At 53.9% G+C, this 233572-nt stretch overlaps 9 protein-coding genes across 14 annotated transcripts; 7 read left to right on the forward strand and 2 right to left on the reverse strand.

Moving 5' to 3' along the window:
* The first annotated feature begins 433 nt into the window (after nt 1-433).
* On the forward strand, nt 434-28102 carry TACC1 (transforming acidic coiled-coil containing protein 1). Of its 2 annotated transcripts, XM_075174921.1 has the most exons (14): nt 434-719; nt 1428-1543; nt 9396-10482; nt 12074-12109; nt 14966-15026; nt 15579-15777; nt 18162-18217; nt 20594-20728; nt 20946-21022; nt 21469-21512; nt 21614-21774; nt 22313-22419; nt 23190-23310; nt 23808-28102. In XM_075174921.1, the coding sequence occupies exons 1-14, from the start codon at nt 574-576 to the stop codon at nt 23874-23876; spliced, it is 2415 nt and encodes an 804-aa protein (XP_075031022.1). In that variant the 5' UTR covers nt 434-573; the 3' UTR covers nt 23877-28102. The 2 variants fall into 2 exon arrangements, with proteins under 2 accessions (XP_075031022.1, XP_075031023.1); XM_075174922.1 differs by lacking the exon at nt 12074-12109 and having other exon boundaries at nt 435-719.
* Nucleotides 28103-37739: 9637 nt separating this feature from the next.
* On the forward strand, nt 37740-63134 carry PLEKHA2 (pleckstrin homology domain containing A2). Its single transcript, XM_075174936.1, has 12 exons — nt 37740-37865; nt 42662-42825; nt 43856-43912; nt 45948-45996; nt 47266-47363; nt 51221-51367; nt 54439-54585; nt 54754-54822; nt 54979-55049; nt 56036-56099; nt 56995-57072; nt 57474-63134. Exons 2-12 carry the CDS (start codon nt 42685-42687, stop codon nt 57816-57818), a joined length of 1266 nt encoding a protein of 421 aa, XP_075031037.1. The 5' UTR covers nt 37740-37865; nt 42662-42684; the 3' UTR covers nt 57819-63134.
* Nucleotides 63116-64780, reverse strand: TM2D2 (TM2 domain containing 2). Of its 2 annotated transcripts, XM_075174950.1 has the most exons (4): nt 64544-64778; nt 64375-64462; nt 64159-64274; nt 63116-63958 (listed from the first exon to the last, which is right to left on the reverse strand). In XM_075174950.1, the coding sequence occupies exons 1-4, from the start codon at nt 64747-64749 to the stop codon at nt 63745-63747; spliced, it is 624 nt and encodes a 207-aa protein (XP_075031051.1). In that variant the 5' UTR covers nt 64750-64778; the 3' UTR covers nt 63116-63744. The 2 variants fall into 2 exon arrangements, with proteins under 2 accessions (XP_075031051.1, XP_075031052.1); XM_075174951.1 differs by lacking the exon at nt 64159-64274 and having other exon boundaries at nt 63427-63958; nt 64544-64780.
* Nucleotides 64781-69726: 4946 nt separating this feature from the next.
* On the forward strand, nt 69727-100928 carry ADAM9 (ADAM metallopeptidase domain 9). Of its 2 annotated transcripts, none has more exons than XM_075174920.1 (22): nt 69727-69794; nt 80093-80190; nt 81591-81655; nt 82761-82839; nt 84776-84852; nt 85596-85785; nt 86584-86649; nt 87096-87167; nt 87901-88070; nt 89353-89434; nt 90212-90345; nt 90553-90724; nt 90846-90938; nt 91167-91362; nt 91894-91999; nt 92757-92940; nt 93604-93684; nt 94623-94728; nt 96434-96572; nt 97049-97151; nt 97756-97883; nt 98682-100928. In XM_075174920.1, the coding sequence occupies exons 6-22, from the start codon at nt 85639-85641 to the stop codon at nt 98794-98796; spliced, it is 2094 nt and encodes a 697-aa protein (XP_075031021.1). In that variant the 5' UTR covers nt 69727-69794; nt 80093-80190; nt 81591-81655; nt 82761-82839; nt 84776-84852; nt 85596-85638; the 3' UTR covers nt 98797-100928. The 2 variants fall into 2 exon arrangements, with proteins under 2 accessions (XP_075031021.1, XP_075031020.1); XM_075174919.1 differs by lacking the exon at nt 69727-69794 and adding an exon at nt 70341-70469.
* A 73-nt stretch (nt 100929-101001) lies between these two features.
* Nucleotides 101002-110880, forward strand: LOC142093452 (disintegrin and metalloproteinase domain-containing protein 2-like). Its single transcript, XM_075174632.1, is given in 20 exon segments — nt 101002-101044; nt 101152-101216; nt 101495-101556; nt 101983-102061; nt 102205-102281; nt 102468-102630; nt 103030-103095; nt 103361-103432; nt 104451-104617; nt 105103-105184; nt 105367-105503; nt 106084-106270; nt 106554-106643; nt 106988-107186; nt 107989-108097; nt 108428-108611; nt 108937-109017; nt 109695-109892; nt 109895-110055; nt 110667-110880. Coding segments are annotated over 20 exon segments (2436 nt in total).
* Nucleotides 110881-110948: 68 nt separating this feature from the next.
* Nucleotides 110949-133779, forward strand: LOC142093454 (disintegrin and metalloproteinase domain-containing protein 2-like). The gene is made up of 30 exons (XM_075174633.1): nt 110949-110987; nt 112104-112187; nt 112450-112511; nt 112944-113022; nt 113510-113586; nt 113773-113937; nt 114019-114049; nt 114521-114559; nt 114786-114857; nt 115705-115871; nt 116114-116195; nt 116378-116514; nt 117771-117951; nt 118194-118283; nt 118809-119007; nt 119541-119649; nt 120071-120254; nt 120501-120581; nt 121174-121282; nt 121443-121599; nt 126352-126532; nt 126899-126988; nt 128094-128292; nt 129309-129414; nt 129789-129972; nt 130244-130324; nt 130796-130904; nt 131095-131242; nt 131506-131576; nt 133565-133779. Exons 1-29 carry the CDS (start codon nt 110949-110951, stop codon nt 131555-131557), a joined length of 3294 nt encoding a protein of 1097 aa, XP_075030734.1. The 3' UTR covers nt 131558-131576; nt 133565-133779.
* A 1922-nt stretch (nt 133780-135701) lies between these two features.
* On the reverse strand, nt 135702-215821 carry LOC142093606 (uncharacterized). Of its 3 annotated transcripts, none has more exons than XM_075174947.1 (6): nt 215475-215565; nt 193722-193821; nt 190797-190914; nt 187099-187222; nt 136635-136721; nt 135702-136133 (listed from the first exon to the last, which is right to left on the reverse strand). In XM_075174947.1, the coding sequence occupies exons 1-6, from the start codon at nt 215542-215544 to the stop codon at nt 136003-136005; spliced, it is 630 nt and encodes a 209-aa protein (XP_075031048.1). In that variant the 5' UTR covers nt 215545-215565; the 3' UTR covers nt 135702-136002. The 3 variants fall into 3 exon arrangements, with proteins under 3 accessions (XP_075031048.1, XP_075031049.1, XP_075031050.1); XM_075174948.1 differs by lacking the exons at nt 135702-136133; nt 136635-136721 and adding exons at nt 183916-184843; nt 185634-185774 and having other exon boundaries at nt 215475-215821; XM_075174949.1 differs by lacking the exons at nt 135702-136133; nt 136635-136721; nt 215475-215565 and adding exons at nt 183979-184843; nt 185634-185774; nt 195432-195553.
* Nucleotides 136545-144726, forward strand: LOC142093612 (indoleamine 2,3-dioxygenase 2-like). Its single transcript, XM_075174958.1, has 10 exons — nt 136545-136683; nt 138199-138294; nt 138919-139038; nt 139233-139351; nt 139753-139767; nt 140238-140337; nt 140552-140669; nt 141141-141192; nt 143068-143216; nt 143938-144726. The coding sequence occupies exons 1-10, from the start codon at nt 136585-136587 to the stop codon at nt 144306-144308; spliced, it is 1239 nt and encodes a 412-aa protein (XP_075031059.1). The 5' UTR covers nt 136545-136584; the 3' UTR covers nt 144309-144726.
* On the forward strand, nt 163653-164172 carry TCIM (transcriptional and immune response regulator). The gene has a single exon (XM_075174954.1). It carries the CDS (start codon nt 163694-163696, stop codon nt 164012-164014), a length of 321 nt encoding a protein of 106 aa, XP_075031055.1. The 5' UTR covers nt 163653-163693; the 3' UTR covers nt 164015-164172.
* Nucleotides 215822-233572: the final 17751 nt, after the last annotated feature.

Genomic DNA, 233572 nt, shown 5'->3' on the forward strand with positions numbered 1-233572 from the left:
GTGGGGCTTTCCTTCAGCGCAGGTGGCGTGGGGGGCGGCCGGGCACAGCGCAGCATCCCGGGGGGTGACGGCGGATTCGGGGCTGGCGCCTGGCCGGGCGCTGGGAGCGACGAGCAGGAGCCCGCGCGGGGGTGCCCCGGCCCCGCGTTTGGGCAGAAATAGGTGGATTTGAGAGTTTGCGTGGGAAGGGAGGGGAGCGAGGGAGGGGCGCGGCGGCGGCAGCCTGCGATCGCCGCACCGGGCGGGGTGGGGGTTCAGGGGCGCTGCCCCGCGTCCCACTCCGCATCCCCCCCCGCCGGCGGGCGCGTCCAGCGGAGGGAGCGGGCGGGCGGCGGGAGCGGGGGGGGCTCCGTAGGGCTGGTCCCTCCCGGCCGGGCGGCGCCGGGGGGCGGCGGGGGCGGGCGCTCTCCCTGCCGGCGAGTAGTACAGTCCGGGGGAGGCCCTTGGCGCTGGCGGCGGAGCGGCGATGGGGGCGGCGCGGCCGCAGTGAGCCCGGCGGGGAGCGGCGCGGCGCGGGGCGGGGAGCGGAGCGGCGCGGAGCGGGGAGCGGCGCTCCGGCGGCCGGGCGGGCCGATGGCGTTCAGCGCCTGGCAGATCCTCTCGCCGGTGCAGTGGGCCCGGTGGACCTGGTCGGCGGTGCGGGGCGGGGGCAGCCCCGAGGGGGAGGACGGCGGGGCCGAGGAGGACTCGCTGGCGGAGGGCACGGCCCTCGGCTTCAGGCAAGTGACCCGCGTCCCCTTCCCCTGCCCCGGGGCCGCCGTTCCACCCACGCGTGCACCCACGCGGGGACGGCCGCGCGCGGCATGCGGGGCTGCGAGCGCGTCCTGGCTGCGGGGCCGGCAGCGCCCGTATCCCCCCCCGCCCCTCGCTGCCCGCTCGCTGCCTGGCATCGCCTTGGCTGCCCCGGGGGCCCGCAGCCTGCACCGCGCCTCGGGAGCGGGCTGGGGGGCAGAGGCGGCGGCCGAGCCGTCTCGGGGGCTGGAGCTGCCCGGCGGAGCTCAGGAGCAGGAGCTTCCCTCCCGGGAGGGTGCTAGCGGGCTCAGGGCAGGAGCGTCGAGGCTTGCTTCCCGAACTCTCTCGGCGGCAGCCCTCCGGAGCGGCGGGGGAAGATGCCGACGGGGCTGCCGTGTCCTTGGAGGTCTGTGGTGGATGCTCAGACAGCTTGGGAAAGCCTGACAGAAGCAATCCCGGAGGCTCGGCCAAGATGAGGGTTGGGGGCGCACGGGGGGATGCTCGTGATGTTGTTTCACCTGCTCTCCCTTTTCCGTTTGCTAGCGTGTCCCGCTGGACAGGAGAGAGCAGCCGCCGCAGGATGCCCACGGCTGGCCGGCCCGGGAGCCGGTCTGGCTGGATGTGTAGGCAGTGTGGAGGATTTCAGAGCTAGCCTTGAAAGCGGTAATTCCTCACTCTTTTCCCCCCCTCGGCAGCTCGGACTCGGAAGGTAATTTTGAGACCCCTGAAGCAGAAACACCGACCCACTCGCCACTAAAGGAGTTCTGCGAGCCGCCGCCGGGATCGCCGGAGCCTGAGGCCGGGACCCAAGGTAAAGAGCTAGCGTGCACCTTCTGCTTTTCGGCTCTCCGCTCCGGATGCGGAAAGGCAGGGTGGGGTCAAGGAGGAGAAGTCGCTTGTTTTGAATAATGCCTGCCACATTTTTTGTGGTTAATGGCCTGGATGGTTCAAATGCCAGTACGCGGGACTGTGCGCTCTGCAAAGGGCTATTCTCTCACTTGAGTGAAACGTTAATTTTATTGAATCACTTTGGAGGGAGGGGGCTGCACTGCAGGCTCAGAAGAGTCAGTTTGACCCCCCTTGGCTCATGCCTACGCAGTGCAAAATTATCATTGTGCTGTTTTGCAACCACTGGTCGCACCCTCCTGCTGTCCCCGAGCCGGGGAGAGAGTGAGAGGCTGCGGGAGGCAGAGCTTTGCACGTTGGGTTTTGTGAGCTGCCGAGCCGGGCTGAGGCTGCGTCCAGGGATGCAGAGGCTGCAGCCGGGATGGCTGCGATGGATTGATCGAGAGGAACTGAGGATGTTGTTGAATCATTTTGTCAGTTGAACTGCCCTCTGCCACTTCTCCCGCAGACCAAACAGCGCTCGGGGCTGCCTCCCGCCGCTGCCCGCTGTGGAGAGCGGGCTGCTGGCTGGTGGGACCTGCCCGCACGTGCTCCGCATGCTGCTTGCCCTTGGCCCTCGCACAGGAGCTGATGTGGTGCTGGGTTTGTGTCCTCCCTCTCCACCGGTGTGGTGGAGGTTTCCTTGCAGGGGGCTCTTTTCCCTGGAGTTAGCGGCCAGGTGTCTTTGCTGTGTAGCTGCTGTTAAAGATGCAAAAGCTCGATACTGCTAAACCCCATTTCTGGAGAAATTGTGAGGGATGTGCCGAAAATGCAGGGGGTGTCCTTTGCTGGCGGGGTCCCATGCTGGTTTGTCCTTGCATCTCACACCGGCTGCTGCTCCTCTGAGCGCGGCTCCCCATTAACCCTTGCCCTTTTGAGGACCGGCTCCCCCCTGTCGTTGTACCCTTCTCACCAGAGGGAATTGCGGTCGGTGCCTGTGGCTGAGCTTGGTGTTTATGTCTGTTTTCGTGCTGCCAGGAGGAGGCTTTGAAGCTCCGGCACCCCTGCAACAACTGCTGGAGGTTATCGGGGCAGGGAGGAGACCTCCCCTTTCATCTGCTCTCTCAGCAGAGCGGGGTGACTGGGCAATGTCAGGACGTCTGTGAGCCCTCGGGGCTGTCTACAGGAGGGCAGCCTCTCCGGGGCGCGGGGCAGCGCACGGGGGGCCGGGAGGTCCCGGTCGGACCATCCTCTGCCTGCTCTTGCCCGACTGCCTCTCCCTGCCGCAGGGCCCCTGGTATGGGACTTGCGATACTGTGCTTTTCTTGAATGCTCGCAACCACAGGCTGGTAGCTTGCTGCTCAGCTGGGTTTCAGAGCGGGCTAGCTCGAACCAGACCCTGGATCCTCCCCGTGCAGGAGCCCAAGTACTGCGTGACCTTGGCAGTAACAGGGTGCTGTGGCTCTCCATCTCCTGCGGTGTTGAGATGGATCTGGGTGCCCATCCATCCCTGTGGAAAACACAGGTTTGTTTGCCTTGATGGAGAGAGTGCTTGCTTCACGCTTCTGATAATCACAGCTCTTGGAATAATCCTTCCCTTTTAAGAAGGGATGATGGAGCCGTCTTTTCTTTGGGGGATGATTTCTGGAGAGGGGGAGAGGGGAGAGAAAGGCTTTCCTAGCAGGTATGAGGATCATTTCTGCCAAAGCTTCTGCTCAGGGAAGCGCGTTGCCTCGGACTCCAAGGAGTCACCGTCCCCACAGTGTGCCTGTGCCGCTGCATCCTGGGACGAGCGGTTCCTCGGGGCCAGCCCGGCGCACAGCGAGGCACCCGGCTGCTCCCGGCACCCCACACACAAAGGTCGCAGTGTTGCAGGGCCGAGGGGATGATCGCCAGCAAAAGCTGTTTTTCTGCACGGCTGGTGGAGGGCAGGATGTTGGTGACAGCAGGGCCAAACCCGCTGTGGGGCTGCACCCAGCTCCATCCCTTCTCTGCCCAGGGCTTCAGGTGCATCTCTTCAGTGTCTCTGAAATGGTGGAGGGAAGGGATTACCCGGGTGCGGTTGTGAGTTTGCGGTGTGCAGAAGGCATCCTGTGGTGTTAAATCACTGTACCTTAGGTAATCTATATGTTAAGCCCTCATCTGTGCAATGCTGCTTTGCAGCAGCGTGTGCCCTTTCGTCTGGCTGCAGCTCAGGAGCAGCAGTGGTAATAAATGCTGCGATCAGGAGGCAATCCAGCGTAATGGCTGCTTGTCGGTACTGAAACAGCCGAGCTGTCACGTTCGGCGAGAGCCGCTGCGCTGCAGTCGTTGGGGAATAGCTGCTGCCAATGCCTGTGTGCACCTGGGCTGGCGCGGGGCAGGCGGCTGCACGAGCCTGGACCTGCGGGCAGGCAGAGGGGCTGGGGGCCGGCAGGAACAGACCCTCGCCTGTCTTACAGCTGCAGTCTCACCCTTACTTGGGAATAAATAGGGTTAGGAAACTTTAAGACAGAAGCTGTGACTCTGGGGGCTGGCTGCTCTGCGCGCAGCTGAGAGGTGGCCTGGACACATTAAACCCTGTTCTCGGGGACAAAAATTCAGCCGGTCCCATCACCCCGGGGAGGGGGCTGCGGTTAGGCTTTATGCCCATTCAGGGTCGCGCAAACAGTTTTCCTCTTGCTGTCTCGGACAGTGGAGGCTGTAATTCTGTCCTATTCTTGCTGAAGTTATCTTCAGTCATCTGCCAGAAGAAGATATTCTGTGCACGGAAATGAGCAGAAGCAACAAATATGGAACCGTCAGTGATGGGAGCAGGCTCATCAGCTTTTACTTCTGTTACCCTGATGCAGGGCACGTGTTTTCCGGTGTGTTAGTGGCAGCATCGTTTGCCGGTGTGCTAATTCTTAACAGAATAGATTTAAAAATAGATCAACGTCTGTTAAACAAAAGCGGAAAGCCAAAAGAGGAAAAAAGTCGTTAGCTACGTAAGCCTAAGCTGAATGTACCGGCCAGATATCCTGTGCTCAGCCTGCGTGTGCGAGTGAGCCGGGAAAGGGAGAAATGCGTGACTCACGCTGAGCACAAAGCATGAGCCGAATCAAAGGCTGCAGATAGTGGAGGGTTGTTCTCGCCGGCGTTTGGCATTCAGGGCTGTGCAGAGGATCATTGCTGCTTCACTTGGTTGCTGTATGTGGGATGAAAAGGGCGCGGAGCCTTTGCATCGCAGCATTGCTGCTGCCAAGTTTTTCTGATTCATTTGAGGGAGCGAGGGATGGCATGTAGGAAAGCTGTTTAGTTAGTCGATGTTTGTGTTTAATTTCAGCCTGAGGAAGACAAGCGTAACGATTATAATGCACGCGCACAAAGTGCCTATTACTGCGGTGCCAGACTGTCCTGTCTGTACATTTTTCTTTAGAGAGGATAAAATCTCCGTTTTCACTTTGTAATATCCCCTCCATGTACGCTGGCCGGACCAGAAGCAGGTTTACACTCCGTGCACAGCCGTACAACTGCTGTTTTCAGGGATCCAGAGTGCCTTTTATTGGATCTGTGTTTGGGATGGATCCTGGAGTCACTGAGCGTGCCTTGCTGCTGGCAGTGTCCGTTTTCGTGCTGGGACTCAAATGTCCCCACCTGCAGGGCACAGTGCCAGAGGTGAAACGGGAGAGCTGGGGGTCACCTTTTCGGGATGCTGCTGAAAGGCGTCTGCTGGGATGCCAATGAGAAGAGCTGGTCCAAGGGGGGTAGCTGCCTGCGGTGGGTCAGCGTGCGCGGCGGCCTGGCTGCCAGACTGCCTTCTCCTGGGGCGTTCAGCACGGTTTGGGCCCAAAAGGAGGGTTAGGGCAGCGAGAGGGCTGGCGAGGCGGCTGGGCTGGGGAGGCCCTGGCTGTTTCTGCAGGCTGGTTTCCCTGGCAGGAGACGTGAGCAGAGGGAGTGCGTGCTGAGCCGGCGCGGCGGCTCTCCAACGTGACTGCACGGGGGTGGCGGGGAGCTGAGCTCGCTTCGGGATGTAAATGCATGCAGAGGCTGTGGAGGAACAGGGAGAGCCGCACGCAGCTCGCCGGGGTTGGGAAGGGCTCCCTGGGGAATAGGCAGTGCTGCGCCTGGTTATCACGGTGCTCGTACCCAGCAGAGCCGGGCAGCTGGGGGGACGGGGTGCAGACCTTGGCTCTTCCCAAGCGCCCCGAGGCCCTTCGGGTCCCTGGTTTCTGCATCCTGTGTAATTGTTCCCGCAGGAACGCGCACTCCGGTTGTTTGGCAGCTGATGGGAGGCTGCGTTGGAGGCAGAGGAAATGCACGGGGCGGAAGCGCAGCCGCCTGGCTGGGGCCGGGGGCTTAGGGCCAGGCTGTGCCCCCCAGCCCTTGCTGGGCAGGAAGACCTGTGTAGGGTGGGTTTGCCTGGGATGCCATCGCCTTTGGGACTGCTTGTAAAGGGGTTTTTGTCCTGCTCTCGTCAGCAGGCAGGAGGGGCAGGGGCTGGCTCTCCACCCCTGAGAAGCAGCTGAAGCGCTGGGTGGTGCCCCGGGAGCTCCCGTGGTCCCGGCAGGTGCCTGTGGCGAGGGCTCTGCCCCACAAACCTTCGCGCTCTTCATCCTGGCAGCGCTTCCGGAGAATTAATTGACCTCATATCTTTGCCTGCCTTTGTCCTTTGTTTGGAGCGATCTCGGTGCCAACGCAAGCCCGTCCCGGGGTGGTCTCAGCCCCCGAGGCTGTGGTCCCCCGGGGAGGTGAATAGCTCAGCCCAAGCAGGGCTTGAAAATCGGGACTCTGGGGAGTTGCGTGAGCATTCGGGGAGGGCAGGGATGGGGTTCTTGCGGCGGAGGTGGGCAGGCTCCTCGGCACCCCTTCAGCTCTCATTCCTTCCTCTCAATTCCCTTTGGCTGTTGCTCAGACGCGGTGCTGAGCGTGGCTGTTCACCCACACAAGTGATTAATACCTGTCTCGTATCCAGAGAAGGGGAAAAAAAACCCCAGTTTGCAGGAGGAACGGTCCTACTTCAGAAGATTGCCAAAATCGTTGGCGAGCTCCTGAGCAGTCCTTCACCCGCAGCTTCTGTCTCCCAGTATATTCCAGTTCCTCAGCCTCTTGGACTGGCTGAGCGGGCAGGCTGTGCTGCAGGCAGGGGGGAGCGGAGCAGCTGAGCTGTCTTGGGTGCAGAAAACGAGTGAATCACAAAATTGGAAGACCTGGGCGGGTGGTTTTTGTAATTTTTGTGAAGAAATGGTTACATGCACCATCCCTTCTTCTCTCCACGCCCTGCAGACATCCACAGCAAGGAGGAGAGGTGGTTTGCGTGCCGACTGCTGGTTATTCAAGACGTAATTGCTCATTGCTTGGGTTAGAAACCAGGATGGGCTCATGTCTGTGAGAACGGCGGCTGCAAAACCTTCCGGTGGGAATGTAAAATGCATTTAAAAGGTGCCTTTTGCCCTGACTTTGAAGTCTGTTCTTCTATTCAGGGCTGTCTCACTGAGGTTTAAAACATCTGAGCAACACAGCAAGTGTAATAAAGTTTTCTTTGGGGTCTGTTAAGGAGGTTTTCCTGGTTCCTAGTGATGGAAAGGCCTGGCAGGCGCTGCCTCGGAGTGTTTTCTGGCTGCACTCCAAGTACGTTTCCACTGGATTTGTGTTTACTGATGTGTTTTCTGGGGCAGCAAGGCAACGTCTATTTGGAGGGAGCTTTTCTGCAGTCGGAGGGAGCTTTCTTGCAGTCTCAGGGAGCACATAGCCCCTCATGATTCATTTCCATGGCTTTGAGCATCCTGGAGATCAATTATGCAAACCACGAGCCATCAGCTGAGTCAGGGTTGTTGGCTCAGTGTCCTGGATTAGCCCAGGGACCAGATATTTGCCTGATTCACTTTTCTTCTTCTGCCAGCCTGTGACTCGCTCGGTCACCAACAAACGTGAGCTGGTTGCAAACGCCCCGTGATAGGAACAGCCTTTCCAGGGAGATGCGCTTGGGGCTGCGGCTGCGTGTGGGTCTGCGGGAGCTTGTCGTTGGCATCCCTTGGCCAAACCTTCTCCCTGCAAAACGAGGGCATGCTCAACGTGACTCCCCTCCGCGGCTGTCACCCGTGTGCCGGGGCAGGGTTGCAGCAGTGGAGGGGGACAGGCAGGTTTCCCCGGCGCAAGCTCTGCATCACCCATGATGCTGTTCCCAGCCAGGTTTTCAAACCAGTTCGGTCCTCGGGCGAGCACTGGTTTTATTCTGCTCTTGGAGGACCTGACTGGGCTGCATGTCCCCAGAAAGGTGCCAGTGAGAGCAGCGGGTCCTGCACGCTCCCTGATGGGTGCTGAGCACCCCAGCATCCCCTTCTGCCTTATCCTGGGAGTCTGTGCGATTGTCCCTGGTTGAGATGCGGGAGAAGAGGTGCAGATGAGCTGGGTGGAGGTGACACCGGGTGTTTTCCTCTCGTGCCTTTGCATGCCTGTGCCGAGGTCCTGGCTTTAGGTGCTTGGTGGGTGTAGCTTTCAGGATGTCTCGGTAGATAAGGAGCTTCCCCATCCCTTGACAGCAAAGAAAAGATTAAACAGTAAAAGGATTTAGGGGAAGGGATTGGAGTAATAGCGATTAAGTCATGGATCAGGATTCCTGATTAAGAAACTCTGACAGCAGCGTGGTGAGCCTGGTATAAATGCACAGGCAGGATTTCTGCAGGCAGAGGTGCAGGCAGCGTGTGACCAGGTTCCAGCGGGCAGGATGGAAGCTGCGGGCAGGTGCTGAGCAGAGCAGCTCCCAGCACCTGTGCCCCGCTCCCGGCAGGCCCTTTCCTCCGGCCTCGCCGCTCTTTGGGGGTCTCATTGCTCTGCTGTGCCCCCCTTCCCTCCCGCCCCATCGCAGATGCACGCAGGGTTTTTGCTGTCCCGGCGCTTTGGCTCCTCGCCTTGATGCACTGCAGCAACAGTTTGTGAGCATCGACCGCATCGGCTGCTGTATCTGGAGCTCAGGGTTTACAGGGGACCCTCCCGGGGTGGTGGAGGTGCCCTGGTGCAGGCAGGGACTGCCCGTGCCGCGCGGCAGCCCCGCGTTGGGCGCCCGTTGGCACCGCTGAGGCTGCGCAGGAGAGCGAGGGCTGGGGTGCCGGGGAGCAGCAGTGCTGTCAAACCCGCTCCCGCACCTCGGGGTGCGGCGGCCGAGTCCTGGGGAGCAGTTTGTGTTGGGCAGCTTCCCTCTGCACATCCAGCTCCACAGCCCTGGCACCGGCCACCTGCGGGCGGCTGACCCCCACATCCCCTCTGCAGCCTGGTACCTGCTTCTTCACTAGCACAGCATCCCCTTCCCATTCGCCCCGGGGCCTGCTTAACCGTGTTTCGCGGTGTTTTCTCATGTCATTCTTCCCTGAATTCCTCTCGGTAGTTTTTAACTCTCCGCCCAGGTGAGCAGTGACTCCCTGTCGCTGCCGTTCCCACTCGGATGCGAGCGTTTCTGCCCGGGGAGCAGCCGCCCTGCGGTGGGTCCCGGCCGGTGCCTGGCCCTCGGGAGCCTCGCGGGGCTTTGCAAAGCCCGTCTGGCGCTGCCGCCACCCCGGGAGCAAGCGGTGGGGAGAGGAGAGGCATAAATGGGGATGTCGGTGGGTCTGCTGGCGCGGTGCAGCAACGCCGCCCCGCAGGGGCTCGCCCTCGGATGCAATTTATGTACATTTTCTCCGCTGTGTTCACGGGCTTCAAATTTTACTGAAAGTGCTTGAAGCCGGGGTTACGCAGTCACTCTGGCAGGTGGGGAGGCTGAGCTTTGGGTCAGTGAATCCCCCCTAAAATCTGACCCTGGAGCAGCTGTGAGGAGGGGAGAGGAACCCCTCTGGAAGGGGGTGCACGGCAGGTGGGGGTTTAACCGGCTCCTTTTGTCTTTTCAGAGCCAAGCGGCCATGGCGACCTGCTGGTAGGGGAAGCCTGCCGGGACAGCTCGCCTGGGAAGCACCCCAAAGATGAGGCTCAGCCGGAGATCGGAGCCGCTAAAGTCAACTCGGATACTAAAGGGGAATCCAACCCCGAAGACTCGACCCTGACACAGGCGCCAGCTGAAACCCAGCCCCTGGCTGCGCTGGGAAGCGGGGCTGATGCTGGCTTCGCCGCCGTGCCCGCTGCAGAGCCGGCCCCGGTGCCCCATGCGGGCAGAGCCGCCCGGGAGCGGGTCATGTCGGGAGAGGACGCGGCGGATGCTGGCACGGGGCTGGTGGAGCCGAAGGCTGATGCCCTGGCCTGGGAGTGCTCGCCCAGCCGGGGCCAGCTTGGGAAAGGGAAAACACCTTCGCTGGGGAGGAAAACAGAAGAAACCACAGAGGAAACGCCGGTCCCCCAAGCATCCTACCAGTTCGACCCCGAGCAGTATGATGAGAGCGTAAACCCCTTTGTCGCAGGGGGCTGGCGGCTGCAGAGCTCCCCCCCGGCAGCCCTGCACCGCCTCCCCCATCCCGGCAGCAGCCCCAGTGAGCTGGGGGGGGACCCGGAGCCCAAAGAGCAGGTCCCGAAACCCGAGGTTGATTGTGCGGAGGGGGAAGAGAGCACGGAGGCCAGGAGAGCTGCGCCCAGGAAAGGCAGCAGGATCCCAGCCAGCAAGCTGACACCGAAGAGACACCGAGAGCCCCCCAAGAAACCAGCCGAGGACATGGAGAGGGGTCCCACGGAGCCGCCACCTCCCCGGGGCTCCCCCCGGCTGGGCCCTGCGCTCTGGGACAGCCCGGCTCTCAATCCCTTCGGTGGCAGCTCAGCGCTGCAAAACTCGCCGATTCCTCCCAAGGGCTCTTACCAGTTTGACCCCAATAACTTTGACTCCGTGGATCCCTTTAAGCCCACCAAGACCCTCACCAGCACCGCCGCCGACTCCTGCCCCACTGCCGATAACAGCCTCAACGAAATCCTCGAGTCTCAGACGCTGGAGGTGCAGGACGATCTCCTGAAAGGCAGAGACTCCCCAAAGAAGCCCAAGTCGCGCCTGATAACGTGAGTGCCGGTGCGCGCGGAGCGGGCGGCCGGCAGCCCCCGCCGTTCCCCCGCGCGCGGGCAGAGCAGCAGTGGTGGCGGTGGTGATGGTGCTCCTGCCCCCGTGCCTTCCGAACGAGCCCGAAATACCAGCGTGCACCTCGGGTTCTGCTGCCGCCCCGGCAGCGGAGAGGCAGCTCCCCGATCCCTGCCGGCACTCCAGTCGCTCAGGAGCGGATGGGAGGAGAGGGACGGGCGACCCGGAGCGGTGCCGGTGCCCCGGGTCCCAGGCAGAGCGGGGAGGGCTGGATCGGGACCCGCTTCGCGGGATCACCTCTTTGGAAATCCCCTCGGGGCTCCAGCCCGTGGGGTCGAGGTGCAGGTGCTGTAGGGTTGCGGAGTCGGGGCAAAGCTGTGGTGGAGGCTTGAGCCTGCAGGGCTTGCCAGGCGCCCGGAGGGTTTGTAGGTCTTCTGGAGCTTGCGAATGCAGGTCTGGTTAAGCAGATGGGACATTTTGTGAGCTGCCACTGAATTTCCTTTTTTATAACAGGGGAAGAGAATAGAGGTTAAACAGGCAGATTGTTTGTTGCTTTTATCACATCTGCGCAGGTGGTAGGGAGCTTGTTGTCCCTTGCTGAACTATTTAAGTGCATATTTAGTTCCTGAACTGTGCTATTTAAAACCCCTATGTAAATGGTGACGTTTCATAGTGCCTCCTGGGAATGCAGGCAGCATTACCCTCCTCCTCTGGGAATGGGTTTAATGGCTAAACCTTGCTATTTTCTTGGTATTTCACCTGTTGTATCACAAATGTCCTCCAAACTGTGTCTAGGCAGGGCTGAAGTCTCAGCCTGACATTTAAGATAGCCGCTGCTGAGCCAGGCTTGCTCTGCCTGCCCTCCCTCCGCAGGGTCTCTGAGCGGGCCAGGGAAGCAGAGGGGATATTGCACAAGGGAATAATTGCCCAGCCAATTTTGGGTCCTTCCACTGTAATTTGTGATTGCACTTAACGCGGGTAAATGAAACCCATTGCAGGGTTAAGCAGGAAATCAGCTTAAAAGGGGAAATTTTAGGAGCACAGAGTTTGTGGCTGGTTTGACAGTAAAACCAGAACAAGCCGTCACTCTGCTAACAAATTCTCTGGTGGGAAAACTAGAGAGTGGGTTTTTACAAAGAGAGCAGATAAAACCTAGCAGGCAAAAAAAGAATAAGGGCATGTTGGGTGTTTTTCTTTTGGAAATACTTTGCAGAGTGTTGATACAGGTTTTTTAAGAGTCGGTGTTCCCTTGTGTGACCGCGGGCAAGCAGGAGCTGGCGGTGAGGGGAGGCAGCGAGGAATTTTCAGACTCCCTCTCCGTCACCTCGGAGCAGCGCGAGCTGCTCTGGGCACTCGCCTTCCCCGGCAGCGGGATTTGTGGTTGAATCTCATCCTGCTGCCGCGAATAGCAAATGCAGAGTCAGAGCATCTTTTATCTGTGTGTTCCTTCCAAAAAGACAGAGCTGGGCAACTCACTGTGCTTCTCCAGAGGAGGGTTAATATCCAAGTCTTTTCACACGCTCTTCTTCTCTCCATCTGTCTGTCTCTCTCCCTGTCCATGCTTTGGTGCATCAGGACTACTGAACAAGTGAAATTTCTCTGTTTTCTGTTGTAAGTACTCTCTTCTGTATTTCTTTCTTCTTTTCCGTTGCTGGTTTTTGTCCTCTCTCTCTGGGTGTGTGCTGGCCCCACTCGTCTCCATGGCATGCAGGCTCCTTCTTGCCCTTTGACTCGTGCTCTCCGCTGTCTGGTTTGTGTCCCGCACCTCTCAGGCCGGGTCCCGGGTGGCTTAGCCTGGCCAGTGCCTGGGGGCGAGGGAGGAGAGCGGAGCCGCACCGGAGGCGTGCGCCTGTGCTTGCTCTCGCAGCATGCCGACTTGCGACGCCTTGTAATGATGTACAAGTCCTCGAAACCAGTGCGTGGGCTAACGGAGGGGGAGCAGGTTTCTGTGCAACCCGGGTCCCTGCAGAGATGGGTAGATTTTAGCCCTGAGGATGAGGGTGTCTTTTGCCCCCTCCCATGCAAAAGCACTAGGGAGGCAGCTGCTGTAGGGGGTAGGGCGGAAAGCATCAGCTGGGGGGCGAGGGAGTCAGGGGGCTATCTCCTCTGGCTCCGGGATGTGTCAGCCTCAGGGGAGCTTTGCCATCACAGCCGGCTCCAAACAGGGCTCTCCTTAGAGCTTTGATGGCTGCCAGAGCTGATTTGCTCGTGGCTCTACCCTGAACCATCCCTCCTGTGCCCAAAGCCGGGGTGGTGGGGCTGGTCTGTGGGGTCCTGGACGGGTTAGAAAGCACGGCTCGAGTAAAGCAGCCTCCGTTCACTGCCCTGCGACCTGCGCTGCGGCAGCGGGGCCGTGCTGTACCCCGGCATGAGCAGCCCCATGGTGGGACACCAGTGAAATATCGAGTGCCCCGTGCTGTCCCCCTCCGGGGGTTGCTGCTGCCCTGCGCTTCCATCCCGTGGGCAGGGCACGCAGGAGGGACCGGGGTTACCCCCGTTTAGTCTCGCAGCAATGCTCGGTGTCTCTTGCAGCTTGTCAGCCCCCCCGGACCCTCTGGGCTCGTCTGGGCTCTGCTCTCGTGCGAGGGGAGTCAGAGGAAGGAGCGTGCTGGGCTTAGTTCCTGATCTTATGTCATCCGTCCCAATGCCCTTCTTGTCCGCTTAGTGCCGCCTGCCATATGCACGAACAAAATTAGAGCTGGGCTCAAGCACTGACATCTGTGCCTCGGCCGAGAGCTGATCTGCCTTTTCACGGCGCGATGTTCAACAGTGGATGTCTGTCTCCTAACGCGGGGCCTGCAGCCCGGCGGGTCTGCCCACGCGTCAGGCAGGCACGCGGGCAGTGCTGCCGCACTTGGGCTTATCCAGCTGCAAACACTGGTAACCCCGGCAGTGCGGCTGTGCGTGTCCGGGCCTCGGGGGCTGTGGGGCAGAGCCGGGGCCGTCTGCCTTGGCTGTCTTCTCCCCGTTTCCCCATCCCCTTGAATTATCTTGGTGTCAGTGTGGGAGATCAAACCAGCTACCAGACGGTGTGATAACACCGGCCCCGGGAGATGGTGCAGAGCAGAGAGGTGGGTAAGGGCACGGTGAGCTGCGGTTTAGCTGCTCACATTAGGGCGCGATGGAGAAAACCAGCCAAGAGCGATTTTTCAGTCTGACCCAGGTGTGCATCTTAGCGTGCAAATAAGATTTCCGTGTGCCGTGCCACGTTGCTCTGCTGGTGCACGTGTGCGATGGGACGGGGAGGCTGGAGCGAAGCGGGTGGGAGCGATTCTTTAGACCTTGGTACAGCTCACTGCAATCCTGCTCGAGCCTCTGCCTGTGTCCCCGCGGCAGGGAGCACCAAGTCTGGAGGTGGAGATCCCTCCCCACATACCCGTAGTGGGCTGTCACACTCCAGCTTAGCAAATATCTGTCTTCTGGGGGGTGCGGGCATGGCAGCGAGCAGGGGGAGATTGCTAAACGTGGAGTAAGAGGGCGGTGCGATGCAGGAGGAGAGCTGATGCTCTCCTTCGCGTGCTGGAGGCGAGTGCCGGGATGCATGACATCTCATTGCTGACTCCCTCAGCCCCCGCGGGCTTCGGTGGCATGAGCCCAGCGCTGCTGGGACTGGTCCACAACTGTCCCTGCGCTGCCTCGAGCTGATTCAAGATGCTGATGCCCAGTGTGACAGGATGCGGCTGTGCCTGCCGTCCTGTGCAGCCAAGCTCCGGGATGCTGCATTTGGAGGAGCACAGGATGAAGTCCCAGGGAGAGCTGCCTCGCTGGAGGGCATCCAGCCACGGGACCACCTGCAAGAGCAACCTGAGCTTAACCTTCTCCCATCTGCAAGGCCCTTCTGCTTGGGACAGAGTTTGCGTCTGGCTGAGGGAGCGTTCAAGGCACAGCGGATTGCCCTGGTGCTCTCCCGCAAGCAAAGCAGAGCTCTCTAACCAGCAGCCCTCTGCCCCGGCCGTGCGGGTCTGACTCACGTGGGAGACACGTGGATGCTGCGGAGATGTCCCAGACAAACCTTCAGCTGCAGGGACTGAGATGGCCTGGAAATGGTTCCTTCCTCCATAAAATCAATGTGCACTCAGACCTCGGGATGCCGTCGCACTGGATGCGCAGGGCGAGGGTGCAGCAAGGGAAATCTTTCTTTGCCGGCTCCTTGGCGAGTGCCTCTCTCGCCGTCAGCACCTCAGGTCCTTACTCTGATGCTTACCTTCAACAGGAATAAACACCTCAAGGACAAACCCAATTGATCTGTAGTCGTGTGTTTTGTTTGCTTGTTCCTTCTGTTCGTTCCAGAACTTGCTCTGCCTCGATATTTCACTGGTGAGTGGGGTTGCTGGCACGCGGCAGGGTGCAACGCTAGCGCTGGGGCTGCCTCCCCTTGCTTGGGCTGTCTCGCACGCGCCCCCGCCTCCTCCCCACGCAGCCCGGGCGAACCCCCACCTCAGCCGGCCGCTTCTCTCTCCCCTGCAGGAGCGGCTGCAAGGTGAAGCAATACGAGACGCAGTCCCTGGTCCTGGACGTTTGCGCTCAGGTACGTGGGATCCGATCCCGGGAGCTGCTGGCTGGGCGCAGGATGCTCGGACGGCGGCAGGGGGAGAGCTGGGCTGGCGTGTGCCTGCAGCAGCGCCTGAGCAAAGAGCCAGTTCCCTGAAAACAGCAGCTCCCAGCCGCGGGGAGAACATCTTCCCGTGGGCAGTTCCTGGTGGGAAGGGAGGGAGGAGGGCCGTGCTTGGTGCTCACCCCAGGGCGAGCCTGTCCCTGGGGGTTTTCTGGCCAGTAAACTCTCTGTTTCCACATCGTTCGTTAGGGACCGTGTGCGTGCAGTATCTTAGCCCTGTGTCCAGCATCAGCCAGAGCAAAGCACCAAGCTCTGCGGTCGGGTTAATGTATTTTGCTTGTTAATCACTTCTGTCCCCGGCACCATGTGTTTCCTTCTGCCAAAACCTGCCGAGGAGCTGGTGAGGAGCAGCTTGTCGGTGGATGCTAAGCCTCCTGTGCTTTCCACGGACTGTCCAGGCAGCCTGGTTGCCTGATCCCCATGGATTAGCTCAGTCCTGCTTAACCGCATGCCTTGATCCTGCAGGATGAAGGAGCGTTGATCTCAGAAATCCCAGATATTGCAAATCGGGATGGACACGCCACTGATGAGGAGAAACTGGCCTCCACCACCTCTGTGCAGAAACCAGCCGGGCTGGAGAAGAAGGGCGAGCCAGAAGATGACCTGGAGTACTTTGAGTGCTCGAACGTTCCCGTGCCGGCGGCGAAGCACAGCACGGAGGCAGGTAAGGAGCGTCCCCGCTGCCTCTGGCTCTGGAGGTGCCCCGTGCGTGCACCCAGGCAATCTCTACACCTCTGGCAATGAATTGGTGCTGTTGAGGCAACGCAGCTTCATCACAGGTTATTTACGCTGCCAGGGCTAAAGGCTGCCGCAAGTTATAATGAAACCTCCAATCCTTATCTGCACTATTTCCATTATGGAAAAATCATGGTGCAGGCTGTCCTTAGACTCTCTCGGCACAGAGCACTCTCCCCACGCCCCCATGGCGCTGCGGTGGGAGAGGGCTCGGGCCGGCGAGGCTCCCTGCCCGCGGCACACGCTGCCCCGCCGTGCTGCGAGTGCCCTCCTGAAACCAGTTTTCACCGGCGAGACGAGACGAGAGCTAAGCCGAGCCGTCGCACGCCGTGCCGCCGGGATGCTCCCGATGCACGCCCTGCCTCCTGGGCTGCAGGGTGCCCGGCTCAAAGCCTGTGCCAGGAGCAGAGCTGCAGGCACTCGGTGTCCCAGCACAAGGGCTGTGGTTGATGGAGATCTCCGTGTCGCTACAGAAGACCTCCGCTAATGCTCCTGGTGGCATTTTGCTGTCAGTCTCCTATGTAATTAGCCTCTCTGACCCATCCATTAAAAAATAATTAAAAGCCAGGCAACATGACATTTAATCAACAGCAAAGTTATAGGTGCAGGCAGGAGAAATCACCGCACGGAAGGTTTGCAGCTCTCCCCTGTGCGGGTACCCATTAATCATTTCTCCTGAATGCTGTGCAGAGCTGCAGGCTCTGGGAGAGGAAAACAGGCCTTTGTCTCTAAAGGGAGGAAAAATTTGATAGTCAGTGGAGAGGCTGGGAGGTTTTATTTATTGCTGCTCGTCTCAGAGGGCCAGGCAGGGGTGCACAGGCTCGGTGCTGGCCGTGGGGACAGTGCTGTGAGCTGTGGCAAGCAGCCGCTGACCAGGGCGCAGGGATAAATGGGGGAAACAGTAGGAAATCTGCAGTCACAAGCATTACGTTGCCTCCTTCCTTTCCTAGCTGGGCTCTAGCAATACTTTTTTTCTCTGCCCAGTTAACAGATGAATAGCCGGTCATATCTGCAGTTGTTTGAGTGAGGTTCATAAATTACCTCCCACGCTATGTGAGATGGCAGGGTGTCCCGCGCGCTGCAGACGGGAGGAGACGGCTTTTATCTTCTCTCCGCTGCTGTTAGGAATAGCGGGGGCCATGTGGCAGCTCCTTTGGAGGGCGTTGGGCCCAGCTGGCGTGGGCTGAGGCTTGTGCTATTCGGAGTGGCCCGAGCAGCTGGGCTCCATCCCAGGGATGCATCCTGCCCGCGCCGGCCAGCAAAGTGCAAAATGACCCCTGCATCTTCATTCCTCCTCGGCCCCGGGGTCCGCGGGGGCGTCCCCGGGAATGGCTGGTGTGGTGGCAGCTGTGGGGACACAGGCACGGGCCTGAACTGCCACCAGAGGGGAGTGTTGGTTTCCACTCCGGGGAGTGCAGGAGGAGAGGCTGGCAGGGATGCAGGATGCGTCCTCCCTGCAAGGGCAGGAGCCGGGGCAGGGATGCAGGATGCGTCCTCCCTGCAAGGGCAGGAGCCGGGGCAGGGATGCAGGATGCATCCTCCCTGCAAGGGCAGGAGCCGGGGCAGGGATGCAGGATGCGTCCTCCCTGCAGGGGCAGGAGCCGGGACAGGGATGCAGGATGCGTCCTCCCTGCAAGGGCAGGAGCCGGGGCAGGGATGCAGGATCCGTCCTCCCTGCAGGGGCAGGAGCCGGGGCAGGGATGCAGGATCCGTCCTCCCTGCAAGGGCAGGAGCCGGGGCAGGGATGCAGGATCCGTCCTCCCTGCAGGGGCAGGAGCTGGGTCAGGGATGCAGGATGCGTCCTCCCTGCAAGGGCAGGAGCCGGGACAGGGATGCAGGATCCGTCCTCCCTGCAAGGGCAGGAGCCGGGGCAGGGATGCAGGATCCGTCCTCCCTGCAGGGGCAGGAGCTGGGTCAGGGATGCAGGATCCGTCCTCCCTGCAGGGGCAGGAGCCGGGGCAGGGATGCAGGATCCGTCCTCCCTGCAAGGGCAGGAGCCGGGGCAGGGATGCAGGATCCGTCCTCCCTGCAGGGGCAGGAGCTGGGTCAGGGATGCAGGATGCGTCCTCCCTGCAAGGGCAGGAGCCGGGGCAGGGATGCAGGATCCGTCCTCCCTGCAGGGGCAGGAGCTGGGTCAGGGATGCAGGATGCGTCCTCCCTGCAAGGAGGAGCTGGGGGCAAAGAAGCCTTTTGGGAGGGAAAGCTCAGGGCATGTAGAGACTCAGGGGTACCCCTCTGCATCCCAGCAAATCTGCATGTGCCACCAGCGTCTTGTTTCCAGGTAGCTACAAGGTTGTGTTTCCTTGTCTTTAGGTTTTGAAAAGGAGATCTCCAAGCAGACGGAAAAGGATGGGCCTGGCATCTTCCCCGTGAGTGCCTCTTGCTTCCTCCTCCCTCGCCCGCGGGGAGGCTCAGCGCGGCTGTGCCGGTGCGGTGCTGGAGCGGCTGTGCTGGCGCTGGCGTGCAGCTCGCAGGGCGGTGGGGCTGCGGGAGGGCTGATCCTCCTGCACCGCAGCTGCTGCCTGCCCTGCCGTGCAGCGGGGTGGGGGGAAGCTGCAGCAAATGTTGCTGCTAATCCCAGAAGTGCTACCAAAACCTCTCTGAAATGAGTTTCTTTGGGAGCTAAAATTCTTGAAAAGTCTACACAGGGACTCGATAAAAATAGTGTTGATTTCCCAGCAGGCCGGGAGGAGCCTAGCAGAGGACGGCTCCCTCCCGGTGGGCACTGCTGCTCGTGGGTGGGAGGGAGAGATGCTGGGGACGGAGCAGGCTGGTGAGGAGCCAGGGCTGCGGCCGTGGGAGGGCAGCGAGAGCAAACGCTGCCTTTGGAGGTGGCTGAACGACAGTGAAAGGGCAGAGGAGATCATGGGGAAGGGACGAGCGGCAGGACAGGGTCTGTCTCTCATGTGGAGGAGCCCAGGGCTGGCTCTGACGGCCGGTTGGTGCCTGTGCCTTCTACAAGGGATCCTCAAACGCTGCTTTCAGGAAGGCAGCTGACAGCAGGGATGGGGGGATTAATGAAAACAGCCCTGGCTCTGCAGCCACCGGTGACCCTGGCACCCCGGCAGTGGCACATCTTCACGGGAGCACCCCTGATGTGCCCCGAGGAGCCATCGGAGTGGCCCCGAGACCCCTGCGCTGCAGGGGGGACCCCGTGCCAGCTTAGCCGCCCCTGGCCAAAGCTGCTCGAGATGGCAAGCAGATGACAATGAGATTAGCAACATCAGCAAAATTAGCTTCTCTGAGACAGATTTAACTATGCTAAGCCCCACAAGGACATTAGGCAAAGTGAACCTTTTGTTTGGTGCTGGCACGCACCAGTTTCCTCCTGCAGAGGAGCCCGGGTCACCCCAAAAGCACGGTGTGGGAGGATTTGCCGTGGGGCAGGCAGTGGGCAGAGGTACTTGCAGGTGTTCAGGTGCGCGCCTGCTTTTGGGAGATGGTGTGGGAGGCTGCTGCCAAAACCCCCCGGGGCTGAACCTCCCCAGTGTTAGGCTGCCCGGACCCAAACCTGCACCCAGGGGTGGCTCCTGCCACCGGCCATTGCTTGCCCGCTGCGACAGGCAGCAGAGCTGTGAGAGGCCGTGCTTGAACCTGGGCAGCAGTCAAAGCGCAGGGGAAGGGGGGTGGAGAGAAGTGCTTCAGTGCTCTCGTTTCCAAAACACAGCGAAAGCAGACTGCCTCCTCCGAAGCACTTCTCTATTTATGGCCTGGCAGCCGGTTCCCAAGGAGATGGCTGCCCGGGGCTGTCACTTCGGCTGGGATGATAAAAGGAGGAACAGGCGGTGGTGTACGCCTGGGTTTGAAGGAATGCTTTTCTGGAGGCCTTTCAGGCTGCAGGACCCCCCGAGGGAAGGGACGGGGCCGGCATCCAGGCAGGACTTGGCGCCTGGGTCACGGGGGCTGAGCTCTCCCCCCAGTTTGGTCCCTGCAGCTGCGGCACTGGTGGAAAGGAGCTGAGCTCGGGGGGGAGAAAGCAGTGAGCGATGGGGTACCACCACCTCGTCCCTCGTAGGAGCACCCCTAATGGAAACAGGAGGGTGCCAGGAGCCCTGCGTGAGCATCTCTGATTTCGGAGCTCTCCCGGACAGCTGGGACACTGTGGGATGGGTGGGGCTGTCCCTCGGGAAGGGGAGCGGGAGCAGCCTGAGAGCTGGGTCAGCCGGACCCTGCTCTGCAGGGAGGTGAAGCCTGCTCCCCCCGCCAGCTCCCTTGTGCATTTGGGGCGATCAGCAAGGCCCAGCAAATGTCCCTGCAGCTGCTGGCAGCAATTTGAATGCGTCGGCTGCAGCGACATCTCCACCTGACCGGGAGGTGATGGAGACAGGTGACCCGGACCCTCGCAGACCCCCCGCGTGGGGGGTCCGTCAGCAAAGATGCTCCAGGCTGGAGATAGTTTAAAACATGGGGAGAGCGAAGGGATGTCAGGTGCTCACACCCCTCTGCTCAGAGCTGAGTCTCCTCCTTCCGAAATGGGCTCCTCCTGGGTCTCCCCTTTGGGATGCCAAGCCCCGGGGCAGCCCGTGGGTGTCCTACAGCACAGCCCAGCTCCCGGCAAGGGACTGGGCAGAAAGTGCACCAAAATCCCCATATGGGCTCTGCTGGGTGTCTCATCCATCTGTGTGTGCAGTAGGGAGGTTCAGTGCCTGAACAGAGGCTGCTAAAATGGGGAAGAACACCCCAAACAGGGGAGGTGAGGTGAAAAGAAAACCCATGCAGCATCCCAGCTGAGTAATTCCCCCCAGGGCAATCCCGCGCTGTGCTCCATGGACAAGTCCCCCGCAGTCGTCACCAACGTGAGCAGGAGCGAGAGTCCCCTGGATGGCATCTGCCTCAGTGAATCCGATAAGACGGCCGTGCTCACGCTCATCAGAGAGGAGGTAACGGCCGGGGACCCCATCCTCCCTGGGCGCACCCCGGCGTGGCAGCCACCCCGGGGCTGCCCCTCGCCAGACCCCCGACGGCTGCTGCTGGGGGGGAGCGGGGGCAACTCTGCTCTGCCCGGGGGGGTCTGGTCCCCTGCGCATCGCAGGCACGGGGCAACAAGGGAAACCACCCAGAGCACATTCCAAGGGTCCTGTGTCTGCTGCAACCTAGATAATCACAAAGGAGATCGAAGCAAACGAGTGGAAGAAGAAATATGAAGAGAGCCGCCAGGAAGTCTTAGAGATGAGGTAAAAGCCTTCTCCTCGTGCGTTCGCCTGCCCGCTCCCCTGCACAGTGCCGTGCTGTGCTCTGTGTGTTCCCCGTTGGGAGGTGGGTTAGTGGGGCCGTAATGGGATGATACGGCTCGGCATCGTCAGGGTGGGACATGTTAGGAGACGTGTATGCTTTGTGCTTGTGCTGTGTTGAGCCTGCTGGTTGCTTTGTTGCAGGAGTAAAATCCCATTAGCTGCGCTGGGCCGAGCGGCAGCGGCTGGAGGGAGGTCTTAGCGTAGGGGAGCGATGGTGGGAGTTGCAGCATCAACAGTTGGGGCGCTGCAGGCGGGCTGCTGCTGGGGCTGCCTTTGTGGCGTGGGGAAGGGGCGGCCCCGGGGCAGTTTGCTGGCAGCAGAGCGGTAGGTGCATGTCTACAAAAAACTGCTGCCTCTCACCTGCTTTTTTTGTCCTTTCCTTCTAGGAAAATCGTGGCTGAGTATGAGAAAACCATTGCCCAGATGATAGGTAAGGTGCCGTCACCTGGCCAGGTGTGCGGGGCAGGGAGCTGGCTGCTGCAGCCGTCCCCACTCGGTCACTGGGTCCCCGCTGTTTATTCTCCATCACAGAGGATGAGCAGAGGACAAACATGACGTCTCAGAAGAACCTGCAGCAGCTCACAATGGAAAAGGACCAGGCGCTGGCAGACCTAAACTCGGTGGAGAGGTCCCTGTCGGATCTCTTCAGGAGATATGAAAACCTGAAGGGCGTCCTAGAAGGCTTTAAGAAGGTCCTTACCTTGGTCTCCTCTTTCTCCCTGCGGCCCTGGTCCCTGGGTGCAGCGTTCCCGTGCAGCATTGCCCCCGCCTTGTCCCATGCTGTGGCTGTCCTGTCCCACACAGTGCTGCGGCAAATGCCCCAGCCCTTCCTCGGAGGGCTGCTCGCTCGCTTTCCTCTGCCCACTTTCCAATAAACGAGCAAAGAGTCTTTCAAATGCCAGGGGGTGCCAGTGCGGGGAGCTGGGCTCTCCGGGGAGCCGGCCCTTCTCCGCACTCCTCCCGGCGCTCTCCTGCTGAGCTGCCGGCAGCGGAGCATCGTGCCCTGGGCAGAGCTGCAGCCAAGGGAAGAGCAGGCGCCAGGGTGAAGCGCCCCGAGAAACCCTGCCTCCATTTACACACCGTTTTTCCATGCTGCTGAGCTGGATGAGGGGCTCCAGCATAAGGGAGTAGCTGTTTCTATTTAAAGCCTCAGAACAGGATATATCATCCCATCAGAGCAACATCTCTGTGCTCAGTCCCAATGCAGACGGATGTACTTTTTTTTTCCAGAATGAAGAAGCTCTGAAGAAGTGTGCTCAAGATTATTTAACCCGGGTCAAGCAAGAGGAGCAGCGGTATCAGGCCCTGAAAGTCCATGCAGAAGAAAAATTAGACAAGTAAGGTCATGCATGAGATCTCTGGGCACGCTGAGGAGCTTTCTGGGTTGCTTAAAGACCTTGTAGGGCAGTGTCTCCATTTGGCTTTCCTGAGGTTGGGAGGCAGGAGCTTATTGATGTGAAAAGCTGCCTTTTACAACCCTAGGCTCAAGTGACTTAAAATGGCTGTAAGTAAGCCAGCACAAATCCCTGAATGGATTCTCTGATCTCTGCTTAGTTTTTTTTAATGGAGAAACTGAGGTTTACGGTCTATTTACAGTCACTTAACACATTTCCGTGTTTCAGAGGGCTCATGTTTGTAGTGTGCGAAGGGGTTGTGCAGCTACTGAGGCTCAGCTGATGAGCAGTAGCTCACCAACACACGGTAGCCCTGAGTGAAGTGGGTGAGGAACTGGTTTAGCTTCGCTCTGAGAAAGGAGAGTTTCCATACGGGAGTTTAGAGGAGCTGAATTAATCCCATTTCATGCAGGTTTTCCATAGATGCCCCAACCCTGGAAACATCCAAGGTCAGGTTGGACGGGGCTCTCAGCAACCTGATCTGGTTGAAGATGTCCCTGCCCGGGGCAGGGGGGTTGGACTAGATGACCTTTAAAGGTCCCTTCCAACCCAAACTTTTCTATGATTCTGTGATGGGAAAACCACCTCTGATGCATCCAGACAAGCAGGAGCCGGGCCCTGCCGACGCCGCGTGGTCTAACGTTGTGCCGTGGTGCTCCTGCCTGCACCCAAAGACGTGACCGCCGTCCCCTTCTCTCCAAACCCCACCGCAGAGCCAACGAGGAGATCGCCCAGGTGCGCACGAAGGCCAAAGCGGAGAGCGCGGCGCTGCACGCCGGGCTGCGCAAGGAGCAGATGAAGGTGGAGTCCCTGGAGAGAGCCCTCCAGCAGAAGGTAACGCGCCCGCCCTGCCTCCTCTCTGTGAGCCGCGCTGGCTTTGCTCTGCATTTCCAGGTACCGTTTTGCTGCCCTGAGCATCCCGTGCACAGCTGTGTCCTCTCGCAGGGAAGGAGATGCAGGCTCTGCCCAGGCGTAGGCATGGCTGCGTGCAGCGACGTGGCTGCTGGTTGAGGGCTGGCATATGTTTGGCTGTCTTTGAGCGTGGGCAGAGCTTGCTCACCTGTGCCCGCTAGCCAACACGTGGGCTGAGCAGAGCGTGGTGGGCTGCAGCTGCGCAGCTGCGGGTCTCTGTGCAGCACCGGGGTCTGTGGGGATGAGGAGGGCTGAGCCCAGGGGTCCCTGCAGCACCAGGATGCTGCATGGAGGAGCTTTCGCAGGGGCAGCGTGGGAGCTGGCTGCCCCTTCCTGCACTGGCTCGGTGGCAGATGGGCCCGGCTGTTATCCCCCATCTGTGCCGCTGCGGGGGTCCTCAAGGTCCGCTTTTCTTCCAGAACCAGGAGATTGAGGAGCTGACCAAGATCTGCGATGAGCTGATAGCGAAGCTGGGAAAGACAGACTGAGTCTCACCACCCCTCGTCCAGCACTCTGCACTTGGCCGCTTTTCTCGTAACGTCAAGCACCTTGCCTTATTACCCAGGAAAACCCCCCAGCAGAGAAGCACACGCATCCAGCTGCCTGCTCCGCTTGGCTGCCAGACCCCGCGGCCCCCCGTGCAGAGCCGGTCCCCACACTGTCCCTGTCTCTGTTTCCCAGGGGCTCTGGGGCTGGGTTCCCCGCGGTCAGGCTGGGCGTGCGTGTCCCTCCTGGGGTCAGCAGCAAGCGGCCGCTGTGCCGCCCGTCTGCACGGATGCCACCTCTCAGCTGGGAGGTGACACCCCAGGCTCTGTCCCCCTCGGCCAGGGTGGGTCTCGTCGTGCCCCTACGCGCTCTGTCACTTGCTGTCCTCACGTGCTCAGTTGCACAGGTCCAGCCGCGTGGCAGGTCCTGCCCCGGGACGTGGGTGATGCCAGGGTTGGAGCCGCCAGCTCTTGCACTGGGGAAGGGGACCTGGCAGGCGGGTGCATGGGTGGGGAGGCAGTGAAGGGGCTCAGGGACCCCAGGCACCCGCCACAGGTGGTTTGTGGCCACCGGGGTGGATCCCCTGGCTGAATCAGCCTCCCAGTAGATCGATCGGTTTTGGGGGAGGCAGCGGTATTCAAGGGGCTGGTCCCGGTCTCTGGTACATGGGTGATACACAGCGCAGCGCATCCTCGTCCCTGGCCGTGCCAGCCTCGGAGGAAGGAAGCCGATGTCTCTGCATTTGTGCACTTTATTAGCGTTTATGAGCACTCAGGCTCTCTGCTCACTTCTTCCCATCGGGCACGGTCCTGCTACACGTCTCGTTCCCCCAGGAGCACGGATACGGCCACTTAACCAGTAGTAACTTAAGTCGTCTCAAAGGAGAGCCCGGCCAAGGGGAGTGCAGGAGGCTTCTGCACCAAGAGGTGTTTGAGAAACAGGGGAGACGGTGGTTCTGGTGAGCTGGGACTTGTCCGTCTGTCCTCCCCATGGCCGCCCTGCCCACAGCCCTGGCACCTCCTGAGGCTTGTTAACATGGGGTTTCTAGTCTGCTTTAAAATATACAAAGCCAAGCCCCTTGCTGTTGACTCTTCACACCGTACTGAGGTTAGTTCCCCACTTTGGATGTTGCAGGAGGAAGAAAGCAAACCCTGAACTACTTCATGATTCTGCTGACTTAAGGCTTTTCCCCAGTCAGTACAGAAAGGCAAGGAGGAGTGCGGTACTGCCCTGCGTCTTGGGCTGCTGTCAAAAATGCCCTTACAGCACTGAATATTAAGAGAACCAAACAAAAGCCAGCCTTTACAGGCAGAGGCAGATCCAGACAGCAGTAAAATATACTTTGAAATCTGTCTGCAGCCCAAAATCTGACTTGCCATGCAGGCAGGCTGCCTGCTCTGTTTCAGAGGTGTTTGCTTTTCTGGACATGCCAAGCTCCAGCAGAATTGCTGAGGCTGCCCTTGCCCTGTGCTGGGAGCTGGGGGACTCTGGGGTGATACGATGTGTTTTAATCCCTGTGTAGATCCTGTGCGTGCCCTCCTGGTAATGCCATTGCAGGAGCCAGCCTTGCCTGATGAGTTTTGCTGCTGTGCACACTGTGCAGTGCCGTGTTTTCCTGGCTGCACTGCCCTGGGTGCAGCGCTCGGCGTCGACGAGCAGTAACCGGTGGTGTGCCCATGCCGTGGGCTGTGGGTGCTGCTCCTCAGGGTCAGTGCAGAACCCTCCCGTCCTGCAGAAGGCAGGTCAATGGGATCGGGTAGTAGCTGTAGAGATGGAGGATTCTTTACTATCACCTTGAACGGATAGTTGTAAAGCATCGAATAAGGGAAATATTTACTGTTTGGACTGTTTCCTACCCAGTCTATCTAAGACTTTCGCAAACCTTTTTGCTGCTACCTTTTTGTAAAAAAAATTGAGCTGTTTTCCTTCTATTTTCTAATTCCCTGTGTTGAGCGTGCAGTGCAAACATCTGTTTAAATCGGAGCCATACACTTGATATATATTTTATTAGTTATATTATGTATAGAGAGAATTTATTGTACACTTAAGATACAAAGATGCTGGCAGCCTGCCCTAGCACGCAGAGTCCAGGCCTGTTCACCATGCTCCCAGTTAGACCAGTGAACAGGCTGGTAGCTGTGCGGTGGGGAAGCCAATGGCTGATACCGCTCGGAGCTGTGCACCTGCGGCTGTGTGCTGAATATTCACCCCTTTGCACAGCTGACAGAAGGGAAAAACCTTTTTTTTCCTCTTTTTTTTTTTTTTTTTCTTTTGTCCTCCCCACACGTCCCTCTAATGGGCTGGTAGAAAAGCCTCTGTCAGATGATCTACGAGGACTATTTCTGTTTGGGGAGTCCGAACGCCAGCCCCAGCCCACTGAGCACGACTCCCCTTCCCTCCACTCCACCAGCATTTGGGTTTTGCAGACTAGCACCGCGCTCCTCCTTTTCTCACATGTGTCCTGCTCCAAAACAGCTTTCCTGCCTGGGTGTGGGTGACCCTTTCTAGGCTGCGGTGAGCTGGGCTCGGGCAGGGTGGTGGTGACAGCCCCAGAAGGTGCTGCACCTTTGGTGCCGTTCAGTTAAGACCCTTGAGACCCAGGGATTTCTTAAGGAGTTGGTTTTTTCTCTTTGAAGGGAGCAGGTCAGCAGAGCAGCGTTGCACAAGCTGTTGGAGCTCCTAAAAAGCCGATTCGGGGCTAGTTTCTGGCTTGGCACGCGGGTTTGCTGTCATGCTTGTAGCGGTGCCCCCGGTCCCCGCTGAGGCTGATGGAGGCAAAGCGCAGGAGGCAGGTCCCAGGGCAGGGCACGGGCAGCCCGCAGCCTTGTGCTCTGCACGGGGGGGCACACTGCCCAGCGTGCTGGCTTTACAGGAGGTAGAGGTGCCCCAGTTCATCTGTGTGAATGTTTACTTCCCGCTTTGCCTGAAGGGATGAAATTCGGTTTCTGTGGCCAGCGGGGATGACAAACCGTGCCTGGGCCAGGTTTGCTCCTTCAAGGGGTCAGCTCCGAGGAGCACAGCAACCGGCTCGGGGCGTTGGGCTCACTGGGAGCCTGACCTGAGTGTGTTTGGGCTCGGTCTCTCTTCAGGCCCCAGAGGAGGCAGATAATTGCAGAAGTTTTGATTTCACCGCTCGCAGCACTGACCCAGAACCCCAGCCTGCGTACAGCACAGTCAATGCTGCAATCTTCCCTCTCTGGCAAAGAGGAGCCGCCTGGAAGGGCAGGCTGTCTGCGGAGAGCGGCTCCCACGGCGATAATCCGCTCTGGCAGCGTCCTCCCCGTCTCTGCTCCCTGGCGTCTCCCGGTCCCACTTGCGCTGCCTCTCTCACCCCAGCGCTGTTGCGTTCTGTGCCTGTCAGCATGCACTTCCAGTCTGGGCAAAGAAGATTCCTAAGGAATGATTGATTAACTATAATATGGTTACAGTTACATATATATAAGTATATATATAATGGTCATAGTTATATATAATAGAAGGCGTGTGTTTGTAGCTGTAAACAGGCAGGACTGTCGCACCTCGCGTGCCGCTCCCCGGCGTGCGGAGCCGGCAGCAGCGCTGCGGCCGGGGCTGGCTCGGCCCCGGAGCTCCCGCCCGGCAAGGCTGCAGAGGCGCGACGCCAGCGCTTGCTGACCGACGGCGTGGGGGCCGAGCGGGAGCCGGTGGCAGGAGGGGTGCACAGCGACACCCTCGTGCCTCTTGTAAAGACAAGGGCATTCAAACGCCGCCCCGCCGTTCCAGCCAAGATGTGTAACCAGCGCAGGGAAGCTCTGCAGATAGCCGTGCGTCGGGATCACAGCCTGGTTGTGTTCGTCGTCTTTTTCTTGCAGTAGAATTTAAATATCCCTTTCTGACAGCGGCGGGTGCCTGCCCGTAAGCCGCTGGTGTTGCTGTTTGTAAGCGTGCGTTTGCCAGCAGATCTCTGACTACAATGAAGTGCCAACGAGTAACCCCCCTGACTGCAGATCGCTTCCACCCGTCCCTCCAGTGTGCCCCCCCAGAGGCAGGAACTTTCTCTGCATTGACTACTACCCCGATCGCTTTGTACCATGTATGTAACTGCCATCACCATCAATTTTATATGTACAATAATTTCCCTTTTATATGTCAAGTAAATATTTGTAAGAGTTATACTCACACAAATGAGATTATAATAATGATTACTAATATATTTTTTTCCATGTTTCATTGCCTGAATAAAAATTGTGTTTATCACTCTTGAAAGCTTTCTTGGTGTCTTGGTCTTGGTCGGTGAAGCGTTTTTGGAGAAGTTGGCTTTGTCTTCCAGGAAGGGCCATGTTCTGCCACGGTTTTATTAATGTGGTTGATAATGCAATTGGTTTCAAATAAGCATGGTTATCACCTGTTCCTGAAATCTGTGTTCATAAACTATGAAATTCAGACCCGAGACAACTTTGATGCCCGTTGACTCCTACCACGCTGCAATGATGCACCCGGCAGATTCCGCTGAAGCGTGGTGCAGCCGCCGGTGAGCTCGGCCAGGAGGAAGAGCCGAGGGCAGCGGGGAGATGTTGGGCGGTGGGACTTGGCTTAATCCCCGCGCTGACCCTGATACCTTTCGTGGCCTTGGGTAAATCCCTCCGTAAGGATGGAGACCGCCCTGCCTGGCTGAGGGCTGGGGAGTAGGTGAGCGCAGGGACGGCTCTGCTGGGCTCCCAGCCCCATGCAGGTTTTCAGTCATTCCCTTGCACTTCTCTTTTGGGTGGGTTGGAAACTTTGGAGCTTTTTCCCCAACTCAGCTGCTGCAGACAGCAAGAAAGGGGTTATTCTCTAGACGGAGCAGATGAGCTTGGGCAAAATTTTTGAAAGCCAACCAAGGTAATGTGTCTGGAGAGGGTTCCCAAAGCGGGCACCGGCGGGACGTGGAGCAGAGCCCGGCCCAGCAAGCATGGGCAGGTCTGGCCACCTCCACCAGCACCGGGCTGGTGCTCTGCCCCACTCCCATGCTCCGGACGGGCCCATGCCCTTGGGGAGCCGCGTCCCGTCCTCCCCTGCTAAGATGGCATTAGCCAGGGGCTGCAGTAAGTGTGTTATCCCCAGCCCCCTGATCCAATCACCCAAGCAGATTAGCTGTAAGACCTTCAGACAAAACAGAGGCTACGCACCCTGTGCTACACACTGCTGACAATGTCCGCCCTGAAGACCCTCCTGGCCCTGGCCATCGTCACATCCCTGGCCGGAGAAAGTAAGTGTCCCGTAGCTCAAGGCAGTGCTAGGCGGGGTAAATGGCTGTAGCTGCTCTCCTGCTTGCTGGCTGCCCCCGTCCCTGCCGCCTGCCCGCAGGCTTGCGTGCGCCTGTTGTGCCCCTGCCAGATGCTGCTCCCATCTCTGCAGAAAAAGGGTGTTTTGGGGGAACGGTGGCTTTCTCCTCCAGAGGAGCACCCTGCCCCTCGCCCTCTCTGCCGCTTGCGCAAAGCACAGGCGTACGGTGCCCAGCAGGGACCGCAGGGCCTCCCGGTCTCCATCTCCGATGGAGTCAAGGAGGTGCCTGAGCCAAAGAAAAGCAGCTTCTCATCGCGAGAGTGGTGTTTCCCAGCTAAAACTTGGTTCCTCAAAGGCAGAATCACAAAAAGCCGTCTTAAAAGGTGGGAAGGTGGTCGTGCTGCTCAGAGCAATGCCATGAAGCGTGGTCAGGTCGGGACGGTTTCGGGATCTTTGCACCGAGAGAAGATGAACCACAACTGTGTTTTTAGCTAAGGGTACACGAAAGGTTGTACCGTGCTGCAAAGACCCACAAAGGAGAAGCACGAGACAAGCAACCCCGCTGTGGAAGCTGGGGTCAGTGTGGGTTAATGGCAGGCGTTTACTGGCATTTGGCCCCGATAAATCCCAGTTTCCCCGAGACATCGGTTTTCTCCTTTCCCAGGAGATGAAGGTGGGAGCTCTGGCCTCCTGCAAGATCCACCCTGCTGACCAGGAGCTGGGCCCCGCTTGCCACGAGAGGGCTCTGCTCAGCCAGCAAAGCAGATACAAATTTTACTCCCGACATCAGTGGTAATTTAACCATCACCATCAAAATCAAGTATTCATAATTTGAGGCGGGAGCAGGATCTTCAAGTTTGGGTCTTTTTGGGGGGGGGTGCTTTGTCTGCAGATATTTAAAACAGTGCTGTTATTTAAAGTCTCCTACTGTCATAAAATGATAATAATGCTTTCACGTTTGCTCAGCTGGTTCCTAAACTGAGCTGGGACTTCTGGCAGTTGTGCATTTTCCTCTCCTAAAGGGTCAAACACCTCTCATACCTATTATCAGCTCTGACGCACAGAGTGCCAGCGGAGGCGAGGGGCTGGCCATTATCTGACATGTCTGTGGCCTCCTTTGAGGACAATTTGGAGATGACTCGTCCTTCCTGACACACACGCCTGCCCAGCACTGTGCTGCCTGTCCCTGCACTGCTTCCCCCGGGCGGTGCCTTTGGGCTGCGCTTTCTGTGCAGTGTTGCACGGGGGAGCTGCTGTAGTTTAAAGACCCACAAATGCACAAAACCTGCTTCCCCAAGTTAGATGAATCCTCCCTTCTACCCCAAAAATGTTCATTAAAATGAAATTTGGCACAAGGAGGCAAAGATCTAGGGTGTTTTTTTAAAAATATTATTTCTACCTATTTTTACTGTAAAGGAAATTACAGGAATCTCAGCTGCAGAAAGTTTTTGCAGAGCAAGGACTTGGAAGAGATAGTCTGCCCAATTTAGCTCTCATCATTTTCAGTCATACACCAAAGTTTTGCATGCATTTCACGGACAGGAGATACCCCCATCTCGCAGCCTGCTGCGTGCCACGGCCTTGCCAATTCCTGGCCAGCAGAGCTGCTCGGCTCTGACCGGTGCTAACCCTCGCCCGTGACTCCCTGCCCTGTGCTGGGGGTCACCAGTGGCCATGGAGACCACAGACTACAAACGGCACTCGGGGCTCCGGGGCGGCACGTGGCTGCCGCTCTCGCTCCTCCTCCTCCCCATCTTCGCACAGGTAAAGCGCTGAAATGCCACAAATGCGTTGCGTCCAGCGAGAACGACTGCAACAAGCAGGGCTCCCACAGCTGCCCCCAGTACGCCGACGCCTGCTCCACGATCACTGCGCCGAGTAAGTCCCTTGGCTGGGGGGACCGGGGGTGCTGGGGGGGACCAGGGGTGCTGGGGGGACCGGGGGTGCTGGAGGGACCAGAGGGACTGCGGGGACCAGAGGTGCTGGGGGGACCAGGGGGTGGGAACAAGCAGAGGACCTCGTGGGGCAGCAGGAGCTGGCTTCTCCTTGTCCCATGAAGCAGGGATGAGCCACCTGGTTTTTTTCCGAGTTTTTAGTCCTCAGAAACAGGCTTTTGGTCTGAAATAAGTCACAGGCCTTTCCCAGCACAAGGAAAGTCCTTTTTGTGGCATGCTGCTCCTGCCCTCCAGAAATGCTTCACCATCCTCAGCGCAACCGTGCGGCTGCAGGGCAGCAGCATGGCCGGCAAGGCGGACAGAGATGGTTCCCAAACCAACCTCCCCTGCCGCCTCGGGGGCACTCCACAGCCTGGGCTATACATATTTTCACATGTGGCTGTAAATATGTGGTCACTATTTCACAGCAGGGCTGTGCGATGTGCTCTGCGGTGACTTGGAGCGGTGTGACCATGGGGACATCCCTTGGCCACCGGACTGCTGCTCGGCTCTCCCGGCAGTCCCATGTGCAGGAGGGAGACCCTTTTATTCCACTTCTGCAATGCAATGTGCTGGACACGGCTCTGCTTTCTCCCTCTCCTCCCCCAGCTTAGCAGGGGAGGGGCGAAGCCCCCGATACCCGGGACCGCCTGACCCCCGTGTGCCTCTGCCTTTCCTTGCAGACAGCGTCATTAAGTCTTGCTCCTACAAGTCCTTCTGTGACCAAGCGCGGCGCGGCGGCTCCGGCGGGGCCACCCTGCAATGCTGCTTCAGCGACGACTGCAACGGGCCTCTGCGGGGCTCCAGGAACGGCGGGGGGGCCCCGGCACTGCACCTTCCCAGCCTGCTGGCCGCCGCGCTGGCGGGGAAGCTGCTGCTGAGCTGGCTGTGAGGGTCCCGGGCGAGGGGCGGCCGGCCCGGCGTAGCTGCTTGCTGCAATAGCCTAGGGACGCGCGCAGGTCCGTGGCCGGCGGGTTTGCTCTCTGCTTAAAGCACGGCAGAGGCCGAGCCACCGTCAGTCAAATAAACGCTGCAGTTGAAAACCGTGTTCCCAGCCACTGCTTCTCATTTACAGGAAAACCATAACCTCTGGAGAACAGCCCGAACCAAACTGATTTGGCTTCCAGGTGCTCCCTACGGGAACGGGAGCTCATCTGAGCGCAGCCACCCTGGGAGGCTTTGCCGGGCAGCGCTCGGGGGGGGCCTGGCAGAGCCCCCCCTCCCAGCACACCGCCCCGACAGAGATGCTCTTGGGCTGCGTTGTGCTAGCTTGAGATTCACGGCTATAGGGAGCGGTTTCTTTCCTCCTGTGGCGGCAAAGATCTGGGCCTGGACAGACTATAAATATATTTGGTGTGAAATATGGGCCAAGCCTGTCCGGTGCAGCTCTTTGCGCTGCTCGGCGGGCAGAAACCATCCATCGGGACCTGCTCGCCTCTGCAGCGAGCCCCAGACACGCTGCACGGGGGCATGGGTTTGTCCCCAGATGAGCAGCGCTGCGTGTCTGCAGTCACAGAGAGCTCAAACTAATCCATCCCCTGGCTGTCACCGCCACCTCCGGGAGACCTTGCTTTTCCTCTTTCCACCAGGCTTTCCCGTTGAACCCCTAATGACGGGCTGTGTCCCACAGGTGCCCATTGTTGCTACCTGCTAAAGTGTGATTTTATGTAGAGGTCCTCCTGCAGCCCAGAGCCCCCCTGGGGCTGGTGTAATGCAGGCACAGGGACCTGGCCCAGGAGACTTTGCAGTCTAAGGAGAAGAAAAGCAGTGCCTGGTCGAGGTAGGGAGGAGATGAAACGTGTGTGGTGGCTGGGGAGGGTGCAGGACACAGGAGACTCCGGCAGAGCTGGTGCGTGGCAAACTCAGCTGTATGTTGGGATAGGAACAAGGCTCCTGAGTCTTGCAGAGAGCGGACGGCACTCTGGTGGCACTGCAGGATCCAGGGCCAGGCAGCAGGCAAGCAAACCGCTTTCCTGGTTATTTTCGATATATGATGCTTATGAACGTGAAAGCGTCTGCACCGAGCCAAGCAAACGCCAGTTGCTTTGTGGTCCAGGACCGCTGGCATTCGTGCAGCTTAAAGCTCTGCTAGAAAGACCCCCCAGGAGTGCCCGGTGCTGCTTTGTTTTGTAAGGGAGAATGGTAAAAGCGAGTGAACAAGAATGAGGAGGAAAGAAAGGGGAATGATGAAGGGAGGAGAGAGAAGGATGGCTGGGAGAGGAGAGTGGGAAGTTGACTGCAAGAAATGTAATGCAGGGCAAGCCAGCAAACTGCTGACTGAAAGCCCAGCCACTGCTCCTCCAGCAAAGCAATCTGCTGGGAGTTTCCCTTAGTCATAACATAAGAAAAAAGGGAACAGGTACTGAAACCGAAAAAAGCAAGTTCGAACAGAAGAAAAGAAATAATTCAGCATGCTCGGATCCAGCCGTGGAACTCCCTGCTGCAGGATGCTATTGAAACAGAGACCTCGGTGAGTGCTGGAGGAGAAGAGGGTCAAAAGTCCTGGAGAACATGGATATCAAGTCTTGTGAGGGTTAACACCAACCAAGAGGGATGCTTGGCTGCTGCCGCTAGAGGGGAGACGTCCCAAAAGCAGATTATTCTGTGCCTGCTGTGAGCCCTGCTCCGTCCCCTGGGTACACAAAGGATGTTTTCCTACGGGGGACCCTGGATGCTGGTGGGACCCCCAAAGGCCCTGGGGCAGAGACGTGCCCTGCCCTGGGAATCCCCTCATGCCCCTAGGTCTGCTAATGGGGTGTCTCTGTGAGTTCAAGGGGCTGCTCGCACAGACAGGCTGCAGCAGCAAAATATGTTGAAAAAAATATAGTAGGAGAACTGAAAGGCTCTCCAAATAAAGGAAGAGCGGCAGTGTGACTAGCTGCCATGTGACTGTGCCCATAGAAAACAGAGCTGCTTCAGATCCCGGCTCTGGTGCAAGTCACAAGGCCTGCAAGAGATGGCCCAGTATAAAAATACTCCATGGAACAGTTTAGTCTTTGCAAAGCAGGCAGGGATGGGGAGGGGGGGGAAAAGACAGCGTTTGGCAGGGCAAGGCTAGAGAGCTCCAGCAAGAAATGCCGGGAGGCAGGCAGTGCAGCGAGCAGTGGGACAGAGAGGACACGCGCGTGACAGACGAGGGTTGCGGGTGGATGTGGGTGAGGCTGTGCTGAAATCCCGGCGCTGAAGCTCTGCATCTTGCCCCTGCTGTTACAGCCGCATCTCGGTGTGCGTGTGCTGCTCCCTGCGTGTGGTAACACAGAGCCTGTCCAGCACAGGCGCAAACGCGGGTTTAAGTGGGCAAGTGCTGCAGCAGGCTGGTGGGTATGCACCACCGAGACTTCCAGAGCTTGCCCGGACACGGCCCTGTCCTCACCCAATGGAGCGGCCAGCCCTGCTTTGAGGCAGGGAAGCTGCTTTTCCAACCTCCTTGTTTTCTCTTTGTTTGTTTGCCTTTCTTTTTTTTTTTTTTTAATTCTATGTATGGCCTGCATTTCCGTAACTGGTGTTTTCATGCTTCAGGTTTTGGTTCCCTCATAGCACCTTCAAAAGCTCTACAGTGAGTGCTTGGCACTTTCAGACCCTGGCTCCATCGGTGTTTGCAGCTGGGCGAGGATGGGCTTTAGGGTCTGTGTGTGTGGGGAGACAGGCAGTGCAAGGAATAACGTACCAGTTGCATTGAGGGATGATCCTTCCCTTGAAAGGTACGTGAGGGGCAATGCCAAAATCCTGCTCTGTCGTGCATCCAGGCTAGAGTCACCTGGGTGTGTCGGCTTGCAATCATACTGGTCCCGTCGGGACTCCCCGGGCGCATTGGCAGGAGGAGATGCGGAGGGAGGTCATCACTTCTTTTCTCCCGATGGAACTATTAAATGATGCGTTTTGGGCTGCAGCTTCTGGCAGGGCGTGTGGCTGGACTGTCCCCCAACAGGGAAACCATGGAGGGATGAGAGCAGGGAGGGAAGCTGCTCCTCCGACACGTGGCTGCAGTCAGCTGGCAGCAGCGAGCGGAGCAGCCACGACTGCAAAGCTGGATGGTGCATTTATTTAATGGCAGTGAACGCTGTGCTTTCAATGAGGATAGATGGGACGAACAGCCCTGTCAGGGTCCAACAGAAAATTTCTGGAAAAAAATGACCTCTTGAGCAAAATGCTGGGAAAGCAGCACTTGCATGGTGTCTGTGAGAGCAAGGCTCCCTGTGCACCCTCGGCGGTGCCGGCAGCACCAGGATCGGTTTCACCCGCGCTGGGAGAAAGTGCTTCGGGGCCAGATGCGGCTCTAGAGAGAAAGCAGGGACTTTCCGAAGGTGCAGCCGCGGGGAGCCCACACTGCCCTGGGCAGCATGGGGTGTGGGGGGGAGAGCGAGTGTTTCCTACTCCCCGAATCCACCCTGAGCTTTGGCAGCAGCTTTCCCAAGCGATGCTCCTGCAGGAACTCTGACCGAACTGGGCAGCTCATCTCCATCCAAGGCCACACTCCAGCACATGCTTAAAAGCCTGGTGAGAGCAGGCCCTCCCCGGGCCCTCGCCCGCTGTGCTCCCGCGTGTTGTATCTGCGATGGGCTGGAGGCTGCTCTCTGCTGTGACAGACTGTGGTTTCGGCTGCTCGCAGGGCGGTGACACGGGCCCAGAGCAGAGTCACACAGAAATGAACACACATGGTTTCAGTAACAGCATTTGGGCAATCTTCTGCAACATGGAAGGGGAAAAAAATCTTTGTTCTAAAAATGACCCAGGCCATAGGAAATGCTCGGGGTTGAGGCAATGTGTTTACTTAACAACAGTTCATACAGCAAGCGCTGAACAGTGCAATTGCTCTGGGAAAAAAAAAGTATCTTTAAATGCATAGCACTGTATCCTCAAAGCTAGAGTCTTGCCTTAAAGTGAGAAAAGGAAAGACCCCCCAATATACCAGCAGTGAGGGGCATGGAGCTGGAAGTTGGGCTCATTTGCATGGCCTGGAAACGAGCAAAGCTGGTGACAGTCTCTAGATGGGGACTCTGCAGAGCCGATCCCCGAGGGGGGTGGGAGCATCACTGACTGTGGCTGAATCGGCCGGATCCAGGTAGGGACCTTCCGGGTGTGGGTGACAGGCTCAGCCGATTGACTAACAAATGACTGATTGATGCAACCGTGAGGTTTTCTGGGTGACCAGGCAGCGCCTGCAAGCCCAGTACATGAGTGATTGCCCTTGGCTGTAAAACGAGGGGCAACTTCCCTCTGGGCACCGTGCGGGAGGTTCAGGGAGGTGGCAAGGACCCCGAGACTGTCACAAAGCAGAAGAGCGACTCGCGCTGCTTTCAATGGTCTGCCCACTCAAAACACCAATTATTAACTCCAGGCTTTATTTTTGCAGCTTTCTCGGGTGAGGAGGAACCACAGGGCTGTATGAGCCCAGGTGCTGTAGCACACGAATAACTGCTTACAGATTTCACCGCTGGCTCACCAGAGACCCCACCTGCTGTGAGGGCGTCTGCGGTGTTTTGGGGAGCGGTGCGCCATGGATTGGACACCCAGCGTAACCGCTGTGAAACACGGCAGGGTTCACCCCTCTCACCCCGTGAGGGCGGAGAGCCAGCCCTACCGGGTGCTTGCTCTTTCCCAGCAGTGAGTGCCACAGTGTTTTTGCAGGGTCCGGGCCAGAGCTCATCCTCTCCAGCCTCCCTGCCTGCCTGCAGGGCCGGCTCTGAACTCTGCAAGTCTGTGTGCGTGCACAAGCAGAGATCCGGGTGCATACTTAGGCTGGTGTAAAAGCACGTAAGCACTCACAAACTGCCGCTTGGGGAAAACTCACAGGCGTAGTTGGGTTGATGGGACCTGGATCTGAACTACGAACAAAAATGGTGGTGATTGGTCTGAGTCTGATGCAGAAGCTGGGGCAATTCACCTTCTGGGATGCACGCCACCCTCACCTGCTTGTGTTAGCTCAGCTGCTGCTGTATTTGACATTACACGACATAATAAGGCCAGGGAAGTGGGGAGAGGTTTTGTAAAGCCGTAACGATGCCCCACGTGGTTTGGAAGCCCTGGGATTCTGTGTCAACGTGAGGGCTAACTGTAGAGCAGGACCACTGAAGCGTGCCTACCCTTAGAAACTTCTCTTGCATGAGAATCCACTTGCTATTTTGAGCATCTCAGCTAGCAGCGCAGGCGCTGCTCGCCAGGCTGCGGTCGTGACTCTTCCCCATGCAGGGTCTCGGTCAGGGTCGCTGGTCTCAGGGGAGGCAGTTTCACGTGGCGGGGATGCAGCCGTCCCCCGAACCCCGGCAGGCCCAGGGGCAGCTCACAGGACGGGCCTGGGAAACTCTCTGCTGAAGCGTCCCACTGACAGAGCGGGAGCTGTTTGCAGGACGTTGATTTACCGAGCAGTTTTCTGTCGGGTCTGGGGGGCTTTTGCCAGGCAGGACCCGAGCCCAGGACCGGCGGGGGCTCTCGGGTCCCGCTCTCCCACCCCGCGGCGAGGGTGCAAAGCTTAGGGCGGGCACCGGCACCGGGCTGGCCCAAGCCCCGCTCCGCAGCGGGGCCCCCCACGGCGGCTGCCCGGGGGCGCGGACCGAGCCGGGCCCGGTGCCGCTGCAGGTGCGCGGGAAGGGGCGGGGGGACGGACGCCCACCGCCCCACAGGGCCGCCCGGCAGCCCCGCGCCCCGCACCGACATCCGGGGCCGGGTTTGCTAATGGGAGACGTAATTAACCCGGAAAAAAGCGCCGGCGGAGCCAGGGGCACACCCCCTCCGCCGCCCGGCCCTCCTCCGCCGCTCGGCGTGCGCGCAGCGCCCACAGCCCCCAGCCCGCTCCGCCGGCCATGCGCGGGGCGCGCAGCCCAGGGACGCCGCGGGGTGAGTGCCGGGGGCCACGCGTGTCCGCGGAGCCGCCGTCCCGCCCGTGGGCAGCGCTCCCCTCGGGCGCTTCTTCGAGGACCGCGCGGGGCGGGCTGGCCCGTGATCCCTCCGTCCCCACCCGCGGGGCTGCCCGGCAGGACGCCTCCCGCGAAGGGGCTTCGCAGGCCGCCGGGTCGGGGCGGCCGGAGGCGTCGGTGCCCGCCCGGGGGCGGGCTGGGAGGCGGCTGTGCCCGCGGGCAGGCGGCCGGGGGTCCGGCCCCGAGGCGGAGCGGCCGTCGTGGGGCTGGTCGGTCGGTCCAGGGATGTGGCAGAAGCTCCTGTCCCGGCGGCGGGGAGCATCCGTGCCTCCTCCGGTGCGAAGAGGCCCCCCGCCGCGCCGGGCTTGCCGCCGTGCCAGTCGCTTCTGCACCTTGTTGCTCGCAGCGAGAGGTAGTGCAGGGAGAGCCGAGGGGGCGAGGGCTGCTCCTGCCGGGATGGCCCGCGGTTCTGGGAATGGGGTCCCGGTGGGAGATCTGGGGGTGCTGCACGCTCTGATCTCGGGGTCTGTGGGATTGGTAGCAAATGTGTGGGGATGCTTTGGGATCCGCAGCTATTCAGAGTGTGTTCCCTGGCTGCTTTTCTGTGGTGAGATGAAGAACTGTATCCTTATGGCTCCGAGCCTACCTTTCAACAGGTTAATTACTTCATTAAGGCAAATGTCTGGAATTAGCAGGAGTTAGTTGCTGGGCTCTGCCTGCACCATCTGTCTCGTGTGTCAGCGCCGGATAGACGTCGGCAGGGCGAACTCTGGAAACTCCTTTGCAAGGCCAGGTAGAGGAAGTAGTGCTGCAACCGCTGCGGCTCGCAGCCATCGCCCGCGCGGCGAGGGCTGTCTCGGAGCTGTGTGGGGGCAGTGGGCATCGCAGCTTGCAGCCCTCGTGAAACGGAGGATGGTCGCCCTGCACCCCAAACAGCACCAGGGCAGCTCAGACGGATGGGTGTGAGAGAGGAGGAGGAGGATGCTGTGACTGCCTGCAGGTGCAGTGGACCGTGCTGCGGAGTGAGGTGCTGAGGAGATGCCTCCGGCCAGCACTGCTGTGGTGCTCTGAATGTCAGGTCTCCTGTTGCCCTGGCTTTTTCTGCTGCGGGTTTCTGTGGGTCGCACTGGCATGGCTGTAGCTATGCAGTGAGTGCCGGGAGCAGGACAGAGCTGCGATGGTGCGGTGAAGCGCTGGCGTCCTGGGGCTGCTTCCTGGAAAGTCTGGCTGTGTGGCTGCACACGCGGCCTTTGAGCCAGCAGTGACCGCAGAGAGGGGCTTGGGTGCCGTTTGGACGGTGCCCTGCGCCTTGTGCGTCCTCCTGGGAAACACTTACCTGTATCTCGGGAGGCAGCTAGAAGGTATTTTTGCTTTAAACCTTCTTCTATAGCCTAATTGCTTTTGTCATCTCATTAACTGAGCCAGAAAAGTGTTGTCCTTTTGTGGGATACTATGACTCTGAAAAAGCTGGGAAGTAGTCACTTCAGTGGCGGGGAAGAGTCCTGGAAGCCTCTGATGTGCTTCACTACGAAATGGCATAAATTCATAAAGGGGATCTGGTAATGAGATCCTGAGGGCCTAATTCGGTGCGATGCTCGGGACATTCAAGTCACTGCTGGACGGCAGATTACTTTCCATGAATCAGGCATGGGCATCATCCCTAAACAGTAGCTTCCTATGCCCAGTGCCAGTGTCATGTCCATCACGTTTCTGTCCTCTGAAGCTGAAGTGCCTCCTCGCTGCGAGGCCTTCAGGGACTCATCTGCACTTTTAAATGATGCTGGTTTTCTGTGAGGTCCTTCTCACCTTCAGTCCCTCTTATTCTCCCCCTCAGATTTCGTCTTCGGTCCTTCCTACAGCAAACACAAGTTTGGGTCTCGCATAGAAATATTTATGACTTTGAGTTTATGAAGTGCTGTATAAATAGTAAATGTTAGTGCAAACGCAGCATTTTCTGGCCCTCCCGGAGTTCCTGAGCAGGGGGACCAAGTACCCTCACACTGGTGGAGCTGGAGATGCTGCTTTTATCCTTTTGCTATGGGAAAGTACAATTCTCAGTGGCTGCAAGGAGACAGTTGGTGTCCTGCAGGCAGTGGGATGTGAGGGGACAGGGAGCCTGGCTGGCTGGGGGAGCCCCAGCCCCAGAGGTGTGCCTGGCCCCGGAGAAGGGACGGGGCAGATCGCCGCTCGCTCGCCGCTGCTGAGGAGCGTGGTCTGGAGGGCAGAGTTTGGAGCAGTTGCCATCTCCTCTGCCCAAAGCGTTTTTGCATATCCCAGTACAATCCGAGGTCAGCTCACACAGAAGAGCTGAGCTGGTTTGTGGGATTTCAGCCGAGCCCGTATTAATTAAGGATGGCAGGGGGAAATGTAGGGAGTCCCAGGAGGTGTCCCGTGGGTCCAGCACCGCAGCCCCGAGGGGCTGGGGGCTCATCCCTGGGCTGCCTGCGCCACAGCTCGGCTTTCTCTTCCCTCTCATAAGCAGAAATCTCTGGACTTCTATTAGCAGCAGGAGAAAGAGAATGTATGAGGCCTGGTCTGAATGTGTTGGTATGGTTGAAGGCACTTGGGAATCTGCTTTCTGTGTGCTTCTCCCCACCACAAAAATAACCCCACAAAAAAGCAGTAAAATGTGAAGTGCCCACATTAACCCTTGCATCAGGGCAAATGCATTGTTTTAAAACAATCTCTTGTACTGAAGCAGTACGATTTCCCTCTTAGCAAAGCCCTGATACCCATCTCTGAAACACTGGTGATAAACCCTGATCCTAACAACAGGTTGACTTGTTTTCTGCCACCTCTACCTTTGCAGCTGCACCACAACTCTTGCACAACACTTGCCTCTCAGGGCCCCACTCCACTGCAGCTATGCAGCTCAAAAATAGTATTTCCTCCTTTTCTGCATGAGATCTTTTATTTGTGCAGACTCCACTTCTGGCACCTGCGTGAGTCACCCCTCTTCTGCCGGACAAACCACACCAGATTCAGCGCGCATCCTTTTGGTAATCGCTGCCTCCATCCCCGCCCATCCACCCTAAGCCGTGGTGAGGGGGCTCTGCCCGAGCGGAGGGCTCTGCCCTGCCCACCCCCGGCTCTCGGTGCTGCTTTCACTCCCCGCACGGGGCTGGAAGTGATGGTGCAGAGACCCAGTCCACTAGAGCAGCCCCATTGCAGGGGTGCTGAGGGGTGCCCTTGCCGTGGCTCTGCAGCCAGCTCTGCTGTGCACGGTGGGTGGGAGCTGCTGCCAAATTAAAGCGGTGGCAATGTGCACCCACTCCCGCTGACTCAAAGCGGCTGCTGCTCCTGCGGGGTGACAGAGAGTGATGCTCGGGCTCCCCCGTGTCTTGCGCCCACGGGGGACACAAGCAAAGCCCATTTACGGGCACCGCGGCTGCCATGCTCTGCAGTCTGGCTGCTCAGGGCCGTCGTGCCCCGTGCCCGTGTTGTGGCAGGCTCGGCACGGCGTTTCTCCCTGCTTCTGCAGAGGGGGTTTGTACAGCGGCTGCCCGGGAGGTCGGTGTTGCAGCCCAGCTCTGCTCCTCTGCAGCCACTGCGGGCGAGGTGAGCTCGGAGGCTACATCCTGGCTCGCCCTGGCTGGGGGCAGCGCCAGGGAGGGTCCGTGCCCGCGGCAGACCCGGTGACACGGCTTGGCCCCGCGGCGATGGGTCATTGTTTTCCCTGCTGACTCGGCATCCTGGCTGCACAGATTTTCTGCTGGAGTTGCAGATTGTTTTCCATTTCCTGGGAGTGTGCTTGGGCTCTTTCTAGTGCGCAGTCTGCTTCGGGATTATTTTTTGTTATGGTTCCCAGGGACCTGGTGTCTGACGTCAAATCCTTTGTGGCTACTTTGTCCTCTCTCGGTGGGCCGAGCTGTGGCACGGGGTTGCGCCACGCTGCTGAGCTCTCCGGAGGGCAGCTCGGTGGGACGCGACTGCCGCTGTGACAGGGGCAGTTTGGGGCCCAGGGCTGTCACTCGGCATCGGTCTGCCAGTGGCCGTGGTGCTGCCCTGTGCTGCGAGCAGTCTCGGAGCCGGGCCAGCGCGCGTTTGTTCGGCAGCGTGCAGCGATCGAGTCCGTCTGCAGCTCCCGGGTTTCCAAAGTCCTGCAGTTCCTCGCTGAGCTATTTTGGTCCTGCTCGCTGCTCTGACCTGCCCTGCGCCCGGGCCGGCACGCCGGCACCCCGCTTGTCACAAAGGCGTGCTGGGCGACATTTGTGTTTGGCAGCTTCCCCACAGTGTGAACGCGCGGCTGTAGCAGTTTGATTTTGCTTTTCGTGTGTTAAGCCATGGGCTGTGGAGGCCTGGGGGAGGCAGCGGGAGCTTTGGGCAGGTTGGGAGACTGGGCCTGCAGGAAGCTCGGCCGGTGGCCGTGGGACGTGATGCAGAGGGGGAAGCTGGACGAGGAGCGAAGCCCCAGACCCTCTGCCGAGCGTCGTGCGGGCTTTCACGCCTTTTGAGCTCCCTGGCTGTGGTGGGGTTGGCGGCCCTCGGGGCTGGGGAGCGATGCGTCCCTTCGCGGGGAGGAACACGTTTATGCAAATGCCTCATTTTTCAGCAAGGGGAAGCCGCTAACGTGCTCGTGTGGGTCAGCCCTGGCAGGTTGTCCCTTCCCTCTCCCTCTTGCGAGCTCGGATGGGGGCTGAGCGACTGCGCTGGCATCCCGGCACGTCTGGCACTGGTGGGTCGAGATGGCTGTGGGTGCGGGAGCAGCTATCTCCCTGGGGAGCTGGGGCTGCGGGAGCACAGCACCCACCTCTCCCTGCCTGTCCCTCTCTGCAGGGTGATGTGAGAAGGAGCCCGGCATGCCGTACTTGGATCGACAGAACCGTATCTGTGGGTTCCTGGACATTGAAGAAAATGAGACCTGCGGCAAGTTTCTGCGGAGGTATTTCATCCTGGACACGCAGGCCAACTGCCTCCTGTGGTACATGGACAACCCTCAGGTAAGCTCCCGTGCTGCTCCCAGCTTCACGCTGGGCACCTCCGTGGAAGTTGTCAGCGAGCCTTTAGCTGCACCTCGGGCTCCCCGCAGGGCTGCCCTGGTGGAGGCGTCTCCCCCGGGTCCCCGAAGGAGGATGCTGTCTGCTGCATCGGTTGTCTGTTGGGGTCTCCGGTGGCTGGGTGCGGCCACGACCAAGCTCCAGCAGAGCAGCCGCCCTGCGACTTCTGTGGTTTCCAGGACTGCCCCAGCAGCAGCTTCCAGCACCAGGAGCCACTGATACCCTGGAGGAGCCTGTAGAAACGCTGTGCCAATGTGAGGTGTTACATCTGCCTTGTGTCTTAGCATAGAGTCAGTGATAACAAGAAAGAGAAGAGGTTATCCTAGAAATACTTGTCATCTTGGAAGTGGTGTCGTGCAGCAAAAGCACTTAGACCAGGAGCCAGGCGGTTGGGGGAGACGGAGTCTGTGCCCGTTGCGCCCGGTGTCTCTGGGAGCTGCCCCAGCGCTTGCGGTCAAGCTCAAAAGAGCAAGAGCCAAAGCTGAGCTCTAGGAAGACCTCCTGGAAACCCGATGGTGCTTGAGCACTGCTTGTAGGCCGGGGAGGCACCTGCCTTCCTGAAGAGCATCTCGCAGCAGATTCTTCATTGCCGTGTTAAAAGGGGAAGCGCCCGACTGGCCGCCCGCAGCCTCCTGGCCAGCGTTAGCCCAAACTCCTGCTCTCTGGGCCGCGCGAGGTGGGAGTCGGAGCCCGTCGTGCACCCGAGGTGCCGCTGCACGGGGCGGTGAGCGGGACGGGCAGTTTGGAGTGGGACCGAGGAGCGCACGCACTCAGGTGCAGCCCAGCGTGGCCGGTCCCAGCTGCCTGCAGGGTGCGAGGTGAACCAGGTGCACAGAGAAGGGAAGTGGCCGAGGCCGGCAGCGTGGCTGTTGCTTTTGCTGCCTGACCCCAATGACACCAAATGACAGCTTGGCTCGCCTCTTTTGCATTCTCCCTGTCATTTAACTCCCATTGCTCATTAAATGTTTTGCAGAACCTGGCCATCGGTGCGGGTGCTGTCGGATCTCTGCAGCTGACCTATATCTCCAAGGTAATGTCGGGGTGGGGCAGAGGGAAAATAAATGCTCCCTGTTGTCCCCTTATCTGTGTGGCTTCCCTGGGAGAGGCGCTGGCTCGCCCTGGCAGCACCCGAGGCGAGGTCCTGGTCCTGCCCGAGCCCATCCCTTGGACGGGAGCCTGAGCAGGTCTGTGGGAAGAGGGGAACGTCCCTGCAGCACGGCCGATCCCAGCGCTGGGACCGGTGTTCGCCTTCACCCGCAGACCGCCGCGGGACGGGCTGTGAGGTTGGGGTGCAGGAGGAAGAGGAACTGCTCTGCCATGAGGAAGGACGCGGGGCGGCCGGGGCTGAGCGTGGATGGGAGCATGGCGTCGGTGTGAGCTGGGTGTGGAGCTGGCAATCAGCACGATGTTGCTGCCCCAGCACCAGTCCGAGCCAGGGTTTGTGCTCATACCACGGTGCCCCTCTCGCTGTGGCACTCGGTCCCCATAACCCCGGCGTGGTGCCTTCCGCTGCGGGTCCTGCTGCAGCCCGAGGTCTGCGGGAGGGTGCTCATCACACCCAGTGAAGGTGGGAGGTAGAGACGGTGCCCAGGTCCCTCTCGCAATGGGTTCGGGGGCACCAGTAGCTCTCCCCTGTGCTTAGAGGGCAGCGCCCTGAAGGATGAGACCTCTGGAAGCTCGGTCTTCTGTGTGTCTTAATGGCATTATCCGGCTTCCACGGGAAGGCGAAAATAGTGCAATAAATGAGAACTGTTGCAGGGCTGGTGCCTGGCACGCTGGAGCCATGGCTGCAAGCACGGCCGCGGAAAGCAGAGCTGCCACCATCCTTTTCCCGCGAGCTGCCCCTCGGCTGCTGCTGCTGAGGGGAGCGGGGGCTTGTGGCCACCGCGCCGGGCTCAGCTCCATACTGGAGCCGGATAAAGAATTGGACAGATCTCTCTGTTCCTGCTGAATCATGATTTATAAATTAAGCGCAGATGAAGCAACGCCGGGAGGTTGAGCCTTCCCCATTTTGGAAAGAACCTCATTTATAAATTATATACGTTTTAGTCTAAATGAAAATTGCTGTAGGACAGCATTTGGTCACAAACTGCAGGACTGGGTTATGCCAGCGGCTTTAACTACCAACTGTAAATATGCCAGAAAAATGGAGGTTTGCTTGAGAAAACATATTTAAAGCATTATAGACTGGCTCCGAAGGAGGAAGCCTGTCAGAATAAATACTCCATGAATGCTGTGCTTGGAGCCCCGGGGAGTATTATTCTTATATAAATGATTCCTACTCTTTAGGGAGAAACCACTGCTATTTTCCCTCAATTTTCTTAATTGCTGACAAGAGCGACTGTGTTAGTCCAGCAGAAACTCGCATTTTCAAGGCCTTTGAAAGCTTTCCGTTCCTTGCTTTGCAGTGCAGCCAGCGCTGGAGGGGACAGCGGGAGATGAAAGCCCCGTCTCCGCGCTGACCTTCCGCTGGGACCGCGCGTTCGTTGCTGCATGTGGTCTGCGTTACATCCGATACGGGCCAGTTCCCGAGAGCTCGCGCAGCTGCGCTGCGGCTCCTGGGCTCGCGCCGTGCACGTCGTCCTCGTGGGCGTGGGACGTGCCAGCGCCCCGAGGGCCGCGCTGCCGGGGTCCTGCCCAGCCGTTCCCGGGGGCGGCGGAGCCTGGGCTGGGAGCAGAGCCCCGCGGGCTCCCGCGGTGGCACACAGCAGGGCTCCGACTGGGAGGGACTCGGGCTGGCTGGCTCTCCTCGTTTGCAGACGGGGTAGTTGCAGGGCTGGGGATGGTGCCTCCCCTCGGGCCGGAGCGGCTGCTGGGCACAGCGCAACGAGGCTGCAGCCTGCGGTGTGCAGCGGCCGGGCGCTCGCTCCTCGGCCCTGCACTCACACTGCAGCGTCGGTGCTGGACGGGGGCTCGGATGAACCGGGAGCATAGACTCGGTTGGAGCTTGGGGAACACCGGCTTCCCCTCCGTTGTGGGTGTGTGGATGGAAACTTCCAGCTCTCGTGCATGCTGTTGGCATGCACTATTAGCTTTAATTTTTTCTTTAATTTGCTCTGTTGCAGGTTAGCATCGCCACCCCAAAACAGAAGCCAAAAACTCCGTTCTGCTTTGGTAAGTGAGGGGGACCCCGGGCCCCCCCGGGGCTCTGCTGGGGGGGACACCCCACCACGGGAGGCTGTGGCTTAGGTGCCTCCCCCGGGAGCCCTCCCGGCTGCTGCCGTTCAGTCCCGCGGGACCTGCCTGCAGCATCCTTGCGGTTGGGGAGGGACGAGATGCTGCCAGCGCCTGGCACGTCGTGCCAGAGGGCCAGCGCAGGGCCCTGGCCCCATGCAGTGGCCCTGTCACTGTGACCCCCCACGCGAGATGCATGGCAGAGCCTGGTGAGGGAGGCAGGACCCTATGGGTCCCCTGCACGGACCCCGGCTTTCGCTGTGCTCCTGAATCCTTTCCGTGTGTCCCGCTGTGCTGCCCTACACTGTGCAGTACAGGGTTTTTTTTCCTTGTTAATGCCACAAGCTTCTGTTCCTGTTGGTGCAAGGAAGGGGTGTTTCGTGTCCAATTCCCCCCCACCCCAAACGGCCACAGCCCCACCCACGCTGCCTCAGTGCCTTGTGCGTGAGCCGTGAACTGAGAACTCAGGTTTAAAGCAACAGAAGTGACAGCACAAGCACATAGTTGTCCCAGGGGTTTGGTGTTGCCTTTGCAATACTTTACTACGAGGGATGTAGCCCAAGACAAAGACCAGAGCGCATGGCGCATCCCCACGCGGGGACGGGGCTGCTCCAGAGGAGCCCGGTGTGGCAGAGCCGGCGCACAAGGCTCGTGGGAGTTTCAGCAAGATCTTGTGCCGTTAAAAGTATCTCCAGCTTTTTGGTGCAGAAATCCTCCGAGAGCTTCCTCTGACCCGTCCGGCTGCTGGCCAGGAGGCAGCGCGCGCGGGGGAGTCTGCGGGGAGCGTGTCCCCGAGGAGCTTCCCAGGCCCCGCTGGGGGTTCGCACCAACGGTTCGGATGAGAGTTAAAACCCAAGTGCTGAGTGAAGCAAGTCCCAAGGGGCCCTCAGACGCCCCGTGCGAGGGGGTAACGTGAGCAGTAGTTTGGGCTGTGCCACAGCCCGGGTTTAAGCCTGGCTTCAGCCCTGCCCTCCCCAAGCTCTGGTGTAAGGACCCAGCCGACCAGCTGCCACGTCCCCCCTCCATGCCTGAGCGCTGGCCCCTCGGCCGCTTTTCCATGCGAGAGGTTACGAGACCGATATCTGCAAATCGCTCTGGGACTGGGAGTTGAGAGATGCTGTCTTGCTGATTTATAGTTTAATTTGTTTTAATAATGCTAAGCACTGAATGGGGTTCCCTAACGCTTCTTTTCGTTCCCTTCTTTGATAGTTATCAATGCTTTATCTCAGCGCTATTTCTTACAAGCCAGCGATCAGAAGGACCTGCAGGACTGGGTGGAGGCGCTGAACCGGGCCAGTAAGATCACGGTAGGTTCGTTATGCTCGTCTCTGGTGTTGCTGTGTCCTGCCTTGATGGATCGCTCGATAAACGCCTGGAAGAGCTGTGCTTTTCCTTCTTGCTGTGCTCTCCTCCTCCATCGCCTCCCCGGTCCCACCTGAGCAGCAGTGATGGTGGTGGCTGGGCTGTCCCCAGCCCCGGAGCAGGTCTGTGCCAAACTTGCCAGGCTTTCTTCTGGGTTAGCGCCGAGGCTGCGCTGGGGAAGGATGGAAGCGCAGCTCTCGGCTGGTGGCTGCAGTGTCTTGTCCTCCTTCTGGAGCCCGCTCTGCTTCTGGTGCATCCCTTGTTTTGCGGCTGAGCGAAGCAGCTGTAATACGGGGCTGTAGCTCCCGAAACCCCCTCGTTCCCAGGGGAGCGTGCCCGGGTCCCCCGGGCGGCCCCGCGAGAGCCGGGCTCTGGCACAGACGCCCCGGGGCTGTGTGCGGTTCTGCCAGTGCGCGGGGCCGGGCTGGTTGGGGTCCGGGAGAAGAGCTCCGAGCAGAGGAGGGATGTGCTGGCGATGCAGCCTCTGAGCACGCGGGCCGGACGGCTTCGCCGTGTCCCTTTGCAAGGCCAGAGCTCTGTGGTGACCCCCCTCAGGGGTCTGGCTTCAGACGGGAGATGTTCCCTCCACCATCCACAGGGATCCTGCTGGTCGGGATTTACTTTGCTGCTGTTTGCTCATGCATCTCCGCGCTCCCTGTCCAGCTGCTGTGGGGGACGGCGCTTGCACCCTGGGGAAGGTCCTGTGGGATCTGTCCCCATCCCCGCCTGCTCCGGGGACATTTCCCTCCTGTCAGCTGGGATACCCATAACCAACTCCTCACTGTGGCTGTCAAAGGGCGTCTTTCTTGTGCTTCAATAATTTATTTACTCAATTTTTATTCTTCCTGGAACGCCGGGTCTTGTGAGGAGGTGCAGTGAATGCCCTGCGCTGCCTGGATCCGAAGGAGTTTGTCTGCCATCTCCTCTCATTTGCTGTTGTGTTCATAGAACTGTAAATTAATGCTCACTGACCCAGCAACTCGCAGAGACTGTGCTCTCAGCTGCCCGGTGCTCCTGGCAACGAGGGGTGACGCTGCGCTCCCTCTGTCACGCGGGGGGAGCAGAAGCACCGTCTGCACGCTGTGTGTTTGATGCTCAGCTGGCAGCGCCCGTACGCTGGGGCTCCGGGCTTGGGTGTTCGCAGGACGGCTTCTTCCTGGACCTGGGACCTGGGGGATCCCTGCGGAAGGGTCAGGGGCACTGCAGGCTCCTGTGTACCTGGCAATAGCCATATTGCCAACGTTTAATGCTAGGTCATGCACTGATGCATGTTGTTTGCGGTTTGTGAACTAAATATAAGGAAAAACCATGGCAAACAGTTTAGGACTGGGGCCTATCAAATAACTTTTTTCTTTGATTTTTTTGTTTAAAATCACTGGAGTGCGGTGTTGTAGTCCCTGTGGGAAACTCATCTGCAAGACCAGGCTTGTATTTTCTTTTTTTATCTGCAAATACATTAAATGTGACAACTCTGCGCCTGAAGCCACCAAAGTGACTGCACGGGCTCTGGCTTGTACCTTCTCTCTTATGGGTTCAGGTGATATTGGCTACAAAAAACCCACCTCAAAAATGGGTAGGAGTTGTAACCAGAGCCTGCCAAGGACATTTGGTTACCACCGGGGTAGTTTCCTCGGGGTAGTTGCCTGCAGGCAGCCCGTGTCGCTGCCCTGCCAGGCTGGCTGAGGTGGGAGCTGCTGTGACGGTAGGCAGAGACACTTCTGTTTCCGCAAGAAACTGCGGTGATTTTCATACCCTGCTGTTGGCCAGCCCTTCCCGACTCCGGCTGCATGCTGGCTCATCCAGCCCTGCAGGGAGGAGTTCTCGCAGGCTGGCTGGGAAACACGGGGCTACCGGGATGCGGGTGACGCTGCCGCTCTGCCCTGCGTGGGAAATCCCTCTCCCCGCTCTGCAGCTTCCCGTAGGTCTCCGTTTGCTGCTCCGAGTTGCAGTGGCTTCATCACCTTGGTGTGGGTGGAGAGGCACGGAAGGGCCACGGGGAGATGTTCTGGCTTTCGGCAGGGTTTTGACCCTTACCAGCCTCTGGCCTTTGAGTGGTCTCCCTCTTCCCCCGGGCTCTGCAGGGCTGCCGGGCTCCTGGGCGTGGGGTGCATCGCACCAAGCGCGTTCATGTGCGCTGTATGTTCGGTGCACGCTGCCACCGGCTGAGCCCCTCACCGCGGTGAGACGGGGAGGATGGGGCAGTGGTTTGGGTATTGCTCCTGGTGTAGAGATCCAGGTTCAGCTTCCGCTTCTCACGGAGACTTCTCCTCTGCTCTTGGCAAATCGGTTCCGGTGTTTCCTCACCCTGCACACTGTCTTTGTAGCCAGGGCCTTGGCGGCTGAAGGTGTGAGGCGTGCAGCGGGCTGGTGTGACCGTGACAAGGGACTCTGCTCAGTTCTGCACGAGGAGGCTCGAGCTGCTGGCAGCGCTGCCCCGTGCCGGGCACTGAGCAGCACCTTCCCCCTCACGCTGCTGCCTGCAGAGAGATGCAGCTCCTTCCCTCTGCCCCGCTGCCCGTGCACGCAATGTCTCTGCATCTGCGTTGTGAAACCGTTTCCTCCGGCCGGGTGGCCTGTGCCGGCTCCCCAGCCTTGCCGCGCACCCGCCTCGTGCTCGCCCACGTTGCCGGGGCAGGCGGCTGGTGCGTGCCGGTGCCCACGGGCGCTGGTGCTCTGCACGGGGCCCTGCAGCGCAGGCGTGCGGGAGCCTGCCAGAGCCCCTCGCTCTCACGGCAGCAGCATTTCCAAAGCAGGAAGCGATGGCACCTGAATGTGCCGCTGCTGCCTGTCCCCTGCCCGGCGCTGCCTGTCCCATCAGCCAAGCCTGGCTGTTGGAGAGCACCCGGAGCTCTGCGCGGGCAGCGTGGCCGTGGGGTGACCGGGATTTCATCCTTGTCCCTTCCTCCTCTCCTGCCAGACTTCTCCTGCCTGCGGGTTTGTGAGGTCTTAGCACAGACCTCTGCCCCCCAAGACTTAAGCCAGGTCTCAGCCTAAACACGAGTCCAGCCGTCTGCCTCGGGAGGGACTTTAGAGCTGCTGAGAGCTCTGCTCTGCCCAGCCAGCAGCTGATGCATGGTGCGGTTTGCACGGAGAGGAACGCGTGTCGCTCCCTGTGCACTTCGGGGTGGAAGGCAGGAGAGTGGGTTGGAGCCAGAGACCCCAATTTATGGCATTAGAGAGGTGGAAGTGCAGACTTGGGAAGGAAAACTTGGAAACCCGCCTTTCTGTCCAGAGCCAGGTGCCAGAGGGAAGGAGCTGGGAGGGGGAAAGGGAGGGTACCGGTGCTGGGAGCCGAGTCCCCGCGGCGCAGCCTCTGCCCGGGGATGCAGGGCCACTTGCAGCGGAGACACAACCTGGCCGGCTGCGCATCGGTGCAGGACACGCAGGCATTCAGCATGTAAAATAGCACCCGGCTGTCTGCTGCACCCCTGCGAATGTGCTGCAGCTCAGCCTCGTTAGGCAGACGAAAGCTCATCATTAAGCCTAGCTGTAAGTAGAGCGGCGACAATTAAAGGAGCAAGTGTCCCACAAACGCATCAGGCTGCAGAGGCGAGTCGCAGACTCGTGTGAGGTGATGCTTAATTATTCACCATCTCTCATCTCCCATCGCAACGCCTCCTGCAAACCGCCTGGGTGGGGCCCACACCCTCCTTAATTGGGGTGGCTTGTTCATTTATTATTTTTTTAAAGGGACATTGCTGCACTTAGGCTGGGAGGACAGAGACGATGGTGCCCGGTGCAGGCATGGGGCTGCCCGGCATGGTCATGCCTGTGTCCTTCACCCCCTTTCTTTCTTCTGTAGGTGCCAAAGGGTGGCAGTGTCCCACCGGCCACGGAGATCACGAAGCCTCCGGTGGTGCCCCAGGCCCAGGAGAGGAAGCCCCAGGTGGCCTACAAAACCGAGATCATTGGGGGGGTGGTGGTCCACACGCCCATCTCCATCAACCAGGTGAGCTGGCAGGATCTGTGCACCGTCCCAAATCCGGGGGGTGGAATCCCTGCAACATCAGCACCCTGCTCTGGTCTCTCTGTTCCCCATGTATTAAGAGCAGCTCCTAAAAGCAGAAAAGGTGGCCGCTTTCTCCATGCGTAGCTGGGCGAGGGCATTCCCACCACACCCTGCTTTGATGTTGCTGCACCTCGCTGCCGGGGGCCCTTCAGTGCTTGAGCCGGGCTTTGAGGGGTCCCTGCCCGCTGGCTTTTGTGTCTGGCTCCTGCTGCTGTCACTGCCCTGCCAGCAAGGGTGTGCTGCCTTCCGAGTGGAGCGGAGCGAGGGCGGCTGGGTGTGCAAATCACTTGTTGCAAACGATACTCAGATTTCTGCTTTAGGAAGGGAGAGCACGGGGAAAGGGAGTGTCTGGGCGTTATTATTCCTTTAGCATCCTGCTGTGCCCCGCCAGTACTGAGCAGCGCAATGGGTGGAGAAATACTGTTATTACACAGCAGCGATGGGCTCTGTCGTTCTCTAACCCCATGTCGGAGCAGCAGAGCTTGTGGACGTGGGTCCCTCGGCATGGCTCTGGGCTGGGACATGGGGTCCAGGGGTCTGGGGGAGCTCCGGGGGCCCGGGGGAGGCTCAGCCATGGGGCTGGAGGCAGTTGCTGGTTTGGGCTGTTGGGGGGGCTGGTTTGCACTTTCATTTCTGGAAACCAGCTCGGTGCCTGCAAACCCTTCCCACTCAGGGGTGTATAAATAGCTGCACTTAGCACCCTGTAGCACCTCTCCTTTGTCTCATCTGAAGTGTGATGAGACGAGGGGGTGTGAGGAGGAGGAGGCCACGAATCTGCAGCTTCCTGGCCATCCCGCACCATCCACCCACACGTCCTGGGCCCAAATCCCCCATCGCGGTGCCCGGGGCAGAGGGACCCCGTGTTCCTGCCCCCATCAAAGCAGCCAAAGGGACCGACCTGTCCTGGAGGCGGTGGCTGGCACCGCTTGCCGTGGCTCTGCACCCCCTTCCCTCGGCACGTGGCCGGGTGTGCACGTGGCCGTCGGTGTCTCCCACCCTTGGGCACTCGTCTGGCTCTGGGTCTCACTTCAGCTCTTATCAGAGGCAGCACTAAAAATAGAGCAGAGAATTAGATCATTGCAGCATTTTTTTGCTGGCAGGCGCTTTTAACGCTTCCCTGGCCGCAGGGTTTGTCGGGGTGCGGGGGTGTGTGGGGTGCGGGGGTGTGTGGGGTCGGGGCTGTTCCCAGGGCTGGGCTAGCAGCTGTCCCTTCCCGGTGCCACTGCCCCGTGGGATGCTGCTGGACCCTCGGCCCCGTGCGTGGGGTGGGGAAGGGCAGGGAAGCCTGTGCCTCCCCCCTGCTTCCCTGCGTGCCGTGCAGCCGGGGCAGCCTGGCTGCCTGCTTGCAAACAAGTGGCAGCAGCCACCCCTGTGACTTTTCTTTTTTGTTTCAGTGAGCTAAAGCTGCTCTTTCCTCCTGACTCTTGAGTCTGCCTCCCTCTCCTGCCCTGCCACCGCCCCCCGAGAGCCACGAGCTCCATCCTCAGCCCTCAAACGATTTCTTTCTTTCACCAAGGGGTTTTTTAAAGGTGGTGCATCAGCTGCTGGACTGTTTTCCATGCTCTTGCAGCTTGCACCGTGTGAAATGGCTATTCCTCCACTGCAGCTTCCTGGGCGCGTCCCTGGTTTCCTGGCTCTGCCCCGGCCGGCCGGTGCTGCCCCGCAGCGGCTCTGGGACCCCAGGAGGGAGCCCCACACACTGGCTGCACCCCCAGACCGGCCAGCAGCATCACCCCGGCTCCCGGGCGTAACGCTCCCTATTGCAGCAGCATCCCCATCTCTGGTTTTGGACATGTACACCTGTAACGCTCGGCAGAGCCGGTGCAGCCCAGGCGGGGGGAGCGGGCGGTTTCCCCTTCCCGGCCAGGCTGGAGCTCCGCTCTGCCGCTCTCTGGAGGTGCCGGGCAGCAGTTTGGGGCCAGCCAAATGGCTGCTTGTCTCTGTCCTGGAGAAACCAAAGCAGCCTCTCGAAGGTGCTGGAAGGAGCAGCGCGGGCAGGTCGCTGGTTAACCGCACCGGCAGTCGCACCGGCACGGGTGCCATATAAGGCTGGCAGCGGCGAGAGCCACCCCGGCTGCCATGGCAATTCTCAAACCTCAGCGCGGAGCTGGAGGAAGGGGTTGGAGGGACGGGGGAAGGAGATGAGCGCAGATGTTTCATCTCAACCATCCTCTGCGCTGCCGAGGGGGAAGGGAGGGCACTGCCGGGGAGAGAGGGGTGCTGCTGGCAGGGGGACAGGGTCCGGCCCTTGGGATGCACTGGGAAGTGCTCGGGGTGAGCCAGGGGATGGGTGCTGGATGCATGGCCACGTGCACAGCCTGTCCATGCTCACAGCAGCAAGCATTGTGCTTGGGGAGAGACAGCTCAGGGCCAGGGGAAGTGGGAGTTCTCTACCTGAACTCCAAGCATCACAGTTTCTTTTGAGAGAATTTGGCTGTGAAGATGTGGAGCGGAGACTTTACGGCTTTCCTGAGCAGTTTGTTCCCATGATATATTGCCTTCTCCACTTGGAGAGCATCCCTGCTTTCTAACTTGGGTTTGTCTGGCTCTGGCTTCCAGCTGGTGGTTTTTATTCTGCCTCCCTCCGCCAGATGAAAGAGCTCCTCGTACCTTGCGTTTCCCCCCAAGAAGGTCTGTGGTGCAGTCGAGTCACCTCTCGCTGCTTGATAAGCCAGGCAGATGAGGTCCTTTAACTCCTCTGCTGCAAGGGATTTTCTTCAGCCCTCTAATTGCTTCTGTGGCTTTTCTGTAGCCTTTCCGATTTCTTAACATTGTTTTTAACGTGTGGGCGCCAAAAGAGTGACTAGTACTCAGGCAGCAGTCTGAAAAGCTGCATGCAACGAGATAAAACGAGTGCTCTACTCTGGTTCATTCCCCTCGTGTCCAGGCATTGCAGCTAGCCCTCGGCATGCAGCGCTGCACTCAGGGCTTGCTTCAGGTTGCTTTTTCCTCCAGCTCAGGTGTCCTGCTCTCTCTGTGCTCCCCCGTAACTCTGTGCTCTCCACTTGCAGAACGGGGGGGACGGAGGGGAGAGCAGCGACGTGGCCGCCCACCCGCTGCTGCGGCGCTCACAGAGCTACATCCCCACCTCGGCCGCCAAGCCGCCCGCCGGGCCCCCCGTCCTCAAGAGCGGCTACTGCGTGAAGCAGGGGAACGTGGTGAGTGCCGGGGGTCCCCTGCGCCACGGGCAGCGGTGCGGGTGGCGTTGGGCTGGCTGCTCCCCCGTGGGTGGGGGATGCTCCAGGGGTGCTCTGGATGCTGGACCGTGGCAGCGCGGGGGGAGCGCCGGAGCCCAGCACCGAGCGGTTTCCTCCACTCTTTTCCAGAGGAAGAGCTGGAAGCGCCGGTACTTTGTTCTGGATGAATTTTCCATCAGTTACTACAAGTGTGAGCAGGTGAGCAGCCCCCGCCTGGGACCGGCTGCTCCCAAGCAGGGGTCTGGGGCTGCTGCACTCCCATGCCGGCGCGGGGGGCTCCGTGGGAGGCACATCCCAGCACTGCCAGCCCCAGGGGCCAGCCAAGCCCATCATCGTCTCCTCTCGTCTCTGCAGGACAAGGAACCCTTGCGTTCGATTCTCCTGAAGGACATCTGCAAGACCCACGAGTGCCTGGTCAAGTCTGGGTAATGCTCCCGCCCGCGTTTCCCTGGACGGCAGCTCCTGCCGTAGCCCCGGCTTGTGCTGGGGCCGGAGCAGCGAACGGGAAGCTCCGGCTGCTCCGGCTGCTGTGGGAAGCAGCTCCCCGAGGAGCCGAAGCGGAGGAGGGCAGGAAGGAAACTCGGCTCCCTCCTCCGGGGAGCCCAGAGGGCCCCGAACGGTGGCTGCTGCTGCGAGCCGGGGCCAGGCTGAGCTGTGCTGCCGCTCGCTTTTCTTTCATAACCCTGTAACCCAAACGTTGCCTCTTTGTTTTGCTTTTAAGACATTTCTTCCCCTTCAGCTCCATGAGCAGGTCGGGGAAACGTGGCTGGATGCAGGATATTGTCCGTCCTCTGTCCTTCTGGTGCTGATAGCCATCTCTGTTGGGCAGGCGTGCTCCTACAGCTCTCTTATCTCCATAGATTAAGCAGTATGGGGCCCTGCACAGTAAACAGCATCCTATGACAGAAGAACAAAGGTGTTCTTAAAGCTGACGAAGGCCATATATAGGCGTTTTCCTTAAACTAGCACAGGTGGCTACACAATGTCTTGGGAACAATTTATTGCAGCAAATGCTGATAAAATCGAAGTAACTTGAAGACTTGCAATGGAAAATGAACTAAGAAAACAAACCTCTTTAGCTAGATGAAAATATATTTTATGAATATATCTTTCAATTCTTATTTTTAATAGAAATAGAAAGTTCACATTTAAAATGAACTGTAAATGAGATGGATTACGGGTCTGGGGAGGGGTGGGGGTTTGCCTGCAGGCATCAGAAGCTCGAGTCTGTTTGTAGCTGAAGGTCTCTGGGGAGCTGGAGTCGTCTTCTCAAAATCCTGATGAGATCCAAGGTTTGCCTTCAATATGTTTTTCCCAGCACAGTCCAGAGATGAGGGTAAATATGGATTTTTTTTTTTTTTTCATCCACAATGACTTCTGGGTATGACCGTCTCTTTCTCCTTGTTTCTAGTGACCTCCTGATGCGGGACAACCTCTTTGAAATCATAACGAGCTCCAGAACCTTCTACATCCAGGTGAGGCAGCCGAGGCGGTTTGCTTTTCTGCGCAGTGAGTTCGGCTCTCGACAGCTCGTGCAAGCCACGCTCCTGCAGACAGGCTGCTCCCCAGCAGCCTCGCGGCCAGCAAACACAAGCAGACGAGTTTGTAGCAGCTTCGCCCGGCGTCGGGGCACAGGCGGCGAGGGAGAACTGCCGGGCGGTTTCACTTCTCCCCTTGGGCTTATTTATAATAGCGGCTATTTGTGTGAGCAGGAAAAAGCAGAGACAAAAGCACAGGACGATCCGATGAGCATCCCGAGTGTGCGGGGCTGTGTCTGCACCTCCCCGCTCCTGCAGATTTGGCCAGCCCTTCTCTGCCGCGGGGAGGGGTATTAAGTCGGTCTCTCCGTTGCTGGCTGAGCTGGGTGGGGAGGCAGCGGACGGGGCTTGCTGTGCGCGGTGCTCTTGGCATTTGCAGCACCCCTCAGCACTTGCGAGTCCCCGAAGAGCAGCCAGCGCACCGTGCCATGCCGTGCAGTGGATGCTCGTCCCCACGTGCACGGGCAAAAGCCCCAGACGCTGCTGCCCAGAGAGCACAGCCCCGGCGGGCTCGTGGCAGGGTGCAGAGCCCGAGCCTCTGCCAGTGCAGGGGCAGGGTTGGTAACACCCTGACTGTTTTGTTTTCTTTTTTTTCCTTAAATGCTTTATCTATTCCTGATATAAAAATGCTGCAATGTGGAGAGTGGCTCCCCTTCTGCGGGGGGAGATGGGGTGGTGCAGTGATTTTTAAGCAAGCATAAATTAGTAGCAAGTATGCTGGGAACTGACCTGTCCATCTGCGTCTCCACGCTTCGCTGCGGTGAGGATCAGCTCTGGCTGCGCCGGGGACTTGCGGAAGGCAAAGTCTCATTTGGGCTGGTGTGTTTTGCAGGCAGACAGCCCCGAGGACATGCACAGCTGGATCCAAGTAATCACAGGGGCAGTCCAGGCCCTGAAAACCCGCCCGAGGGTAGGTCATGTCCTTTCTGCTTCATATTTAGTGTCAAATGAAGATCATGCCAACGTACAAGATACTTATTTAGTGGCTTGTGTAAGTGCTCGGTTAGCCTGTTTCCAGGACGAGAACCCTGGGTTTGTTTTCCAGTCACTTGAAAAAGATTGAAAAGTGAGATTCAGTCATTGAACTGGACCTGCGTGAACCCTGCTCTGCTCCGAGGCAGGAGCGAGAGCCTGAGTGGTGGCAAAGGGCCATTTAATTCAGACTTTCACTTTGCTTAGGGCTTTTTTCCCTTTCTGCAGAGCGTTTAAAGGGCCTGGGCCGGGTCCCCAGGGCTCTGCAAATTGCTCACAGCAGTTGCACACACAAAAACCCAACCCCAGCCAGAGCTCACTCTGCGTCTGTCCTTGCAGGAAATGTCCTTCATGAGATCCACCTTCTTGGTCAAGCCCGGGGGCTCCGCAGCCCCCTCCCAGCAGAGGCAGGCAGCGGAGGAGAGGAGAGCGCTCTGCAAAGCCCCCTCCACCTCCTCCTGGCAGCCCTGGACGCCGGTGCCGCAGGCGGAGGGGAAGCAGCCGGCGCTGGAGGAGGCACCCACGCTGCTGAGAGACTCGGCGTTCGTGCCGGCCTTCACGGAGCGCGACGCCGGAGCCGCGCTGGGCAACCGCGTGCGGCACAAGTCGGAGCCGCAGCATCTCAAGGAGAAGCCATTCGCCTTCGACCTGGACGATGAAAGCATCCGGACCTCCGATGTCTGACCGGGCGCCGAGCCACCCCCCAGCTCCGCGTGCCGCCTCCCCGGCTGCGGGGGTCCCCATGAGGTGGTTCAGGGCGTGCGGCCGCGCCGGGCCCGGGACGGCTGGTCTCCACGCGTCCGCTCAGCGCCTTGGACTGAGCTCACCCCGTCGTCTCAGCAGGGGTGAAGTGCCCCTTCCCTCCACCGCTGCTCTTCCCTGCGATACAGGATCCAGCTGGACCCGCGTCCCGGCGCCCTGCTCTGCCGGGGAGCGGGGTCCCTGCCTGCTCCTGCCTGGGCTTTGCCCGGGGTGCAGCCCAGGCGGCTCCGTGTTTCGGAAGCTGCCTCCGGGCAGGGCGACCTGCGGGCGCCTCGTGCTGCCGTGGCTTGCTGTGCAGGCCGGGAAGCGCTGGTCCCCAGCGCACCCTGGCACGGGGGCATCCTCTTCTGCAACTGCATGATTTCCCCCAAAAACCAAGCCTGGAGGAAGCAGCAGGAGGTCTCGAAGGCGTGAAGGGGAGTGTGGCCTTTCTTGTGTTTGGAAAAACATTTTTCTCCTCTTTTGTGCTGCTCAGTTGCCAGCCCGCAGCTGCCTGCACAAGGGACATGCTGCAACTTCCCGTTTTGATGACTTTCTCCGTAGGAGACCAGCTCTTTACACTGCCTGACTAGTGATGTATCGACAAATCTGTTGGCTTTTAATTATGTCTTTTTATGTCTGTGGCCACTGTTAAACCCCGGCACTGGCAGGCTCCCTGCTCAGCCCCTCCGAAAGGCTTATCGGTACTTTCTGAGCGTGAGCCTGGGCAGGCAGCCGGTGCAACGGTGGCTCCCGGGGACGGGAGGATGCTCAGGTACGGTGTGGGTTTTGCACTGCGTACATCTGGGCACCAGAAGCCGTGCCTGGGCGGTGAAGTGCTTTTAGCACAAAGCTGAAGCGTGTGAATGAAACTGGGAAGACTTGTCCAACCAACTCACCTGCTGCCTGCCGTGGAATGAAAATGAGCAGAAGTTTTTAGAGCAATGTGAACTCGTCATTTCCATAACCAAATCGGCTCCTGTAGGAGGTGCGATAAATAGCGTGTAGAAAATTCGGGTATTCCCTAGGCAGGGAGATCGCCTGATATCTTCACCCCGAGATGCGTGTGTAGTCCTTGGTACCGAGCGAGGACACTCCTCTCCGTCCTTGCTTGTGTCAGCAGCAGGTTACGTTGGCGTGACTTCCTGAGAGCTGCATCAAGCCCATCCAGGCGGAGGTGCTGCTTCACCCTTCGTTTGAAGGCTCTCGTTCAGGCCTGACTTACCCAGACCCGAGGTGGCAGAGTGAGGAGCGTTGCCTGGGGCGGGTCCGTGCACCACGGAAAGCAGCACGCGTTTGGGTCGGAAAGCTTTAGTCCGGAATTGCATTAAGCTGAAACGAGCAAGTGAAGGCATCCCGTGCATTGAGCTGCTGCGGGCGTCCCCAGCGGCGGTGCCCTGCGCGCGCCCTGCGCCGGAGCGCTGGGCAGGGCTGCGGGAGGTGCCCGGGGGCCAGGGGCTGCGCGGGGCCCTGCTGACGGGCACGTGGGAACTTGTAAATGTGCTTGCCTTGGCCCAGCTGCACTGCCGTGTCGCACATGGCACGCTCTTTGCCATCTCAGGTACATGCCAGCTGGTAAATCCGGGTGGCCGGTGCGGGAATTGCATTGCAAGCTTAGCAGCGCATGGGGTGGTCTGGAGTTAACGAGGCTTCCCTTTACTGTGGACTAGTTACCTGCTCTTTTTTTTTTCCTTCTTTCTTTTTTTTGTGTCATTACATGTTCTCTGCTCTGCAAAATCAGCTCAACGTGCTCCTCTGGAGCAAAAAATCTGGTTTGTCCCTGCCCTTTCCAGGTCTCCAGCTGTCTGGCAGCTGTGCTCAGGCTCAGCCTGGGATCGAGCCGAGCTTTATCAGTTGAACTCCGAAGCGTTGATGGATCTTAACAAGATTAAAATTGCATCTTCCTGCATCAATCCCTGGTGCTGGAGGGGCTGCTCCTCCAGCTGTGCTCAGCTGGCGCCTGGGGGCTTGGTGCAGCCTGGGGGGTGGTGACGGGGCCTCCCGAGTGCGGGGTAAGACTGGCTCAGAGCGGGGTCATGTGGAGGTGCTGGAGAACATTGAAACTATGAAAACGAGTGGGAATCGATGCAAACGGTACAGGATGAGTGTTAATATTTGTTATTTAATTGTAGAAACCTAGATCATGCTTTTCCTTTTTCTTCTCCTTTTTGCTTTATTTGCACTAGTGTTCATGCTTTTCCTTTTTCTTCTCCTTTTTGCTTTATTTGCACTAGTGTTCATGCTTTTCCTTTTTCTTCTCCTTTTTGCTTTATTTGCACTAGTGTTTGAAATTTTTTTTTTTTTAGGCTGACTTGTTGTTTGGCTCGTAACAGGGTGTTTCAAAAATGTTTTAATAGTTTGGTAAGCCTATCAATCATAGAGTCACGGCATTTGGTGATAGCGCTCTGACCTCATTTCTGGAAAACATCAAATGCAGAGGGACGATGGTTACTTTGTGCAAGGCTTCAGAACCATGGAGTACCAAGTTTTTTTGTTGCTTGATAATTGCAAAGTTTCCTCAGGCCTGGGATGGTAAAGCAGAAGCTTGTTGCACAATTAGGGTTAATTATCCAGGAGGAGAAACTAGCAGTGGCTCCAGTGCTCTTGCGACATTCCTGTTTCTCATTCCCACCCTCCCTGCATCCCCAGGACAGCATAAAGGCTGAGTGTGAGACTGCAACGAGTGTGTTCAAAGTCGAGCCGGGCTCCAGACCCATCCGTGATGCGGGTGGTGTTGCGGGGAGGAATTTCTCTCCCATCCCCGAGGACCAGGCAGATGCAGCCAGACCTCGATGGAGCTTTGCAGCATTGTTTCAAAGCAAACCGGTGTCGCCTCACCTCTGCGTTTGCCTCCCAGCTCTCCGGTGTGGGGATGAACACAACGCCGCCGTGGCTGCTCCCTTTTCAAAATGAAGTGTGTGCTGTGGGTTTTCCCACTTTCCTAGGGATGTGTGCAGGTTCAAGGAATCTTGTGCGGAAAGAGTGGTGTGAGAGATGGGTTTGCTCTTTTCTGTGAAAACTTCCGAGAGGTCTCAGCCGTTTCTGCGAGTGCTGGCTGTGGATTTCAAGTGCTCTTAGGGCTGGGGTGCCTCGTGCGGGCGATGCTCCCTGACTCCCATGGTGTCGGTTACCCACCTCCCACCCCTCGCCTGTAAATGCTGGCTGCAGGAACACCCTTTTTTCCCTGTGTTTTTAAATAAAGAAGGAAATCCCAGTCACTTTTCCAGGCTGTCTGTTGGCGTTGTGCATTTTGGGTAATGATTGCTGGGGGTTTGAACGCTGTCCCCCGGGGCGGGGGGGACAGGGCGCAGCAGTGGGGGGGACCACAGGGGCCGCCGGCGGTGCTCCCCCCACGTGCAAGGGGAGCAGCGATCGTGTGCTGGAGCTTTAGGGATGCTGCACGGAGCTGCCCAAGTCCTACCTGGTGTCTCCTGTGCCACGCTTACAGCTGGAGCCCCTTGGAGGCCCCCACTGCGGAGCTGCAGCCAACCGGGCTGCCCACCCCACGGTGCCCCACGGCATCCCGCCGGACACCCCGGCCCCCCAGCCAGCTTCAGGGGGAAAAGCACCGAGGGGAGGGCAAAGGGCCATCATGGCCTCTGCTTTGAAGAAGTTTTTGATCTTGTTTGTCACTGCTAGAAAACAAGGGGACAGAGACTAACTGGGCGAGAAGCGTCCCTTGCTCCCAGGGCCTGCATCTGGTAAGGAACATGACAGATTGGAGCAGAAACCGTCCGTCCCCAGGCGATGTGCATCCCCCCAGCCCGAGGTGCAAGTTTAATTTCATCGCTGATGATAAGACAGCTCCAGCTATTGCTCATCTTGAGCTCTTCCACAGGTAAGTGTGTCCCAATAAAACTGGTTAAAACCCTTCGTTGCTTTTTTTTTTTTTGTTTTAATGTCACATTTTCCAGTGAGAAGTGGCTGAGCACACTTCTTGGGGACATCTGTGAAGCGGGCACAGGCGCTGCTGCCCTGCACACAGGCCAGTTCTGGGTGTGAGAGGGGGCGAGCGCATGGTGGTGGCGGGGAAGTCACAACTATCTTTGCCTTTCTGAATAAGCGGGCGGGAGGAAAGCTGTCGGACCAATACCCCTGGTATTCCTCAGTGTAGTCCATGACAGCCCCCTACACGGAAGGAATCTGAGGTCCTGCTGTGAGCTGGCAGCTGCTGGGCTGAGGACATGAGGAGATGTTAATGACGATGGGCTTTTGCACATGGGATTATTTTTTATTTTCTTTCTGGCTCGCTGCATAATTTTTTCCCCACCGTGGGCTTTTCAGCCCCGTTGTTCCACTGGTCTGAAGAATGTGGTAGTTTCATGATGAAGCCTCCCCCCCACGCCAATGCCCTGAGACCTATTCAAAGCTGCCAAATTCAGATTACTTGTGACCTAAATGGGATATAAGCCCCATTCCCCGGAGGGGAGGAGTTGTTGCAATAAACCACAAACCAACACTGGAATAGGCAGAATTCCTGGCCAGATTGAACCCCGTTGCAGCGCCATTGGAGGCAGAAGTAGAAGTAACACAGGCAGAAATTCACCAAATGCAAAGGGCTGGAGGGTCCTCGGTTTGCAGAACTGTGAGAGAATGGAGGGTGTACATTTGCCGTATTTTACGTCAAACGTGACTGGACTTTTGCATATATGGATTTTGTGTCTGTTTCTGGCTGTGACTTACTGCAGCTTCCTTTTCCCGTTTTTATTCAGCTCGGTAAGTTTTCAGACTGCATCTGGTGGGCTTCCTCTTTTGGATGCGTGGTTGCTTGAAGCTCCCACTCATTTCAGTACCGCACGCGCCTGGTGCCGTGGGCTGAGCTGGAGGGGTGACAGGCACGCAGACGGGAGTTACCCCTTGGCAGCTCCGGCCCCTTCCCTGCTCTCCGACGCTCTCAGCTGTTCCCTGCAGCTCTGGGTGGAAACGAGCTCTCTGTCACTGATGAAGCAAAGCTGGTATTTAACAGTTTTGTAAAACACAAATGGTTGCCACTGAATTGTCACAGGTTTTAAAGAATACAACTGTCTGGCAGCAGGGAAAGGGAATGCAACCTGCTGCCATGGGCAGCACGATGGAGTATGTTTTGAAAAGCACACTTATTTACTATGAAGGGCAGGGGACAGGAGAAGAAATGGGAAATTTTAGGTTAACAGGTACTTTGGAGTGGTTGCAGTGTCCTACAGATGATGTTTCTAGAATATGAGCATGGTAGGGAGAGTTACATCAATGGACACAAGGGCTTCTTTTGAGGAGCCTGAATGGTGACTTTATTTGCTGCTTTGTGGCTTTTCCTGCCTGCAACAGTGGGAAGTAATGTTCTCCAAAGGGTGCACATTCTACTAAATCTAACCCAGCTTCCCCTGCAGCCAGTGAACACGGTTTTACACAAATAATGTAGAATTAGAGCTTGTCACTTTGCCATAGAGTATAACTTTGTGTTAGGTTACTCAACTGTAAAGGTTTGCAAAGTCGAGTAACACAGAACCACACGCTAGTGGCCTGCGTCTCTACGTGGCTGTATGCACTCTACTAATACTGGAAGTACGTGGAGTCAGCTCCTTCCAGACTTTATTAAGATTTGTTTGACCACCTGTGTTTGCAAGGTCTGATTTCTTAAACTGTTACTGCTTGAAGAGCAGGGGATCCAGGTTATTTTAAACAAGCAAAATATATACTGAACAATTTTGTGTCCAAGGTTTGCACAGAGGAATTAACAAGAATAATTGTTCTGCGCGTTAAGTTACAGCTTTGTAAATCCATGTTTGCGCAAGGCAGAAGTCTGTTCTGACGCTGCGGAACAAGCTGGGGAGCCCGTCTCCAGGCCTGCAGAGACGCCGTTACCTTCTTTTTGGGCTCAGCTCTGCTCCTCTCAGTACACGGTGCACCAGTTGCTGCCGTCGCTGGGCATCAGCCCGCCAGTGATGAGGAGAATCAGATCCACAAACCACCAGATCCCCAGTCCTCCGAGAGTCAGCAGTTTCCCCACGGCGGTCCCGGTGTGGCCCAGGCAGAATCGATCCACTCCGAAGCACCCCAGGAAAAACGAGTAGAGCAGAGTGGTTATAAAGTAGTGTCCAGTGTACCTGCAAGGGAAGCGGTCAGAGGGGCGTCAGGCCGGGGCTGCGGAGGGGAGGCCGCCCCGCGCCCTCGGGCAAGCGCTCCCCGCCGGCCTCGCCCCGTTCCTTGCGGCGGGGCTCCCTCCGGTGGGGCCCGGGGGAGGTGCAGGGGCCGGGGAGCCGGCGGGAGGAGCGGGGCCCGCCCGCCCGCGGAGAACGCGTCCTACTTGACGCAGGGCCTGCTGCCCCGCAGGAAGGTCCGCGGCTCGGCGCACTCGATGCCGTCCAGCGCTCGGCACTGCACCCGCGTGTGGTCCACCTCGCCGTAGGCCTGTCCGCCGAACTGCAGGCAGCGCGGGCGCCCTCAGCGCGGGCGGGGCCCGGGGGCCGCCGGCAGCGAGGCCCGGCCGAGCCGCCCCCGCCCCGCCGCGCCCGCCCCTCACCTTCACGCAGCCGTGGCCCAGCTCCTGCTGCGCCGTGGCGTTCCCGCCGTGGTCCACCGGCTCCTCGCACTCCACGAACTCCTCGGGGCTGCGGGGAAGGAGCGGGCGGTGAGGGAGGGCGAGGCGGCCGCTGCCCCCGCCCCGCCCCGCCCGCCCGCCCGACGCTCACAGGTAGGTGCAGAGGACGAGCGGCGCCCGCGGGTCGGTGTAGGCCCAGGCGGCGGCGGGCGGCCCCGGCCCGGGCGCCTCGGCCTCGGTGCCGTTGTGGGGGGGGCCGCGGGAGGCGCCCTGCAGCAGCAGCAGGTTGCCGAGCAGCAGCGCGGCCTGCCCGCACAGCAGCGCGTAGCCCACCGGCCCGCCGCGCCGCGGCGCCATGGCGGCGGCCGCTGCTAGGAAACGCCGCGCCCGCCCCGGCCTCCGGGCCGCGCCGCTGCCAGCCAATGGGCGCCCGCCGTCTCGCCCCGGGGGGCGGGGAACAGCCGCCCGCAGCCAGTCAGAGCGAAGGCGGAAGAAGCTGCGGGGCGCTGGGACGAGGTGAGGCGGAAGTGCGCCCCAGGCGAGGCGACGATTGGCTGCCAGGGAGGCCTGCCTGCCTATGGGCGCCGGCGGGGGGCGGGGCGCCGGCCGTGCTCCCCGCGCAGGCCTGCGGCAGGGAGCGGGCCACGGACGCGCTGCCCGCTCGGCGGGAGTCGCTGGGGCGCGGTGGGAGCCGTCAGGCGCCGTGAGCCCGCCGCGCGGGAGGGAGCGGCCCGCCGCCGGGGGCGAGGCCTCCCGCCGCCCCTTGCCGCCCGGGCGCTCGCCCCGCGCCCGCCGGAGGTCCCGTGGTGCCTGCCCCGGTACTCGGGGACCCTTCCCCGCGGGTGGGCGCACCCTGTGCCCCCTCCGCGGGGGCCGCCGCCGCCTGCTGTTAGCACCGGGGAAGGCCTCACCGGGGCTCCGCTCCCGGGGTCAGTGTGTTGCACGGTAACAAGCAGAGAGTTCATCCGCCTCGGCTGAGGCAGCGGCAGGGAGAGGCTCCCTGGCGGCCGGGGCTCGCTGGGGTGTGCGCGTCCTCGCAGCTTCCTCCAGCTTGGGCTCGGCGCTGGGGCAGCAGCCCGGCACCCGGAGCAGCTCTGGCAGGTACCGGTGGCCGCTTCTCCCTGCGCTCTTGATGGGAGAGAGGGTTCGGGTGAAGAGCTCCCCGTGTTACTCGTGCGGCCGCCCCCCGCGTGCCTGGTGCGGGTAATACCGCCCTCCTGAAGGACCTGCGGCTTTGGCTTGCTCGCTGGGGGTTAATGGCTGTTGTTGGGCTGGGGAGCTGTGTAGTGGTACTGCTAGGGTCAGATTCCCTCTGGCCTGCCACAGCAATTGGTTTGTCTGTTGGATGTGATGGCCAGCTGTCCCACTAAGCCCTTCTTTAATGATTAAGAGGCTTCCAAATGGCTTTAGAAATAGCTTAAAGATTGCATAGCATGTGGGCTGGGTGGCAGTGGATTTCATTTGCAGCACTAAGGCAGAGGAAGGATCACATCGAGTGTGTGTTTTACTCAGGTTTTACACCATTTTGTCAGTGTAAAGCACCTTTGAAATGGGTGTAAATGAAACTCGTGCTTTGGGGCCTGATGTTTCAGACTTTACCACGTTAGTTGCTGGGGGAGAGGTTGTGTCCAAGGGGGCTGGGAACGCTGTTGAAGGCGAGAGGCGGCAGCAAGGAAATAGGAGCCAGGGTGGCAGCGGGTCACGGTCCGGAGGGAGCTGTACAGCCAAATGCTGCTTAGAGGAGGCTTAGAGCCAGGAGAGGTGGAACTGTGTCTTTGTTCCCTTGAGCTCCCCGAAGTGTGACTCTGGAAGTCTTTTGCAAATAAATGGGACTCGACCCCTTGAGCAACTTCCCACTAATAGGAAAACAGGGAGGGGATTTCAGGAGTTGGCTATACATCTCCCTGCCCAGTCCTGCTTGGATAGTCAAGTACCAGAATTTTTTTTATCCTAACTGTCCTACCCCTTGTACCAAGTGATTGGCATTGGGAGACCCCCTTGCCTAGTCTTGGCCCTTCTTTGTTATGGTCGGAGGGCTGTAGAGATCTACCTCTGTGCGCTTCCTGGATGAGACTCGGTGATTAATTGAAGAGAACGGCACACTCGGCTACATAAAAGCAGAGGGTTAAAGACTGGGATCCTGCTATTGACCCTCTACATCTGGACAAGCTGCTGCCTGTTTCCATCAGTTTTCTTCTGCCTCATTTTCTTCTACCTCATTTAATCCCCCCCACAGTGTCTTGAGGACACTAGATTGGAAATGCCAAGCGCAGTTTGAGACAGGTACGTGGCATTCATTAACTCCAGCTGCAAGCCAGGCAAAACATGTAATTTGATAAGAATGCATTTGGGAAAGAGCCATTACCAGGATCCGTAGGTGCCCGTCAGCCAGCGATCACTGGTGTGGTGTTAACAAGTGTGCTTCCTAAGCCAGCTGGACTGTTGCTGGTGATGTCAGTGAAGTCCCGACTGCATCCAAAATCCTTAATCTGTCTTATTTACAGTGCTTATAAGCAAACAGCATGCACGTGGTATGTGGAAAGGATGTGGGAGCCAGCAGGATTGAGGTTGGAGGGAGAACATGACACATCTGACTTTGCTATTTAAAACTACTGTTCCAAGTTTAGCCAATTTAGTTGGAGTCCTTATACCCTTCAGTCTGGCAAAGGTACATGTTCAGCATTCACTAGAAATGGCCAGCCCCATCACACGAGGATTTCTGAGAAATTTCTTTTCTTGCTGATTCTACAGCTTTGTTACAAAGAATTCTGAAAATAACTGACAAACAGCAGACGTCCTTTGGGGAATTCATTCCGTATCCTCTCCCCTGGCCTCACTGTCTGCTCGAGCACAGTACGGCTCACTAAACCACAGCCCGGCAATGTCTGTCGTCCAGCTCACAAAGCGTCAGTGAACCCCACGAGTACCCACATGTACAAGATTTACGCCCCGATACTGGACCGTACTGCTGTTCATGTTGTACATCTGCCTTGCTCCCTTTAGAAACCAGTCTCAAAATCTTCTAAAACCTCCGAAGGGGATTGGCAGTGACAAAGCGCAAGGGAGGAAATGCCTCTTTGCGTGGGCTTTCCTTACCACTGCAGAGGAGATGCAAAGATCCCAGTTATTTGCTGGTCATTACATCTCTAGCCTTGCACCGTCCGCTGCATTCCTTGGGAAATGGGGCTACTGTCTTGCGGTCCCACCGTCAATCACAGGCAAGAGGACTGTGTCCCTGCTCTGTCAAAGGATGATGGAATGCTTTTCCTTGAAAAACACCGAATCCCCTTCCCCAGACATTGAGTGAGGTCCTTTTCAACATCTACCACATAAGCCTTGTTATCACACTGGATACTACTTTGCCTTTGGTGTAAATAGTTGGGTTTGCATCTTTTTGGCTCACCAACCAGATCAGCGAGCGATTTCAGCTAGACTGGCTGCTGTATTGCATGGCTTACTCTTGTATTTCCAATGTCCTGTGGCAATGAGATGTCCAGCACAGATATTTGGTTTCCATATGTTTTTTCTTAGTAAGTTCACTTCTTTGAGATATTTCCTGTTTCTGCCTTTTATGCCTATTTAAGAGAGTATTGCTCCTATTTAAGCCTTTGAAAGAATGAAACATCCTAATTTTAATATCAGGTAACCTCTAAGGCTTTTGTCTGCAATGGGTTTTCTCACTTTGCCTTATTCTAGTCATAAAGTCTGTGCTGAAGACAACTAACGGCCTGAATCCCAGTGCTTGCATTTGAGGTTTCATTTGGGACTTAAGACGTTGCAGAGCTCCAGGATTTATTGGTTTGTTTCACCAGTTCTTCTGCAAGCCATGTCGCACCGTAACCAAGCGATAGCTTTGCTGATGTGGGCATTTCAGGTGTGTTTCAAGCGGTTGATCACATGAGCAGTTCTCCAGACTTTTTGTTTCCAAAGTTGGCAGGTTTGCATTTGACCCAAAACGTGTGTTCAGAAGCTGTCCTAGCTTTCCGGCCTCGTTTCTGGTTCGTTTCTGGAGCTTTGAGGTGTGTTATCTTCAACTCCTTTTATTGCAAGGCTGCAATAGTGGTGGTGAGTTGACAGAAGTCAAGGGAGATGGATATAGCTCTTGCTAAATATGGACCTGGGAATCTCATGCCCCTCAGGCAGGAACCACGGGATGATTCATGTTTGTGCGTTATTTGTACAGTGCTCAGTGGTATCTGTATTCGATCCATCCATGACATTAGCCTAATCCATGGGAAGCCTCCTGTATCTTGGCTAACACCCAGCTTATGGGAAGCACAACTGACTCAAAAGCGATGTGCAGCTTCCGTGAGGGTTGAAGATATATAACCTCTATGTTGTTTCTAACATCAGGCGGGAATAAAATCCTCTGTCTCACCTTGCAGGATTATACAATTTAGCGTTCCGGCTTCCTGCATAGCTTCATGGTTTGGTCTGTTAGGATACGTAGAAGTGGCTTCATAAAGTCGAGTTGTCACCTCCTTCCAACAGGAACAGGAGGTTTTCTGGTTGCTGGAGGCTGCAAGGGGGGAAACCTGAATCACAAATCATCTTCCTACAGCTCCTGCAAAAATGGATGCAGAGTTTTGGAATGCGAAGGGCCAAAGGACTCTTTCCTCTTTAATTGTTCACTGTAGCGACAGCAGCATAAACCTCTTAAAAAGTCTGCCAAGAACTCATTGTTAAGGAGAGGGGGAAGACTTGCGCCAGTTGCTCAGCCTGTTACGTGTTTATTAATGGCATCTTATGCATTATGTGCATTCAAAAGCAATTTCTAAAACATCGTAGATGTTGGTCAGAACCGTGAGTGAGAACTTGGGTGTGTATGGATGTTTCTGGCTGATAGCCCTCACAGGGCACTCACAACCAGTTGTCTGTTGGTTGTGCTGATGAGATGTGTGTGGCCTTTGGCGTAGGTCTGGCTCTGCATCTATGGCGAGGTATTTCGCTGCATGTTTTGTTCAAGAGCAGCAACCTGCTAGGGAAAAGAACATGGAGGCTCAAAAAATCTTGTGAAGTACCACACTTGGAAAACCAGGAAAGGTTATCGATATCTGAGAAGCTGCCAGTAAAAGTAGATTTTATTTGTCTAGGCTCTTGTACGCTGCTTATCACTATGGCATGAGGGTGCTTCTCCATCACCCGCTCCATCACCTGACTGATGTGTCACATGTTGTTTATGCCTCCTTCTCCGGGAGGAAGGTGCTCCGTGCCGTGCCCGGGGAGGGTGTTTAGTGGGCTGCTGTGTGCCTGTTGGAGGCAGGGCAGAGCAACACGTATGACGCTTGGAGCAGACGGCAGTAAAGCCTGTGACGGTGTTTCATTCTGGAAAGTTTTTCTCTTACTCACCTGTATCCCGTGGGATCGCGCAGTGGAGTGCTAATGTGAAGTTGTGTTTCCAGGTGCTTCAGATCTGTAATGTAGTTTTTTGGAAGGAAAGGCCAGAAGAGTCATTGTGTCTGTGGTCTGTGCTGACACCAGTTCCCCTCGGCAAGCTTAGCTTTGGGACTCGCTGGCTCCCGGGATGTGCTTGCTCCCAGGACTTAGCTGTTTTTTCTCTAAGGACGCATTGGAGACCTTAACGCTAGAGTTCTTCCAGCCTCTGTCTCACGAGGAGGCGTCGGTCGGGTCTCTCTCCTGACGCTGCGGGGCTCCTTCTGGAGCGCAGCCTTGCCCCGCGCGGGCGCGGCCGGCCCCGGCTCAGCCCCGGGCCCCTGGGCACGGCCGGCGTTACGGAGTTTCGGCGGGTGCCGCTGCCGCGGGCGGCTCGCCGACGCCCCGCAGCCGAGGGCCCGGGGCTGCCGCCGCCGCTGTCGGCGTGTGCGGGCCCGCAGCCGCCGGGGCCGCCCCTCGTCCGCGGAGCTGCGGGCGGGCGGAGCGGCCCCGCCCCGGGGCGGCGGGGGGCGGCGCGGCGCAGGCCCCGGCCCGGCTCCATAAGGCCGCGGGCCGCCGGCCGGACCCAGGGCCCCAGCCGGGAGGGGCGATGCGGACGCGGAGCGCCATGGCCTGGGCCCGGGCGGCGCGCAGCTGCCTCTGCCTCCTGCTGCTGGCCGCGCCCGGGCAGCCGGGCCGCGCGGGTGAGTGCGGCGGGGCCTGGGCCTGGGCTTGCGCCGGCACCCCCCTCCCTTCGGGCGGGCGAGCCCGGGCCCCCCTCCCCTTCCGGGGCAGCGCGGCCGGACCCCTTCCCCGTTCCCTCCTCATCGCCCCCAGGGCTGCCAGGGCTCGGCCTGGCGCTGGCGCCAGGTGAGGGGGTCTGGCAGCCCCCTTCGCTTCCTCGGGGCTGCCGGGGCCCGGCCTGGCCCCGAGCGCTGGCAGGCGGGGCGGGAGACCCCCCTTCCCTTTGCCGGAGCAAAGGACCCGCCTGCCCCCCGCCGCGTGGGGTGCGAGGGCAGGGGCACGTCCCCCTGTGCAGGCAGCCCTGGCGGTGCGCGGCCACGCGCGGGGCTCACGGGTGTCCGGAGGGGGGCGCGACACAGCCTGGGCCCTGTCCGGGGCGGCCTCTGCCAAAAGGCTGCTGGTAGGTACAGCGCGGGGCCAGGGGTGCTGCGGAGGGGGCGGGGGGGCAGCAGGGCCTTTGCCCTAACGCTGAAAAGCGAGGCGGCGGGCTCGGCCCGTGAGCTGGCGGGGTCCCCTGACACCTGCTGGGGCTCGCAGGCGTCCGGGGAGCGCTGTGGCTTTGCTCTCCAGCCCTCCTGTGCCAGGCTAGCCTGCTCTCCAGGGGCTCTTCCAGGCTCCTACTAAGCAGGTGGCAATCCGCATACAGGAAAGCCTGTAAAACGTGCGGTGGGGTGGGCAGCCTGTCCACGTGTCTCCCAAAAATTTGTGTGAGCAGATCCTGGGTACAACATGTAATTTCCCCTGCCCAGAGGATGTTGTGTTTCTCTGCGGAGGTGATGGAACACCCACATCATTTCCACTGCATTTCAGGGGACATGTGCAGGGACCTGTGTCTTCCCCCCTCTGTTTGGGTGGCCTTAGTCACCACAGAGCCAGGCCACAGCCTGCGCTGGCACAGCCGGGCACGGGGCAGGACCCCCGACAGGCTGCTCTCCCCTGAGGAGGACAGAGACCCCGTCCTGGGACAAGAACTCGGGCGCAGCACGGTGCCATTGCTAACAGCAGTGAACGGATGCTGTGCTCGCTCTATGCTCTCTCTATGGGCTTTTAACGAGTTGACGCTATGCTGTCTTTATGGGCTGTTCATTAATAGAAACCGTTCTCTTTATGGGCTTTTATGACGCTGATTCTGATGTTACATATCCATGATAGGCTGAAATGTCTCCTCTGTCGTTGTTCTCCTCCTCCTGAAGGGATATATGCACTCTGTTAAACTTCTGTGTTTATCATTAATGCATAGTTTTATAGTCAGGGCTTCCTAACTGAGGAGTCTTCTCTAAAACTAATGTTGATGCTTCATGCTGAGAAACAGTGCTCTTGTGGTGGGTAGTATCTCTGCCTGAGGGATTCTGTGCTGCGAATCTCTTGCCTCTCACTTGGCGTGTTGTTACTGGCGGTTGTGAGCTGTGTGGTAGACGAAAGGCAAGCTTTGAAAGGTGGCTGCTGGCTTGTGGCGGAGGTAGCACGGCATGTTGGAAACTGCCTTGCCAGAGCACCGAGGAGCAAAGTATAAAATGACGCATCTCCTGGATATTGGCTGCTTGTGCTTCCAATGGACTGGTCGGTGTTCTGAGGAGTAATATTTTAGTTCCTACTCGATGATGGGAGGAAACGCAGGTCCCTGAGTTACCGATGGTGGATGGCAGTGTTTCTCTCTGCCTTCTGAAGTCTCTGTCCCTGCTAATAATGCCAAATCTGCGATGAAAGATAACGGACCTTCTTTGTCTCAGGTCTGAGTGTGATGGAGAGGGAGAAACGAGTCACCTGTTTCAGTTTATCCAGGCACTTCCAACTTTTGGGTTGGAATGTAAGTGCTTTGGACACTCCCCAATAAATAGGGATATGAGGCAGAAATGAGGTGTTACCGGAAACTCCTAATTGAAAATTCCTGAATGAACGTAATCATATAGTGATGTGTAGTCTTAAGGGATTTGTATAGTGTAGATTTCCCCCTCCTATTTGTGTCCATTGGAGGCCTCAGCATTTGGCTGTATAAATTCATAAAGAAACGGTCTGTGTTTTTTGCTACTTGATCTCTTCCCCAATACTTGGTGTCATACACATACCGGGATGTTCTAGCCACACTTTACTAGTTTTTAAAAGAATTCTTGAAGTGTTTAAATGGTTTGGTTTGAATTTCTGGGGAGATGCAGTGTTTGGTTAAGATAAATTCCTTTGTTCAGCTCATGAAAAACACAGCACTGCCTCACCCATATTTCAACAAATCTGGGACAATCATTCAGCAGAGTAAAGAGGGTTTTTGTGGTTCTTTCCTCTGTGTGAAGAATAAAAAGAGGAAAGAAATCTCAGTATAGCTCATACTGCCTCTCGTAGTGCTTTGTTTTCGGAAAAAGGAAGTTTGAAACATGACTTTGTAGGTTTTTGCATGTCTTGGTCATTCTCATTTCTCAAGCTAAAATTAAAAAAGAAAAAGTTTATTTGCTCAACTCTACTGACTTCTGTGATTGAATTTGTCTTGCATGGTCTCCTTTGGTGGCCAAATTTAAAGATAGCGACATCTCCAAAGAGAAGCGTTCCCACGAACCTCTGCTGTGTGAAGTGAGCTGACATCTGCACAGCTGACGAGACTTGGAGGAAGTGAGTGGGCCCTGTGTGCGAGGAGCTCCTCTCCATGGGCAAGGCTGTCATGGGTGGAAGGGCTGAGATTCCAGGGCCGCTGACCCAGGAGGAAGCATGTCCCAGTGAGATTAATCGTCTTGCACCAGAGAATAGCGTGGCTTTGTCTGCTTCTCCTTGCAAGAAGGTTCCAAGGTGGAGAGGATGTTGTGAACAGTACCAGAGAAGAGGAGCAATAGTCCTTTTTGTGGAAAAAGAGTAGCTGTTGTCTTGCAGACAAATTAGTGTGGCTTTAGAAAGGGCAGAAGGAATAGTAAGAGTCTAGACAGGAAACACTTACACCATAGGTCAGGATTTCAACAAGAGGGAGATAAGAATTTTCTAGGAAATATTGCTGTAGAAGAGCTCAATATCCTCATTAACATCCAACACTCCCAGTAAGAGAAATTGCATTAACCAATCTTGCCAGCTTTAATGTTAAACAAATATTCCAGGTAAGCAATAAATCAAGATGAATTTGCTTCTCTTGCCATGATTGTTGGTCACCTTTTCCTACCTTCTAAAAAGGCACTGTGACACAAGGAGACCCACTTGGTCTGAAGATTTAGAGCAAGGGAGGGAGGAGACGAAAAGAAAAGTCACAAGGAGGAGTACCCTGTAGAAGAACAGCTGGCCTGATGTTCCCAGGTGCTTTGGGGATGGAGCATCACCAAGGCATTCTTTAGCCTTTGAGGTGTGGGAGGAACTGAAACTGCTGGCTTCATAGGAAATGTTCCTACTTTTAGCAGAAGATTTGTTAGCTTGGTGTTTTGTATAAATCTCTCGATATTTTTAAGTGGACTTGGATAATATTTACATAGTGAAAGTGAAGGAGATTTTTGCTTCTAGTAATGCGAAGAGTAAATTTTACTACAGCTGTCATCTTAGCGGAAGGGTCAACTGCACCTAAAATGCTTTTCCTATTATGTGATTGATTGAAGAAATACACTGAAGAAGTAATCGGTGGTTACATGTCATTCTGGAAGGGCATCTGTAAGCCAGTTCACAGAAGTTTCTACTCAAACAGATACTCCTTGGCAAAGTCCTTTAAGATTTTGATAATGGGATACAGAGAAGGCATACTGAATTGAATTTGCAGTTGATACCCTTCCAGTCAGATAGGATTCGGCTCCTTAAAGAAAGGATTAGCAATCCTGATAATGTGGGCACGAGAGAAATATCTGGCAGAAAGATGCGGCTTTGGAAGGACGGGTGCAAAACGTTCTGCTGAGGTGGAAATGATTATCTGCACAAGTACGAGAGGGTGAAAAATGGGGTGCAGGAGCATGTTGGCAGGAAAGGAAATGAATGTTAGAGTAGGTGAAACAACAAGTGAATCAGCCATGCTGTCTGTTATGGAAGAAAGATTAACCTGTGGAGATACATAAACGCACAAAGCATGTGAACCTTGATACTTGTGATGCCTCACTGGACTGTTGTGTCCTGGTTTGGATCCTTTTTCGGATAGGTACGGTCTAACTGGGGAGTAGAGCCAGTAGAGCCTAATATGAATGGTCAGAGACCTAAGAAATAGGATCCACGAAGAAGTGCTGAATATTGGCCTTAGTTGAAGGAAAGGAGAGGGGAGTGTGACAGCACACTTTGAAAATCTGAAAATTTGCAGCCAGACAGAAGGAGAGTAAACTGTCCACCTCCTTTGGGAATTAGAGATACGGCTTAAAACACAGTGAGGGAAATCTGTTGGACATCAGGGATGCTTGCTGGAGATGCTTTGTGTGGAACTGATCTTACCCTGAGACCCGAGGATGGACTAGATGACTGTGTAAAGCTTTTAGCGCTTCTTAGTGAGCAGTCTGCTGCCTAAGTGTCGAATGACTGGTGCAGCTGACCTCATCTATTAATTGTAATCCATTATAACAATGGTTAATTTAATGAGTTTGTGTATTTAATGCTTTAGCAATGTGCATCTTTTGACTCAGACATGCACACAATAGAAGATTAAAACTCATTGCTGCTAACTGATGCTCTAGGTTTAATATCGTTTTGGTCAAGCCTTTATGTTTATAGTAAAATGGCTAAAAGTTGCCAGGGTGGATGCAGGCACAGGATAAATCCAAAGAGAGCATTAGCAACATCTTAGTTCTGTGTGGTGCTGATTTTTTTCCTGGCTCTATTTCCACGCTCACTTAGCGATTGAGTAAATTGAAGTAGGCAAGTACAAGTAAATGGTCATACTGGGTATCTTTACTCTGAGTTTCACTGATAGACAGCTGTGAACAAATTTGAGTAGTATCAGAGGAATTTGTGTTTTGCTTATTGTACAGAATGATGCTTTTCGGATTCACTTGTGATGCTGAAAGCAGCGGTGGATCCAAAAGGGGTGGTCAGAGCAGAAATTGAGCCCTGCAGCCATTGCTGGCAGTCCCAACGCACTGCTGGACCCTGTGATGCTGCAGGTGGGACGGTTTTGAGCCTTTTTTGACAAGGCGAACTCAATCCTCCTCGGTGTGGGAAGGGTGGTTTTTTGCATGTTCCTTGTTAGCGTCTGCAGCCTGAGCTGCTGAGCTGGTCACATGCCGATGAGCTTGTTTTTATGAAATGAGTTCGTTTTGTGGTGTAATAGGCTACAGTCTAAACTTTCCTGTTTCTTTTTTTTTTTTGCTTCCATTGAAGAGTATATCTTTGACCTCACTTCAGTTTGCTTGGGCAAGAGTCACGGAAAAAGAAGGGTGATAATTGGGGTGAACTGTTCGGTGTGGGTGGACGTAGCTGTGTGCTGTATTTCTGTAACTGAGCTAACGATCTGCAGGCATGCCAAGGTCTATGAAGACAGGAGATGCAGCTTGACTTTTGCTGAATATGGATCTTACCTGTCGGGGAGCGAATACCCTAACAGCTTACCTCAGCATCTGGAGAGCCATAACGGCTATGACACGTTTCGATGGTTTTCAAGCTCCCGCATGCTATGGAACGTGCACGAAATTCCTACTGTGGATTTGGGGCAGGGAGGGGAAGATGATTCACATCTTCCTAGTTGCCTCCAATGCTTGGTAATTAAAGGCAGTCTTTAATGAGACAAGATAAATATAGTGGATGCAATTGTTTTTTTCTCCTTGGAAATACAATCTCAACTAGTGTTACACCCAAGAATGAATGATAAGAAGCATATTCTCAGTGGTGACACGCAGCTCAGACAGCAGCCTTGGCCAGTGGCAGGGAGCACCTGAGTCCAAGAAGTCCTGCAAGTTACTGAAAAATTTATTGCAAGCTACTGTGCTTGAGAGCCATACTTACTATACTGCAATGAAGTTTCTCAAAAGGGGGTGGAGAAAAAGCTTCAAAAATTAGTGTATCTTAGGAAAACAGAATATAAATATCTTCAAACATCTTATGCGGAAAACAGCTGAGTATCTGAGTTTGGTTTTTGCTGTCACTTCTGCCTTTCCTTAATTGCTATGAATTAAACCACCTTTACTTTGTACTGAAATGTATGGATGAATTCTCATGGATAGTAACTGTCTTGACTGGAGGGTAGCATCTTAATACCGATGTGGTTGCAGGAACATAACTGATAATGCCTTCACAGCATGCTGGAACCTAGCGTTTATCTAGACTGCTGCGATAGCTGCAAACTGCCTTGTCCTTGCTAGAATTTCGCCTGGTGCTAATTAGGTCAGACTGAGTACATTTTTCTTCCCGGGGTGAGATAAGGTCTGAATGTGTCAGTCACTAGAAAGAGCGTTGGGTGCTAGGTGGGACTAGAGGTGGCCAATGTGTTATTGGATTAAGGACATATCTTTCAGGATTTGTGTTTCTCGTAAAGAAAAAGGCCCGTCCCCTAGTAGCAGCCTTTGTAGGAGGAAGATTTAGGGGCAGGGCTGTCTTTTGCATGTTCTGATTTCTGCTTCGTTGCACTTGTCCCTTTCATTGGATTTTTGATTAACTAGTCTGGTGCCCTCTTTGAGGGTTGCTAGCGATGCGTGAAATGTTGCATGGGGCAGTCAGCATGGAAATAGGTTCTTTATAAAGTGAGGGTCAATGCAATGGAGGTACCTGCCGTAACGGATGCTTTTGCTCTGGCGGTGTCAGTGAAGGGGCGTGCGGCGCCTTCAGCCACTGCGGAGCGGTTTTGTCCCGGTGAGAATCCCACAACACACACTCTTGTCTCTTCTGTACATCAGCGGGCTTGTTGTCAATTCGATCTGTACTGAAACATGAGGAGAGAAAGGATTTTTTTGCCAGAAAGGGAAGGAGAACTGAAAGTTAAAGGGAAAGCTATTTGCATTAAATTTGAACTTTGAACGTGAAGGCTGCTTTTCTCTTTTTAGTTCCACTAGAAAGCAAGGTGGTGCCTTCCTACCCTTATATTTTAGCTTGTCGTAATAGGAAGCACTTTGTTAATCAAGACAAACACGCCCTCCTCCTCTGATGAATTTTGCCCAGAATGAAGGGAAGAATAAGGCATTGTACCTGCAACCAACTCCCAAACTGGTGGTAATGAAGGGAGGGAAGGAGAGCAGAAAGCAGGGGGAGAACTGTCAGAGTATTCGGAGAGTTGAAAAATTGTACTTTTTTAGTGCCGTTTCTCACTCTTCCCAGAAATCCCTCCCAGTTTTGTAGCTTCATATGATGATTCACTCCTTTGTCTTCTGCTTCCAAGCTGCTTTTGGGGAGGCATGCCGCTTTCTGAGTGCTGCGAAGATTAACCGTGCCCTGCTGTTTCTGTAGCGTGTGTCCTAAGAGAGTCTCCAAAACGCCGTCCAAATGTCACAGTGTCACATCCCCCACTAATAAAGGCATTTCTGGACGGCAGTGGGGAAGTAACAAGTGCAGAGCAGCGACGTGCAAGGGCTCGGGACCGGATAGAAGTGAAATGTGTGGTTGGAAATGACAAATGTAGCGAAATGATTTGCCGGAGTATGTACTTTTGGTGGTTCATCCCAGGGAAGGAAGCAGCCCTTCCCTCCCCTGCTTTCGGGCCAAGGAGGTATTGACACTGTACTTTTTGTAGCCTGTGAACATAAGGGCTATTTTCAGGAAGTTTAACTCTGCCTTTTTTATACCTTTTTTCCAACATTCACTGTAATTAATGAAACTTCTGCTGCGGTATGTGTACTATGTTATTTCCTGAGAAACAACACCCCTCTGCCGATGCTTGTGTGACAAAAATGCTGTATTACAAATAGATGCACTGCAGCGCATCTGTGTTCTCCAAACGGACGTACATACGTGCTGTAACATGAGAGAAGTTGAAAGCAATCTGATGGCTTTTGCTTCCTCTTTGGGGGTATCGGTGGAAAGAGTGCAGAGGAGTGGATGTGCTTTTCTCTTGGGCAGTCGCTTACCGGGATGCCCCTTTGAAGCGCTGACCCGAGGTGATATTCGTGGTGCTGAGGTTGCGCAGCAGCCTGCTGGGGACGGAAAGAGAGGCTGCAAAAGCATCTGCAGGGGTCTGAATGTCACTGCAGCTTGGCGGTGCTGCCTCAGGGAGGCTTTCAGGGGAACCCCTGGCATTTAAAGCCTGCGTGGGGGCTCCAGCCCATTTCCCAAATGATGGAGCAGGCCTCCCACAGAGACTTGGAGCACGCAGTGCCTTCGTGCGACTTGCGAAGGCACAGACGCCTTCGGAGTTGCAGTGTGAGTTTTGGTGTGCTCAAAGTGGCTGGTTTTTAAATGAATGCAGCATCTTGGTCCCACTCTGAGAGCTTTTGGAGGATCTCAGAAACTAAACACCCCCTCGCCACCCCCCAGATGTGTGGCGATTATTTCTGGAGAGAAACGGTGACAAGGAGGATAACTGTTCCCTTCCCCCCTACCTTTGGGTCGGGAAGCTCAGGCTCCTCTGATGAGCTCACCGATTCCATTGCCATGAGCTAGTAAAACTGTTGCTCTTAATCCTGCCTGCAATCCTGGGCGACCAACCTCCTGCTTCCTGGGGGAGCGGCTCCCGAGCCAGGCACAGCAGACTGTTGATGGGAAAAGTCATTTACATGTGCAATTTATTATTGTTTATACGGTCGATATAGAACAGTTGCTTGCAAATACTGATGCCTTATAAAGGAAACTTGGACCGTCGACTTTTGTTTGGTTGTTGTTCAATCAGAAGATCTGGCTGATGTTGCATATGCAAATTATTTATAAAGTGATCTGCAAAAGGCCACTTTGTTGCATGTGTTTGTTTCACCTCGCTTGTTTTTATAAGGTCCTTAAGAGCTCTCTAAGAACATAATGAGTAGTACTGGCCTTGTGTCAGAAGTCTGGCTGTGATGTGCAGGGCGAGGATGTAAGGCTGAGCTCTGCTGGGCTGGCTTTGTGCCGCCGTGCCATTAGGAAGCACAGGAACTGCTGGAGCCCCTGGGAGCTAATCTAGAGAGGCTGCGTGGTGGAGCTGGTGCGGTTCTGCAGCTTTGCAGCACAGGATACCTGGTTTTGACACTGTCTTTCTGTGTGTCCTTGAACAAGTTCTCTCTGTGCTGACCTGCTTTGTTAAATGCTCTGATTCCTGCTGATGAAAAGTGGGGGTGTATGAGATAGATACTTGTAAGACAGTAATTGGAATGCGAAGCTTCCTTCTGGAAAATTTGGTGTCTTCTCTGCTGTTTGTGTGGTTTTTTTCTCTGGCCTTTTACAGGCAATCCAAGTGTGCTTTGCTCTTGAGATTTGCTCTGTGCTTTCCTATGTGCATCAGGGCCTTTGGCTTTTTCTGTTTGGGTTACAGCTCTCTAAATGCTTGTGGTGCTATGTTGTTTCTTAAAAGTAGAGCTTGTAAGTATGCGATAAGAAACGACGCCAGTCTAGTGGCAGAGGAATCTGCCCAGCGCAGCGCTGCAGACCCACACTGAGCAGCCCAGTTTCAGGGGTCTGTGATAAATTGGAGACCTGCACTGGAATCGCAGGCTGCCTCCGTCCTGCTGAAGGGGCTTTTCCTGAAATAGCGTTTTCTTCCTTGTGCCTTATTCTTCGATTGCCTTGTTTCTTTAGCCAGTGTTTCTGTTCTGCTTTCTAGGTTTCCAGCAGGTTTCTCTGTTGTCTTCCTATGAAGTTGTAATCCCGCAGAGGTTAGGAAGAGAACGGCGAGAGGCTTCCAATGTCTCCTCAGTACAGGTACTGGGCAGGCTTAAAAATGCCTTCAGTTTAGTATCTACTTCCTAATGACATGAACCTGAAATTCTCACAAAACACTATCGGACTCATCTAGCAGCAAACAAGTATCCATACCACAAAAGGTATTACCTCTGGCATTGCCTTTAGCTGAGTTACGGTAAATACCTCCCTGCTCCAGAGGTTACAAGTTGCCGCAATGGATTTTTGATCTGTGTGTAAAAGTTGTAATGAGAGTTGTTAAGCACTGGAATGAGTTTTGGAGCGGTGGTGGAATTATTATCCTGGGAGATGCTCAAAATCTGACTGGAGGAGGCCCTGAGCAGCCTGGGCCAACTCTGTAGCTGGCCCTGCTTTGAGCAGGGGGTCGGATTAGACAACCTCCAGCGGTACTTTCCAGCCTATATTATTCTGCTGTAGCCACGTAACTAAAGACGGCACTCTTCAAAGTTTTTGGATTAGACCAACTGTGTTTAGTCACAAATCTTATAAACGTTGGCAGAATTTAATATTAACAAAAATGCCTTGCAGTTTATTGCAGTCATTGACTAGTACTCCTGGTGTGATGTTTAATGTAGTGGTCAGGTGATTCAGCTTATCCACTTAATATTTCAGGGCCCTACTTGCTGTGTGTAGCACTTGGCCAGCGCAAGGCTGTGGAGGTACTGGCTCACTGTGAATGTTCAGTAATAGAATGGTATTGTCCTTTTCCAGCTGTAACTACGAGTTTTTCTGTGAAAGTCTTAGAAACAAGGAATAGGAAAACCACAAAGCTATTTTGAAATGGCTTCCTTCATGTGACTTTTCCCCAGCTACAAAGGAAGGGATGCAAGGTTCCAGAGGTAGGGACAATTACAAAGTAGGTTTCAGGCGCACCCACACGTGGTTATTCCTGGTCTGGAGCAACTAGCAAGATTTAAGAAGGAAAGTTTACTAGCTCAGTATCTGGCAATTTCAATGCGTGGATGTGGCAGCCATTTCGTCTGCTGGATGTCAGGGGAACTAGAGCAAATCCTGATGCCTGTGGTCAGCTTCTCATTGCGAAGTCTTGTGGGCTCAGAGAAGTTGGCTAGGAGCGCAAGGAACGCCCGCTTCCCTGACCGGCGTTGGGGTACCAGCAAGAAGCGTGATGGGAGAGGCAGCTCAGACTGAGACTTCTGCATCCCTCTAAGAGGTGGTTTAAATTTTGTTGGCATGAGCTGCATCTCCAGCAACTACAGCTGTATCTACAAAGGCTAACAATACAGACTAGTCCTGAGTTGTGGAAGGTGACAGTAGTGATTTGAATGCTATAGTCGTAGCAGTAATGGAGCTCGCAGAGACTGTTTTCTGCCAAACTTCTGTTGATTTCAAAGAATGTTTTATTCACTAACATGAGTAAAATGCAACTTTTTTATATTCAGGACAAGGTGTCGTATGCTGTTGAGATAGAGGGAAAAGAATACACGATTCATCTAGAAAAGAACAAGTAAGTGATGAATTTCTTTAGATCATTAAATTCCATCTGTTGTGTCCAAATAACAAGCTGACAGGTAGCATGCGAGTTCCAATTCTTGAGGTTCTTTATGAGAAGTGCAGTTACGTGCTAGCTCTGCGAAATCTGCAGAGAAAGACGGCAAAAATGGATTCAGTCACACAGTCTTGACTATCAGCGAGAAATTTTGTTGAACTCCAGCAACCCTGGTGATCCCCTTTCAGTGAAGGAAGCAGTAGTTTGCTCAAAGGGGATCTGGGGAATCATTGAAATGACTCTCTCCATTCACATTTAAAAATAAACAAACTGAACTCTATTTCAAGTAAATATTTTCACTTTCTTCTGGGTTTTGTTTATTGTTTCAGGGTTTTTTTTTCCTGTCTCAGTAGCACAAGAATACTAATAAAAGAGGAAGCTGACTATATCCAAGGCTTTAATACCCATAACGTACAGACAATATAGATCTTGTCTGTCTTGAGTTTTATTTTTAAAGGGCTACTTGCAGCAACAGCAAGTTACCACTTATCAGGCTATTGCTTCTTAAAACTTCCCTCATAATAGACAAAAGAGACATAACTATTTAAATGTACAAGCCCCTGGGGATCTCTAGCTGCCACTTGCCAAGCCCCTGACCCTCGGAAACACGGGAATTCAGCTACACCGCATCAATGGATTTACCAGTATGGGTCAGCAGTCTTAATCGTGGGAGACTTTCCCAATGCACTTGCTTCCAAAACTGGGGAAGAGAAGTCATGTGCAGCAGACTGAGTGCTGAGATTTTTTTTTTTTTTAATTCTGCATGAAAGCAAGCTTTTAAGCACAATTTAATGGGTTTTGATGCTTGTTTTACTTATCCGTGTGTGGTGTGAGGTGATTGATTTGATTTCATTAACAGTTCCGCCATTCTGATATCTTGGATTTTGCTGTGGAAATGCGCAATTTCTTTGTTAATTTTGGGAGGTTTTTCTTTTGAATGTTTCCTTACTTAATTGCAATTTATGTATTTGTGACACTTTTGATTAGGATCATCTTACTGCCCTGCTATAGTGTCATAGTCATTTCATGAAATTCCTCTTGTACTCCTCCCCTTTCCTTACAGAGAACTGCTGCCCAAAGATTTCACAGTTTATACGTATAATAAGGAGGGGAAGTTGCAATCTGAATATCCAGATATCCAGGTAGGATTTCTTCCTTTTTATACCCTTACTGAAGGTGACTTGAACACTGAGCATCTACAGGATGAGGGGGCCGTGTTACAAAATGGTAGTTGTATTTTTCGCTGAGCCACCTTCTAATCTCGTGCACGCGCGGCACTCTTCCTGGAGAGAAGCCTTGATTTTGGATGAGGCTCTAGCCTGGAGCTTGTAATAAGCCCGTATTTTCTTATGTGGAGGTGATTGCTGTCTAATTAAAAGCTACTCTTCTCTAGTAGAGAAGAGGCTTGAAAAGGAAGTGCTGCTCTTAGCTGTCAGGTGTCTCGTTATCTGAGAGTGGTGCTGTCCGTGTCGTGCAGCACAGTGCAGCGTTGGTGTCGCTTCTGGACACAGGCCTTGCTTCTCACGGGGACCAGAACACGCGGAGCAGGACTGGGGTGGTCTAGCGACTGAATATATAGCTTTTACTTTTACACACAATGGTCTTCCAGATTGGTCCACAAGCCAAAATGAACAGTCAGCTGCTGACCCATCTTTTCAGTTGTGCGAGGCTGTCTGTTAGTGATTCTAAGAATTTTTGAGGGTTGACAGGCTATCCATTAGTCCAGAAATTTGGGAACTACTAGAAGGGATGGGTGAGATCAAGCCTGGAGGACCTTTGAGAAGGATGTTATCTGCGTAGCACTGGGGTTATTCCACTGAAAGAGCAGTTGCAGCCCTCTTTTTCTGTAGAAGCAGGCTGCCTGATAGGTTGCCTTTGAAAATTTAATTGCTTCTGCAGAATAAGAGTAGAAAGCAGCTCGTGTGATACAAAAAGCATGAGAGTATTTCTAATGGCTTCACTCTTCTGTATCAACGTTGTTGCTTTGAAAGGGAAGTGATAGTCATATATGATTCATAGGATCTTGTTTTTGAAAATAGAGCAGCTGAGTCAACTGTCTATTTACTTCCTGGTTAAAAGTGATTGACTAAAAGGAAAAAATGCTTTTTCTGCACGAGGTCATGGAAGTCACAGTGGCCCTGAAGGATTAGCACATGCCTTAGTGCTTTCTGCGTTAGTTGCTGAAGCAACAGGCGACATAATCTACCTGGCCCCTGTGATAACGTTCAAAAATGCACTTGCCAGAGAAAATGGAGTATATTTGCCCATTACTACCACCTTGTCTAGTTTCCAAAATGTGTATATACAGAGGACAAAATGGAAGTATTCTGTCTCGTCAGGGCTGATGAGGGATGTACTGCGCAACCAAAAAGTTCGGCAGCACGGCGCCTGTTGGTGAGGGTAGCAGGTGTTGGCCCTCTTCTTGCTGGAGGGAGCTTACATACAAGTCAAACATTCTGCAGGACTGAGTGGCAATTTGGCCCAAATCAGTAGGGAGGGGCTGGCCTCAAAATATTTGAGGCAGGGTGGAGGACAGAATTCAAGAGTAGGATGGCTTACGGTCAAGTTAAGAAATCCAGTTGCTAGATAATGCTTCTGAGCCCTGCTTGCCTGGTATTTATAACATGTTGGCAGCGCCAGCTCTGAATCCGGCTTCAGGTAGAGTGAGCGGGCGAGTGGGATTTTGAGCTGAAATGTGTAACAAACTGCTGGCCCCACCAAGTTGTGAAGAGAATCTGCTTTACAGAATAGGGAGGTAGGGGTCCAGTTGGAGTGCCGTGCCCCCGGCATCTTGATTAGCTTTGTATAGGTAAGTGGCACTAAGGCAGGTGAGGAAATTTTTAGATGTATGTTAGTGAAGGAAAAGCTGTTACATTGTGGTAGAGCTAGAGGCATGTTTGAAGCTATAGACTGTAGATAGAAAGCATGTGGTAAATTTTAACTTAAAGCATATTACGTTCTCAAGGTGCAGCTACTGCCAGTCGGTGGCAGGCCTAGCAATTACGCGATCAGAGATCGCACTGGGTGTGCAGATATGTGTGGAATATGTGTGTAATGCGCCCTTGTTTTCCCATGTAGGATCACTGCCATTATCAGGGATACGTGGAGGGGAGCCTGGACTCTGTGGTTGCTGTCAGCACCTGCTCGGGGCTCAGGTAGCACAGCTCGTCTTTTGTGTCCCTGTTGTCACGTGAGTCTTGCGACTCGCTGAACCTGAAACAAAATTCTTGCTCTGTTTTTAACTACTGTTCAGCCAGACAGGGATTCATCGACCGGGGCCAAGCTGCAATAGTGTATGCCTTTTGCAGTCTTTCTGTGGTATCTTTTATTCATGTAGTTAATAGATATTTGAAATACCATTAAAGAAGTTACAATTTGTTATCAGAGTACAGTAAGTCGTTCTTTGACACAAATTTTGGCTTATTTTCTAATTTGGATAGATGGTCACTACAAAGAACGGTACATAGTGCAAAAATGGAAAGTCAAACTCTAGTCTGCAAATTTTACAAAATTGGCCCTAAAGCTTACGGACATCAAATTTGACTGGAAATTTTTTCTGCTTTGGGCTAATTTCCGTATCTTTTGGGACTTTGATCTTTTTGCACTGCCATGTCAAACACCAGAGTGGCAACAGTAATTGAACTAAAGCATTTTTGCTTAAGGCCTGTGACTTAATTTCTTGGGCATTGCAGACTTTTACAAAAATGTTTAATTTGCTGTATTTGTGAAGGCGCTATCCAGTGAAAGGCTGCTTTTGGGCTTGAAATGAAGCATGCTGTTTTGCATAGGCATGCCTTTAGTTATCAAAGAATAATTGTTCCTTTGTTTTACTGTAAAAATCTGGGTAACTATCCTCTGTGCTTAATGCAAGAATTTCTCACACACTACAATATTTTAGGGGTTTGGTGACAATAGGGAACATCACCTATGGAATTGAGCCCATGGATTCCTCTTCTGGCTCTAAACACATTTTATATCGATTGGATAATGTGAAGAAAGAGCCCACGATGTGCGGAGTAACGACTGAAGACCATGGAAGGGAACATACAGAGGAAAATCACCATCCCAGTATGACTCAGCTGCTGCGAGTAAGTCCTCCACTGTTTTCTCCCCAGTCCCCTATAATGCGTTTTGTGAGTGTTCAGCTAAGAACAGGGAAGCAGCTTATCAGATTTCCTGGGGTTTAACACGTACCTAAAGGTTTCTGATTCAGAGGGCTTTCTACACTGCTGAAAAACTCGGTTGCTTCAACAAAGCAATTGCAATTCCCTTCTGCTTCTGCACACAGCAGTGAGAGTCGAGTGGCTAGTTAGATTATTCATGGGCGGAGCTTTTTGGGGCTTTTAAGGGCAGGAACACTACCCTCATTGGAGAGGCTCATTAACAAAGTATTGTATCAGAAGCCAGGAGAATATTGTGGTGTTTATTCCATTCTCCTAACCATCAGAATAACAGTTTGGTGAAGGTCCCCCTTGTCATTTAAAGACTGGCTATACAGGAACAAGATTGCAGTAAAAGCAGGAGTATGAAAAACACTGTGTTTCACTTCAAGGTTGTTGGCGTTTGCTTGTTAGTATCTTTCTGCTCCTTTATAAAAGTGTATGCTGCTTTCCAAAGAAACCTGTGTGAAAAGTAAAAAGGTCCCCCGCTTTTGAAACATGGGAAAACTTTGTGCAGCTAAATTTTAGTGTAAAACACTTATAGAGAAATTGTCATTGCATTGGATTACACTTCTTGGTTTTGGCTTGTTTTCGTCTTGGCACAGTGTGCTTTGGGTGTGTCTCTCAAACCACTAGTTGTATCAAGTGAAATATGACAGTGTCATGATTTTTTTTGTTTACACTTGAATTAATAAAGTTGAAGTTGTCTAAAACTTTCTTCCGCAGAGAAAGAGAGCGGTCCTACATCAAACAAGATATGTGGAGCTGTTTATAGTTGTGGATAAAGAAAAGGTAGGGATTGTGTGTCGCTTTCCTTCCTACTCCCCAGGAGATGGCTTGAAAAGCCCTCAGTCATCGTTACTCCCAAATGGATTGTTGAAAGACACTGACACTTTAGCCAAGGTTATGCAAATACACTAACCTAAAACTGAATAAACATGTTCTATGCAATACCCTTCAGGAAAAGAGTAAACTGTCAGATAGTTTCTATGGAAGAGTTTCTATCAGCAGGGAATCTAATAATGTAAGGAAAACACGTGGCAAAAACTGCCTTTGCTGTTTTCTCTTGCATGTTGAGCAATAGCAATGAAGATGCTGCTGTCTTGATTAGCATCTTCTTGACAGGAGATTTGGAGCCCGGCAAAAATGTTTTTCATGTTACTAGTCTTAAAATGTTTTGTTCCTTTTTCTAACTCTTGTCTTTATCTCTTCATGACTCAAGTTTCTTTGTCTTGCAGTTTGAAGATTTTGGGAAGAGTGAAACAGAAGTAAGAGAACACATGGTGCAACTGGCAAACTTCCTTGACAGTGTAAGTTAAAGACTGAGCGTAAGTGGGAATGATGCTGTGTGCAGCAGCCCTGCAGCTCTATTTACTTGCATAGACTTCCAGCTTGGAGTCTGTTCTGCTACCACTTTGGTGAGAAGAAATAGGGGTTTTTATCAAGTCAGGAGCTAAACCCGTTCCCTCGGCCATCATTTTGATAGAACTCAGAGTTGCACCTGCACATTGTGCTGAAGGGGAGGGCCAGAGGAGCAGGGGCTGCAAAGCGATGGGAGTATTTATTGACAGTGGGCTTTGGTGAATGCATCACTATGAAAGCTTTTCCACCTCTAAATTCATCTGCAGTCATCATACTTGAGAATTAATTTAGGGAACTCTTCCAACCTGTGCTACATACAGTGAGAGACAGGACAGATTGTTGCAATTATTGCAATTCTTAAGTATTTGTCAAGGTTAGAGGAAAAAGCATGTCTTTCAACTTGACTATTTCAGATGATGCTATTTGTCAGGATTGAGACTCCTTTTTATTTCTGTTTTGGATTTTCTCATTGATCCTGTAGCTAATGAAAGTCTGAATCACAGGGAAAATGCATTCTGGTAATTTGAATTGTGTACTAAATTTAAAAAAAAAAAACAAACCAACAAACAACAACAACAAAAAAAACACCAACAGAAAAAGTAGATTCTTGCAATAAGATATATAACGCTAGACCACTTGTTCTTATCTGAAATATTTCTCCTTTTTTTTCCCCCTCCCCAGATGTACATCATGTTGAACATCCGCATTGTGCTGGTTGGTCTAGAGATTTGGAAGTATGAAAACATAATTAGCACAGATGGAGGTGCTGGTGATGTGCTGGCAAATTTTGTACAGTGGCGAGAGAAGAATCTTGTTTTGCGCCGGAGACATGACAGTGCCCAGTTTGTTCTGTGAGTTGCAGTTCCCTCCCTTTGACTCTTAAGAAGCTTATTCTATTCCTGTCTGCTCAGCCATGCTCTGGTATCAAAAGTAGCCGTTGTATTTCAGCAGAGAACCCAGTGCAATCTGCTGTGGTTTATGTACTTGTGAAAACATTACCAGTCAACTTAGGCATTTTTAAGAAGGTTTCTGTGGTCCTTGAATTCAGTGTCCTCTCTGACAGGTACATTGGTAAAGAACAATATCTTTTTTTCTGTCCCGCATGTCCTGCAATGTTGTATGTTGTATTGTATAAAGCTTCCATTCAGATAATCCTTTGTCAGGTTGTACACGGGTTAGACTTGTAATCTAGGGCTTTTTCTGCTTGAAAATGAGCATAAACCTGGTGCAGAGCATTGCATTTTAATGGAGCGAAAGTTGTTTCTGCAGTTGGTATCCAGAAGCTAGCTACGTGGTTTGAGCTTTGACACGTGATGTTAATCTGTCCGTCCCTACTGCCTTAAACTAGCACAGAGCTTCCTGAGCTGTCGTCTCTGCCCCGCTTCCAGGACGCGTGCCCCTGTGCACTTCCCGCTCCCGCAGATAGCGCGGTCCTTAGGAAGTCACTGCCCAAAGTACGAGAAAGGGCAGAGGCGAGAGCACACATCGCACGGGGCAGCAGCCCAGCCTGCCCGTGTGTGAAGCGGTAGCTCCCCTTCCCGCAGGAGCTGGGAGCCTCTTCTCCTCCAAGGCAGAACAGCACCGTTCGGGTGATGAGGGTGAAATGGCTGAAAAAATACTCATTTTAAAAATTATTTTATATGAAGTAAAATGTGGTGCATTGTTCTGTTGCACTTAAGCTTTAAGAACTGTGTAGAAACAAAATAAGACAGTAATGAAAAGGAAGTTAACAAGGAAAGAAATCTATGGAGTTTGGCAATCTATGGAGTAGAAAGGCAGCTAACAGCCAATTAAAACAAATGATTATAAGGGTGGACCATTTAGCTCTTTATATTTAGAGGGAAGATGTGGAAGAGGATAACTTCCTCTGCAAACTCTTGTCTTAATTTAAAAGAATAAAAGAACCATGAACAGAAAGATAAAGCTGAACTGGTACATTCAGACCCGCAGTCAATAGTAGTGCTCCTAGCAGCGCTCCTTTGTTAACGTTGGAAAGCTGGAAAAGCAGTATTTTGTGCCCCACAAGCAGAAGCGATGTACTGAGTGGCTGTGTGGATGGGCCGTACTGTTGGCAGTATCGTGCGTCTGTACAGTCGGGATGATTGCCTTTCCTTTTTGTCCCCATGACTGTAGGAAGAAGGGGTTTGGTGGCACAGCTGGAATGGCCTATGTTGGAACAGTGTGCTCCAAGAGCCACGCAGGAGGCATTAATGTGGTGAGATATCTTTAGTGATACTGTGAATGGGATCAAGATAAGAGTTTTGCACTCCAGAAGTCTTCCTGGAAGTGCACAATCTTTAATAACAAAGCTGAAGTGGTTTAGTGGGGGCTTTTTTGTGTCCCCAACCATTTCTGGCACTTCCATGGTATCTGGATCACAACTTTTCTGTAGTCTTCTGCATCCTCTGCTCAGCCTTCTCTCTCCTCAGTGTGCAGCACTCATGAAAAAGGGACAGGATTTCTCTGCTGACATTTTAAGCACCCCTGCCTTAGAAATATGTGGGAGCTGTGGGTGTTCTCAAATCTGTCATCTGGTGTCTGCTTGACCTCCACAGTCGTGAACTCCTAGAGCAGTGCCAGTTGACTGCCCTCTTTATGTGAAATTGCAGAGCGTTAATGAACTGAATTGTCGATCTTGGATAACTGGCAATCCCAGCAATCTTGTTTTCTTGGACTAGTGACAGAAGTACTGGAATTGGAGTTTGCATATTTAGGGAGATTTGGGCTGGTGTGGAGAACTCTAGTTTTTGTGTTAATGTTGCAGCTGCACTGGGAAGTAGAGGTTGTTAGGTAGTGTCCCAAATATGTTTATCTAAGGGCTCTTATTACTAAGCAAATGACATGCACATGGTTGGAAAGCAGGCACAGTTGGTCTGAGAATCCTGTTAACGTAGAGACAGAATGACAGAAGTGTCTTTTTGGCACATAAGTAAACACTGACTTTCTCAATATAAGCTGTCCGCTAATTTCGTTCTGTTTTGCTCTTGTGCAGTTTGGAAGAATCAGTATACAGATGTTTGCATCAATTATGGCTCATGAACTGGGACATAACCTGGGGATGAACCATGATGACGAACGTGTCTGTCACTGCGGAGCAAGCAGTTGCATTATGAGCTCTGGAGCATCGTAAGTAACTGACAAAAGGGAAAGCATTTTCTGAGGGTCAGAACTCCCCACCCGTGCGCTTAGTTTTTACAGGTTGCTTTCATCTTCAAAATACTCTTGCAAAGAGTCGTGTCACGCTTGCAGCTCATGGGGAAGCAAATGTTACCCTTGTTCTACAAACTGAGATTGTGGGTTGACTTAAAGGTAAGCTCATGTTCTCTGTTGCAGGGGATCGAGGAACTTCAGCAGCTGCAGTGCAGAAGACTTTGAGAAGCTAACTCTCAACAAAGGTGGAAGCTGCCTGCTCAACGTTCCCAAGCCTGATGAAACCTATAGCGTCCCGTACTGTGGGAACAGGCTGGTAGATGCCGGGGAGGAGTGTGACTGTGGTTCACCAAAGGTTAGTAGCTTGTGTGTTTTACAAACGCTGCCAGGGTAGCCTTGCGTGCCCCTCGCTGGAGAGGGGACTGTGCATGGCGGAGGGTGCAGTTTCTTGACGTTCACGGCACTTCTATTTGCAGGAATGTGAAAGTGATCCTTGCTGTGAACCAGGTACTTGCAGACTCCGATCTGGTGCTGAATGTGCTTATGGCGACTGCTGTAAAAACTGCCAGGTAAGAGGCTCAAACGTAGTATTTGGAAGTGTTCTTCAGCGGTTGGGAAAAGGAGAGAGTTAGCCTAGCCAGTGCATCTGTGAGGGGGAATTGTCGCTCACGTTCACAGCACCCACCGAGGGCTTCAGATCAATGCCCTTTTTTGGGGGCTTCTTGTGGGTTGGGTGCAGTGTTCGTCTCTAAGGTTTCTATTTCCTGATGCAGTTTCCCCCTCCTCTCTCTCTTTAGCTCCTTCCTGGAGGAACCGAGTGTCGGGCGAGTAACAATGAGTGTGACCTTCCAGAGTACTGCAACGGCACGTCCCAGTTCTGCCAGCCGGACTTCACCGTTCAGAACGGCCACCCGTGCCACAACGAGGAAGCCTACTGCTACAATGGCGTTTGCCAGTACTACGATGCACAGTGTCAGGATATCTTTGGCTCAAGTAAGGAAGAGCCCAGTGTTACAATTTTTCTAGGAGACGTAGCTAAAAGAATACACTAAGTTTATTTAAAATATATTTACTTGTTTTCCTGGAACAAAGACCAGCTGGCTTTGGCAGAGGATTTGAAATAGTGGTATTTGTGGCTTAACCTTCACACATTCTTCCTTTGTTACATTTAATGCTGTGCTGGTGGTTCAAGTAGTAATTTTCTTGCACTGATCATTCCTATTACCGTGGGGCTTCCGGTGTGTGAGGCTGTAAAGAAGCCATGAAGAAATATCAAGTGGTGTAATTGACTCAGTGTTAAGTGACTGTTTTTCTCTCTGTCTTTTTAAACTTGGAACCTTGTAGTGCTGACGTTTTCACCTCTTTATTGTTTTGATCGAGTTCTTAAGCTCTCTTAAGTGCTGCTTGGAAAATGCTAGGTGTAGCAGAATAATTGCTCTGTGTAAAGGAGACATGATGATATGAGATGTTTCTGTCCCTGTTTAACTTGGTTCCTCTGTCTGGGGGATGGGCTGTTGTTTGCAGAAGCCAAAGCAGCCCCCAACATTTGTTTTGCTGAAGTGAATTCCAAGGGTGACAGATTTGGCAACTGTGGTTTCCACGGCCATGACTACAAGAAATGTTCCAGCTGGTGAGTTGAGCCCAGTGCATCAAGCAGTTCCTAAATGTATCATTGAGAATCCTTATTTGGGTGCAGTAGTATTAGTTTCGGGTGTTTTAGCAGGTGCACTGGGGAGAAACATGTTATCCCACAATGTAACCTTATTGACATGTATGCATCATTCTGAAAGCACAGTGAGATAGCTTAGAAAAGATGTGTTTTATCCTGATTTCTGAAGCTGTTATTAGCACTTAAAGCCCCCACACTTACGCAGTTGTAAGTTTTGTTGACTTTTGTTTTAGATTGTCTGGCTTTAGCTCTTGCACATAATAGTTGAAATGAGTTTGAATGTTCAGGCAATTCTTCCGTAGCTGGGTTTGAAGCTTTCGGGCTCGTGCTGCAGTTTCCCGTGCGTGCGGTGTCCTGTGGCCTCAGGGGCTCTGTCCGTCACGCATTGAGACGTGGGGCTGTGGCAAGGAGAGCGTGTTCCACATCTCCGATCGTTGATTGTTCTTATCCTAAGGTGTTCACATACAGAAAAACAAGTAGCAAATCATCATGTTTTCTTTAATGTAAAGATCCCAACAGCTTACAGAAAGAAGGGATAAATCCATACTCTTGCAGCACTGAAATGAGGCCCAGCTCAATTTTGTTTGGCGAGTTGTCTCAATTTTATTTTCAGGTAGTGTCTTCCAGTAGAGAGAAAAGATCATATCAAATGTGTTGATAGTCTTTTTCTCAGAATAAATTCAAGTGTCACTACAGTATTCATATGTTGATGTTGTAGGAATGCCATGTGTGGGAAGCTGCAATGTGAAAATGTGAAAACTATGCCTGTTTTTGGAATTAAGCCTGCTATTATCCAAACTCCCATTAGCAGCACCACGTGCTGGGGTGTAGATTTCCAGCTGGGCTCTGATGTCCCGGACCCAGGAATGGTGAATGAAGGCACCAAATGTGATACTGGAAAGGTAATTAACAATTAAAAAGTGATTTCTTAAAGTAATAATTTGGGGTTTTCATGTGAATAAAATTTTCAGCTGCATTTTCATGAATATTTATGGCCATTAATTTTTTTGATGCCCGTAGTTAATGCAAAACTGAGCGAGTCCATTCGTTCCCCACACTGCCTAGTACTGCAGTGCATGTGCATAAAAAATATAATGTGCCTTTCATTTATAGATGAAGAAAGGAAGTTTGAGAGCCAGAATCTTTGCTCTGTCAGTGAGCAGGAAGAGCTAGGCGCACACAAATGCCTTTAAGACAACCTTCAATTAAAATCCAACTAAACTGAAAAGCCTAGAAGCTTAGCCCCAGCAGAGGAATGTGCATTCCACATATCCTTACTGTGCACAATTTAATTGCTATTCCTTTACATTCGGACTAGAGACAAAAGACGCCCAGTGACAGTTCAGACCCCATACTGAGAACAGTTTTGTAGAACAGACGTGTTTCTGTAGAGTTGGGGTTTATCACGCATGAGTAGGAGACTTGCTTTGTGGTCAGTGAGCAGAGAGTGGCTGCAGAGCCGTGCGCTGTGGAGCAGGCAGCCGGGGAACGCAGGAGGGGAGAGAAGGGGTAGGTCAGTGAAACGCCACCTCGCTTCATTTGTGTGCATCTCTCAATTCCCCTAGATCTGCAGGCACTTCCAGTGTGTGAGCGCCTCCGTTCTGAACTACGACTGTGACGTGGAGAGGCAGTGTCACGGACATGGGGTAAGTGGAGCGAGAGCCTGCGCTCCTGCTGATAGTCCACCTACAGCGAACACTAAGTCTGTAAGTTTTGATATAACTGGCAGTATTTCTACGTGAGGTCCTCTGACATCTTTGTTACGAGTACGCTAGATTTTTAGAGCCCATGACCACGCAAATACGTAAACAGGCTTTTTTAATCAAAAGTCCCAGTTTGAGCCAGGTACACGGTAATTGTGCTTCATCAATAGTGTCTATATATTAGTCTTTTTTGCACCTAGAAGTCTTTTGCCCTTCTCTGTTTAAGGCTGTAACTAATGTGGAATAAAGTAATCATGATGCTAGATGCAGCGATTGAAAAAATTCTGTGGGGTTCTTGAGGATGGGTTTTGCTATAAAAAGCTTTTTTTGGTACTGTTAACGAGAAAAGTGCCTTTGACAGTCAGCAAAAATTGGACCAAAGTTATGTAAGTTGAGCAAGTTTTAAAATGGTGGATAGTAACTTAATTTTTCTGTTTTGTTTAACTGTAAAACTCTCTATAAAATGTCTCTGGGCAAGAGAGCCTATAACAGTATCAAAAAAATCTTTGACAAAAGCTCTTAAGATGATATTTTTTTGCCAGAGAAGAAGAATTCCCAATTCCAGTATTACTAATGTAATTTGAAACTCTGCATCTCACAAAAAAAAAAGAAAAAGCCATGCTCTTTAAGCCGTTGGGATAGCTCATCTTTGGAAGCTCGTCCTGAACAATGCTATGCTTGCTCAGTCATGTGAAATCTTGAGACGCCTGGCCAAGGACTGTTTAGAATTGACGTGGGAGTTACTGGTTAAAGTTCTCCAGGCTGAGTGATATGGAAGGGACAGAATAGACAGTCATGGCTACGGCACGCTGCTTTTAAATATACGGAAACTTAAGTTACTAAATAGACCTTATTGTGATGTTTGTGTTGTTCAAATACAGGTGTGCAACAACAACAGGAACTGTCACTGTGAAGCAGGCTGGGCCCCTCCTTACTGTAATACTAAAGGCTACGGAGGAAGTCTGGACAGTGGACCTCCGTATAATGGCACGTAGTCGTAAGGCAGCTCCGCGGCTGTGGGCCTGTCTCGCTAAGGGCGGTGCTGGGCTGAGCGCAGGGCGCCGGCTGGCTCTGGAGCACCTGGCTGCTGGTGGCTGAAGTGCTGGTGGTTGGCTCTTCACCAGGTTTCATTTGCAGACAATTCTAGTTAAGGATTTGGGCTCAAGGTGGTGCACTTCTCTCCTTTGGGACGCTGGGGATCTGTGAAGGAACTGGGCTGGTTTAATTGCCTTCAGGTGATTTCTGCCACCTTGGACCAAGATCCTCTTGGACTTCTCTGTTTCCAAGCTGGGAACTGAAGCCCCTTCCATTCTTAGATCCAAACAAAACATGAAATTTGGCTGAGGATGCGGGTTCAAATCCATGGACGTGAACCTGCATCTCTAAGGACGTGCTGCTTCTAGCAGCAGTGGCAGAGATGAGTAGCTGCCCTGTTCTGGCATCTGCAGGTAGTTGCATGTGCACTTGCAGTGCAGGCAGGACTAACATCTGGCCGAGGTGGGCTAGGGCAACGCATGTTGACAAGTCACTATTTTATTTATGTTTATTATTTGAGTGCAGACAGCATGCTTCATTTGGTAGTAAATACAAACGTAGTCCCTGCCCCAAACAGCTTTCGCTATAGAAGAGAGGTACGCGATAAAGAAACGGGGAGATACAGAGGTTTGTGACATTATGTTGTTTGCAGATTTCCAATTCGCTTTTTTTTTTTTGTGGAGGGAAAAGATGGGTTGGGGAGGGAATTTTGCGGTGTTTTTTCATGTAGTTTTTCCCCAGGAAAGGTACTAGGTCTGTGTTTGACATGGCAAGATGATGTATCTATGTACTTGGAAGATATATGTATCTATGTTTGAATGTGAAGAGTGGGAAAATGGTGCCTGGGGCAGGGGAGCACAATTCATGCACGTGAAAAAGCAAACTGAAAGAGGGTGTGAAGCTTACTTTTCTCACTGACAGTTTGAAGATGAAATAGGAAGCTATAATTTGGAGAAAACTTGTGCAATGCCCATGTGGAGTATATAAAGATGGGATTGATGTAGTCCCTTCTTATAAGCTGCAAGAATGATCTTGAAGACTGTTTTTCATAAGATGGTGTGGGTTTTGGGGGAAGCTAGACACTATGTTGATGCAATAACAGACTGGATAATCACATTGGAGCATGGACAGATGCCTCAAATCATCAGACAAAAAAAGGGAAAGGCTTTTTTTGTACAGCCTGCAGTGGAGAAATTTGCTGCATATAAAAATTGTTAGATTTTTAAGATTGTTAAGAACCTGAGTTCTTTGCCTGCAGCAAACAATGGTAGGAGAAGAGGAAGATTTAGGATCAGACCAAAGGGCAGAAGCTCTGTTTTCCTCTCTTTCTGTTGAGCTCATAAGAGCTTCACAGTAATGCAGTGGAAGAAAAATTAGGTATTGATCTAGTAATTCAATATGCTGTTATAGCCCAGGGTATCACGGCACGTACGGTTCTTTCATCTTTGACCAGACAATCCCTGTGAAAAGATAATCAGAAAAGAACATATTTGGGCATATATCTTGCAGTCTTACTAGATTCTTTAGTTTCTTCTTCTATGAAAAATGGGAAATAGTTGTAGAACGGATCCTACCAAATATTCACTGCTGCAATGAGTCAAGTGGTGGTAACGCCATGTAATACTTTTTTTCTTCTCTGTCATTTTGTCCCCATCAGACAAAGACACCTCACTGAGAAATGGGCTGCTGGTATTTTTTTTCCTGGTCCTCCCACTCCTTATAGCTGCTGCTCTGGCATTTGCAAAAAGAGACAGGCTGAAGCGATGCTGTAGAAGATTAATGTCACGCTGCCATTCGTAAGTACATTGTCCTTTTTACCTTCTCTTCTGCCCTTTTGAAGTAGTCCATAGACATTTGTTTACACAAGCCAATGCCAAAGTGTGCAGGCATATTCCAGTCCCAAGATGTCAGGCAAAGGCCCCTGCATCAAATGACGCATGTAGCTTGCCCCGGGCAATGACAGAAAAGATAAATTCATCTTACACTGAGGGAGCAGAGAACTTTCTTTTTACCATTATGTTTGTTGTTGTGCATTGGTGATGGGTTTTATATTTTTGGGTCCCATCTTTGGTATAAAGTGGCAAAATGAAGCTGCCGTAGTCCTAAACAGAAAAAGGGTTATGTTGTTTATTAGATACAATCTTCCTGACATTTTATATGTACTAAGATAGTATAAATCCATCTAACGGGTTCGAAGTGCTTGGATTCATAGCCTGCATAGTCATTCTGTCGAGGTTATATGCTCACGCAGTCCGTATCGATTGGGTTTCAGGTCACTTCAGTCACCACCTCCTAGAACAGAAACTGAACCGAGAGACTACCACCACAGAGGCTTTTCACACGGCATGCCTTATGCTCCAAGAGGTGTTCCCATGGTAGGAGTGATCCACTTTATTTGTTATCTGTTACTCTAAAGTAACAGGTGAAGGCAGTTTATATAATTTTTGCCCTAATAAAAGCTTCAAAGTTACTTTATTTTTTCATTTGTGCAAATCAGGTTTCCTCTTTGTTAAGAGGCAAAGAGAAGAATTATTTCCTAAGGTGTGTGGTGTGAACTCCCCAGTTTCCCACTGTTTTTTTATGGGCTGTGCTTGGCTTGGCAAGCAGTTTACCTGCTTTGCTACTCCCTTTCCCTTACACTAGAACCCCCCACCCCACCCGAGGAGGGGAGCAATCCTTGCCAGCTCCCTAGCCTCATCCTCTGCAGACCAGTTATCTCTCTGGATGCAATAACTAGCCAAAGGACACTTGCAGAACAAAACAAATGCTTGTCGTGATCAGCCTTTCTGTTTTTTCCAAAATATACTACTTTTCAGACTGCCGTTGCTTCTTTCTACTGGGTTTCTTAGAAGGAAAGAGCAACTCTGACATTTCCAGATTTGTTTGCAAGTGGTCTTAAATGTCACTTAACTAATGAAAAAAAAATTTCAATTCCCTAAGTGCAAATTTGTGAATGTTCTCGTTATGTTTTCTTTGTAGGATATGGAACCAAATACCTTTCCTGTTCCATCTTACCCAGTTAACCAGCATCCTCAGCAGGCTTACCACCAGTCTTACTACCCGTCTCCGCAATACCAGGCGTCACAGCCGCAGAAGCTGCCGACAAGGTTGGTTGAGTTATTGCAAATAAGTATTGGCAGTTGCGATGATGTATATAGATTGTCATTGCCTTCATCTCCGTAAGCATTAGGGTATTTCATCATGTATTATATGCAAGCAGGAGTGACCTTTTATTGAAAGAAGTTTCTCCTTCATTTCACGCTGTGCAACTGAAGTGCTGTTACCCATAGCATTCATTTTACACGCTCTCACAGCTACATTTTGATTAACAGGTTTCAGAATGCTTTTCTGGGGACAGATTAGCCTTGCATACAGGTGAATAAAATGCTTCTCAAAATATGCAGTTTAAAAAGAAATTACTCAAAAATCTGTCATTTCGCTGATTCGTGAACATTATTGCCAAGTACAGGATCATTTCTCACTAACTTTGAACAGAAAGTTTTCCTTTATTTTTCATTTTACTTTTTAATTGTATTTCTAAGATGTAATGCCTGTGCCATAAAACATGCATATCCAGAAAGCGCAAGGTATCAAGAGGGAGTACTTCAAAATAGCTTGTGTTGGTGGGAAACTTGTGGGGGTCTTTAAACTATTTTGGGAAAAATGGCGTGTTAACAAACTGGAGTTCCCAGAGGATTTCAGGCAATGGGAAGCAGAGTCTGACCATGGCGTGTTCGAAATGAGTCTTCAGCGTGGAAGCTGAGATTGCGAGAAGCAGCGTCGCTGGCTGGGGGGGAGTCTCCGTGGTGGCCGCGGTGCTACTGCCCGGTGAGAGGGAGAGGGACGTGCGTTTTGGATGCAGTCACCTGGACTGACGACTGCCCCCTTCTCTGTCCCCCTTGCAGGCCGCCACCTCCGCAACAGAAATGCGCACCTCAGGGACCTCCTCCATCACAGCAAAAATGTTTACCTCAGGGACAGTATTTTCCTTCTCGACCGGCACCTTTGCCTCCCAAATAGCTTTTGGCTTCTCTGGGGCCTTTGCGTGAGCTGACCTGTTCACTGAGACAGAGCTGAAATTGCAGTTATCCTTCTTGCATTGAGTGGCCCATGGTAATCCCGGAAAGCCTTCCTTCTGCAGCCTGGGATAAGGCAAAAGAGATGTTGAAACGAGGAATGTAAAACTTTTAAACTAAATACCTCTACCAAAGCTACAGGAACTGAAAACATCTAACCCGTTCTTAGATCTGTCTGAGTATTGTGGCTTTGTAAACTGCAGCAGGGCTGTCCAGCTGGAAGTGGAGCAGCCTGCAGTTAAACAATCCTTAAAGTACAGCACTTGGGAGTTGCTTTTGGTTTCCCCATTTCTGCGATGAGCCCCAATAATGAAATTGTCTGATTTGTTGTCGTCTTTCTAAATGTACGGTGAAGAATTGAAGTAACCCATACCGTTTTCAAAACGAGGAAATCTGGCCAATTAATTTAAAATTATTTTGCATGGACTGGGAAATGTCATCTATTTACACATTAATGGCACAAGTGAAATAAGGTATCAGTGTACTTTTTCAGATGAAGATAAATATATTGTAAACATGTTTATGCATGTATATATGTTTATTGATGTGTAATAATGCACTTAAATTCTTACTTTCATGCTGACTGACACTAAGCTGTGCTATATGAGCACTAAGTGTAATAGTTTCAAATTAGTAATTGTGAGTTGCTAAATGAGAAACCTGTACTAATTTCCACTAATAATCATGAATGGGCAATGAAAATAAAGGTACGAAAAGGCTGCCCTTTTTTTTAAAAGGATTTAAAAAATGGGGTGCTCTTAGGTTTTAATTTGGGTCTAAAGACTGAGTAGCAGTCCCTGCGGAACACTGAGAAGCAAAAGATGTCTGTCTGCCTAGAGCACCTGAGCTTCTCTGAGCACTTTAAACAGGAACCTGTTGACTAAAGCAACCTTTTCACCTAATCCTCAAACCTTTTTAGTGTCAGTCAGGATGCTTACAGGCTAACTTGCGTTAGGTGGGACTGCCATCTGTTTCTACACCACTGACTGAACTGGATTTTAAAACACTTTCTGAAAAGGAATGTTTAGCATTTGGTGTGCTGGCCGAGGAGAGGAGATCTGTTAATCGTGACACACTTGTGCCGTGGGTAGAAACGGGAATGCTGGTGGTCACAAATAGAAATCTGTTGCACAAATTTGCTAAAAGTGAAATAAGTACTGAAAAGAGTGCTTGGCTTTTTCACTATGTGCTAGCCACCGAGTACAAACTCAATCTGTAAAATCCCCCATAATATTGAAAAAAAAAAAAAATCTTTTCCTCTGTATATACATATATAAATATATATATATAGTGTTTGCATTTGCAGTAATAAAATACTTGAACTCCTGTGGTTTCCCATAAACTTAGACTAAGATTTATAACACTATTAAAATATGTAAAACGTCACCTAGAATATCATCAGACGTATTTGTGGGGGTCTTCTGTTTGTTCCAAGATAATCACTTCCTAATTTTTGTTGTATTTTACTCAGTGTGGGCTGTCTGTCTGTCTGTAACGATTAGCTTTGCAGCTGAACGAGGCCGATGTCGGTGGGAGCCTCTCCAGGCAGCTCACGACTCGAGCAGGCCGGCTCAGAGGGTGGGGACGAGAGGAGGGGGTCCAGGGAATGAGGTCATCCGAGAGAGAGACGTTCTTAATTGTATTTGAAGCTGTATGTGTGAACTAAAACTATGCTGAAAATGGTGCCTTTTAATAGATAAAGAGTTTTTATACTTCCAGCACTCACGTGAGCAATATTTGCAGGGTGGTGGTGTAGGGCAGTGAAAATGAGGTTTTTAGAAGCGATCCTATGGAAAGGAAATAGCTCAAATTTTACACGTGTCGAATATTGAAGATGACTACTGACTTTCTTTTTTAAAGTGTACGCTTATCCCTGTCCCCCGAGTAGGTCTGGAGAAAGCGGAGGCGATGTCTGTGTCCGATGACACGCGTTTAAACCTCTGCGCTCTGCAGACCCGTCCCCGCTCTGTGCGGCGACGCGCGTGGCTCCTGTACCGTCGGGCTCTGACGAAAGGGCTGCTACCGACCCCTTTGTAAGACGCAAACGAGCAATAAAGATGCCGGTTTTGTACAAGGCGCTCTCGTCCGCCTCTGCTTTCCCGGGCGGGCGGGGCCGAACCGGCGCGGCGGGGCCGTTACCGGCCGGGCGATGGGGCCGCGCCGGGCGCTGCTGCTGCTGCTGCCGCTGCTGCGTGAGTCCGGGCTGCGCCCCGCCGACCCCCGCCCCTGGGGCCGCCCCGCACCGCCGGGGGCCGGGCCGGGGCCGGGCTCGGCACCGCCGGGTCTCTCTCCCCCCCAGGCTGGCAGGCGCTGTCCCAGATCGCGGTCCCGCTGCGGCTGCCCGCCAACGCGACGGGAGAGGCGGTACCTCGGCAGGCACAGCGCTTCGGGGGGCTCCGTGCGGGCGGGGGGTGCGGAGGAGACCGCCGTCTCCAGCTGCAGAGGAGGGGTGGGGGGGTACAGATGTGCTGGCAGCGGTAGCGGAGGCACCCCACCGGTGCTGCCAGCACAGCAAAGGCTGTGCCTGCTCCTCGAGGAAGCAGCTCCTGTGCTTGCCCTCGGAGTCTGTAGTTGCCCTCGGAGCGTGCTTTTCCGAAGTCGCTTCCTAATTCTCCCTTTCTCTGCTTTTCCGCACGCACAAGGACGCGGTGTCCTACGTCCTCAGGATAGAGGGGAGGCCGTACACCATTCACCTGCAGCAGCAGTAAGTTGGCCCTGGCGTTGCCTTGTCTGTCGCTGCTGTCCCGTTCCCCGGCGGCTGCTGGGCCACGTGCTCTGCCCCCGGCACGGGACGGTGGGGGGCTGCGGGGTGATCCCCGCTTGCGGGCGTTCACGCTGGCGCTGCTCCCGCGGGCTGTTTCTGGCCTCTGTAGCTGCCAGGATCGTGCCCCGCTGCAGGCACGTCCCAAAGCCCGCAGGGGATGTGTGGGTGTGTGCCACGCGCCCGAGTGCCGAGGGGTGGCAGGGGGCTGGAGGGGGGTTTGAGGGATGTTCGTGCCTGCGAGCCCTGATGCCAGCGGGTTCTGGATCTGCCAGTGCAACAGCGCAGGCTGCAGGACCTGGAACAAGCTCGAGAAACTGGGTAAGAGATACTATTTTAAGTGCTTCACTTTACGCCTTTCTTTTGTAGTGTTTTTTTATCTGATGATTTCAAGATTTACGTGTCTAATGAGAAGGGATCTTTGCGCTCTGATTCAACCCATATCAAGGTAACCTTGGATTGCTTTGGGGTTTTTGTACCGTAAGTGTTGCAGCGCAGCGTTGCTGTCCAGTACGTGCAGTTCGGCTGTTTGGGTGAGGGAATCACCTTCACGGCCACGGAAGGGGCTCCTTCTCCTCTGTCGTGCTGTAGGGAGGCTGCCACTACCGGGGGTACATCGACGGCTTCCCCAGCTCGGCAGTGACCCTCAGCACCTGCTCGGGGCTCAGGTAACGAACCGCCACCTCCCCGCGCTGCCCTGCCCGTTGGAGCCAGCGGGCGCTGCCGGGCCTTTGCACGGGGGAGCCCAGGGATGCCCCGGCAGCCTCGCTCGAAGGCGGCTGGGGCTGGGGCCGGGGCTGGGGCAGCGGCTGCCAGCGCCCGGTGGCAAATGGCCGGTGCTGTCACCTTGGCAGGGGCTTGCTGCAGTTTGAGAACGTCAGCTACGGGATTGAGCCCCTGGGTTATTCTCCTGCGTTCGAGCACTTTGTGTATCGAGTGAGTGACGAGAAGACGGCAGGTTCCCTCTTTGCCAACAGCCTCCCCGAGAGAGGGCCGGGCGGGCTGACAGCAGAGGAGGTGTCGTACAAAGCACGTGGAGACGATGGCGTGAGTGGGTGCCTGTTCTCGCGGTGGTGCTGATGTCCCTGTCACACGAGGAGGGGTCCGATCCCGCAGGAAGCTTTGGCCAGTGTTGTCTGGATGGGCAGAGATGGGGGGCAGTTTAGGAGTGCTAGTGCTTATGATGGGGTGTCGCGGGGATCATTACTCATCTAGTGCCTACGAGAGGCATCGCCAAGGTAGAAGGGCTTCTGAGAAAAGTCAGGAATGTCTAAATTGGAATGGCTTCTTACCTTATGCTAATTTGAAACGAGCATCAAAGCATTGCTTTGGACACGAGTAGTGTAGCAACCCTCAGGAATAAGGTGACTGTAGAACATGGAAATAAATAGCATTGGAGACCATTTTCTTTTTCAGCTACTGTCAGCTGCAGCACGATCTCCCAAATACTTCACAGTGTTCGTAGTTTTGGACAGGGCTCTGGTAAGTCCACGCCGGTCATTTTCTCCTTGTGTTTGCCTGACTTCTATGAGCATAGACTGGTGCCATTTCCCAGCTTTTCGATGTATTTGTTTTCCCTTTTGAAAAGTTACGTGTGCTGTGGATTTTGTAGGAAGGAAAGAATGAAAATTTGTAGCTCACATTTACGTGATTGGATGTTGGCAATCATTTCAGCGTTTCAATATTCTTCTGCTTCATCTTGGTAAATGCCTTGTCTGCTCTTATGTCCTCGTGGGTTATTTTTCAGTACAACTATATGGGTTCAGACACGAATGCTGCAACGCAGAAGATAATCCAGGTCTTCAATTTAGTCAACAATGTAAGTTTAAAGTCTGGTTTGTGTTGTAGTAAGATGATGGGGGGCTTTGACGTTAGTAATGGCCACCTATTTCCTAGCTGCTTTTGGTTTTAGGAGGAGGTTATGTAAAAACTTCCAGGTCTTGGCTCGCGATGTTCTGGCTGTGGTGGCTGGGCATGGCCTGGCAGGAGCTCCTAGCTTCTCGGCAGCCTGGTCCAGACTTGATCAGAGGTGGGCGAGGGGTTTAGTCCCAGTGGGCTACTACAAAGGTTTGGCTTAGCAACTGTGAGAATATGCTCTTTTAAAGCTGTAACAGCACTAGCGGTGTGGTCCGTGCTAGACTTATGGTTAGCTGCTTGGGGTGAGTCCTGAAGTGCGACAAGTCGATATTGAGGAAAGCTCTGTTTAGCAGAACGGAGCAGGAGTTCGCAGAACCCAGCCACTGCCCTCCCATTTCCATTTCACAGTGCGACTGCACCAGGACCGTGGAGTAAGCTGTCTGGCATTTATAGCCTGTAAAGTGTTTCCCGAGGAGGTTTTCTCTACACACGTCAGTCTGCTACAAATGAACATCCTTCCATATGTGGTGGCAATGTCTCATGCAGGTGTACAAAAATGCAGGCAGTTTGCCTTAAGGCAAAAGTCCAACATTTTGAGGCTTCCTAGGTTGTTCCCCTCTCTGTGCTGCAGATCTTGTCTCACTGATCAGCTGTATAATTCATCTGTTTCCACTCAGGTGCTTATAAGCAACTTCTAATCCTGTTCTTCATTCCACTGGTGCTGTTATGATTCATGTGTGTAACGACAAGTTATTCACAAAAACCCTAAAACCTTCCTATGAAGTTATTAGGCTTTATTCTCATGCCTCTTGCTATATCTTTTTCTTTGTTAGGTTTGTTCATTCTATTTGTCATACAGATGTCATTCAGTGACTGATAATAGCAATTGGCTTTTCGTACGTGTTTTATTGTGTATAGAGCTGTAATTCTGCTCAGAAGGAAAGGTATGCGAGCAGGCGTTTCCTCTGTTACGCTTTCAGATGTTTAATCCTCTTAATGTTACTATTGTGCTGTCCTCCCTGGAGCTGTGGACAGAGGAGAATAAAATATCGACAGCAGGGAAAGCAGATGACCTTCTACAGCGATTTCTGCAGTGGAAACAGTCATATCTCGCTCTGCGGTCGTATGACATAGCTTATCTACTAGTGTAAGATAAAGATTTCCTTACCCAGTAAAGGTTACGTGGTAGGAATCGGTTAAACCAATGTGGGTTGAACTGTAAAGATTCCCATGAAAAATGTTCTTTTAAAAGAAACATATTTCTCACATATTTCCTAATTCCTTAATATGCTGAAAGCATTTCTTTCAAGACATGCCTTCTAGCCGGCCTTGCAGTGGCGATGTAGCGTACGCGATCGCGCTGCCCGTCCCGGCAGCTGAGGAGAGGCTCCGCTGCTGCCCTGGCGAGGGGAGGGCTGCAGCCCCGGTCCCTGCCTGGCACTCGGCCCAGGCACCGGCCGCCACACGGACCCTGCCAGCGGCTCCCCTGGGCTGGCGGGGGCACCGGGGGACAGCGGAGCCACCCGGGGAGGCTGAGGGGGACTCAGGCTGTACAGACCCGGGAGCCCCCACTTACCCACAGCGACCGGGGTGTCCCGGGCTGGACGGCCGGTGAGCGCGCGTGTGTTTCAGGTACAGGGACCGAGCAGCGTTCGTGGGCACGACGGCTCTGGGAAAGGCGTGCCAGAGAGACGCTGCTGGCGCAGTGGCCGTGGTACGGTGTTGCCTGTCCCCTGCCTGTCCCCCCCAGCCCACCTGTCCGTGAAGCCGGAGCTCGCTGTGCCACGGGCGGCAGGGACAGGGGCGGGCAGGAGCATCCGCGGCCGGAGCTGGGGTCCGCCAGGGTCTCCGCAGGGAAAGCGCAGCTGCGGCAGCCCTGCTCTCTCCTCCCTCCAGTACCAAGGGGCCGTGACGCTGGAGTCCTTCTCCGTCCTCCTGGCCCAGCTGCTGGGACGCAGCCTGGGCATGAGCTACGACGACTCCCGAGACTGCCACTGCCCCGGGCGCGTCTGCCTCATGAGCCCGGCGGCGCTGTGAGTTGGTCGGGTCCCGTCCCTGCCCGCGGCGTTGCCCGGGGGCTGCGGTGGCCGGGGCAGATGAGGCGGGTGGGCAGGACGCGCTGGGGGAGATCAGGGTCCCCTGCGGCTGCCAGGTCGGTGCCGCGGCCAGCGCCGACCGGCTCGCGCAACCAGTGTCACCCGCAGCCTGGCCGAATGTGCGCGGTGCCGCGGTCGCGTGGCGGGGATGATCGCGGGGTGTCCTCTCATCAGAGGTGTCCTCAACAAATGTCATTTGGTTGCAAAAATTACAACAAATCAGAAATATCTGCTTTTATTCCTTTAAGAAGGAAAAAAAGAATAATTAAATTAGTGGTTCAGCGCTTAATTTGAAAAAAGAGACTTTCTCTTCAAAAGCAAGATATTTCTGAGTGCTTCCCAGTCTCTATTAATAATGAATTGTAAAATCTGGTTTGTCAAGTGAACTGAAAGACACGCAGGGGACCATTGCGCCTCGTGCCAGCATCTGAGCAAGTCCTTCAATTGCACAGAGATTTTGAGAGCGCGAACGGCAATAGATGTTTTAACATATAAATGGATAATTGCTTTATTTTAGACGTTTCAGTGGGGCAAAAGCCTTTAGCAGCTGCAGCATCAGGGACTTTGAAACCTTTCTGAAGCACGATGGAGGCACGTGCCTTTTCCATAGACCCCGCTTGATTGGACTGTCCTACCGGAGAGCGGCCATCTGCGGCAACGGCGTCGTGGAGCCCGGCGAGCAGTGTGACTGCGGGGCGGCGAAGGTGGGTACCGCAGGAATTATGGCTAAATATGTACATTTGTACAGTTTGTATGAGCCCTTGGACTAAGGGCATAGCTGAAGTAGAGACCAGCCCAAGGAGGATTATGTCTGGTTTTAGATCGTTTCCATATTGACATCGATCTGATGGCAGCTTTGCCCACTTTCTTCTGCTAGGTATTGCCCAAGTGTAGCATTTTGGGGATAAGAAGGAAGGGGACAACCTCAGACAGCAAAAAGCTCAGAACGAAAAACTAGAATAACGTGGTTTTGCGATGTCCCCCTAGGCATGCTTGAAGGATAAATGTTGTACTAAAACATGTCGGTTTAAGCCAGGAGTGAAATGTTCCTCTGGATTATGTTGTAATGAATGTCAGGTAAGGCACGTTTTTATAATTATCACAAGATGGTTATTTATTTTTGGAGAAATAGTATGTTCCCATGCCGAAGGATGGAGACAAGCTTCCCGCTGTGCAATCGGAGAGGTTCCCGGGGAAGGGCTTTCCAGCTCAGCTCCCCGAAACCCCCGGGAGGAATATGACTGGGGAAAGACTGTCCTGGGCAGTGTAACCTGCGGGTGGTGAGCTGAGTGCCTCGGAGGTGGTCCTGAGGGACCGGGGATGTGTCTCAGGGCAGCGTCGGGAGGGTCTGTGCGGGGAGGGGACCACGCTGGTGGGTGTGGAAGGATGGAGAGAAGAGTCCTTTCTGCCTCCTCTGCCAGTTCAAGCAGAAAAACTCGGAGTGCCGCCCCCCCGCCGACGCGCAGTGTGACCTGCCCGAGTTCTGCAACGGGTCCTCCGCGTCCTGCCCCCCCGACCTGTACGTGCAGGACGGGCACGGCTGTGAGCGCGGCACCGGCTACTGCTACAAGGGACGCTGCCAGTCTCTGGACCTGCAGTGCCAGCGGCTCTACGGGAGAGGTAGAGAGGCTGCTCTGGTTGCACTGGTACTACTGGTGCTGCCTAGGAGCAGGAGGTGGCTGCAGTAGTAACGATACTCAGTTTGTCTCTTTGCTCTCTGATGCACGAATCTCAGGTTGGTCTCATTGGGTCTTTTCAGCCTGGTTTCGGTGGAAAGGAGGGTTTGTGGTTGGTTGGTAACTCGTTCCTGATACTTCCCTGTGAGCCCGAACCCAATTTCAAACACCTGTTGAAGCAGGAGGGTTTTTAGGGACGGCACTGGCAGGTATCTGATGTGAGCGCTGAGGCACAGTGCTCCGTGCAAGGCTTCTGCCTTGTGTCCCGGCTCTCCTTGTGCGAGCGGCGAGGGATAGGAGGGAGAGCAGAGCTGTGGTGCCCGGGAAGGGTGGGTGCAGTACCCGAGAGGAGGGCAGAGGGGTGGAGGGGGGCACCCGAGGAGGGAAGGACATAGCTTTAGGAAGCATTTCAAGCTCAGTTTTTAATCTGGTTCATATGCACTTCAGTAGCACATAATTCTCCCAATTATTCAGTGATAACAATGAAAACAGCAACAAAAAAAGCAAATTATTATCTGTGAGTGAACTTGATCAGAGAGCTAACCTACTCTTTGCTAATCCCCTGTTTCTGGAGTTCAGGACTGCTGAGGGTTTGGCAGTTCAGGGACAGATTTATTTTTGCTAATTAGTGAACAACATCTATGTTCTGCTGTGAACAGGATGAGAAATTAAGAAGTTATTAGATACCATAATATGTCCCTTTGTGTTCCTTTAAATGATAATAAACATTACTGCTACACTTGTAGGTTCAAAAAATGCTCCTGTGGCTTGTTACGAGGAACTCAATAGTCAGCGGGACAGATTTGGACACTGCGGGTTCCGGCCCAGACAAGCCTATAAGTCCTGTGCTTGGAGGTATGCTCTAGGGAAAGGGCACTTGCTCTGCTAAAAATGCATATTTAGTTGGGACTTTACAGACAAGGAAGGTATCAAGGGTCCAGTTGGTAGTAAGATTTATGAAGCAATAAATAGAGTTACGTGTGTGTTCTCCTTGTTAGTAATATGGTGTCTCCCCTTATGTCACAGATTGTCTCTTGGACTTCCCAGTCCTGCTTTTTTTTTCTAATCATGCAGTGCTCCAGATTTGTATTGTGCTGTTTAATGTTTCTAGTGTTTCATCAGGTAGCATATATGTATATGTGTAAGAGTGTTGTGATACACATCCTATGCAAATTGATTTTATAGGAATCTCAGATGTGGAAAGTTAATCTGCACGTACCCGTACGGCACTCCATTTGCATCAGACGTCGCCGCCGTTGCTTATGTCCAAGTGCGCGAGGATTTATGTGTATCGTTGGATTATTTGAATGCACCAGCAAGGCTGGATCCTCTTCTGGTTCCGCCAGGTACAAAGTGTGGTGCTGGAAAGGTAAGAAAACATTTTATAATCATCTAAAATGTCAGATATAAATTGTAAATGATAAAAAGGTTTTAGAAATATTTGCTCCTTTGCAGCATAACTACTTGATATTTACAAACACTGTAAAAACATGCAAACATTACATTAAATGTTTGGCATGGTGTAAACATTAGACATAACCCAACCCCAAGACAGGAAATGTAGCTTTTTAAAAGCACGGTTGTTTTTTCAACCATGTAGTGTATTTTCACTGCCTTTTGGGCCATAAGACTGATGGGCTGAGTGCTGTGATGGTGAAGCAATGGTGAACTGGAACTGCTGTGTTTTTTCCTAGGTGTGTATAAACAACACTTGTCACCCACATTCGGTCCTGGGATATGACTGTGACAGCCAAGTGAAGTGCCACGGCCACGGCGTAAGTCACTCCACGCAGCGTGCGTGGTGCTGGCAGGGGCAGGTGCCTTTGTCACACAGATTTGCAGTGGCTTGTATGGGAACTGGCTGAAGACCCATTTTAGGCTGATACGCTACAAAATTATCACCTTGTCAGCTAGTACATGGAGTAAAACCATTTAAACTATTGGTCCTAAAACCAATATCAAAATATAGTGGCAGTTTTTATTCACTGAAATGGAGAATTTGATGGTTGGTTTGGTTTATAGAGGGGGAAAAAAGAAAGCAAAATTGAAGGGACATAGAACTTAGGGCCGTGGAGCTTGTGTGGTTGTAGGGAGCAGGAGAGCTGCATTGCAATGCACGGAGGGCTGCTGGGCTCTCTGGACCCCTGCCTGGCTCTGGAGTGCTGATGGTCGGGGCAAGCCGCTCCTGTTTTCTACTTATCGGACAGAAATGCATGCGGGTTTTGCAGAAGGATGATGTTTTATGCTTGTTCAATGTCTCAGGGCTGTTAGAGCCTGCACTTTATGGTGTGTTCCTTGTCTAACATGCTTCTTAAATTGCCAGAATGCCGGTAAGTGCGCGTAGCCTTGTCCCAACCTGACCAGTGGCAGCGAGACTGATGCTGGTCTGGGCAGGAGAATCTATTCCATGAATTCATTGCAAACTTTTACCACCCGCCCCTGGGCTTTTCAGGTGTGCAATAATAAGAGACAGTGCCACTGCCACCCTGGCTGGAAGCCCCCTGACTGCCTAAGGAGGGGATCCCGCTTGGAGGGGAGCGTTGACAGCGGCCTCCAGACGGACGGTGGTTAGTACCCGCAGCAGAGGCGGGGACAGGCGCGGCATTGGGGTCCCTGGCGCAGGCAGGGAGGGTGGCGGCCCGCTGCCCACTGGGCTGTCTCCTGCCAGGCCTCTCCCCGCAGCGAGTGCTGGAGGACCTGTTGCCGGCCTGGCCCGCGCTGGGCTCCTGCCTCCTCCTGCTCATCCTCGCCGGGGCCATCTGCCTCGTCCTCCGGCGGCAGGCGCTGGGCCGGCAGCCCCGGAGCATGGAGGGGTGAGTGGGGCCCTCCCTGCCACAGGATCTCGGGGGGGACAGGGGGCGCGGTTTGGGGCCACCATGTTCCCCCAGGAGGGTGGAAGTGATCCCTGGGGGCGGGTGAGGGCTGAGGTGATTCCCCCGGGGGGGCATGGTGTGATTCCCGGGGGGGATATGAGGAGATCCCCGGGGCTGAGGTGATTCCCCCGGGGGGGCGTGGTGTGATTCCCGGGGGGGATATGAGGAGATCCCCGGGGCTGAGGTGATTCCCCCGGGGGGGTATGGGGTGATTCCCGGGGGGGTATGAGGAGATCCCCGGGGCTGAGGTGATTCCCCCGGGGGGGTATGGGGTGATTCCCGGGGGGGTATGAGGAGATCCCCGGGGCTGAGGTGATTCCCCCGGGGGGGTATGGGGTGATTCCCGGGGGGGTATGAGGAGATCCCCGGGGCTGAGGTGATTCCCCCGGGGGGGGTATGGGGTGATTCCCGGGGGGGTATGAGGAGATCCCCGGGGCTGAGGTGATTCCCCCGGGGGGGGTATGGGGTGATTCCCAGGGCGGATATGAGGAGACCCCTGGGGCTGAGGTGATCCCCGGGGCTGAGGTGATCCCGGGGTGGCTGGGGTGCAGCCCCGTGTCTCTGCGCAGCTCCGCCGCCGAGGAGGGCAGCGACCGCTCGGAGCCGGATACGGAGCCGGAGCTGGAGCCAGACCTGGAGCCGGATCCGGGGCCAGACCCGGAGCCGGAGCCGGGGCCAGACCCGGAGCCGGAGCTGAAGCCAGACCCGGAGCCGGAGCTGAAGCCAGACCTGGAGCCGCGGCCGGGGCCGCGGCGCGGGCGCTAATAAAGGCGTTGGGCGAGCCGCGTGTCCGGCCTCTGTGCGGGGGCGCGGGGCCGTTACCGGCCGGGAGGATGGGGCCGCGCCTGGCGCTGCTGGCCGCGCTGCTGGCCGTGCTGCGTGAGTGAGAGCCCGCCCGCACCTCCGGGCCGCCCCTGCCGCCAGCCCGCCCGGGGAGCCCCCCGCTGCCCCCACGGCCGGGCAGGCCCCCGCGACGCCCCCTGCGGCACCCGCTGGCGGGAGGGCCTCCCCCTCCGGCGGGCAGGGAGGGACCTCACGGCCTGGAAACTGACGTCACACCCTGGCACCTGATGTCACACCCTGGGAACTGACATCACGGCTGGCAGCTGCCCGCACGCCAGCAGCAACTCTCCCCATGGCCATGCTCCCCCCACGCCTGAGCCCCGCCAGGCCCCGCAGCCCCGGCCAGCGGCAGGGTGTCATGGCTGGTGACGACCCCAGGGAAGGGCCGCGGGGGCCCGAGTGAGGTTCCTGGCGTGGGAGCCCGTCTGTCCCCAGGCTGGTGTTGGGCCGGGGGGAATTGTTCCTCCTGGCTGCTAGGCAGGGGTACGCGGGGATGATTTTGTCATCCCAGCACGGCACCCCATCCGGCAGGAGGAATCCCATGGAAGGGTTTTATGCTTGCTTAGTTTGTGCTTTTTGACAAGTGTTAAATCCTGCTCTCGGGGGCTGAGGGGCTGCAGCCGTTGCTAGCACCCTTCTTTGTGGGCACATTGTGATGGTTGGGTTTTGGTGATCTGCTAAGTGTGCAAAGCTGCGTGATGTTGGCACCTGTGCAGTGGGGACAGCGATGCTTGCAGGGACAGAGCAGGCATTGTGGCTCCTTCTGAGTGGACGTTTATTGCACGGTTGTGGATGTGTGTGGGTGACTGGCCTCTCTAAGCCCCATTTAGGTTCCTGATGCAAGGTGCGTTTGTTCAGCTGGAGCTTGCTCTCGTGCTCCCATCATACAGTGTTCATATTCCTGGGCTCGGATCCAGCAGTAATAAGTGCACATAATTTTGTTTTTTCTATGCAAGTGTCCAGATGATACTTTAAAATAAGAGCGTGGGTGAATGATAGCAGGGTAGGAAGCAGAGTTGGTGAAGCTCTGCAGGTAGAGACCACGTTGGTCCTTGTCGCTATAAAGGTGTCTGTCACAGGCATATGCAATGCTGACTGGCTGACGGGCACAACTGTGGTGATAATCATCTGTGATTATAACTAAGAAACAAATTCTTTCTCTAGGTTCGCAAATGCTGCTGCACATCACAGTTCCCCAGAGGTTACTCTCAAAAACAGCTGGAGAGATGGTACTTAAGTAATCAAGTTATTTGGTGTTTGTGTGTGTGTGTGAGTGGATGTACACACGCAGGAACGTGATGTGCAACAGCCGAGGTGTGACTGGTAGAGGCACAGTTTTAGGAAACCACGTTCTGCCTGTGTGGGTGATGGGGAGGACCATGCTCAGCTGCGCTGCTGTGCTTGCCCTCGGAGTCTGTAGTTGCCCTCGGAGCGTGCTTTTCCGAAGTCGCTTCCTAATTCTCCCTTTCTCTGCTTTTCCGCACGCACAAGGACGTGGTGTCCTACGTCCTCAGGATAGAGGGGAGGCCGTACACCATTCACCTGCAGCAGCAGTAAGTTGGCCCTGGCGTTGCCTTGTCTGTCGCTGCTGTCCCGTTCCCCGGCGGCTGCTGGGCCACGTGCTCTGCCCCCGGCACGGGACGGTGAGGGGCTGCGGGGTGATCCCCGCTTGCGGGCGTTCACGCTGGCGCTGCTCCCACGGGCTGTTTCCGGCCTCTGTAGCTGCCGGGATCGTGCCCCGCTGCAGGCACGTCCCAAAGCCCACAGGGGATGTGTGGGTGTGTGCCACGCGCCGGAGTGCCGAGGGGTGGCAGGGGGCTGGAGGGGGGTTTGAGGGATGTTCGTGCCTGCGAGCCCTGATGCCAGCGGGTTCTGGATCTGCCAGTGCAACAGTGCAGGCTGCAGGACCTGGAATAAGCTCAAGAAACTCTGGGTAAGACCATTTCAGAGCATTTTCAGAGCATTTTATTGGTTTTTTGTTCTAGATTCTTTTTATCTGATGATTTCAGGATTTACACGTATGATGAGAAGGGATCCTTGCACTCTGACTCGCCCCATATCAAGGTAATGGTGACCTGCTTGGTGTTTCTGTTGCTGTCTCATTCCAGGGTAGCCTCGCTGGTCAGTATTTTGGGGGGTGTCACTAGTTACTGCAGAGGAGCAGTGCTTCCCCTCTCCACATTTTTGCTTCCTAATCATGGCAGAAGGTGCTGGGGTGAAACAAAAAGTTTTCCTTGAAATGTATGGTCAGATTCATGTTTGTGAAGGTTTTTGGAGCTGCTGGGTTTGCTCGGTTCAAGGCTCGTAATCCTGACCGTGGCTACTCTTCCTTATGGAGAGATCAGGAGAAGAGCCACCACCCCCCAGCAGTGCGGTTCAGCACAAGGCAGGGCAGTTCCTTGTCATGAGGATGCCACATCCTCACACTAGGATTTGGTTTTAATTACTTGAGCCAAAGAGAGATTGTCCACAAAATCCTTGTTGTGTCATTCTCTGTTGGAATCACCTTCACGGCCACGGAAGGGGCTCCTTCTCCTCTGTCGTGCTGTAGGGAGGCTGCCACTACCGGGGGTACATCGACGGCTTCCCCAGCTCGGCAGTGACCCTCAGCACCTGCTCAGGGCTCAGGTAACGAACCGCCACCTCCCCGCGCTGCCCTGCCCGTTGGAGCCAGCGGGCGCTGCCGGGCCTTTGCACGGGGGAGCCCAGGGATGCCCCGGCAGCCTCGCTCGAAGGCGGCTGGGGCTGGGGCCGGGGCTGGGGCAGCGGCTGCCAGCGCCCGGTGGCAAATGGCCGGTGCTGTCACCTTGGCAGGGGCTTGCTGCAGTTTGAGAACGTCAGCTACGGGATTGAGCCCCTGGGTTATTCTCCTGCGTTCGAGCACTTTGTGTATCGAGTGAGTGACGAGAAGACGGCAGGTTCCCTCTTTGCCAACAGCCTCCCCGAGAGAGGGCCGGGCGGGCTGACAGCACAGGAGGTGTCGTACAAAGCACGTGGAGACGATGGCGTGAGTGGGTGCCTGTTCTCGCGGTGGTGCTGACGTCCCTGTCACACGAGGAGGGATCCCATCCCGCAGGAAGCTTTGGCCAGTGTTGTCTGGATGGGCAGAGATGGGGGGCAGTTTAGGAGTGCCAGTGCTTATGATGGGGTGTCGTGGGGATCATTACTCATCTAGTGCCTACGAGAGGCATCGCTAAGGGGTACAAGATTTATTGATGGATTTGTAAAAGTGGGGGTATTTCTCCCTCCAGTTTGCAGACGGTTGGCAGTGGTGTGCTGGCTACTTTGGTCATGGGGTTCATGTGAGTGTCCCAGGGCCCCGACGTTCATCTGAGCCGAGAGCCAATGTTATTAGCAAAAGACTTCAGCATTGTCCTAGGTGTTAATATACAGCTTTTGCTTTCTGCCCTGAAAACAAGATTAGTAGATGGCAATGCCTTGTGGAGGGCTTAGTGTCTCAGTCCCTCAGACAAGTCAGCATTTCTTATGCCTCATGACTGAAATGGAGAATGAATTATTAACAGTGAAGAATTTTTTTTTCCAGTCAATGTTCAAATACCAGAGAGAGATGGCACTCCACCTAGTTTTGGAAAGGGCTTTGGTAAGTCTGTGTCAGTCAGTTCCTGTTCTGTGTTTATTTTCTTTGCCCTTGCTCGAGCTGTGATAAAGCTTCGCCGTGGTCGTCTACGTGGTCCTGCCTGGCTCTGTACACTCTGTGCCTTGTGGCCATGTGTTAGTGGGTAGAAGCCACTCTGAGAAAGATCATGATAACCTCGTGTGCTTCAGCATGGCAAATAACCTAGATATAATCTCATGTCATTTTTCAGTACGAATACCTGGGTGCAGACGAATATGTTGTGACACAGAAGATAGTTCAGGTCTCCAGCTTGCTCAGCAGTGTAAGTTTTTTCTGGTTTATATGTACTGAGGTGGAAATTTTGATGGCTTATTTCAGCCAACTAACAGCTAGGTATTGGTAGGATTTGTCTAATTTTTGAGAAGATAATAGTTAAATGTGCTTTCTGGAAATACAGAGTCTCAGCTTGTTAGCTTCTGACTTTTTGGTTTAGTCTGTCAGAGCTCCGAGTTTGTCTAGGACTTCTCCAGACTGGGGTGGGAGGTGTGGAGGGGATTTTACCCCTCGCTCTCCAACACAAACACATGCTCTAAACCAGTGCTGCTCTGGAGTCCAGCAGTGCCTGTTCCTAAAGTCTCTGTGACAACAGGCTGTCCCACAGCACGTGCTGCGACGAGGGACCCTCATGCACTTAGGCAGGTGCCAGCAGCCACCGCTGCTCGTTTCCATCTGTCTGTCTTAGGGGACTGATTTTATTGTTCTCCTGCTCTGTAGTACACAGCATACACAGCTGGGTGAGCGTTTGACTTGACATCACAGGGAGTATTGTGTTTCCTCCTGGAAACCTAAAAAATGCCAACAAGGGCAAGTTTGTGTATTCTCTATGTTTAATTATTTAAACATACAGAATATTCAAGCTTAGGTTGTCTTTGGGTTTATTAGATCCTGCTTACTGAACTCTTTTTTTTTGCTCTCTTGGACACACTTCTGTGTCTTTCAGTTTTGTATTTCCTACACCTTTTTCATGACACACAGGCGAAGCAGCCTTCAGTTGCCAACTGCTCCCGTCTGTTTTCCTGAAGCAGCGTGGCTGCTAATAAGAACAAACATTTAAACAGCACTTGAAATGAAACATGCAGGAGCAGCCACTTCTCTTGTTAAACTTTCAGATGTTCAGGTCTCTTAATCTAACAGTTACACTGTCCTCCATGGAAGTCTGGATGGATAACAGTACAGTTAAGACAACGGGGGATGGAGACGAAGTGCTGGCGCAGCTGTTGGAGTGGAAGCAGACCAGCCCCACTCTGCAGCCCCACGAAGTGCCGTATCTGCTCCTGTAAGAATAAATTGTCATCATTATTTAAGAGCAGACAGTAACAACCTGCTGAATGCATGTACTTTTGAACAATAGGCTTTGCTATGACTGTGATGCCTCTTGTAAAAATTGAGAATGCAGTGAGGTATTGCAAACATAAAGTGAGCCCTACCTGAGCCTGGCATGATCAGCTGGCTCTGGCCGGGACTGGCAGCGAGGGGGTGTCCCGGGCTGGACGGCCGGTGAGCGCGCGTGTGTTTCAGGTACAGGGACCGAGCAGCGTTCGTGGGCACGACGGCTCTGGGAAAGGCGTGCCAGAGAGACGCTGCTGGCGCAGTGGCCGTGGTACGGTGTTGCCTGTCCCCTGCCTGTCCCCCCCAGCCCACCTGTCCGTGAAGCTGGAGCTCGCTGTGCCACGGGCGGCAGGGACAGGGGCGGGCAGGAGCATCCGCGGCCGGAGCTGGGGTCCGCCAGGGTCTCCGCAGGGAAAGCGCAGCTGCGGCAGCCCTGCTCTCTCCTCCCTCCAGTACCAAGGGGCCGTGACGCTGGAGTCCTTCTCCGTCCTCCTGGCCCAGCTGCTGGGACGCAGCCTGGGCATGAGCTACGACGACTCCCGAGACTGCCACTGCCCCGGGCGCGTCTGCCTCATGAGCCCGGCGGCGCTGTGAGTTGGTCGGGTCCCATCCCTGCCCGCGGCGTTGCCCAGGGGCTGCGGTGGCCGGGGCAGATGAGGCGGGTGGGCAGGACGCGCTGGGGGAGATCAGGGTCCCCTGCGGCTGCCAGGTCGGTGCCGCGGCCAGCGCCGACCGGCTCGCGCAACCAGTGTCACCCGCAGCCTGGCCGAATGTGCGCGGTGCCGCGGTCGCGTGGCGGGGATGATCGCGGGGTGTCCTCTCATCAGAGGTGTCTTGGGCACGTTTTACTTAGGCTGGGCGGGATCCATTCCTTTTTTGAGTTTTAATGTTTAGAAATTGAACGTCTGGAAATCTGAATTAATTTCTAGTTACTGTAAATGCAATAAAGGTTAGTTTTGTAAGCAAGTGTTGCCTGCGAACTGACCGCACAGTAGCTGTGTATCTCAAACGCTTTTGGTCTTTGAGAGGGTAAGGGCAAGTGGTCAGTGCAGCCAAGCCGAGCCTGCTTACAGGGGGAAACATTCCCTCCGAAGCATGAGGAGCTGTATTTATGTATATGTGTGTGTGTCCGTGTGTGCATAGGTATACGTATATTTATATATAATGGTATATATGTGTAGATACCTACATTAAGAGAACAGTCAATCTAATATTTTTCAAGGAAAAAAAATTGCAGTTCAGATTTGATTTTGTTAGTACTAGAAAAGAATAGCCAATGAGAAAAGAGGAGTTAAAGTAAAAATATGTTTTAATTATTGAAATCCTGAGATATTTTGGCCTTCCATTTTATTATCTCAGCCATAAAAAATGCAATGTTTGTGTTAGTGAATATTTTTGAGAAGTAATAGTTGTATTTGCTTTAAACAGAAGAGCATGCTCTTCCAGCACTTCTGCTTGTGTTATTAGTCATGATTTGAATCAAGTTTTACAAAGTGATTGCATGTTGATTATACTTTAAAATAGCATGTCTAGAGTGATATCCCAAAAGGAACTTGAAACATTGTGAGAAAAAAATGGAGTTGTTTTTACTATAGGAACAATAAATATAAAGTAGTGATTTGACTTGAGAAATGGACACTTTTCTTTTCAAAAGCAAGATACTTCTGAATTCTTCTCAATCTCTGTTAATAATGAGTTGTAAAATCAGGTTTGTCAAGTGAACTGAAAGACACGCAGGGGACCATTGCGCCTCGTGCCAGCATCTGAGCAAGTCCTTCAATTGCACAGAGATTTTGAGAGAGTGAACAACAGTGTGTTAAGACAATGGATAATTGCTTTATTTTAGACGTTTCAGTGGGGCAAAAGCCTTTAGCAGCTGCAGCATCAGGGACTTTGAAACCTTTCTGAAGCAGAACAGGGACTGCCCTTTCATCAAGCACGCTCTGCATCAGCCTTCCTACCGCGCGGCCGTCTGCGGCAACGGCGTCGTGGAGCCCGGCGAGCAGTGCGACTGCGGGTCGGTGGAGGTGGGTTCCGCGCTCCGGCGGAGGGCTGTGCTTTCTTCTGGTCCTGAGAGCGGGTGTCAGCTGGAAGTGGTCTCAGGTGGTGTATAAAGCATTTCTGTGGAACACGCAGAAGTGTGGCATTGCTGCTCTTCCCTCGGCTCCTCCGAGGTACGCTGTTTGTTAGAAGGACGGGGCTCAGGGCAAGCAGTCATCCTGCAGATGGGGAAATTCGCAGCAACTAATGGTTTCTGGTGTGTTTGCAGGCCTGTGCGTTAGACAAATGTTGTACTCCCCAGTGTAACTTCAAACCAGGAATGAAGTGCTCCTTGGGATTATGTTGTGAAAATTGCCAGGTAAGGTGTGTTCATAATTATCAGAAGTTAAGGCCGTTTTTAAACTTTGGGGCAGTAGCAGTTTCTATAGCAGCACTGTCAATCAGCTGGCTGGTTTTGCTTAGATGGGCATCTCCAAAAAAACTAAACGATATTTGTGCTGCATTTTCTCTCCTCTGGATTATGTTATAATGAATGTCAGGTAAGGCACATTTTTATAATTATCACAAGATGGTTATTTATTTTTGGAGAAATAGTATGTTCCCATGCCGAAGGATGGAGACAAACTTCCCGCTGTGCAATCGGAGAGGTTCCCGGGGAAGGGCTTTCCAGCTCAGCTCCCCGAAACCCCCGGGAGGAATATGACTGGGGAAAGACTGTCCTGGGCAGTGTAACCTGCGGGTGGTGAGCTGAGTGCCTCGGAGGTGGTCCCGAGGGACCGGGGATGTGTCTCAGGGCGGTGTCGGGAGGGTCTGTGCGGGGAGGGGACCACGCTGGTGGGTGTGGAAGGATGGAGAGAAGAGTCCTTTCTGCCTCCTCTGCCAGTTCAAGCAGAAAAACTCAGAGTGCCGCCCCCCCGCCGACGCGCAGTGTGACCTGCCCGAGTTCTGCAACGGGTCCTCCGCGTCCTGCCCCCCCGACCTGTACGTGCAGGACGGGCACGGCTGTGAGCGCGGCACCGGCTACTGCTACAAGGGACGCTGCCAGTCTCCGGACCTGCAGTGCCAGGCGCTCTATGGGGAAGGTAACGGGCTGCTCTGTCGTCACGAGTACTAACGTCGAGCTCCAGGGCTCGTCTAGGGCAGAAGGCAGCATCCAAGCACGATGGATGCCCACCCTCTCTCTTGCGTGAAATTGGGGAAGCTGGGGACCGCCGGGAGTATGCAGTGTAGGGAAGGGCAGAGGAGACCGACCGCAGGACGGGTCTCCCACGCTTGCGGAGAGGGGAAGGGAATGGGTCATCAGAAGAGGGTGACAGTTTCCATGGGGATTTCAGGCTGGCACGGCCAGTCACGCACACCTCACTGCCTCTCTGAGAGGAGAACGAGCCAGAAACATATCCTGATGCTGTTGTGGAAGGTGTTTTGGACTGGTCAGGCCATTCCACTGTCTGTGAGATCTGTCCCATAACCCAAACAGAGGCGGCTAGCAATGGGACTGGAGCGGTAGCCAAGTACTCTTCTGTCAGAGGCCAGAACTGATAAATGTTAGAGGCAACAGAGGTACCTTAGTCTGTATTACCCTCAGTGGCAATCAGTATTATTTCTGAACTTCCAGGTGCAAAAAATGCTCCTCTGGCCTGTTATGAAGAAGTCAACAGTCAGCAGGATAGGTTTGGACACTGTGGCAACCACCCGAAGGATGGCTATCAGCCCTGTTCCTGGCCGTAGGTTTCAAGGGAATGCAAAGTGTTGAACTGGGAATATATATTTAATTCCCTTTACTGTCAATGCAAAGTCGTAATCTGTGAGAAGGTTGCCTTTGGTATGTTTTTCTTCTGCTGGGCAGAACTGACTTGCAGTATTCACTTTAGGCATTCCTTAGAGAAAGTGGTGTAGAGAAACTGGAGACTTCCGAAGGCAACTTCAGCACACACCTAATTGTGCGAGCATTTAATGAGCGTTCTGACGGTTCATAGGACAGCTTCTCTCCTGGTATCAAGGATTCAACTCTTCTGAAACTTCATGTGCTTGTGTTATTTTGTCTAAATCCCCCTCCCCGAGTTGTGCATCTCAATGTCTCCAGCACTGTGATCAATCAGATGCTGTGCGTACTGTTCTAATTTATTGTGCTAACGAATTTTTTAGGAATCTGGGATGTGGAAAGTTAGTATGTACATACCCAAATCGTATTCCCTTCACAAAAGTCAAGGGTGCCATAATTTATGCTCAAGTGCAAGAACATCTGTGCGTGTCTTTCGATTTTATGCGTGGACCCACAGCTCTAGATCCTCTCCTGGTGAAAGAAGGAACAAAATGTGGTCCTGGAAAGGTAAGAGATATTGCACAAGCATCTGGAAATGGCATATAATTATCACAACTGTAACAGTTTTAGAAATAATTGCTGTTTTGCAGTATCAGTTAAAGGTGGTCTGTACTTACATTTTTAGTAATTATTATCTGTGCTATTGACTTTTGATCATTCTTTAGGGCTAGGAATCCTTTTTAGAGTTATGGCAAGCGTGGTAAAGGGTAATGAAAAAGTGCCCAGCAGGACTTTTTCCCTTTTGTCTTTCAGGTTTGTATGAACGGCACGTGCCACCCACATTCAGTCCTGAAGTATGACTGCAAGGTGCAGAAAAAATGCCACGGGCATGGAGTAAGTAACAGCAATGCAGTTAACTTAGTGCTATTGGTTTGACAAATATTGCCGAAGAAGAGAGCACGGTTCTGGTAAAATGCGCACTGGGGCTTGTCTGTGAATTGCCTAGACCTGTGTTTTGGGCTAACACTTGTTCTCTGAAATCATCACGCAGTAATGAGTTATTGTGGGAGAAATTAAGTGAGACTACCTAACTTACTTTCTGTCCCAAGTGAAAAGTAAGTGAGATAAAGGGGCTTGGAGTGTTTGTTTCTCTAGATTAGCAGAAAACTGGAAAAAGAGTATCTAGAGAGGAACTAGATAAAACTGCACATAATTGAGAGAGTGTTGGAAACGATCAGCATAGCAGTGCAGGGCAAGAGGCAGCGTGGTGAACAGCGGAGTGGGAACGCGGGAAGGCTGAGCGGGGGTCTGGCACAGCGGTGTCGAGGGGTACTGGCAGGCTGGCTGTGACCACAGCGCGGGAGCAGGGTGTGCAGCATGTGCGGAGGAGAGCAGGGGCGGGTGGGAAAGCAGCGATCCCGGCGGAGGTGGAGAACCTCAGGAGGGGTTTTTACAATGAGGAGTGTTCCCACCCTGGTGCTGGCAGGTGTGCAATAACAAGAAGAACTGCCACTGCGATCCGGGCTGGAATCCCCCCCAGTGCAAGACTCAAGGATCCTCTGTAGGCAGCAGCATCAACAGCGCGCTGGGCCCTGGTGAGTGCCGCAGCTGGGCTCTGGGTGCCCCGTGGTTTTACCGGGTGCAACAGCAGCTCCCACGGCCCCGCAAACAGCCTCGTCAGGCTCGCAGCTGAGCAGACAGTCCGTGGCATCGCCCGGCCCTTACCCGGAGCTGTACCTCTGCTTCTCTCCTTAGATCGTATCGCAAAAAGCTCTGCCCTGGCTGTGCTGAAGAACTGGCCGCTGCTGAGCTTCGGCGGCGTCCTCCTCGCCCTGGCCTGTGGCACCGTCGTGATTATGAAGTGGAGCTGGCTGAAAAGATTCTGTGCAAGGAGGGGATCGCAAATGGATGGGTAAGTTGATATTAGTTACTTAATGCAAATCCTCCATTCTGGGTGTGGGAGATGGGCAGGGAGCATGGAACTAATGGAAAAGCTGGGGAGTGGGATTTACAGCCTGGGCAGAGCAGGGAAAGTGGCGTTTGGAAAACAGTAACTGTTTGTTGGTAAACTGGGGACTGTTTGTTGATCATCAAGGGAAGAAACTAGCAAACAGGTGTCTAAAATATACAAATGTAGGAGAAACAAAGCTAAGGGTGGATTTCCTGGCACCAAGCATGCTGTCTGTGTGCAAGAGCTGGCGGAAATGGGTTTTCCATTTGCTCATTCCTGGGGAAAGCAAACCGTAAAAGGGGAAAAGTTGGATACAGGAGAAGCTGCAGGCCCCAGTGAAAACGGAGCGTGGCAGCTCCCTGTCTGACCTGGCGGCGCAGCGCGGGGGGGAGGCGAGCGGGGGAGCGGGGCTGGGTGAGGACACAGGGGACACCGGGGCTGGCGGGGCCGGGGCTGAGGCACCGCTCCGGGTCTCCGCGCAGCCCCGCGGCCGAGGAGGGCGACGACGGCCGGGACATGGACGCGGAGCCGGACAGGGAGCCGGAGCCAGACCCGGAGCCGGAGCCGGGGCCTCGGCGCGGGCGCTAATAAAGGCGTTGAGCGGAGCCGCGTGTCCGGCCTCTGTGCGGGGGGCGCGGGGCCGTTACCGGCCGGGCCGCTGGCGGGGCCCGGGCCGTTGGCGGGGCGATGGGGGCGGCGCTGGGGCTGGGGCTGGGGCTGCTGGCTGCGCTGGGGCTGCTGGCCGCGCTGGGCTGGCGGCCGGGCGAGGGCGGCGGGGCGCGGGGGGCGCGGCCGGCGGTGCCCCGACTGGTGGCGGTGGGCGGCGCCGCGCAGGTAGGTCCGGAGCCCGGGACCCCCCGGCCCCGCTCCGCGCCCCCGGCCCCGCCGGCCCCTAACGCTCCTCTCCCCGCGGGCAGCGCACCCGGACCTACATCGTCCCCATCGAGGGGACCCCCCGCACCCTGCGCCTGCGGCAGCAGTAAGTGGGGTGCGGCGGGCAGGCAGCGCGTGCCCCAGCCCCTCTGCAGCCCCCGGGGCTGTGCGGGGTCGCGGCCGGGGACCGGGGAGGGCCACTGCCTCGTGCGGCGGCCACCACGTGTGGCCACGGTGCCGACTGCAAGGGTGCCATCTCTGGTTTGTACCTAGAGTGTTTTTGCCAGAGGACTTCCGGATCTATACCGACAGCCGAGGGGGGCTTGCAAAATCCGAACTGGCACATATCGAGGTAATGCTTACGCTCTGTGTGCTGTACCAACGTCTCTGAGAATAGGGCAGCTGTGGAAGTGCTCCAGGAGGAACGTGGCAGATTCCCCTCTGCCACAGTGCTCTGTAGAGCCTTGCTCTGCCCCGACACAGCACTAGCAGGAACTTTCTCAAGGCACCAAACCCATTCCCTGGGACCACGTGTAACCAAGCCAGCGGTGTTCAAGCGTCGACGTGGTTGGTACCGCATGGCTGGAGGAAGGCGGGCAGCAGCCAGCCAGCAGTTTTGCAGAGAGGCAGGGGTGTGGGCTCAGCCTCTAGCTGATGCAGCGATGCAAGCAATCCCACGTCCCATGGTGGAGCCTGTCCTGCAGCTCGGGCTGTCTGGGGGGCCGCGGCTGCTGCCAGGCGAATGGCTGCGGTCACCCAGCCAGCCAGCGCAGCATTTGGAAGGACAGCCACGCTGAGGGCAAGCATCAGCTCGCACCCTGCCGCAGCGAGGGCTGACACGGGGGCGTAATGGGTTCCTGAGGATGGTAGAGAGCTGAGGAAGGGACAAAGACCAACCGTGGGTCAGTGCAGGTGTCCGTTCCAAGAGAGAGGCTGCAGTGCTGTGCTTCTCCCCACGCGCATTCTGTGTCCGTCGTCTGTGGGGACAGGGACCGCAGCGCAGGGGGTAGCAAGGTCTGGTGCCTCACATGCTGCAGCGCTCCCCAGGCCTCTGGGGAGAAGGCATCGAGCCATTGATGCGGCTTTACTCCTTCCAGCGCGACTGCTTCTACGAAGGCTACGTCGAGGGTTTCCCCGTTTCGCTCGTGGCACTTAGCACCTGCTCCGGCCTGAGGTAGAGCAGTTGCCTTTGCATGGGGGACAGGCAGCAGTGCAAGCGCGGGGCGGTGTTGGGGTCCTCTCAAGGTGGCGGAGGAGCCATTCCTGCTGCTCTGCACCTTTGCTTTCCAGCGGGATCCTGCAGCTCGCAAATGCCAGCTACGGGATCAAGCCTCTGGAGGCTGCAGCCGGGTATCAGCACCTTGTGTACCCAATGTGGAATGAAAATCTAGAGACTCGGCTGTTCGTAGAAAACAGCTCTCTTGCCCGGACTGGGGAGGTGTCACAGAAGCTGGAGGACGCAACAGCAGTGAGTACACCTCCTGGCTGGTTGGTCTTCGGTGGGATGGTAGCTGTAGACATGAGAAATTTGAGGCTGAAGGATGCCTCAATTTGTGCAATAGTGTGTTGTTTCTGAGTTGATTTGGTACAGCAGATGTTAAGGGGCTTCGTAACTTATCTGTGCTAAGGATGAGGTCTCTGCCCGTGACGGGTAGTAGCTGTGAGGGTGGTCCAAGGCTGGGCAAGCAGGACGGGGATTTCTCGGCAGTGGTTATCATGCAAGAGTCGACCCTGCCTGCTTATTAACGGGGTGGAAGAGAGCCAGGCAAGTGGGGAGGGCATGTTCCTTCGCTGGAACTTGCCCATCGGGCCAAAGCCACCGGCAGTGTGCAGCGCCGGGAGGGCAGTGGTCCCAGCAGGCGGCTGGTGTGTGGTCCTGCTGGGTGGCTGGGTTACAGAGCTGCGCGATTAGGAAGGAGTCAATGCTCGCCTCTGCTCTCTGTTTTAAGTTGTCTTTTTTTCCATTGGTCTGTGGCCTTGCCAAAATGTCTGTTGTTGTAAATACGGAATCTGTGACTGAGGATGTCATGTTGTAGATGATGTAAGGACTGTTTTTCTGGGGGTCTGGGGCTGTTTGTCCTACAGCTCCAAATGGCCGTGAAGTGCAGTAACTGACCGTGGACCTAAAGGTCTCCATTGCACAGCTGCCACGAACTGCAGCAGCTCTGCACTAATGCGTGCATGGGGTTTTTTTGTTGTTTAGTTTGTTTTGTTATTTGATTTTTCTAAAGAGTAAGCAAGCTGTCAGTAGATCCCCTCGGTATCTGGAAATGCACGCGGTTTTGGACAAGGCTCTGGTAAGTCTTTGCATCTTCTGTGCTGTAAATTGTTGGCTCTAGAAAAAACTTGTGTGTGCAGCAAGTCTGTAGCTACACAAGAATGTCAAGGGCAATTTGCACGAGGCTTGAGAGTCTCCACGCAATGGGAACTAACTCCCTTGGGCACGGACAAGTATATGTTGTGGCAGGGACCACAGCTAGTGCTCTCGGAGAGTTTGCCTTGCACAGTGCCCTGACGTGCTCTTGTGTTTGTCGCCTTTCAGTATGACTATATGGGAGCAGACAAGGATGCTGTGACAGCCAAGACAGTGCAGCTTTTCAGCTATGTGAACAGTGTAAGTTGCTTTTGGTTGCATCCTGAACACACATGGAAAATGTGTGGTAGCAGTATGGGTAAGGCCCCGTAGCTAAAGCAAGCAGGAGACTGCGGAGCAGCAGGGCTCTGTGAAGCAGCCATGGTGTCTGCCTGCCTCCAGATGTTTGCTCCTCTCAATCTGACGGTAGTACTGTCTTCTCTGGAATTTTGGACGGAAAAGAACAAAATCCCAACCACGGGAGATGCCGAGGAGTTGCTGCAGAGATTTTTGCAGTGGAAAAATGTGCATCGTGTGTTGCGGCTGCAGGACATAACTTTCCTATTTGTGTAAGACGAGGATGGCTGTGTTAATGTGGAAACGAAAAGAAGAGGAAGGTGCCGTTATACCATGTGTCGGACTGAGTCTGGTCTGTTCCCCAGTTACAGGGAGCAGTCCCGTTACGTGGGGGCATCTTCTGCGAGGAAGCTGTGTCTCAGAAACCATGCTGGAGGCGTTGCCTTGGTACGGTACCACTGAGCTGGCTGGCTGTCCCCATAACCTCCTCTGCCTGTAGGTGAGGTGGTGAGCGGTGCCTCAGGAGCTAAGCCCTGAGCGCAGCCCGAGGCTGAGGAGCCACCGGCAGCAGAGGCTCCTCCGGGTGGGAGCGGAGCCCGTGAGCGAGGCAGCAGAGGTGCCGGAGGGGCGCAGACCGGGTGCCCCCCGGGCTGTGGGTGCAGGAGCCCTCGCGCCCGGCAGCCCGCCAGAGCCCCGAGGGAAGGCGCTCGGGTGCGGCAGCGACGGCGGGCTGAGGCCGGTCCTTGTCCCCCCTGCAGTACCGGAGGGCTATGACGCTGGAGGCGTTCGCAGTCGTTGTGGCCCGGCTGCTGGGGCTCAGCCTGGGGATGGCGTACGACGACCCCGGGAGCTGCCACTGCGCAGGAGCCGCCTGCATAATGCAGGCCAGCTCGGTGTAAGGCTCCCCCTGCCCGCTCGGCGCACGCTGGGTTTCGGTGTGATGGCACAGGTGGGGTGTGCTCCCGCCGGGTGTGCGCAGTGCCCGGCTGTGCGACGCTGCCTGTGAGGGGCAGAGCAGGGGACGTGTCCGGGAGCATGCAGGGGCGGAAGGAGCAGACAGCGGGCAGCTCCTGGGGGCAACTGCAGCGGAGAGCAGCTGCTCCGCATTACCGGTGTCTTTGCGGGTGGGAAGGGCCACACAGCCCCAAATGCAGACTGTGGTAACGGCAGCCCTGTCCTCTGACTTGCAGACACTCGGCTGGCGTGAAAGCCTTCAGCAGCTGCAGCATAAGAGACTTTCAGCATTTTCTTGCCGCTGGAGAAGGGCAGTGTCTGCTGAACAGGCCAGCTATGGATGCAGTGTATAAAGCTCCTGTGTGCGGCAACAAAGTGGTGGAGCCGGGAGAGGCCTGTGACTGCGGTTCAGCAGAGGTAAGTTGTGGAGCCTTGCTACAGTGGGAAGGAGCTAAGCCATGTGTCCAAGGGGGGGATGAACTGTCCCTAGAGAGGCATGGATTGCTCCTGTACCCTCCAGACCTCTGTGCAGGGCAGAGAGGGCCTCAGGCTTTATGAAACCCTAAAGCAGTGCTGGTGCCATGCAGATGCTTGGCTATGGTTGCCACCATGTCCGAAGCGGCCGTCATTAGAGGGCTGTCATATGGTGTTGGAGAGCCTGGTAAATGGCTGCCTTGGATGACGGAGGCTGCCAGAGGGAAAGGCCAAGCTCTCCAGCTTGTTCCCTTCTTGCCCTTGGGAGAGGCGGAACCTCGCCTGACTGTCCCCACTGGTCACCTCCAGGAATGTCGGCGTGATCCGTGCTGCACCGTTGGCTGCAAGATGAGGAGAGGGGTGCAGTGCCTGTCGGGATCGTGCTGCCGGAAATGCCAGGTAAGCCGTGTGGCAGGAGCAGGCACGCTGCGTTCCCTAGGGATAGCCCCCACGCCAGCATCGCTTGCTTACACACCTAATGTGAAGCAGGAACGTAACGGGACCCAAGGGGTAAACGGGGACTGTGCATCCAGCCGATGGTACTGGCTAGTGCGCTGATGTGGAGGGTCGGCGAGTGTTGGAAAGTGAAGTGAGCGCTGTGAAGTGCTGGTGCCAGTTAGGTGCCTGTGTCCCAGGAAGGTATTTTTAGGCTGCAGGTACTGTGCCTGCTCCTAAAGTACCGAGGTGAAGGAGATGCCGACTTTGTGGCTGCATGCGAGGCTCGTAGTGGCGTCCCCCCTTTGGCCTTCCCAGCTGGGCAGCACAGGCTCCGCGGTGGCATGTCTGCCCTCTCGCCAAGAGCCGCGCAGGCTGCAGGGGAGGGTGGCGGTGCAGAAGAGCCAGCCGGTGCCCCAGGAGCTGGAGCAAAGGCAGGGTGAGCAGAAATCAGCACACGAGAGTCGCGCCGTGTCGGGCTATGCGGGTGCCAACGGTCTTGTGGTGTGCAGGAGTTCAAGGGGGGCTGGAGCTGGAGCTGGGGCTCCAAAATACTGGCAGCTTTGATCTTGCAAATGTACAGAGAGGAAAGGGTGCAGTGCGGTCAGGAGCCAGGGGAGCTGAGACTTCTCTTTCTGGGGGAGAGCCACTGTGGTGTCTGGAAGGTTATTTACTCTACATGTTGTGCAGGTCAGGCCAGCCGGTTGCCGTGGGAGAAGCTTTGGGGGTCCTTCTGTTTGTGTCGCTGGTTGATGCAGTTGTTGAAAATGGCAGATGGAGCAGTTGATCTGAAATCTCTCCCTTTTGGGCCTCGATTCCAAGCAGCTGGAAGCCACGTGGTGGAAGCATGGGTGCTGGTCGACAGCAGGCTCAATAGGAGCCAGCAGTGTGCCTGAAGTGGTCAGGCAGTTGGACGAGATGATCGGTGTAGGTCCCTTCCAACTAGAAAGTATTCTTTTCTCCTCTCTCCTCTCTCCTCTCTCCTCTCTCCTCTCCTCTTAATTCTGTTGTAATCCATTCTATTGAAATTGAAATTCTATTCTAATCTAGTCTATTTTCTTTCCTCTAGTTTGTGAAAAGAGGCACATTATGTAGAAGCAGCTCCAAGGACGAGTGCGAGTTGAAGGAATATTGCAACGGCACCTCTGGGGAGTGCACACCCGACCTCTGGGTCATGGATGGGCATCCCTGCAGCAGGAACACCGCCTTCTGCTACCGAGGAGTCTGCCAGACAGCCGACAAGCAGTGTCAGAAGGTCTTCGGCCAAGGTAAGGGTGAGGGATTGCAGGAGGGGGGCTGGCTGTCATGTGGGAAATGCAAAGACCTGGAAGGGAAGCATTGAAGTGGGAAACCCTGGCAGCTCAACCCAGCTCAACACTGTGTGTGCAGGCGAACAGGGACAGGAGGTGTGGAGGAAAGGGAGGAAACGTGTTGGGCTTGTCTGTCCATCGGTGTGCTGTGCAGCGTGGGTTAGTCTGCGGGTGTTTGTAAGGGACCAAGTCCCCGTAGCCGGAGTGGAGGTGTCAGTGAGAGAAGAGATCTCACGGAAGTTGATCCAAGCTGGGTGAAAGAGCAAGTGGCCGAGGGGCTGGTGGAAGAGCTTGTGAGTGCACCATGGGAAGGGTGTTCAGGGACAAGGGTGGGCAGCTGGCCTGGCTGTGACCGGCGTAACTGAGGTTGGGGTGGCACAGCACATCTGCCAGGAGACATGGGGCTGCTTTGGCGGCGCGCTGTCGGGTACCATGCACTTGTCAGTGTCCTGGGCACCTGGAGGAACGGCCCGCAATGAGCATCTGCCTCGTGACCGCAGGGCGAGATGTGCACACGATGTGTTGCAGCACTGATGCCGTTCCAGGGAGGCTGGCAGTGAAGAGCAGTGTCCAGTCTGAAGTGGTGGTGGGAGCAGTCGGTGGGGTCACTGCCGTGCAGGACGGAGCTGGCTAGCTGCGAGCGCTGTCCTTTCCAGCCAGGTGGATGGTCATGTTCTCTGGGACGCGACCCCCAGAAATGTCCCGGGGAGAGCCTGCTGTGGAGCCGATGGGCGTGCAGGGGTGCGGAAGGGAGGCAGCTGGAGCACCCCACCGCGGCAGGCTGTAGGGCGCATGAGGGCGAGCAGGCTGGGTGTGAGCTCTCGCACAGCCACAGCTCCGAATGCTTGTGAGCGTGCAGGTGGCCCCGGGCATTGCTGAGCAGTGGGTGTAGCGTGTGGCCTAAGTGGTGATGCCCAACCCCGAGGTGGAGAGAGGCTGTTGGACAGACCATCAGTGTTGTTATGTGTTTGCAGGTGCCAAGAATGGGCCATTGGCTTGCTACGAAGAAATTAATGGCCAAAGGGACAGAATGGGGCACTGTGGCTCTAACCGCCATGGTTACCAGCGTTGTGCATGGAAGTAAGTGCCGTAGCAAGGGTGCTGGGGAGCTCTGGCTGCAGCATGGTCTGCCACGGAGCGGGGAGCCCGCCCCACGGCGGGGAAGAGGCAGGGTGCAGACAGGCTCCCCAAGCTCAGCCGTCCGTCAGCAGAGAGAAACCGGGGCTGGGTGGGCAGGGGCACTGGATGTGCCCGTGCAGAGCCGGTGAGCGCACGGGCTGGGAGGGGGGGATGCGGAAAGTGTCCGTGGCGGACATAAGCGTGCCGTGTCCATGTGTTGGGAATCAGGCGTTTGGTGTTCATTCTCCAAGCACTCACCCGGTGTCGGCAACAGAACAGAAATGCAAGGATGAAGGTGGCTGTTGTCAAGTCCTTTGCTCACGATGCCTTTGCAGGGATCTCCGATGTGGGAAGCTCGTGTGTGAATATCGGGGCTCCAAGCCCTTTACCAAGGAGAAGGCTGCAGTGATTTACACTCGGGTGCAGAACATGCTGTGTGTAACGTTAGACTACATGAAGCCTCCCACGGAGAGGGACCCCATGCTGGTGAACGATGGCACCGTCTGTGATGACCACAAGGTAAGCGATCCCCTGACGTGTAGCAGGTCCCTTGGGAGAAGGACTTGTAGAAAGTATTGCTGCGGTAGTGGCGTCGGGGCCCCCGAGGGCAGCGTTTTTTCTGTCGGATCCATCCAGAAGGAGTCAGTGCGACCCCCTTCAGGCAGGGTCTGGCACAAAGCCTGATGCTCCCTTGTGAGTTCCCGAAAGATCTGCAGCTCTCCTGAGTGGGAGCTGGGTGCGTAACCGCCCAGCTGGCTGACCCAGGCTTGCCTGTGTGCTTGTGCTGTAGATCTGCCTGAACCAGCAGTGTGTGCCTGCCACTGTCCTGAACTATAACTGTGAGATGAAGACAAAGTGCCACAATCACGGTGTAAGTCACAGTGCTGCGTATTGTTGTTTGTGGCTTGTTCAACACTCTGGAGACGTAGCTCGCAAAAGCGGCATCTCGGGTCATGTTTGTGGGGAAGAGCAGCCGAGGGGTCTTGGTGGTGGAAGTGCCAGACCATCTCTGGAGGCTGCATGCGTAGTGCCTCCAGCAGAACTCCCTCGTGGAGCCAAGCAGGTCCTCTTTGTAAATCAGCCAAACGGAAGGGGTCTGAGCCTGCCGGGAGGCTGGAAGAAGCGATAAGGATGGGGAGCAGGCAGTGCCCCAGGCGGTGACAGCCAGCATTGACCAAGGCAAAAGGCCGGCCACGTGAGCCCTGGGCGAGTTGCGCACGAGGAGGCTTTGCCTGGCGCGAGGTGCCCTGACATCTGCGCCCAGTGTCTGGCGAGTGAGGACATGGGGGCATGATCCTCTGCAATTGGCTATAAATCCTGTCTCACCCTGCCTGTCACGCAGGTCTGCAATAACCAAGGGAGCTGCCATTGCCATCCTGGCTGGAAACCACCAACTTGCCAGGAGAAAGCAGAGGCGATGGGCAGGAGTGGCAGCAGCCCGTCCGGAGATGGTGAGTGGTGAGGGCAGCGGCTGCTCAGGGTGAGGGTTCTCACAGGAAGATGGTTCTGGGGCCGGAGCAATGGATTCCCGTTCTGGCGGTGCCTTGCCAGAGCAGGGCGGTGTAGGCAAGTGTCTGGGTCCTGCGGTGTGTCCCAGGATGGGCTCAAGGAGGTTGTTTTGTTTCCTGTGCCTAAATGAAGCAGACATCGGGAGCGAGGGCTCGCTGAAGCTGTGGCTGCATCTGACCTTCTGCCTCTTCGTGCTTGTCGCCGTTTGGCTCATCCTCATGGCACTAAGGAGAAGCGGCCCAAGGCGCTGTCCCGCCACGGAGAAGTTGGATGTAGACAAGTGAGTCTGTTTTCTGCACCAAAGGGTGCTGAGGTGATGGTGTGTAGGTGGCACATAGGTAGCCGTAGGCAGCAGGAAAGCTGGAGCCCGGACAAGGACTCTCGCCGTGCCACATGCCCGAGGCGGGAGGAGGAAGCGGGAGCGACGGACGACGAAGGGACGAGGCGGTGCCACCACGGCGATGCTGGGAGGAGGGTTTTTGCTCCTTGCAGCTCTAGGCGGCTCTGCGGCTGACAGGAGCTGCCCTCCCGGTCCCACTCTAGGTTGGAAGACAAGGACTGTGTGGATGAGGAAAGGACTGTGTCGGATGTGTAGCAGGGAAGGACATTGAAATGTAAGTCATTGCCCAAGTGGCTGATGGTTTCTTTGTGCTGGGCTTGTGTGGGGGTGGCAGTGGAGCTGGCAGTGGAAATAGGGCAGAGGGAGCCATTGTGTGTGCCTTGCTGTTGGCAGGGAAGCAGCCTTAGTGGGAGCGTCAGCCAGGGGGTCAGGGCACTGCAGCAGCGTGGTTGTTGGAGTCATGGGTCGGCTCCCGGGTGCCTGCAGATGTGGCCGGTCGAAGCCACAGGAGTCAGAGAAGCTGGTCAGGAGGCGGCAGTTGGCCAAATGTCCCGGGCATGTGGCAGCAGAGAGCAGCCTGGGTGGTGGCGAGTTAGCGTGAGCTCTGAGTGGTGAAGCTTAAGAGGTGCTTGCTTGGGAGAACGTGTCCGAGTGTAATAGGAAAGTAGGGTGGAATAGAGTGGCCTGGAATGGGGGCCACTGCCACCATTTAGTGCAACTGCTGTAGTTGCTGCAGCTTGTAGGGCAAGTCAGCGTAACGGCCAGCGGCGTGACGCACCGGCATGCGGGTGCTGGGACGTGTCCCATCAGTGCCACGTAGAGGGCAGCAGTGGCCGGCCAAGGGCGTGCAAGAGTTAGGTGCCGTGGCCAGGGTCAGTCTCGGGAGGGATGCTCCCCAGGGCTCAGTATTAGGGCCAGTTCTGTTTAATATCTTTATCCATGATCTGGATGAGGGGATTGAGTGCACCCTCAATAAGTTTGCAGACAACACCACGTTGGGCAGGAGTGTTGATCTGCTTGAGGGTAGGAAGGCTCTGCAGAGGGACCTGGACAGGCTGGGTCCATGGGCCGAGGCCAATGTATGAGGTTCAACAAGGCTCAGTGCCGGGTCCTGCACTTGGGTCACAATGACCCCATGCAATGCTACAGGCTGCAAAGGTGCCTGGTGGAAAAGGGTTTGGTCGACAGCCGGCTGAACGTGAGCCAGCAGTGTGCCCAGGTGGCCAAGAAGGCCAACAGCATCCTGGCCTGTATCAGAAATAGTGTGGCCAGCAGGAGCAGGGAGGTGATCGTGCCCCTGTACTGGGCACTGGTGAGGCCGCACCTCGAATCCTATGTTCAGTTCTGGGCCCCTCAGGACAAGAAGGACATTGAGGTGCTGGAGCGTGTCCAGAGGAGGGCAACGAAGCTGATGAAGGGCCTGGAGCACAAGTCTTATGAGGGAACTGGGACTGTTTAGTCTGGAGAAGAGGAGGCTGAGGGGAGACCTCATCGCGCTCTACAACTACCTTAAAGGAGGTTGTAGTGAGGTGGGGGTCGGTCTCTTCTCCCATGTAGCAAGTGATAGGACAAGAGGAAACAGCGTCAAGTTGCGCCAGGGGAGGTTTAGATTGGATATTAGGAAAAATGTCTTTACTGGAGGGGTTGTCACGCATCGGAACAGGCTGCCCAGGGAAGCGGTGGAGTCACCATCCCTGGAGGTATTGAAAAGACTTGTAGATGAGGTGCTTAGGGACATGGTGTAGTGGTGGGCTTGGCATTGTTAGGTTAACGGTTGGACTCGATGATCTTAAGGGTCTCTTCCAACCTCGGTGATCCTACAGGTGGGTGGTTTATCAGGGGGATAGGGGAGGACTGTGGTGGCAGTGAGTGTTGTCCAAGTTGGGGCGTTGCTGGTCTTAGTGCTTGTGCAGGGGTGGGTGGCAGCGACGCGCGTTTGGCGAGGATGCGGCAGGGTGGCCCTGGGGGGTGTGGGGTGCCGAGCGGCCCTGTGCTCATGCAAGGAGACTAGGTGGAGAGTTGGACCTAGTGTCACTTGGGTCAAGTGCTGAGGGCTGTCCCTCTGGTGGGCTCAGCCCCCGGATGGGGTCCGTGTCTCTCGGCACGTGAGCCCGGAGGGCGGTGGCAGCGTGCGTGGCAGGCTGCCGGGGCAGTCCCATGCGAAACAGCCCTAGGGTGGGCAGGGACCTTGGGGTGGAGGTGGCTGGAGGTGGGTGCTGCCCAGAAGTAAGTGGTGCCTCTGCGGTGTTTCCTCCCTGACAGTGTCTGGGGCCTGGCAGCGTCTGGCAGCGGGCGTGGGAGCGCAGTCCATGCAGGGCACGGCACAGAGGACGCTGCAGTGCGGCACAGTGGAGGAGATACCCACAGCCCCAGGCTTGGGAGCGAAGTGGCCCGCAGCTCGTGTAGTGGCCACTGTAAGCGTGCGTAGTGTGCCTCTTGTTGTGGTGTTTGTTGTTCAATAAAAGGTGTCTACAGTCTCTGAGGAGTTGTTGCATCTCTGCAGAGCGGCGCCGTGTGCCGGAACCGTGCCTGCACCGGGAGGCCCCTGAGTGAGTGGAGGAGCCCCGGCTGTATGCTGTGATGGTGTGGGCAAGGGCTGCTCCTGCCCGGGCACAGCCAGGGGACGTGGCCAGCCCCGAGCGGCGTGTGCCCAGCGTGATGCCAGTGGTTGGTTGACTGAGTGAGAGGTGCCTGCCAGCCCTGGTCCTCGTTGGACTTAGAGCCGGCGAGGCAGGAGGGGAGCAGGCCCAGCCATGTGTTAGTCAAGTAATGGAGCAACCAAGGTGTTGGACTTAGAGGAGGGGAGCAGGCCTGGCCACGTCTCAGTCAAGCAGTGGAGCAACCACACAGCCCCTGAGAGCCTGTGCCACCCTCTGTGCCCCAGGGTGGGCACCCGTGCTGCGAACCTGCAGCTGCCTGGGGCAAAACACATCTCCACTGAAGAAGCGAAGCACTCTCTAGGCTGAGGCTACAGGGAGAGTATTAGTCGTACAGACAGGCAACGCAGCCCTGCACTTCAGAGCACCCTGCACCGGGAGGCTCCAGGGTCTGCTACCGCTGCACCACTCTGCTCTGCCAGCGCCCGCCCTTGCAGACACCTCCCCGTTCCCATCCCTGTCCCCAGGTGGTGAGGACCAGCAGCCCTGGAAGAGGGGCTGCCTGACACCCCCCCGGTGCAGCCGATTGCCCGGGTGCAGCACAGCACGGCTGCCTTAGCCTGCGGGCCAGGACATCGCTAACCTCCACCCCTGCCCCGGCGAGGGGGCACCCGCGTTTCCTGCAGTGCCCTCAGACCTGCACCCTACAGAGACAGCTGTCTCGCTGTCTGTGCCCCCACTAACACTGCCCTTCCCTTTCCATGCACCCATGGCACCTCCAGCCCCGGCCCCCGGCACGGGCAGCTTTCTGCGCAGGCAGCACTCACGGTGCTGCTTTTCCCCCAGGAAACCGCTGGTTTAGCAGGCCCTGCTCGGAGCATCCTGCCAAGCCCCTCCCGGGTGGGGGGACCCGCTGGGCCGCCCCAGTGACCCTCAGCCATGGGGACCCTGCCCTGCCAGGCGCCGGGCTGGGGCGGCGCCGGGAGGCTCACGCCATCGTGGCGAACGCACAGGAAGAGCGCAAGGCGGATGCGCGGTCCCCGCCGTGGCTGCAGGCTCCTTCCCGCTGGCGTGGGGCCGGCGGGACAGGGGGCTGGGGCGGTGGCGGCGAAGGAAGCCTGACTCATCAGAGCAGGCGTCGTGCCAGGAAACCCCCCTGTGCCAGGCGGCCCCCTCCCCGCTCTGGCTGCAGCCCACAGCCCCTGGACAGGCAAACCACAGCACTTACCCTCACGCTTGGGTGGGCTTGGGGTGCCCTGCCGAGCACTGGCAAACCCAGGCACACAAAACCCCTCCAGCCTTCCCACGAGAAAGACCTGCACAGTTGTACCCTTGGTCCCCGAGATGCAGAGAGCAAAGGGCACCAGCACTGGCACCACGTCGCTGCAGCTCTGTGCTTTCCCATGCTGCAATGGCACCCACCGCAGGGAGGGGACCGATCTGCTGGGGGGACACAGGCAGCACTGCGCTGAAACATGCGGAAACAGCAGCCTCTGCCATGAGGTCTCTTTTAGCCTCTTTTCATTGCTCTCCAGCCAGACAGCGGCATGAGCCTCGCCAGCATTAACCACCCAAGGGGCAGGGAGTTTTGCTCTGTGCATTGCAATTAGGTCAGAAGCCTGCAGACCCTCGTTGCAAGGAGGTCTAATTACCCTCTGTGCATTACTGTCCACTCTGCCTCCCCGGGGATGGGTGCATGCAGCCGCGCAGAGGGCATGGCTGGTGCTCTGGTGCAGGCACGCTACCAGTACACCATTCACTACTGCCAATTAAAACCGTCATTACGGTCTTGCACTTTGTTTGGCACTGGGAATTTAATGGCAACATCAGCTCACGTTCAGTCATTAGACAGTTCGCTGGAAATGCAGATAAACCCTTAAGTGACACGAAAGTTGGATTAGGGAGTTTCACTCCCTGCCACGCAGCGCTTACCTCTGCGGTAGCTGCTTTGGACGTGGCTCCCGTTAATTTATTTTGGTTGTGCTGGGCATATTGTTAGTGCATACATCAGTAGCACTTTGTGCGAGCGCAGGGCTGAGGATACAGCGCGTGCCTCGTATACCGCTCCTGCGGGGACAAAGGTCCCCTGACACCTGGGGGGTGTCACACACAGCTGACGGGAGCTGCAGGCTCCGTGCCGCGGTGTGGGGTCTGTGCTGCACTCACGGTGTGCCCGGGCTCTGCAGCCTCCAGCGAGATGTGGACGTGGACGGTCCCTGGTTCTTGCACAGTTCCTGCAGACCAAGCACAGCACACAGGACATGAGTTTGGCATTGCCAGCATCCTGGGGAAACTCAGCTGCAGAGACAGCGTCCCTGCGCTGCTGCCAGCCTAAAGCACCCTGGGCCGCTTTGATGCAGCCTCCCTTGGGAGCCTGGAGCATCCCTGCAGCTCCGAGGGGAGGTCCCGGGGGGAGGCAGCTCACAGCCCCTCCCCACAGCGAGGGAGCTTCCCTGAGCCTTCCCCATAGGTGGATGGAGCTCAATGTTTGCTCTGTGACGCCTTATCGGCAACCTTTAACCGCGTTTGCTCGGACCCTCCGGCCATTGGGCGGCCGGGCCCTGGCTCCCCCCGGGACAAGGTACACTCCTGCGGCCGGGGCGTGCGGCGCTGGCTCAGCACATACCGGGAGCGGGGCAGCCGGCGCGTCTCTGCCGAGCCAGAGCACGTCCCAACCTTGCGGTGATGGAGGCCGGCGATGGCACAGAGGACACCCCGCTGCCTCTGGCACTGACCAGGTTTCAGCTCTCCGAGGAGTACGGCTTCCTTCTTCCCGATCCTTTGGTAGGAGATGGCTGTGCCACTGCGTCTGCGTCTGCGTGCTACAAGAGACAGAGAACAGAAAAAGAGAGGGGTTGGTGAGGGTCTTTCTGGTTGGGTTTCAATTTAACGCTGCTCTATAACAGTTTATAAAAAGCAACGAGGAAGGCACATGCTATTTTGGCTTAGACAGTTTCATAGGACAAACCCCTCGCTTTAAAAATTATTAAACTGGCTGTAGCAAGCGGCAGAGGGGAGAGGAGAAGGAGCTTTGCAATTCACACATCGGCCTTGGCTTTACAGGATTTCAGGGAGTACGAGGAGAGCAGTCAGACTGCAGATCTCCCGTGCTGAAAGCGGTGCCATTTATCACTGGGCTCACTTCACAGTGGGAGTGCTCAGGGACAGGCAGATACTTGTTTATCATCCATTAATTCACAATTACACAGGCTGGTATTACAAGAGGGGGAACGAGACACAAACCATTAGCGCGATGTGCAAGGCTGGATGGATGGCGGGAGCCCGGGCTGGCGGCATCCCCTTCCCTCCCTTCCCCGCAGGCGCAAGCGCAGCCCTGCCAGAGCCCCAGGAAAACCTTTGCAACCGTGACGGAGCAGGACGGCGAAGGACCCCCAGTCCTCCACGGCCGGGCAATGTCTGGCACAGCCCTCCCCGGGGCTGCCCAGCCTCAGCAGCGAGTCACAGTCCTGCCCCGGCCCCCCCGTGCATCCCCCGGCTGCCATCGCTCCCCCGATTCCCTTTTCTCTCCAGACCGTATGGCTCTTCTGCGTTAGAGCCAGAGCGGGGTCCGGAGCAGGAGAGTTTGGGTGTTGCCTCGACTCTGGGGAGTTTACCCGGGGCTGGGCTTATCTCCAAGCCTTCTGTTCCCTCCTGCTCCTGTCCCAGCACCCCCTGCACCCCAGCCCAGGGTCCCCCTCCAGACAGACAGGCTCCATCCGCCTTTGCAGCAACTCCCTGAGGGCCATGCTGGTCCCCAGACTGCATCGGTGCAGGACCGCTTTGGCTGTCCCGCTGCACCCGCTTGGGTGCGCAGGGGACGTGCTCCCCTCTGCCCCTGCCGAGCCCAGGGTCCGGGGCAGCCAGCCCGGCTCTCTCACCCGACTCATCACCTCTAAGCCCTGTGACTTCTTCCCAGGCTTGGCGCTGGCAGTGCCACGTTTGCTGTGACATGGCCCCTCTCAGCTGCCACCTGCCCACACTGGGCTGCTCCGGGTCCCTTTTCTCACAACCTCTTGCTGTTTCGCAAAGGACATTGGCGGCAGCACGTCCCCCTGGCCCAGCACAGCCCTGAAGCCTCCTCTTTAGGGGAGAGGGCTGCACTGTCCCCCAAGTCTGTCCCTGCTTCTTGCACAGCTCCACGGCCAGCTCTGCTGATCCCAGATTTAACCCCTGGATGCATCTTCTGCCTCAGTCCTGAGCTGCTCCGGAATCGGAGGGAGAGAAGAGACACAGCCTTGCAACACCGTGTGCTGCCAGTCTCTGCACTAACAGCCCTCCCTCTCGCCTCTCTCTACCAAGACAGAGCTGCCGGTGCCCTACGGTCCCTGGATGGAGATTGCCCACGACCTGCCTCAGCTGATCACGAGCCATCGGCTCCGCTCACGAGTTCACCAGGTACCTGCGTTATCTCTCCTGGTTTGAGCGCTCTCAAACCTTGGTCTGACACAGCAGTGTCTGCTGAACGCACGGAAAAGCAAACCGACAGCAAAGCCGTGTCCTCAGCAAGGACTCACGCAGACAGGACTAATACCGTGCAGAAGCAAAGCCTTAATGTTGGCACAGAAATAACTCCTACGGCAGATCCTAGGTCGCACCAGCCAGCCAAGGCAGCGAGGGCTGGAGCTGCGTGCGGTGGCAGGGGAAACCCTCTAGATGTCACGAGAGCCGTGCCTCACCACGGCCATGCTCCACACCGAGGAGCCCAGGCACTCCAGGAGCCCCCCAGCCCGGCAGACCCCTCCGGCACGCAGGGTCAGCGCTCTCGTGTCCCTCCCAGTCCAAGGGAGAGGGACACCTTTCTGAGTAAAATCCTGCAGTTCTGTCAATGCTCACAAACCAGCAACAGCAAATCAGTAGCAAATCCTGCAGGGGTGGGAGGGGACGGAGGCTCGCAGGGAGACAGCAAAGGCAGGGAGAGGCACTAGGAGGGTCTCTCCCCGGCTGGCGGGGCAGCCCCCCCCGCAGGGGGCCCGTGGCATGGCCTGCAGTGCGCCTTGCTCCCAAGGGTCTCTCTGGCAGATGCCGCAGCTGAGCGCCCGGCACCTCCGAGGGCGCGAGGAGCTGCACTTGGCGCATCTGGTGCTCAGCTTCATCACGATGGGCTACGTCTGGCAGGAGGGCGAGGAGGGCACTGTGAAGGTAAAAGCAACACGGAGCAAGTTCACCTGCTCCTTGTGATCTGGGGGCTGATGCTGCTCCCCTGGGACTCATCCCATGGGAGCGAAGTCCCCTTCCTGAGGCTGCAGCAGGAGCGTGACCCCTCCTGCCTGGCCCGGGCACCTTTCACCAGCCTGACAGTGTCCCGGTCTTCTCCTGTGCTTTGTGCCCTTCAGGTCCTGCCCCGAAATCTCGCCGTCCCCTTCTGGGAGGTCTCGCAGGCCCTCGGCCTCCCGCCCATCCTCAGCCACGCGGACTTTGTGTTGGCCAACTGGAGGAGGAAGAACCCCAACGGGTAAATGGGCAAATGCCGGCAGACCGAGCACGGCTCTTCCCGCGGTCGGGGCAGCAGGTCCCATCCAGCACAACGGGGACAAACGGTTCCCAAACTACTTCTATTCTGCCAAAAACCATTGAAAACCCATCACTGGGGGCCTGTCTCCCGGAGAAGGTCTGGGGAAGGGTCTTGCTGGGCGGGGGGGGCGGCGCTCTCTGGGGCTGCCGGCGCTGCAGCCGTGGGCACCCAGTGGGGAACCAGGTGCCTGTGGGAGCATCCCCCCCCCGGGGGACGGGGCTTCCCACGGGCCAGTGAGCTCATTTGTCTCCCACAGAGCGCAGTCCGTGGCTGAACGATTTATAACGTCTCTCTCTCTCCTTTTCTTGTGCATTTGTTGGCAATAACCGAAATGCCTTCAGGCCTCTGGAAATTGAGTAAGTATTTAAGATGCTTATTTATTTTCTAACAGTATTAGTTTTGTTTGAATTGGCTTAGCACTCCAATACTGCAGGGCTCTGCTTAGGTTGAACCTATCTCTTGATATATGAGCACAACAAAAGCAGCTCAGTCTTTGGCACACAAATGCCACTGCAACAACAGCAAAGTGCCGTGACCGCGGCTGAACTGTGGGCTGCTCTAGTCCACGCAGAGCCTGGCTCTCATGGGCCAGACTTTTAGCTCAGCAAGTGCACGGGGAGGGTCACGGATCCCTCAAAACCAGAGCAGCCCCCCTCCCCTTTTGCTCTGTGCCAGCTCGTCTCTGCCCCAGGTGCAGATAAGAGGCTCTGCAGCCAGGAGGGTTTTGCTCCAAGGGCTCAACGGGTCCTGGGGCATGCGGGGAAACCCTGAGCAAGTGCCCTCCTGACCGCCACGCACTTGGCTGCTCCGCCGGCCACCCCTGCAGGAACCTGGACACCATCATCTCGCTGCCCGGGGGAGAGAGCCTGCGAGGCTTCATCCTTGTCACCCTCCTGGTTGAGAAGGCGGCTGTGCCTGGGATTAAGGTAGGGTACCGCTGTGCCCCGTAGCTCTTTGCTCCCCCGGAAAGCACCCGCAGGCACGCACCCATGATGTGTACCCGTCCCCTGCACGCTTGCTGGGGGAAGAGGCAGAGCTGGTGTGGGTGGCAGCGGGTATCCAGAGCTGCTGTACACAGACATCCCAGCCTCCTCAACACTTTGTGCTCCCTCTCCCTCTCCCTTTCCTCTCCTCTCCCAGGCAATCGTTCAGGCCATTCGTGCCATCCTGCAGCTCGATGAGGAGGCCCTGCACAAAGCCCTGCAGGAGCTGGCAGAAGCCATCGGGGACATGAGCAAGGCTTTGAAACGGATGCACGGTAACAGCAGCCTTCAGGTGGAGGGCAGCTCGTGCCCTCACATCGCTGTGCACGCTTTAGCCCATCGGATGCATTAGCATAAACGCGCTTGCACTTGGCCCATAAAGCCTCTCCGGAGGGGTGGAGCGGGAGGAGGTGGGAACAACTGAGGGGAAGCTCAGTGCTCCCAGGATGACACATGGGGTTTGAGCACCCAAACGGGCCCAGGGTAAAAGCAGGGGTTGTTTTCGGGCTGAGCAGCTCCGAGCACTGACGCTGTGCTGTACACAGCAGTGCCCCAGGGAGCCCGGCCAGGGGAAGCCCACCGCGGGGAGGGGGCACCCGCGCCATGCAACGTCCCGGCCCCTCCTGCCGGGTCCTTCTCGCAGCACAGGTTCGGCTGCGGCGGGGGGGAGCACTGCCACACGGGGAACGCCGATGCAGAGGGAACGAATTGCCCGCAGTAACACCTATGATCTGATTTCCTCCTAGACTACGTGGATCCAGCAGTATTTTACGCTGTGATCCGGATCTTTCTCTCTGGGTAAGTGCGGCGCATTTCCCTCCAAAGCCACCATGTCGGCAGCTCCCGGGGCCGGGGGGAGCAGGGGATGCGCTGGAGAGGGGCAGCCCAGGCTGGGGCACGGGGTCCCCCAGGGTGGGGAAGGAACCAGCGCCGTGTCCGGCAGCGGTGGCCGCGAGGGCGATGTGGTCCTGCCGCCCTCGAGGGAGGGAGATCCCGGGTGCTTGATCTGCCCACGGGGAGCCGGAGCTGCAGGGCAAGGACTGCGGGAGAAGGGCTGGGGTCTGCCTCCCCACCCGCTTCTCTCCATCCCGCACTTCCCCGCACGGTCTCTGCGCCACAACAGCCGTAATTGTGCAGAAATGAATCATTCCTGCCCTTGGCCCGAACAGTTTTGACAGGAGAAGACTAATTTCTCTTTACTTCGCACGCTGTACACACAAAGCCACAAAGCTGAGTGGGGTCTCTTCCCCCTGCGTGTTAAGAAAACATCTATAACAAGCCTCTTGCTGTTGCTCCATTACAATTCCATTAATTAAAAAAACCAATTCTTCCCAAATACTGAAAAAAGTCCATTGGGCAAGGCAGAAACATGGCCATGAGAGCCCAGCGCTGCGGGTTTGCTATCCCTCGTCTTCCCTGCGGGGCTGCGAGCATCCCCAACTGCTCCGCTCCCGGGCTTCTCAGGGGGGTTTCTATTTTTATTTCTCTTCAGCATATCTCAGCATTCCTAAGTCAAAAGGCTCCATGAATCCTGATTAGGTTTCTCTCATTTTTTATCCAAGCAGACCTTGCCTTGATGGTCATCAGCCTGGAAAAACATGCCTTTTAAATTCCCTTCTGCTTATAAGAACTTCCCACTAGTAAAGGTTACTATAAATACATCCCTGGGAGAGCTAAAAATATTACGGTATTTGATAATGAATCTATTTTCTCTGCAGTTTGTGCAAAATCTGCTCCAGCAGTCAAACAGCCTTAGCAGCCAGCACCGAAAGCTTCATGAAATGGTGCATTCTTCAGAAGGTCAAGAGATATTTTTGTGCCAGGCACATTATCTCTCTGAAATTATAACTCCTCTCCCCATTTGTGAGCGAGCATTTATCCATTTTTGCACAACAGGCGCATAAAGCCGGATGACAGGAGCTGTGAGTTAATGGTGTAAGGAGGAGGAGGCACCGAGGCTGCCTGGTTCCTGGGCTTGCCGAGGACGAGCAGCTTTATGAGAGGGAGGAAATCACATTACAGGCTTGTTCTCTGCTGAAATAAATAAAGGCAGGCTGCCCTGCGCTGTCCTTAAAGACATCATCTCAAGAGTAACAAGAACAGACAAAAATCCAATGTACGAACTTCAAGGGCTCAGAGGAGCATTTGGGCGATTCCATCTTGCCACAGAGGCAACCCGGCTTCTCCTAACGGCCACGGGGATTTCAGGGAGTCAGTGATAAGTGCCGCTATTGCCAGACAAGTGCCCCTCCCCTCCTGCACACCCAAAGCAGTTCTGCATGTGCAAACACCACGGTCCACCACGAGCCAGGCCCCGAGTTGGAGATGGAGGTGCAGCCACGGCGCAGGGCAGCGTGTCCCAGGACCACGCCATGGGGTGCTCACCGGGCGCGGCAATCCCAGAGAATGATCCCTCGCTCCTAGGCAAAGGATAATTAAGGATTTTTCTCTACACCCATGACCTTGTCGTGTACCTCGACACAGTGTTTGATTTCCAAGCTTATCTCACATTTGAGGACAGCTGACAAGGCTGAGCGAGGAGGAGGAGATCCATGGGCCAGGTCAGGAAAGTTTCGCTCAGTCTTGCCAGCCCAGGGTCCCTTCTCGCAGCCCCCCCTGTTATCAGCCGCCCCACGGCCGCTCGCTGCCTGACTGCCGTGTCTTCCCTCTCAGCTGGAGAGATAACCCCGCCATGCCGGACGGGCTGATATACGAAGGTGTATCTGACGAGCCCATGGCATACTCGGGAGGGAGCGCGGCACAGAGCACCGTCCTTCACGCTTTTGACGAGCTCCTGGGGATTCGCCATAGCGAGGAGAGCAGTAAGTCACACACTTTTCCTTTTTCCTAAGCAAATAAGGGGCAGGGGAAGAACCGAGCCAGAGCGATTCCTACGGCTGTGCCTGGATCTGCCAGTCGACAGGACACGCGCCCATCTCACCCTCGCAAAACCCTCGCAGAGCCCGGCTGGGATGAGGCTCTGCCCAGTTCGTTAGGGAGGAAGTCTATAAACGAGGCTCTGGCAGGCACTTCCTCACCACTATAAATTCCCAGATGGACAGATTTTGCTTTTTGCGTGTCAACTTTTTACTGAGGTTATATATGGGTACAGAGATGAGGGAGCAGAGCACAGCAGCATCCTGCCAGTAATTTAGCACGTCCATTCACATAGCTTCGCATCAGGCTGGCCCACAGCACAATATATTTATCAGAAATTAGCAAAACCATTCTAATAGCAAAAAAAACCCCAAACAATCCGAAACCAAAAGGCTGAGAGCAAGGGCTAAAACCTGCCTTTTAGGGTTAAGACCAACCCTAAGGGAGCATTGACCTAATATGGGTTTTCTTTCTCAATTAATTGGAGGCACCGAGACAGAACAGAGGAGGCCAGGAGGCTGGCCAGGCTGTCGGGTGCCACCCAGCGCAGTGGTCCCTGCAGACCACGCCAGCGCCAATGCTCCAGTCTGGCCGCTCTCTGAGAGCGTCAGGGTGCTCTAACCCCCTCACCCACAATTTATTTCTTCCTTTGCTGGTGTCTTGCAGCCGCCTTCCTGCACAGGATGAGGGACTACATGCCCCCGCCCCACAGAGCCTTTGTGGAGGAGATCCACCATGCCCCCTCCCTGAAGCAGCACGTGCTCTCCTCCGGAGACGCAGGGCTCTGCGCAGCTTTCAACCAGTGCATCTCTGCGCTGGCAGACTTCAGGTCCTACCACATCACCATCGTCACCAAGTACATCACCGTCGCGGCGGCCAAAGCCAAGGCCAGGCGGGCAGAGCCAGGCGACAGGGCTGGCCCTTCCGCAGGGAAGCCTCCGTCCGCGCTGGAGGCCAAAGGGACCGGCGGGTCCCACATCTTCAGCTTCCTGAAGAGCATCAGGGACACGACCAGGGAAGGGATGATAAGTGCCTGACTTGCCCTGAGGGTTTGCAAGGCACTGCTCAAAGCGGGTGCAGGAGGCCAAAACGGCTCCAGTGCATCTCTGCAGCGCACGAGCCAAAATCCGACCCCAGTGATCTTCACCGAAAACTCTCCTCTCAGCAGCACCCTTCCCGCTCGCGCATGTCTGGGACATGGGGAACACACTTTGGGTTGTTGAAGGAGGCGAGCACTGCTGCTGACAACCCTGGAAAGGCACGCAGTGAGCACAGCATCCTTCCACAGCACCGGGATGGGCACAGCATCCTTCCACAGCTCCGAGATCGGCCCAGCATCCTTCCACGGCACCAGGATGGGCATAGCATCCTTCCACGGCACCGGGAAGCGCCGTGTCCGTCCAAGCCGTGCTTGCTGCGTCCCACCAGGCTCGCTCCCCACGACCCCCCGGGGGTCGGGGCCGCCGCTCCGCTGCGGGGGCTGCGGGGGCGGTTGGACACGCGGGGTTACACGGACTAATAAAGCAGCGGTTCCCAAACCCAGCCCTGCTGCCGGCCCCCTGTCCGTCGCGAAGCCGCGTCCCCGGCCGGCACATCGCGATATCCCAGCGCTTTCCGTCGCGAGGTGGCGGCAGAAACCTGCTTTTGGCTCTGCCGCAGACAGGCTCCCTCGCAGCAGCGGAACACGGGGGGGAGGTAAAACAAAACACTAGTGGGGATTTGGGAGGGTTGCGGTGAGTGCTGGGGGCTGCGAGGTGCAAGACGGGGCTTCCCGCTGCGACCCACAGCCTTTGGCACCCAAACACGGCTCCTCTCCCCCCCCACCAGCCAGCCCTGTCCTTCTAACACCCAGACACGACATGTTTCTCATGTCCCCGGGGCTGTCAGGTCCCTGTGGGTCCCAAACCACCAAGGCAGTCTCAAGTCAGCAATTCTCATCAACCCTTTCAGCCTGATCCTGGTACTTGGGCTGGTAATGAGAAGCAGTCCGGTCTAAAGGTCGGACTCTTGATTGCCCGGCATTTCACAATTACTTGTTTCTGTACAAGACAGGCAGTTTTGCCTGCTGAAATGCCTGCTCCCGGTTTGAATAACAGGCAGAGATCTTACTTAGCTGGTGCATCTGCAGCGGGACCACAATTACTCACAGGGGAAATCTGCTGACAAACACCAACTCTCAGTCATGGGAATGATGCTGAAGTCACTCAAACCCGGCTGAGAGGGAAAAGTGGACAAGAGAAGTCAGCAGAGCAGGTGGGGAAAGCGCTGGGTGCCAAGGAGGCTGCTGTTAGCTTGGAGATGCTGTGTTAGGGTATAAGGTTTTACTCTCCATGGCCAGCTTCATTGCAGCTCCTGATTTATTACGAGTTCAGGATGCCACAGGGGCAAAGCTGCAACATTTGGGCACACAAGGGATTCACTTTCTTAAGTCTCCATAAGCAATGTTGTGCTGTGGCAGGAGGTGCAGGTACATATGGTTTCCCTGAAGGGCCAGCAAGGGAAAAACACCTCAGACAAACCCATGGTATCTGCAGAAGACCAGCATCCAGCCTGGTGCTGGGTTCAGCCCAGGACCTAATACACAGGCTTCTACGATACAGACACCGCAGCAGATGAAGCAAGAGCAGCAAACAACCCTGCAGCTCGGCACCGCTGCCAGGGCTCCCGGCTGCTCCCCGGCACATCGCTCCCTGGCCCGAGGCTGCAGGACTGGGCTCGCCTCACCCCACCGTGCTGGGACGGGTGGGCAGATCTTTGCACCAAGAGCAGTGCTAAAGCTTTTTTCATAATGCCAGGTGCCCAAGGTGCCCTTTGACAGCGAGAGAGCACCCCAAAATTCTTTGCAATCGGCATCTTTAGGGAAATCAGGCCATATGCCTCCGTGTTTTGCCTGCCCAGGTTTTGCTGGCACGGCCACCAGAGACAGGTTTCACACCCAATCAGTGTCTTGCTGCAAAAATAGCTCTGGCAGTGCCACTTCTCCTGCACTATCAGAAGAGAGTCAAGGTCCTTTGAAATGAGGCTTCGTTCCCGTAAGGGCAACAAAAAGCTCAGCACGCGGCAGCTTGAATTATTAAAGCTCCTTGCTAAATTTTATTTTGTGCCCTCTTTTGAAAGGCAGTCTTAAAACTGGGGCTTAGGAGAAGATATCTTCAGTAAACAACCTATGGGAACATGCCAGCACCTTTAAATCTTTGCCTGGCAGCCCTCATTCCACTCGATCTTCATTTCTGAATAGCTGCTGCATATCTTATGTAGGAAATATTTCATTCTGACGATTGTCTTGGTCTATTACATTTCAGACCATTTCAGGAAAACAGCAAACTTAGAGGGGGGAAAAAAATCACTCTGGCTAAATGAAAAATACAATCAAGACTCGCAGGGGGCTGGTGCAGGCTGGCACTGCAGAGGACACGCGTGGGCTCCACGCGTGCTGTGAGGTGCCCGAACCCACACTGGCCAGCAGCAATGCCAGCACCAGGAAGGGGTAAAGGGCCCCCGGGGGGATTTTGCTCCTGCTGCAAACCCTTGCGAAGCCCCGGGGCCCTGCCCTGCATGTGCTGCCCCTGCCCCGGACCGGCAGAATCGCAGCAACGCTCCAACTCAGGAGGAAGGAGGCGGATTTGTGCCGCCTTGGAAGAGGGGAGCTGGGAAACTGGAGGAGGGATGCCGGAGGGCTCTGGAGAGCCAAGGGGGTACCCCGCATGGGTGGGCACGCTCACCTTCAACACACGACTTTTGGGGGATGAGGAAGGTGCCTAAAAACTGCACAGAAACACAGTCAGAACATGGCGTTCCCAGGTCAGCAAACTACATAGCAAGGGCTCACCCCATTTGAGTTCACTTTACCAAATGCTTTGTGAGAGACGCATCCAGCGACAGCACACGCATTAATCAGATTCAGCTCCTTTAAAGTCGGATTCAGGGAGGATCCTGCCGCACTTGCAGCACCCAGACAGTGACGCACAGTGATGCACAGACCCTTCCCGTCTTTTCTCTTGGCAGGCTGGGACAGCTGCTTCACGAGAGCTTTGATTTCTCTCTGTTTCCACACCACTGTTGTCTAATATTGATCACAAGACGCAGACATCTAAGGTCTCGGGTGCATTACGACTGGAAACACATTGCATTTAAATAATTTACGCCTACACCTAAAAATGCCACAATACGTTTGAGAATAGCACGGTGCTTGGCATTCGTGTTGCATGCTGCCACCAGGAACCGCACTGCGATGGACTGCCCGCAGCCATGCAGCAAGACGGGCTGCAGACCCAAGGTCCCGCTCTGCCCTGAAGGGTTTGTTTCGGCAGGTGCTGGGGGAGCCGGGGACGTGCAGGACAAGCCCAGCCACAGCTCCCCATCACCTTTACAGAGCCACAGATGCAGCAGCAATGTTCGGTCTCTGCTGCTCTGGTCCACTGCACTCTGTTTCGAGCCCACAGCCTTTCCCCAGCCAGCACCCAGCCCTCGCAGGGTGGCACTGCCCTGCTGGCACCGAGAGCGATACGAAGAGCAAAGGAAATTCAGAAAGAGAGCTGTGCTGTGGTCACAGCCCAGAGCCCAGCTGGGACAACCTGAGCCCACGGGACACCCAAGACACCCTGCACTGCTGCCTGCAATGGGATGGGCAGGGTTAAGCCCATTTCTGCAGCTCTTTACCAAAGTGAATGTTTTTTCAGCAAGTGGAAAACAGCAAAAGAGCAGACCCCCCCCCTTTCAAAGCTGCTGCCTCCCAGACCTCAGCTCCCAGAGGCACTTCTCCACAGTTAGGCTGGGACTAGCACTATCTGCCCAGGCTCCACACGAACGAGAATGGGATTTTGCACCACCTCCCCGAACCCAGCAGCATCTGCCGGGTCAGCCAGGACAGACGCCTGCCAGGGAGCTGATGCAAAACCAAGAGGGATATCGCAGCCCTTGGCCACAACCAGAACAGCAGCTACAGACCCAAATTAGCGCCACCCACACAGAAAACTCTCTTATCACTGCAAACAGAGGCCCTGCCCCTGCAGCGCTGATGCACACATTTCCATTGCGAATCTGCAGCTCGGGAGCCGCCCGGCAGCCCCGGCATGGCTCTCCCAGCCCCGTTCTGGGGGTGTCCACCTTCTTCTTGACTCCTCGTTACCCCCTTTTGCTAAGCAGACGTTTCCCCCATGATGTCTGACAGTCGGACCTGTGTGACAGAGAAGGAAGCCCAGTGCATACCCGAGGTGGTGGGGGGAGAACTCAAGTGGGCACACCTTGGATGCCACCAAATTTCACGAGAGCCGTGGCCGGCCCCGGGACCTGCCCGCAGCACGGCGGCCAGCCCTGCCCGCCAGCCCTGCCCGCCAGCCCTGCCCACCGGGCTCCCCTCCACTCCCTGTGCTGTGCCCAGCCTGGCGGCCGCCATCCCACCCACGCTGCTTGCTCAGACTTTCCGTCCTTCTCCTCAATCACTTTGGTCTCTGGCTCCCTCCTCGCCTTGCCCGGGTCTCACCCAGGTCTCCTTCCGCTGCAGCAAATCTGTGGAAACGTTCCTGAGATGCCTCTGGGCACTCGCAGCCACTTTCCCGGCGGCCGGGCTGCCGGCCCCTCTCCCCAGGGTGTCTCACAGCCCCCGGGCAGACACAGCCAAGTGCTTTGCTGCAACTCCTGCTACCACTTTTGTCCCCATGAATATTTGAAATCAAACAAGAATACAAACATTCGCATTCTAGACACTTCCCAGCCCCGACCTTATTTATCATACTTGGCTCTGCTCCTGGAACTGGGGCCAGAAGAGGCTCCAAACAATTTAGGTTATTTAACATGCTGTGCATAGATCAATCTCGCTCTCCCCTCTAGCCAGAGGTTTCCCTTTGTGGTTTGCTGCACACTTATTATGTCCATCAATATCCAAGTAATTAAAATCCCCCATTATCCGGGTCCTGGCAGCCTTACGAGCTCCTCATAAGCTATAAAGCGTTTCATGATAAACCTTCCTTAAGTGCCCAGGAGGTCTGCAGCCCCATCTTAGGATCCCCTGGCTGCTGTTACAACCCTGAAGGTCCCATCGAAACCGCCGTCTGCTCCAGCCCGAAGCACGTCTGCCATTCCTCTCCACACGTTCCCATTCTGTGCCAGGACTGCTCATTTTTATCCCCGTCTTTCTCTGTCCGCTAGCAAGCTTATCTCAGAGCAATCCTCCAACTCCTGCTTAGCTCGCACGGCTGGAGGCAAGTACCGGACCTGCTGCATTCCTGGGAGCACCCGCAGGCTGCCGGGCGCCAGACAGTCACATCCCGAATGTTGCCCTGCGGCACAACCGCTCACGGTACCCTGGAAAAGCAGCGAGCCCTCAAAGCTGTCACAGCTGCAGCCCCGACTGTCCCTGCATCGCGGTCAGGGACCATCCCAGGGCTCTTCTGGAGAGACACTGGCCGGGGCGGCCGCTCACGCTGCCCTTCACGCCCGAGCTCAAAGCACCCACAGCCCACCAGCAGGTCTCTGTGGAAGCGGCTGCCGACTGTCCCGGCTCGGCACGCTGCTCCGGGCACAGACATTATGTCATGCCGGACAGGGCGAGCGGCACGCGCATCCTGACGGCACGCCTGTGATGGGCACGTACCCGCAGTGACAACACCTCTACAAGTACTTGTCTCCTAGTCGGGCTCTCCTCTCCTGCACAGCTCGGCCACAGGTCTCAAAGCAATTTATTAATAACAAGCGAGTTTGCTTTGCATTTTCCCCTTGGGGGGGACAAGAGGGCACAGAAAATAATTGCCTTCACTTTCTTTCTGGCACTGCCACTTGCCCGAGACCTGACGTTGCATTGGGTGCCCTGAGCACTGCATCCCTCTGAACACTCAACCTGGCAAAGGCACAAGAAACGCAGAGGGCTTTATCTCTGCCCGGGGAATTACTCACCTTGGCAGGAGTGCCTGCAGTCCAGATACGATTAAAGGACATGACTCAAGCCAGAAAGTGCTAATTATGGCACAGAAGGAGGAGGAGAGAGGAGCTGCTAAATTACACCTAATATGGAAGGGGAGTTAGGAACAGATTGAAAAGCCATCGCTGCAGAGATGATGACCATGGGGCTGTCCCAGCCCGGGGCCACCGGCACCGCTGTGCTAGGGACACGCCGGACGCAGCGCCTTGAGGCAGCCACAGAGCTCTTGCCAACATTGTTTTTGTTCTGCAATTTGCATCATCCTGTTCTACTTACTCTGTCACTCGATTTTGCACACTCTTTGCCCAAGCGTCCCTGGGACCTGCCACCCCAAGCCCAACAGCAGCCTGTGAACAAGCCTCGGAGAAACCCTCTGTCAGGGAACGAACAGGTTTATTTATGCTCCCTGTGTGACCTCCAGTAAATCTCTGGGTTTCTGCTATGTTTTAGCTCCCCAGCCTTACCAGGCAGGCGAGCATCTCTACCCCGTCTGCTAACGGCCCGAGGATCCCACTCCCGCTCTGCTCCGCTCCGCTCGGTCCGTGCGGGCTGCATTCATACTCTCCATCACCTCCTGTAGCTGCCTCCGTTTGCTGAAGCCTAACGCTTTCCTCTCTTTTGCTGGCTCGTCACTGCAGCGTGTGATCTGTGCAGCTGCAGTGTCAGCACTGCAGTGGCAGTGGGGCGAAGTGACAAGGGACGCGTGCCTGCGGCTGTCACACACAGCCACACGCTCACTCGGGTGCAGCTCCTGGCACCTTGCGTTTCTGCCTGCTGGGAAGCTAAAAGGACAGACAAACGCTGGTCATGTTTTCCCATGGACAGTCAGTGCTGGGAAACAGCACCGGTGTAAAGCAAGTCACCAGATGGAAGGATACCCAGAGGGACCTTTGGGAAAGGGCTTTATTTCAAGCCCTGAAAGTCCCCAATGTATGGCCAGCATTTATAAACCATTGCACTGTTAATGCTGTTTGGAAACAAAAGGAACCAGAGACCGAAACATTAGCATTAGAATAAAAATAGCTTTGCATGGGGCAAACACAGTTTGGAAACAAGCCAAAGACAGGCCTTGACAAAGGTCTTTGACCTCCTTTTAGGATTATGAACACCACAGTAACTGCACGCTGCTGCTGCAGCCCCATTGCCCGCAGCCCTGCACCAAGCTCTCCGCGAGCAATTTGAGCGTCTCAGTTGGCAGCCAGCGTTTTATGGGTTTCTGGGACGCAGCAAAAATCACTTTCCTGTTCATAAAATGCACAGCAGAAATATAGTGCACGGCAGGATACAGGCTGGGTTTCCAGCCTCGTCTTTAGGACACAGGCACCCGGATGAGAGGGGTATGCCCTGCACCCTCCTCTCCTCCAGGCTGGGGGAGCATTAAAAACACATCACGACTGTGGCCTAGAAACATCTTGTGTGTTCAGGGACAAGAAACCAGCAGCGATGGCTTTAATTCCCCATCCTGGGCATCCTTTCGCCTGCAGCGAAGGAGTGGAGGAGACAGGGTCCCCGCACGCCCCGGGGCAGCAAGGGGCTCCCCGGAGGAGGGGGCGGCCGGGGCTCCCTCTGCTCCGGCCGCGGACGCCGGCTCCCCCGGCCCGGCAGGTGCCCCCCACCGGCCCGGCTCTCCCGGCCACGCACGGCCCGCGCCCACCGCCGGAGCAGCTCCTGGGCTGGTCACAGCCGAGAGGGGAGGTGATAAAATCCACAGGCTTTGCGTGCACGCTCTCTGAAGCCGGAGCTGTCTTTTTCTGTATTTACTTGGAGAGGAGCACAGCAGGTTCCTGGTTTATGACGATGCGTTACAGTAATTTGAATAATAAATACCATGAAGAAAGTGCATTATTATGAAATATGGGGTTTTCCAATAAATAAATCATGGCTGTTATTTGCATGTATAATATCAAGAGAGTGTATCTGGGACAGCTGGTGCTGGCTGGAGTGTCTGACACGAAGGTTTCCAATAAACCAACATCCCTTTCCTTTAGCTCAGTTGGCAGCTCCACCGGGTTTGCATTTTAGGATTCGAGGGGGTGACGCTGTCGGGGCAGACCCCATTCCTGCAAGCCTCTCCTCGCGTGGAAAGCTGTGCCACGTTTGCCCTGCGGACCCGCTGGCAGTGGTGCAGAGGTGCCGTCCCCAAGGGCCTGACCCCAGCCCCGGCCACGGGCGCACGCTCGCTCTAATGAGGGGAAAGTGGGCGGGCGGCTGGGAGCGATTTCTCTCACGCTTGCAGTGGCCGTGCACGCCGGGAGCCAGGGTTTAATCACCACCTGCGTGGTGGCATGTCGCCGGTGCCACACGGAAGAAGCGCCGCGTCCGCCCCAACGCCTGTTTGCAGAGTTAGTCACTGCAGCCCGCGGTTGCTAGAGTGGGTAAACAAGGGCAAACAAAGGCGCTGGCATCCCAGGCAGGCACGGTGAGCCCACGAGGCAATCCGTACCCAGCTCCCCAAGAGCTCTGTCAAACCGATTTCTTAGAAAAAAGAACAAAAAGGGAAAAAAGACACGGCACTGCTATTATTGCAGTAAGAGGCTGTCTCATGCTGGGCTCTGCTGCTAAATATATTCTGTGTTTACTGTACGCAAGAACAGTAGGAAGCCTTCCGAAACGGCACCGGGGTTGCTCCGGTTTTTTTCAGCAATCAATCACGCCTGGCTTGAGCCATTTTTATCCTGACACAAATGGAAAATATTTTCCCAGTTTAATTTCTACTGATCAAAGACATTTCCTCAACAGAGAGGAGCCCCATAGCCCTGGGGGGAGAAGTCCCTGAGGAAACTATTTCACTGTGGAGACGCAGGGCACGGCTCGCTCGCCGTGGGACGCCCCGCGAGCAGACGGGGCGAGTCAGGACACGATCCCTGCAAGGCCAGGAGTGGTTAGCAAGGCTATTAATCCTTTTTCTTCCCAATTAATTTGCTGAACAAGAGACCTGGTGTTTACCCACGTGCTGGCCAAACACAGCGCCTGAGAATATCTCGATGCCGCTGCTGCTGCGTGCAGGCGGCAGCGGCGATGCCGGGGCTGGGCACATTTGCTCATGGGGAGCTCCGGGGGGTGGACGGCAGCACGTGGGCGAGGGGCGATGGCGCACACGAGGGCAGGGGCACGGTCTCCCCCCCGAGCTTCCTTCCTTGGGGCCGCTCCCACCCGCCCCATCGCATCCCTGCATGCAGCTGCCCCGAGGTTTGCGGGCGCAGCCCTGCCTGTGAGGGGGCGAGCGCCGTCCCCTCTGCTGCACGGGGGTCCTCTCTTCCCCAGCTGCCGCCGTGATGAGAGAGGCCTGTGGAGGGGCAGGCTTTTGGCGTCAGATATCTGCTGGATTTTGTTTACTTCCTCCGTAAGATTTCCCTAAACAGTGTTGGGAAACGCTCCTTCCACGAACCTCATCGTGGCCGGAACTGACTCAGCGTTCTGCACGGAGAGGGTTCTGGAGACGAGCTCACCGGCCTCAGTAACTTGACGTCACGCTCCACACTGTTTACTGATAGACAACGTATTTTATTTTCATTTGCGCCTGACGTCAGAGCGGCGTGCACGGAGCTCCGGACACATCCCCACCAGCCCCGCAGCATCCCCGGCTCCCCCGGCCCCTCCCGCACAAACCTGCCTAAAGCACGGCCGCTTGGCGTGCACCATTCAAACAGCACCTTGTGATTTAAGGAGCAGCAGCAACCACCCCCCCACACGATAATATCCAAATCTTCAAACCTTGAGCTTCCCTTTCCCCTTTTCCCTGCCCGCTGCAGGGGCAGAACCTGCACTGTCCTTCCAGCCTTCACCTGCACTGCTCCCGAAAACACAGGGCATTGCTCAGCTTTTCCCCCTTGATGCTTTCGTGGAGCAAAAGCGAGCAGCTCGGAGCAATCCAGGCATTCGAGTGCATTCAGATCAGCAGCGGACAACCCACACGAGAGCTGTTTTACCTGGCATTCTCCATCTAAATGGGCCTTTCATGTATTATGGAAAAAGCACGCAGCTCCACACTGGCGTTTTGGCACATTAATTACACGCTGCAGCCGTCGGCCGCTGTGGCGGGGGCCGTGGAAGGTCGTGTCACACACGGCTCCGATGCCAGGCCGGGCAGGACATCAGCAAGATTGAAAACGCCTGTTCTGACCCATTTGTCTTTCAGAGAGAAAGGAGGGAAAGGGGACATGGCTGGAAGCAGCATCAGGGCTCTCCCACCACCTCTGAAGCACTTTGCGTGCTGACCAGCCTGCTCGGTGTGCTGATCCGGCCCGCGTCGGGGCCGCGCAGCCGCGACTCTGAACGCAGAGAAGTTCACGGCCTCCGACCGCGCCCCGCTGCGCGTGAGCAGCCCCGGCAAGGAGCCAGTCGCCATGCTTGTCTGCCTGATTTGGACCAGGCTTTGCAGCTCCGTGACCCTAAGTAAGGACTCTGCAGCGTATGTCCAACAATTTCATCTATTAAATACAGAGCGTAACCCACATGAAGATTTGTAGCTAAGCGGTCAGGCTTGTAAGAGCTAATGCACAGCTCGGAGGCCTTTCTCTCCCCAGGCATCTTCCCCAAGCCGGAGCGGCGGCTGGTATCGGTGCCGGCTCCGGCTTCGCTCAATGAGTCTCCGACAGACCCTGGTGACGGCGGGTTTCTCTCCCCAAGGCAGGCATAGAGACAAATCTGATTTAGTTCCCCCAGCCAGATGCCAACAACTTCGGAGCACAAACTGCAAACCGGGCTGGTTTCTAGTTTGACACCGAACCTCTGACGGATCAGAGCCGAAGCAGGAGCAGTCACAGCTCATACACAGTTTGCTGATCAGCTGGCTCTCTGTCAGAGGGGCTGCAAAGCACTTTTTACCATACCTATATACATCCACACAGCATCATCTCTCTCCCCTTTCCTCCCCTCCTACGCAGAGCTGAAATAAACTTGCAGCTCTAAAACTGTTCTTTTTTGTTTAAACTGCCTGCATAAACACCCCGATGCAGACAGACCGAAATACCCATAAAGCAGCGCTGACACTCGACAAGGATTCAAGGGCAGATCTCGAGAACAAAGACAAGGCTCCCTTGTAAACAAGGCATCAGTCACTTAGATTATAACAATTAGGCAACGTGATTGTTGGGAAACATCTAGAAGGCATCGCTGCAAGAGCTAAGCAAGTCTGCGAGCAGAGGCTGTCAGCGGGCTGCTGCTCGGAAAGCCTCGGGGGGTTCCCCCTCTGCGGCCGTACGGAGCAGGTCCGTGCCCCGCTGCACTCTCGATGATTCGGGATCGCGGGAGTCTCCCCGGCCCCAGCCCTGCCTGGCACGGCTCTCAGCTGCGGCCGGCCCGGCGCCCGAACCTGCCAGCCTCGCCTCTGTCCTGGGGATAGGCTTTACAGCCCTGCTACTGCTCTTCGGAGTGGGAGCTGACGTGCACTGCTGATGGCAATTTGCTGGGGAAAACAACCACTGGCAGAAGTAACCTGCTGTAACCCCAGAAACGGCTGCAACAGTCCTGGGAACAGCCTGAACCTGGCTCCAGCAGCTGCATGGGTCTCAAACCTGTGCAACACCCGTGCAAACCCATGCGACACCCCTGCAAACCCGTGCGACCCCCCTGCAGCACAGCTCCCGTCCGCCCAAAGCGGCAGGGGCACAGCCAGCCCCGGGTGCGCCCGGGGGGATCTGCAGCAGGGCCTCAGCATGCAAAAAACAACCCCCCAAAACCCGTACGCAACCACCAGTCCCTGCGACTCGGCCGGCCGCCGCCTCGGCTGCTGCCAGAGGCAGGGCAAAGGCAGGGCCCTGGGAGGGTTCGGGCTGCCCCGGTGACGGCAGCGGTCACGGGAGGAGATCGCAGAAATTGCTTTTCTAGCAGCTACATAGCGAGAGCTGTCAGGCCACGAGAGAGGGAGGGTGACGGGAGGCAAACACCATCTGTTTTCTCCGAGGAACTCTTTTGTTACTGGAGGAATGAACTACAAGGCTGATAACACCACAATTTCAAGCTGATCTCCCACAGGATTTACTTATCGGTTGATTTCCTGATAAATCTCCATCGGCGCAGGCTGGGTGTTTCCCTCAGCTCTGATTATCAGTTTTCGTCTCTCAGCATTACTCCGATACGTCTCGAAGCCTCGACCGCAGGCTGCCACCAGATACACACTGCTCTTCCCCAAAACACAGCCAGGACAGGAGCTGCCTCTGCCATGTGCCTGTTTTGCTTTGCCACAAGATTAAGCAACGGAAAACTAAATTTGTAGGTTTTCTGCTAGCAAAGCCCATCCTTCTGAACCAGGAGGGCTCAGCTCCCTCTGCACAAAGCAGGTGCTTCTTTCCTCACCAGGAGAAATGCTCTTTAATTTGCTTCTGGGTGGATCACAAACCAGTACTGCATTTTGCAAATCAGAACTGAAAACTGCCTCAGAAGTGGAGAGGGGTCAGTCACTGCCCATGCCCCAGAGCTGGGAAATCGCCTTATTGCTGCCCAGCAATTTGCTCAAAGCAGGCGAATAAGCAGCGGATGCGGATCAAAATGAGATTTCAGGCTGAGTGCACTGGAGTGAAGGTGCCTTGCCATTTTAACTCTCTTGCATCCCTCTGTTGGTTCCCCAGCCATGCTGGGCCGCTCACAGAGTTGCAGCATTGCACAGAGGTCACCCAGGCTTTCCCCTGTGTCATGGTCCCAGGCAGACCACCAGCCCTGAGCCTGTGGCGAACCGCTGCCAAGCCCAGCATCTCCTCTGCACCGTCACAGCCCTTACCAGGTACCGCAGATCAGCAGCTTAATGCCCCCCCAAGACCCTACGTTGCCTCACGACCACACATTGCCACCGTTCTGCCTCCATCCTGATCGCTTCAGACCCCGCTCCTCAAGCCCCACGGGAGGCTGTGCCGTGCCCTTTTGCACATCGGGCTCCCGAACCGGCGCCGACCCCTGACCACAGCCCTGGGCTGCAGCCGCTGCGGCTCCGGGAGCGATGGGGGGCACTGAGGGCCCCCAGAAGCCGGAGCAGTACAAAGGCACACATCCTGTCTGCCACCCCTCTTGCAGCAGAGGAAGCGGCTCGGCAGAGATTAGAGCCCTGATGAGGGGGGCACTCGAGCGCCCGTACGTGTGTCTGGTACCGTCGCCCGTGGGCTGGGCTGCGACAATGACCCCAGCCAGCCCCGCGTCCCAGCCCCAAAGCAGGATTTCCCGTGAGCCCGTCCCCTCGGCAGCAGACAATGAGCTGTCTGACAACTGGAGACGGCTCTGCCTTCACCCTTCTCTAGCGAGGGGTACTTGGGGACCTTCAGGAAGATCAAACAGGAAATTCAGCAGAGAAAGAAAAAGGTTTTTCGTGCTTGAAAGTCTAAACTTTCATTGCCATGCTCAGTCTTGCTGACCCGGGAGGAAGATGCTGAAGTCAGGATATTAAAATACTTTCCCTGGCTCCCATGGAAATAGCAGGACACAGTGAGCTGGTCTGCAAACGCGATGGGTAGGTGCCATTTCAGGATGGGTGCTCCAGCACGCAGCACCCACCTGAGGGAGCAGCCCTGCTGCTCCCCACACAAGCTGCCCGGCTGCGGGGTCACCCCAGCCCCCTCCAGCAACCAGCTGGGCCCCCAGCAAACCCGCTCACTTCCACCCTGCCCGCGTGGTCCGAGTGCATCGTTTGCCTGCTGCTGCCTGCATCCCCGCTAGACACGGCTTTTTGGTTTTTAACAAGGCTTTCAGTCGTACCACACGCTCTGGCTGGCAATCTGCCACCAGCCTCTCTCGTAATTATCTCCCACTACAAGTGGGGAGCACCACAGTCTGAGTTTCCCTTTGCACGAAGGCTTTGGGAAGCCTCAAGCAACAGGAGAAGCCACCTATGGCTTCCTTACACAGCCAGCCTCCCCTCCCCATCCCCAGCCTCTCCAGCCCCCCGTGACAGCACGCGTTTCACGCCAGAAGTCAGTGTGTCCTCAGCTCAGCTTTGCTGAATGCAGGGCTTCTTTAAAAGGATACTTGCTTTTGAAAGTGCCAGAAGTTTCTGTTCCTGTTCTGTTTCTTAACAGGCATGATTTACTTACTGTAACTGGCTATTCATTATGTCCTCCACTGCATTATTAACTCAGTGATCGTACATTTAGCAGAGAATTTATGAGAAATGAGGAGACATTCATTATCAGTAATACCACAAACTTTACTCTTATATGGTCTCCCTGCGATGCTCGACTCCCGCGGCTGAGCAGCAGCCTTCACGCAGCCAGGCAGCTTCAGCGCGTTCCTTCTGCCTGTGCAGGACAGCGCTGCTCTGCAAAGCTCCGTTTTCCTCTTCCCAAGGGCCACAGTCCCCCTCGCGCAAGCCAGTCCAACCTGCACCCTTGGTGTCACCGACCAGGGACGGACCTGCCCGCAGGGACACTTCTGCCAGAAAGCCGCAGCAGCATCAGCGAGGGGCAAGGCGATGTTCTCACTTTGCACCCCTGACACTTTTTACCAACTCCTCTTACTGCATCAACACTGTGAAAATTTCTTATTCTCTTAGTTTGTCAGCAGTGTGCTGCCCTTAAAACGGCAAACTTCACACCAGCTGTAGGACCACCTCGGCTGTCGCCGGTTTTCCCTCGTGCCAGCAGAAGGGATGCGCAGGTTGCTGGTGAAGGCGACGAGGCACGGGGCGGAGGGAGCCCTATGGAGAGATGCCGAGAGCTGCCGGCTGCAGCTGAGTGACAGACATTAATAAAAAATACTCTTGCTCGCCTCGGCTGCGGGAGGCTGGAGTGCAGAACTAATGCCATGCAGACTACGCCTGATATAACAACGCCTGTCTTAGCAGCCCAGAAGCCAGCATCTAATTTAGTTTTCATAGGTAGGATAAAGAAAAGTATTAAATAGACACGGTGCAAATTTTTTTCCCTATTAAAAACTTTTCCGATGGAATTTAACCAGCTTAATCGCGTCTACCGCTGCCTGAAAACCAATAGCTTTTTTTCTGGTTTTTAGGCAGGTAGCTGTGTGAGCAGGATTGTCTGAGAAATGTCTTTCCAGCAACTGAGCTGCAGCAGAACTGCTGTTAAAATACATCCCGCTGTACTGCACATCTGAATTGGCGACCACAGGATAGTCACAGGGAACACCCATGGTCAAGTTAAGCTCTCGGGTTTTGTAAGCAAAGGGCACGGCGTCCTGCCGTGAGATCCAGGACAAGTGTTCCCAGATGCTCTACTGAAGAAACAACAACCACAGAAAAACCCAACCAACAACCAAAGAAAGAGAAAAACCCAGGTGGAGCCTGTGCTGTACAAAAGAGGCACCCAAGCCACAGTCGGAAGAAGCCGTAGGCAGGGAGGTTGGAGAGCCGAGGCAGGTGCTGCCATTCGCACGACCTGGGTGTCTGACAAATTCCCAGGAATTTGGATTGCACGAGGAACACGATGAACCGGTTCCTCTTTGACCTTACAGCCATCCCGCAGCTGTGTCTGCTGCAGAGCACTCCATCTCGGATACATTTCCCAGCAGAGAACAAACATAAAGAGCGGCATTTATGGCTCCTGAGAAGGGCAGGGATTCTCCAACCCCCATGGCCAGCAGAAGAAGTGAAGGCTGCGAGTGAGCCAGAGGTCAACCCAAGTAGCGAGGGAAAGGATGGGAAAAGAAGAGATGGTCTGAGGCTCCTGGGCGTTTCAGATTCTTGGATTTCATACATGCTAAAGACAAAGCACATATATATATTTTTAAGGCAATAATTTCACTTTCCTCTCCTGTCCCAAAGCCTTCTAGATGCCCTTCCAAAGGCTCAGTTTGTGTTTCGCGTACGGCTGGGAAGGTCTCTGCAGCACCAATGCTCTCCTAGCGGACTGCTGCATCTTTCAATGCCAATGCAGTATTACAAGCCGTGCAGGCTTAGGCAGGCTAGTGAAAGGAAAGCTATGCAAAACATGCCCTAGCAAAATGCAAAGGCATCCCGGATTACCTTCTTTGGAGTGATTTTGGAGGGTGGCACAAATGCAGACTAAGTGCTCTGCAAGAGTTTGCGGGAAAGGCACTGGCTGCTCCAGCTACCCCTGCCCTCCACCTCCTGCTCTCGGGGCTGCCGGCTCCTTGCAGGGGCTGGGGGCTTTCCCCTTTGCCCTGCTTTACCTGCCCCTCTCCTGCAAAGGTGCAGCCCGGGCAGGCAGGAGCCTCCGGCAATTTGCAGCTTTGAGCCGGAGATGCCTCCAGGTCTATTTAAACACGCTTTGCATTGCCAGCGGAGCGCAGACCTGGCCACTGAGTCACCATCCTGCCCGAATCTTTCCCTCCGGCAACTGCTTGCTCTGATTGCGAGACCCAGAGGCTTGGTTTAGCCTACAAGAAGTCATAAGTGCTTCAGCTTCAAGACCTTCGTGGCCACGACCTGGGACGAGATGCCTGTGGGGGCTTGGCAAGCTGCGCTGCCAGATGCCGCAGAAGGGCCCCTAAAGCTCGGCACAAACCTGCCCGTCCCCCGACAGAAGAGCCCCCGCAGCTGGAGCGCTCCAAACATCATGTCGTGAGAAGCAGAGCGCAATTAGGGATGTGGCTGAGCTGCTCTGCAGAGACAGTGGGGATAGGAATTAATCCTCCCATTAATGTGTGAAACAGAGCGTTTGCGTTTCACGAAGCAATTATACAGTAATAGCAGGAGAGCTATGATAGAAATTGCATCTTGTCTGAAGTTTCACTCCAATCCAACACATGAATAATTCCTCCTAGGCATTACTGGGAAAGCAGTATTAAAAGACAGATATAAACAAAAATTACTGGAAAAAATAGATGAGGCAGAGTTGAACGCAACTAAATTTATACAAAGTGGGCAGAGAAGCTTGAAGGGGCAAAGACATTTGTTACTGCTCAGTGCAAGATGAGCTCACAAGAAAATGCATGCTTCATCTTGGCAGCTTTCTGATGTCTTACTCCTAAAGCATCAGCTTTATTCTCGGTTTCCATGGCAGACACTTTTCTGAGCTTGTATCTTCCACAAATATTGCTAATTTATTCTCAGCCAAGTCTCTGCAAATACCTGCAGAATGATTCCATGTGCAATAAGAGCGGTGAAAACCAGGCATATGTTAACATGCCTCAGCTCTTGTTTTCGACTAGGGGAAACCGTGCCTTGCAGAAGAAGGGCTCGTTTTCTACAGCCACAAGATCATAGCCTATCTTCTGGCACTATTTTTTGCCCTAAGTACTCTGAAACTGTATTATTTGTCCAGTGAAGCAAAGTACATTTAACACTTTGGTCAGGCGTCTTTTACAGGCAGGTTTCCTCCCCAGCGCTCCAGGCAGCACTTCCCATCTGAGCCGGAGGGGACCAGCGATGAGTGTTCCTACTGCTCCCCCCCCATGCTTCATGTTAACAGGAGTCTATAAAACATGAGGCTCTTTCACAGGCAGAGACCCAGGAGCCAGACACGTCAAAGAGATCCTATTTTCAGGGCGGGTTTACCAGCCCTGCAAATATTGAGCAAACAGCGACTGATGTGTAATTCTCACAAATTCGGCAAGACTACAGCAAAGTGAGAGGCTTTTAAGTCTTTCTGGCAGAAGGAGAATCACAAGGCTTTGCAAAGTAGTTGTTTATACACTAAAGCACATAACAGCTAGCACATACGAAAGAAAATCAGACAAACTTGTAAAAAGTAACCTGCACAATGAGAGCGATGCAGAGCCGGCAGAAAAAATGGCAGGCACGTGCAGGGAGAGCTCGTGCCCGTAACTGTGGCGCAGAGCAAAGTCCTGGCAGCTGCGGGGAAAGCCGGTCCTCCGGCGGGATGTGGGTGAACGCAGGACACCGGGCTGCGCCAGGGCGTGCCCAGCACTTCGGATGATTCTCTAAGTCCCAGATAGGGAAGCGGTCAAACACTGAAATGCAGCCCACTCCCTCTCCTGAAGATAAAAGCCTGGCAAGCCCTGGTCAGCTGGAAGTTGACGAGAGCCTGGACGGAGCTGGGACGGGCAGTCGTTCTGGGGCCAGGCAGCAGCCTGCCCCGCTCTGCGCATTGCCTGGCGAGCAACAGCGCACAATTAATCCCGTTCTCTGCCGGCACAAACGCCTGGCACACGGACTGCAGGTGGCCACAGGAGAGGGGGTTTGCAGGGGCTGCGCTCAGACACATCCCCTCGCTCCGTCCGAAGGAATAGAAGTTGTAAATGGAACGTGGAATGACAAGCAACTGGGCGATGTTACTTTGGATCTGCTCACCACTGCAGTCGTGGATCACCTCCACAGCTCTCTGGTAAATAAGGGAAACCCCCTGGGGCCGCTGGTCAAACCGGCGTGGGGACAGAGGCTGTTTCTGGACTGCTTCAGTATGGATGAGTAATAGGGGTCATCAACAAAACCAGTAAACAAGCAGCTAATTTTCCAAACAGTGCCTCCACAGCATCCGGCCACTTTTAAGTCATTAGCCAAAATACACTTATCTCTGGCTCCCTGGCCTCCAGTGACTTTTGATCCCACTGCCATTCTAAGCCCAGCAGGACGCTCCAGTGGTCAGAGCCGGCCCCTCGCAGGTAGCCAAGCCCTGTCCACGTCCTCAGCGAGAGGGAGTCACAATCATAGAATATCTTGAGTTGGACGGGACCCATAAGGGTCATCGAGTCCAACTCCCTGCTTCTCACAGGACTACCTAAAACTAAGCCATATGAGTAAGAGCGAGTCCTCGCAGCCCAAGGGCTTGGCGTGAGCCGAGGGCGGGGTGGAGACCACAAACTCCTTTGCAGCAGAGGAACTGCACCGGTGAGCTGGAAATTAAAGAAAAAGGATGCTTGAGGCAGGAGCAGGGCAACAAACTGCTCGGTGCCGTTGCTGCAGCGCAGCGTGCACAGTGGAGCAGGGGATTTTACCTGCTGCCCCGGTGAGAGCGCTGCCGTGTGCCAGCTGGGCAGCTGTGGGGCGTAACATCCCGGGGAAGTCACCTCAGAGGACATCATGGATCAGCTGCCTTTGGTAAACCACTTGCCAAGTAGGAAATACAGCTTTGTGAGCGCTAAACATGGGCTGTATCATCTGGGAGGCAGCAGAAAGCATCCCATGCCCAGACCTGAGCGGGTTCTGCTGCATTGCTGTACTTCTGTCTGACCAAGACATAGACAAGTTCACATCTGCACGCACAGGCTTGCAGCTAACACCTCTTGCTAGTATTGCAATAGTTCCCACCTGCAGTTTTAACTGTTTATTGTATTATATATTATATATTCTGAATGCAGAGCTTTTCCGCATAGAACAAAAGGCCAGGAGCAGAGTTTGAGCTGTACTAGCTCAAGTCCCGTAGCGATATCTGAAGTTGTGTGAAGCCTGTCCTGCAGCAGGTCATCCTCATCGCAGAAACACAGAAAACTTTTCGTCTCAGCTGCACAGCAGAGGAAAGTTGGCAACTTAACTGTTAAACTCGCCCATGACTATTCAGTGTTGACATCAGCGTGATCTCATCACTGTAACTTGAGCCCTCCGGCTTTTTCTCCAGACTGCCTTTAAATACCAGTCCTGGGAGCCAGCACAGCACCGATCCCTCTGACTGGACCCGAGGGCAAAGCCGGCAGCACCCCACATAGATGAAAGCAAAGAGAAGCTACAAAACTCCAGCCATGTCCACATCCCTGCGAGTGAGCCCCTCGGTCCACGGCTACCGCTTTGACACAGCCCTGCGCAAGAAAGCCGTGGCCAACATCTTCGAAAGCATCAACGAAGAGTCCCTACAGAAACTCTTCAAAAACTCCGGGGACAAGAAGGCAGAGGAAAGAGCCAAGATAATCCTCGCCACCGACCAGGACTTGGAGGAGAAAACGAGAGCGCTAATGGCACTAAAGCAGAGGCGAAAAGACAAGCTGCTCCAGTTCCTGACATTTCGGAAATACTCCATTAAAGTTCACTGAACTGGCGAAGGGAGCAGAAACGGAGGAGAGCGTTTCAGGATGGGACTGTTTGTGACCTCCTACCACACACGGCACCCTCCGCTGCCCCACGAGCTGCTGGCGGGACGGGGGACCTGACAGACCGCCCGCAGGGCTTCACCCCACCGCGCACGCAGCGAACAGCGGCGCCGACAGCAGCATCGGCGCGGGCGGCAGCATCGGCGCGGGCGGCAGCAGCGTGGCGGCCAGAGGCTCCCGGAGGGAGGGCAGCTCCCAGCGGGAGGCAGCCAGGCTCCCGGGGCGGCCGTGGGACCGAGCCGTGGGGGGACCCCGCGCCTGGGCGCGACTCGAGACCTGCTGACGGACTCGGTGTTTACTGACTTCACCTGTGTGCTTTGCCTTTTCAAACTTGTTTCCTTAAAGGCTGAGCCCTTGCTAGGTCTCGCTGTTGTGGGCTAGGAGGGAGGCTCTAGAGACTGATCAGCTACTGATCATGGATCGCTTTGCATTGTTAAAATGCATGCAAGTGCACCGTATGGGTGCAGTAAGTTCAACCTTCAGGGAGTGCATTTGCTCTAGAGACACACTACGCAACTGTACCTTTTCTTTCTCAAGCTGTATGTGTCCAGTATAAATTGTTTGCACAGAAGCAATAATAATGACTTATTTCCCTGAATTTACTGTGAGGTTCCTTAATATTTTGTTCACTTCCCATTAACACTACAAATCTAAGTATCATAACTACAGTTCTTATTTGTATAGATTACAATAGCTATTAGACGAGTACTTCATAGTAATATTTTATGACAACATTATTATAGCGACTATAATTTATTGCATATGGCAATCTGAAATTTAATAAATTATGAAGTAAATATAATTTCTCTTGTCTGAAATGCTCAATTCTCCTGGAGGAGTGGGGTTATACTTTTCTGGTCATTTCATACAGATTCTGTTTTAAGAGCAGACTACCTGCACCTCTGCTTACTGCCCAAGTGTGGATTTGGCAGCCTGTCCCTAGAGCCTGCAGCAGCCCTGGCTCTCCTGCAGTCCCGCCACCCAGCCCAGCAGCACCAGAGTTTGACCCACGGTGGCTGTGGCGACTCTGGCATCTCTAGAAAGACCGCATCAAATTTAATTGTCAATCAGACTCAACTGTTAGTTTCCTCTATATAATAAAGGAGAATTACAGTTTTTGCAGTAGCATAACAGAAAAATCAGTTTACAAAATGACCAGTTCTGAGCCACAGTGAGCGGAGTGGTTCCTCAGGTTCTTTGCATTCCTGCAGAGCAGAGCGGACTTGGCTCCCCATCATCCAAAGAAACAGAAGTGAGTTATGAACGCTTTGGCAGTGGAATTGGACTCAGTTTTTCTGCAGGTCATGCCATACCATCATGATGCAGTATGTTGAAAATACTTAAAAAGACTTAAAAATAGCCAAGACCAGTTATTTATAAGTATGTCCTCTAATAACCTGCTGGTTTAGGAAAAAACATTCCCATGACTCTGCTTAGAGCAACAAAGATAAAACAATTCAGAAGAATGATAGACCAGCTACAGGGGTTTTTGCCTACAGTAAAAACTCCAAATTGCCTATAAGTCAGGGAGACTAGTAGTCATCCTTTAAATTACTTAAGAGAATGGATAACTGTAATTATTTATAGCATGATGAAGCATATCCAAGCATTCCGCGAGAGCACCACGCTTGGGAACACAATGCCCGGTGTGCGGATCAGTGCCGTCTCCCCCGAGCATCCCTGGGGCCGTGCGGCACAGCACCGGCCTCCCGAAAGCAGGAGCCGGGAGAAATGTCTGCAGCCTTCCCGGCAGCCTTCCCCGCAGCCCGGAGGGTGAGGGCTGGGACGGGGACAGGGGAGCACCTCCGGGCACCACTGCCCTGTGCTCCCATCACTCCCATGCTCAGCGTCGGCTGCAGAGACCTCGAGGGGGCCGGGGAGGGGTGATGCATGGTGGTCCCTGCTCCCGGGAAACCTAGTGGGAGCTGGGGTCACGCCTGGTTCGGGATGGACCTTTCTGAGAGGACCTCCGAAGGCTTTTCAGAACTGCCCTCACTCAGAGAAATCTGCCTTAGCGCGGGATTTGCTCCAGAAGCTGTTGCCAGTTTTCCGGCATTCGACCTGTTCCGATGCAGCGTCCCACACTCAGCTGCAGCTGTGTCACCGACTCGTGACACATCCCCACAAAACCATCCATAGCGACACAAACTGCCTCAAACAGCTGCTTCCAAAAAAGGCCAAACGGGGCCGTCGAGCGGCCGCCCGCGGCCCAGGACACTGCTCCTCCCGCTGCCTCCAGGCATTTGGGATGCAGCATCTTTCCTCCCGCTCCGCTAGGTTTTCCCATCAGAGCCATTTCTTGTGTTACAAACACTCAAAAATAGAAACCAGGGGGGCGATGCAGCCACCAAATCCATCTGCCTCTGGGGTGTGTTATACGAAGGGACCCCGACAACCCTGCCGCAAGAGGATGCTCTCAGAAACCCCCGCGGGTACCAAATTAGCTTCATGCTGTCCTGCTGCCTTCCAGTTCCCTGACTGCGCTGCTGGGGCTTTGCTCACCCCCCTCTCCGCCGCCCCAGACCATCAAGCTTTCCACAACGCATCTCCTGTGCCAGGGCCAGCTGCGGGTTTGTCACAGCCTCGCCGCCCTCTTGGCCCCCAACACCAAACCACGCACCCAGCTCCGCAGGGGCCAAGGCGTGCCGAGGGAAGGGCTCATGCTTCGGCACGCCGTGCGGCCCGGGGAGAGGGGCCGACAGCAGGACACGCAGAAGGGTGCCGGCGCTGCGAGCCACGGCCACAGCCTGCTGCGGGGGCCGGCGAGGGCTGGCTCTGCCGTTACATGCTCCACCAGCGCCCATGGCCCCTCACACCGGTAACCGCAATTAAAGCACGCATCCAGGACCTGCCCACCACGAAGCACAGGTCTGCAGGGGGGTGACAGTCCCGCTCAGGGCTGCAGCCGCCCATTTTCCCCGGACAGAGACGTCCCCGCGCCTGGCCTGCAGCACGCGCCGCGTCGGGACAGCCGCACCCTGACTCGTGCTACGGTCCCTCCGATTCCCTCTATCCACATCTAGCCCAACGCTACCAACAATCAGGGGAGCCCGATGCATCGTCTGACACTTACTTTCCTTGTAGAAAGCGAATCTGAAGGAAGCCACGATTGCGGCAGACTGAAAGCAACACCAGCTGAAGCGCTTGCTGCTGGCACGTCCTAGGATTGCCCAGACATTCCTGCTCACAAACATTTGCATAACATGATTGACAAGATCCTGTGACTTAGGGACCTTATAGTCCCTCTTGTCTCATCTGTTTCTTTACTGAAAGAGTGGTCAGGCCTTGGAACAGGCTGCCCAGGGAAGTGGTGGAGCCACCATCCCTGGAAGTATTTAAAAGAGGTGTAGATGAGGCGCTTAGGGACATGGTGTAGTGGGCATGGTGGTGTTGGGTTGACGGTTGGACTCAATGATCTTAGAGGTCTTTTCCAACCTTAATGATTCTATGATTCTATGATGACATTTAAATTATTGGCTCAAGTGGCATCCCTGATAAATAAAGGCTGCTTACAAAAAAGTTATGTGTTTACTGGGTTTTTACAGTGGAAAAAGGCAATTTTCCTTGGTCGCAGCCTGTACGCCATTTTGGCAGGTTTGTGCTTCGTGAACAGCAGCGTGTCCCACAGCGGGCTCAGGATAAATTGGAATTCGTTATGAAACATTTGTCAACGAGACTTTGAGGTACAAACATCCAACCATTGCAGGCCCCTCACACTCGTGGTGCCGCCTTCCCTGCAACCAGGGCTGCACCACGGACGGCTCAGAGCACCCGGAGCCAGACCCCGGCAACCCGGCGCTCGCGGCAGCCCGTGCGCTCGCAGGGGTACAGTCGAGCAAAGCACCGCGGGTACTGGTGCCCGCCCTGCGCTTTGCTCCGCGATCCTGCCACGATCCGTGCAGAAGAGGTGCAGGAGGGCAGGTCACCCGCATTGTGCCGGGCCCTTCCTGAGCGCTGGGTGCCGCAGACTCGGTGTCTGTCGGCGCGCGCGTGCTGCATTCATGAGACAGCCCGGCAGCGCTCCTGCCAGACGCAGAGCCCATTGTCAGCCTCCCCACGCAACAAACAGAGGAAAAGGCTGTTCAAGGTATTTCCTCCCTCCAGGAGCCGGGCGTTTCCATTAATTCTTCTCCATGAGTCAAACTGGCTGTACTGGGTGTCCCTCTGTCCCGGCATCCTGAGGAACATGCGTCCGAATAGCTAATTTTATCTAGCTTTTCTAATGCTCTGCCATAGACAGGAGGACAGCGGAGGAGGCGGCCGTGCACCCCTGGCTTGAGCGGCCGTGCCCGGGGTCGCGCCGGTGGGCTCCCCACTGCAGGCAGCTGGGGAGAAGCCATGGAAAGCCGGGACAGAAAACAAGCAGAAGCCTTTTTGGCACAAGCTCAGGTTTGACAGACTGGGGAGGGTGGGGAGCAGCTCGCAGGGTGCCGGAAAGAAAGAGCCCAGAGCAAAGGGGGGGTCAGTTACAGCAGACAGCGCAGAGGTCCCACGATCTATCCCCCCATCAAACAGCCGTCCCCACCTCTCCAAAAAACTACTCTTGCAACCGTCCCGATGATGGGAAGATGGAACAAGCCAACAGTGCAGCTCAGCTGTGCACTGTGTTCAGAAGGAGCGGGGGATGTTCCCCAGGGTCTGAACACCCAATACTGTGACCTTCTAATTTCTGGTGAAATCAAATAAACATGACACGAGCAGAGTCCAAAGCGGAGCTGGGCCAGACCTCACACGGCCGTGTTTGTGTGCAGAGGGACAGGGTGCTCCAGTCAACGGCAACACCTCCCGGGCAAGTTTCCCTTCCGCGCCATTGAGCAATGGGGCAAGTTAAAAATTGACGGTTCAGCTGAACTGTACATCTGTTTCGCCTGGAGGTACAGACTCTCCTTTGCAAACAGGCGGTTCAGCACCCTGGGTGCGCCCGGGGAAGCCGGTACTCACGGGGAGCACCTGAGCACGAGGCGTCTGCTGGCCCAGGGCAAGGCAAAAGCCGCCCCCTCTCCTCCTGCCCCCCGCCCCCAGACGGCACAAGGGGAGAAGTCGGAGCCTGGCAGCGGCTCCGCTCGGGCGCGACAGGCGGTGAGCAGGAAGAAAAAAGACTTCAGCAGGAACGACGCCGAGCCGGTGCCAGACTCAACTGGCTGCGGCGCAGCACCGCGGCACACCGCCCCCCCACGAAGGGCTCGCGGGGAACCCCTCCCTCCCCGGGAGCCTGGAAAGGCGCAGGGATAGATAGCGGCTGGGATGGAGGTGGCCCAGCCTCGCAGGCGGACCCGCCGAGCCTCCCCCAGACGAGGAGTGCGAGGGCCAGGGTGCGCCGCGGGCAGACCTGGCTCAGCGTCAGCGGCTGCAGCGCAGGGCAGGACCACCCGCCCGTAGAAACAGGCACAGATGGAGCGTACTTCATCTGTGGCTGCAGGAGGAAAACCTCCACGATAAAGCGTGTTAAATGTGAGTGAAGAGCTATAAGCAGTGAGATTTATGGCTGGGTTAGTATGGTTTTCACAGAAAAGAGCTGGTCTGGGGTTTCAAAGTACAAATGTCTCACATGCAGCAAAATGATGCTACAGTGTCACTTTGAAGTGATAGACAAGGCTATTTATGAGAAGAAAAGCCTCCAAAATACTGTAGCCAACAGGAGATGGCACAGTTGCCATATATCTTTGCTAAAAAATAAAAGTCAGACTATGACCAGAATCTTAATACACAGCCCTGAAAAAAACCCTTATTTCCATTGAGCTGGACACGAAGTGGTGCACGTGGCACGGCATAACGATGCTCTCTGCTGTGGTAAGCAGTGAAGTCATCCCTCTCCAAAAGTAAGCATTTCAGAAGCCACTGCTTACGAGGGATGTCAAGGTACCGAGACATTTCTAAAGCATGAAAACCTAAATGCCATCTCTTACAGGATCAGTTACTTCATGATGTTTATCTGCGCTGCTGCTCTGCACAGGGGGCTCATGAGGGCTCTCCAGGAGGGCACAGAGGGGTTGGAAGCCGGGAGGGCTGGCATGGAGGCGGCCCCGTGGGCTCCCTCACATGCCAGGAGCCTCTTTCGGCCTGGGGGGCAGGGGGGTCTGGTTACTGAATCAGAGCTGAGCCAGCGCGCCGTCACCTCCCGGGCTCCGGCTCCTCCGGGCGCCCACGCGCAGGGAGCATCATTGGCGCAAGCGGAGGCTCTGGTAACCGAGCAACAGTTGGGACTCAGCACCGCATCCTCCTCCGTGGAAAACCCGCTTCCTCCGAATGACCCAGCACGGGCCCAGGGCCGGGGGGCTCCCTGGCTCACTGACTCACACTAAAGCAACCGGTTCCCAAAACACCCGGCTGGAAACAAGGCTGGAAACAAGGCGGAGCAGCTCCTCGGCGCTGCCTGCGCAACAGGCAGCTGTGCTGGTCCTGCCGAGCCCTGCATGCTTCCCGCCTCCCTCCCACAGTCCGTGCTGCCGGACCAAGCCGGGGTCTGCCCCTGGGGCCATGGTATCAAGGAGCTATGCGAATGCTCGGACGGGGCTTTGAGGATGCCGCAGTGAAGCTTTTCAGGGGGAATGTGGGGCCTGAAGGTCCCCTAGCCTGGCCCCAAGGCAGGGCCCGAGGGTGGGGGTTCAGTGGTGCTTGGGGTCCCTCGGCTGCCCCATTCCCACACCGACCTGTCTATCCTGATCCCAGCGGTCAGAGATGTCCCACATCCCTGGGGTAGCACAAATGCACCCGGCTCTTGCCCAGGGAGGGGACGTCCCTTTCGCAGGCACCGGCCACGCTACGGCTCAGGGTTCCACTGCCTGTGAGCAGGAGCAGGTCCCGGCACCGCGGCTCCCGGGCTGGCTCTCCCGGCACCGCAGTCCGGGCAGGGCTCCAGCCTCCCGCAGCGCACAGCACCCTCCCGGGAAATGCACCAGACCAGGCGGCTGCACCAATTTCTCCTGCTCCGTTCCTGCTGCTCTCTCACAACATCGGAGAAAAATTCTGTTTTTTTAAACATCCATGCGGAAGAAAAAGTGGATTTCCATTGTCTTTGCAAAGTAAAGGTGCTTTTATGCCTCAAGGAAGTAGGCAAAAAGTGGCATACTAACATCTCACAATACCTTGACACGACTCAAGGTACTTTCCCCACCTGTTCCTGTTTCTGCTTTGACATTGCATAGTCGAAAGGAAAGAGAAAATGGTCAAATTATGCTTCCCCAATTGGAAGTATTCTCCAACTGGGTTTCTAATTAAAATTCACTTGCCATCCTGAATGGTAAAAAAGTTCTAATCCAGACGTGTTTTTTTCTCTCCCTCTCTCTGAACTGTGAAGTACGAGACGCAATTTATCATTTCACAAATGTGCTAGTGACCATCAGACCCTTTGGCTCTGCCAAACTTTTTGGGAGGCTCTGATTTACATCAAGCCACCCTCGCCCGAGTGTCATTTTCTGAGCCCATTTGCAGAATGACTGCACAGAGCTGCCAGAGAGTTCAAGGACAAACCTACAATTCAAAGGCATATCAAAGTCTTGACCTGAGTGAAGTCCATGGAAAAAATACAGGCAACTTCAAGGATTTAGTACAGAGGGAAAAACCTTGACTATATTCTGCAGAAAGTGCTGCCAAACGTATGCTGTTTTCATCCTGATTCAAACAATAAGCCTCTCCCTAAATACTGAGTGTTTTAGCTGCAATATAAGTATGCAAAAATGCATTATGATGGTGCAGAGACATTTATCAAAGTCAAGGACCAGGTTTTCTCTGGCTAACTGGCCAAAAAATAAAAAAGCTTTTTTTAGGAAAGTGAATAAAACAGTATCTGCCTTCTGAAATTAATTATCTGCAGGTGAGATAGAAAAAAAAAAAGACCTGTGTTACCTTGAACCAACTCCCCCACGATCCTTGCAGGCAAAACCATATAGGTACATTGCTGCTCGCTGCAGCACTGCAGGCCCCCTCCCTGTTTCGCCATTTGGTGCCGGTTACCACCCGTCAGCAGCCATCCCCAACCTCCTTCGCTTGCAGCAATACAGTGTGTCACTGCTAGCTTCAGCCCTGCTAGAAAGGCGTCCTGCATGAAGCAACATGCATCGAAGCAATTAATACTCAGACTGGGACATTTTAACAGCCTGTTTCCATCTGCCTGCATGAACTGATACACATTTATTTCCTGGCCGTTAAAGCTAAACATTTTAAATTCCCCCCCTATATTTTTCTTATAGCAATTCGTATCAGTCATCTATTCAGCCAAATGACATGCTCTGCAAAACCACATACGTGATGAAGAAGAGCAAGCATGCAATGGAGTGAAACTCAAGACCACGCTGCCTTCCGGGCGCACGGCAGCCGCATTGCAGATGCGGGAGCCTGCATGGTGCGGTGTGGGTGGCGGGACGCAGCCGTTCATTCTGCTTCCGAGAGGCCATGCCTGCAGCCAGGCTTTGCCATGCACCACGCACCCCGGGACTCGGCTCTCAGAGCTCACGCGGGATTACAGGTCACCGATCAGGGACAGCCGGTGCCTCTGATTTTTAGGCAGGCCACTAGCAGCCAGGCACGAGCGTGGGGGAGCTTGGGAGGGCTGAGGGGAGGCTCCACAAGCTCCTTCCTCCCACGCCGCGGGCGGGAGCTGGTGAGCCTAAGGTGGCGAAACTCTGCAGCACGTGGGAGCGGAGGGCAAGCTGCCCAGTGCTCGTCTGCCCGGCCGAGGCTGCACGGAGGGGCTGCATGGAGGGGCTGCGCTGTTTCGGCCTCTGCAGCTGGGAGACCCCGGGTGTACAGCGGTTATCCCTGTCTGTGCCCCCCCTCAGTAAACCCCTCCTGGCGTGCTGCCCGGCACGTCCCCTCGCTCCCAGGAGCGCTTGTGTTATAACCTTTACATGCTTGATTGCAGGGCTTACGGTTTGCCATAAGTAAATAAATTAGGTATAATTTAATATTTGATTGTAAGATTTACTGTTCTATTCTTTACAGCTGCTCAGTGGATGCCCAGTAATTGAGGCAAATGAAGAGCCCCATTAATTCCCAGCAGCGAGGAGTGGCTCCGGGTGCTGGCTGCGGCGGGCAGCGTGCGGCAGCACCGGCTTGGGAAACCTTCCACCACCTCCTTCCACTCCCCCAGCGCGGGGGGCGAGGAAGCCGCTTTTCCTTGCTTTTAGGGGGGAATTACTGTTCTTTGCCTGTAACTAACGCCCAGAGGCACGTGCACCCGCCCCGTCACAGGGCAGAGTCCAGAGCCGCCTCACAGAAACCCGGGTTATTTTGGCACAAAACCCAGGGGTGATCTGAGGTCGGCTGCTACAGACTGAAATATAGCTTTGCTGTTACTTCTGAGACCCTTTCATTTTGAATAATGTAAACAGCTTTAATATCTTTTAAAAAATAAAATGAAGCACTTGAACTTGAAAGTGTCCTAATATATTTTAGTAGCTTCCTGGTGCTGAATCATGTTGCATACCTGCGAAGGCTGGCTTACAGGCTGGGTTTAACCTCCCTTCTGCTTTCAGCTATGCATAGCAGGTTTTGCTTACTACAAAATTAAAAATTTCATCCTTTTGTGTACTGTTTTAGGTCAAGTGATCCTCTCAGTTCTGTAATCATGTTAATCTCTGTTGCAACACTATTCTCTGCAATCCGTTGTGTAATCAGCATGTTTGGGTCCTTCAGAAACAGTTCAAACACAGGCCTTTAAACTGATTACTCAAAGTACCATCCTATGGGAACTATATTTGCAGCATGATCTCTTCCCACGCAGCTTCAGATAAAAGTCTGCAGGTATCAGTGCCAGGGGAAAGCTAAGAAAATAATTCCAATTTGGTACTTGTTTTTCCAGGGTGTGGCTAGTTCGTCGAGTCCCAAATGCTGCCCCTTGTCGCTTTATGCCAGTTCTTAGTTTAACCTTGAGCCGTTGCTCTGGAGGACGGCGGGACGGGCGGGAGCCCCCAGGCCCTGCTGATGCCTCCCACTCCCCCAGCTGCTCCCCTGCGAGTCCCCGGCCCCGGGCGAGGCCGGGCCGGGCGGCCGGGGCTCTGCTGCTGTCCTCGTGCGGCCACGCTTCCACGGGCACGGGCGTTCTTCACCTCGCCGCTGCAACGCTCGTGACTGAGCTGCGGCAGGGATCTTTCTCAGAAACATCTCATTTAGACTAACCAAAGCCTTCTTGGAGATAATGCCCTTGCTCTGTTGCTGACTGAGCTTTGACTAAGCAAACCGAAATTATCTTTCGCTGGGGAAAACATCACTGAATCTGTACTGGCCCGGACTTACCCTTACACACCCCTTACACAGGCAAAGTCCCATTTACCTGAGCAGGAACTGGGGTTAAGCATCAGCTGAGTACTGGGAGCTGCAGAGCACAACAGCGCCTGGCCAAAATTGCCACATTTTCATATCATTCATATCATTTATAATTTACACTATTTACATGAAGCAGGAGCACTTTGCACGACTGCCTCTAAGTCCACCCCTGCGGGCTCCTCTGCCGCTGCCGGGCGTCCTCCAGCCCCTGCCACCGCCACGATAGCTGCACCACGAGGCCATCCACAAACCAGACCCAGCTTCCCAGACCACCAGGATCCCTGCACCCACGCTGCACACGTTTTCTCTTTCAATTATTTTTCAAGCTGCTGTAAACACACAAGAAGCCAGCGATTTAAATCTTTCCCCCTCCACAAGAGATATTTAAAACTGAAAATACTTTTTTCATATGAATAGTGCGTTAAGTCAGAGTGTCCCAAGTCCCCCGCAGTAAACTTTGATCATGGAAAGGTCCCAGAAATAGCTGCCCCTAAATGCCATTGGCTTTCCAGCTCCTTCAGCCTTCAGAGGAAACAGCTCTCTTCTGCTAGATCACTTCATGGGGTTTTGACCTTCCTTTGCTACTCAAAAACTAATTTAGTGGGATAAATCTTGGTTTGAAAATTAATTAACATTTTCCCCTGGATTCCTCCTCCCAACGCAGCCTGTGGAGCAGGGGCAAGGCTACGAGCGTCTCCTGGATTGCTGCTGGGGACTGCTCTGCCAGTACACTGAAGTCACCTTGGGATAACCCGGTAAACCTCTGCACCAGGCTCGTCCCCGGTTCCCGCAGCCCCTGCAGGGAAGTTTTCATATCGTAACAGGAGATCAGCCTCCCGAGCTGTGGAGGCTTTGCTGTTACAAGCTGCGGTGCTGCTACAGGCAACTTGCTGTTCGCACGCCGGCTATCAGTCCGTGAATGCCATCGCTGTCCCGCTGCGTGTGCTTTTGGGGCTGCCCGAAAGGGCTGCTGGGGTTGCTGGAGGTCCCCTCTATTGCTGTCTGGGGGAACACCTACAGCTCCACCTGCCTCGCACCCTCTCGTCCGAGTTTGTAATTCAAGGTTTGGGCATGGGACCAAGCCTCAATCCAGGATCAGATCCTGAGGTTTTTCTGTCCCGTACCTAACAAACTCCTAATAACAGTAATTTTAGATTTTAGTCCTTGAGCATGGGTAGTCCACTTTTCTCTGTAGGGCTGGAGGAAGTCCTGGGTCTCTGGAAGAGAGACCAAATGGAGAAAATACCCTGCGTGCAACAGACTCCCACCGGCAGGACAGACGAGGGAGCGGGAAAGCAGTAACATTTCTAGACCAAAAGTGCCGTTTGAAGGTATTCGCCTCCACACATCTGTGTGGTGTCTGGGTCAGCGGGGCCAGTCTCTGGGTGCTGTAACACCAACAGCCCCTGCAGCAGCTCTGGAGGGCCCCGAGCCTGCAGCAGGGTGCCCTGCACCCCTGCACGTGGGGGGACCGGGGGACCAGCCCCAGCACAGCGGTGTCCCCATCCACAACCTCCCCCCGCACCCCCGTGTGCTGCAGGCACCCACCACACGCGCTCGTCCCGCTGCCGGGCTCTCCCGACGCCCCGGCCCTGCTGTGCCCGACTGCAGGAGCCGCGTCTGGCCACCTTGCTTCGCCCTGATGCAGCTGAGCACGTTCAGTTCATTTAAGAACCAGTTAATTCCCTCCTCTCCGCCGCCTGCCTGGCAATAGCACTGGGCTCAGCAGCTCATGCCAGCGCTGTGAAACTCTCCGGAGCAACCCCAACCGCGGCAGGGAGCGGGGCCAAAAGGGCTCGGCTGGGTTGGGTGATGCTTTTCAGAAGCGTGGCTGTGTGAAGCAGCCTGCCCATGCATCCCGAGACTGTGGACGGGTGGTTGAGGAACCTGCCCTTTCTTCCTGTTAAGCAGTTTTATTTTACAACAAAACTAGCTGTTTGGGCAAGCTGGAAACCGCATTTTTCCAGCTCGCGGTGGTGCCGCCCTCCTGTGGCTGGAGAACCACTCGAGTTGGAATAAAAACAGCTTAAAAATCTGATGTAACATAACCAAGTAACTAAAACCTACAGTTATGGCCTTGCCTTTGGTCTGGCTATGCTAAATACTTCAGCTTGGCACCTGAAGCCACGGCAACTCAGCAGAAATGCGAGAAAGAGGGTTGTAAGCCGAAGGGGGTTTTATCCTCAGTTACTGCTATGATCTTTTAGCTCAGCAACGTGATGCTGCTGCAGAGCGTGGAGACAGCATTGGGAGAAAAGGTACGCTGCTGGGACTCACATTTGCTACCGCCACACCTCATCATCCTGGGGGTTTTACTCACTGCTGTGGTTTTGTGTTGCCACGGTGGAATTTATGCTCGAGTACAAACGAACCTTAATTTAAAAAGTCCCATGAATAGCGTTTCTGCAGGCTGCAGCCATCGCACTGATGAGCTGTGAGGTCTCAGCCTCGCACACCGACACTGCCCGATTCGTCCCCTCCAAATGGGAAGGATCCCAGCGACAACATAAAAACTCATGGCCGAGCCCCGCGCCGCGGCGCCAAGCAGTGCTGCCTGCTGGGCGAGGGGGTGCCTGAAGACTTGCAGTGAGCCAGCAATCCAAGCACAGAGGCACCTCATTTGCTGGGCAGGATGGAAGGAAATATAAGTAACATAACATGTAAAGGAAAACTTGGAGGTGAGCTGTACTCCCAGTGCTGCCCTCACTCTGCCTTCCCGAGACACTCTGCACCCCAGCGACTGCCTCCAGGTCCCTTCTGGGGACACAGCGGGGGTTTGCAGAGCTGGACGCAGCAGGATGCGACAGATGCCCGTCTCCATATCGTGCACCACGCTGTACCAGGCAGAGCTGAGCACCCTCCCCATGCCCTGAGCTCTCCGGGTAAATGCACAGCCTGGAGGAGGCACCTCCCGACAGGCAGACCCTCCTCCTACCACCGGGGCTTGCACCAGAGGTGCAGGCAGAATTGAGGGGTGGCGGAAATGCCTCTGCTCCCTGCTTCAGTGTGTCTGCCTAGCAAAGGCACCAGCTGCAGTTGCAGCTGATGTTTGAAAAACACAGCCACGTCCTCCGGAGGAAAGCTCTGAGATATCTGTACTCAGTGCTGGAATAACAGTTTGCCTTCAGAGATGAGTGGAAGCAGTTATTTTCAGTCCATTAAAACTTGCTGCGGCAGAGCCCTTCACCTTGCAGGGTGGCAGACCCTGCCAGGCTCAGCAGCAAGCGAACAACCGGTCCACCATTAATCATAGGCTGTAACTCGACCTTCATCAAAAAACATATCTGCTAGTAGCACTGACGATTTCCAAATTGTTTTGGGCCGGATAACACCAGAGTAAGGTGGGCATGACTAGCCAGGACACGCTTACTGGTCCCACTAACTCCCACCAAGGGCTACTGGCTCTGTAAAGTTCATACACGCCAAAAGGTTTCCAGGACAGGGAGATTTGGGATAAATGCTTCACCCCAGTGACTCACTAACTTCCGCAACACATTCTGGGTTTCCTACTTGTGCTATGGCAACAGCAAATGCAACACATTTTTGTGGGGTGTTTCATACAATAACCCTTTGCTGAAGCAACTCAAGTCGCTGAAGAGACCAGGAATGCCACAGAAAAAGCATCATAGCCAGTGCCCCAGCGAGGGGCAGCAACCCACACAGCTACAGACTTTGGAATAACACACGGCCACATCAAACGTTTTGCAAAGAAGCCGGCAAGATGCAGGTACTAATGCTGCTGCCGCACCTTGGACATTGATCCGAGGCTACGGGCGCGGGTGAGGCAGCTTTCGGCTGCAAAGGAGAATTGCCAGAGGGAAGGGCAGAGCTGGTGAACAAGCACACGTTAGTCACAGGGCAGGGAGAGCGGCTGTGCGGACGGTGGAGAAGCGCTGCCGAGAGCTGGGAGCCCACCTCTGCCGCCTGCGCCCAGCGCTGCGCCTGGACTCTGCAGTTGCTGCCACCAGCGTTTTGGGAGCAAAACCTGTGTTTCACAGACTCGTCTTTTCTGCGTCTCACGTAACAGCCAAAAAAAGCTCTCCAGCAAAGCGGGTGACTGACAAGGCCAGTGACACAGATGGGATGTTTTGTATATTGTGAATGTAAAAAAACAAAATACATAGGAAAATGCTCAATCAATCAATAACCCAGCACAGGAGTTCTCTCTTTGCATTCCTAAGGAAGGAGACACAAACCCTTTCTTTCCTAACAACACTTTTGATTTTTTCTACAATATATATGATGTCAATGCAACTATAAATCAGCAACACACATCTACAGGCAGCAACAGCCCAGGAGCACATCCCGAGGCCCTTTCGACAGCTTCACCCACCAAGGCACAGCGCAGCCAAAGTTCGTTCTGGACGCGTGGTACGAGAAGGGATGGTGCTCAGCGGGAGCCGAGCCCCGCGTGTTTCACAGTGACTGTGCACAGGTCTCAGCCTCAGCGATGGGAGGGAGTTACCCGAGTCCCCTCTGTGGCCATGTAACCCATCAAAAAGGGATTTCAGGCAGAAGGAACAGTTTGCAGGGATGTTATCTCAGCTTGTCGCTGTTACCTTTCATGTTAGCAGGGAGTTTACAGTCACCCAGAGCGGGTATGTTTCTTTGTTTATTCTCATGCTAGCTTTGGTTTTTCCACTTGGAGAAACAACATTTATCAGAACAGCTAGCACAAAGACTGACTGGGAAGCCAAACGTAAGCATGTGAGCTACCACAGCACTCGGCATGAACCAGGAGAGCAATGATTAACTAATGGCCAACAGTGCCAGCACTGTCCTGGGAGCCCAGCTCTGCCCTGGGCAGGTGGAATCCTGGAGCCCACCAGCACCTCTGATTGCTGCCACCAGCACCCCTGATTGCTGCCAGCATTGCTGGCCATAGCCCCCCCAGGCCAGCTGTAACCCTAATTATTCTTTAAAAGTGACACCTGTGGTTTATTAAGCTCTTCCTCAGCTTTCCCTGTTGACACCAGTTTCTCCCACCCCCATCTTCTCCCCAGGGTGCACACAGTAGTCATCCCAAAGAATGACAGCAAGCAGCAGTAAAAACCGCCGTAGCATTCAGCTGAAGCCCCCCTCAGCAGGAAAGGACTCCCCAAGGTCTGTGGTGGGCTCTTTGCTGGGTCACACTCCCCAGCCTGGCACGGTGCCTCAAGCACAGCAAGTTAACCTGCACCGTGTTTCTCGGGGAGCACCACAGAGGAACAGGGACAAACCAGCAGCCAGGCACATTGCAATACGCTTTATTCTCCACAGCAGAGGTTAACTCCGTCAGCACTTACCCCGTCACGCACTAGTTTGTTTGCGATTGCCCTGGTTTATTGCGTGCCCTCCCAGCAATTATGCCACACTGATACCCGATGCCCAGCAACCAACCTGTGCAGTGCTATGCCAGCCTGTGTACAGGCACTCCTCGTAAACATGCTTCATTAGCTGCCACAGGCTAAAGGCTAGCCGGCTCTCTGCAGCCAGCGCTGCTGGAAGCAACAAAAATTATGCAATCACTCCCCAAGAATGTGCATGTTTTATGAGTATTATAAATTGCAAGAGACTCATGTTGCATCAACAAAATCCTGCACAGATTCAAAATTAAAAGCACCCTTGATTCACTTAAAGGGACATGTCAAAACCTCCCTTAATTGTGATAAATCCCATCCTTTCATCTGAGAAGGTGACATTTCATGGCAAATAAGCCCAAGAAATTGAGTGGAACAAGGAAGAGCTTCCTGTTTTGTGATTTCCTATAATGAACAAAGCTCAGCATGAAAACAGTAGGCTGCATGTCGGTGCTCAGTTTTTTTAGGTCTTTGTTGATCCCAGGCAGGCAGATGGAATTCATCACAAGAAGCTAATCAGGGACACTGAGACCTAGTTGCATTTACAGGGAGAAAATCTCAGGTTTGGGAGTCATTAGAAACCTGCCTCTCATAAGCACATTGCTTGCAAATTTACAGACCGTTCCCCAGCCAAACCATTCTGCTCGGGCCAGGCAGTAAAGACCAAGAGGAGAGCGATGGGAATTGTGCACAGGGGGCAATTAACCTGGGTCTGTCCCTTCTTCTCCAGAGCAAAGAGGAGCTTCATCATTCCAGCAGGCAGAGGGGTGCATGACTTGGGGAGAAGGCTAACAAGGGCAGCCAAGTGACTTGGCCTTTAAACCATCTGGCACTGCACCAGTCCCCACCCCGAGCAGACACTTCCCCCAAGCTCCTGTAGTTTGAAGGTCAGGTTGAAAATCCCCTCTCTTCCCCAGAGAAGGAAGAAGCCCTGGAAGCCTCGAGGAGCCCCACAAACACCCAGCCGGAACAACCATGCCAGGGCTCTGAGCCAGGCAGCCTCTACCCAAAGGGACCAAAGCAACCCCAGACATTTTAGGGACAGAAAAGAGCAGGACCCTTCTGCAGAGCTACTCTCACCTCCTTGCCTCTTCCAAGACTCTGCCAAACCTGCTGCTGCTGCTCCAGCTTCCCCCTTATAAAGGGCGAGAGCCTCCTGCTCCTCGCGGGAGGCTGGTGCCTCTCAAGGAGCTGGTCTCCAGCAAGCCCCTCCCAGCCCTCCTCCCACCCCAGCACATAAAGAGCCCTGCAATGACACCCTTAACCCTTCGTCCATCCCCCTGCCCCCTCCATGCCCCTCCAGGAGGGATCGGCGGCTCTGGAAATGGCTGGGTTAGTTCAGGCTGTGCCAGGAGGGCTCTGGGTGCCCCTGGGTCCCCGCTGACCACGAGCTGCATCACGAAGCGGCTGCACGGCGTGTCCTGGGCAGCCAGCAGCTCCTGCGGGGGTCTTGTCCCCCTGCAAGGAGAAACCCCCTTCCACGGGGCTTTGGGAAATCAGATTTACAGCGAGCGAGGCCGAGTCCTATACAAACAGGCTGCCTACCAGTCCCCGTAGGGCTTCATCCAAATCCTGGAGCTCCGAACGAGCTCGTAGAGAGAGCCAAAATATGAGTGTCCTTGCTGGGTCCTGGAGTCCTGGACGGATCCTAGCCCTCCATCACTGCCTCCTCCTGCCAGCGTCGGCATCAGTCCCCTGATGTGCACAGCTGGCGTCTGCGCGGGGCGGCAGCGATGCCGATGCTTCAGCACGCTGGTGTTTGCAAATGCCCTCCCTGAGGCCGTGCATCCCCGGGAGAGCTGTGCCTTTGGGAAAGGCCTCGAAGGGAGAGGAGGAATGGCTTCCTAAAAGAGAGTAGCTGCCACGAATACTGCCTTTTATTCTGCCTGCAGGTTGCGTTCTGGCAGCTGGTGATTTTAATACATTTGTATTTACTGCAACCTGATAAATAGATTTCTGGGTAAGCTCTGATGTGCCCAAGGAGCCTGTGGCATGGGCAAGCTGAGAGCCGTCTGGAGGTGAGAAAGTAGGGCGGGGGGGGGGGGGGTGTTTCCATCCTCTGACCAGGTTTACTGTGAATACCTGCACAGAGCTTGTATTTCATTAACGTTCCCCTCCGTACATGTGGATGCTTAAACAACCACTGAGAACCAAACACAGAAGGCTTTTTGCCAAAAAAGCCCATTTGCTTCAACATTCAGACAACTGCTTCCAAATCAGCCTGGGCACAGCCTTCTCCTGCCTCCGCCTCTGCTCCAACGGGATGGGCACCGGGAGCCCCGCTGCCTTCCCGACGGGACGAGCAGAGCTGCTCACGCTGCACTCCGGCCGAGGGGCTGCCGGGCATCGGGGGCTGCTGGTGGCTGCCAGCCTGGCACCGGGCCACCTTCGGGGAGCCTTTTCTGAGCTCTGGTAGGTGGAATTGCAAACAGGAAAGTGCTGAGCCAGCTGGGAACAAGCTGTTCGCCTGCCCCAGGTCTCCCTCCCAGCGATATTTTAATTCAGGCTCAAACTGCCAAAAAAAGGAGCTCCTTAATCAGCAAAGCTGGGAGGAAGGGCAGCTCCCATTCCCGCCCGCCGTGGCAGGGCGTCCCTGCGCCGCCCCTCTCCCTGGCCACCACCCTTCCTTCCCTTGCAGCCGCGGTGCCCATGGCCAGACCTGTGCCAACCGTGCAAAAAACCCTTCTCGTGTCCTCACGATGGCTGGCACACACCGAATCTGCCAGATGCTGCTGCAACTCTTGGTCTTCCTCTTTTTCCCCAGAAAGAGGTGCTGCTCTGGTGGAGCATCAAATGTCCCATGAGAGCGGCAAACTTCCCTGGTTTATGCTCTTCCAGGAAACTCATTCTTCAGCGCATTTCCAGATAGAGGAAAACAAGCTCCCCCAATTATGCTTTGCCATTTGTCTGATGTTTTCATTATCCCCGATGCAGCACCCATCAAATATTGTCTTGTACTGAAAGCCATTTCTGTCAAATTAAGTTAAAAGGAAGTAGTGGAAAACTAAAAGCTCCACATCTAATCCTGCCACCTGGAAAATCAGCAGAGAAATATAATTTTGTAGTCTTTCAAATTAAATCAGATTGTGGGCTCTCTGCTGATGAGTTAATCCAACACTGAGTGGAATAGCTCCGCTCAACCGTGACTAGGTTTAGGCATGTTCAATTCATGGCAAAGCGGTTCCAGTTCAGAGACACTGCTTTTAATTGTATGCTCACCCTATTTCTTTTAATTTTATAACTTGCCTCAACCATTCCCCATTAAGAAGCTATCGGCAGGAGGTGGCTGCTCGTGCTGCCATGGGGAGCTGTGGCCGGGGACCCGCAGGCGGGTCGCGGGACGTGTGTGCGTTTCGGGGGCCGTTTCCCTTCCTGGGCGCCTGCGGCACCCACCACCACAGCCGCATCCACAGCGGGGCTGCGAGCAGAATCAGCGCTGGTGCAGCGCTGGGTCCACCCAGCTCCCACCCACCCTCCGGGGCAGGAGACCACCATGAGCAAAGCAGCTCGAGATGTCTCCCAGCAAAACGAAGTGAGACCATGCTGGGGTGTCCCCGGCAGAACCATACCTGCAAGTCCTTCTGTTTAACCTCTGCAGAAACCTCAGCGTACGATAAGCCTCCTCTGCGGTCAGTCTGATCCTCACAAAGAGTAAAACTCCGAGCCCGTCTCTATCGGCAGCGATCACGCTCGGCCTCCCTCCGCACCTTGGTTCTCCCCAGCCCCAGCCACGCGCCACCCGCTGGCATCCCCCTCCGAGCTCCGGCCACGCGTGGAGCTGGAGGACACTGAAGCCCTTTGACCACCTGCCCCCAGGTGGAGCTGGACTACGTGGGTGTACAGGGACTTTCAGGCTGAACTGGGATTGCACCCTAGCGAGAACTGCTGAAGGAAAGAAACCATGAAGGAAATATTCATTGCACTAACGTCCCTCCTCCCAATTAAATTTTAACCATCTTGCCCCCCAAAAGCAGAAAAAATCCACATAAAAATAAGAATTATTATAAGAAAAATAAAAGTAAAATCTTTACAGACTTATTGAGTAGGGCTAGTAGGAAAGCTAGAAAAGTTTGAGCACTTCAGGAGTTGGTTTTGTTCTCTGTGACAGTGAAAATTAGACCCTTTATTGTTCTTCATTCAAAAAATGAGTGTGGTCACAAACCCCACTTCAGCATCGCAGTCCTTGGTCTGCCTCATGATTGGCTTTTTCTGTGGTTCAGTCCAAAAGCCAGCCTGGATTTCAGAGATTTACCAATACAAAAGGTTTATTATTTTACTTTTTTTACATTATTTTTACATTATTTTACAAAACAGTTGCCTCTTGTGGCACATGTCCATTAGGCTCATGACCAGACTATTACAAAGACTTACAGTTGCGAGCTACAGAAGCTCAATATTTACTGAGTACAGGGCTTCTGATGGCTTGTGCCATCCCCTCTGCGGCCAGGCGGAGCCTGGGGGCTGTGCGGTCGGTCCCACTGCAGGAACGACTGCTCCCGGAGATCGGAGCTGCTCCCCTGATGCTGCACAGGTTTCTCCTGTGTGAGCACATGGACACGCCTCACACGAAGGTCCCCAGTATTTTTGCTGGGTTCCTGGGTGGCTGGGCTTTGCAATCGCTCCCAGGCTGCAGCTCCCTTGTGCTGGCAACCTCCGTGAGCAGTCGCTCCCATCCCGTTGATGTTTTGTATAAAATTGACCTGCACATGGTTCTGTGTTTCTTTATTCTCCTTTAAAGGTATGAAGTACAACCAGAAGTCTCCCTCATGCTTTATTTTACTCTACTTTTTTTCCCCAATTGCTTTTCATATGAGAAGTCCAGAATGTCACGTCTGATCTTCTCTGGGTTTCCTGTGGGTCTTTTGGGAAATCTTAGACCAGTTGCAGTAGAAGCAGCAAAAATAATTGAAAGCGTGAAGGTGCTGAATAGTTAGCCAGGGCTTCCTTTCCCTGCAGCATTAGTCTTTGAAGTTAGAGCTGTCTTAACACTAGCTGCTGAATGAGCCTGTCCCATATGGCACTCGGCTCCTGCACCCTCTCGGTGACGGTACCATGTCACTAGACCTCTCGTCACCGCTGTCCTCCGGGCCAGGCAGCCTCTGCACCTCCTGGGGCGACGATGCAGCGAACCCTCACCTCCTCTTTTTTCAGGCCCTCTTTGCATATATTCCTATAAGAGATCAAAAAGGGCAAGTAGCTGCATTTTTCTCCTTTTGATGCAAGCCAGAACGCTCTCTCCAGCTAACTTCTGCAGTTTACTTAAGTAACTATAGACTGGAATTAAGTAATTATGGACTGGATTCATCCCTCCTTAAGCTCGCTTTCTCTGTAGAGAAATAAAGCTGGCTGAAAAAAACTTACCTGGGGTTGCTGAGGTTTCTGTGAGAGCCTTTTCAAGTTTCAAATTTAACAAGTTTAAGCATCATGAAGTGTTGTTTCTTTTCTTTGCCAGTTTGCCACAATGACTGGAACACCTGAACTAACTGAGATGGCAAAAAGCTACTCTGAAACCTGGCAAAAGGATCAATAACCGTTAAGATTAAACAGCCCTTCTCGGTGGGATGCTGCCACGGTTGCTCACTGCCGAGGTCTGCTACACCGCCCACCAGACCCGCTCCTGCTCTCCTGCGCGTTTCTGCTCTGGCGTTGAACTCGGTGCTCAGCCGTTACGCCAGTGCTCGAGCTGCACTGAAGACAGGCGGGAGCCGTGTAGGGAGGCCCAGGAGGGGCTTGTGCAAGCCACGCTCAGCTGCTGCAGCCTGGCTGGCCTCGGCGGGGAGAGCCCAGGGCGAAGAGCCGGGGTGCAGGACGCATCCGAGCATCCCGGCAAGAGGCCCTCGCACCTCTCTGGGGATGTCTGAGCCCACAGAAGACGCGCCTTCCCTCCCCACGGTTTCAATGGGCAGGGAGTCTGAGCAAGTCGAGTCTGGTTAAACCTGCGTGGGCTCCCCACAGCTCACCCAGCCCAGCTCCGCGGGGACCAGCGAAGTGCTTTCTGCTCTTCCTGGCCTGGGACCGGCATCTTCTCCCTGAGCAGGGCTGCCCGCATCCTGCCAGAGCTCTGCCTGGGACTGCTGACCTCTGCAGGCAGCAAGGCAAGACTGCAAAGATATTATTAATGACAATAGCTATTTTTATAGAAAAGCGGAAATGAAACAATTTCTTCAAATAAAAAACAAAACAAGGGTAAACATGAATGAGGTGGTTCATTCTGAGAAGCTTTTCTGGTATCAAGAGAAATGATCTTAGCACAATATGGTGTTTTGGTTTGGTTTCTGTTTTGTTTTCCTAATTCACAATGTGTTTTAGCATCTATGCAAAATATCCCTCAGGCTGCCAATGGCAACAGGACCCAGAGTGGTGATTTAATGTAAGAGAATACGTTCTCTTACACCATTTATCCAAACTCTCCCCTTCGCGCTGAGATGTCATTAAACTGCTTTAAACCATGTCCAAAGGCTGGATCTGCATCCTGCACCTCCTCGGGCGGTGCCAGAGGAGTTGTCCCTCTGCCGCAGACCTGCAGACCGATGCTGTCATCTAGTGGCACCTACCTGCTCCCTCCAAATGCCACCTGAGTCCCCCTGCCAGCCACCCCGCCAGCCTGCCCTGCTGAGAGGAGGAGGACATCTACCCTGGAAGCGTCACCCTGGGACGTGCACAAGTCTCATGGTTACCCAAAGACATTTTGCTTATGAGGACAGTGACATTCATCAGGTCAAGCTGCATGTGTCAGCGAGGACATACAAATATCACTCCAGTGGACACACGCTGCTATTCTAGAGAATTAACAACCCATCATAATAACGAATCTAAAGCAAAGGCTGAAAAGAAAGCAGGCAATAATTTCTGCCGAACATCGCAGCTGTAACTGCACAATGGGAAAGAAGCTGCTGGGGGAGCAGCCTGACTCAAATGAATCATGACAGGAGGGGAAGGAGAGTCTGAAAGCCGCTCCTTTGACCTAAGTCTAGCTTTTTTTCACGTGCAGGGAAAACAGTTTGCACTGCTGCTCCTCCTGCAATCACGATGGATGCTCGAGAAGGAGACGAAGAATTTATCACTCCTCTCCAGGCAGGTGGTGATAGATATCTGTGGAGCTGCGGAATTCCCCCAGACCCGATAAGAAATCAATCTCCTGGAAATGTTTCACTAGCCATATAGAGGGCTATCTGGGAACTGCCAGGTCCTCCGGTGCATGGCTTTACCTGCAATCATCTGGGCTGCAGCATTTTAATTTGTTTCCTTTAAAGAGACTCAAGGGTACCATAAGAGGCCGTTTCCAGGATTCAAAGGAGACGTCAGAATTTGATCTCTTTCCATGGCCTTGTATGTAATTACTGGAAAGAGCGAGGGAGGCAATACAGATGCAAAGACTCAGAGAGGTTAAAAGAAGTTATTCAAAGCCAGCAGACAGGAACCTACCTCTGCCTGGATTTGGTGGAGGCACGCGGGAACTGCTAAGCAGGGAGGCAGGACCAGCGCTAGTAACAACAATCTTGCGAACTGGAATTGTTGGGGGCACGTTCCCTGGGATTGGTGCATGGACCTGGAAAGGAGAGCAATTACTGCCTTCAAGCTGCAATGAGGACAGCCGGAGGTTCAACTCCATCCATGGCCTGCATTTAATTTCCTCCATCCCTTTCCCATCCCCACTGGCAGAGGGCTGGTCCAGCCTGGGTACCAGGGCGCGTGGGTGCACGAAGCAGCGTGCAGTGCTCCAGCAAGCTGTGCTGCAGTGCAGCCCTGGGACAGAAGCTGTCTTCAGAAGAGCGATGGTGCCCAGAGCATTGCCCAGAGAAGACCACAAAGGGGTCGTCAGCAAGTGAAGCGGAGGGGACCTAGTCCTGCAGCATCCTTCTAGCGTAATTACCCTGGCATTAAGATAATTTTCAAAACACTTTTTTAGTTTCTCCTTGAAGGCATGTTTGTCAGCTGGGAAACAAGTCTGCCCACAGTGACCAAAGACAGACGAGCCGTGCGGGTGTTTCTGCAGCACGCTCTTCTGAAGGATCACCCCCCAGCCAAGAGGGACTGCTCTCCTGGAGCAGCCTGGCTGCCTGGCAAGGTGTTTCTTTGCACTGTGTAACTGTAAAAGCTATGCTACTTGTGACACTTATAATACCCCAAAGCACTTTGTTTCTCTCCTTTTTTAATTGCACCTTGCCCCAGGGCATGACCCTCAGCACCACTGGTGGCTGAAAACCCATTTCAGGCTCTTGGCAATATCCAGCTCATCTGTCTTTAACTTGGCTGCTCTGTATTTTAACAGCCTAAGTGACTCCTCAGCACTGCCACTTTGAGAGAATTTCTTACGTGTCATCTAGTTTTAGTGCTATTCTATTTCATTTGCTACCTTAGCTTAATCATTTTTTAACACTCTTTCAGTTTGCGTTTCTCTCTCTTCTCATCTTCATCTGTTCCTGATATTTTATTTTTCCAATAAACTAAGTAATTTAATGGCCTTAATTCCAAGCCGTTTAGAGCATGGATGTGGAGGCTGCAGAAAGAAGTCCCAATTTAAATCTGTCAGTCAAACGTAATTTAATCTATCATCTTTATATCTAAAACTGCTCCATGGGAAGGAAAGCATGACTGGGATTCAGTTTACCTTTAAAACATCCAGCTTTACAGCTTTCTAGTGCTTGCTTTTCTTATGCATGGGCTATTAGAAAATGATAAAGTTGTATAGACTCTGGACAACTCAAAGTCATGACTACTTAGGTCCAGAGGCGACTGCACAGGCTTTTAAGAGCCCGAGGACATATCCACCACGCATGGACAGAGTCAAGGAGCTTCAGAGTGAAGACTCTGAATGGGGAACGCCTCCAGCTCTTCCCTTAGCTCCAGCTCCTCCGTCCCATTTCAGTAGTGCACGACGTTCACCTTTAACAATCAGCCCCAGGACACGTGCAGCGTCTGGAGATGCACCTGTGAGAGCAGCAGAAATGCATATCTCGCCGACAGCTGCAACATCTATTTAATTACCCCCCTGCTCAGGGCCCGAACAAGGAGCAGTATCAGGCAGCAACAGAAAATGTTCAACAAGACTCACTGCACAAGGTGCGAGCTCCTGAAATCAATCCATGTGAGGCAGAGCAGCTAATTACCGTACAAGCACGCAGGACACTTCTCAATCCCGGCTCTCAAGTCCCCGGGGGTTACAGACACAGAAAGGGGTTTTCGGTGGCTCGAGCACCTTGGCTCAACAGGCTGCCACGGGCTTCCAGCACTGCCCAGGCTCCTCTGCAGCGTTCGGTTTTGGCACTTTAGTCTGATTTACATTTTCCCAATTTCACTAGGATCCCAGGAGATCCATGTAACGTAAGCAGGCTGCAATATCCCCACCCCAGCATTAAGAGCGAGGATCCTAAATGCAGCCAGGCTGTGTTAGAGAGCTGCTGCATCCTGCTGCGAGCGCAAGGGATGGGCAGGGAGGAGCATTAAATCCTGACTGGGGAGGATGGACCAGGAAAGCGCAGCCCTCGGGATGGCTGGTGGCCAGCAGTCCTTTGGGAAGAGAGCTGGGGTGAGAGAGCTGCCCCGCATCCACCCCGAATGCCATCTCCTGAGGGAACCTAGGGCATCTCTGGGTTTGAACCAGGAGCACCCGCTCAGCTGGATGGTGCTGGACTTGTCTGTGTCACGACCTGTACAAACAAATCCTCCCGTCTTCTTCCACGGGTGAAATCAGAGGTTGGGAAGAAGGCTCACCACGTGAGAAGAACCCATTAACCTGGAGCATCAAGTACTAAATGATTGTACTCCACCCGTGAGATCAGTGTGTAACGGAGATGCCATTCTTCATGAATAATTAAGGACCTTTCATAAAAATTTTAGCAGCAGCTGGATACTGAACGGGTGGGTGAGGGGTCCTGGCTACCTCCGAAGCTGGCAGCAGAGCAGCGCATGGCACAAACACAAAGGCACAGGATCATGAGCCCCAGCGTCCCAGAGCCTCAGTACTGTTGACTTCTGTCGAGCACTTCTGCTCATCTGCAGAAGCGAAAACACCTGGTTGTATCTCAGGGTAAATTTGCAGAACTGGACCAAGTAATTGCTCTTCTAGAAAGTTCTCATTGGTTGTTCTTTGTTTATTTTCGTGCTGGCTATGCGAGAGAAGCTTTGAACCAGGTCTATTAAAGCCCAAAGAAGTCACTGCATGATTTCACCCGAGCCGGAGCATTCAAAAGCCGCGACGGTCAATATATTGTCGGCTGCAGTAAACAGCCTGAGAGTCGGGCGCAGCAGCCATTTAGCAGATGACCACATTTTATTCTGGCCCTTATTTCATCCTGCAGCAATTAGCCAAGAAAAAAAGGGCCTCATCACACCATCATTTCAGCCTTACGTATTCCGGCGTGTTTAGGGAGACAGAACGTAGAGGTACCTTCTGAATCCTGAGTAAAAACGCTATTAATGTCTGGTAGCGCACATCAGAGTTTTCAATGCTACAACATGAGATAACAGCTACTCATCCCTGCTGGGTTTTAGCCATCTCAGGAGATGACTTTTGACAAATCTGAGGCAATCCTGAAAACGTGTGTGTGCCAGGAGGGGGAGAATATGCAAAAGGGTTTTGTACAAGGGATCAGACCGTCCTGACAGTATGAGAGCACTGTATTGCACTAAGAGCGCTGCAGAACAAGCAGCTGCTTCTGATCCCGGTTTGAGCCTGCATCCCAAAAGACGGGTAATAGAAAACTGGAATTTCCCACCTCCGGGCTTTTTCCCGCCCATTAGACTGTCCATGTGAACGTGAACAGGGATCCCTGTCCTGCTCCAGAGCAGCGAACTCCACCCCTGGGGTCCCTCCAGCTCCTGTTGCAGGAGCTGCACTGCCGAGCCCCGCACACCCCGCCGAGGGCACGGGAGCATCACCGGCAGCGGGTGCTGCTGGTGTGAGCCCCACACCAGCACTCACACGTTTAACAGATGTTAGATCCTTCCCCTTTGCTCCACCTCGAAATAAAAACATAAATCTGATGTCCGTGTTCTAGTATTCTGCAATAATATCTTCCCCATAAATATCTTCTAAATAGTCCCAACCTCAAACACAGTGCTAATAAAAGCACTCTTTATGGTTATTAGACAAGTGAAATGTCCCTGGACTGAACAATTACCTTCAAATATCTGTTCAGAACTGGCTGGGAGTGGAAATCAGTTTCTTCCTCCCCAGGTACAAATCCATAATGAGGATTTATTTCTGAGGCAGTGGGAATGAGGTAATCCCTCTCCTTCCTGAGGTGAGATAAGGAGCAAAAAAAAAAAGAAATAAAATGGTACAAGTTAATACTGAAGCATCTGGAAAAGCAAATGATTTGCAGGAGAAATGGGCAGGAGGTCAATAGCATAGAAAAGCTTTAAATAATAAGAGGGGCAAATGACTGGTTTGCCTAACGCTGTCCTGCAAAGGGGAAAGGCAGGAGAAGGCTGGTGTGGACGCGCTGCCAGCCTGGCTGAAAGCTGGCAGTGATGCACGGGGCGAGGAGAACCGCCTTCGGGTCTCTGCACCGTGCGGTGCAGCACAAGCCTGCCTGCCCTCCGCCGACAGGGTTTCTGTCTGGTGCTGCAAACCTTCCTACGGAGGAACAGGACTTGGAAAAGCACCATGAGCGTGCTGCGATTCAAAGGGACCTGCGCTTCGTGATGCTGCCACTTGACGTTAACCGATTGAGCAGCAAATGGCTACAGCAGCCCATGACAAACAAAGCTAAGAATAACCATTTTTAAATAACCAAAACGCCCGTAGCAGAACAGTCTGGTTTTTAACATGGGACTTTGAATATAGATTGCAAACCCCTCTGCGGGCAGCAGTGTTGAGCCCCCCCAGAGAGAAGGAGCCCTGCCAGCCGGGAGCAACCTGGGAGCGGGTGTCAGCCCCCTGGGACAGCCAGCACCCCTGGGGCCTCAGCCCTCGGAAAGCTTTGATCTCCAGCGGCATGCCCTGCGCCGGCAGCTATACCCTGGTCTCTCTGTCTTAATGACTCCAGACCACACAGACAATGCTCTTTCTTTCTATTCCATACTCTTCTATCTCACTCTTTCCCACGAGATGAGTGATTATCAGCAACAAATACCTGCTCAGCAGAGGAGGGAAGACAAATATGCTTTTAGGCCTGGAATATGCAGCTACTTATTACAAATATTCGACAATGTTAGGACAGTGACTACCAGTCTCTCAGTTATTCTCCATTGCTCTAACATCCATCAAAAATTAAGTCCAATACCTAAATCACCTGTGGGAGCATTGAGAAGCGGTCTGCCGTTCTAGTCCTGCCAGATGACAGACAAACGCTTAGGACAGACAGACACTGAGCTACACCGTGGCCCTGTAACAAGCTGGGGTTGCTCTGACATAAGATAAACCCGATGCTGCGCAGGGTTAGTGCCAGCTCTCCGCTGGGCTAGACCCGAGACGCGGCAGCCACCCTGCTCCCGCTTCCCGGCTGGATTGCTGGCTGGAGAATTGGTACGAAAACAAACCGATGTGGGGCATTTTGTGGGAACAGCTTTTTTATGTCTATTTTGTTTCAGTAAAATAGTTACTATAATAATCCTACTCTGGTAAAACATATAAAATTGCCATAAAATGAAGCGGATGAGAAGGAATTGTATCATCTGGGAAACAAAACTGTCGCCCAGTCTCTGTTCTCCAGCAAAGTCACAGTGCATTTGTAAAACTGCCCTTTGCAAATGGAATAATTTGAGGAACAGTGTAGATTAGGATAAAGGTGTGCATTTATGGGAAGCAATTGAGGAAAAACAGCTTGGCACTCTCCTGGGATTTGTGCTCTGCATTTGCTGATCAGCTTTGTTTTCTGCTGAACCCCCCTGGTAGTTCTGTAGTAGGCAGAAGAGGAATTTGTTGATGCTACAGAAAATCAAGTCCTGCACAGCAGTCAGTAGGAAATAATGGATATCAATTACACAGCTGGAACTGCTGACTTGATCAGATTTTATAACTCTCTACTCTAGGGGTCTTCTAAATAAATCCATTGAGAGAAGTGTCATAGCTTTTATAGCAATATGTTTCAATGTTGTATTTTCTATGAAGGACCAACTCGCAGTTTTACAAAATGCTCCTCAGAGTCTCCCATAGCCTCATGAAGGTATCAAAATTGATGGGAGATGGACATGAGCTATTTGTTCTCTAATGCAGGGACCAGTTTGCCATAACGTCCGGAAATTGCCACCGGAAACCAGACAGATTCCTTCCTTTCTGTTTCAATCCCGTTTACAGCACAGGGGCAGGCTCCCGACGAGTGATTTAATAAGAGCCTCACAGCAAGGTGCTAAAAGATCGGGTCACCTAAAAGCAAGTCGCCCAGTGAGGGGTACTCGAGATTTTGTTGCAGTCTGAAAAGAGCATCGTCCCATGGGTGTGCGAGCAGCTACCCGGCCCTGCGAGGAGGGGCCGCGCTTGTGCAGGGCAACAGCAGACACGTCCACTCAAACCAGACTGAAAATTTATATTGATCAGGAGGAAAAAAGCTCACCTTTGTCTATTACTTGCAGTCTTTTATCTGCATTTTTATTTAATCCAGCCACCATCTCAGGCGCTGAAAGCGGAAATGCAGCCTCCTTACATGGCATCTTCCCTATGGTAAATCTAATTAAACAGCCATTAAAATGTGTGTTAGCTCAATTATATCAAGGTGACCTGGAGCTCCTGCTAAATGTTAATAACAGCATTCCCCACTAACTGGCATTCAATAGGGAACAGGCAGTACCATTTCTACTGATGTAGCCTTTAGATGAATATGGTTATTAAAGTGCTTTGTGTACTACAGATTCCCAAATAAATGCCTACCTAATTTTCTGACAGCTGAAGTGTTTCGTGTGCCTGTCCAGCACTCCCAGACAAGGCTGGCATCCCGGCGAGCACCCCAGCTGAGCTCCTGCTCCCGCAGCACGTCAAGCAGGACACCAGCCACAGCAGGGGATGCGTGCACGGACAAAAAATGCACAAGCAGCATCTCTAAAACCCTGGCCAGAGGAAAAGTGCTAAAATGTAAGAAAGGAGAGGAGAGAGGTCAGACCCTTACCTGCAAACAGCAAGAGCTGCTTCCCAGCCTCGCAGCAGCCGATGGGAACCTCTAATTGCCGCGGGAGGAGTAGGTTCAGGGAGTAGGTCAGTCCCTCCACCTGTAGATGATGAGGTTGATTGTTTCCCAGCCAAAGTGAGCACCCATGAATATCTTTAAATGCCTAAGCCTCAATTCAGGTCAAAATCTGGAATAATTTCCCTGATTTAGACTGGCCCGACCTCCAATCTCAGAATCACATATAGTTCACGTTCATGTTTGCAAAACTCTGTAGCACATCCCTATCCAGAACTAGACCTGCTAATGCCCAACAAAGAAATACCTTTTTTATAAGCAGGCAATTTATCCTGTGAAGGTTAATGATAGCAAAATGCTAATGATGGGACTGATAACTGAGAACAGTGTCTGTCCATTACTGCAGGTTTTTGTCACACACCCTAAGAAGTATCATTATGCTACAGAAAATCTTCACCATGCACTAAATCAAAGTCAGACAGATCTGCAACTAAAAAATTACTGCCTTTGGTTGTTACCTTATGTTTGACTTTACAAGTTTATTCCTTTAACTGCAGCTGTAGTTAAAAATAGGAAATATCCCACCAAGATACAAAATAGCTGAACAGGTGGAAAATGTCTCACTTCCCCCTTGCACATGTCAGCAGACATGATTTGGACACTTGGGCTACACGACTGCATAAACCTCCCCCCCAACAATAATTAGCAATGACAACATTAATTTACCATCATTTCCAACCATTCAGTGGCATCAGACTGGAACAGAGGGAGGCCACTGGGGCTCAGAGGGGATAATTACTGTCTCCAAAACCTCCTCAGGAGCCTGCTGGTTCATTCCCACACCTGACCATAACTCACACGCGTACCTGAGGAAAAGTGGGTATAAAGCGCTACAGGGGCAGCTTTCCTGCCCCCTCGGCACGTTACCCCAGCCCAGGCCAGGCGGTCTTCACGACCCCTCTGCTGAAGCAGGGCTTTGCGCCAGCACTGCAGGACAGACCCTTGCCTCTTTCCTCCAGCCCTTCAGAGCTGCAATTTCTGAGGGATCTCACCCACCGCTTTAGTGTCCAGGCTGACGGCTTCCTCCGGCAGGGAAGCAGAGGCAGCCCTAAGTTATGTAGATGCTGGCAGTGCAGGCAATTGCATTTTACTCTTACGGCTTCTTGAAAGAACAGAGATCGTTTTGCATAATTATGCAAACAATCATCCGTGCTAACCATTGAAGAGACAAACAAATAAGGTAGATCAATGCTGAAGGACGGAATGCAGCACTAATGAACTGGGCTGAATTTCAGTGTTACGGTCTGTTAACAGTCCTGTTAGAGAAGGGAGGTAAAACACAGCCTCAATTCAGTACTTCGGGGGATGCTGCTGCCCCTCCCACGCCGGGTGTTCCCGGGCAGGGACCTGCTTCCCGCACTCTCCACCTCCCTTCAGGGAGTGGGAGTCACCACGTCCATCTCTGGGACTTGAAGGAGGATGCTGCTGGGGGTCTTGTCCCAGCTCTGTGCTTATTTCCCTTTTCCTAATCAAAATGGAGAGTCAGAAAGAGCGTTTATTTGTGAGCTTTTATAGATCCCGCTGGAGTGTTGACTGCATGGACACACACAGGTGACCCAGCAGAAAGTGGCTGCTCCAGCCAAATTATTCTGCACCCTTTGGCAGGACCGGTTGCCGTACTGAGTACTAAGTTACCTGGTGTCTGCAGCCGATACCTGGAGCCCTGCCTGCCGAATGCCATACAGCCGTTCTTGCAAGGAAATCTGTGCGTGGCCGTGTTTCACAGGACTGCCGTCAACATGCTGTATGCAGGGGTGCTGGAGGATGGGAGACACAGGAATGATGAACCCCCTCGGGTGCAACGATAAAGGAATGAACCAAGGTTAAAAACAAAAAAGAAAGAGGAGAAATGGAGACAGGCTGTAACCCAGAGAGCTTCTGTTCCCTGGGCTTTGGCAACCCTTCTAAAGGCAAACATGCCTTTTCCAGTGCCCTTTCCACGTTTCCTTTTTCATACATCCAAAATAGGTTTGCTGTGAGCACTTTTAGAGTGGTCAAATATTAAACTCTCTGCTCAGCACAGGATATGATAAATGTGCTTGAACAAATGATAGTGTGCACCAATTTCACAATAATTCAGGGATAAGCATTGCATAGTCATTTTGAGCCTTCGGTGCAGCTTGGCGAATGCCCTTCCCAATGTCAGTGTGTCTCCAGAGGATTAAACGTGCAATCCAGCATTAGCCGGGTCAGAGTTGAAGCTTCTGGCCAAAGAGAGCAATCCGTCAGCTTACTTCTAACAGGAGTGCTGTGTGCCTGTTGCATTGCAATTTCATCTGGGCAATTCTTAAAATCTGTGTTTATTTTCAGATCTTTCTTGTTCTCTATTATTTTGAGTTTGAATTTCTGTTTAAAGCATGCCTTTCTATTAATCCTTCAGCTATTAAGATATATCTCTGCTGAGTATGGAAGGCACAGTAAAACTAATTAAATAACATCCAAGAGCCTTAGCACTCCCATCTATTATTATTACAGAAATACATTAAACTGTGAGGAACTGCTCTTTAAGAATCATTGCAAGGGGTGCACAAACGGCTAATTTTTCCCATGACGGACTGTCTTCTTGTACACAGGGGAGTCAGGAGAGAGCGGGCTTGTCAACGAAGACCTGCCCAGCACGGCCACCCCACTCCGCGGACCGGGGAGGACACGTTATCTGTAAGTCCAGGTTTTGAGCAAGGATGCAACAAGGGAAGGGGATGATTTATGAAATCCAGAATCACTGGCTGCTCAGCTACAGCACAGGGTACGAACAGCGTCTGGGGGCCAGAGCCTGCCCTCCCAGGGCGAGCGGCGGTTGGCAAGCTGGGTACAGCGCTGCTTTACCCACTGCCTTGATTTGGAGCAGAGGATGCCCCAGGCTGCTCTGACCTGCTCCCGTGTCACTGCCAGCCATGAACACTGAGAGGAACAAAAACAGAAGAAAGAGAAGGGGTAGATGTGGAGGATTGCTCTTCGAAGGGACATATGTGATATAAATGAGCGATTTTATACAGAAATCTACTGAATTTCACAGGGGGTAATAGATTAAATGAAGTGGAAAGCATGGCATGAACTGGAGATTTGCTGTAGTGACTAATGTAATTAACCTCTGTTGAAATAATTAAGCCTCCTAATTTGTGCTGCATGAGCAGCACAACCGCAAGGGCCGGTGTGAGTCAGCCCCGCGCCAGCAGCGGGCGGGAGGCACCGGACCGCACCGAGGGTGCTCCCTCTCGCTGGCTCCGGCGCTGTTTGTGGCAGCTCTCCCTCTGCCCCGCAGTGCTGCTGCTCGGCGTGTACCGAGGGCTTAGCTGCAGACAAGGGCAGCTTCTGGCACGGACCCCAGCATCGAGCGCGGGCAGCGGGGCGCATGCCCTGGCAGCGTTGCCCGAGCAGTCCCAGGTCAGCATCTCGGGCCGGTTTCTCAGGCTTTGCGAGACATCGGCGCTCAGGGGGAGAAGCAGAGGCACCCTGGGCTGCAGAGCTGAGGGGCTGTCTCCCAAAGCTTGGATTGACAGCCTCCAAATCCGCTTTTCCTAGTCCTGGCGTGCCCTATTTCAGCAGGATCCTGCTCTACGGTCCTGCCTGCGGCACAGAGGGAATAAACCACACAGGTTTAGGAAAAAGAGATCTTGGTCACAAATATCCTACGAAATGCTGTGGTCCATTCCCTTGGACTTGACCTGTCTCCTCATAAACTGTCGCATTTTCCTTCCTTCAGCAAAGGATTGCTTTATGGCAGCCAGTGAAACAGGGTTTTGTTGTCTCTAGTTATTAATTTACTTTTATTGGCTGCGGTGCCTTTCCACGTTTTATTACCAAGTAGCCCACACTAGCAGAATGGCTTTTCTTTTAGGTTATACATGGACGTTTGACTTTCCCAAAGAGGCACCAAGGAGAGGCACAACCCTGCTGTGTCGCCGCCTGCCCTCCTGCCCTCCCCGCAGTGCCCCCCGCAGTGGGCAGCACGCAGACCTCACTGCTGTCCGAGCACAGCGCCGGGGCAGCGCAACTGAACTTCTCAAGTATCAATAATCCCTCTTTTGAGCTAAGGAGAGGCAGAAGAGGTAGGCAGGTCATTAAGTAAAGAGTCACCACCTTTCTGCTAGGAATGAATATAATTGTTCCTGGAACACGAGGCTGTTACTGCACATTCACGTCTCCCGTTTTACCTAGGCACAGTTACTGCTGTGCAAACCTGCCTCTCGCCCGATGGCCAGCAGGAACAGGCTGCGGATGCCTGCAGCTATTTTTCAATGCAGGAACTGCGTTATTTTATTAATAGGTTAGCTGGCACTGCAATAACTGCAAAATGTAAAACAGTTGATAACAAAAGGGGTTTGCTGGGTTTTTGTTCTGTTAGTTCTCTTAATCATCCAAAAGGGCGTTCATTCTTTGTTTCACTGTCTGGATGAAAGGTTTTACCCTCCCTCTCCTGCAAGTGCATGTGTTAGTGGGATCCATTGAATCTGGCTGTCCGCTGAGTTTATGTTTCCCTGCTAAAGACTGGCTGGTGATGGAGAAGCACTGCAGAAACGCTGATCCCTGTTTCCCCCCTTTTACTGCTCAAGGCATATGATGAAAAAAGTATAAGATTTAGATTGATTTTTTTCCTGTCCTAAAAATATGCCCTGAAACGCTTTCATTGTCAAAGCGTTGGTCTCTGTGATAAGGCACATTTTTCCTCTATAGCAATTATTTTGGACACTGCTATTAGATTGACTGTGAAAACCCAATAGCATCACATATGGTACTAGCGATACTGAAATACCAGGTTCCTTCACTGTTCCTGAATAACACCTCCCTGCTGCGGTGTCACATCAGTCTGGGTCCTGCTGAAGTCAGGACAACTCGAAGGCGGTGAGATTTTTTTTGAGAAAACTGACACCTGAAATGAGTCCCCTGCACAGACACCCATTTGTGCTGAAGTTAAAAAATAAAAATAAAAATACCTCAGGTGCTTTATGTGCTTTGAACATAAGAACTTCTCTGCTTCCCAGAAGCTGTCGGGAACCGGCGTCTCACCTAGGTGCGATGCGATGGCTCAGCGGGGCACTACAGCGAGGGAGGGAGAAGGTGCCTGGAAGCTCTGTCCCACTTCCTACCCACTTTCAGGGATTTACAGGAGCAGCACTGGGGACGAAGCATTAGCAACTGGGCACTTCCAAGGTGAGGGGCAGAGCGGGCTCTGGCAATGCCTGACACCGCGTACGTTGTGTTAACGAGTCTTGTGCCGAGGCCGGGTTAGCCCATCGTGCCAGGGCCAGCAGGCTGTTGCTAAATTAATGTAAAAGGCAGGCATAAATCCTAATTCACTGCATCCTTGTCAACTGCACTGAGCAACACAGCTTCTCTCTAAATTTGATTACAGCTATATCACTACTGAAGATAATTGGGGGACATGTCATTAGTCTTACATCAAGCACAGCATGTATTTTTCTCAGTCATATTTACTTTAACTTCACAAAGGAACAAATTAAGTTTACAGTGATATTCAACAACTGTTGTAAGAAGGTTAGAATTCAGTTGAGCAAAGGGAAGAAGGAAAGACCACAAATGGGAAAAATTTATCTCTATCAGATACCAGTACTGTCTGATCCTCCCTTTCTCGCTCTGCTTTAGATGGTTTCCCCAATTCTGCTGCCAACCACAAAAGAGTTGTGGGGAAGCAACTGTGGAGAAGTACCTCCAGAAGTGCCCTGCTGCGGGCGAGGCCGTGAGAAGGCTCTCGGGGCGGCACCCTGCGAGTCCTGGCAATGGTTTTCCACAGAAACACGTCTGTGGAGGGAACGCCTCAGGACACCTGAGTCAATCTGCAGGAACACGAGGCTGCGCTGCAGCCCTCGGCATGCGCGAGTCGGAGACACGGGGGCAGCCAGCACGGGGGGGACAGGGCAGCGTCCTGAAGCCAACCTCCGCCCAACCCACGCTGCAGCGTGCCGGGGCCTCAGGTGGGGTTTTTCCAGGATTCCCCTGGATTTCAGTACCCTTTGCACACATCTGCTTTCCACTCCTTACTAATAATTAAGTGTGATTTGTAGGAGAAAACCTCTGGAGGAAACGCTCATTTTCAAGACACAGCCATCCATTGCGTAGCCAGGTACGCAGCGTTTCCCCTCCTTTTTGTTTTTTTTTTTTTTTTTTTTTTGCAGATTTTAAACCTGGGACAACTATTTTCAGTTAGGTAGCCTCTGTTTTGATATGCAAAGGCCCCCAGAGCAGAGAGGTCCGGGCACAGCAAGGGGCAGGCCGGCAGCTCTCCTGTACCTCCAGCAGCTCCTGAAGGACAAGGCAGGCGCAGGAGAAATTCTTGGTGGGTGAGGCTGAACGCCAGGCACAGCATCTGCCATCTCCTGGCATTTAAAGCCCAGGGACACACTCTGATCACTAATTCTGCTTTTTACAGCCCACATTTGCCAGTCTGTGCTGCAGCCCTAAGGTATGTACAACGGAAGATGTGCAGAGTTTTCCCTCAGCCGCCTGCACTAACAGCTAACAGGTCTCTGGAAATACCTCCATGCCAGGCGCAGAAGAGACCCTCAGATGCTTCTCCGCAGCCTTTGTCTCGGCTCTTGTAAGAGACGACGATGAAGATTTTAAAGGTTCGTTCATTTGTTTGGGGGGTGTTCATTTCCCTGGAAGATTGACAGGCTCCTACAAAGTATTTATATAAAACTGTTGAGTCTCTCTACATTTAATTACACTTGACTGAGTGCATTAACACAACCATGAATTTTTAAAAGCTATCAGTTTTATTCTGTTTGACTCCAAACCTGACAGTGCAAGTTGTTTTCCAGCACATCCTTCCCTCCAAGCCCTTTTCCCCGGCGGCTGCAGCTGAGCCCAGGCAGCTCCAATCCCAGGGAGACCCCCGCAGACAGGGCTCCAGCAAAGCTGCATCGCCAGCAGGAAAACACCGATTTCAGCCCACAGGCCCTCTAGGGCATTTGCTGTTTGTTGATAATACATCTGCCCTGAGTCACGACAGGAAAGGCTAATAATGAGGGAAGAAATATATTAACGAGACTGAATTGGCTCAAAAATTAGCGCCATGCGCTAGGTCAGCAGTACTTCCCTCCCCAGAAATTTGGCTCCATCAGAAATGGCCTTTATTCAGGAATAAATGAATTCAGTTCCCAGCTGCTCGCTCAGGCCATGGGAGAACACACAACGCCTGTCCCCAGGGTCCCCTTTGGTCCCTGGCCGGGATCAGCGTCGAGCGAACGGCGCCAAGGACGGCTCCACCAGACACAGTGACAGCAAACGCTGCCCGGGAGGGGAGGGGTCCCACTACCCAGGCACCTGCACAGACAGAAACCTCCCCATCCCCGCCAGCGCTCCCGGCCTCGAGGGGCAGGACGGGGCGATGAGGAGCAGAGCGGGGCTGCTGACGGCCTCCAGGCAAGGCACCCAAGGGAGAGCAAGCGTGGCTTTCTGCTCCTGTGGGAGCGCTCCGTGGCTGACCCCTGCTCTCCTGAGCAACCGACTGCGAGTGGGCACTGAGTGATTTGGTACAGAGCTCATGCAACTCGTACTTACTTGTTTCCTGCGCTCTGGCAGGAGCCCAGGCTGCGCACAGCTCCTGTCTTACTCACATTTTGTGAGTCTTCTATCTTCCACATATTTATTTCCTTCCATTTCCTACTCCAGTCTGCAACCCTGTGATAAGGCATCACCCAGTCTTTACAGTCTGGATTTTATTGTCTATGCTTTTCCTTCTGTACTTAATTACCACCTTTTTCAATGAGAATTTTTTTTTGGCTGAGGGTTTTGGGGGGTTGATTTTTGAAACACAATGCTAGCAGATTAATTGTGAGGGATATAAAGTCCTAATGCCAGCAGCAGAGTAAAAAGCTTCAATACCTTGAGAAAGTCACACACTCAAAAACCGAGCAATAATCTGGGATGCAATGCTTTCTTGTGGCAACTAGCCTTTGCTGTGTACTCGTCAACAAGGGGTTTCCAAAATGGTCACCATGGCAGGGATGGCTAGGATAAGAGTTTGGAAGTGGAAAAGAGGACTGATCATCAGCATGCTACATCCCCCCAGGGTCAGCCGGGATCGCCACCAAACAGCGGCAGACACCCAGGTCTGGCATCGCTGCACACCCTCCCCGTCCTGGGCACGCGGTTCCCTGCATGTGCACATCCTGCGCCCACCCCGCACCCGCCGGCTGTCCCACCGCACCCCCAGCAGCTGTTCGGCAACCGGGGTCGCCCGCAGGGCCATCGCACGGGGCGGCTGCTGCTATCACGAAGCACAGGCGTGCACCGGGAAGGGCAGCATGCACAGAGCACCAAGCAAAGCAGCCCCCGCAGCCGAGGCTGCAACGCCAGCGACTTCGCCAGGCACCAGCGGCACAACGCCAGCAAAACGCACATCCACTGCCTGCAGCAAACCCAGACCAACACCAGGGCGGGAAGTCAGCCATCAACCAGAGATCAGCTGGCCTCGTCCAACAAGACTCTGCTGAGAGACTGAGCCTGGAAAAGGATCTGCTTTTCCCCATCCCACTTGTTATTCTGTGCTCATCACTTTGCTAATGAACGCCCTCCCTGGACACATCGCTAGCAGGGGTCTCCAGAACAAGGGACACAGCAATGGCAACACAAGCACGTGCAGCACTCCATTATCCAGGAAGCCAAAGACCTGACATTTGCACTTATTATTCACTTCTGCAGCAAGATGTCATGTCCTGGCAGAAGCAAACAGGGACTTAACCCAGCAGTGCATTTGAAAATCATTTGGGTCTCAACAGGTTCTTCTTCCTAGTTTATCTCTAGCTGCAGAGCTGCATATATAATAAGGTCAGGCTGTTAAAATCTTTGGTAGTGATAATCAAAATCTGTTATCTTTGGCATCTGGTACTTAGCCCTGTAAGGGTGATATTACTTATGTAAACACAGCAGCAAGTGGTTTGAAAAAGCAAGTGGTAAATTCCAGATTTTGGGACAGTAAAATACAGTTCAGCCAAAAGGGGTTGCAAGAGAAGTTTATAATCAAGATCTGCAGCTCTAGGAAGGTTATTTGCATTTAATCTGGACAAGAAAATATAACTGAATTTACTACAACAGTTCTCTTGAGACACAGCTCGTAGACCAACGCTTTATCTTTGCCTCTGTGCTGAACTCGACTGCTACGACAGAAGCATGGCTGATTAGGGTGCATTAGCATTCACAGATATTAAGTGACAAATTAGCATATTCTCAGGAGCCGCTGGCAGTGGGATGGATGGTCCATCTCAAGGACTGCTCCCGTTTCTGCTGCAATTAGTATAAAACCTGTGGTACTCGGGGTATTCAGAGAGCACAGCTGAGCGTTTGGGAGGCTGCTCGGTGCGGTGGCTGCAGAGCGACCCAGGACGGGGCATTTCTCCAGCCTCCAGCGAACTCTGGAGACCCAAGAGAGTTCTTCATCCTTTTGGCCACTGGCAGATATTTATTTTTAGGTTTGTGCTATGAATAATTGAGTACGTATGCAAGCGCAGGAGCGCTGGGCTGTGCAGTCGTCAGGGTTGCTCCCAGGCAGCTGCACATGCTGTGCCTGACAGGCTGAGGCTCCTGCCCTGGCTGGGGCAAGCACGCCCCCACTCCACAGACAATCACAGAGGTATGGTACACGGTATGGTTTAAAACTGAATTTAGAGCAGTGGCTCATTCATCAATTTATATTCTGGTCAAGCCCTGTGACAATGATGCCAGAGACATTTAATGAATGCAAGTGAACACAGTTCTGCCTGTATAATTTGCTCCTCTCTGGCTCACATACCTATCATTTTCCTGTAGTTTGTTAACAATAAGTATTCACATAATTCATTTCTGCAAGGACAAAACAGAGAGTGTTATTAATGTTTTGTTTCCCTTCACATACATGTCAGGCATTTATTGAACACAAACTTGAATAAGTAGGTGCCATCCAGAAATGTAAAGCAGTATTTCACAGTGAACAAAGCACAGGTGCTGGTATACTCAGAGTAATTTTGCAGCATTAAAACCCATCAATTGCACATAAATAATGAAGTAGTAGGGATACCAATTCACAATTAGAAATGACTCATCCCCAGTTCCCACGCTGGGACATATCTGCCACATACAGACCCTCCCAACACAATGCTCTATATTTGTTTTCTGCTAAAGCTTGTGCTGATGCCACAAGGCCTGGGCTCCGCCAAGCCCAGTGCCAGCACCCAGTGCTACCCCTGGGTGCAGTGTCAGCACCCAGTGCCACCCCCGGGCGCGGTGCCAGCACCCAGCGCTACCCCTGGGTGCAGTGTCAGCACCCAGTGCCACCCCCGGGCGCGCTGCCAGCACCCAGCGCTACCCCTGGGTGCAGTGTCAGCACCCAGTGCCACCCCCGGGCGCGCTGCCAGCACCCAGCGCTACCCCTGGGTGCAGTGTCAGCACCCAGTGCTACCCCCGGGCGCGCTGCCAGCACCCAGCGCTACCCCTGGGTGCAGTGTCAGCACCCAGTGCTACCCCCGGGCGCGCTGCCAGCACCCAGCGCTACCCCCAGGCGCAGAACGGCAGCCCGAGCCAGGGCAGAGCTGGGAAGGAGGATGCTGTTCGACCGACGCTAGGGTTTTCGCACAGCAGCAGCTCCAAGCGTGCCGTGTCCGGTGCGGGGGAACACTTACAGGTCTTGGGGAGCTGAATGGTGCCCCAGCAGAGCAGGAGGGCGGCCCTGCAGTGCTGCCAGGCACACCTGTAATACCTGCGGTATTTTAAGAGCTCGTGTCCATTTCTGTGGAACTGGCTCTTTGTCCTCAGGCCTTACAAACACCCAGCCCCTGCAAACACCCTCCTGCAGCCCTCGGCACCCCCCACCCCCCCGCCCAAAGCGATTGCCTCTGGAGGGAGCCGACTGCTCCCCCTCCCCGCTCCCGCACATCTGAACTTTCACTTGCAAGAGGAAACACGAGTTACAACAGATCGTTGTACTCCTAGCTGGGAAACTTTGATCTGTCTGGTATTAGACATAATAGGATAATACTCCAAAGGTTTCTTTGCCTCTGACTGGCTTTTTTGTATAAGATTTTCTTGTAACACTTTCCTACTTAAACCAGATACAAACCCTGCTGGTAAAACCACAAGCTTTGTAGGTAATGTAACGATGTTGTAGAGCACAATGCTGGAAGCATTTATTTTTAACAACCCCTTTTGTGTGTTTAGGAGGACAGCACAATAAATGCCACGAATATATACATATTTTCCTGATGGTGAACAACAGACTGGTAGCCCACAATGAGAAGTCATTTATTAGGAATGACAAGAGGAACTATGCTGCCTGTTAAATGAATATATATCTTTTATATCACTACTTTGCAGGCTAAGCTGTAGGTCTCCATGTAGACCTTCAAGGATTTCTTTCACATCTTAAAGAAACAGTACCACAGAAGGAAGTGTGCTTCCAACTTCCAACACGTCTCTTGAGACGATCATTTTGTTTACTACACAAAAGTGTGAACTGTCCTGGGAAGCTACTCTGGTTTTCCCAGATGACTTTTTAAAGCTTTTAGCTCTAAAGCAGTTTTCTTGGAAGGATTTCAGTATATGGTTGCGAGGGTATCTTCTTCATACACCTATTATTTGGAATTTACTTCTGTGTTTGCCCCATGGAGAACCAGAAGAATTCTGAAATGTGAGCCACTTAACTGATAGTGACAACACATGTGAACACAATATTTGAATTTCCACAAGCCATTAATTAAAAAAATGAAATGGCATGAACTACAGCAGCAGGAGAGCCTGGCATCAGCAGGATGGACAGGCAAATTTTCCTATTAACTGAAGTTTTTCCCACAGCCTGGAGACAGGTGGCATTTTGGAAGTGTTATTTTTAATCTACTGAAAACGTATTTTTTAAATGCTGTGAACTTTAAGTAAAAAAGGACATCTAATAAACGTTAGAAAAACTTGCAAAAAGAAACGTATTCCAGGAAGATAAAACCATACACTGGCAATTAATAGCACATCAACTTTAAAATAGATGCACCTAGAATGGCAATAGGGCAGTTGTTTCAGGCTGTATTTCCTTGTACCTTGTTTTCTGCTGGTTGGGTAGCCAAGTCGTGCTTTAAAAATGTGTTTAATAGGTGGGTAAATGGTGCAGTTTATTAGCTTCCTGCAATTTTGCCTTTCACCTCCACCGCCCTTCTGCAGGTTGCAGCAAAGCAGTGCATCTGCTGTAGTACAGATCTTCTATACCCATAAGTACAGGTATCTTCTTGAGCATTTCCCCAGGAGAAAGGGGGTCAGATGAGGGACCACCCCGGACACCCTTAGAAGCAGTTACACTGGATGATGGCTTAAATGGTCTCAAGTTCTTATGGCTATAAAAGCCCTTGAAAGTTGCCATTAAACCTTTTCATAACTTAATGGAATTAGAAAAAGACTGCGTTAATGCAAGGGACTGACATTCAGCGCCGAGCAGTAACAAGCCCTTGGACAAGTGCTCCTCCTGCACAATGAACAGGCAGCTCGGGCCGAGGGGCAGCTCGCTCCGTGCCTGCCAGGGATCTGGGACACGAGCAGATGCAGCACGCTGGTGAGGCTGCTTCTCTGCGCTGCCTCCGGGCAGAAGTGCAACCCACCCCAGAACGCGTCCTCCAGGACCTTGCTGGGACAGCCTGGAAATCATCCCCGGCATGTGACCGTACTGTCACCTGGCTGTCACCGTGCTGCCGCTGGCATGTCTCCAGCCTTAACAGTGAGAGATTTCCAGCTGCTCCCTGGGCACCACGCTAGTCCTCGCCTTGCACGCAATGCTAATTATCAGCATGGACCGATAAGCATAATTAGAACTGGGAAAGTAACAAGGTGTTACAAGTGACTCCTTATCAAGTAAGTACAATTCTTAAACCTTTGACGTGGACAAATTTATAGAATTGGTAATTAACTTTGTCTAAACGTGTCAGAATTTGACCAGCCAGCACTGCACCTCTACAGGCAGGAGGCTCTGGAAACCATCAGGAGCAAACCCTCCTGAGATCAGCTCATTGGAAATGCACGTCCTGGCTTCCTCTCACACAAAGGACGAGTAGCAAAGACAAGTGATGGACAAGACGTTTCTTTGTCTCCCTGTTTTGTGCCTCGTCCATGCCCAGAGACATCTCTCCAAGGAATAAACTCATTTGCAAGCAGATGAGAGAGTAATGGGGAGACAGACAGGAATGCAGGAGTCTGCTCCTGCAGAAGCATTGCGTCAGAAGAGTAATTAAAGCCGTGAAAAAGTTGCTGCTAATAACAGAGCTGAAGCTTCCAGTGTCAAAATCCCGTAACGAACCAGCCAAGTGACAAGCAGCTTTCATCCTCTTCATTTCAGAGGACCATGGACAAATTTGTTTTCCTGCTTTAAAGTGTATCAACTTTAACAAATACACTTTTCCCATTAGTAACCTATAAAGGGGCTAAATTCAGTTCAACGGAAGGTGATAAGGGCTCACTCAGGCAGCAGCAAGGACACCAGGAGAGTGTTCACACAAGGCTAGAGCGCACTATGGAAAGGGCACAGCTGATTTATATTTTCCATTCTATATGTGCCCAGATGTTGCCAGGGCGCAGGGCTTGCAGCCTGCTGCTGACCCGCTGTACGCCAAGTAAGATGCTAAGCAAGCTGGATCTCTCGTTTTAGCACGACAGACACAGATCCGCATAGTCCTGACTCCCACAACAAGAAACTTCCCCACTAGCTCTCGTATATTCTGCTGAGCAAGAGTTGATACAATAACTTAAACGGATATGCTTTTCCCAGCATTACTGAGCTTTTATTCCTCAACAACTGTTACTTAAATGTGTCTCCCCCTTTCACACTTTTTTCATGGAAATGCAGTGTTTCAGCGAGGCAGCCATGCTCTTCTCACCTTCCGCAGTGACAAGCAACCAGACTGAGTCATCACGGGAGAGTACACGATTTGTTGGATAAATCGCTAATGCATGCGGACGCTCTTACAGAATAATCTTGGTGCAGTTGCTCTGAGGTTACCGAGCCCAAGGTGCTATCAGCAACACTGACATGTGGCCCGTTCTTTACATGAGAGAAATGCAACATTGGTGTGAATCCAGGAGGAGGTGTGCGATAATGAATGAGCTCGGCCTTCAGCAGCGGCCTCTGCACAAGGCAGGGTATCGATTTCAACATGATGAGAAAATGAAGAAGGATGATACGTTTCATATTATTGATCCTATCTATTAGCAGTAACGGCAGGTCACTCCATCCTCCCCAGCCGCCTCCCTCTCCCGCTGCATGAGCACAGCGGTCTGCACGGGAGAGGGCAGCAGCCTGGGAGAGGTTTGCTGCACGACGCGCTCGCTTGTGGCTAACGGGGACACTTCAGGTGGCGTGTGGCTCCGATTGGGCCTCCCCCTATTGCAAAAGGCACAAACAGCAGCTAAATAGACTGACTCGAAGCAGACCATTGCCATCACTTTTTGCATGCAGAGCTTTGCTCCGAAAGGTTTCTCACTGCCGGCCGGGAGCAATTTCTCCCCAGGGTCACCAGGACAAGGGAACAGCAGCAGTGGAAGGGCCTAGGTCCCTGAAGCTGAGGCTTACCAGTTACAGAGCAGTTAAATACCCTCCAAATCTGTAATTATAATAATTTGACAACTCATACAGAAGCAGCTAGAGCTGGCCCAGGAAGGGAACTCTCCAAGGTCTCAGCTTTAATTGAAATCCTTTTACTGTTTTGAAGACAATACAAGTTACAATAAAGAGCAACTTTAAAACACTTACTAGTCAACGCATTTAGCCAAGAGCACAGAGATCGAGCCCTTAGCAGAGGTGGCGACAGCACATTTATCTTGACAACCCTCGGTGCCAGATGCAAGAGGGAGCTGCTCCGTGCTCGTGCACAGCCGGGCTCCCCTGCCAAAACACTCGGTGAAACCAGGAGGAGGGAAGACGAATGCTGCTTTATCACCCCATTTCAGCTCTCAGCTAACTGGGGTCCAATCTCCTCCCTCTGCCCCGGGCAGCGCGGCCGAGGGCAGGGCAGGCAGGACCTGCCCCCAGTCCAGGCTCCGCGGGGCCGAAACCTGCTGCCACCCCCATCCTCACAGACCCTTCCCAGGGTTCCAGCCCCCACCACGCGGCCACGGGCACATCGCGGGGGCCTTCTGCAGTCCAGGGGCATCGCACCACTGCCGCAAACTGCAGATCAGAGCTGTACCTCTGCTCAACAGAGCCTTGTTTCCCTTCGTTAGGAAACACAAATACATTCAATCTCTTCCCCCCCGAGTCCTCTGTGATTTGGTCTCATTTGGTCTGATCCCAAGAACCAAAACCTGGACTTATGATGGAGTCCAGATTAGAAAGCAAGTAATTTGTAAATGGCAAGGTGACTTTTTTTAAAATATATTACGACTTGCAATTCACGCACCACAGTTTAATTGCATTTGCCCTCCAGTCTTTTAATTAAAAATAAAACAGAAACTAGCACTTTCAGAATGGAAATGAGAATGAGAACAAATTCTCTTAAAGAGGAAAATGTTTGGAGAGGAAGAATAATTATTGTCAAAGATATAATAAAGAGGGAAGGAGTATCACTGTGTTATATCCAGGGGCCAAACGTGAGTTATTCAGACCTTTCAAAATAAGCTCCCACCGTAACTGGAGGCAGAAGGGAAAACTGCAGATTATTGCAGAGCTCATGGATCACATTGTTTTACCTGAAATTCTGGGATGCAACGGTAAAAACCCTAAGCTGGAAAGAATTCAAATTAATGATTTAAGGGTACTTTCCCTGCTCCGTGACTTCACTGACACTGAACAAGGGAACCACTGAGCCCGGCTGCTGCTCAGCCCTGGCCCGTGGGGAGAGCTGGGCTCTGAGCCGAGCACTGCAGGGCTGCAGCCACGGGGAACTTGGGAGCAGCAAGGAGAAACTCACCCCAGCACCTCCCCAGTCCCCAGAAAGAGGAGATGCGAGGAAGGCTCTGCCGAGGGCACCCAGAAGGAGCAGCAGCGCTGGGCAAGCTCACGCCTGCCCGGAGGTTTTGCAGCTTCCACGGCACGGCCAGCAGCCTGCTCCGGCTGTTGTGAGAACATGACCTGCGGCACCGCGCATCCCAGCTGCGGAGGAAGCGAGAGGTACCCACCAGAGTTCATTAGTGGGCAAGAGAAAGGAATATATTTCCAGGCTACAGAAATGAACAACTTCGTGACAGATAACGAATAAATACCGACTGTGAATAAATAGCCTACTGCTATTTCCCAAGGGATCTTCGACTCTCGCTCTTTCCTCAAATTTCTACAGTAGAAAAATGAATCTACAGAGAGCTTAGTGTAAAATACCAAATACTTCTTACTCCAGGTTGTCTCTAGTTACTTTCTACCACCTTGCTTGGCGAGAGATTGATTTCTGATTGGTGTTCGTTTTCCCCATGTATCACTGCCGCTGCTGTGCACGCCTCCCACGTGAACAGCCCCTTTCCCATCCCCACCAGCCCTCTTCCCCCAGCTCCCCAGCCGCTGACGTCCTCCGAGAGAGGCTCCGCAGTGGCTCATAGATTGACAACAGCACCGTAATTCACCTCCTTCCATTAAACACACCCCTCACCCTGTTCTTGCACCCGCTGCCTCAGCCACGGACTTCCAGAGCAGAGTGGAAAGCAGAACCAGCTAACCAAGCCCATAAGTGTGTTGCCTTCGTTTGCTTTGCCCCCGTCCTGGATGCCTTTGCAAGCCAGGAGCTCCTGGCAGAGTATGAGCAGGCGTCTGGTGAAATCCCACCAGCTCTCCATCAGGAAGCCCGGGGCAGGAGGACGCTTTCTACCCTGGTGCCCTGACTGAGAGCCGTGAGCTGTGCCTGCGTGTCTAGGCACTCTTGTCTCAGGACTACAGCTCTCCCCTCATACTTGAAGAAATGATTTGACCCACAATCTCGGAGGCTTGGGGCCCTGAATATTAACCACCACAGTCCCTGCTTGCTACAGCTCTGGAATATTTTAAAAATTCTGATTGTACCTCCAGATAAATTCTATCACGCTTTCTGCAGAGCTATGAATAGAAGATATTTTCATAAGAAAACCAGGAGGGAAGACACCCATTCTTGCTATATAAATAATATATGTCATCCCAAACCTAGACTTTGCAGATAGAAATAAGCTACCACACACAGACCGAGAATGATCTCATACAAACGACCTTCCAACCACCCTCTCCAGTCCCTTGCTCTGCATCCAATTTTGCTCTCATTAAATATCTTCAGAGCATTAACTTGGGACTTCTCCGCTCTGATAAAGCGATCACCTGGAGGGATGCCCCCATCCGACTGCGGGGCTCTTCCCACACTCCAGCTTCTCCAGGAGAAGGTCTCGACAGCAAAGGGAAGGCTTAGAGGTCCCAAACCTCCCAGAATAAGCACTGCGGGGAGCACTACGGGGCAGGGAGCCCGCTGGTGGCAGAGCTGGCGTTCCTCAAACTGCTGCTCCCTTGTGTCGTCCTTGATTTGTCCCCGAGGATCCCCAGCCTGCCCACGGGCGCTGCTGCACCAGCAGCTCTGCAGCCCCTCACCACAGCCCGGGGCCTGACGTTATCCCAGCTCCTTCGCAGCCGTCCGAGATCTGCTCCACTGTCGGTTTGCACTGCTGTCAACAAGCTCATGCTGAGCATGTCCTTCGCCTATTTTTCAAGTTTTTCCTGCATTAACAAAGCTGCTAAGGGGCCAAACGGGAGGAACCCAGGAAATGCAGACGGGCAGTTTGGGATCCACTCCATCCAGACAGAAAAAGGCTGACCAGGCAAGCAGGTCCCAGCCTCCCGTCCCAGCACCTCCACCTGGCTGCTGACGAGGTGGGAGCAGGAGGCACCACTGCATCCCCCCATCTGGGTCTTCCTCACCGCAAGAAAGCGCGAGGGTGAGGACATCGGCAGCGTCCGGAGAACAGACAGCTGCTCTACAAACTGGGTTCTCATCTAGCAAGATGTGGTTAATTAACACAGGAAGTTTAGTTAGCTAATATTTCTACAGAGCTCTGAGAGCCTGAGGTGAAAGACACCAGGTAACTGCAAAGCGTTTTTACTGCATTTTGCCAGAAGTGGTTTATTGCCAGCAGCTTTCCACACTGCCTCTCCCCTTCTCTCCCTGCTTCCCCGTTTTACTGCATCTCCCCAACACAATAACCTCCCTCTTTCCTCAAACTCAGCATTTGTCCTTTGCTCCTCCAAATGCGGCGGTCTGCATCCGGCAGCTGTTCCACTGCCGGGGACGGTGCCCGGCGCTGGCGCAGACCTGGAGCTGCCGGGTCCGAGGACTGGGGCTCAGCAGCTGGGGGCAGCCCCAAGAGGTGTCACTGGGATTTGCACTCCAGTAATGGAGATCTCAGGGTTGGGTTTGGGGGTGGTTTTGCTGCCATTAATATGTGCTTAAGCCACAGGGAGTTTCCGAAGACAAACTAACTCTGTTTCTGCTTGTGACATGGAGCATTTGTTAAACACACACTTTCCCTTTCCTCCCGACTCCCCGCTCGGCGGGGGCAGCCGCGCTGCCAGCATATGGGCTTAGTTTCCGAGCACTTGTCTGCAAAGGAGGCACCAGGCTTGATAAGAGTAAAACAAAAGGCAGCAGCTTTCTGCACAGCAGGATAAATATATTTGGAAGTTAAGGGGGGGACAGAGAGCATTAGTTTTAATGGATTGCAGGGGCACAGACCAAACCAGACTGCAGAAAGTCATTTTTGCTGCGTGGACAAGTTTTAGACAGTAGATTTGCAAACTTTGATGCCTACAAACCAGTAAGCATTAATGTAGCTTTCTTACACCCCAGCTCAGCTGACATGAAAAAGCAACCAACAACTTTCAGTTCATGCATCTGATCAAATACATATTCTGAGTTCATACAGCATTGGAGGCACTATCAATATGCAGGAAATATTGCTAGAAATCCACTTCTGTAAAGAAACAAACATCATTAAAAAAACATGCCAAAAGCAAGAGCCCCTGCTACTGTGGAGCAACAACCAGTGTGTATTGGCAAACAGATCCATTTCAGAAGGAAAACAAGCAAGATAATTTAACAAACATTAAAGACATCTCAGCAAAGCACTTTTAATTGCAGAGGAGAGGCCAGAAGGAGACACAGAAAACTAGCTGCAAGGAGGATATTTGAAACCTGTGCAGGTTTGCCATTTAAGATGCTTATTTTTTTTCTGCAAAATAGATGTGCAGACACATTACAGATGGATGCAGCATTGGACCTTTTCAGCTCATCATGTCACCTGCCTGTCACCCCAGGGAGCGCAGTGATACATTCAACCTAAGAGTCACACACCTTAGATCCGCACTCATCTGATTGCACCAATTGTCTTGTACTGAATGGGACACTCAATCTGGAGAAGGGAAGACAGAGGAGACATGCTAAATCCTCAAATACATAAGAGGATGAGCAAAAAAATACATCCACTCTCCATGTGCATCATGGAGAGAGTATAGATTCAATTTGCAGCAAAGAGCACAGGTTAGACATGGGGAAAACAGGATTTTAAGGGAAAGAACAAAGCAGCCCTGTAACAGACTCTCTGGAGAAGTTATGTAGTTTCCGTCATTGCAAATTTAAGGGCATTGCAGACAACATGCATTAAGGGACACGGATTTGATGACCCTGCAGTCCTGTGAGCCCCAGCCTTTCAGATCGTGCGCACAGCAGGTAGCACGGGGCTGCCCCGCAGTTCTGCACCGCAACCTCGCTGCAGCCCACGCGCAGGACAGCCGTGTCCAGAGCACTGTGCAGCTCCGCTGCATCCCTGTGCAGCTCCGCTGCATCCCTGTGCCTGCCTGTCAGAGGTGGCTGGATGAGCCCCACAGACACAGCTTCCTTCCAGGGCTGCCACTGTAACCTTTATAAATTTGCTTCATTGCTCTCACCTGATTTGTTACACAAATACCACTGGTTTAATTTATTGCAGGAGGTAATTAACACTAGGGAACCTGGCTGCAAGGCAGCATGTATAGCTCCAGCTAACCAGTCCTGTATCTTACAATCAAAAAAGGTATTTGATTTTGTTTGCCCAAGGCTAAAGCTGTTGCAAAGTTGCTGCTTCAGACTGTGGCACAGAATCCTGGAGTATTTCTAAAACCCCACTTTTACCATATGGACATTATTCCCAGTTGTTAGAGAAGGATAAGCTGCATCCCAGGGTAGGATAATGAGGCTCAGCCTCTCTGGTGTGATCTTCCTCCCACAACTGCAAGCATCAGGAGGCTCAGGGGTGTTACTGTGGTGTAGCAACAGGAAAGCATTGCTCCGAGTACAGAGCAGGAGCCCAGCAGCCCAGCCCGCTCCGCAGGTTACAGCAGGAGCCACCCTCAGAACAGACTAACCTGCAGGAGCTCGGAGAGACAGAAGTAATCGGGTATTCTGCCTCTTCTTGCAATAGGATTTCCCTAGCCATTCCGTAATTCTTCCTTAATTAACTCACAATGCTATCAACTGCACTCTCCTGACTGAGCCGCAGTGCCTGTCTGAGGTGCTGCAGTGCAATTATGATGGTGAAGACAGACAAATTAATAAATGCTCTGTATAGGAGTTTCCAGAGGGCTTATTCTGTGTCTTTCCAGCACAAGCCCAGCAGAATTGCCAGTGCCAACTAGTGCTTACAAGTGCCTGGCAGACAATCTGTTCTGCACACTCAGGGGAGATAAGCAAGTTAATGAGCATTTCTTCTCCCAGCTATGACCATTGCAGTAATCCCTTGTGAACCCTGCATTTCTCTCCCCTGTAATGAAAGCAGAAACTGACTTTATAAAGTTGCCACTTACAACATTTCTGGCAGAGAGTTTGACTGATTGGGATTGTAAACACCATTGCAACTATTATAGCAATGTTAAACATGCAAAATAATTTTCAGAGTTTTAAAGCAAAAGCTTCTGAGGTGGTTTGCAGATTAGAAAGCATGTGCCTGTGTGGTTTATTCTTTGCAATGATGCTGGCTGAATCTTGGGCGCTCTACAGTGGTCATATAAATGGGAGCACTCTCACAAGGCACCCTCGGCTAGCACACAAACCAAGGAAAGCCCCTCTTGAGGAGGGGAAAGGACCTCTGTTCTGCCTTTACTTCTATCCCAAGCACTAACCCACAAACCAAAGGCTGCCCAGGCACCTGGGCAAGCATCCTTAGCACTCCACAGACAGCAAACCAGAGACTGTGGGCTTCAGGCATTTTTGTTTTTTTTTTCGCACACAGCCAGCCTCCCCCGGTGTCCCACCCACACTAGAGCTAAGGCCACCACTCTCGCCATGTCCTGTCTGCAGCCAGGACCAGCTTTCCTCTTTCCCCCATTCACACGTGATTTTATTTCAGCACCAGTACGCTGAAGCTACCAGGCAAGAAGGATGCCAGCAGGCTGGCTTACGTGGCCAACGCTCCCCGCAGCCCTGGGCTTGCCGGCACTTGCAGCCGCTCTCACCCGATGCCCTGCACGGTATGCTGGCCCAGCATGGCAAAGCTACCTTACACCCTACCCATCGAGCCATTATCTTGTTCTGAGGGACACAAAATATTCTGTCCCTCTGCTAACAATCCTAACTAACACTAATGATTGCAACTTTTGTGCAGCGAGTCCCTGTATAAACTGAACAGTGGACACTACTGAGAAATCCTGAATGGTGTGTAAGCCAGCTCAAGCACAAGTTGTTTATGGACATTACAACAGTAACAAAAACAACAATAGAAAAAAAAAAAGGAATTTCAGTTACTTACCAGGCCTCATCTGCTCAACTGCAGCCGCAGCCCCTGTGTCCGAATCTGCCCAGGACCTGCAGGCTTCCATCCTCCCTGCTCTCCCGTGCCGGTCTCTGGTCCCGCTCACCGCCTGCCTCACCAGCGACGCGATCCCGTGCCCAGCTCCATCAGCGTATTCCAGTCAGGTACGCGCCGAGCCACAGCACCACGCAGCCCGTTGCTGGGGTCCAGGTCAGGCAGTGCTTCCAGCCCTAAAAGCATTTGGCTGCAGCACCTGGAATTTAATACACAGACCTGGGAGTCACCACTTGAAGAGCTATTTACAGCTCGACTTGTACCGAGCGCAGAATGATCGCAGGTCTCGCAACAAAGTTGTGTACCGCTGGCTTATTAATAAACCCCTGAAACAGCAGCGCCAGCTCATTTAGCTCAGCGCCAGGGCCGCCGCTGGCAGCTCGGCAGCCCGCCTCGACAGAGACGGCGCGTCCATCCCAGAAGATGCAGCACTGTGAGCTGGGCCCGGGCCCCTGCCCCGCGGGGTCCTGCAGCGCCGTCTGCCTTCGCTGACAGCAGTGAAGGCAAACATGCTTGTAAGAACATAGCCCATCTTGGTCCTCTCCCACTCAGCGGTCTCCCCAGTCCCAGCAGATCAAACACTACCCGGGCCCTCTTGCCTGTCCTCCTCACCCAGAGCCCTGGGGTGAGACAGGTCCCCCAGCAGCATCGCTGGGGCCCACGAGGGCGAGCAGCCAGGGCTGCCACGGGCTGGACAAGATGGTCCCTCTGCCACCTCCCCGAGCTGAGCTCCTGGCAAACCGAGGTGGAGGTGTGCCGGCAGGGGGGGTCCCCATCCCTGTAGGAGGGGGTCTCTAGCCCCTGCCAGAGGGAATGCTCTGCGCAGGCTCAGCGAGCTCTGGAGACAGAGCTGGTCGATCACCCGCTCTTCCCAGCACACTACACCCCGGAGCTGCAGGTGGGGAGGAGCCTCCAAGGCCACAGCTTTAGGCCTCCCCATGCTTGGCTGCTCTAAGCACAGTCTTTCACTCCTCCTCGCATCATGGGCTCTGGCTCTCCTCCCTGCAGGGTCTAGCTCACCCTCCCCAGCCACGCACAGCCTGCTCCCTCCTCCCAGGGAGGCACCAGTTGCTCCCTGCAGCCCCAAGCTGGACACACCCTCCCAGCAGAGGAGCCCAGGTCAAAGCTCCTGATGCTCTGGGGCAGCTGGCTCCACTGGGGCCAGGACTGTGCCCGCAGCACGTCACCGCTGTCCCCACACACTCCCAAGCAGCTCTGAATTACCTACCACAGCACTGCCAGGACCCCTGCCCCACAGCCAGCCATGCCAACAGCCAGAGCCCTGCCAGCCAGCCTCAAGGACTGGGTGCCTGCTCACAGCTTTATGGGCATGCTCAGCGCTGGTGGTAACGAGCCTGGCTCATCAGGGGCCAGCTGAGCTCAAAGGTGTGGGCAATCCCTCTCCAGGGACCCGCTAACAAGCAGAAACCTGGCTTTGCTTGTGAGCAACACACAGTCATCGCTGTGCAGAATGAAAACTAAGCCCAGCTGCCAAGGGTAGCAGAAACCGTTCTGCAGATCAGTCTCTGCTCGACAACCAGGAACATTAATGTTACGAGCTGATGAAGAGGAAAATACTAAGTATCTACAAAGTCTGCTATTTTTGGTTGAGGCACAAATAAACACTAGCACAGACAACAAGTAAAAAACAGCACATTTTGCACTCTGGATGGGTTCATTCTATGGCCAATATTTTCTTTGCAGAAGTCACTCAAGCTAACATGTAGGAAGCATAAAAGCACTATTTCTGCTTTACTGATTAGCAAATGGTTTTGCAGTAGCCAAAGACACACTGGGTAGACATTGCAGAGGAGAAGCAAGAACAGCAAATCTGCAAGACTGCAGGATAGCAATGAGTTAAACAGTTTTGCAGCAGATCAGGCAAAAAGCCATCCCCGTTAACCAGTCCCATTCATTGTCACCCTGCATGGTGCCATTCTGTGCTGAAGTTTCAGGGACCTGACCTCCAGCATCCATGTTGCATATGTGAAAGCACTAGCAACAATATGCTGAATTTCCACAGTGTCTTTCATTACGAAGCCACCTACCCTGCCTGCCAGGGTTTGTAGTGGGTCCTGATGTGTGGCCATTGCTGCTCTATGAGGAAACGAGAAAGGAAAGACAGCAAGTGAAAAACCATACAGTGTCCAATTGAAACTGCAGGAAGAATTACCTGGCCGAGAAAAATGAGGTGAAGTTTGAGGGGAGAAGAGCCAGGAGATATTTAATGGCCCAGACTGACTGTCTGATACAGCACCAGAAATATAGCACATCCAGCCCACAGAAATGCCATGCCGGGGTACGGGGCTCGTTAGTGACACAGATGGAGGTGTATCATCTGCACTCTGTCACAGGAATAAATCTTCCAAAAAGGCCAAATGATTTAATAAGCCTTGGGTCCTTCTCTGTACCAGCTCTTTGGCTGCTGAGTGTCAAAGCCATTTCTGAAAACAAGTGGTGTACGTGGGAGCTCAGATCCATCACACCTTGCCTTGCATCAGCGCAAACAGTGTGAAGATGTGACAATACGCCTTGGAACATTGTATTTCCACTGCACAGTCCCAGCTGCGGATATTGCAAGTGATCAAACAACATCGAAAATAAAAGCAATGGGAGCTGGCGCATCTGAGACGGCACGAGGCGAGGCACGCGGCGAAGTGCATGGCAGGGCATGCGGCGCACAGGCTGAGCGGTCGCTAGCCACTGCCTCAGGGAGATCAGCACCTTCTCCACCTGCAGGCAGCGCTGCCTGACGGCTGCCCGCAGACCTGCCAGCCCCCCCACTTTGGTGAGGTGAGTGGCACCTTTAAGCGTCTTTGCAGAAAACCAGATGCTGAAACCATCTGTCTTTTTCCATCTAGCCACCCATTTCTTGCAAACGATGGTCCCGGTGGTGCCGGGAAGGCAGGCTGGCTGGAAATGCCACAGGCAGGATACCAGCCCCCGGGGCGGTCAGGGCAGGGACCTGGCTGGTGTTTCGCCCAAGGTACAGCCCCTCCGGGCACACGGGGAGCACGAGGAGGCTGTGCCTCGTTGCAAGGCAGTCAGTTCACGGGGCAGCCAGCAAGGGAGCCCGAGTCCCCGGGGTGCAAGAGCTCAGATAGCTGCAGAGCAGCCTTGGCTCATGCAAAGTGCAGCCACCCTCTTCTACCCTTGCAAAGATTTCATCCAAGTGGTTTTGACGTGAAAAAGCCTCGCTGAGCTGGGTGTGCCTCAGATGCAGGCTTGCCTCTATGTCTCAGCAAAAGCCAGGGCTCGGTGCCTACTCTGCCTGGGGTAGGTGTTAGATGGCCCCACACCCCCCACTGCTGTTCCCTCTGGCTGCTGCTGTCCTGGTGCTGCCTGTGGCAGCTCCTGCGTTTGTGCCTCCTGTACTGGGAGCATGCAGAGCCCTTCCCACCCCCAGGCTTTTTTTGTTCTAAAACCTTGCCCTTTTGCTCCATGGCTCTTTCAAATCTACTCTCCTAACTGTGACTCCTTCCTCTTTGCTTTTCCTCCCTTTGCACACCTGACCTTACAAGGCTCTTGCTCTTTACAGCCCTGCCTACAGACACCACCTCTTCCCTCTCCTGTTGGGTTCCCAGTACTCTCCTGCTGAAACGCCCTTGACATTCTGTTTCTCCGTAGACCATTAATATTTACATCAATAATTATAATGGGAACTTGGATACTGACTGGCTAATAAAGCAGAGTTACTGAAATGGTGCACAGCAGGTGACAAGGTTTTGGAGACAGGTCCCCTTTAGTTCGATCATAAATCACCAGCTCCCTGACTCCTGCCGGTGCCGGACCCGGGAGCTGCACCGCATCCGAGTGCCCAGGTCACCTGAAGCCATTGGGCCATGTGCCACCGGGCAGGACCGCGTGTGGGTGCCCATGAGCAGGCAGCTCCCCGTGGATGCTGTGCCAGGGACAGTGACTCGCACAGACCAGGCAGCGCCTGCTTTTTGCTCAGTGAGTAGGAGAGCAACACCCTGGTGACCTGTTAAGATACAGAGGAGCCGCGGAGCATCCCTCTGCAAGTTATATATATTCTTTAACTGCATTTTTAATTAAACAGAATACTTGTGTTTTATATTAAAATCACACAGCAGCTGACTATTTAAAACACATATACTGAAGCCCGCCAACAGGGGAATGGCTCCGGAGCTGCTCTGTAGATCAACTTCCAAGAGAAAACACTGCTAAATTTCTCTGAGGCCTTTCCAAATGACCCTCCTGGGACCGACAGCCTGGTGTTGCTATGCAAAGAGAAATGGGTCAAAGCCATCGGTTTTGAATTTAAAATATTACTTCATTGCTCACCATGAATATACGGCGGCTACTGGAAAAGAGAGGGGAGGCAGGGCCGGGCAGACGGGTCGCTGTCTCGGTGCGTTTGCCGCGGTGCCCTCAGCGCTGGGAGGGCGAGGGGTGATTTCCTGAGATGCACTTGTTATTCCCAGCACTGCTTTCCTGTCTCTCCTCCCAGTGGAAAGCTGCCGTGGTCTCTGCCCTCGCCAGACGGTGACTCACCGAGCTGCCTGCGCTGCTGCCGGCTCCCCGCACGCCGCTGCGCCTCGGCTGGGGCTTGCCAGTGCCGCGGCACTGCCGAGCCCTACGCGGGGCCTTCCAGCTGGTAGGATCCGCTGCTCCCGCTCCCTGCGGAGAAGCCGAGGCTGCAGCTGCAGCCGTGGCTGAAAGCGGCTCCCTGACACCGCAGACCTCAGCTGCTGCCGCGTCTGATGTTCCCACAGAGCTGCTGTTCTCTCTGGAGGTTAAAAAAAACAACCCTAAAATACAACAGGCAGGGGGAGCAACAGGTACTCGCTAGGATCGATGCTGCAGGTGGTGGTGAGTTGGCCGGAGCATCGTGCTGCACAAACCAGCAGCTGGGGTCCTGGTCCTGGCGCTGCCGGTGCCCCGCGGCAGTGCCTCAGGAAGGCAGCCCACGCGGGAAGCACCCGGGGTAATCTAGGCACAGTTTTCATCTTCCGAACAACTGCTGGGTTCATTAAAACGCTGAAGGGGACCCCGTGGTAAGGCCTGAACATTAAACCCCCAGCAGGGTGAGCAGGTCCAAATGAAGATGCTGTTGGCAGAACGGGTTGTACTGGAGCCTGGGCTGGGTGTCCCTTATGAGTGGGTGAATCAGGGCTGAAAGATTAATGTACTTTTCCAAATTCCTTTTCTTTTGGCCTGTGTTAGCATTGAATTGTTCAGAGGGAACGGCACAGCTTTGTTCTGCTGCTCTGGCAGGAGGCAAGGAGCGTTCACAGAGCAGGTGTGAATGCAAAACCGAACCGATCGCGGGGGGGGCCAGGGGAGGGGTCTGAGCTGGTGAACGGACATGGAGCTGGAGGACGAAACCGCCTGGGCCAGTTGGGGAGGCGAGCCCCGGTTGGCACTGGTCGTTCCCCTGCCACCGCCCCCCATGCCTCTCGCACTGGGCACCGCTCCCTGCCCTCACACCCCAGCCCTGCAGGGAACGCCGGGCGACGTCAGCCGGAGCGCGACAGGGCTCCCGGGGCGTGACGGCACCGACCGAGCGGGGGATGCGCCGTTCCTCGGCCAGGTCTAAATCCCACGAGCAGGGCTCTTCTCCATTCTCCCACCAGGTGTTCCCCGCAGAGCTGGGACAGATGCAGGCGGCACAAGTGGAGTTCCCACTTTAAGCACCGAGGACACATCAGGGGCGGGCGGGCGGGAGAGGGAAAGGCTGGTGGCTGCAAGGTGTCTGTGTGAACCGAACGGGCATCCTACCACCCCAGAGCACCTCCAAGGTGAACAATGTTTGGCTGGCGGAAAAAAGGTGCAACTGAAATAAATCCTTAAAAAAAAAATCCAACTATGTAGCACAGATTTCAAATTATTTATTTTTAACATTCCTTTTGAAATGCATGTCTATGATTGTGCTCACTTCAGAAATGGTACTTACACAAATATCCTGTTCTCAGAACAGAAATTACCGGGTTGGGCATTCTCATGTACAAAACGCACGACAGTGAATAGCAACAGAGAGGATTGTACAAAAAAACCCCTAAACCCGACCACAACGTGTGCAATTCACATCTGCCAAGTGACAGTTGCAATTTTTTGTCCAATGCAAAACAATAAATTTATTTCAAATGCTGTAAAATTAGGTAATGGTTGTAACACTATTTAAAGCTCCCAAATTTGAAGTAATACATGAGGTTTATAATACTTAATTTTATGGGTGTTTACTACCTTTTTCCTCCAAACTAATCTGTTGCCATAATTATGTTAAACTGAAGCTGATTTTTTTTCCAGTCTGCATCTGTCTGGAAGCTTGTGGTTTGTATTTCAGACCCAAAGAAGAATCTGTGTGCCCTAAAGCTTGTCCGTTTTCTAACTATATTGGATACTCTAATAAAAAAGCAGTGCATTTCACTACGAACTTTAATTAGCCTATATCCTTAGATCATCACTACAACACTAATACTAAATTACACAGAACTGATTATGAGGGAGAAAGTCAACAGGAACTCTAACAGACATCACTACTGCTATGACTATAGCCAGAAGGAAATTGTAAGGAGCAACCTGCGTCCCAAAGGCCGCTGCGTACCTGCGCAGCCAGCACGGACCCGCCTCGCTGCGTCGCAGGGACGGCTGATGGCTGGCCGTGGGAGGGCTTGCGCGGGTTTATTTCCCGGCTCTGCTGCGGAGGCCGTTTGCTCTGCATCTGTCACGGGGGCATTTCTAGCCGGTTACCAGTTGAGCTAGTGCAAGAGCACGGACAGATCTGACTCGGAGCTAGTAAGAGGCAGCTGGGTCTTTGGAAGCATCCCTGCCGCAGAAGTGCAGGCGGTATTTTTAATTAGCGGGAGGAGCAGGCTTTCTGCACAGCATCCTATTCCCAAGCCGAGCGCAGTGCCACAGGAATGAATAATCACCAGCTGGTGTCCTTCCTGCCGCTGGCTGTCACCGTCCCGCGCCCGGCTGCGCCCTGGCACGCAGCGGCAGGCAGCACCGTCAGTGCCAGGCAGGTGGGGAGCGGGGGCTGCCCCCGCCCCAGGGCAGGGCTGCCTGCAGGGGCCCGACTCCATCCTGCCAACAGCCAGCCCTCGCGTGGCCGCATAGTCCGGGCTCTGAAGGCTTTACATACGAGCCCCAGAAAGAAACGCTCAGCAGCCAATGCTGTTACTATTTCACTTCTGCTGCACTCACCACATTGCATTTGATTGTATCGCTGCCCTTCTCCAAGAGCGGTACCAAAAATGACTGGGGCAGTTCCTGCAGCCAAAGTGAAATAACAGATATCCTGTGTGCAACTGTCATGGTTTAACCTGGCAGGCAGCCAAACACCACGCAGCCGCTCGCTCGCTGCCCCCCCCCCCCCCGGTGGGACGGGGAGAGAATCGGAAGGGTAAGAGTGGGAAAAACTTGTGGGTTGAGATAAAGACAGTTTAATAGAACAGAAGAGGGAAAATAATAATAATAATGATAGAATATACAAAATGAGTGATGCACAATGCAATTGCTCACCACCCGCGCTGACCGATAACCAAGTAGCAATCGGTACTTCCTGGATCATGCCTACCATTCATATACTGAGCATGACATCACATGGTATGGAATACCCCATTGGCCAGCGGGGCCAGCTGTCCCGGCTATGCTCCCTCCCAACGTCTGCGTTTGGTAGAGCATGGAAGCTGTCCTTGACAGGGCACTTAGCAACAACTGAAAACATCAGTGTGTTATCAACATTCTTCTCATACTAAATCCAAAACACAGCACTAGGAAGAAATTTAACTCTATCCCAGCCGAAACCAGGACAGCAACATCTTTGGATGCCGCCCTGTTTTCAGAGCTTGTAGGCACTTACTGTTAAGTGGCCGTGGATGTAATGTTCAGGACAACATTCAAAATAAAGATGAGTTTTACCAAAGTGCTGGTTCACGCTGGTAAAGCAGGGCTTGTCTGCACTTCTCGTGCAAATGATTTAATAGCTTGGCTTAAGGAGCTTCCCAGGTCACATCAGTGCATGCTGGGCTGTATCACAGACTTCGCTGATTTATACTGCCCTGCTTATCAACTGCGCTTCACTGCCCACTGAGTAAAATCACTAGAAAAGAACATGTCATCTCGCCTTTTAGCTCTATTCTGTAGAGTTTTAGCTCAGTGGTGATTTTAGTTTCCTCTACAAGTTGCTTTGCTTTAGCTCTTGCCAGCCGAGAAAGCATACTTGTCCTCCCTTTTACTCTGCCTTTTCCTATTTGACTCCGTGGAGTAACACACCACAAATCACCATCAAATTCCATCAGTGCTAACGCAAAACATTCAGTCATTCAGTCACCTTTCAGTCTTGTTGCAGACGATGGATCCTGAAGTCAGTGCAGCACCAACACACATACAGACCTCAGGGCTCGATCCAGGACTGCACAGGAGCCCCAGCTGACTGTACACGATGCGAGCAATCGCAGCCTGATGCAATGAACCTCTACCGGGGACCCCCTCCCGTGACCAGTCTGGGCAGCAGCCCCTGGGCTCGGGGTACAGAAGCCGTCTGGCTGCGCCAAGCTCCAACCGGGATCTGAATGGAATTTTGCAGAACATTGGTCCTTCCCTCTGCCCGAGGCAAGGCAAAAACGAACCTGAGAATTTGGGGCAGGGGTGGGTGGAGGGTGAGAATTGTTGGTGGAGCTTTTTTAAATTAGCATTGCCTTTTTACTGAGATTCATTTTAATGCATCATTGCACTAATGAACTAAAAATCTGCATTGGAAGTGACTCATATGGGGGGGAAGCAATCGAGACAGCACTCCTGGTGATTTAAAGATGCATGATCTAAGCTGGACTCAGGCCAGACCTCTCTAAAGGTGCACCCTGCTTAAACCTGCAGGAACAGTGGAAGGCACAAACCTGAGCAGTCTGTACCCCACGCCGCTTTCAAGGGCAGGCTCAAGGAAGAATCCGCAGTGGTACCTATTAAAACCAGAGCCCCCTCCTGGCAGCCTAAACCAAATCACCCAGTGGCACAAGCACCTCAGTCTTCACGCTCTGCAAAGCCGAACATAAAGGACTCATCCTTGCAGAGTCCATCTGAGGGCCTCGCTCATCCCTGGCACCACACCATCATATTCCTGGCACTAGCAAAGTTGCTTTTTCATTATTTAACACTGTGCACCTGCTAGATTCCACGTTCCCTAACAAAGAGAATAATTTCCTCATTAAGAGAAACTATTGAATCAATAGCACAGAGCTGTGAGTGAATTGAGGTCATTTGTCTGTTAAGACCAGCACTGGTCTCATTAAAAAGTATGTGCAAGTGGGACTTCACAGAAGATGCTATTCTGAACTGGCTTTTCACGATTTCTTCCTTTCTGGATGGAAAGGCTTGTTCTGATCTATTTCCGAATGCCAGTTATCCCTTTGAAAACCCCCTTCCAAGCCCAAGGTGTTCATCCTGCCTCACAGAGCAGCATTTTTCCACCGCAGCCCACCCGCACAGAGCCGGGAGACCGTGGTGGGAAGGGCATTTTGCTCCAGCAAAGGGAGCAGCCCCGTCCCCACAGAGCACAGGGCACAGCCAGGACAGACGGACGGCGCGAGGGCTGCTGGAGCAAGCTTCGCAGACACCCTGGCTGACGTGGCCGGGCTGCTCCAGCTCGCCCCTGCCTCGCATGGCGAGGGTCTCACCTCCAGCACCCACGAAGGCGCAGAGCGGGAATCCAGATGGAGACTGAAGTCCCCTTCAGACTCAGACCCAAGGCAAACCTCCACTGGCAACCGTGCCGCACAGTCTGCTCCCCTGCCACAGTACGAGCCCGCCACCGGTGCTAATTAGAAAGGATGCTTCCTCAGCGGGGTGAGCGACCCGAGTGGGTCGTGGCTCTGATGCCTGTCTCAGATGCCACCGAGGGTTGAGAGCTGCCACATCCTATGAAAAATAAATAAAGGTTAGCCCAGGTATTTGTTGCCTTGGGCTGACAAGGTGCAAAACAGCTTTTTTGTATTTTCACCATAACATTATTGCTATTGTTACAGGCTATAGCGATGCAGTAAGACGCAAGCTGCCAAACTGCCACATTTTTTGATTCAAGCAATTTCTTAACACATGAACTTGTAAGAGGCTTTATGCTTTGGAGACTATAGCCCTCATTTCCAGGAGTGAGAAAAATCACAAACTATGGGCCTAACTAAATGCCTAAAGGATTGTTTAAAATATTGTTAGATTGTCTGATGAAATAAAGGCTTTCCACAAGAATTCAGGGTGTACTCACAGAAAGCCAGTGTTGTCAAATACTAAATTTGAACTCATTCAGCTATTTACATTTACTATGATAACAACTATGATTATATAAATGGATTGAAGCTCTGGAGTGAAACATCCATCCCACGCCTTTGCTTGGTCTCATTTCTCCAGCCACTTTCTTTATAGCGAATGCTCACGGGGTTTTTTTCTACCTCATACTGTTCCTTTTGTCCCGCATAGTCTGAGTGGGTGGCTGCAGAAGCTGCAGACTGATTTCAGATCAGCAGCCGCGTTTCTTTTCTTCTGGAGCTGGTATGATTGAAAACCCCTAATTCTGTGCTGCCTCCCTGCTCACAGATCGCTGAGAGGTTCCTCTTTCAAAATATTGTCACTCAATGTTTACGTAGCGTTTACATGAGCGGTGTCTATTCTGGTCTCCAGTCACGCGCCTGCTGCTGTCATTTTGCACAGCAAACGGGGATGCTCCGGAGAGGACTGACAGTGGCTTTCCCCGTCTTCTGCTCTGCTCTTTGCAGAGCAATAGGAGGTAGGAGCAGGGGGCCCTTGTTTCCTGCTGCAGGAGCTTGGTGGCCCCCCCCCTCGCTCCTCATCGGGATCAGCAAGGGCAGCTTTTTTAGCAGAGGAGAACTGGAGGAAAAAAAAAAAATCTCCCTGTTCTCCCTTCCAAATGCCCTTTACTGTCTGTGTCCTCTGATCCCAGGTTAGGAGACCACGCTTAAAATTTAGTGATGCTAAACCTGAACTTGGCTTAAAGCTGCTCCACCTCCCCAGCACCACTCGGCACGCTCCCCACCACCCACCCTCGCTGGCTGACAGCGTTGGCTTTTCCTCCAGCCCCCTTCTCTGCCAGGGAGCTACGGCAGCAATTAGTGGAGTCAGGCTGGTGGGGATGTGCTTTTTCCTCTGGATTTTTTTTCCATTTCCCATTCCTTTAGCTTCTCTTTTCATCTCTCCCCTTTCAGTCTTGGCTTTTTGCCTCCGGGCCATTTTCCTGCTGAGCCACGGGGCAGGGAAGGTGGAGCGCAAAACCAGAGCAGAGAAAATCACCTCCCAAAGCTGAAAGCGGGGAGAGCCCCGGGAAGTGGCTGTGCTGAAAGTCTGTGCATCTGAAACAGCAGGGGAGAGTCGAGGAAGGGGATACAAAAAGCAGAAAGAAAACAAGATGAACAATCTCCTCGTGCTGTGATCTGCAGAGAAGCCACGGGGACGATTTGGGATTAAGCACTGACAGCAGGGGATGGGAGTTGGAAGCCCATGGAGCTCAGCTCCTAAGTCGCCTAGTCACACATCAAAACATTCCCCCTTTCCTCAGCTCGAGGACCGGGGACAAGAGCATTGCTGCTTCTGCCGTCTTACAAAGTGAAGGTGTGAAAAATGCTGTCAGCACGAGGAATTTGTTCTCAGGGCTTGTTCCGAGCCATTCTGCGCGTCCTGGCTGCTCCCGCTCCTCCCTGCACGCCCCTGGGGTGCAGGCAGCGCTCCGCAGCGCCGTGCTGCGACCACCCCCAGTGCCCCCGGGCACCGCCGCTGCTGTAGGGATGGTGAGAGACGGCTCCGCTGCCGCGTCCCCGCCAATGGCACCGGGCCAATGAAGCCAACACCTACGGCAGCTGAGAAATGCCGAAACCTGGAGAGTGAGCAGTGCCATTGTTCATTACTGGCATTTTAATTATTCTGCTGGGGTCAGCTGCAATAAATGGACTCCTAGACCGGGTCAACCTTTTGCCATTTTACAAGTCAAAAACACCCAGCAAAAACATGATATTTAGCCTAGCTTGGAGCTGTCACAACAGGCATAAAATCCTGTCTTACTCTCCTGTTAAATGATCCTTGTTCTAAGGAAAAAAAAAAGATTAATGAATGCATCCATATGCTATTAAGAGAAAAATAAAGGCAGAGATAGAGACAGATAGAGGCAGAGAATGGTAGATCCTAAAACATGTGTTTTCTGTAATTTCATTCTTTGCACAATAGATGCAGTTTCTTTCTTTCCGCAGTCTGGAAAGATAGGCTTGACAACCGTCTCATCAACAGCAGTGTATAATAACATCTCCTTGCTATTAATATGCAAATTGAAATGCACACACTGATTAAAAACATATTAGACAAAGGCTATTGTCAAAGACCCACGAGCACACTACGAGGCTCGATTAGCGAGCAGTGGCCCACGGAGGGGATGCTGCTTAAACTGCTCCCTCTCAAGCACTGGCATGGCAAATCAGCCCATGCCATTGAGGCAAGCGAGCTGTTCCCGTCACTGCTGCACCAGCATAAGCAAAGCCTCCAGGAAAGTATCTGCAAATAGAGTCCTCCTGTCCCGGCTTCTTACAGGGACTGATAAAAATTCACCAGCTCTGCATTTCAGCTCAGGTCCTGCTGGCAGGACGTGCTGCAGCCGCCAGCCCCGCTGGGGTACCGGCTCTGCTGGCGACAATGCCATCCCCCCTGCGCAGCGGGGTACCCGCAGCTCCCTCCTTGTCTTTCCTGGGGACCCTCTGGCTCTTGCAGCTCCCAGCAGTCGGCTCGAGCAAGGGCTGGGGGGACAGAGGGAGCTTAAGCGCAGCTCCAGAGCCAATGGGCTGGGCATGGGGGGGATCCAGGAGAGGCTGGCTGGGGCGATTTAGGACCCTGGTGCAGTTGGGGTCCTCACAAGCATGTTGTACTGATGACATCAAGCGCACTCCTTCACAAGAGGGATGATGGACAAGACCATCGTGGAGAGATGTCCAGGATAACTGCTCAGCATCAGCTGCTCATGTTCTGCCCCGTGCCTTTAGCAAACCCCAATCTGCAACCCCTGTGTTGAAGGATATGAATTTAGGTCCTGGCAAGAGTACAAGCCAGCTGCACTCAGAGATGATTTTTAGTAGTACTGGCAGGATTACGAGATGCACAAAGGTGCTGGGAAAATGAGGATATGATATAGAGAAGGAATTTTATAGAGTTTGCTTTAGATCTCCTGTGACTTAGGGTAAAAGTAATATGTAAGAAGGCAGTATAAAAGTGCAATACATTGCTCTGGCTTGAAGAGTTCTGCAGCTGTCTCGCGACCCAGCTCCTTACAGCGAGAAGAACACACTTAGCAAAGATAACATCACGGGTCAACAGGACCAGCTCCATCATCCCTATTCTGACACTGGAAATAGAAATTAGACTAGAAAATTTATCTTAAAGTCTTGCAATTGAGCTCAGTGCAGTAATTTAAGTGGGGAACACTTTGCAATGTTAATGGATATTTGCTTTCTCTCTCTTGATATCCTGAACTTTTAGCCACCAAATTGGGTCCTCCCTACCTCACAGATCTGCAACAGATCTGGAGGGTTCCCAATAACCACTCACCGGTGGGAGAGGACTTTCAGCTGGTCACACACTTGAAGAGTTCAAATGAATCCAGACAAGTGCAGAAAGCTGCTAACACAGCCAGAAGGAAGAATGCAGATTTTCACATACATAATTTGAAGATTACGGAAGGTGGTTTTAAAGGTCAGGACTTGCTAATTAAGTTGATGCAATAGGATCTTAACAAAGCAAGTACCACTTACGTACCAGGAGCATTCTTCTCCCGTGATTAATTTCTTTGTGTTAAGTAGTGTGTCTCAGGGTAGAGTCACTTTACACACTGTTGCCATAGAGCTCTATTGCCTTAGCACAAGCAGCCAGTTAAAAAACATGTATTATTTGTGCTGATTATGCCTGAGCATAAAACACTACAGAAAGTTAGCGTCTCGCCTCCCGAAACATAACCTAACCTATTTGCACCAGAGCCTGAAGAACTGTATGAGTATGTGCTACAAAACTCTAATGACACGTCTAAAAGATTACAGTTTTGGTGCTAATAATCACACTTCCAGCTGTCTCCCAGTGCCAGCAGTATTCCAGTTAGCACTGCTCCTTAGAAGTGTGTGTGTGGCAAGACACAACCCGGCTGACACTTAATTATTAAGATTTACTTTCTTTACAGAATGTCTTGCACAGAATTTTAAGCTGGGAAAACGTTTGGCCAGAACAGACAAAATTAACTTCTGTAACATATAGATGTTCTGCATGTTTTTGAGGGTTTTTTAACGAAGAAAATATATGCAAATGTTTTCACCCTTCAATTTAAAGTAACCTTGGGGGATGCAATGATTGCACTGCATCCATTTTCAAAGATCTCTAATGTATCTGCACACAGCATTTACGCCTGGGGTGGTGTGCTACTCTCGACAACAAAGAAGAGCATGCAATCTGGAGGCATTTCTGCAGGGATCACCAACTTCCCACTAGGAGATTTGTCTTTTTATGTCTTGCTTTGAAGGCCTAATGAACTTAGGAAAAGCAAGAGATTAGCAGGATTTAGGAACCAAAGCCTGATTGACTGGACCAGGACAATGTTGGCAATAAATGCAAATATTGCGCTGCTCTAGTTACTCCGGTTTGAAACAGGGCAGAGCGGGGGGATGTGACGGGGCATCTCGTTCTCGCCCCACATGCCTCTTGCTCACCAGGCCGCGTGACGTGGGACGTGGCAATCTCGTCTGCAGCGCTGACCCCCCTGCTCTTGCGAACGCACGTCTTTGCACGACCTCTGCAGCGTCACGGCACAAATTGTCTGAAAGCTGCCGGAGTGGCATAAAAATCTAGATTTTCTAAACTAGGGACAGGTTCTCTGCCTTTGGTCATTCTCTTAGACCAAGCAAGACCAACTCCAGGCCAAGCAGGCAGCCAGGGCAGAAGGGCAGACAGGCTTGTGCGGGCTGGGTGTCGGAGGCTGAGTTCAACCCAGCTCACTGCAGCAGCATCAGAGCTCTCGACACACCTGCCTAGGGAAAGAAATTGTGTTTGTGCTGTAATTAATTTGCTGCAATTAGCTTCTAGTGATTACTTAAGCACACAAGTTAGAAGATTTTTTTTGTCTCCTGACAAAATCGCCTCTGCAGCGCCCTGGGTGCAGCTTGGAGGAAGGCGCATAGGCTGCAGGAAGGAAGAATTTGGGGGGAAGGAGGCTCAAAAAAGTCAGGCTGCACACGCATGAATGATGTGCCCCATTTCCGTAAATCATTCTCTCTGTAAAGAGGCAGTTTAGCTTCAGAAACACTGGCGTCTTATGTTATTACCCAAACCACAATAAATGAAACAGCCCCACAGCTATGAAACCTAAGGAGATGCTTACTCATCTGTGAACAACCCATTCTCCTCCACACATGAAAGGCATTGATGCAAGAGCACAAATTAATCATACAGAGCTTCTTCAGTATCTTTACTGTCCCCAGAGAGCAAACAATTAGATTCTGCAGTGCAGCTGACCCTTCCCTTCGCAAGACTCAAGGCACAAGCACACCTTGCAGCCCAGCCGGGGCCGAGGCGCCCGACGAGCTCTGGGATGCGAAGAGCCAAGATCACTCTTCCGACTCGGTTCTCTCCCTGTGTAGATCCCCTTACCGAGGAAGAGGAGATGAGATGCTGCTGGCTGGTGTACTGCAAAGAGCAGACCGGGAGCACGGTGGAGGGGATCACTCCATTTTGCAGGCACCTCCCCTCTGCCATGAGCTTTCAAACGGGAGAAAGCTGTAGGTGCAGGAGCCTCTGAACACTCCTGCAACGTAGTACACGTAAAACCAACGCAAATGTTGCATATGTGAGCATATGCAAAGAGAGGCACACAAGTTACCCCACCTGTATATAAAATATTTTTTAAACACGTGACATGAAATCAGCAGGAGTCAGTGAAGAGGCGAGAGCACTGAAGGGACAAGGTTTTGTGATGAGCTCCATGGGTTCCCACTCTCCTCCCCAGCAATTTAAGGGAGAAAGGTGAAGGGAAAAATCCCTTCCAGACAGACCGGACACTAGAAGCACTCATAACTTACTTCATCTGTCCCTTTTGTAAGCAGAAGATATTCTTCATGTAACAGCATCCTCTACCTTTATTTGAAACAAACCTCAGCACCGGTCTGAGCCTGGGCCCGCTGCTCTCACGGGCTACGTGCCCAAAGCTCTGTAATGTCCCCTGGGCCACAACCTGCTGCCGCTCACCATGCACCTGAGCAGCGAGAGTTTTAAAAACGTTACATGCTAACTTCGAATAGGACTGGTGCTTCTCTCCCCCTTTCCCTACACCACTTAAGCTAAACTAAACTAAGCACAAACAAAACGCAGGAAGATTTGCAAAGCAGATAAAGACAGTTAGGCAAATTTTAAAATTCAGTGTGAATTTTGTGTCTGTGTCTCCTATCTGTCACGGCTAAAACAAACGAGTTAGGTCCTTTGCCCCACATTGTCCGTAACCTCCATCATCACACATCATGACGTTCATATTCATTTCACCAAATACGAAGACGACCAATAGGATTGCTCTGTTCTGCCAAGTCAATTAGCCCAGCTATGATACAGATGTAGCGTGTCCCTTTGATTAAATGCCAAATGAAGATAAAGCACTGAACATTGCCTATCAAGTATATTTGCCAACAGATTTAGTATGTGATGGCAAAAAAACCCGCAAACCCAAATCACAGGAGTGAGTCTCATTTCTTCTTAGACTAGAAGGGGTCTATTTAGTCTTCACTGCTGGCAGGCAACATAACATGGGCTCCGTGGAGCAACACTTATTGATCTTCCTCCTTATTCAGGAGAATTATTTCTCTTCTCTCCTGAAGATTTGGAAAGAGTCTTTTAAAAATAAATCCGTTTGGGCTTTTAATTGCCTTTGCAAGGTAAAAGAATCATTTCCACCAACAAAAATAGGTTTGTTTTCATTAAAAGGGTGACCCCAGCAGCAAGGTAGTGAGGGATTTCAGAGTCCCAGATGAGACGGTAATTAAGAAGCCAGTTACACAATATTATCACTGCGAAGGAAAGCCAAAGCAGCTTTCCATGGCACGGCTCCCTGCGGCGTGTCACGGAGCTGCAGCAGGAACGCCCTGCAGCTGCCTGCAGCCCGCGCTCCGCTCCAGCCGGCCACGGAAGATGAACTTCTTCCCACGGTAGGGAAAGATATGAAAAACAGAACCCTGTCAGCAGCAGATTAAGACTATTTTTCTTCCTCTGGCATCACAAGGTCCCCCCCACGAAAAGCCTGCTCCTGCTTCATCCCACGGGCTCATTTACAAGTAGAATTGCTTGTAGTGACAGAGCCCTACAGATACCAGCACTGGCTTCGGGACAATTACTTCTTAGCATGTGCTGCCTTGTGACTTAATGACTTTAAATATTGCCTTTCCCCAAAATATGGTTCAGCACAGGTTTACAGCGAAGCTGCCTTGATTTCACATGCACATCTGCCACTCAAGACTGCTCTGCTGTACAAACCCTTTGGGTGTCGCTTCCCTGAAAGTGAGACAGATGAAGGTTACTGAGCAGTGCCTACAGCATCTTCTGCTACAGAGCTTGCTACCTTATGGCTACCATATTATAGATATACAGTAATAGTAATAACTCTATGAACATATAAAATTGCATCTGCATCACAACTGCGGTTTTACAAGTGACATGCCCAAACATCTCTCATCTGAAACATACAGCGCTACTTGGCACCAAAATGCAGAGCAATACACTTTGCTTTGCTTTGGTTTATTAAGGTGCAGAGAAGTGGATGGAGGACACGGATGAATCGTCTATGTACGATTTGTTCACTGGGCAGAAAATTCACAAACCTGCAGGCCACGGTGGTGAGCTGTGGATTAAATTAAAAGTTTCCCCGATGCAGAGCCAGTAGCAGCAGGTCATTGCTCTTCCTTGAGATGCTGGAGAAGTGGATTTGCACCTTGCTGGGATTCCTGGTAAATGAACGGATGGATCCGTACACATCACTGCTCACTCCCAAAGACGCAAGAGAGCCTCTAGCT

This window comes from Calonectris borealis, chromosome 27, assembly GCF_964195595.1.
Source record: "Calonectris borealis chromosome 27, bCalBor7.hap1.2, whole genome shotgun sequence".
In the NCBI taxonomy this organism is placed as follows: domain Eukaryota; kingdom Metazoa; phylum Chordata; class Aves; order Procellariiformes; family Procellariidae; genus Calonectris; species Calonectris borealis.

Bases quoted from the DNA above. Each gene is read 5' to 3' on its own strand.
- TACC1 (XM_075174921.1), top strand. From the start codon at position 574: ATGGCGTTCAGCGCCTGGCAGATCCTCTCGCCGGTGCAGTGGGCCCGG. The intron at 720-1,427 runs GCAAGTGACCCG...CCCCCTCGGCAG, and splicing joins GGCACGGCCCTCGGCTTCAG to CTCGGACTCGGAAGGTAATT. The intron at 21,775-22,312 runs GTCCTTACCTTG...TTTTTTTTCCAG, and splicing joins TCCTAGAAGGCTTTAAGAAG to AATGAAGAAGCTCTGAAGAA.
- PLEKHA2 (XM_075174936.1), top strand. From the start codon at position 42,685: ATGCCGTACTTGGATCGACAGAACCGTATCTGTGGGTTCCTGGACATT. The intron at 42,826-43,855 runs GTAAGCTCCCGT...AATGTTTTGCAG, and splicing joins GGTACATGGACAACCCTCAG to AACCTGGCCATCGGTGCGGG. The intron at 57,073-57,473 runs GTAGGTCATGTC...CTGTCCTTGCAG, and splicing joins CCCTGAAAACCCGCCCGAGG to GAAATGTCCTTCATGAGATC.
- TM2D2 (XM_075174950.1), bottom strand. From the start codon at position 64,749: ATGGCGCCGCGGCGCGGCGGGCCGGTGGGCTACGCGCTGCTGTGCGGG. The intron at 64,463-64,543 runs GTGAGCGTCGGG...CCTTCCCCGCAG, and splicing joins CTCGTCCTCTGCACCTACCT to CCCCGAGGAGTTCGTGGAGT. The intron at 64,275-64,374 runs GTGAGGGGCGGG...CGCTGCCTGCAG, and splicing joins TGGGCCACGGCTGCGTGAAG to TTCGGCGGACAGGCCTACGG.
- ADAM9 (XM_075174919.1), top strand. From the start codon at position 70,376: ATGCGGACGCGGAGCGCCATGGCCTGGGCCCGGGCGGCGCGCAGCTGC. The intron at 90,346-90,552 runs GTAAGTAACTGA...TCTCTGTTGCAG, and splicing joins ATTATGAGCTCTGGAGCATC to GGGATCGAGGAACTTCAGCA. The intron at 90,725-90,845 runs GTTAGTAGCTTG...TTCTATTTGCAG, and splicing joins GTGACTGTGGTTCACCAAAG to GAATGTGAAAGTGATCCTTG.
- LOC142093454 (XM_075174633.1), top strand. From the start codon at position 110,949: ATGGGGCCGCGCCTGGCGCTGCTGGCCGCGCTGCTGGCC. The intron at 119,008-119,540 runs GTAACGGGCTGC...CTGAACTTCCAG, and splicing joins CCAGGCGCTCTATGGGGAAG to GTGCAAAAAATGCTCCTCTG. The intron at 130,905-131,094 runs GTGAGTGGTGAG...GCCTAAATGAAG, and splicing joins CAGCAGCCCGTCCGGAGATG to CAGACATCGGGAGCGAGGGC.
- LOC142093612 (XM_075174958.1), top strand. From the start codon at position 136,585: ATGGAGGCCGGCGATGGCACAGAGGACACCCCGCTGCCTCTGGCACTG. The intron at 138,295-138,918 runs GTACCTGCGTTA...TCTCTCTGGCAG, and splicing joins TCCGCTCACGAGTTCACCAG to ATGCCGCAGCTGAGCGCCCG. The intron at 140,670-141,140 runs GTAACAGCAGCC...ATTTCCTCCTAG, and splicing joins GGCTTTGAAACGGATGCACG to ACTACGTGGATCCAGCAGTA.
- TCIM (XM_075174954.1), top strand. From the start codon at position 163,694: ATGAAAGCAAAGAGAAGCTACAAAACTCCAGCCATGTCCACATCCCTG.
- LOC142093606 (XM_075174947.1), bottom strand. From the start codon at position 215,544: ATGGAAGCCTGCAGGTCCTGGGCAGATTCGGACACAGGGGCTGCGGCT. The intron at 187,223-190,796 runs GTAATTGTTCAG...TCTCCTTTCCAG, and splicing joins TTCTGAACAGATATTTGAAG to GTCCATGCACCAATCCCAGG. The intron at 136,722-187,098 runs GTAGGTTCCTGT...TGTCTCTTGTAG, and splicing joins TCCACCAAATCCAGGCAGAG to CACGCAGACGCAGACGCAGT.